Source organism: Cupressus sempervirens, chromosome 3, assembly GCF_028749045.1.
Source record: "Cupressus sempervirens isolate cs-2001-9-10 chromosome 3, ASM2874904v1, whole genome shotgun sequence".
Lineage (NCBI taxonomy): Eukaryota > Viridiplantae > Streptophyta > Pinopsida > Cupressales > Cupressaceae > Cupressus > Cupressus sempervirens.
This window is the reverse complement of record NC_143120.1, coordinates 625599278-625887635: the sequence shown is the minus strand read 5'-3', so window position 1 is coordinate 625887635 and position 288358 is coordinate 625599278. Positions and strand designations below refer to the sequence as shown.

At 35.4% G+C, this 288358-nt stretch overlaps 3 protein-coding genes and 1 non-coding gene across 5 annotated transcripts; 3 read left to right on the top strand and 1 right to left on the bottom strand.

Moving 5' to 3' along the window:
* Positions 1 to 69961: 69961 nt before the first annotated feature.
* Positions 69962 to 277491, bottom strand: LOC149568233 (Thioredoxin family protein). 2 transcript variants are annotated; one of them, XM_089821234.1, is made up of 10 exons: positions 276985 to 277491; positions 258172 to 258210; positions 229988 to 230111; positions 171685 to 171746; positions 112970 to 113037; positions 112674 to 112723; positions 112140 to 112209; positions 92068 to 92191; positions 70523 to 70639; positions 69962 to 70349 (listed from the first exon to the last, which is right to left on the bottom strand). In XM_089821234.1, exons 1-10 carry the CDS (start codon positions 277282 to 277284, stop codon positions 70257 to 70259), a joined length of 1047 nt encoding a protein of 348 aa, XP_089677360.1. In that variant the 5' UTR covers positions 277285 to 277491; the 3' UTR covers positions 69962 to 70256. The 2 variants fall into 2 exon arrangements, with proteins under 2 accessions (XP_089677360.1, XP_089677361.1); XM_089821235.1 differs by lacking the exon at positions 258172 to 258210 and having other exon boundaries at positions 276985 to 277484.
* On the top strand, positions 104206 to 104305 carry LOC149568236 (U6 spliceosomal RNA). Its single transcript, XR_016363230.1, has one exon. It is a non-coding gene; the product is annotated as a U6 spliceosomal RNA (small nuclear RNA).
* On the top strand, positions 268203 to 269266 carry LOC149568235 (uncharacterized). Its single transcript, XM_089823401.1, has 2 exons — positions 268203 to 268436; positions 268629 to 269266. Exon 2 carries the CDS (start codon positions 268658 to 268660, stop codon positions 269264 to 269266), a length of 609 nt encoding a protein of 202 aa, XP_089679527.1. The 5' UTR covers positions 268203 to 268436; positions 268629 to 268657.
* LOC149568234 (uncharacterized) lies at positions 269277 to 270585 on the top strand. The gene is made up of 4 exons (XM_089823400.1): positions 269277 to 269617; positions 269735 to 269887; positions 269973 to 270373; positions 270478 to 270585. The coding sequence occupies exons 1-4, from the start codon at positions 269404 to 269406 to the stop codon at positions 270583 to 270585; spliced, it is 876 nt and encodes a 291-aa protein (XP_089679526.1). The 5' UTR covers positions 269277 to 269403.
* Positions 277492 to 288358: the final 10867 nt, after the last annotated feature.

The following is a 288358-nucleotide window of genomic DNA, read 5'->3' as shown; positions in this document are numbered from 1 at the left end:
CAAACAATTAAACAAGAATATGGACAACATCCAAACATCAAAGAACAATCCTTGTAAATTTGGTTCTTTGTTGATGTACCTTTTCTTTTATGTACAAAAATTCTTTCCATCAAAAGGTTCTTTCATGTGGAGAAAGGATGTTCCCATTTTGTATCAAATAAATGAGTTTATTGCAGAAATGGGTGTAAATTTTGACAGCATTATGGATAGTTATTTTGAAGATTTCAAAGAAAGGATGAACAAAAACTTTAGGATTCCTCCTAAACTTGTTGAGGATTATAAAGATGATGTGTATTTCATGGTAGACTGTGATAGAGTATACATTCAGTCAGTCAGGCCCCAAGTTGCATGGGTGAAACCTCTCCCTTATGAGGTCAATATTGATGAGACTAGGGACATCATTGAAGCATTGGTAAATGAACTTGTAGACCCTAAGAAACCAATATTTAGTGCATATGATGAGACAAAAGCTAGAATTGAACTGGAAATCAAGCTACCTTAAGCAATCAGCAAAGGTAAGAGGAAAATAGCTAAGATGAAAACTACCATTGGTCCCTTAATGCTTATCAGGGAAAAGGAGAGGATGAAGAAGAAGAAGAAGAAGAAGGAGAAGAGAAAGAAGCTAAAAAGGGGGTAGAGCTAGCAAAGAAGGGCAGGATAATTATTACCAAGCCACCAAAGGCCTCCACAGTTGTTTTCACCAGGAGAGGCAAAGGTAAAGGTAAAGGTGAAGTTATGTTTAGCAAGCCTCCACTTACCTTCTAGGAAAGGCTAAAATGGATGGAAGAAGGAGCTGGCATCACAAACTTCAAGGCTCTAAAGTTTGAAACCAGAATTGATGCTGAGAAGATGTAGATTGAGGAGCTGGTACTCATCAAAATGGGAAAATGGAAGTATTCCCTAGACCAGATTGCTCCTCAAATCTCAAAGAAATTATTGGTAATATTGCAGCCAAGATGGGAATTAGCTACATAGACAACCAAGGATATCTATGAACAATCTTTAAGGAAACTATTACCAAATCTTTCTAATGAAGAAGTAAAGGCAGCCATGAAGAAGGATGAAGGTAAATGATGATTAGATTCTACACCTATTTGATTTTAATCAAAGACATTGAACATGTTGTAAGAGATGCAAAAAACATGTGGAAGAATATCTATCATCTACATAAGCCTAGTGATGATCTAGTTGAGATCAAGGATGATGATGGTGATAGTGATGATGAAGAAGATGATAATACTCCATGTGTTACTATTGATGTTGAAGACTATTAGGCACTAAGGGTTGATGATGAAGAGAAAGAGGAAGAAGATAAAGAGGAAGACAAGGAGGGAGAAAATGAAGAAGACGACCCAATGAAAATTGTAGAAAAAGTCATTGCTTCCCTTTCTCACTCTCCACCTAAGCCAACAACATCATTAGGGTTGGAGTTAGCTTTAGCAAGATTGATTGCAACTACATCAAAAATATAATCTACTCCTACCACCTCACAACTCCAGGTATCTTCAATGGAAGTATCAGTTACTTCATCTACCAACCTACAACCCTCTTCATCAACACCCAAGCAATCTACCTCAATAGTGTGCATAGCTGCCAGTTCTACAATTGTATCAACTTCTACTATAGCTTGTTTAGTTAGTTTTCCAGTTTTCTCTACAATTTTGTCTACTACAACTTTAATTGCACCAATTTGTGTTCCAGTTAGTTCTTCAATTGTAAATATTCTAGCTTGTACATTACCTATTGGTACACCATTTTTGGAAGGCACATCAATTTTGGATACAGTTGGTACTTCTCTTAGTTTTCCTCTAGTTGGACCAATCCAAGTTTTTACTGCTAGTCCAACTACATCAACTATTGTTTCCATTTCTAAATCCAAGGAAGTAAGCACAGAAGTAAAACCAAAGACTCCTTTAAAAATTCTTCTTACTAGCAAGGCAATTGATGAATATATAGACTTGGATAAAGAAATTGTTATCCCTAAGATAGATTTGGACACTACCATAGCCAATGAAATGAGATTGGTCAGTCAGCTTTTAGAGCAAAAGGAAAGGTAGAAGTAGCTTAGAGAAGAGAGAGACATAGAATTTACAATAATTGAGAATGCCAAAAACATAATTACTAAGGTTATAGGTGTTGATGTTGATCTATCTCAACACATTTTGTTACAATTAGAAGAGGTTGTAAATAAGTTCAATAAGGAAACTTCTGGTCAAGAGAAGCTCATTGAGAAGGTAGAGAAGAAATTTGACAATAAGGTGCTTGAGCACATTGCTCAGCACATTGCAATAAATTAGGTAGAGTTATCCTCAATTTTGAGCAACCTTGAACAATCCTTCACTAATGTAACATCACTTTTTGGCAAGCTTTGTGATGTTACCGAGTATACCAAGGATATTAAGAAGAAATTGAATAAGATTGATGTGGACATGAAGGTGAGTTCTCAAAGGTTACAACTTGACCCTAGTTCAAGCTCAACACATCACATGAAGGTGAAATTTTTATCAAAAATGCAAGCAGAGTTACTCAGAGAGGAAGCCAAGATCAAATCTACACTGATTGATATCCAGAATATGATTCTTCTAGTTATGGACCCAATGAAAAAACATATTTCATATTCAAAAATATTGGTCCAAGATAAAAAAATTTCAGTAGCAGATCATATGATCAAACTTTCTACAGAAGTTCAAGTGGTCCTCTCCACATGTACAATTTTGCAAGATAATTGGGATAAGAATTTGGCTCTTATTCTTAAGGTACACTCTAAATTTCTCTCACATTTTGATGTCTCTATTTGAATATATTGCATATACCCTTTGGCATTACTGTCAAAAAGGGGGAGGATGAAGATAGTAGATCACATGGGAGTAAAGAGAGACTTGTGGAGAAATAAGGGAGAAAATAGATTGATATGTGTATAGATAAAAGCAATGTATATATTATGCCATATGTATGGGGGAGATATGTAAGATATGTATATACAATAGCTTTACAAAGATCAATTTTAAAAAATCAAAAATTAGAATGTCAGTGTACATAAGTTTTAGCTCATAAGTGTTTTTGTCACTAATGCCAAAGTGGGAGATTGTTGGCATTATGTTGTATTTTTTCATTAGTGATAACACTTATTCAATTCTAAATGCTTGTCAAGCTCATCACTCGGTCCATAGTTTATATCGAGCATTCAGTGGTTACCTTGTAAGTTCAACAGTTAAATAGTTCACACTGAGCATTCTTGAGGCTATCGAGTGAATGTGCAGTTCAATAGTGTTTACCGAATAGATAATGGTCACCAAGCTTCATAGTATCTACTAAGTCATCAGTTTGCATGATATGAAGTCAGTCTCTACTGAATGATTGATGTATAGTGTTTACCGAGTGACATCAAGGTAAATGAAGGTTCCAGTATTCACCGAGTGACACTATATCTACCGAGTCTCCAATGGTTATCAAGTTCCAAGCTATGTCATGTGATTAGTATGAATTGTGCTTCTACTTCTACCAAGTGCATTACAATGCCAAGTAATGTAGTGGATGCCGAGTATTAGAAGGTCACCGAGTTAGCTTGAAGAGCTCGAGTTTTTTACTATTTCGTTGACTCGATAATATTTTGTTTACTTGTGTTTTAGCTGACCTTGCAATTGTAATTATTGGAATGGTATATATGTAATGTATTATATCATTTGGAATATATTATTATTCATGGAATGTTAAGGAATGGACATGTAATGTTTTGAGAAGAGTAAATGCGAATTACCAGTATTTAGCAAGGTCTACAAGGAGCAGCAAAGACATAACAATCACAAGAGGTGATATGTACTTCAAGATCTATTCAAAAATTAATTTGTAAGTCAGATCTACTATTTCATCCTGATAGGTGAATTAGTTTTCTAAATCCTTTAATAGGGTAGACTTAATATTCTTTGTATAAATCTCCTAACAAAGTGCATACTTCATTGTATGTTTGTAAAACCTCTAACAAGGTGGACCTAGTAGTCTAAATTGCTCTTAACAAGGTAGATCATTAGAAGTGGTTAATTTAAGCCCTAATAGGCCAACTTTATACTATAATAGTAAAGTTTTGTGGGTATCATTGCCACCCTAGTTTTACTTTCTATTTGTAAGGTTTCTGGGTCACCAAAATACTGTGTTCATGTGTTATGAATTTTTATATTTTCTCATGCATGCAGTAGATTAGATGAATGAATGATGAATGATTTATATGGTTAAGTGTCAAATTGATTTAAAGTCTTTGAGGTTACTGATTCACCCCTCCCCTCTTAGTAACCTACCTAGTCTTGATTATTTCCAGCATAAATCACCACTAGAATCTTTTATAGCTAGCATGATGAGTAATACACCATTGGTAGATAAAGAGGACCCTGAGATAAAAATTATTGGTCAATTATCAACATTGGATACTAGCAAGATTGTAGAGAAGAGTAATGGAACCAAAGGAACTCAAGAGATTCTTGAGAAAATGAGAATAAAAATGAAATTTTTAGTAAACATTCATAGTAGTGAGAGTAATCCACAGAAGAAGGAAGCCAAAGTGTTAGAATAATTTGATAGTCATTGTCAGACTTTGGTTGAAGTTTCTATAGTCAAGGCACAAGCTGAGCATGATGAAAATATTTTTAGAAAGGTACATAAGAATGTGAAAGATGACTTAGAAAATTTAGACACATTTATTAAAGAGTTGAGAAGATGTTGCGTGAAGGGAAGGAATTATATGCAAAATGTACTTTGTGACATAATTATATTAAAAATTTCATCTCTAAGACCAGAGAGAAGGAAGATGAATTAAATCATGTGGTAAATGAGATCAAGAATGCATATACTCAAGTCATTGACATGGAGCAAAAAATCAACATAATTTGTGATGAGTGTAGATTTTTGGAGCAATCCAAGGAGCAGATATTGCAAATATTCACTTTGCTAAGAGAATACTTGTCATTAAAGATTGACCTAATGCAAAAATGACTTGATGATTTTTTGAAGTCGAAGAAATCTTATGAACATTTTCCATATCTAGACTTCCAAGCTATAGAATTGGCATCTTATGGACTTTGCACACTCATCACTATATTAGATTCAGTCAAAGATGCATGGAACATAGGTTTGATCAATTTTAATGATTGCATCTCATTTCTAAATAATGCATCAACAAGGGGAGAGAGAATCAAAATTTGACTTGTGAATAGCTTTTTTGACTCACCTTTATCATTGATGTCAAAGGAGTGTTTGTATGAAAAATTGTACACATGAGGAGAAATAAGGTAGAGTATAGACTAAGGGGCAGTATGTGTATGTATAATGTAAAGATGGTATATAATAGAAATGATATACATTTTGAAAATTTTGTATAGCCATGTGAAGAACATCCCAATTTTGAATTTTTTCATTTTAGTGTTGGAAATACAATATGGAAAAAGTATCTCTTGGGGGCTGGGGGGGAAGTACTTCAAAAATTTAACCATAAATTCATTCACCATACATCCATCTCCAAATTTTCATGTAAACTGCAATAGCTAGCTAAACATATTCATCCATAGTATGAAAGAAAATAACATTCAACACATGTATGACAAAAGATATTTGGTTATCTAGAAACCCTCCAGTGAGAAGGTAAAATTGGGGTGGGAATGACACCCACAAATCTTCACCACTAGAGTGATAAAGTGTACTCAATGAAGGTTACAATGTTTGATCATGAAACATGACCTACCCTATGAAAGGTATGCCTTGTTAAAGTCTTACAAGATTGTTATATCTTAGCTTGCTAAAGAATTTAAACATCTTCTTAGAAGTGTGCCTAGTAAAAGAACTTTAACTTACAATGAAGTAAGCACCCTATGAAAGGATTTACAACAACCTATTAAGACTACTCTGTTAAGAGATTTAACTAAGTCACCTATTAGAATGTCTCAGCAATGATCCTGTGGTTAGCACACTACTGCTAGATAATGGATCACCTCTTTGCATGTATTCTTAATCCTCCTTTCATCAAATGTATCTCTTCTATCCTCTAACCTCCTTTCTCTATTCTCCTCTATCTGATTCTATAATGCATCTCAATTCACAATACCTTAGTCACCATGAATGCTCTATTTGTGCATGCAAACTTCTCTCTTGTCACCTTCCACATTCATAAAAAGTTTAGAGTTTGTCCTCCTTAAGAAAACCTAGGTGACTTAGGGTTAGTTATGAATAAACAATTGTAATTCATTCATTTAGCTGCTTAATCCTTCCCTTTAACTGATTGGTTGCATGTACTACATATGGATTCTCAATAAAGATTCATTCTTATCATCTAGGATCACAAAAAAATCCTCAAGTCGACTCCAAAATGGTTTTCATAGTAGTTTGTGCCTTTACAAACAACTATGTGAAAATTGTATTACTCGGCACTTGAAGTCCCGAATGCTTCACATCAACTGTAACTTCAATGTTGTAACTTGACATCTAAATGACTCAACATCCATTGGTTACTTGACATCTAAATCACTCGGCATGCACTATTTGACATGTTATGCTTGGCATGCATTACTTTTTCAGCATGAACTGAGTTCTAACTTGTAAATGACTTAAGTGTATAGACACTTATATGTCAAAACCAATTTGAGATTAACATTTGGGACTTAGCCAATTTTCCCATATATTTCCATCAATGCCAAAAGAGGAGATTTTTGGAAATTTGACTAACATGTGAGTATGGAAATATGTTAATGTTGTCATTTATGGCAACATATCATGGAGATAAAGTTTTGGTTCGAAGACTTGGAAATTATGTAAGTATCACAGAGATTAACAGTCAACACACACCTTTTTTATTTGTGAAGATCATTTTTTTGGCATGTGCACAACTAAGGGAAGCAAGAATAGTTTATGATGATCCTACATGCAAGACCACAAGTCATTATGAGAAGTAAAAGAATAGTTATTAATGTTTTATCAATTGCAATACTATATAGACATAACACAATAGAGTTAAGGATAGTGGTAATTTCTATTAAGAAAATATTTTTCTTATAAAAACAATTGCTTGACTATTTAGGGATGACATCCTAGATGTTAACCCTAAGTGGGAAAGAGTCAGTTTTACAGTTTGGGAGACATGTGAAGACATGAAGGCCAATAAGATAGAATTACTTGGTATAAAGGATAGAGTTTTAGATGTGAAGTTTAGTGATGTCTTTGCACATTGTTATGTACACATTTTTGTGATGAAAATTTGATGCTAGATCAGAGAAGAATCAATATATGAAAATTTGTGTACAATGAGCTTCAAAATACAAATAAGATATAGAAGATATCAATATTGTCAAAAGGTTTATGTATCTATACTTTTTGTGTACAAAATATCATCATAATTGCATGTTTGATAAGTAGGATCATCTTGTATACTTTTGTAATTGTAATACCAAATCCTAATAGGGTTGAGGCTTATAGAAAGTCCTAGTCCTCTAACAAGGAATAAGACACTATACAACTATAATAGACTCCTAATAGGGTCAATATCTTTCACAAGATACTTTTAATTGGGAATCATTTTTTGGGTAGCATCCTTACCATGATTTCCCTAGTTAATAAATAATGGTGTTATGAGTTGCATTGTGTTATTGCTATGTTTTATTTTTAGTATATTCATGTGTGCATGTTATAAGGTAGTTAAAGATATCCATAGTTGGGAAAAAAATTGTGGAAAAATGATTCATCATCCCCCCTAGTATTTCCTATTTCTAATCAAAACTTGGTTTGGATTTGTGCATGCTTTGAAATGAAACATCAATTTTGGATAGATGGATTAAGCATAAAATGCCAAAGGCTTCATCCAAGTAGTTGAAGTATTTAGATTTTTGAACCACATAAATGGGTTCAACCTTTGTCCTGATGACTATTTGATACAAGCCTTTACTTATGAGATGAAGTTGAATCTTGGGATTCCATTTGAAATACTTGTACAAAGTAAGAAAAATAGAGGCTTCCAATTCCATTATATCCAACAAATCTAATCTTCAACACCTGCAAAACAAAATGCTCTCTTTCCTAGCAACAAGGCTCTGATATGTGTATAATTTATACCAAAGATGTAGCTAGAAATAGAAACATATTTGCAGATAAAAATAGAGCAATTAAAAGGAAAATATATCTTTTGAGAAAATATCATTGTAATCAGTGTTCTAATTTATGACTATTACAATGTTCTTATATTCAAGGAAGCAACTGAATGCAACCACCATTTTAGGTGTAAATTAAATTAACAACCTAAATTTATGCAAAAGGAAGCAAATCAAAACAAGATATTAATGGTGAAAGACTAAATCCCAAACAACCATGAATTGCATATGTAAACAAAAGACAACTAACACCACTTCTTACACTTATTGTCACCACCACTCAAACTAAACTAAATAGGAAGTTACATAATGCTACGAGTTGGAATTAATCATACATACTAATAGTAATGATCCTTGGTCTTTGGCTTAGAAATCGTAGGATTGGTTTGAAGAATATCAATCCATACAATTTTTATCCATTATAGGTATAGTGTATTGCTGCATAAATTAGAATAGCTTTCATATGACTCCTCTAATTGGGTGGCAATAATTTATGTGATTGTATTAATTTAGTGAACATATAGGTGCTATTTTTCAACTATCATATTAGTCATATGTTTATTGTCTTTCTTATAATTATTTATTAATTATATGAGCATATAAATAATAGAAATTGTAAGAAATATAATATATCTTAGTTGTCTAAATTTTATTATATATAAATATTTGACTATACCTTAGTAGTCCATCTTTAACCCCTTTGTTGGAAGTGAACACTTTTATTTTGCCTGGATTTGACTTGGAATTCTCCACACCTTAAACATGTTTTTAATTTCCTTTTTTCTCTTCTTAAATTGTTTATTTTTATTTTATTTGGAAAAGCTTACTATCAAAAACTTTTCGATTATTTTTTTCAGAAAGATCATTGCAATATTTTTCCTATGTGTTTGTCTTAGTTCTTGGCCCTTCCTATGCCTTAACATTTTCACTATGAGTTTGGTATTAAAAATCAATGCACGACATTGGACTGGTTTAAATGCATGTTACACCATTTTGATGCACTTCCCAGAAAGAGTTTGTTCTTATTTTTTTCATTTTAGTTTGAAGAAATTTTATTATTACCTAGGCATAGATCACTGATTTTGTTTTTTCTCAAACATTGTTCTAGAGTATTTTACTTTTCTGAAACTTTTTGTTGGGTAGTTAATTCTTTGGCGAGCATAGTCATTGCTGCTTGAAATTATAATTATTATGTAAGAGTTGTTTTTTCTTCCCATTTAAGTTATATATTCCTCTTGCTGCAAAATGTTATTAGAGGATTGGGCATTAAAAAAATAGCCAAATTAATTTTTTCTTAGAAATGTGTATGAGTTCCTCTTAGTTATATATATATATAAAGGGTGCTCCCCCTTAATACCATAAACCCATAATAGAAATAAAGAAACAACAACAAATGTGAGAACAAAATATGGACTTCATATTATCACCACAATGCGGAATTACGAAATTCAAAAGTACAATATGCTAACCAACGTAAGCACCTTCATTACAGTAATTTGCAAGACTAAGTTATGAACTGCCACCCAGAGTTGTTATAAACAATGCTTGGGTCTTTCTTAAATAGGACATTTTATGCTACTCGCAAAGGTTCTAGACATTTAAACTTAATACCTAGGGCTGACAGACCCTAACATTACATGTAGAGTTGGCCAAATATATCTTTGACAATTATTTTAGGAATTTTAGGTAGCCCAACTTTGGAAGGCCATAACTCTCGAACCATTGCTCTAATTGGCTATTATGACCACTTTTTGGAAACACCAACTCTTGATCTACAGTCTTGAAACCACACAAGCGCCTTTCTATCAAGTTTTCAGACCTCATTCGGGGCCTCTAAGGCCTTCAAAACTGAGTTCAAAGATTTTTCTCCAAAATTTTCCACTAAAAATCTGCAATAACTTTTTTGATACTTAAGTTGGGGTAATGAGATTTTTATGGTAGGCTTATAATTCTAAAATGAACCTTCTTGTAGAAAATGAGAACATTTTGAGCTCATATGAAAAACTTACTAAAAGTAGCAAGCTCCTATAAATAGTAACCCCTCTGTCTACTAGTCCTTATTAAAATTTCAAAGACTAAAAAACAAATTAAAAAAATTGTGTGATGCAAGATTACTCTTACACCTAGGATGTTCCTACTTCAGATACACAAGGAAATTTGAGAAGTGATTCCATCATGTCTCAGGTGTTCAAAGGAAAATCAAGACAGTTAATCTCCTCCCTTGCTAGCCATGATGAATCCTCTACTAGCCTTCCTGATGTAGGAGCATCTTGGATGTAAGAGAAATCTCACATCACCCAAAAATAATTTATTATTATTTTTATTTATTTTAATAAGGACTAGTAGATAGGGTAGTTACTATTTATTGGAACTTGCTATTTTTAGTATGTTTTTCATACAAGCTCAAAATGTTCTCATTTTCTATATGAAGGTTCATTTTAGAGTTATATGCCTACCATAAAAATCTCATTGCTCTAGCTTAAGTATTAGAGAAGTTATTGCAAAATTTTAATGAAAATTTGTATAGAAAAATCTTCAAGCTCACTGTTGGAGGCCCTAGAGTGCCTGGATTAGGTTTGAAAACTCAACAAAAGGGTGCTTGCATAATTTTAAGCCTATAAATCAAGAGCTAGCATTTCTGAAAAGTGGTTATAATAGCCAATCAGAGAAATTGTTCGAGAGTTGTGGCCTTTTGAAATTGAACTACCCAAAATAATTAAAATAATTGTCAAAGAAGTATTTGGATGACTCTACATGTATTGTTAGGGTCTGTCAATCCTAGGTATTAAGTTTCATTGTCTAGAACCTTCTCGGGCGATTTAAAATTACCTATTTAAGAAAGGCCCAAACATTATCTAGAATAGCTCTAGGTGATAGTTCTTAGCTTGTCTTGCAGATTATTGTAATGAAGGCACTCATGTGGGTTAGCATATTGTACTTGTGAATTTTTTAATTCTACATTTGTGGCAAAAATAAGAAGTCCATATTTTGTTCTCGCATTTGCAGTTGTTTCTTTGTTTTTTGTTATGGTTTATGGTATCAAGGGGAGCACCGTTCATCAAGTGGTACCAAAGCTAGAGTTCTTGAGTGTGTGGATAGATCACTGACTATAAGGTAGTTTGCACTAGGACTGTGGTTTGGGTTGAGCATGTAGATAGATCACCGATTGTGAATTAGTTTGTACTAGGGTTCTAGTAGAAGCACAAAAATGCCTCCATAAAGAGAGCATGGTAGAAGAGTTATAGGTGTTACACCTAAGGATTTCCTTACCCTCCAAAGACAAACACAAGCATTGGAAGAACAAATGTGCAAAAGAATAAATCTTCCCATATGAGATGAAAGCAAAGATGAGGGCAAAGTAGAAGAAAATTTTGAAGCAGATGCAATTCTAAACCTAGAGGAAGAGATGCTTTTTAGGGCCATCTTCAAGATTGGAAAAGGACCTAAGTTTGAGGTTCCCACATTTTTAAGAAATCTTAATCTAGAGGAGCTGATTGATTGGATCAATGAACTATAGGAGTACTTTGAGTATGAAGACATTGATGCTTCTGATAGAGTCAAGTTTGCGAAGGCAAAACTGAAGGGACATGCAAAAATCTAGTGGCAGGAGGTTTAGTTAGAGTGAAATAGAAAGGGAAAAGATGAAATCACCATATGGGAATCAATGGTAATTAAAATGAAGTGAAAAGTCATTCTTATGGATTATGAGCTTGATATGTTGAAGAAAATACAAGCTTTAAAGCAAGTGAGAAAATCTATTCAAGAGTATACCGAAGAGTTCTACCAAGTTCTCATTAGAATTGGCCATGTAGAAGCTAGTAAGGAGAAAGTGGACCATTATCTTTATGGGTCAAAGGAAAGCATTTTAGATGAGTTGATTCTAGTTTGAATGAACATTAGTGAGGAGAAATACTAATTTTCCCTAAATGTTGAGGAGAAACTGAGAAAGAAATTTTACAACAAGAATAGCAAAAGAGCTCACGGAGGAAGATTTGGTGGATGATATTATGGAGGTCATAATGATGATTAGAAGAACAATGATGAGGCTAAAAGTAGTAGTCAGAACTAAAAGGGAAACAATTCCAATCATTTCCATGATCAAAACAATAGAGATCAGAGAGGCAAAGGCAAAGGACAAGGATCTGGAAGAGGAGGCTTCTGTGGGAAATGTTTTCACTATGGAGAAGAAGGGCATAGAGCATTTGAATATTCCCAGTGCCAAGCAAGGATAGATCAAAGAAAAGAAGTCTAAGCTAGATTTGCACATGTTGATGAATATGTTAGATCCTCACATTGTGAAGATGTTGAAAGAGGAGAAGTCCTAGTTAATAGAAGAGTTCTACTAAGTGATGAGAATGAATCTGATCAAAGAAGGAGCTTGTCTTACATAAGGTGTGGATGTGAAGATAAGTGTTGTGATGTGATCATTGATGGTGGAAGTATTGACAATATGGTGTCAGAAATGATGTTCATCAAATTGAAGTTGAAGAGATAAAAACACCTGCGCCCATACCATATTGCTTGGGTGCAAGATGACCACAAGGTCATGGTCAGTGAGTAGTGCTCTATGAAGTTCAAGATTGGAAGCTACTGAGATGAGGTACTATGTGATATCATACCTATGGACATATGTCATATGTTTTTGGGTAGGCCATGGTATTTTGATAGGCACGTTGTACATTACGGTGAGCAAATACCTATACTCTGACCAAGGATGGAGTGAAACATAAGTTGAAGTCATTGAAGGATAAAGAAGAAAAGGTATGTAGTGTTGCCAGAATATGTTTTGTTGATGGAAAAGAGTTTCTCAAAGGTATGAAGCATGAGCATATGTGTTTTGCTATAATTCTAAAAGATAGTAAAGAAGAAGTATATGAGGTACCTGCAAAAGTTGCAGATATGTTGGGAGAGTTTTCTAATATTGTATCAAATAATGTACCTGATGGATTGCCCCTATTGAGGAAGATCAATCACCAGATGGATTGGTTCCAAGAGCTAGTTTTCCAAACAAGACAGTGCATAAAATGACACTAGCAAAAAGTGAAGAGTTGAATAGGCAAGTTCATGAGTTGTTATACAAGGGGTTTATTCGAGAGAGTCTGAGTTCATGTGTTGTACCAATAGTATTAGCACCAAAGAAGAACGGAGAATGGAGAATGTGCATAGATTCTTGCACTATCAACAAGATCACAATCAAGTATATATTTATATTACCAAGGATGGATTATATTATGGATTGTTTGAGTAGAGCTGAGTATTTCACAAAGATAGATCTAAGTAGTGGATACCATTAGATTCATATCAAAGAACGTGATGAGTGAAAGACTACTTTCAAGAAAAAATGACTATACAAGTGATTAGTTATGTCTTTTGGGCTAACCAATGCACCAAGCACTTTCATGAGGCTCATGAATGAGGTAATGAAGGAGTTTTTAGGTAAGTTTTTCATTATTTACCTAGATAATATATTGATCTTTAGTAAGATGTTTGAGGAGAATTTGATCCATATTCGCAAGGTGTTTGATAAGTTGAGGGAAGAAAAGTTGCCAATAAACTTGAAGAAGTGCAATTTTGTAAAGAAGGAATTGGTGTACCTGGGATTTGTAGCTTCAGAAAAAGGTCTAAAAATAGACCTAGAGAAAGTGAAGGCTATCCTTGAATGGCCTACTCTAAGGAGTGCAACAGAGGTAAGATATTTTCATGAACTAGCTAGTTTTTATAGAAAGTTCATAAGAGGTTTTAGTAGTATTTGTGGACCCTTGACTGAAACAATGAGAGAGGATAGAAAAGAATTTAAGTGGACTGTAGGAGTAGATAAGAGTTTTAGTCTGTTGAAGTAGAAGGTTACTGAGCAACCTATTTTAGCACTTCTAGATTTTAACAAAGTTTTTCAAGTAGATTGTGATGCTAGTGGTACTGCAATAGGAGTTGTTATGAGCCAAGAAGGTATATTTGTTGCTTATTTTAGTGAGAAGTTGAATGATGCAAAAAAAAAATTTCTTTTTATGATCAAGAATTTTATGCTATACTTCAAGCATTGAAGAAATGGAGATGATATCTTCTTCCTAAGTAATTTGTTTTGTATATTGATCATCAAGCTTTGCAATATTTGAAGAGTGAAGTAAAATTGAACCAAAGGTATTTGAAGTGGATTGAGTTTTTTTAGAGTTATACATTTTTTTTGAAACATAGGATTGGAAAGTCTAACATAGTTGTAGATGCTCTTAGTAGAAGACAAATTTTATTGATAAAAATGTAGATAGAGGTGGTTGGGTTCAAGGAACTTAGTACTTTGAAGGTAGATGATCTTGATTTTGGTGAAGCATAGAAGGCACGTAGAAAACTTGTTACACTTGACAAGACAAAGTGGTTGGATTTCATGATCCAAGATAGTATGTTGTTTAAAGGAAGCTAGTTATGCATTCCTAGAAGTTCAATGAGAGAGAATATCATCAAGGAGAAGCATAGTCGAGGATTGGTTGGACATTTTGGCAGATATAAAACCATAGCTTTGGTTGCTGAAAATTATTACTGGTCACAATTGTAGGAAGATGTGAAAAAGTTTTTATAGAGTTATAAAGTATGTCAGATGGCAAAAGGAGTGAAGCAGAATATAGGGTTTTATCAGCTATTACCTATACTAGAGAAGCCATGGGAGGATGTCAGCATGGATTTTATTCTTGGATTACCAAGGACTCAACATGGACATGATTCTATTTTTATGGTGGTTGACAGGTTTTCAAAGATGGCACATTTTATTCCTTGCAAGAAGACTAGTGACATTGTTCATGTGGCAGAATTGTTTTTCAGAGTAGTAAGACTATATGGTCTCCAAAAGACTATAGTTTTAGATCAAGATACCAAATTTTTTGGGTATTTTTGACATACATTGTGGAAGAAATTGATGATAGAGTTGAAGTTTAGTTCATTGCATCATCCACAGGCTAATGGAAAAATAGAAGTGGTGAATAGGAGTTTGGGAAATTTGCTAAGATGTTTGGTTGGAGAAAATCCAAAAGGATGGGATATGATTTTTCCATAGGTGGAATTCACATATAATAATTATGTCAATAAGAGTACTTACTGGTAAATCACCATTCCAGATTGTATACAGGAGTAGTCCCAGAAATGCTTTTGAATTGAGGCAGTTGGACAAAGGAAATATAAGTAGTGCTAAAGTAGAGGAATTTTTTGCAAACATTTGAAGAACATCCATGAGGAGATGAGGAAGCACATCATAAAGATGAATACACAGTACAAGACTAAGGTAGATGTAAAATGGAGGTATAAAGAATTTTAGGTTGGAGATGAAGTCATGGTTCATTTGAAAAAAGAGTGTTTTCTAGTGGGTACATATAATAAGGTAAAGATGAAGAAGTTTAGACCATACAAGATAGTGAAAATGCATGATTCTACAAATGCTTATGAAGTGGAGTTTCCTATTGAATTGAATATTTAACTAGTATTTAATATTTTAGATTTGATAGAGTATTATGAAGGAGGTGATGGAGATGACATTGAAAAAGAACAGTGGAGTATTCCAGTAGCTAGTTCGGCTACAAAGGAGATTGAGGAGATACTGGACATCCATGTTGGCAAAAGTACACAGAACAAAACTTATGAGGAATACCTAGTTAAATGGAAAGGGAGACTAGTAGAGGATTCATCATGGCTAGCTAGGGAGGAGGTTCACCATCTTGGTTTTTCTTTGAACACCTAAGATGTGACAAAGTCACTTCTCAAATTATCCTAGGTTATTGATACAGGAGCATCCTAGGTGTAAGAGCAATCTTGAATCACCCAAAAATATTTTCTTTTCAGTCTTTTATGTTTTAATAAGGATGAGTAGAGAGGATGGTTACTATTTATGGGTATATAGGAGCATCCTAGGTGTAAGAGCAATCTTGCATCACCCAAAAATATTTTCTTTTTAGTCTTTTAGTAAGTTTGTCATACGACCTTGGAATGTTCTCATTTTATATGTGAAGGTTCATTTTAGAGTTATAAGCCTACCATAAAAATCTCATTTCTCTAGCTTAAGAATCAAAGAATTTATTACTCTTCATCACTCCCTTTCCATTTGACCAAGTATTCCTCATAAGTTATGTTCCTTGTACTTTTGCAAACATGATTTTCGAGTATCTCCTCAATCTCCTTTGTAGCCAAACTAGCTACTGGAATACTCCACTGTGCTTCTGTAACTTCATTTCCATCACATCCTTCATAATACTCTATCAAATTTGAAATATTAAATTCTAGTTAAATATTCAATTCAGCAAGAAACTCCACTTCATAGGCATTTTTAGAATCATGCCTTTTCACTATCTTGCACAGTCCAAACTTCTTCATTTTTAACTTATTATATGTACCCACCAGAAAATGCTCCTTTCTCAAATGAACCATGACTTCATCTCCAATTTGAGATTCCTTATACCTACTTTTCACATCTTTCATAGCTTTGTACTTTGTATTCATCTTCATGATGTGCTTCCTCACCTTCTCGTGGATGTTCTTCAAATTTTTAGAAAAATCTTCTACTTCAACACTACTTATAGTGATCCTTTATCTAACTACCATAATTCAAAAGTATTTCTAGGACTACTCCCATATACAATCTGGAATGGTGATTTATCAATACTCCTATTGATATAATTATTATATGCAAATTCTACCTGTGGTAAAATAATATCTTATCCTTTTGGCTTGTCTCCAACCAAACATCTCAATAAATTTCCAAAACTCCTATTCACCGCTTCTATTTTTCCATTAGTCTGTGGATGACGTGATGAACTAAACTTCAAATCTATCTTCAACTTCTTCCATAATGTACGCCAAAAATGCCCAACAAATTTGGTATCTCAATCTAAAACTATATTCTTTGCAAGACCATGTAGTCTCACCACTTCTCGGAAAAACAACTTTGCCACATGAATAACATCACTAGTCTTCTTGCAAGGAATAAATTTGAAAATATGTCAACCACCATAAAAATAGAATCACACCCATGCTACATCATCGGTAATCCAAGAACAAAATACATGCTAACATCCTCCCACAACTTCTTTGGTACAATTAATGGCTAATACAACCCTATGTTCTACTTCACTCCTTTTTCCAATTGACATACTCTGCAACTCTTTACAAACTTCTTCACATCTTTCTACAACTATGGCTAGTAATAATTCTTAGCAACCAAAGCAATGGTCTTATCTCTACCAAAATGTCCAGCCAATCCCCCATTATGCTTCTCTTTGGTGAGATTCTCTCTCATTAAACTTCTGGAAATGCACAACTGGCTTCCTTTGAACAACATACTATCTTGGATCATGAAATCCAACCACCTTGTCATGTTAAGTGTAACAAGTTCTATACATCCTTCCACACTTCACCAAAATTGGGATCATCTAGATACAAACTACTAAGTTTCTTGAACCCAACCACCTCTATCTTCTTGTTAGCAAAATTTGTCTTCTACTAAGAGCATCTACAACTTTGTTAGACTTTCCACTCTTGTGTTTCAAAAAAAATGGATAACTTTACAAAGAGTAAACCCAGTTCAAATGCCTTTGGTTTAATTTTCCTTGACTATTCAAATATTGCAAAGCTTTATGATTAGTATACAAAAGAAAACTCATTAGGAAGAAGATATTGTCTCCACTTCTTCAAGGCTTGAACTATAGCATAAAATTCCTAATCATAAATAGAATATTTTTTTTTGCATCATTCAACTTCTCACTAAAATAAGTAACAAGTCTACCTTCTTGGCTCAAAATAGCTCCTATTGTAGTACCACTAGCATCATAGTCTACTTGAAACACCTTGTTAAAATTAGGAAGTGCTAAAATAGGTTGCTTAGTAACTTTCTATTTCAATAGATTAAAACTCTTATCTTCTCCTATAGTCCACTTAAATTCTTTCATATCCTCTCTCATTGTTTTAGTCAAGGGTCCACAAATACTATTAAAACCTCTTATGAAATTTCTATAAAAACTAGCCAGATCATGAAAGGATCTTATCTTTATCACACTCTTTGGAGTAGGCCATTCAAAGATAGTCTTCACTTTCTCTGGGTCTATTTTTAGACCTTCCACTAAGACTACAAATACCAAGTACACCAACTCCTTTACAAAACTACACTTCTTCAGGTTTATCGGTGCATTTTCTTCCCTCAACTTAACAAACACCTTGAAAATATGGATCAAATGCTCCTCCAATGTCTTACTAAATATTAAAAATATCATCTAGGTAAAAAATGAAAAACTTAACTAGAAACTCCTTTGGTACCTCATTCATGAACCTCATGAAATTGCTCAGTGTATTGGTTAGCCCAGAAGGCATGACTAACCACTTGTATAGGCCTTCCTTTGTCTTGAAAGTAGTCTTCCACTCATCACCTTCTCTGACATGAATTTGATGGTCTCCAATCTTCATATTCATATTTTTGAAATACTCGGCCCCACTAAAATAGTCCATAATATCATCCATCCTTGAAAATGCAAATTTGTACTTGATTGTGATTTTGTTGATAGCGCAAAAATCTATGCACATCCTCCATTATCCATTCTTCTTTGGTGCTAATACTATTGGTACATTAGATGGACTTAGACTCTCTCAAATCAACCCCTTCTATAACAACTCAGGAACTTGTTTGTTCAACTCTTCACTTTTTGTTGGTCTCATTATGTGCACTGCATTCTTTGGAAAATTGACCCTTGGAACCAAATCCATCTGGTGACTGATCTTCATCATTGGGGGCAATCCATCTAGTACATTATATGATACAATATCAAAAAACTCTCTCAACATATCTACACTTGCTATAGGTACCTCCTCTACTTCTTCTTTAATGTCTTTTGGAATTATAGAAAACCACATATGCTCATGCGTCATACCTTTGAGAAATTCTTTTCCATCAAAAAAACATATTCTAGTAGTACTACATACCTTTTCTTCTTTATCCTTCAATGGTTTCAACTTATGCTTCACTCCATCCTTGGTCAAAGTGTATGTATTTTCTCTCTCATCATGTACAACATGCCTATCTACTATGACCTACCCAGAAACATATGGAACATGTCCATAGGTATGATATCACAAAGTACCTCATTTTGGTAGCTTCCAATCTTAAACTTTACTAAGCACTACTCATTGACCATGACCTTATGGTCATCTTGTACCCAAGAAATACGGTATGGACGTGGGTGTTTCTATCTCTTCAACTTCAACTTTGTGACCATCATTTCTAACACTAGGTTATTAGTACTTCCACCATCAATGATCACATCACAACACTTATCTTCTCATCTACACCTTGTGCGAAACAAGCTCCTCCGTTGATTAGGTTCATTCTCACCACTTAGTAGGACTCTTCTGTTAACTAGGACTTCTACCCTTTTAGCATCTTCAAAATGTGATGATTTGGCATATCCATCAACATGTAAAACTCTATCCTGGCCTTTTGTTCTTTGATCTATCCTTCCTTGGTGTAGGGAACATTCAAATGCTCTATGCCCTTCTTCTCCATAGTGAAAACATTTCCCACGAAAGCCTCCTCTTCTGGATCCTTCTCCTTTGCCTCTCCCCCTCTGATCTCTATTATTCTAATCATGGAAATTATTTGAATTGTTTCCCCTCTATTTTTTACTACTATTTCCAGCCTCATCCTTATTCTTTTGATCATCATTACGACCTCCATAAGATTGTTTGCCAAATCTTCCACCATGACCTCTTCCACTATTCTTGTTATCAACATCTTGCTCAGTTTCTCCTCAATTCTTAGGGAAAACTAGTATGCCTCCTCAATACTATTCATTTGAACTAGACTCAACTCATTCTAAATACTTGGCCTTAACCCATTAAGATAGCAAGACACTTTCTCCTTATCAGCTTTTACATGGCTAGTTATAATGAGAAGTTGGTAGAATTCTTCAGTATACTCTTGAACAGATTTTCCCACTTGCTTCAACCCTTGCATTTTATTCAATAGATCAAGCTCATAATCCACTAGAATGAATTTTTTCTTCAGTTGAACTATCATCCGATCCCATTTGGTGATTTTTTCCTTTCCCTTTCTATTTCTCTCCAACTGAACCTCTTGCCACCAAATCTTTTTATGTCCTTTCAATTTTTCCTTTGCAAACTTGACCCTATCAAGATCCTCAATTAGTACTCCTCCAATTCATTGATCCAATTGATCAATTCCTCTGGGTTAAGATTTCCCAAAAATGTGGGAACTTCAAACTTAGGTCTTTTTCCAATCTTGGAGATGGCACTAAAAAGCCTCTCTTCCTGTGGGTTTGGAACAACCTTAGCTTCACCATTTTCTTCTTCCTCATCCTCCTACTCACTTTCATCATATATTTGTTCTTCCAATGCTTGCATTTGTCTTTGAAGGGCTCTAAAACCCTCAGGTGTAACACCTACAACTCTTTTTCCATGCTCTCTTTGTGGAGGCATTTTTGTGCTTTCGTTGAAACCCTAGTGCAAACTTCCTCACAATCAACAATTTTTCTACATGCTCAGCCCAAACCATGGTCCTAGTGCAAACTACCTCATAGTCAGCAATTTATCCATACACTCAAGAACTCTAGCTCTGATACAACTTGATGAAGGGTGCTCCCCCTTAATATCATAAATTCATTACATAAACAAAGAAAAAATAACAAATGTGATCTAACAAAATATGGACTTCTTATTATCACCTCAAATATGGAATTATGGAATTCACAAGTACAATATGCTAACCCACCTGGGCACCTTCATTACAATAATCTACAAGACTAACTATGAACTACCACCTAGAGCTTTTTTAGACAATGATTTTTAGGCATTTTTAAAATTAGGCAATTTTATGCCACCCGAGAAGGTTCTAGACATTCAAATTAAATACCTAGGGCCGATAGACCCTAACATTACATATAGAGTCGGCCAAATACATCTTTGACAATTATTTTAGAAATTTCATGTAGTCCAATTTTGGAAGGCCATAACTCTTGAAATATTGCTTCGATTGGCTATTGTAACCACTTTTTGAAAATTCCAACTCCTAATCTACATGGTCAAAACCATCCAATAAACCTTCCATCGAGTTTTCAAACCTCATCTGAGCCTCTAAGGCCTTCAAAACTGAGTTGAAATATTTTTCTCCAAAAATTTTCATCAAAAATATGCAATAACTTCTCTGATACTTAAGCTAGAGAAATGAGATTTGTATTGTGGACTTATAATTCTAAAATAAACCTTCATGCAGAAAATTAGAACATTTTGAGCTCATATGACAAACCTACTAAAAATAGCAAGTTCCCATAAATAGTAACCCCTTGTTTACTAGTCTTTATTAAAATATAAAACACTAAAAATAAAAATATGTTTTGGGTGATGCAAGATTCCACTCACACCTAGGATGCTTATGCATCATATATGTTTCTCCAATATCTCAACCATTAATTTTCTTTAGCATTAATGAGTCATCATTCCATTAGGGAAAACAAGCTAGTTGTCACCCATGTACATAATGCTGCCATGTTAACCATTACCTTTCTCCCTAATTAAAAACAAAAAAAACCTCAGTACTTGCACACAAACATGCCAAAACAAATCACCATCAACACCAATAGTTGTTCCCTTTTTTTTCCATTTTTTCATTTTTTTATTGTTGATTGATCCATTTGTGCAAATAGTACTATAATGACTATTGGGGGGTCTTGGTGGTAGGAACTAGGAAAATATTTTAAATGAAACTTTTAGACCACCTCACACCCTACAAGTTCTACAAAGATCTCCATAAATATGAGAAATCAAAAGGGTTAGCTTTAATCTCTTTACTAAATGGAGGTTCACCAAAAAATTGGCAAATTTCAATACACGGATTAGGAACGGAAGGTGCATGAAGTTTTGTTGAGAGACTACTAGGTCATTTCCCCTACTATTAAATCATTCTTCTGTCTCTACCTGTGATTACAATCTCTAGCAGTTAAAATTGTTAACTTATAAGTGTATGTTTGAAATGTTGTTGATCTAACAAAGTGTAGAATGGTTAAATATGTTATTCAAAAGAATTATAATCTCATCTTATTGTAACAAGAAAATAGAGAGTGACTAGAATCTAATGTCCTATGTTTTACTGGTATGTTGAATTAAAAAGAGTCTCCTTTTGTGAAGTTGCTTAAGAAATTAGTGAGAGACATGTGATAAAGTTTGTACCATTTTTTGTTTATTTAAGGTGCTAGAGAAATTAATTTACCTTGAGTTATGTATATCAAATGACATCATAGGGATGTATAAAATACAACTAGATATTGTCAAAATTGAACTTAGTCTTCCATTTATAGAATCAAGATTGATATGGTATCAAACTTAATGAAACGTTAAGCATTGGGATACTATTTGAAGGACATGGTTTTTGTCTCTCTTAATTGTTCCTCTAAGAAAGAATGTTGTGGAAGGGTGTTGAATGTGAGTGATAAAGGAAAGGGTAGACAATTGAAAGTTATTATTTTATTACTGCCTACTCATTTTATATATATTTATACAATTATTGGATAATTATTATGCAATCATAAAAATTATGCTTTGAATAATCAATAATATTCCTTAAATTATCCATCTCTAATAAGCAAGTTTACCTTTTTTAAAATTTTCTTTTCATTCTTTTTATCAACAAGAAACTATCTTTGAAAAATTATCTACTCATATGAACTCAATAAGATAAATTCTTCTACCAACATAGCCAAACATCCAAGATTAATATGTCATTAATTTTTGCACCCATGATTAATAGTCTGAAAAAAGAAAAGTGCAATTAAAGAAAGTAATTCTAGTAGAACACAATTTAGGTTATTATGTTTCCAATTTCAAGGTAGATTGATTTATTATGTTCACTTCTTAAATTAGTACTTTCACCTAATCCCCTATAACTCTTATCCTAAAAATGGAAGGAAATCAACCAACCAACCCCCGATTGTTGAGTATTATAGAGATTTCAATAGATGACTCTAAGAAAACTACTCCACTATCAATTGCAATCTCAATGTCAGTGAACTCAACAAGCCTTGCTAGAAGTAATATTATGATACTAACAAAAATGATTTGCAATAGTTGTGAAGAAATTAATGTCTGTGTACTTGAAATCAGTCTCACTGCAAATAATGTGCAACATATCCAAATTACAACCATACAAGATACATGTCAAACTTATCATGATGTTTGCAAAAAACTTCAAGCACTTTGTACCCTTTTGCAAGAGTTATGCTACAACAAATTTTACAACAAAAGAAATCATTTTGAGATTAAAGTTTCCTTCAATTTTTTTAAAAAAATATTTATATAGTCCTCTGTGACAACAACATATGTATGCAATTGTCTTATATTTCAGCACACAATTGTCTTATATTTCAGCACCTATCTTAGAAAAAGCTTGGAGATACATATACAATTGAATCTATATATGTGATATCTATAAACCATGTGTGAACAAGAATGTGAAATTCAATAAATATTTTTAAAAAGTACCTTATTATATTCAAATGGATTTTATAAGCATCTCTATCTATTGTACAATTGTTGACATATCTTAATGAAGTCAAATGGTTTTTATAAACATCTCTATTATTGTATCTATGTTGACATATCTCAATTGATTTAAATGGATTTTATAATTAAAAATCTCTATTTATTGTATTGATGTTGACATATCTTAATTGTTCACCCAAATGTTGATTTGGTTTCATGCAAAATTTGTTTCTCTTCCACTCATAATACACTAAACATAGCTACATTGTTGACTTATATTTCAACATTGTGTCTTACATAAAGTATGACGATAAATCTACTATTGAAACTATGTATGTGATATCTCTAAAACATGAATGGACAAGATTTTGAAATTCAATAAATACTCCAAAAAAATAGTACCTTATTATAGTTTGATGGGTTTTATAGACATCTCTATCTAGTGTATCAATGTTTACATATCTCAATTGAGTCAAATAGATTTTATAAACATCTCTATCTATTCTATCAATACTGATATATCTAAATTATTTACCAAAATGTTGATGTGAGTTCATACAAAATTTATTCCTCTTCTCAAAATATGCTAAAAACAAATTCCCTTGTATATATAATTTTCATGTCATCTACTATTATTTATAAAAATAAATTTTACAGAAAGATAACAATGGCGATATAATGCAATTACTCATAGTCAAATCTCTTGTAGTACATACATTATAATGAAAGAGACTTTATTCATGTTTTTTTTAAAAAATAAATTGAGCAATTGATCCACAATTGAAAAAATTATTCTTCTACTTGTTTTACACAAATAAGAACACATTTGAAAAATATCCATGAAAAAAAGTGATGGAATAATCAATAGTCGAGATGAGGCATCAATATTAGACAACATGGTTATAAAATGAGCTTACATGCCATAACCATGATACATAATGGAAAACTCATCAATGAACCAATTCTATAGATATTGTTTCAATCTCCAAAGTTGGTGGCACAGATGAAAGAAACAAATAATATAAATTATATGTATCTGATGGTTTCCATAGCCAAAAAGCATCAATACCAACAAGAAATAATTATGGTGGTTGGGACAATTATTCGATTAACAAAGTACAATAGCCCACATATATGTACAAATATGTCAGTACAACAACACTTTTACTACCCCATTGTCATAGAATTATTTGGAAAAGTTCAAATTATTTGATTTGTCCTCAATTAACAATGATAATTTGAACACATATCTAGGTGGACAACCACTGGAGATCTTCGGATTGTATGTACATAAAAGGATATATTTGGCACATCGATTCCTATTGATCCAGAAAAGAATGACAAAAATATTAAAGAAATGGTGCAACCTTTAACCACATCAAATTAGTTGACCAACATTACATCACCACTACTAGCAACATGTCGAAAGATATTATTTGGTTTATAGTCCCCATTAAACAAGCTCATGTCACTGGATATAATTACATCTATTAGGAACATGAATCCTTCTCAACTTATGTGGACCATAAAAGCTTGTGTCACAATGAAGAGTGAAATACTACAGTACAATAATTTTCAAAGAGGAGGCCAACTTTTCAACTTTGATATAATAGATGTTGAAGGAACTAAAACAAGAGTCACTTGTTTCAATGATGCAAGCATTGTTCACTATAACAAAGTTCACGTAGGTGCAATATATGCACTTTTAGGTGAAACCAAAAAAATACTAATAAGAATTATAATGAGTTGAATAGTGAGTTAGAAATCACTCTTGTTGCTGACTCAAAGATTATCCATTATGAAAATGTATATACACATACATACATACACATACACACATACATATATGCACACATACATACATGCATATATATATATATATATATATATATATATATATATATATATATATATATATATATATATATATATACATACATACATACATACATACATACATACATACATACATACATACATATACATGTGTATGTTTGTGTGTAGGAAGTAATGAAAGAATAACTTCCAATTGTCTACCCTTCCCTTTAAAACTTACAAACCATGTCCTTCAAATATTATTCCAATGCTTAATGTTTCATTAAGTTTGGCACCAAGCTATCAATCTTGATTCCATCAATGAAAAACTAAGTTCAATTCAAACAATATCTAATTGCATTTCATACATCCCTATGATGTCATTAGATGTACATAACTCAAGGTAAATTAATTTCTCTAGTGTCTTAAATAAATAGAAAATGGTACTAACTTTATCACTTGTCTATCACTAATTTCTTAAGAAGCTTCAAAAAAGGGACACTCTTTATAATTTAGTGTACCATTAAAACAAGGGATATTAAATTCTAGTCACTCTCTATTGTTATGACACAATATTATTATAATATAATTCTTTCAAATAACATATTTAACCATTCTATAGTTCATTAGATCAACAACATTTCAAATATGCACTTATAAGTTAACAATTTTAACTACTTGAGATGTTACTTGTATATAGAGACCCAAGAATGACATAATAGTAATGGAATGGTGACTCTAAAATGTTGAAGAAAATTAGTGTTTGAGATATTAAAGAAATGTGTGTGTGTGTGTGTGTGTGTGTGTGTGTGTGTGTGTGTACAAGTCATCTTCATTATGGATGATCTTTGAGCCAACAATTAGAGTGATTTATAACTCACTATTCAACTCGTTATAATTCTTATTAGTATTTTTTGTGGTGTCACTTGAAAAATGTATATATTGCACCTATGTAAACTTTTTTATAGTGAACAATGCTTGCATCATTGAAACAAGTGACTTGTGTTTTAGTTCCTTTGACATCTATCAGGTCAAAACTAAAAAGTTGTCCTCTTTGAGAATTCTTGTAATGTAGTTTTTCACTCTTTGATATGACATGGGATTTTATGGTCCACCTAGGTTGATAAGGATTCAAGTTCCTAATACATGTAATTGTATCTAATGACACAAACTTGTTTAATGAGGACTGTACACCAAATAGTATTTGTTAGCATGTTGTTGGAAATGGTGATGTAGTATTGGTCAACTTATTTAATGTAGTTAAAAGGTCCACCAATTTTTTTTTAAATTCTTATCTAGATCAATAAGAATTGGTGTGTCAAATATATCCTTATCTATACATACAATCTAAAGATCACCAATGGTTATCCACCTAGATATGTGTTACAATTATTATTGTCAATTGAGGACAAGTCAAATAATTTGAACTTTTTAAAATAATGCTATATGATAATGGGGTACAAAAAGTGTCATTGTACTAACATGTCTATTCTTATGTGTGGGATATTGTACTTTATTAATCAAATAATTGTTCCAACCACCATATCTTTATTGAGTACATAATGACTATATCTTGTTGGTATCAATGCTCTTTGGCTATGCAAATCATCAGATACATATAATTTGTGTCATGTGTTGCTTTCATCTATGCCACCAAATCTAGAGATAGCAACAATATCTATACATTTAGTTCATTGATGAGTTGTCCATTGTATATCATGGTTATGGCACATGGGCTCATTTTTATACTGATTTTGTTAAATAAGTTTGCCTCATCTTGATTGTTGATTATTCCATTTGCACTTGGTTCTATGGACATTTTTCTAATGTGTTCGTGTTTGTGTAAAATAAGTAGAAGAATCATTTTTTCAATTGTGGATCAATTGCTCAATTTATTTTGGATACAAGCATTAATAAAATCTCTTTTAGTCAAATGTATGTACTACAGGAGATTTGATTATGAATAATTGCATTATATCCCCATTGTCATTTTTATGTAATAATTTTTATAATTATAAATAATGGTAGATAACATAAAAATCATATATACAATGGAATCTATGTTTACCATATTTTGAGAAGATAATTTTTTTGCATGAACCCAAATAAACATTTTGGTAAACAATTGAGATATGTCAACATTGATACAATAGATAGAGATGTTTATAAAATCCATTTGACTCGATTGAGTAATGTAAACATTGATACAATAGATAGAGATGTCTATAAAACCCATTAGACTATAATAAGGTACTATATTTTTGGAATATTTATTGAATTTCAAAATCTTGTCCATACATGGTTTAGAGATATCAAAAGGGTGCAAAGTGCTTGAAGATTTTTGCAAACATCATGAAATATTTGCAATCCATCTTGTATGGTTGTAATTCAGATATGTTGCACATTATTTGTAGTGAGACTAGTTTCTATTATGTAGTCATCGATTACTTCACAAGAGTTGCAAACCATATTTGTGAGTGTTATAATAATATTTCTTGCTAGGCCTATTGAGTTCACCAATACAGAGACTATAGGTGATAGTGAAGTGATTCACTCAAAGTCATCCATTGAAACCTCTATAATACTTGGCAATCAGGGGTTGGTTGGTTGATTTCTTGCATTATTTTGATTAAATTTATAGGGAATTAGGTGAAAGTAATAGTTTAACAAGTGAACATAATAAATTAAACTACCTTAAGATTATAAACATAATAACCTAAATTATGCTCTTGTAATTTCTTTCTTTAATTCCATTTTTCTTTGTTCAGATTTTTAATTGTAGGTGCAAAACTTAATAACATGTGAATCTTGGATGTTTGGCTATGTTCTGAGATGCATTTAGATTATTGAGCTTATATGGGTAGATAGTTTTCCAAGGATAGTTTCTTGTCAATAAAAGAATGAAAAATGAAATTTGAACAAAGAAGAAGGTAAGATTGCTTATTAGAGATGGGTAATTTAATTACTATTATGGATTATTTCAAGCATAATTGTTATTTTTCCATAACAATTATCTAATAATTGTATATATGGTAGGAAGTAATGAAATAATACATTCCACTTGTCTACCCTTCCCTTTATCTTTCACATTTATCACCCTTCCAAAACATTATTTATCAAAAGAACAATTAAGAGAGACACAAACCATGTCTTTCAAATACTAATTCATTAAGTTTGACACCCTATCAATCCTTATTACATCAATGGAAAACTAAGTTCAATTCAAACAATATCTAATTGCACTTCATACATCTCTATGATGTAATTAGATATACATATCTCAAGGTAAATGAATTTCTCTAGTGCTTTAAAAAAATAGAAAACAGTATTGACTTCATCACATGTCTATCACTAATTTCTTAAGAAACTTCAAAAAAAGAAAACTCCTTATATACCAGTAAAACAATTCAAAATTATTCTTTCATTACTTCCTATAACTTTTTTTTTTTTTTTGTGTGTGTGTGTGTGTGTGTGTGTGTAATTATTGGATAATTTTTATGGAACAATAACAACTATGCTTGAAATAATTCATAACATTCCTTAAATTACCCATCTCTAATAAGCAATCTTACCTTTTATTTAAATTTCATTTTCACTCTTTTATCAACTAGAAACATTTATTTTCATTCTTTTATCAACAAGAATATATCTTTGGAAAACTATCTACTCATATAAAATCAATAAGATAAATGCATCTCACAACATAGCCAAACATCCAAGATTCACATGTTATTAAGTTTTGCACCCATGATTAACAATTTGATCAAAGAAAAAGGGAATTAAAGAAAGAAATTAGTACAACATAATTTAGGTTATTATGTTTTTAATCTCAAGGTATATTAATTTATTATGTTCACAACTTGTTAAACTATTGCTTTCACCTAATCCCCTATAACTTCTATCCAGAGAATGCAGGAAATAAACCAACTAACCCCTTATCACCAAGTATTATAGATATGTCAATGGATGACTTTGAGAAAACTACTCCACTGTCAGTTGCAGTCTATGTGTTGGTGAACTTAGCAGGCATAACCATAAGTATTATTATGACACTCACAAATATGGTTTCCAATAGTTATGAAGAAATCAATGACTGCATAATAGAAATAAGTCTCATTGCGAATAATGTGCAACCTATCCAAATTGTAACCATACAATATGTGTGTCAAATATTTCATGATGTTTGCAGAAAACTTAAAGCACTTTGCACCCTTTTGCAAGAGCTATGGTACAATGAATTTTACAATGAAGGAAATTATTTTGAGATTAAAGTTTCCTTCAATTTTTTTTTGTAAATTTATACAATCCTATGTGACAACATATGTAAATATTTGTCTTATATTTTGGTTATGTGTCTTGTGAAAAATTTGGGAACATATCTACAACTGAAACTATGTATGTGATATTTGTAAACCATGTATGACTAAGAATTTGAAATTAAATACATGTTTTTTTAAAGGTGCCTTATTATAGTCAAATGGATTTTATAAGCATCTTTATCAATTTTATAATTGTTGACATACTTCAATTGAATTAAATGGATTTTATAGACATCGCTATTTATTGTATCGATGTTGACATATCTCAACTGTCTACTCAAATGTTGATTTGGGTTCACAGAAAATTTGTTTCTCTTCTACTCAAAACATGCTAAACATAGTTACACAGTTGACTTATATTTTAGAATTGTGTCTTACAAAAAGTATGACAATAAATCTACTATTGAAACTGTGCATGTTGTATTCTAAACCATGTATGGACAAGATTTTTAAATTCAATAAATATTATAAAAAATAGTACATTATTATAGTCTAATGGGTCTTATAAACATCTTTATCTATTGTATCAATGTTTACATATCTTAATTGAGTGAAATGGATTTTATTAACATCTCCATCTATTGTATCAATATTGACATATCTCAATTGTTCACCAAAATATTGATTTGGGTTTATGCAAAATTTGTTCCTCTTCTCGAAACACACTAAACATCTATTCAATTGTATACATGATTTTTATGTTTTCTACCATTATTTGCAAAAAATAACAATGAAGATATAATGTAGTTACTCATAATTAAATCTCATGTAGTATGTACATTATAATGAAAGAGATTTTATTCATGCTTGAATCCAAAGTAAATTGAGCAATTGAACCACAATTGCAAAAAAATATTCTACTTGTTTTACACAAACAAGAACACATTCAAAAAAAGTCCATAGAACCAAATGAAGATGGAATAATCAATAGTCAAGATGAGGCACCAATATAAGACAACATGGTTGTAAAATTGAGCCCACATGCCATAACCATGATATGCAATGGAAAACTTAGCAATGAACCAATTGTTCAAATTGTTGCTATCTCCAAATTTGGTGACACAGATGAAAGAAAAAGATGATATAAATTATTTGTATTTGATGTTTTTCATAGCCAAAGTTCATCAATACCAAAAATATACAACCATTTTGTTCTCAGTAAAGATATGGTGGTTGGAACAATTATTCGATTAACAAAATATATTAGCCCACTTATAAGAACAAATAGATTAGAACAACAACACTTTTCTTACCCCATTATCATAGTATTATTTGGAAAAGTTCAAATTATTTGATTTTTCCTCAATTAACAGTGATAATTTTAACACACATCTAGGTGGACAATCATTGGCGATCTTTAGATCGTATGTACAAAGAAGGAGATATTTGGTACACCAATTCCTATTGATCCATATAAGAATGATAACAACAAAAAGAAATGGTAGACCCTTTAATTGCATCAAATTAGTTTACATGTACTACATCACCACTTCTAGCAGCATGCCAAAAGATAATATTTGGTGTACATTCCTCATTGAACAAGCCTGTGTCACTAGCTACAATTACACCTATTAGAAACTTGAATCCTTATCTACCTAGGTGGACCATAAAAGCATGTTCCACAACAAAGAGTGAAATACTACAATACAAGAATTCTCAAGGAGGAGGCCAACATTTCAACTTGAAATTAATAGATGTCAAAGGAAATGAAACTAGAGTAACTTGTTTCAATGATGAAAGCATTTTTCACTATATCAAAGTTCATGTAGGTGCGATATATACACTTTTAGGTGGAACAATAAAAAATGCTAATAAGAATTATAACAAGTTGAATAGTGGGTTAGAAATCACTCTCACTACTAACTCAAGGATCATCCATTATGAAGATGACTTGTCAATTACAAAGGTATAATTTGATTTTACACCTATCAGTGAAATAGACCAAAAAAAACAATACATACATTGATGCAATAGGAATTATCACATCAATGAACTCTGCCTCCACAATAAGAAGAGAAGATGACACTGAAACTCTATGACTTAGGATAACATTGTTAGATATGGCTCAGAAATCTATAGATTTAACTCTTTGGAGACCAATAGATGAAAAGGTGGGTGGTCAACTACATGAAAAATCTAAACAAAACCAAATGACTAAAAAATGTCAGATTATTGAATAAAATAGTAAGGTTCTCAATACATCCAACAATACGATATTGGCAATAGACCCTAAATTATAGGATACTTCATATTTAAAAGAATGGTTCAAGAAAATAGGCTCAAACTTGCTACCACCTGTTAGATTGTGGTGATTGATCAGGAAAGTACTGTACATACTTCATAAATAGTGGGGTTCGGGGCATCGCCCCGAAAAAAAATAATTTTGGAAGTAGCCAACATGGTAGCCGACATATTATGGCCGACATATGGCCAACATGTTATAACCCTAAAGCGGTTTAATACTTGTATAAAAGGGCTTAGGGTTGGGTATTTTTTCATATGTGGTGATACGAAATTAGTTCTTGCGGCGGTATTGAGCTGTAAGGGATTACGGATTGTAATCAGGTTGTAATGACTGGATTGTAATAAGATCGGACTTGCTGTTTGGTGGACGTAGCCCAGGGATTGGGTGAACCACGTTAAATCTTGGTGCCTTGTGTTCATTTTTGTGTGTTCTATTATTTTCTGTTATTGGTTATATTTGCATGTAGTTTTTTATTTCTGTCCGTGGTTTATCCTAACACCACCTACAATAAGGCTAGATGCCCCATAAATGACCATTTCGGATATTGAAGAAAATACTAGAATTATAGATGAATCCATTGAATGCAAGTTGAGAGTACTAATATTACACATCAAAAGAGATGAGAATGTAAAAAGGCTATGACTTGAGATAATGAAGGAAATCAGTTTTGTTCAAAGTACAACATGACTCAAAATGATTGTAACTATAGGTATATTTTATAACTAAAGCTACAAGATCATACAAAGATAATGTGGGTTGTTGCATTTGATGAAGGGGCACTACACTAGATAAAAATATATATAAAATATGTGTACACCTTAAACACTCTTTGACTCTTGAAGGAAACGAGAGTGAACATATCATAAGATATGCAAGTAATAGGGAATACATTTTTAGCTTGTCATGAAAGAAAGAGATGTAAGACAATGAATATCGTCTAAAGCTAATCATTATGGAGGTTGAAGAAGTAGACTTTATTGTTGAGACTACTAGCCTTCTTTATAAAATCAAATAGTTGAATCCTAATATAATAACAATGGAATAATGCGAACTTTGATATAGACACAATCACCTCTTGTATATACAACTTTGATTTTCTTCTATGTTTCTCTCTTTAAAAAATAACTATTGTTCAAATTCCATGTAAAGCATTTTGTAATGCTTAATATAGTAAGAAAATTTGCATGTATACCATGTTCAATCCATTGTATAGTTGAAATACTTTGAAATTAAATGTTCTTTCTAAATAACCAATTGCGCATCAGTTTTCTCTCACTTTTATCAATCTATTTATGTTATGCATAATTACAATTCCAAGGTCTAGTTTCTATTTATTTTATTCACAAGAAAAAAAATAACATGCAAAATCTATTTATCTTGAAATATTTTGAATTTAAATATTCTTGCTAAATAACTAGTTGTACATTGTTTTTGTCTCACTTTTATTAATATGTTTATGTTATGCATAATTACAATTCTAAGGTATAGTTTCTGCTTATGTTATGCACAAGAAAAAAAGAAACATGCAAAATCTATTTATGTCATACAAAATTACAATTGCAAGATACAATATTCCCCCCAATTAGAATACATTTATGTTACACAGCAAACCAAAATAATAAAATGTGTAGTAATGTGTAAATCATGCTTATAAATACTAACAAATGACAACTTCCACTGAAATACAACTGCCACTAAATGCACCATCATAAATTTAGAGGAAATAGATTAGAAAAAGAAATTGAGAATATTATGCACACGAAAAAGATATGTAATAACTACTTGATGTCATGCCCAAAATCTAGGGCCAAACACACACAATTTTTTTTTTTTTTTAAATTAAGAACTATGATTAAATAAGATAACATGGTTGTAAAAGATTTAAATGTTTAACTATAATGGAACTAATTGTTCGAGTAGTTTTCAATTCAAATACCCATAGGTACTCAGAAACCAGATGCAAGTTCCCAATGATACAAAAAGGTTACAACTTAGTTTGAACATTTCCTTAAAGGGATTATTAGGGAGAACTAAAATTTTCTTGGTAAATCAATGAATTAAATTAAACGACTAATCCATTTAACTAAATTCCTAATCCATCAATTTGTTTTTTAAAAATTCCTTATATATTACCTCCTAAGGATGACAAAAGATTAACACACAACTAATTCGATACATCGAAATGACCTACTAACTAAAATGACATCTATCTCTTGATTACATAACTTGTTTAGCATCAATTTAATTATGATCGACTACCACTAACCTTAAAATGAACCAATTAACTAGTCCTTCCCATTAAGTTAATAACTTGATCGACATTACAATTTAATCATTTACTTTAGGCTTAATGTAATTAATTAAATCCTTTCAACTTTGTTCTAAGATAATTACATCCCGATCCATAAACTATCCTAAACAAAACTTATCAATTTCTAGAAACTATCATTAAGAGATTTTAGAATTCTAAAAGATCAATCAATTTTAACTATCTAACCCATGCTAACTACATTCTAAACCTTAATCACAAATCTAAGCTATCCTTTAATATACATACAATAAAGATAAATATTATTATCAATTAAACTATCTACGTTTTAATTTCAAATTATCTCCTACGTTCTCATAACAGTGTCCTAACATCCATCCAAGTTTTAAAATTAATGAGTATGAAAAGATCATCAAACTATGGCTTCCGTTCTTTAATTGATTAATTAATTTAAAAATCAAATCTCAAGTTATAAAAGAATTTATCACATTGTTACTTATATGTATTATCAAAACAAAAGTTAATGAGCTATGAATCTATATCATTCAGATAACATTAGATATTAAAGTTTTAATTAAGTAAATTATTAAGTAACAATATAATTGGGTCGTTTGGACAATCATAAGTCTAATTATTTCAAAACATCCAAATAAAAGATCTTCTAGTTAATATAACATTGCGACCATAATTAAACATGGAAAATTTAATTCTAATCCAAATTTATTTAAATCTATGAGTTATTAGAAATGAAAATTTCTAATGTAATAACCATATAATTTAAAACTAAATATAACTAAATAATAAAGAAAAATTAGGATAACATTATCTATCGTCATATACTGCATTAATATTATAATGCCAAATTAATCTACTTCGCCACTAACTAACAAGATAAATAAATTATACTTTAAATTATACTACACTAAAAGAATTAATTACATTTCTAATAAAACATACATAAAAAAAAGCACTAATTAACATTTAAACTAAAACTCAATTAATAAGAACTAACTACAACATGCTAATACTAATGTTAAAGGATAAGACTAAACTAGCTTTCTAACTTTAAACTTTAATCTAATCTAACTAACATAGAATTAACAGCTAAACCCCAATCTAAACTATTTATGACAACTTCTACTAACTTAACAATATCATATACTAACTAAACAATCAATTACATACTAACTTAAAAAACTAACACACTAATTAAACTATATAACAAATTGACTTAACAACCCTACATGCTAACTATTCTCACTAACCTAAGGCCTACCCTCGCTCCCACCTAGGCCAAGTGGCCTGTCCACATGCATGGCCCCACCTTCCAAAGGACAGAGCGCTACCCAAGGTCTGCACGCTGCAGACCTGTCCCCTCCCTTGCCTTGCGTGAGCAGAGCATGCACATGGGAAGAAAAAAACATTTAAGTTGGATTTTGAAAGGACTCTCTCTCTACTCCCTCAAGTGACATGACGTGTCATTAGTGGCATGATGATACAGTACCCTTGCCCATGCCTAGCCCTTAAAGAATAGAAGAAAATGGTAAGAGAATGGGGGGGGGGGGTTATTAATTTAGTGGGTAGCTTAGATTTTTTATTTGAGTAATAATATAAATAGGTATGATGACCTAGGCAAGTACCTTGCCTTAAGCTACATGGACTTTAATGCCAAAAGTTTTATTGTTGAGATGAGAGAATAGATAAAACATTAACATATGAATTTAGGTTTTTTTTTTTGAATTTATTTGCTTTATATTATTTAAAAGGTCTAACAATGACTTTGTTGAAATTCAAAGGGGAATAACTCAGAGAATATTCTCTGTGACCTAGGGGAATTAAATTTTTCCCCATACATTTTCTAGAGAGGTTTTTAGACCTGGAGATGCAAAAAAAAAATTGAAGCCAATTTTTTCTAAGTGTTGAACTTTTCTTCTTGCTATATTTTCTTTGTTATACAAGGAGTGATTTCTCCTTTAGTAACAACATTGTTTCCTTTTTAAAAGCATACTAATAAAAGGATGAGAATAAGATTATTCTTTTTATAACTTATATTTTATAATTCATCATACAACAAGGGTATATGATCCTCTCATTTAGAAATCAAGGAGATGCATAATTCTTAATCAAATTTGATTTTGTCAATTATATAATTTAACAAGGAGAGAGATAACTTTGTTGTCCACAATGTAGGATTTTCATTGCCTCTTAATACATAAAACATCGAATTGGAAACTTCAACATATCAAATTTATTTTCCTTAACATAATTGAAAACTTGAGAATTCATAATTCGAAGACATTATCTATTGCTCTATTTCTCACATACATATGCATAATTTGAAATCACATAAGAGCAATGCATGAAGGTTTTCATAATCTTTTTCATTCTCTATTATTCAACCTGGTTCAAGGCTCCATCGAGAAAGAACCAGTAAGAAAACTCGATGTCTTTGCCAAATACATCAAATTTAAAATACAATTTTACATAATGTCACAATTCAATTGAATTCTCTTCTAGGGCTTTCACAAGAGATCTTTACCAATGTCTTCAATGCATCAAGGGAACCATGGAAAAGACAAGAACCAACATGGAGGTAAAACAACATACAAAGATGAACAATTCAAGCATGCATTCCCAACCCGGTTTTACACAATAGGTCCAAGCATAGAACCTGACTAGGGGGGAGGTGGATTTTCCCAATGGGAGATGTCAATCACCATACCATATCATAGCCCTTTTAAGGCTAAAACTTCAAGAACTTCCGTTCTTCCACAAGGTCCTTTCGAGGCTATTACCACAAGGATTTTCATTCCTTTCCATATCAAGAATTCACAATATCAAACAAGGTATGTGATGACAAGTAGGGGCCCATACACCCTACCCTCTTTCCCTCCTCTTACCATGAGAGGAGACTCTACACCATTTAGGTCCAACTAAGGCCCTTCCCCCGTACATGGTCATTTCTTCCCTATCCAAGGGTGAGTAATGCCAAAACAATCCCCATGAAAAACCCCTCAAAACAAAACATCAAGAAAAGCATATGAACAACATCAAGAACAAATGAAGATCCCTCCAAGTCAAAACCAACACACAAGCAAGAAAAAAAAAGAACAAAACAATGCCTTATGCATGATTCAAGCATGAACAACATGAAAGAAAAAAAATTCAAAGAGTGAAGAACTCCTACCTTCACAAAAAGTTATGGTAAGATGGTAAGTTGAGAAAATCTTTTCCTTCTTTCTTCCTTCAATCTTCCAACTTTCTCCAAAACTAGAGATTGGGTAACAACCCCATAACTACTTCAAATTGCCTCTAAGTATGATCCTTAACTCAACTAGATTTCAAGTAACCTCAAGATGAAGTTTGAGTCACCAACTCAAGTAGGAGACAATCAATTTTCGAAATCAATCAAAAATAGGGTTTTTGAGTGACCCTAAAAGTCAATCAAAGAGGCTAAGGAGGTGGAAAGTACTTCCCACCCATACCCTTACCCCTAGGGCACTTAAATTTAATGCTTTTAGGCCTTAAAGACTTAATAGGAACAATTAAAAGCTAGGAGAATAGTAAGACCAAATAATAACCTTCAAAGAATTACAATACAAAGATAGCACAATTTAACAAGGGGTTTAGTTTTTTCTTTCCATTGGATTTCTCAGCTAAATTTCCTGCACACTCATTGCACACATCAGTAGGTTCAAGAAATCACATGCATATGTAATTTACGTATCAAAGAAAATCCTATAAATTAAAACATTCATTTTTCTAATAATCAATTATTTATCTAATTCTACTCATATTTTCGATTGTTAAAATTGCATAATCAAAGTGTTAGTTTTGCATTCATTTACTTCATCATCATACATGTTCATAAAGCATTAAATGACAAGGTCAAATATCTAAAAGTAAAACATCACACATCATAAAATAGCATAATAATGTTTAGTGCATCAAATAATGTTCTGACATATCGAGTCATGAGTAACAAAATAATAATGTATCATCGATGCTAGGATGGGTCCGGACAAGGCCTCACACTTGAAGACATGCAAAGTTGTTAGAGAGAGATTTATATCCATCCTAAGAAATCATAAATCATTCTACTATAGAAATAGTCATTAAACAACCACTTCAAGAATTAAAGATCCACCCAATAGAGGGTGAAAAACTCAAATACAACAATAGTGTGTCAACCTCCAAAAAGATCTACTTATGGTGCACCAAAGATATGAAAACATAAAAAGAATTTGAGAATACTACGCTTCTAACAAAGATAAGTATCCAAAGTCATGCCAAAAGATTACAACTTACAAATCCCATGAAACAACTACAAGAAGATAATGATGAAAAAATAATGGTATGACAAACGCTTTCAAATTTACAAGAGAAACCTTTTAGATTTTAGCAAACAACATTACAATAAGAAAGGAATGAACATACACGAAGCACAAAACATACTGATTAGACTGTGCCACACACAAAAAAATGTCACTAAATTGATGCATTGAAAAAGTTACAAACATGTGCAAAGAATGCTATCTAGGAATGTACACATTTAGTTATCAAACAAAATTCCCACATGCAATTAATGCTCCATGAAAAAGACATACATCAGTTGTCATCCTTAAGAAATATGGATCCAGGAGAGCAACCTCTTGTACCCAAAAGACTGACACAGGTTGAAGAAATGTTGACTGCTAGAGTTAATCCAGTTTTACAAGCAACTCAAAATTTTGGAGGACAATATAAATATCGTGACCACATGATAATATTTGCACATGATATTAATTTTTTTGCAAAAATCCTTCCATTAAGAATCCAAGATATAGATATACTCATTGTTCAAAGATTAAATACAACATGTTAGACCTATGATTGTTATGTTTATTGGAGACACATTATAGATGCATTACAACACAAGATCACATATGACCCCTACTATAAGGATCTCAAGTCATCCATGCTAAAAATGTAGATGAGATTCTTGAAGTAAGTACATATGTATCAAATATGCTTCAAACAATTGAAATCACTTAAGACATGTCATTAGAAGATAATGAAATGGACATTGATCAAGAAAAATATGAAATTAGCACAAAATAATTTATTGATAAGCCACTAAAAATTTCTCTTGACCGATATATTATAAAGAAAAAATTGTAACTTGAAGAAAAATCAAATGATATAATAGATTAACCAGAGGTAGATTCATGTCTAGTGAATGAATACAATATAGAGTTCTTGTTGGATATGGCATTTCCAACTCTTTTTCCAAATGGATCTACACTGTACATGCAACCTAGGGTAGCAAAGTTCACCTATATGAATTCACACAACACTTAATAAGGTTCCATGACAAAAGATTCAGAAGACATTCCTAATTTTCATATTTCATCTTCAATCTCATGGCTAGACATTGTAACCAAGCAATTGCAACAATATTCTTTAAAATAAATGCAGAGGATAGTATGCCTATTACTATAGAAAACCTCCATGCACACCCAAAAAATTCACTAGATAATCAATTAACACAATAATTGATTCATTATGCTTCTTCCATGCGAGGTACACATCCATATTGGAGCTACCATTAAATAGATTTAATAAACATGATCAATCAAATAGGATCACCAACTATTTTCTTCATACTCAATGCAAAAAAATAAAAAATGGTTCTCGATTTACATCACTTACTCTTAAATGATACTTTCCCAAGGCTACTATAAAAATAACAACGTATGGATGACATCATCAATAACCCTCACATAGTAGCATTACACATGTGTTTTCTATTTACTATATTTCATGAGGAAGTTATTGAAAAAATTCTTCACACAAAAAACTTTTGGTTCATAACTGAATGGAAACACAAAGGAAATGCACATGTATATGGAGTTATTTGGATTAAAAATGCACTTGGTATGGATAGACTTGACTAGAATAATGCAGGTGAAGTTGAGATAGAATGACTATTCTTTGATAGGTATGTTACCACTTGGAACCCTTTCAAATCATCGCATAGAAAATAATATAGTTTACCACAACCCACTAGATGACTCATTTTTTCTCAACACACATGAGATACTATCTACATATAGTGCCCATGACTATGAAGAGTTAACCAATAGGGTTCAATGTCACAAAATGAAAACAAGCACATGCTCACGAAAAAAAGGTGCAAAATTAGAGTGCCACTACAAATCAACATGGAAACAACAAAGTATATCAACTCTAACATGTGACGAGGATGGTAAAAAAAATGAACATATAATAAATGATGAGAGACTTAATATCCATAATCAAGGAATATTATCAATTTGGAGAGCAAACATAGATTGTCAACCAATCATCTCATAAGAACTTGTTCTTAAATACATTGTTAAGTATGCATAAGGAAAAAAAAAAACATCTGAGACATATAATAATATGTTAAAAATAGTTTCTTCAGCCCAAAAACCCGATAGCCTAGCTCTTACAACATACAATAAATTTATGACTAAAGTTGTAGCTAAGCATGATATAGGTGAACAAGAAACATGTCACATGCTTCAAAAATTCATCCTTATTGTATGTAGTTTCCCTTTTATAGCTCTGAATGTTGGAAGAAAGATATTATACCAGACAATAAGTACATCAGGAGAAAACCAAGTGCACTTTACATACTTGCAGGATACATTCTAAGGCTACCAAAGCTTGAGATGGTAAAACTTCTAGAGTCAGCACAATCATACAATTTATTTGTAGAATACATAAATAACAAATGGAAGAAAAGAAACATCAAATTCATCGTGAATGTTTACCCAAGGTTCAAGACAAATCCACATTTTGACTTGGAAATTTTTGAAACATTTTGCTAGTGCAAGCTCCAAATTATACAAGCATTTTTTAGATATCAAAATGGATATTGGCCTACCCAAAGAATCAATGATTACAAATTGGACCAACATAAAATCAAATGGATATTAAGTATGGCATGTCAATCATAGGACACAACAAGAAGATAATTCAAAAGAGGATGTGTATGATAATGATGATGATACAAACATACATAGGAAATAATACAAACTAAATGAGTGGTAAATGTTACCACAAATGGATCCTTCACAAGATATTACAATGAATGAACTTGACATGCTTGGAAGGTCTCTTTGATAACAATATCTGGAAAGAAAATAACATTCCCTAGAATCTACATGCAATTGCAACACAATTTATAAATACTAAAAAAATAAATGTACAAGGTCCAGGAACAATCTATCGCAGGACCATGTACCAAACTGTCCTCTATCAACACAACAAAAAGAAGCACTTGCAATTATAAAAACACCTAACAATTGTGTATCAAAAAAACCAATGTACATGATTATTCAAGGCACAACTGGTACAAGAAAATCATACTTGATCAATTGCACTACAAATGAACTCAATAGTAATGACAACCTAAAGAAGAAAAAGCTACTCACTATGGCTCCTACAAGTGTTGCAACATTCAACATACATGTATCGATGATACATACAATTCTAAAGACACCTATCAAACAAATGTAACCATTACGAGGGCAAGCAATGACCACAATTCAAGAGGACTTAAAGGAAATAGAATATATTTTTATCGATCAATTAAGCTTCATGGCCCAAAATTGCTTCTTAAAATAGTAAATAGATTGCGGAAAACATTTTCTCAAAATTAACAACTTTGATTTGGTGGCCTTTCTGTAATCCTAGTTGGTGACCTCATTCAAGTTCTACCTTCCGTGATGGAAAACCCATTATACACATAACACTCTATTGCCCAAAAATTATGGAAGCAATTCAAAATATGTATCGAATTAGTGGAAATATTTTTCCAACAAGTTGATGATGAACAACAAGCATAGTTTTGACAGCTCCTAAAGAAAATTCAAAATGCAAAAGCAACAAAAGAAGATTGGGATGTCTTCCTTACATGTACAAACCATCACAGTCTATCAAATAAGAATTAGAAATTTGACAAGTCAATAAATTTTTTTGCTAATAATTATCTTGTCAGACTACCTAACAAAAAAATGTTGAAACTCTTGAATGCTCTTATTGCAATGAGTATAGTAACAAGCACTACAAATAGCATAGACTAGATGTGATTGCAGATGAATGACTTGAAAAGGAATTTTCATATGCAAAAGGAAACACATCATGCTAACAAAAAACATATGGATAAAAGTAGGCCTTGTAAATGGAGTATTGGGTCAATTAACAGATATTATTTATGACCCCAATTCAAAACCACCAAAACTCTTAATGCATGTTAGAGCAAGGACTAATAATTACAATGGTCCACCTTGGAACATAGATGATCTAAAATTCATACCAATAATTCCTCTAACATTGGGCACACAAAGTAAAATCCCAATAATAATGGCATGGGCTTTAACCATCCACAAATCCTAGGGGCTCACACTGCAGAAAGTAATAATTGACATTGGTAACACATAATGACACAACTTAACATTCACAAAAATATCTAGAGTCAAATCATCAAAGGACCTTCACATTTAGCTAAATTTCTCATTTGAAAGATACTCCAAAATACAAAACAATCTATACACAACCATAAGGAAAAAAGAAGTTTGCTTACAAGAACTCACCCTATCAACAATTAAAATATTCAACACTAACATATATTTGTTATCTTATACATATATGCATGTCATATTCATTTGTTTCAAAAATAACAAATTCATTTATGAAAACTACAAATAAATAGTAGGCATTAAAAACCTACCTAAGATATTTTTAATGGAAAATACTTTTCTTTAGGATTTCATTGACGCCAACAAATAGCAATAGAACAAGCCTCAAGTACAACCATTTTAATAGAAAACAATATACAAGGACATGTTTAAATGCAAATACATGGTACCAAAGAACCCAAATGTGAATTTTCCCACACTTGCAAAACCAATTTAATTCTTTTCATAATAAGTCTACTTAACCATACTTATTCAACACATTTTTTAATATGGTTTCCAAAAAAATCATGTCTCATCTTTACTAGGATTCTTGACAGATTTACAAATTGTCAATTCTATTATAGACTATATGGGACAACATTCATACAATCATCACAATAATCGAATTCACAAAAATTGATTTCCATGCTTCTATCATTTTTTAGAAACCATGCGTAAGCACATTTATACCAACTCCATCCTTTAAATAAATGCATAGTAAGATATTTAATATATATCTTCCTCATATGTTATTAAACTTAGCTTACATATTAATGCAATCTATTCCTTAATTTAGCGTTAAAAAATAAAAACTCAAAATTGTAAAAAAATACAATGTAGACAATAATGTACAACATGTATGCTACTATCAACGTAAACATTGCACCTTTTAGTGCAAGTGCTAGTTTTATGCTATGAAGTTAAACTTTATGTTGGCTTTTCCTGGAATATAACCATAAGGTAAGGATTTAAGATTGTTTTTTGGATATTAAGATCTAGTAATTGGTTAATCAACCTATCATGCTTCTTTTAAGTTTCTTTGTAAAGATTATCATCCAACTTTCCTATTTGAATTATGACTTCTTGCTTCAGTTGTCACTAGGTATCGTTGTAGAATTAGAAATATAGTCTTGATGATTTTAATGTTAGATTATCGTTAATCATTGTGATGTATTTCTTTTAGAAATTACACATATTTATCATGACCCAAATGAACATACATTATGTTGAAGGGTTCTTTGTGTTTATTGTGATTAAAAGAGGTAAATTTGGTTAATATGAAACAACAATATCCAATTTGACTAGTATCATTCTTTAATATGGTACATACCTCAATTAGTTGATTTTAGTATGGTTACTAATATATGCAAAAGTGTAAAGTTACCATGATTACTTACAGGACTAGACAAGTATTACAAGGATAGAGAAAGGTGGTATTCTTGGATTTGAAAGAGAAGAAGAAACCATGTAACAATAATGTAAACAAGCATCATTGTAGTTCTTCTCCTTTATGAACCTAGGGAAGAAAATTGTAATCTCCTATACGTGTAAAAGTTGCAAGTTGTAAAGTCCTAAGAACTATCCTTTCCAAATGAGGATTGAAAAATTGTAACAAAAAAACATGTACTAAGCATGATTATGAATGTAATATTGAGTACAAATGATTATGACCGCTAGTTTGTATGGTTGATGTAGAGAAAGTAATATGTTAATGATTTGGATTTTTTAAACTTCCAGGCCATATCAAAGGCTTTTTTTATTTCATTTGTCCATCCTAATTCCCACATAGAATAAATTTGTAAGATTAAAAAATAATTAATTAAAATTCTTAACTATTTTACCCATTAAAAAAAATTCACTATTAATTATTTTATATATTTATCAAATTAAATATATTTAATTTAAGAAAAATATTATTTAAAAATATACAATTAAAATTTAATATAAATATATCTAACCAAATATTTAAAATGAGATATATACGTTCTCTTATATTAATTTATGAAGATTGATAAAATATGAAAGTAAATATATATATAATTGCAATTGATTTGAAAAATATGATAAATGTTCAATCAAATATAACTTCGTCACTTATAGAATGCTAAATCTATATAAAGACCTTAATTAATATGCTATGTTACAATGAATAACAATATCTTAAACTATAATGAGCTTAAAATGAAAAAATTTCCATACTCGGTCATAGTAGAGAGATGCATATTCTGGATTTGATTGTGTGTCATATTTTTGCATGGACATTTCAAATCACACTCAGGCCCCGTTTGTTTGCTGGAATTAACTTGGAATAGGGAAACGGGAATAGGAAAATTGGAATAAATCTATTCCAATTTTGGCCCAAAATGAGAATAAATCGAATTCCAAACAAAAATTAGAATTCGATTTATTCTCATTTTGGGCCAAAATTGGAATAGATTTATTCCAATTTTCCTATTCCCGTTTCCCTATTCTAGGTTAATTCCAGCAAACAAATGGGGCTCAGTGATTCATCATCAGAGGATGGATCATTGAGTGTGATTCGAAAGGTCGATGCAAAAATCTTCACATCTTGATGATGGATCACTGAATGTGATTCGAAACGCTGATGCAAAAATATGACACAATCAAATTCAGAATATGCATCTCTCTATAATGAACTTTATCAAAAATGTTCTTGCATGGATCCATTGAACTGTAGACTACAGACAATAAATAATATCCAGCGAATTAAGGGTTTCTCATCAACAAAAATACAAATATGATATCCTATCAGTGAATGACTCGAGCATAGACTTGGCAGGAGAAAATTTAGAAACAGACAAGACTACACAACGAATAAACAACAGCGATTAAGGTAATGAAAGATTTGCATCGAACAACGAATAAGAAATAGACAAATGTGTGGCATCAAAATATTTCAAGATCGAAGAAGGATAAAGATCGAACTCCATTATTACTCGACATAAAGCAGTAATAAGCAATCAAAGTCTGCACCAATCCGTCCTGGTCATCGACACCGGCAAGTACAGGCGTAAGTTTACTTCTGCTTCACAAGTAAAAGCAATTCACCTTTAGAATATTAGGGGTTTTCAAAATTTTGGGCAGCAGTTTACTTCTTCAATCACTGGAAACGATCTAAACCCTAAGACGGTTAGAGATTAGTACCAGATTTGAAGCTTGGATCAGGTATAGAATCTTCCTATGGAGAACGATATTCAAAATTAAGCCCTGAAAGTGAGGAATCGGGCAAGGCGAATTCAGAAATAAGAGTGAGTATGACCAAAAACACAAACTGTAGAAAAAGGATTAAGAAGACAAATACGACGAAAAAAAGAAGCAGACATTGTATCGCAAATTTGAAGACATAGGTTAGAAGATCTACAGAAGGGAACATCTTTGCGCAGCAGAAGTAAAGATATTTGGTCAATTGTCAAACATTGTGGAAGATATTCGGGTGCAGGAAGAAGAGATTTGAGTTATGGCCCCATTCACATTCAAAAAATCCACGCTATCTTTAAAATCCCCAACTAGAAATCATTGTGAGCCCTCTGAGCGAAAATCAGAAGTGAAGTGCAGACAAGCTGCGATTATATTTTTCTATCAGAATATTTTTGAGAAGTTAATGACGCTTAAAGAAGTTCAGAAGGAAGATTAATTCAGAGTAGAGGCAAAAGGCAGAATTTTGAATTTCATTTTGACAATAAAGTTTAAAAGTGATAATTGACAGCGAAGCTCAGGCACTGGTCAAAATCAAACCCTAAGGACTCATTTTAGAACTCCTTGCAAGGCAATGAGGGCTATCTACATTATTCGGTTCTCATATATTAACAACATAGATCCAATTGGGGTAGCGAATTCTGAAAGAATAAGAAAGGAAGAGCAGATCTTAAGAAGGCGGGAATTTCGCTTTACAGCAAAACAAAGCTATTTCCCCTTAACAGCTGCAGCCATCGAAGGCAAAGAAAGATCTTACAAAACTTGAAAGTTGCAAAACCAATTGGGGATCAGAGTTCTAGAGAAAATACATTGGCATGCACTTTAAAGCCGACTCTAGCCGCTTTCAAGCTTCACCAAATGGGTGACATAAATTTCTAACACTTCTTTGATAATTTTTTTTAAAAAAGAAAAGATTTAGTTAATAATTATTTTAAAGTTATTGTTCTAAAATTATAAGTTATGAATTTATAGTTATTGATTAACAAGTTAGGTGCATATATACCTAGGATAAAAATTAGTTAAGATTTAAAAAGATGTGACACCTCTGCTCTTCCAAACTTTGTAAATCCGATACAAATTGTACATCTATGTGACCAACAAAGGTATCATATGCAATGCATTCACTTCTGGAGACCCAAGTATACCTTGCCCTTCTATCAAACTCTGCATTTGCATCCAAAAAGTATTGTGCTTGAAGATGAATGGATTGAGGTCTAATCTCACAGGTCAAGTCCAAGAAGAGAAGATTAAATTTATCTAGCAGGCAAAGGAGTAATCCCCTAGCTAGGTTTCCTACAGGTAATGGAGGCATGCAATCTAACTCCTTTGACCCCCTCCAAAATGTATAAATGGTTGATAATAAATCTTAACCAAACTCGTCTTCTTAGAACCACAAAAGGAAGGAATCCCCAACTCAAGAACCTTTGACAACTGCAAATCGCAACTAGGAAAAAGAGAAATGGGAATGGGAGGAGATCTTTTTATCAGAGCGCTTGGTGAAATATGTTCAAAGCAGATGCTAAGATCTTGGATTATTTGCTCGATGGACAAGTCTAGGTTTAGAGGTGTGTTCTGTAGAAAATTGGCTGAAAAAACTCCTAGGTAAGCATGTTAACTTAACAATAATGAAAATTGAATTCATATATTTGGCTCATGATAGATTAGATTTAAAAAACAAACTCATATATGGGAAACCCTAGTTTTGAACGATTACCCTTTAATTTTGTAAAAATGGATTCCTTTCTTCGATCCAAAGAAATTAACGAACTTTAAAGTAGAGAAAACTATCCTACTTCCCAATCTTCTAATTGGATTTTGGTTAAGTGTACACATAGGATCATAGGTGATAATTAGGATCTTTTGTAGGAATGGTAGAAACTGATATGGCTTGCTCTAGTCCAATTATTATAGTTAAAGTAGTTGTAAATGTTATTGATTTTAAAACTCTAGATATTAATATAAATGGTAAAATTATCTCTGTCGAGCCAAGGCTTGCTAAAAGTCTCTTTAGATTAGAACGAGAAATAGTTGTTTCTTTTCCTTGAGATGTTTGCAATCAAATACACCCTAGAGCAAATCCAAATATTCAAATCTCACTTAATGAAAAGAGTGGTGGTTTCTTAGTTTACCTTGTGGATGCTTTGGAGGAAGGGGAGATTAGTAAATGACCTCTAGTTCAAAAATTGGTAATCATTAAACTAGAACACGATGAGAAAGAATGCTCAGGCTTCTACAAGCATCTTTATAGGAAACCTCCTTTAAGAAACTAGATAAAATTATTCAAGATTCAAATGAAGATGAGGAATTTTCCAACAACTCAATCTCTCAAGAGAAAGTCCCATGTGAAACTACCGAACAAAAAAGAAGCAGAAGTCAATATGCTAACTAAAGCACTTAACACCGTGGTACTCGAGGACCTAATGAATTGGTATCTAGAAGAGATATGTGATGAGGAGGAATTGAAGTTACAAAAATGTATTCAAAGGGAAGAGGAAACACTCTCTTCTATTCATAAGGAAGTCTTAGGATTTGAGAACGAAGAGGAGTTGGTCGAGGGCAATCTAGGTTCTCTAGGTTTAGGAGCTTCCCTTCCAAGTAGAGGGGCTTTTGATTGTGCAAGAGTTGTGAGGAAGCAAGGACATAAATCCTTACAAGAATTATGATCTAAAGATGGGACAGCCAAGGGTCAGGTTAAAATCACCAATATTCTTCATGCAGGGAAGGGGAAGGTCCTTCCCACAACGTCATAAATATCATTACATGGAATGTTAGGGGACTCAATGCCCCTAACAAAAAATGACTTCTAAAGCATTGCATTTCTACTACTAAGGAAAACACTCTACTTCTTCAAAAACCAAAATTAAATAGCAAAGAGATAGGTAAATTTAGGAGATCTCTAGGTTGGAGGGAGGTAAGGGACTCCCCAATAGAAGGTGCCTTAGGTGGGCTTGTCCTATTATGGGACCCAAGAAATATCTCTATTTCTTCCTTAGAATTCCATAGGAATTGGATATGTTGTTTAGTGAAAGGTATGAGATCTAATATCCATTATAGGCTTTTGAATGTCTGTGGCTCAATCAACAATCAAGATAAATCTAGGTTGTGGAAGGAACTAGAGGAGAGGCTAATTTTAGAAAGGGAAGGTTTATCTATTCTAGGAGGGAATTTCAACACTATCCTTTGTCCCTATGAGAAATACGGGGGTAGTAATTCCCTCTCCCTAACATCCAAGGAGTTTTTTTATTGGTTCAACAAGCTAGGTTTCATGGAACTTGAATGTTCAAATAATGTCTTTACCTAGACTAATAGAAGGAAAGGTTTTAGCAATATTGCAGAAGATTTCTTATTTATGGGGATCTGTCATCTTTTCCCATTTCATTCCATTTTGAAGTGAAACCAATATCAAGAACTATCAAGCTCAAAATCTTGGAGGACAAACGCCCCAACAATTGTCCTTTCAAATTTGAGCAAATGTGGCTCAAAGATGAAAATTGTCTTAAATTAATCAAACAATAGTGGGAAGAAACATAAGTCTCAGGTTCCAAATTGTTCCAAGCTGTAACTAAGTTGAAACTTATCAAACATAAGTTGAAGTAGTAGAATTCAGATTTCTTTGGTAATATCTTTGAGGATAAGCTTACTCTGGAGGAAAAATTGGAATCCCTCAATAATGAAGTTTTGGAGCATAGGATGGGAGAATTTCATATCCTAGAAGAGAAAGAAGAACTTTTTTGGAGGTAGAAATAGAGGGAGGTTTGGTGGGAGGTGGGTGATAAAAATACCAAGTTCTTTCATAACAACTCAAAGAAAATAAGGACGATGAATTGATTCACAACTATCAAAGGGGTGGATGAAATTAAAAAGAACTCTCCTAGTGGAATTAGTTTGGAGGCAATCTCTTACTTTGAGGGAATGTACAAAAGTGAAAGTAGTACTAACTTATCTTCCCAACAAGGTGTTCTTGCAAAAATCCCTAAGCTTGTCTCCAAGGAACAAAATAAGTTACTACTGCATAAAATATCTAAAACAGAGGTCGGATCAACTCTTAAACAAATGCATCCAAATAAATCTTTGGGGCTAGATAGATTCCCTTCCTTCTTTTAGAAGTGGTGGGACTTTATTGGAGGCAATATAAAAAAGGCCTTGGAAGGTGCTATGAACTCTAGAAAACTATTGTGTGAAGTTAATAATAATTTTATTGCTCTTATCCCAAAGAAGGAGATTGAGGAGATACTGGATAACCATATTAGCAAAAGTACTAGGAACAAACTTATGAAGAGTACCTGGCCAAATGGAAAGAGAGGCTAGTAGAAGATTCATCATGGTTAGCAAGGGAAGAGGTTAATCGTCTTGGTTTTCCTCTGAACACTTGAGATGTGATGGGGTCACTTCTCAAATTACCCCGATTGTCTGATGCAAGAGCATCCTGGGTGCACAAGCAATCTTGCATCACCCAAAAATATTTCCTTTTTGTTTCTTGAATAATGGTTGTCTCAGTGAACAGTTGTTGTCTATAGAGGCTTGCTACTTAGTAAGTCAGTCATACGAGCTTAAAATGTCCTAATTTTAGAGGTGGATGTTGATCTTGGATAGACCAGACTACTATCTGAGGCTTACTGCTATATCATGAGTATTCATGGATTTATTGTGGATTTTTGGTCTTTTGTTTTGGTATAAAAAATGTAGGCTTGTTGTTGAAGACCTTAGAGGCTCTGGATGGGCTCCAAAATGGGGTCAGCTGGAGCTTGCGCAAGGTGAGCCATGAAGATTAAAAGTTGAGGATTTCAAAAAGTGGTTATCATAGTCAATTAGAGCAACAGTTCGAAAGTTATGGCCATTCAAAGTTGGGCCAACCAAACTTTTCAAAATAAGTGTCAAAGGTGTATTGGGCTGACTCTATATGTAATCTTTGAGTAGTCGGTCTCAAGGGTTAGGGTTTGATGTCTAGAAACTTCTGTGGTGGTGTAAAAATGCCCATTTAAGGAATGCACATACATTGCCTTGGATAGCTCTGGGTGATAGTTCGTAGCTCTGTGTTGCAAATTATTGTAAGGTGCCCATGTGGGTGTGCATATTGTATCTCAAAATTCTATAATTTTGTATTTGTGGTGATAATAAGAAGCTCATACTTTGTTCTCGCCAATTGTTCTTATTTCTTTGCTTCTATTATGTGTTTGTGGTAATAAGAGGAACACCCTTCATCACTAGTTCAATCACTAGTATGTTGTTGTCTTGGCCCCTTTTAAGATCAGATAGTATATTTCATAGCCTTTGGATCTCCTCCCCTTCTATAGTTCTTTGGGAACTATGGAAGGAGAGGAATATAAGATAATTTCAAGATAAAATGATGGATGTAAAACAACTTTTAAATAAGATAGAAATTTCAATCATTGGATTAAAAAATAATAGGTTGCTTAACTCAAACATAAAATTAGCTATAGGATAACTTATTGGGATGAGAAGATGCATGGTCATTGGAATGGTTTAAAGATCCCTCCATTTCTAGGTAAGGGGAAAATTCTAGGAACATCTAAAAGGGATGAATGTGTATGACAAGTTTTGAAGAAAGGATGGTTCAAGTTCAATTTTGATGGCGCTTTGAAGAGGAACCCAAGTAAAGGTGTCATAGGATGTTGCATTCAGAATGATAAGGGGGAAGAAATAGGTAATATAGAAAAATATATATGAGAGGCCATAAACAACTAGGTAGAAATTTCATCTTTAGTAGAAGATCTCTCTTTATGCAAAATGTTGGGACTAAGTAAGTTGGAAATAGGAGGCTTTTCTATTATTATAATTGCTTTAAGAAAGGGCTCTCTTTCTAATTGGAGGTTAGATGCGAAGCTTTTAGATGCATTAGAACTATGTAAAGATTTCAATAGGGTATTATTTAACCATATTTATCGGGAGGGGAATAAGAGGGCAGATGAGTTAGCAAATTTGGGGATTGATAAATCCCATGCAATTGGTTAAAAATGATTAATAATCCAAACTTTAGTCTTTTTTAGCAATTGGTATCATTAGGAGTTAAAAAAGTTAGCATGGGGTGGTCTATATTTCCATATCGTTATTTAAATAAAAGCATTTATCTTTTATCTATGTAAGACCCCCTTCGCACGTACTTAAATTTTCTTGTTGCAAGGAAAGTGTTGCCTGTATGAGCAACTTATGTTTCATCCCTGATCTTACATATATCAATTGGACTTAAGGCATTAACAAGCAAGTTTTATCTATGATATTATCAGTTCTTTTAAGTAAACTTAACAATAAATAGGATTAAAAATAAAAAATTGTTTGATTTCAAGGGAAGCATGATTTAATGAACAACTAAATTATTTCTTTTTTCCTTGCTATTAACATGTTTTTAAAGAAGCATATAAGGGAATTAATTATTTGCCTCATTGTTTCCCCTTGTCATTGCACTTGGGGTCAATATAGTGTTGTCACAAGTATTTTTCAGTTCCCTCTCTCAAGTAGACCAAAAGACACATGGTATTCAGACTATTAGAATGTATTTGAAAGGTCTTCTTATGTATTTAAATGAAGCAATCTAGTAGGACTTTTATGATGAATATCATCATTAAACTAAAAGGCCTTCCCTCGCATATCGCCTTTGGCAAACCCATAACAAGTATTCATCTTAGAGAAGTCCTCTTAAAGACACTTTCATATTTCAAAATTAATCAATAATTCTTAACCTTTTAACTACTTCCTTACTACTTATTCCCACCTTATCCTTTCCAAAGCACTGCCATTTTTATCAAACAAAGAAAACTCTAACCTTCTACAAACAAAAGTGTTAAATATATAAAATCAATTATTTTAAAATTTTATTTATAATAATACATCCTTATCCCTTTCTAGACATTGCCTCCTACATATGTTTTCCAACTACAACTCTTGTTTTTCATAGCCCATTTTAAGGTTAACACATTATTTTCAGCATGCTTTTTTCCAAATTAATTCCAATTTATTTTTGATATATTCATGATTTAATAATATTTTTTTTTAAAAAAATAGATAACTAGCTTTGTCCAAATTTGATGCAAGAGCATCGAGCTTTGATTTGGTGGAGTTATGCTTTTCATGGTTAGGGATGTGTTGGAGACACATTGGTGAACCTTTCCTCATGATTGCATAGAGATTGGATGGATTGATTTGAAGTTTGAATTGTTTTTACCTTGCTATTAGAACTGTGTTTTTTTGGTTTCTGGGTGCTTGTTGCAGGCCATATAACTAATTTTGTGTAATGAATGAGAGGTTTTACATTTCATGGATTGAAGAGGGCCTAGATTACTATCTTTGGTTAAAGGCGCAAGTTCTAATTTCTTATAAATTGGCAGATATGGCAATTCTCCTAGAGTATCAATTTCGAGCAATTTTGTGCGATAGTTTTCTGTGCTTAAATTTTGGGATGGATGTGCACTTATCCTTGTTAAATCATCCTTTGCACCTCTAAGGGGTTGTAGTGGACCTAAATTTATACCTTTGGTTCGAAGCACAAGTTCTAATTCAATCGGAGCTATGAGATATCACGAGATATTGATTTCTGGACATTTAATTATTGTTGCAGGCCAACTTGTGGCTCTTCAAGTATTTAATTTTAGTTTTTAGCATTCTGGGCTGACTTGTGGCTTAGATTAGTATAAGTAGGGGTCTTGTGGAGTCTTTTATTCAGTTGAGTGTGGGGAGCACCAGAAGAGCGATTTTTTCCTAAGTCTGTGGATAGAGCCCTAAATGTGAGGCAGTTTACAACAAGATTGTGATTGAGTGGGGATGGAATGAAGAAGACATGCGAATTTGAAGAGCTAGAGCTGCGGCTTAGGAACTAGAGGATCTCTTGGTGGACTTGAAGATACAAATGTGGATTCTTCTTGGTGTTCTTATCCAGTTGTTTATTTGGACTATCTCAGATTTTTTTGTAAGTTGGATCTTGTTGGATCTTACAGAACTGATTTTGTACTTGTTGTTTGTATTTGGCCCTAACCCAGAAGGCCTTACAACAGGGCATCTTACATGAAATCAGTTATATTTTATGAACAAATTATTATAATTTGGTATCAGATCTTGCATTGTTGCTTCTTTTTATTGTTTTTCTGTTGTGTGGTTATATTGCTAGGAGCTAAGACATCTTCTTTGGGGATAATCCTACCTTGCACTGCGTTAAGAGGTATTAGAGCTCAGTTTTTCCAAAGTGTGTGGATAGATCATTGAAGTTGTGGCAGTTTGCTACTAGGACTTGGGTTGAAAAAGTAGATCTGAGTTGATCTTGATCTAGTGGTGGATTTTCTTTCTAGAGTCCTAGATCTCTTGGTTGTGAGGTGGCAGATGGTGGTTTTGACTTGCAATTGCAGAGGTAATGCAGATTGATTGATGGATGCGAAGATGGAAGACTGATCTTGTTAAGGAATGATCGTAGAGAGTTTTTGGATTGCAAATCCATGGTCTTGGACTTGTAATGGGGTGATCCCACAATAATGGGTTCCACTTTTTGACCAATTTTGACATTGAAATCAATATTTTTGCAACAAACGTCATGTTCAAGTGACTATATCTCGAAAATTATAAATAATTTCAAGATGAAATAAACTAATGATTTTGAGTACTCGGTTCCTACTTTGTAACCATATTTTTTAATCTAAAAAAAAATTATTTATGCCAATTTTTTCGTCTCCTTCGAAAAGTGGTACATAATAAAATTCAATATTTAAAAGAGTGACAGTCTGTTTGACACACATAACTTTTTTTTTTAAAATGATAATGAAGTAATTCTTTCGGTGTTAGATTCATTACATCAATATCCAGAGGATGCATTTGGTTTGATTCATTTTGGTTGAATATTGTATAGTTTATGAAGTTTTGAAATGACATGAATCATAATTCAGACATACGTTCCATTTGACACAGATAATTTGAAGTCAATTTATCAGAAACCTTTTTTTTTTTTTTTTGAATATAAAGGTATCTCAACGAGCTAGTTCCTACATACTCTTAAAAAAAATTTTGAACTAATTTACTAATTTTCCCAAGGTGTCGAAGTCAGTTGATGTTCAATTGGTAATGAACCTATGATGAGTTAAACTCATATTTGAAAGCATTAATGATTAAAATATGTATTACAATTATAGTCGTTAGAAAGCTTGCTCCGAGCAGCACATGTTGACATTTTTTATTTTACAGTAGGAGATCATTTATCTACAATCATTGGTGTCGAAAGAGCAAAAAAAAAAAAATTAAGAAAAAAGGGCCCAAAAAAATGTAATTTTGTATGTTTGCGTGAACATGATGTTCGCGCGAACATACGGCCCAAAAAAATTGGGTGAAAAGACATTTTAAAATATTGGAAGTTGATGTTTCATATGTTCGCGCGAACATATTTATCACGTATGTTTGTGCGAACATACGAAATATGTTCACGCAAACATGATTTTAAAAAAATTTCGCACAAACATGTGGTAAACTCAATTTTCCATTTTGCAATTTTTTTCATTTTTGTTCATGCCACTAAAGTGGAACCCATTATTGTGGGTTCACCCAATGTGGATTCTAATTGTTCATGCAAGGTGGCAGGTTGCGATCTAACTTGCAAACAATTTGAGGTTTTCACAAGGAGCATGGGAAGGATTGTTGCAGAGGGTTTACAAATATCTTGGAAGATGGCTCTAAGAGGATTGGACCCTGAGATGATTGCAAATCTCTGTGATGTATTGGAGAGGAGGTTTTCTGAGACATTTGCTTAGGTTGAAGCTAGTTTGGCTGATTAAGCTAAGGAGGTGGTTGCTTAGTTTGAAACCGGTTCAATTGATCAAGATAAGAACAAGATGAGGAAGGCATGTCATAGATGTTTGTGGTGTTGGACTCTACTGATCTGAAAGAGATTTGTTTGGTTGGTTAGAAGACTTTTTTGAGAGAGAAGATAGCATAGCAAGGTCGAGGTGGAAGACTTTGGTTTTGTTGATCAATTTGTGGAGTTTGACACAGAACCTGTAGAGCAGCTGGAGGTTGTTTTTAAAGATATTCCTAACGTTGTTGATGCTTACATGGACATTGGTTTTCATGATCAGTCGGTTGGATCTGACGTGGAAATTGTAGAGCAAGTGGTCGTGGATGATCGAGTTGCTATTGGTGATGAATTGGATGTTGTAGAGCATCTTGTTGTGAGAAATGAGATTGTTCAGATTGCTGATTATGAGGATTTGCATATGGTTGTTGATATGGATCTAAATTCATATGTTGTTGCTGAGATGATTGAGGGTATAGATGTTTCTATTGATGTGGAGTTTGATGTTGCTGCTATGGATTCACTAATTGCTGATTTGGTTTTGGATCTACATGATACTATGGATCTATATTTTCCTGATTTTCCTATGGTTGACATCGTTGAGGATTTACATGTTCTTCTTATTGGAGATTTGAAACTACATGTTGCTGACTTGGCTTTGGAGTTACATGATGTTTCTAACATGGAGTACATGTTTGAGGACATTGTTTTTTCTTGTTGTGATCAATTACAAAGATTCTTGGTGAAGCATTATGTGTGCTTGGGTGTGAGCATGTTGATTGGGTTGCTGATATGTATTTGATTCTAATATTTCAGTGGATGAAGAATAGATGGTTGATTTTTAAATTTTTTCTATTGACTTTGATGAAGTGGAAGCTTTTGGTGAAGATGAAGATGGTTGTTGCTCTTTCTTTGGGCATCAAAGTGTGGGACACACTTTTCTATTTACCTAGGGAGTTTGATGCAGGAGCATTGAGCTTTGATTTGGCGGAATTATGCTTTTCATGGTTAGGGATGTTTTGGAGACACATTGGGGAACCTTTCCTCATGATTACATAGAGATTAGATGGATTGAGTTGAAGTTTGAACCTTTTTTACCTTGCTGGCGGAACTGTGTTTTTCTGGTTTTGGGGTGCCTGTTGCAGGCTGCATAATTAATTTTGTACAATGAATGAGAGGTTTCACATTTTAGGGATTGAAGAGGGCCTAGAGTACTATCTCTGGTTAAAGAAGCAAGTTCTAATTCCTTATAAGTTTGGAGATATGGCAATTCTCTTGGAGTATCGATTTCTAGCAGTTTTGCACAACAGTTTTCTATGCTTAACTTTCAGGATGGATTCACACTTATCTTTGGTGAATCAACCTTTTCCCCTTTAAGGGGTTGTAGTGGACCTAAAGTTCTACCTTTGGTTTGAAGTACGAGTTCTAATTCAATCAAAACTATGAGATATTGTGATTTCTCTTGGATATTGATTTTTGGATATTTAATTGTTGTTGTAGGGCGACATGTGGCTCTTCAAGTATTTAATTTTATTTTTTAGTATTTTGGGCCAACTTGTGGCTTAGATTAGTATAAGTAGGGGTCTTGTGGAGTCTTTTATTTAGTTTAGTGTGGGGAGTAGTTGAAGAGTGAATTTTTTCCGAGTCTGTGGAAAGAGCATCGAATGTGAGGCAGTTTACAACAGGATTATGATTGAGTGGGGATGGAATGAAGAAGAGATGCAAATTTGAAGAGCTAGAGTTGTGGCTTAGGAACTAGAGGATCTCTTGGTGGACCTAAGGGTACAAGTGTGAATTATTCTTGGTGTTCTTATCTAGTTGTGTATCTAGACTAGTTAAGATTGGTTTGTAAGTTGGATCTTGTTGGATCTTGCAGAATTGATTTTGTACTTGTTGTTTGTATTTGGCCCTAACCCAGAAGGCCTTATAGTCAAGCACATTGCATGTAATCAGTTATATTTTATGAACAAATTATTTTAATTTGGTTTTAGATCTTTTATTGTTTCTTCTTGTTATTGTGTTTCCACTGTGTGGTTATATTGCTGGGGGTTAGGAAATCTACTTTGGGGATACTCCTTTCTTATGTTGGGTCAGGTGGGATTAGAGCTCAATTGTTCCTGAGTGTGTAGACAGATCGTCGAAGTTGTGGCAATTTGCACCAGGACTTGGGTTGGAGAAGTAGATCTAAGTTGATCTTGATCTGGTGGTGGATTTTCTTTCTAGAGTCCTAGATCTCTTGGTTACAAGGTGGCAGATCATGGTTCTAACATGAAATTGCAGAGGACATGTAGATCGATCGATGGATGTGAAGATGGAAGACTAATCTTGTTGAGGCATGATTGTAGAGAGTTTTTGTATTGTAGATTAGTGGTCCTGGACTTGTGATGTGAATTTTGATTGTTCATGCAAGGTGGTAGGTTGCGATCTAACTTGCAAACAATTCAAGTTTGTCACAAGGAGTGTGGGAAGGATTTGTTGCAGAGGGTTTGCAAATATCTTGGAAGATGGCTCCGAGAGGATTGGACCCTAAGATGATTGCAAATATTTGTGATGTGTTGGAGAGGAGGTTTTTTGAGATGTCTTCTTAGGTTGAAGCTGGTTTAGCTGATCCAGCTAAGGAGGTAATTGCTCAGTTTGAAACCAGTTCAATTGACCGAGATAATGACAAGATGAGGAAGGCATTTTGTAGATGTTTGTGGAGTTGGAGTCTACGGATCCAAAAGAGAATTCTTTCATCAGTTAGAAGACTTGTTCAAGAGAGAAGATGGCATAGCAAGGTCGAGGTGGACAAGTTTGATTTTGTTGATCAATTTGTGGAGTCTGATACAAAACTTCTAGAGCAGTTGGAGGTTGTTGTTGAAGATATTCCTAACCTTTTTGATGCTAAGATAGACATTGGTTTTCATGATCAGTCGATTGAATCTAACATCGAATTTGTAGAGCACTTGGTCGTGGATGATCGGGTTGTTGTTGGTGATGAATTGAATGTTGCAGAGCATCTTGTTGTGAGTAATGAGATTGTTGATATTAGTTATTATGAGGATTTTCATATGGTTGTTGATATAGATCTGAATTCATATGTTATTGCTGAGATGATTGAGGGTATAGATGTTTCTATTGATGCAGAGTTTGATGTTGCTAGTGTGGATTCACTAGTTGTTGATTTGGTTTTGGATCTGCATGATACCTGCAGATCTATATGTTCTTGATTTGCCTATGGTTAACATCATTGAGGATTTACATGTTCTTCTTATATGGGATTTGAACCTACATGTTGGTGACTTGGTTTTGGAGTTGCATGAAGCTTCTAACATGGAGTACATGTTTGAGGACATTTTTGTTGTTGGTTGTGATCAATTGCAAAGATTCTTGGTGAAGTATTATGTTCAGTTTGTGCTTGGGTGTGAACATGTTGATTGGGTTGCTGATATGTATTTGATTATGATATTTCAGTGGATGAAGCATATATGATTGATTTCCAAATTTATTCTATTGACTTTGGTGAAGTGGAAGCCTTTGGTGAAGATGAAGATGGTTGTTGCTCTTTCTTTGGACATCAAAATGTGGGACACACTTTTCTATTTACCTGGGGAGTCTAATTTAGGTGCATTGAGCTTTGATTTGGTGGAGTTATGCTTTTCATGGTTAAGGATGTGTTGGAGACACATTGGGGAACCTTTCCTCATGATTGCATAGAGATTGGATGGATTGAGTTGAAGTTTGAATTGTTTTTACCTTGCTGCCAGAACTATGTTTTTCTAGTTTCTAGGTGCTTGTTGCAAGCTATATAACTAATTTTTTGCAATGGATGAGAGGTTGGGCATTTCAGGGATTGAAGAGGGCCTAGAGTGCTATCTCTAGTTAAAGGCACAAGTTCTAATTCCTTATAAGTTGGGAGATATGGAAATTCTTCTGGAGTATCAATTTCAAAAAAATTTGTGTGACAACTTTATGTGCTTAACTTTCAGGATGGATGCACACTTATCCTTGGTGAATCAGCCTTTGCACCTTTAAGGGGTTGTAGTGGACCTAAATTTCTACCTTTGGTTCAAAGAATGAGTTCTAATTCAATCGGAGCTATGAGATATCGTGATTTTTCTCGGATATCGATTTTTGGACATTTAATTATTGTTGTAGGCCAACTTGTGGCTCTTCAAGTATTTAAGTTTAGTTTTTAGCATTATGGGCTGACTTGTGTCTTAGATTAATATAAGTAGGGGTCTTGTGGAGTCTTTTATTCAGCTGAGTGTGGGGAGTAGCTGAAGAGCAATTTTTTTTTGAGTCTATGGACAAAGCACCAAATGTGAGGCAATTTACAGTAGGATTGTGATTCAGTGGGGATGAAATGAAGAAGGGATACGAATTTGAAGAGCTAGAGCTGTGGCTTAGGAACTAGAGGACCTCTTGGTGGACCTGAGGGTACAATTGTGGATTCTTCTTGGTGTTTTTATCCAGTTGTGTATTTGGACTAGCTAAGATTGGTTTGTAAGTTGGATCTTATTGGATCTTGCAAAATTGATTTTGTGCTTATTGTTTGTATTTGGCCCTAACCCAGAAGGCATTACAGCCAGGCATATTGCATGTAATCAATTATATTTTATGAAAAAATTATTGTAATTCGGTATCAAATCTTGCATTGTTGCTTCTTGTTATTGTGTTTCCATTTTTATGTGGTTATATTGCTAGGGGTAGGACATCTCCTTTAGGGATACAACCTGCCTTGTGCTGCATCAAAATTTTTAGGATTTTATCCAATTTTTGCTTCTCTATCATCTCGACATCTGAACAGTAAATATTAAAAAAATTAAAATTATTATTCATTAATTTCCTTGGATTTGGTTATGAAATATCTACTTCCTTGCCATGTAATACAATGTACATTCAAGGATTGGTGGTGGTTGTTCGAGTTCTGTTTTCCTTACTTTCCACATAAGAAAATTGATGTAAATATCTCAGCCATTAAATCCCATATTAAATCGCAAATGGAATTGCAGGTTCCAAGAAAAGGCATGGAAAAAGATGAGAGCTAAAATTTGATGGTGTAAATCTGAAGCTGACATTTTTATTTTGGGAAGAAGCATTTGGGGCTTGGGCTTCAAAATAATATAGTTGTTGATTCTCTGGGACAAGCCATTTTGTGGCAATGGCTAAAACATAAACTATTTTGAGTGAGATGCATACATGCCCATGCCACCTACAATGTATCATGCCCATGTATGCTCAACTTGTCCAACTTCAGCCAACTTCGACGGCGTTGCCTTGTCAGTCCTTTGTCGTGGGATCGAAAACCTGTTGAGCTGGTCAGTGAGATTGGACGTTCCAGTAGCTAAATATTGAATGCCTTGAAATTAGTTTTGAAGAAGATTTTATTGTTTCAAGGTATATTTATGGAACTAATATAATATATTTGTTATTATTATATTTTTTTGGGGGGAAATAAAGAGGCACTAAATATGTATATGATATAAAATATAAAATTGTATATTATAATATTTATGAATACTTAATATAGTAAATTATTAATAATAATTAATATTAAAATTTATTTTATAGAGGTGGATGTTAAAAGAAATTAGTTCATTATTTTATGTATTATATTAGAATTTAGATGTTTTTTTTAAAAAATTAATTATATTCAATTAGAATTAAAAGTAATCTAATATTCATAAGAAATTTTAAATAAAATAAGGTGTGACTAATCTTAATCTCTTAATGGTTTTGATTAAAATAATAAATTTAATTATAAGTTTAAATAGTATTATATTTAAGAATTAGATTAAAGTTCATGTTTTATATTATATATAAAATATATTTAAATGTAAAATACATTATATCTACTCTCTACTATTGCAAACATAACATAAACTTAGAGGTCATAAAATTTTGTTTCTACTATACATACTACCATATAAGAATGTCTATTTGATTTGAAGTTATCACTTCCCTATTTAGACTTTTGTTGCAAAGAAAATAATACTTGCTAAATAGACTTTGATTACAACTATACATAAGAAGACCATTTTTTTAATTACTAACATTTCACACTTCTTTGATGTAGTCTTCAACCCCTATAAGTGAATGTATAGTTGATTTGAAGCTATCATGTCTCTATTAGACTTTTGTTGCAAATAAAACATAAATAGCTAAGTATGTTATGATTCAAACTACACAACTGTATGAAATAGAAAGAGCAAATTTTTGAATTACTAAGATTGAACCTTGAAATACTTTACTAGCCTAAAATAGTCCATCTAGTAAAAAAACTATATTTAATTACTTTTGAAGCATTCTTTCCACCAATTGATTGTTATCCCACTAACTTGTGTTATAAATACCTTGACTTGAGAAATTACAACTACATATTTATAGATAGTTGTAGTAAACTAAAAAAGCATTTACAATACATTTAATTTTTTTAATGAAGATATCAAGTAAATGCATTTGAAAATTAGTAATCAAACCACTTCAACATTACTAAACATTATTCCATGGCACCACAGTTTGTTTTTTCTCTCCATGTAATCTTGGGCTGGTAACAAAAAAGGAAAGTTCATTACTTCTAATAGAGAATTTGTAAGTAAAATAGCCATTCAAAATACAATAAACTATATTCTATTTTCAAGTAAGATAAAGTCAAGAACATCCATATTTGTAATAAAAATCATTGGTACATGTTATTCATAAAGTACCTATATATAAATGATGAATGTATTGTAAATTATCAAGCTACTCCATCCAAAATATCGTTGTCAAAATGAGAGGTAATTAAAATTACACATTGAAAAAGTTTCTTTCCTCCCAACTCATCATTGTAGCATTAGATATATTATACACTATCGAAACATTGGAAATATAGTAAACTATATAGATTATGTGTAATAGCATTGATCACAACTCCCTATGCTAATGCCATTAAAACCTGCATATAACATACTTTGGTTTTTAAAAAAAATCTATGAACTTAAGTTTTAAAATTGTAGGAAAAATAATTTAATAAATATTTTTACCTTCACTAGTTTGCATTGTTTGCATTGTTCCTGGTGATTGGTTAAGATCATACAAAATGGTAGCCTATGTTGCTCACTATTATTTTCATCATCTAAACTTGCAATGACATGCATAATTAATTAGTCAACACAAATTAGTCATTCATTATATAAGCATAATATCTAGTTAATATATTAGTAATAGTGAAATTCTTAATTACCTGAAATCCTTTGTTGAAATGCTTGAGTGGGGATAACACCAAAAGTTGATGATGGTTGAGTTTCACAAATTGTACATGCTAATTGTTTGATTAAGTATAGAAAAGAGGTTAGAAGCAACAAAGAATGGCAATACTATAATTAATGAATTAACATATTTAATCATTAAACATTACCATCTATAATTTGCATTTCATCTATTGTTGATTGGTTCAAATCAATAGAGAAGGGCAATCTATGCCGCAATGTATTCTCTCCATCCTTCAAAGCTACAAACAAATATTTTTACATATAAAATTAGAGGAAGAATTATTGTTATGAAAATTGCTAAAAGAAATTAGAATAAATGTACTAACCATGTTCCATGATAGTAGTTATTTCTTCTTGTATGGCTATGCTCGAGCGATGTAAGACCTTTTTCTTTTTCTTTCTATGAGACATGGAAGAGAACTAAAACTCTTCTTGCTCTATTGCCCTTTCATTTGATTCTTGATGAATGTCACTATGTCTCTGGAGAACAATATGTTTTTTATGTAGTTTGGTTGGACTAAACCATGGTGATATTCATCTCATGGGCATGTTCTCAGTACCAGGGATTGATGTAAACTTTGAAAGGGAAGACATAGATACATGGAAATCTTTTTTAAATCTCTCAAAATATTTAGTAAATATGAGTTTTACATCTTCTCTAGGTGGTAGATTTTGGGATAATAAATTCACATAATCCAAAGCACTTTGATACACATCATTGGAAGGACCTGATGAATTCCAACCATCTATAAAAAAAATTGAAGTTTTACAAAAAAGGAAAAAATAATATTTTAATTGAAAATGTATGGCATTGAGAATTACCAATTCTTTGGTCTTAAGCACTTCCATTTCCAACCACTTCTTGATCTTCTAATGGATTATATGCATCTGCACTTTGAATAATAATTTATTGAGTTTAAGAACCATAAAAATAAATAATTATTTTTACTATGAAAGATAAATAATCATTACCAATGATATTATTCTCGTGACAAGAAATCTCTCCACCATTATTACCATGATCAACCAATGGAGTAGCACCTTCTGTAGTTCAATTCATTTTTTGTTAGTTTAGAGAAATAGTAAACTTTGAAAATAAATCTATAAAATATTCAAATGTTAGTAGAAACTTACCAACAACTTGATTTTTCTCATTTGTTTTGTTTCTCTATCTAAGATCTAAAATCTTCAACACATGCTTGCATGTGTTTCCTCTTTATGCCCATTGACAATCACATATGTGCAAATCTGGTCCAAATTTCCTAACAATGTACCACTTCATAAGATTGGATTGGCTTCTTATTTTGCATGTATTGGGGAGATCATAAGGACAACAATCTGAATCTGGTATTGTTTTTATCTCTCTAGTGTAGTTCTATAATATCTTTCTTTTTTAAAGTTAGCAAGAAACCTAAATAATTACAAATATATTTTATTTTTATAAAATGGCTCTATCCTATAAAGAAACATATGGATAAGCCAACTCCATTCTCCTTGTACATTTTTTGGCACAATACTTAAATAATGACTCTTGATATGGAAATGATAAGACTTTAGATGCATTAGTTTCTTGATTGGCATGCAGAAAATTTCAAAATTTTTTTGCCCACATTGCTACACAAGCAATCATAAAAATATATTATCAAATAAAAATAGTAAATTAAATCGTGTAAATACAAATATACAAAAATAAATTAAAGTGCTAACAAATTTACCAATATGGGTTTCATCATGGCACTAAGTTTTTAGAAAATAATTAATGAATGTTTTCTCTTCTTTGAATTCCTCAATGAATTGTTTGATTGATTGAGTGGTGGTGTTTTCATTATCACCCATTGCATACATTATGTCACACAATCTATCAAACATGTTTGTTCCAACATCCCTATTGCTTGCGAACCTATATTAGAAAAGAGAATATCAAGTTGCATGCTCAAATAAGTGATGATTGACATATTTTGATTAAATATTAACTCACCAGTAGACATTTTTTAGTCATGCCCTACACACATGTCACATACATAAAATAACTCGGCAATTAAAAGATGACATACAAGTTACACATTGTAATACTTGATCAATAACATTCTAAGAAAATAAATGCAAACTTGTAGTTTATAAAATAAATCATGACTGAAATTGAGTTAATTTTAGTTTAAATGTAGAAATTAATGCCAATAAAAACCTGACAACTTCAATTTCTGCACTGGCATCATCTGTCATGAATGCATTGACATACCAATCATCTCTCAATTGTTTCCCCTATCTATAGATCACTGTTAACCATTCATTTATATCCTCAACTCTACTTCTCAAGGATATTGCCCATGCAATGGGTACACCAGCCTCCTGTTTATCAAAAATAAACAATGTATATAACTAATACTGCACATGGATTTAACATTGACAAATTAATTTATTGAAATAAAATAATCGAATGGGTAAAAATAAAATCAATACATATAGTTAACATTTGTATACTTACACCATATTTATTTGTTAGAAATGCTGAGTCCATTGCAATAATAGAGTTATGTGAATGTTTGACCATCACTTCTCTCATCCAAGGTGTTTGGATGCCTACAATGAATAGAATGTCTCCCATGGTGTTTGGTGTTTTGTAAAAGAAATAGTTATCTTTCTCCTCTAAATGCCACAAACTAACACTTTTTGCGTCATCCTCATTTTTTTCTGATCAAAATGAGCGTACTCTTTTTCATGCATTTAATACATCTTTCCTTAGTAAACAAGCATCTCTCTTATTCATTAACTCTATTAGACCATGTTCTAAGTAATGTTGCTCACAAATTGTGTCAATTTTGACACCCATCATTAATAAGGACTCAATGTATGATTTACATTCATTTGATAGTCTTGGCGCAAAGCTAGTCCTTGGATCTCTAGAAGGGTCATTCTTTCTATGACAAAATTCATCATTAACATCTTGATGGGTAAATTCATTATATGTGATAATAACAACATGTGGTCTACCATACATAACTCTAACATGAAAATGGGTTTAGCAACCCCTTTTTGGCATAAACTTTTGTATCCTTTTCACCTTTTTCATGTCTTTAGGTTTTTTTCTATTATCCTCAAACCCAAAAGCATAATGATATCTATTTAAGTACACATGTAGAAAAAGAAATATTAATCAACATTATGAATAAACAATAAAAAATATGACATGCTTAATTATATGAGAATTTTAGGCATACCTTGAATACATTATGGTACTATGGTCAGTAGGGTTTTCCAATTTGGGCTCTCTATGACCTTTACATGGAAATTTTATCTCTATGCCATCCTACAATAGACCTTCTCCTTTGATGAAGTGAGCAAGTCTCCCAAGAGGGATAGTAACACATAAGTCAAGCTCTTGGATATTTTCATTTCTAATAGGTGTCCATTCTAGATCATTCATTGAAAAAGGATTTCCTTTTTTTGGAATGTCTTGGACATCTAATCGAATAAGTGATTCCCATTTCAATCATTTACTCATTTTGTACAATATTTGGTTAATTAGCAACTCTCCATCTTGTTAAAACATGCATGAAAAATACATCTATTCTATTATATCATAATATATATTTTTTCTTATCAAGAGGTGATAAATTTAGGAGATCATTCCATAGAAAAGTAAAACCTATATTGGAGATGAGGAACAACTACAAATTAATGGATAATGGAGGTCTAAGAAAATGTTGTGTGACTATAGATAATATAATGGTGGTGTAAACCTAGAGGAGATTTCTAGAAACAAAATATTAGAAAAGAAACATCAAATAAGTTCAATACTTGATATCTAGTGTCCAATATGAGAAAAAAACTTGCTCCACTTTGTATAACTAGCATAGAATAAGGATTTTATTAAATTGAATGCCTGATTTGTAACTAATGTCTTTGTGTGTAATTTTAAATTATATGCTCTACCATGCCATAAAAATTAACATAATTACACTACATATGTAATAGAAAATAAATAAAGAGATGCTAAGGAAGACTCAAAGATGGACTAACCAACATAATAATAATTTATCAAACTTATACTTGTGAATTGATAATTTATTTAATATTAAATATGTAATTAAATATCATGCTCTCTATATTTAATGTATAAATTGCATTGTTGTAGATTTCATCTTATTGTTTCTTCATTATATTATTCTATAAAATTAGTTAGCTAAAATCAATATAAATACGATAAAAAGAAATGTTCTCATACTTTGATTCATTTGTCATTAGCCTAACACTAAACCAAATTGAATCATAGACCTAAACTAAACCGATTCATAATTCTAATCTATAAGATTAAATATAAAATTAGATTTTGAATTTAAATAGAGTTATAACTCAATTAAGGATAAAGTTCATTAATGGTTAAAATTCTGAACATTAATTTATGGTTTAGAGTAATGATTGAAGTTCAATTAGGGTTATGGATTAACTAGGATTATGGTCATTTTGGTATAGCTTGCCACCACTTATAACAATGTTTAAGTAAAGTTATAAATAGATGTAAATTATGGTTATAGTGGTGACTAAATATCATACTATCATAAAATAAATAATGTTTTTAATAATAAATCGAAATTCCTAAACCCCTTTATAAATAATTATCTTATATAAAGAACTTGTAATAAACTTATTATTTATATGTTAAGCTTTCAATAAATTTAAAGATATATTTAAATTAGTTATTTCATAACAATTTATTATTTTTATTAACACTTATAATTTATATACATTTCAATTTTAAATTTAATTTTTCAGTTAGAAAAAATAAAAAAATATGTTAAATATTTATACATTTAAAAAATAAAAATAAGAATAAGAATTTCAAATTATTAAATTTAATTAGATAGGTGATTACCGTTGTATTGTATTTTGGATTTTTTACTTTGTTGTACTATTGCATTCACTTGTTCACAATAATGCAATTATTATATTTTTTCCACCAATCAAGTGTAACTAATTTTCTATAAATTAAATATTTCTAAAGTTTGGATAGTTAATTATAAAAAAATTATATTATAAAATTTATTTAACTCAAATACTATTGGTTGAATTGGTTTTGTATTATAGGGCCCTTTTCGAAGGCTCCTCCATATTACTTTTTTCCAGCGAAATTTTAGTAATAGTAATATAACGGGATATTAGATACATTTAGAGCCTTGATATAATTATATTCAACAAAATTATGAAATCTATTTAGAATTATAAATGAGAACAAATTTTGTGATCTCTTTCTCAATAAAGATTAACAATGTTCAATCATTTCTAATTTCTTTATAAAAATAAATTTAATTAAAAAAATTCACTTTACACAATTAGTAAATTATGTCAATAGCATATAACTAACTATTAATTTAATATTTCATTAATTTTAGTTACACTTTTACTATAGAAAACATTTCCCATATATATTAAGCTACACACCTATATAATAATAGTTTATAAATAATATCAAATAAATAACTAATTATATGATGATAAATAAAACAATCTTTAGTATAATAAAAACATATTTAAAAAAACTTAACATATTAAAATGTTATTGAGAAAATATTAAACTAAAAATTTATGTTAAAGTTAGAGATGTGCAATGTAGCAAACAATGTCAACATTTTCCATAAAAAGTAAATACAATTATAACAATTGTTATTTTTATTATTTTTCTTATCATATTGATAATAATCTATTAATTTAATTAATGTTATTGCTATTAATGCCATGTGGCCCTTGTTTTATTGTTTGAATAAGTGTGAGCATGCAAATTTTAGAGGGAGTATGGTATTCACAAGTTTAGAATGATAAGCAAATTTGATCAATCCACTAACTAGCATAAGATTGAGAAAAATGGGGAGGACAACAAATGGATAGTGGTTAAATAGAATAGACTTAATAACAATCTACTCCATAATCACAAACAATAGTTTAATCCATGATCAAAGATCTAAATACTGCCCAAATTTTTTTTACATACTTTGATCTGTTACGAAACTAATTGAAAACAACGTGAAATACAAAATGCGAAGGGAACTATTACGAAAGAAAGTATTACAAAAAGAAGTTATTCAATAGCTTTAAACTTAATGAAATACTTCAGCAAAGGCATTGGAAACTATTACAAAAGAAAGTATTACAAAAAGAAGTTATTCAACATACCTTTAAACTCAATGAAAAACTTCAGCAATGGTGTTGATCACTGGATCAAACCATGTACTAGAAAAGCCAATCTCACCAGGTTAGAAGTGCCACACATAATAAACATACATCATTAAATTAAACTGATACAGAAGGCTGTAAAAAAGAAGAAAAAAGTAAGAAATACCTCTGATTAACGATTGTTTGTTCAGGGTGATCTGTGAATAAAAGATGAGCTAAATTTGTTTTATTTATGTCTTTCCCTCCAAAAGTGAAGTCACATTTGGCGCTCTACTCTAATTTCAAGGCATTAAATATTTAGCTGCTGGAACGTCCAATCTCACTGACCAGCTCAACAGGTTTTGGATCCCACGGCAACGGACTGACAGGGCAGCAGTGTCGAAGTTGGCTGAAGTTGGGCAAGTTGAGCGTACATGGGCATGATACATCGCAGATGGCATTGGGCATGTATGCATCTCACTCAAAATAATTTATGTTTTAGCCGTTGCCCTATTTTGTTTAACATTTAATAAATTAAATACATGGCTGTTTTTTTCAAACCATATGGTTAATGAAAATGTAGACATGTGAAGGGTTTAATTTGAAGTCATTTTTTCATGTTTTTTAAACTGCACGAAGTTTGGAAACAAAAAGTGTGGATAAATGCATAAGAAGATATGTTGCAAACAGCTACAACATTTGTTTTAGGACCTAGTTTTGATTTGGCCTTTTGTTGAACATTCTTGTATGAGCAGTGTGTTGGCTGCCCCCTTCACACTTTTAAAAATGTTTTTATTCAATATAAAAGAAGACAGATATATCAATCCATCCATCTATATATAGCTTCAGGAAGGGTACAGCAATTGTAGAGTGACAGTTGACTACAAATAATGCTACTAACCCTGATACTAATCTGTACATTCAAATTTAAATAATAAAACAAAACCACCAACTTGCAGATTTATTGATACAATTTTGTTCCTACAGATAAATCAAACCCTGGAGCATTTGTTTCTGTATACCGTTATGGATATTAATGCCTTACATCAACTCTCAACTTTGAGCCTACAAGCATTAATTCCATTTGGACGAGGAAAAAGTACAAAAATTCCATCATATACGGCTATATGTCTGAAATAAGTATGATATAATTTCTTTGCGATCGCCAAAACTAAGACCTGTGTTAGGATCTATAAGGTATGGTACCTGCAATCCAAGAACCAAGTTAGTTCTGTTGAAAATTATTAAAGACACTCATGCATGTTTGATAAATTTATACAACTGGTAAAAAAAATAAAACATTTATAATGAACATTAAGACATGTGACAAAGATCTAGCCATTTACGGTAAAATTTCTTCCTGGGCAGATGGAGAGTACCTTCTCTGAACCTGCAAGCTGTAACAAAATTTTGGTTCTTGAAGAACCTTTTCCCACATTATGAAGAATGTATGGCAACTCCAATTCACAAAGGGCTTCTCGAACTAACCTTGCATTCTGTATATGTCAAAGAGTAAAATTTATGAACAGGCAAGTTAAATTAATTTGCTAATTTTCATTTGAAACCTAGAACAGATAGTTAATCAAGCATTTGAATATTGACCTATGCACAACCATGCTAAGAGGAAAATACACAAACCATAGTCCTCTACGAGTTTTATCAGAATTGATCTCCGTTGCTTGATAAAGTAGTCTGAATTGTTTATTCAATTTACTTCTTGAAATAATGAGGTAATGTGCATTTGGTGGGGTTTAGTTTGAATAAGATCACACAATCTGGTGTGAGTGAATTTGCCAATAATGGAAGATCTGTGTATATCGATGATTGGAATTAATGACAGGTTGATTAACGCTCCAATTATGTGTTGTTTGTATTTAACTGATCAAGTGTTATAATTTATTAATTATTTAATATGAGTTACTCGTTGAAGTAATAATTAAACTTCATTTATTACATCCGTTTGGTCTTCAACTGATGACTTATTTGGATTTACCCTAAGTTACCGATACGGGTACGGGCACGGATACGGATACGTGGGTACGGCAATTTTTTGGGAAGTGGGTTTGGGTACGTCTGGATACGTCTGTACAAATAACATATAAAAATCATAAATATATATATAATATATATACATATGCATTTGTACAACTTGAAAACAAAACTAAAAGCATATAAAATTAAAAAATCATAAATATATATTTTATATCTGTGCATGTATACAGGCTTACAGCTTGAAAAGTAGAAACAAAACTGCCATAAATATTGCAGTAACACATTTATAATGATTTCCTGTAACTTTAAGTCTAGTTTCATATCAATTTGTCAATTGATATGTCAAAAATTGAATGTTATGATAGATATATCATATATGATTATATCCATATCGAATTCATTGTGCATTGGTTAAACAGTAAACTGTCAAAATATTACATTTAGACTGATTAGTAATCAGCATCATATGGTTCATCAAGAAAATCAAGATCAGTGGAACCACATGCAGCCCCAGTTTCACTTCCATAGCTAGAAGCACGTTGGCTATTTGTCTCCACAGAGGGTAAAGATGGTGCATTAACTGAAAAATCTAAATCTGTTCTCTCAGGATCTACATCCCACAACATTGTGCCCCCTTCCTTGTACTGACTTTTTTTATAAGTAAGAAGGCGCAAGTTGGAATGCACATAAACCAATTCTTCTGCCTTACTTGCTGCCAATCGATTGCGTTTCACTGAGTGAATAAAGGAGTATGTACTCCAATTTCTCTCAGCTGAAGAAGAACTAGCAACCTATTGAAAATTTGTCACAATGTTAGAGAGTTGCAACTATAAAAATAACTTTATTTCTGACATTAACAGACTAATAATGTTAGAGAGTTGGAACAAAAATTAAGAAACATGCCTGTGTTAGAAGTTTGATTGCAAGAGTTTGAAGGTGTGGTGATGTATGGCCATTAAGGTACCACCAAGCATGAGCATCCTTCGTGTACTTGTCACGGATAGCAGCAACACTTTGACCGTCAGAGGATACAAAATTAACAAACTCAATTGTAACTAAATCCTCCATTGCATGATCACGAAAGAGTTTACTAAGTGCTGTCCTACATCCATCACTTACTTCTCTATCTCTGTATGGTGGTACCCTTGTTGGCTGAGAAAGAATTTCATCACTATAAAATTTTGGAGTCAATGCAAATGCAAGAAGATGTAATGGGGTGGTCATTTTGTTCCACCGTTCAACACAAATTGACTTGACTTCTTTGAAGAAAGTTTCTTCAGGATCTTTCTCTTTTTTATTGATGACATCTCTCATTAACTCAATCATTGAGTCAATGCCATCGTATACCATTCCCAAACATGGGTGATCCATGTCAGCAAAACGGATCATGCTCATGATGGGCTCGGTGAAACTAAGAAGATATTCCACTCTTTCCCACCATGCGTCTTCTAGGATCATTTTCTTTACATTTGTTGCCCTTTCTGTATTGGATTGCCTCCATTGAATCCAACCTTGACCAATAACCATGCCAGCAAGTGCCTCTCGCACCAACACAAGTCGCCTCAAGACAATTGTGTTTGATGCAAATCGAGTCTCAGCAACCTATTCAAGAATTAAAAATCATAATTAAATTATGAAGAAATCATTATCAAATTTAAAAAGTAAATTCATATTAGTAGTGAATATAGAATTAAAAATTTGAAGTGTTTCAATTACCTTCAGCAATTCCAACTCTGAAAATGATCTAAAAATGGCTTGTGACATGTTATGGTTTGTGATGAACATCTGAATCTCTTCAGCCTCAGCATAGATTTGTTTGATCCAATCTATTTTCCTACCCAACTTTTGTAGCATTAGGTTGAGAGAGTGGACAGCGCAAGGTGTCCAATAGATGTGATCAAAACGTCTCTCAATCAACAAACCTGCAGCCCGACAATTCTTTGCATTGTTTGTAATAACTTGGACAACATTTTCAGGACCCACATCTTGGATGCATTTTATAAGGATATCAGCAATAAATTGTGCATCCTTCACCTGTCCCTCACAATCCACAGCCTTTAGAAACATTGCCCCTTTTGGGCACACTGCAATCACATTTATCAATGGCCGATTTTTGGTATCCTTCCACCCATCAGAGATAATTGACACACCTGTTTGTTTCCATGAATTTCTAATGGGAGCCAATGCATTGTTTATGTTTTTGACCTCACTTGCTAGTAAGGTGGTGCGTACCTTCTCATAACCTGGCCCTATCCACCCTTGCGGAGCATCATTTGCTTTTCTCAACATATCCTGCCAATATGGTGAGCGCACAACATTGAATGCCAAACCATTTGCATAGATACATCTTCCAACAGCTTCATCTGCAATCTCCCTAGCATCATTCTGGAATGCTCTCTCCAATGGTCCCTTACTTCTCTTCTCAGTAACAAGTTCTTCAATTCTGCCCAAGAACGGGTGGTTCTCTACTATGATATCAGGAAAGTCACTATGAGATGGAGAAGGTGGGGGCCTTGAACTACTTCCTTTTCGTTTCAACAAAGGATGGTTTGTGGCACGTCCGACTCTTGCATCTGCTTCCTCTTGCTCTTGAATGAATCCTACTATTTGTTGAGGTGGCAATCCTTTTGCATCCGGTCCTTCGCATGCTTTGATACCCATTTGGGGAATGGCACATAAATGGGCTTTCACACGGCTATAGGAGCTAGTTTTCTCCACATGGCATAAATTGCATTCCCAAACAAATGTTCCACCTCCTTTTACTTGGCTTTTCATTGTGACATATTTCCATAATGGTGAATTGGGATCGGTCTTGAATTTGGGTCGAGCAATAGAAGAAGCTGACATTGTCCTGTTTACAAGAGCCAACAAGTTAAAAATTAAAAATGTTATTAAATAATTAAATAATAGTAAATACAATATTAGATATAAAAATAAACAAATTCAATTTCTATTTGAACATTAAAAAAAATTTAAAAATATATATATTAAAATTATAAGAAATATTTATAAGTACAATTTATAACAAATATTATAATTTATTATATAAATATTAAATTAATAAACAATAAAATAAAAAATACATTATTAACATTTATTATTTAATACTCTAGACATTATATAATATAATATTTATTCAATATTTAAATAATATTTAAATATTGCCTGACATTAAAAAATTAGAATTTAAAATTTAAATATTATATGATATATACAATTTTAAAAAAACTTGAAAAACCTTATATATTATTGAAGTTATAATTTATAAACTATATATAGTATTTAAAATTTAAAAGTTTATAACTTAAAATAAATTTAAAAAAAATAAAAATAAACATAACCATATGAAAAAACTCAATAATAAATTAATATTATAAACTTACAATATGAATAAAACTATACATAAAACTTTGTAACTTGTTTGAAAGTTTGTAACTTTAAATAAATTTAAAAAAATTAAAATAAACATTCGCAAATTTACCTGGTTAAGCCGAACGCAAACTCCCGCTCCGTCGTCCCTGTTGCAGGTCTCCGTCGTCGTCCAGCTGCAGGTCTCAAGTTGGTGTCAGTTTACAACTTTACTGTTGTCGTTGCTTTCCAGTTGCTGTCAATTTCGAGCGCGGCGGATGTTTTTCCCACAAAGTGCAAACTTTTGCAAACTTTTGTCTCATTCTGCGCAACGGATGTTTGTTCCGTTCACTTTAGGGTTTTTACCCTAGTAAAAACGCGTTAAAGACTAACAAAAATCAAACGCCGACCTTAAATATCTTAGTCAAACTGCCACGTTACCATTCAAATCTCCACGTCATTCAAAAAAATTCGAATTCATTGCAAATACGTATAAATCGAACCCTGTTCGATTCGACGGGGTATTTTGGACGTATCTGATTCCGATACGTACCGTACCCGTATGTGAAGGCAAATGGAGAAGTACCGGTAACATAGGATTTACCTTTTGATTAATTTCTTTAACTAATGCAATCCTTCAATTTTTAACCGATGAATTGGATTGGTCATTTGATAGATGATGGAACTTATCCAGCTAAATTTATATATTATAAACATTGTTTATTGGATAAAGTAATTAAGTAATAAAGTTTTATGAATGATTAAATCGGTCAAATTTGTTTTGACTAAAGCTGGTTTTACCAACTCAGTACATAAGGAAAGAAAATTCAAATCAAGCACAAAAGAGTTTCCAGAAAAAAAAAAAAACAAAACTATAGCTATGCTGGCAATCCTAAGTTACCATGGTTAGTCCCTGGACCCCCCGAACCTGCAGAAATTCAAGCTGGTTCGAAGTTTTGGGTCTAGTTTGCAGTCCGATTCAGGCAAGGTTCCAATTTTCGCCTATTGGTTCAAACCTGGGCCAACCAGGCCAAAAAAATTGAACCAATTTCAAAACCAGAACCATGTGCTTTCTAGGCCCCACAAACGGCAATAAAGTTTTTTTTTTTGCAAAATTTAATTAAGTTTTTGACGTCCACAACCCTAAAAGGTTGTTATGAAATGTTTTTGATGGCCTCTAATTGTCATTGTCATTTTTTGAAGAATTTGATGCCAATACCAGTGTTTCTGCTGCTGATCCCATTGGCCTTAGCTCTATCGTTGAGTCAACTAATGCCATAGAAGAAGAAGATGAAGAAGAAGGTGAAGATTGAAGAACTTAGAATATTAATAGATTTTTATTCCATTAGTTGAACAATGATACTTGAACTTGATGCTATGATTTACTTTTAATATTTTGAATTTTTTATGTTGAACTATATGATGGTATGATCACTATGATAAGTTTATGGTGTTTTTGTTGTTTAAATGTGTTTATGCTACTATGCTACATTTTAATTTTAACTCATGCACTTTTACACAATGCAACCAAGTTGTGAAGGATGAAATTGTTGATATTTTATTACCTTTGAATAATTATGTTTGTAGCATATTTTTTCGGATGTTTTATAAAATTAAATCTTTGGTCATAGATTTGTTTGGAAATCTTAGACGCCTTCAAGAAAAAGGGAAATTTACATGTTCTCTCCCACCAATTTCAATTGCAACAGAGAAAAGGAAAATGATTCCTTCTTGTTGCCTTTTGGAAGTTACCAACTCTATCCACACCTTTAGAGGGAGTTTAGGGTTTGTTGGTTACTGGATGGAGACCCATTTTGGGCAGTGAGCAAATTATGTAATATCAAAATAAGGATATTACATGACACCTTCAGATTTAATTGAGATTCACATTCAATATCAGGCCCAATCTTGACTTGTTTGAGAGAGACTCACATAAACTGACCTGTTGCATAAATCGATTTCCATTACTATACAATTACCATAGGGTCACTATTAGTGCACTTGGATATTACAACTCTTTATTTCTACTTGAGTTAGAAGTTTAATAGAAAGGAATCTCTAGCAAGTAATAATTATAAGAAATGGATCAACATTCTAAGAGATTGCATTTGGGTTCATTACACCACCATGCCACCACCAAAGTTCCTTTGCCAAGGCTATCCGTCACCGCATTGCTCAAATTCAGTAAGGGGGACATGGGGGGTGGGGTTGTAGGTGTTTTGTGGGGGTCGGGGGAGGGGTGGCTAGGGGGATTAACAGGGGGGGTTGGGGAAGGGTTCCTAGCAAGACTCAAAGTTTCCTTGTAGGATCATCATCTGAATCACTTGCAATAGTCTTCTTACTATTTGTATCTGCCAAGGTCTCCTCATTTTTCACCAAATTCTTGATGACTTACTTTCCCTACTCCTCAGACAGTCTACTTGAGTGACAAGTTTGTCACTGCTAGGTGTCTTCTTCACTTTCGTAGTCTAGGTTAAGGATGTTCTTTCTGGCTTTTTAGCTTGGGCAAGTGTCTAGAACTTTAATGGCCTCCCTACGTTTTTTGACGCCTAGGGTTTCTAGGATAAGGGAGTCACTTGAAGACATTAGGCTCACAGAGGGGGTATTAGTAGGGTTTTTGAATTTTGACTCAGAAGTCTCAGGTGTTGAGGGTGAAGGGTCGGTCTCCCCTGATGGGAGATGGTAAGAATAATGGTGGTCGGAGGGGGACACAGGGCACGGTGAAATTTATAGAGTCTGAGCATGAGCCTTTGGTGGAGAATCATAGGTTTCTCCCCCTAAGCCTTAGCCTTGGCATCATCAAGCACATTGCTTTCCAAAGAGTGGAGCAAATAAAAAAGGATAGAAATTAAATCCTTATGCCTAAGACGGTTTAAGAATGAAAGATGGTAGTAGTAGAAGAACCCATATCTTCCCTCCACCATAAAGTATTTGATAATGATTTTGCCCATTTTGGGCCAGAATTCTAGAAGGTCCTCTGCACTATAACCACCCTGCTTCTTGATAGGCTTCTCATTAGTACCTTTGAAAAATTGCTCCAAACCCACCAAGTCAAGAGTTTTGCTAGCCTTCTTCTGCTTGGGGCTATTAATGGTTAGGCCAGTAGCTTTCTCTATGACTTCCTCATTGATTTTGAAGGTTATACCTTTCATAGTAACATGTCTATTATTCTAAGAAACAAATTGCCAATAAATGGTCTCGTCGAAATCAATCTTACTCTCCATAACGGAAAGAATGCCACCTTCCTTGTACAATACATTGCCATAGGATTGGTACTGAACTCATCTTCAATCTTGTTAGGCTCAATTTTATGTCCATCAACCCCCATTTTCAGACCAACAGCGAGAAACCTAGAAACACAGAGGCACATGTGAAAATTCCAACAGCAGGTTAAAAACCAACTGTTAAGAACAAGCAAGGTAGTCTTGACAAGAGTGGTGTAAATAATAACAACAATGTAGAAATAAATGTCAACACGACATTTTTGGATGCCCAAGCCAGAAGGCAGATGTAGTGTATGCAGAGAACTGGCATAAAAATAATGACAATGCGCCCCAAATCCAAGGCACTCACTAGCTTTAAGCCTTTTTCCCAAAAATGCCCTTATGATATGACAAAAGCATAGATTAATAAAACCACACGTATAATGGCAATGCCATGTAATCCCCTTGATATTAATCCTTTCCAAAATGTTTTGAAGGATGTAAGGATTATTATTGCTGTTCCAACTCATACGAATAGTGGGTTTGAGGACCCTACCGTACGTTAGCTGAAAAGTACAAAAGTTTTTGGAATCCAAAGATGAAGGATGATTATGGGCCCATCCATCTCAAACTTATCATGACAATGCAAAATGAGGTCAAGCCACATGCATATAGTGAGACCTCGACAAACATTATAATGGGAAAGAGTGCCAATGATACCATGAGCATAGGCCCAGCTCAACCCTCCCAGGAAATCAAGATACATGTCAGCAGCCAGTTGTATTAGGTCATCTATACCATCATTTTAATTCAAAATCTTGGTGTTGGGGAAGCAAGGTCTTGCCACGCCAAGTTTGAGGTAACTCAAACCTTGATTTTTAGACATCATTGGGACTAGTATTGACAACACCCTCTTCCTGCCTTATGAGGCTTTTGGTAGACGTAGGGAGTAGATTGAAAGTTCTCCAACAATGCAAGATGACAAACAACAAACTAACAATAATCATAGAATCGACCACCAAATTCCCCTCCATGTAAGAATGGTTTATTTTGACTTCGTCAAAGTTGTTAATTTGGCCAAGGATGTCGCTAAGGATATTATCCACTTTCCACCTTGCCCTGGAAGAGCCTTTAATCACATCAATAATGATTTTTTGAGTCCCCCTCAATTTCTAGTTTCCTGCTCCCAAAGTCTAGGGAAAGTCTCAACCCCCACAGAAGGGTCATATCCTCCGCTTGGTTGACAATATGGTGCCTCAGAGGTCCATTGTATGCAGCAATTAGATGACCCCTGACATTGCGAATAATCTGCCCTCGCCTCCATCCCATCACTAGTAGCATCGTCAAAGTTGAATTTGTCCAACAGATGCTTAGTGGGGATCCACAATGGCCATTCTAATAAGGAGCTTTATATTGTCGAATTTGCTAAAGCCTTTATCAATGTTCCAGTTCTTAGCAATGTGAAGATTAGTAGCTTGAGGGGGGTACTTAGGGCTCTTCTAGTGGGACACTGAGAGGTTCTCAACTAGAAGCTTAGTTCCAAGATGAAACACCTCAAAAGAAGATTGTTCACTATCCCTGAAATCCATGTTATTACGCTCCTTCCAGATGCTCCAACAAGAGTGGGGGTGGGGGTATTTGTTGCCAAAGGAGTTGGAGCAAGGGGTGTTGAAAGGGGGGTCGCCAACCAGTAGCAAATTGTTAGGTTTCTCTTTTGACTGCCCAAGGAAGGTTGAGCTTATGGAAGATGAGCTAGCAGATAGCAGTGGAGAATTCACAGTGCAGGAAGAGATGGTTGAAGCTTTCCTCCTTTTTGCAAAGGTTGCATCTATTGGCTAGAGTAAAACCATGCTTGGTGAGGTTGTCCTAAGTAAAAAATTTACCATGCAACGCAACCCACTAAAAGTTCACTTTGGGGATGAGTTGGTTTTTCGACACTTCATTCTAGCAGATAGTATCACTAACAACCTTTAGCAGTGAATTATAGGTTGACTTAACAATGAACTCGTCATTCTGCATGAGGAGCCAAATGATCATGTTAGCTCGATCAAACAAGGATTATCACCTTATGCAATAGATTAGCAAGATTTGTAGCTAACAAGGCCTAGTCTGCAAAATTGCAACAAGGTCCACCCAACGACCATTAGAGATGTAGTTAGCTGCCAAAGTACCAATCCTAAGAGAGAGGATGTTCCAAAGAAGGAAGAATCTACTAGTGTCGAGGGTGAGGTTATCAAGCCAGACATCTTCCCAAAAGTGGGTGTCCCTCCCATTGCTAATTTGCCAGGTTATCCCATTTATCTAGAATGCTTCTGCATTTGAGAACATTGTTTGAAATTTTGGAACCTTGTAGGTGGTCATTATTAGTAAAAAGTTTATAGAAGCGATCTCTATCTAGGTATTTGGCTTCCATTATTTTGCAACAACCAACAAACCCTTTAAGAAGAGTCCAAGCAACCTTTAACAATAGAGCTCTATTAAGATTGTGGATATTCCATTAGCCAAGGGCTCCAAGAAACTTGGGAAGTCAAACGTGATCCCAACTCATGAGGGATAGTCTCTTATTTTCCTTGTAGCCAGACCAAAGAAAAGTGTGCTAGACTTTTTTCAAAATGTCAAACATAGCACTTGTGATTTTGAAAATAGATAGAAAGAAAACTGGGATTCCCTAGAGGGAAGCAGAGAGCAATTGGCACTTCCCTATGTTGACAAGGAGTTTTCCCTTCCAGCCGACAAGCTTTCTTTGGGTGCATTCCAGAAACGAATTCCAGCAATCATCTTTAACCTCCTTCACTATGAGCAAGAGCCCTAGGTAGGCGGTTGAGAGGATTGTTGAGTGGCATCCAAGAATGTCCAAAATTTTCACTTGTAGTTTAATGTCAGTATTGAAGAAAAAGTCCTATTTTTGTGATAGTTGATATATTGACCAAAAGTAGAGGCATAGTCATCAAGGAGAGTCTTCCAAACCCTAGCCTCAATAACCGAGGATGCACCAAAGAAGGTGTCATCACAAAATTGTTCTAGAATTGAGGGGGGTAGTGTAGTGCCTAGTTTGATTCCCTAGATAGTCTCTGTTTCAGCTAAATGCATCATATTTTTGCCAAGGACCTTAACCAACAGAATAAAAAGCTAGGGGGAGAGAGGATCTCCCTATCCCCAGCCCTTTAGCTGGATGGAACATTCTCCCCAGTTTCCTATTCACTAGCACATAGAACTTGACCATCTCCATACAATCCTTGATAAAATTGATAAGGGGTTGGCCAAACCCGGAGGCAGAGAGCTCTTTGTATAAGGTGCAATTAAATTTGTAATAAGCTTTAGAGATCTCAAGCTTGAGAGCTATTCCCACAATTTTATTGCAGTCAATAGAATGAAGAATTTCATGTGTTGTGATGGCCATATCCATAATTTGCCAACTATGAACAAACCCCTTATGGTTGGGATTGATTATCTCATCAAGCATAGGTTTAATTTTATACACTGAAATCTTAGAAAGGATTTTGTAAAAGGTGTTGCATAGACTTAGGAGTCTGAAGTCCTCTATGGTGGTAGGGTCCTTAGTTTTTTCCTTCTTTTCTTGTGTTTATAGGCCGGTCTTTGGAAGAAAGTAGTGTTGCAATCTCCCAAGCCACTAAATCCGAGATCTCTATTTCTAGAAGACTTCTTCATTGGCCATGATATCCTTCCAATTCTCGTTGGTTGCCTCTTCTTCCTTATAGAGTTCAAGGGAGGTGAAGGGTGTCATGTTTACCAAAGAGGTCCTTTTTAGTCTTGAAAATATCCCCTAAATTTGTTTTGCTCCAGCCTTTGACCTCTCCTCTTATGATCTCAAGCCTTTTAGCAAATTTGAACATAGAAGATCCTTTCACTAAAGTGGACCACCAAAAAAATTGACCATCTTCTAGAAGTTGGGGTGGGAGGTCCACATAATCTCATATCTAAAGGGGGTACGACAAGAGGCTTGCTTGTTGACGCACTTAGAGAGAAAGTTATGGTTGGAGGTGGTCATGGGGAGTGTGGTCAAGGAGGACTCATTGCCCAGGTTCTAGGAAGATGAGGTCAAGAACTAGTCAAGTCTAGCTTGGATGAGGTGGGTTCCGTTCTGGTTGTTGGACCAAGTAAAGGGATTACATGCCAATTCCACATCCAAGAGGCCAATATTGGAAATGAAATTTGAGGGGTCCCCATGATGTCAAAATAGTCCATTAACCCCCCAAGCTTCTTCAAGGGCAACAAGAGGGAGTTGAAGTTACCTGCAACCATGATTATATTGCCTTGGAACTAAAGAAAGCTCGAGGAAAGGTCACTCTACAAACCCAATCTACTTGGGTGGGTTTTGGGAGTGTACACATTGAAATTGTGCCAATGGTCAGTATGGGACATGAACGTGACAACTAGGTATTGTTAGGAGAAGATATATGCATCGCCCTTGATATGGGAAGGATTCTAGATAGTGAAAATGCCTCCCAATACCCCAACAACCTCCGAATAGAAGAAAGCTCTCTGCCAGAATTTTCCCATAAGTTCATTGAAATTAGCATAGGTCATCTTAACCTCTTGCAGTATACAAATATCCACCCTATGATTTTTAGTTAGTATCTAATAGGATATTTCTTTTGTGAGGTACTAAGGCCCTTAATGTTCCAAGAGAGAAAAATCACTTCTTACACCTTTGGATCAGGTCTAGGGTTAGTTGCCTCCTGACAACAATTTCCCTTGTGATTTTTTTATGTCTTATAGCCCTTTCAGAAGGTCTACTTGCTCTTGTCTCAATCTTGACATCCACCTTTTCTCTCCTAGTTTTTTCCCTTTGTTTATGCCCATTAGAGTCCTCATTTGGCATTCCTAGTGCCATTGGTGCACTTGACACAACATCTAAGGAGGCTATTCGAGGGGCAGAGGAATCCAGAACTTGCTCCAACTTAGAATCACCATTTGTGGCTTCTATGAGAGTAATCAAAGTGGCCGAGAGGTGGCTTCCTAAGATATCAATAGCAATCAAAGACATAGGCAGCAGTTGTGGCATCTAGCTTAGTATTTCATAATTCATAGGAATGGGGACTTCTTCATCTTCCAACCTAGTCAAGTCAGAGGAAACAATCGACTGGGTTTGGGGGGGGAGGCATTTGATAGAAAATTGGCAGCACTTTTGCACCTGTAGAAGCCAAAATTAGGCATTTGGTTGTCCTTGACACTCAAGCCAAGGGTAGAATTCGAGGTAGGGTTCATGCCCATGGCCCTGCTAAGAAAAAAATAGGCAGATTATTGTAGGGTAGGGGCTTGCCAGTGGCTAAAGATCTTGGAAACTGTACTTGAGCTTCAAATCAATGTCCTCAAAAGTGAGGAGTATGCCCATGCGTCTCGACGAGAACACCGATAGGGGCGGGGGAGTGCCAAGTCCATATAGCCACCCCCAACCTATCTATTGGTTTATTTTTCAATTTCAAGTCCTGCTCCTCGAGGGGCTTGTAGTCTACCACTATGTGATCTTTAGAGTTGCAAGTTTGGCAAAAAAAAGTAACATCCTGATAAACAATGGCCTAAATCTAATGGCCCAACTCAGATTCAAGTGTAACAAAGTTAGGAAGGGCTTTATTGATGGTTACACTGACACAAAACCTTGCAAAAACCAAGCGTGATTTTGTCAAGATAATTGTATCTATAGAAATGTAATGGCCAAAGGAGTTGTCTCTCCACCTAAAGACTTGCTCATCCCAAAACTCGAGGGGGAGGCCAGGTAGGCACATCCAAAGACACGTCATGTGACTTAGCTTTGTATAGGGGTCAAAACTAGGTTTCCACTTTGCCAAAGTGAGAAAGTGTTCGTTGTAAATCCAAGATCCCAAAAGGACAGTAGAGAGATCTTCCAACACAGTAAATTTGAATAGGACCAAACTTGTGGGCATCACTGAGATTGGCAAACTACCTTTAAGCTTCCAGTGAGACCCCACCGGCTTCCTAACAGTGTCAATGGTGGGACAAAAGTTAAAATTAAAAAAACAGCCAACAAGGGCAAGATTCAAATCAGACATCATTTTGTCCACAACAGAGTCTAGGAAGCTAATTTTGGTTCCGTCCTTAGTGACAACAAAGTCAGCCAAGATAGATTTCAGGATTCCATTAGACCCCCCCATAAACACACAATTACAGATAGTTTTGGGGGAAATTCTTAACGGGGAATCCGATGTACTTTCCGCAAGAACATTGACAGGTACAACAACTAGGTTGTTAGCCAACAAAATCTGGAGAAGGATAATCGGAAGGTGGGGGAGGTTCCCCCCAGTCAAAACCAACATTTCAAAATTCAAAAAAGTTGTTGAGCATGAAAATTGTAGAGTGCTATTTGTTAGATGTATTTATGTTTAATCAAATGTTAGAACATGAGAGATGCACTTGAATTTGCGATTTAATATGCAATGGGAAATATTGGGAATTCATTGAAGAAATTGTGAGGAATTTGTTTAGCCTTGACTAGGTTTAAATCCAATCCAAGAAAATCAAATTCCAATAATCAATTTAAATTTTGTTAATGTGAAAAATCCAAGTCAAGATCAGGGTTAAATTGGATGATATTGGGATAATTTGGAAAGATAATTAAATATTAAAATTTTCTAGCATATTGATGACATTCAATATTCAATTAATAAAGCATAGGAAATAATTTAGCTGCCATAATATTTAAATCTCAACCCCTTCAAGTATGGGCCCATGATGAAAGATGTGTTGATGAATACAAATGCCAAAAATAGAAACTTTTGAGGAAATGGAAGAAGTGCAACACATGTCGATGTCGGTGAAGGAAATTATGGTAAGTTGTAAGTGGTAAGAAGGAATTTCATCCAAAATGGCAACTTGGAAGACTGTTGAATGCAACTACCCAAATTTAACTCACTGACAATTTGGTAGGTTAATGGTTGAATCCCTAAATAAGAGATGAATTCTCATTACATTCTCACATCAAAGAATTGGTGAGTCAAGAGTGGCGGGTGAAGATTTTGCAAAGTGTGAGTTTTCAAGAGGTAGAGTGTGAATTTTTGAGAGAGTTTTTGGAGAGAAAAAGTCCCTTCCTAGAGAGATGAATTTGCATCGAGTTTGAAAAATTAGAGGAAGAGACTACAAAATTTGAAAAAAGTAATTCTAGAGTAAGTTGGAGAAACAGGAGAAGATGCATAAATTTCCGAAGAGAATTCATCTCTAGAGAGACTTCTATAGTTAATTTCAAAATTTTCTTCTCTAATGCCATAATTTGTTCTAGAAGTGAAGAAATCTAATCTTCTTTTAATCCTCACATGTTCTTATGTTATTTTGTTTTACAGGAAGAGGAACGACAGAGCCCAAAAGATCCAATTTGTCTAGACCATCATTTATCATGAATGAATAGTAAGGGGTTTATCCAAAGCCAAAGATCATGTCAAAGTGGAAAGATGGTGATACAAATTTGGATGGCCTTGCATGAGTGAGTTTAATAGAAGAATATTTGGCTACAAGGATCATGCACCCATATACATAGCGAACCAAATAGTGAGAAGCAAGATTGTAACAATTGTTAGCCTTGTCTTAGCCATCCAAAATTCTAAACTAATAGTGTAATGTGCAAGGCACGATAATTCAAAAGATAGAATAATTTGAGACCCATATAACAAGGTACTAGCAAAAATATCCATTGGCGATTTTAGAAGCTTTTGGAATTCTAACATACAAACCAATGGTGTGAAAGACAAAAAGACAAGCAATTAGGGTCTACACTTGTGGGATTGACCACAACGAGAGTGCGATCAATCGAAAATGGCTAAGGAAGATCGAGGCTCACCATTCAAAATTACCCAAATTGATTTGGTTGGACCTTTAGCGAAAGTGAAATGACTTGGTGATGATCTTAAGCAAGATATTTGGAAGTCAAGGAAGTTTCATGAGCTCTTATGTTAGATACATGATAGCTAGGAAGAAAATATACGAAGGATTGAGCTACAAGGGGCCAATAGGATGTGGTCCAGGCTATTTGGTAGTACATGAGTGTTACCCCCAATTTTAGCTCTATGCTACGGATAACTTCATGAAAGCCAATGATGCAATTGCTATGCACGTTGTCAAAACGTTGCTAGGTAGCTTCCACACAAGCCTATCAACTAAGGAATAAAGTTGGTAGAGAAATACGGAGCGTGGTTCATCCAATTCTTACATTTCTCCTATATTAGGCTACAAGGGATTTATTTTGAGCCTTACAAACTTCTAAGGTATCTAACATATAAGATGGATTTGTCGAAACTCACCAAGCAATTGACTAGATTTGACAAGATCTAGAAAAGGAAAAAGAAATTGGGACTTGAATTCCCAATTACCATAGGGGAGTTGGATGAAATGTGTCCGTATATGCAAGTGGTTTAAAGGTCAAGAGATGAATTACACTTTTATCTTCTAGCACTGTACCTGTTAGGAACAGATTATGATCCTAAAATTAGTATAAAAAGGTAGCTGGTGTGAAATATAATTATTGGTTGCACCTTGAAGATTTCTAGCTAAATGCCACAATCATATATGAGATCAAAAGGAGGACATCTTCCAAGTTGTTGCTTCACATGCTCAAGGCATGCCAAATCACCTAGGTGTCAGACCAAGTCGAAGAAGATATGACCATGAAAGAGAAAGAAAGAGAGGTCATCCAATCATATAATTGGTATAGGAGAGAAATATTAGATCTTGATTCAATATCTAGACTAGTTTTGAAATTTATAAAATGGTGGGTTGACCATCAAGTCAACAGACTAAGGGTGAATAAAGATCTCCGAACTTATATTTAGATAGAACATCAGGGTCACGGTAGGAAACCATCAAGAGTAAGAATTGAAGGAGAAATACCATTAGAAAATGTTGAGCAAAAAAGGGGAAAGAGTATTGTCTGAGAAATATAGTTGAGGAAAAAGCCTAGTATCCATAGTAAACAACCTCCCCATAATAGGCAAAAGCCAATGATAACACCAACATGACCCAACAATTTCTTGAACTTGTAGAAAATGAATCCTTTTGAAAGAGAAGGAACAAGTGGAAGAAGGATGCTACAAGGAGATCAAATAACTCGGCCAGTACAAGATAGAGAAAGCACCAATGCTTGTCAGGGATCCTCCAAACAAAGAAATCAAGAGGATGAGAATACCACCGAGGAATGCCTCGAGACTTTATTAGATGTAGTAACAGTAGAGGAAAATGTCCTTGTTACAAAGGAGTCCCCGTTGAAGAAATAGATGCTCCTATCATAGAAGCAAAAAGTCCCATCGTAGAGGAAGAAATCAATGATGAGATAGTAGAGGGACATGAGTGGTTTTCAACCTATGACCAACATGCAAACGCTCTAGATTGGTTGAGGCAAAGGTTGTAAAATTGTAAAATGAAAGTTGACCCTACACTAGAACTAGAAAAGTTATTTAACCTAGTTAGCAAGCTAAAAGAGGACAAAGAAAAGAAGTTTTCAAAGTTCATCAAAAATGAATCTAGATCATGGACTCTATAGATTGGAGTGCAGACAATTGATAAAGCTTAAGATGAGAGCACTCTAGATGACTACAATGTGGCACCATTTGATCTAGGACATGCTAGCAAGGAGAAGGTAATTGAGGAGTTTGATGATTCTGCCTAGGTGATGAAGGAAATAATGAGGGATTCAAAAGAAAAATACCAAAAAGTGAAAAATTATAACAAGGCCTTGTAAGGATATCTGCAAAGCTTATCTCATCCAATCATGGAAGAGAATCAAGCATTCATTCCTCCTACAGATCTTCTAGCAAAGTCAATAGAAGGCATTAAGGAGGTGAGAAAAGTTGCCCAAGTTGCAAAGGTTTGTGTGGAAGGCATTCAAAAGGAGTTAGAAAAATTTGTAGAAAACTTGGCACAAACATATGAAAGGGCATTAGCTATCCTCTCTAGGATGCAATGCATAGATGAGTTGCGGGACAATGAACATCTTTACCAAAATGAGATAATCTCACAATTGCAAGCCTTGATGGAGCCTCCTAGGCAAATGTTGGTTGATGATGGTGTGGTGAGGGAGGGAGAGGAATGTGATTTCACGGTGGTATAGTGCAATAGTCATGGCAAAAAAGCTGGTTGAAACCTCCAACAAGGAATCTGCTCAATTAGAGAACGTGGTTGCAAACATTCAAAAGGGAATCTTTAACATAGTGGTAACTTCATTTACGCAGAGAATGATTGAGGATGATATAACTAAAGATGGGTGGAGGGGAAATTTCAAGGAGTTCTTTCAATCAAACTCCTTCTCAAGAGATGACTTTGAGAACTTTTCCATTTACTCAAATGCCATGCACACTACTCAAGACTCAATTATAGATTGAGATAATAGTTTCAGAAGATTTGAAGTCACAACCATTTTGAAATTCAAACAAGTAGCGCTAATTGTTATTGTAGATGAATTGGGGACAATGTTGTCTAGATTTCAAGCATTCAAGGAACATAATTAGGTGTAGTCTATTTTGAGCAAAAGGGCATTAATGACTTAGTGGGAACTTTCTTCATGCATGGATCATCTTGACCACTTCCCCACTAAGTGTGTGGCCTTTTGATTGATCCATGTGGGACCCCCCATTAATTGTTGATTCCTTTTCCTTGCCCTAATCCTTGTTAAAGTTGAGGAGGCAAAATTTGGGTCATTGGTTTCATTTCAATCTGGGCCACCCATTGTAATCTAAGACCTATATAAAGGCCTTCTCATTTATCAAGGATGAAATTTGGAGATTGTTTCTTAAGAGCTATTGAGATAGTAAAGTTGTCACTGAAATTTGGTGATTTCTTGAAGCATTTTTCTGCTCGCTTGTTTTCTTTGCTCCCTCACTTAGACTGGATTTTCTTTCAAGTGCTTAAATGAATGTGATTGATGATAGTACTGTGTTGGAAACATCTTACTCATATCTTTTTAGGTGATTCCTAGCGCAGAAAAGGGTTGGTATTGATCCCTTATGTGGATGCTTTACTTCAATCATTGATGCACATTGTTCATTATGATGGCATTCATTGTGATATAAAATTATTTACACAACCTTAAAGATTTCACTAGCTTTGCATAGTTGTTGAATTTGATGAAACAAAGTTTTGTAGATTTCATTATAAGATTATTCATCTTTCAAGTTCTTAGGATTAGAATAGATTTCTTAACCCTACTCTCATTTACGTTTCCATGTATAAATGAGAAACCCCCAAAAAGTATTGTCATCGCCATAACATTGTAAAAGCTCTCATATCTAGAATTGATTGAATCATCTTGAGAACGAGAACTTAAGTCCCCTCTTGATACCAACATATCACATCAACCATTGAGCTTATCCACAATCAAGAACTAACATAAAAGAACCTTGGAGTCTATTGTATGATCTTTTGCAATGTTAGCATACACATGATTTTTCTCAAGAGAGGATAAGATACTTGGTATTTTATTCTACTATTGGTATGATCGTAAAACACACATCAACGAGATGGAATGCAGAAAGAGCATGTCTCCAAACGGCTTGTCTTTCAATATAATTTAGTCTTTTGTAACCATTAGGAGATGCGAATATCAGTTTGAGTAAGGGTGGGTGGATAGTTGACTACACATATGTCACACTTAGCAAGAATAGTTAACCTTTGGTCAAGGTGGCATTACGTTTTTCTCAGATACATGACCTAATCAGAGATCCATACAAAGTAGAGTACATAGTTGTATGACCAACTAGAGATTTTTAGATATTTAAACACTAGGCTTAGATGGCAACTAGACCTAATCTTGTATCTATGCCCTCGTGAAGGGTAGGATCACTTCCATAAATAACATCTATGAAGGATCGGCAAGTCTACTGTTGGAGGAAAAGCACTCTAATGAAGCTTTCTCTCAAGCTGAACAAGTCGATATTTAATTGGAATTTAGAATGACTATGCAGAGCTTTGTAGACTCTAAACCATACTTCATGCTATTAACTATGGTTAGCACGTATTCATGAGATGGTAACAATGATTATGATAGAATCTCTACTTTAAGTTTTATTTTCATCTTGTACTTAATGTTTGCTTGTTAGTTCAAGAAAAATTAAATTATAAATGCAAAAAAAATGATCATGCAAATATTATGCTAGTGTCTCTTTATTGTAAGTGCAAAAAAAATTGTTAACTCATTGTAAGAATGAAATTTGTTGTTACAACATGGTAGACATTAACACATTTTCCAAGGTATGGGCTTTCTTATTTTCTTGGATCTTCAAGAAAGTTGTTTTAAAGTTCAAATGGAAAATGTTATGTATGAGACAACTAATGAGGAGCTTGATGAAGATATGTTTTTCCAGTACCATAGAGAATTTTTGCTCAAAACATGGTGACAGATTTAGCACCTCTTAAATCAGAAAGTTGTGAACAACATAATGAAATGGAAAAAGCAGCCATGATTAGATTTTAATGAACAAGCTAACCCTTTCTAAGAAGTGAAGTGAGGTTGAAGCACCAGTATATAAGAAAGAGACCAACAAGAGTAGCTCTTAAATTTGTTCTTTCAAGGAAAAGTCCTATCAGGCATCTATCTAAGTTGGAGGCCAGCAAAGAACCACTTGTCATGCTTGCAACCAAGTGTGACATTCCAATAGAAGATGAAGTTGAATGTGAAGTTTGCAGCTAAAGAAGAATGGATGCAAAAGGATCTCAAATTCCATAGAGACACCAACAAACAGAGGGCATAAACAGAAACATGGAACTTAATTAAAATCAGCTAATGAAATGGTTTGCAGCCACACATGAGAGCTGACAAGTTCTAAGAACACAAAGATTTCCCACTCAAGGGATTCTCTTGAGATAAAATGTGGGGAAAAATTACAAAATAAATTAGTACCTAGACAGATTTCACAGAAAGAAAAGGATCCTAACAGACTTGTTAATTAATACAATGCCATTTTAATAAAATTGCAATCTTATAACATGAGAACCATTTCAAGATCTAAGACGCTAACTTGTAGCATTACAACTTTGCTAACTGACACATTAGAACCCACATACCTCAATGACCTTGCAACATTAATGGAGATTTACATAGTAATGTGGTGGATTGCATTTCCCCCTTTTTCAGAAAGGGGGTTCCAACCAGCACAATTCAATGACATAACATTTCAAAATTTTAGAGACAAAGTTCCTAAGTTGAAGATCTTTAAACTTTTTTTAAGTATGAATAAAAGGCATTGGATATAAATAAAAAGCATTCACCTTTGACTAGGACCAAAATCACCCCTTTAAATTTGTTGTTAGAAAGGTGAGATTTATTGTTAGAAAGTTGAAGATGGAGGGTTATAAGAAATCAATCATCAAAAGCTTTTCAAATTTAGCCCAAAGAAAAAATAAGTTATTCCAGTGTATGAGTTACAAAAAATACATTTTTAATGGAGAACATAAGACCACAAATGACTCTAAATAATGAAGTTTGAAACTCTCTCTCTCTCACTCTCACAATATGCAATGTTTCTCCGACATCCTAATTGTGGCTATCCATAATCTCTTTGTCATTCATACAATTGGTTATTTGGTTAATAATACATATCTTTAATCTGAATGTTCCAAACAAATTTTAGCAAAGAAAGTCTTTAGAAACTCCAACCTATTTACCATGCTCAACATTAACCTTACAATGACCTAAGCATATATAGAAAGATGACTGAGACTGACATTTATTATATATGCAAACGTTCTAAATTATATACACATTGTCACTGCAAAATATTTAAATTACTAAACATTAATATAAACCATTTGTCACTCCACAAGAAATGTGAAGAAATGAGAACAATTTAGAATCCTATTAATATGTGTACGAAAATTTAGCATTTGGGTAAAATAACTGAAAGTTGGAACCAGTCAAGTTAGATGTTTATTTACTTGAATTATATCCGAGTATACATATGCTCTTATTCTTTAATACTTGAGGAATGGATTAAACTTTTCTTGGGTTTCGAGCTTTAGATCTCCATACTATTATTATACTCTATAAATTAGCTGCACTCTCTTAAGATACAGAACATACCTCTTATCATTGTAGCACAAGCTACAGAAAAAGCATTATAAATTCATGGAATGTGCTATCGGGAAACAGAGATCTGGTTGGAGTTTCAAGGTTTGAAATTCAATTGCACTAAAATATCACAAATTATGCTCCGAATTGATTCTTAATGTAAGACACATGAGGTGAATAATATGAAGATGGTTAGAGTAAACAACCAAGAAATTTACCTATTTCATAGTTTTCTTGGGAAAATAATTACCTAGGAAACTCATAATTATACTCTAAATTGGTAATTATATTGTAAGACACGAGATAAATGTGAAAAAGATGGTTAGAGTAAATATTTGAGAAATTTACCCATCCTAACCTGGTTGTTTTCATAAGAAAAGAGTTCCAATCTCTTTGAAGCCATTTCTGGTTTGGCCCTTTCCCACAATGTCATCCCTCGACCAGCTCGAATGATGGTGGGAATCCATCCCGTAAACAAAGTGCTGCATCAACATATACAACAATCACCCCACCAAAATTTCTCTCAAGACAGTACAAAGATATAAAGAATTGTTAGAAAAAGAAAGTCTCTCAAACATTGTGTGACAAAGTAAGATCAAAGATAACTAGCAAAACAGAAATGACAAGATTTTTACTTTCGTCTTTGTAGAAACTTCAATAGGATTTTCAAAAAAAGATGACTCTACCCCAAATTCATTGTTTCCATCTAAAGGTCAAGTCCTTGTTCCCTAGTATTAGATACAGTATAAGGGTGGAAAATACTTTGTAATATATATAAATAGGCATGTATGACTTATGTTAATAGTATATCTTACATCTGTTGGTATATGGTGACTCAACCTTATCATGCTTTATTGGTTTTTTATTTATGCATTTTTAGAAGATGCTAAATGAGACCATATCTTCAACAAGGATAGACTTTGGAGCAAAAAATAGAAAGTCTATTTTTTGGCCTTTATTCTCTTTGCTGCAAGAGTTGTGCATAAAGGAAGTTTCTAAATAAGTTGTAAATACATTGAATGTAGAGGCTTTAGAAACGTTTTCCTTTTGTATGAAAACTCTAAAAATACAATGAGTTATTGAAGGGATGTAAGAGAGAGATGAGAAGTTATTTGCACAGGGTTATGCTGTCGGATTTTTTCTAGAATGGAGCAAGATGTAAATCTCCATGTGAAGGCTGAAAATTTATTGTAACTTGTTGTTGAATAATACATTAGCTTAATGGTTTGGAGGGTGGGGTTTTACTTAGAAAGGTTTTCCCCACGTATATGTGTTCTCTATTCAGTCTCATTCTTCTAGTTTCATGATTGTAGACTAATAATCTGTATGTCACAATGCTATTGAAATTTATTTAGATTGGTAAATTGCAATCACTTCCTTTAAGGTTTTAAATTTTTAATTGTGTGAAATCAACTATGTTTGTTTCCGCTTTTATGGCATAGTATATGCACTTGTATTTGCTGTAAAGTTTCTACAAATTCTGTATGATCAAACTTTAGATTATACCTTCTATTGTGCTTGTTGAAGATGATCTTCCTTAAGTCTGACTTGTATATTAGTTATTCTGATGAAAGTATTTGAATAGGGCAGACTTGCTTAAAGGAGCAGACTTTATGTTCTTTGTGTACCCTTTAACTACAACTACACCCTTCATAAATACCTTACCCAAAGGGCATGTCCCTTGAAGGGACATCACCCTATCTAGGTCGACCCATAAACTCCTCATAATTGGTGCCTAAAGGATGTAATGGCATGTAAACAATATTAACTAGGATTAGTTAAGGTTTAACACTAAAACAAATAACACTCAAGGGAGATGCCGATCATGCCTATCAAAGTAGCAATATAAATCTAGGCATTCATAAGGCATCAAGAGAATGCTAAGGTCTATGTGATCTACACAGTCACATCAGTATGTTGATCAGAGTTACGGATTTAACACTTCCTCTTAACTTGATAAACATACTGAGAGATAACATATCTAGCAACATCAATTAAAATGAATAAGCATAGATTGATACCCTATATCTATCTAAATCTTTCTTAGCATGTGGTATCATTGAACACATGATACTATGTCATATAACTAAACCTATGATATGACATATCACTAATACTAGTGATAACAGTATTGCAAAGAATACAATATACAGAATAAATCTAGAGAATAATTAAATTCTTCATTTATCCAAGTTGTGACTCATAGGTACTAGTATTCCTATATCACAACATGATCCTAAGTTAATATCTACCAGAACACAAAAAAAACTCCGGAGAATAATAAAATTCTCCTTTATCCAAATTGTGACTTTTAGGCATAACAATGTCTACATCATAATGTGATCTTGAACTCATCTAGATCTTACAGTAATCTCTATTGTTTAGCACACTATCTAAGAGATCGTCATCTCTCATAATGTCTTTTATACAAGTGTTCATTATCTCAGAGATCATCACCTCTTAGATAATGAGTACAAATGATGAAGCCCATAACAATCAATAGCCTGACAATACAATTATTTTATTAATAATTTAAAGAATACAAATGTATTACAATTCAACTATACCAAGTCTTTTCCTAAAGTGATCTATCTTCACGAGAGAGAGAGAGGCTTGGTAAGAATATCTACTATCTGATCTGTAGTGCAAATGTATTCTAATTTTACAATATTTCTATCTACCATATCTCTTACATAATGGTAAGGAATTTCGATATGCTTGGACCTGTCATGAAAAACTATATTCACAAAAAGTTTGATTGAACTCTGTTTATCAAAATGAATAATTGTAGGATTCCTAGCTTGACCAAATAATCCCACAAGTAACTTTCTATGCCAAATTGATTCCCGAGAGGCCATCGTTGCTGCAATGTATTTGGCTTTTGTGGAACTTTGTGCTACTGAAGACTGTTTTCTACATATCCAAGATATCATTGCTAAGCATAAACTAAAACAACATCCTAAAGTGTTTTTCCTATCAGTAACACTTCCAGCCCAATATAAGTCTGTGTATCCATGTAGGTTCAATTCAACTTTCTCATACTTGAGCCCAAGGTTAAGAGTGCCTTGTAAGTATCTCACAATGTGTTTGACTACAACTAGGTGAATCTCCTTTGGCTCACACAAAAACTGACTTAATGCATTAACGACATAGCAAATATCAGGTCTTGTATTTATCAAGTACATAAGGGACCCAATCATCTGTCTGTAAAGAGTAGAATCTATGGAAGGTGATTCTATTGCTGCTTCCTTAAGTTTATGTAAATTAATCTCCATGGGAGAAGACATAGGCCTGAAGTTCCACTTTCCAAATCTCTTGAAAATGTCTACTGTATACTTTCCTTGATTAAGTATGATGCTGTTAGAATTTTCCATACTTCCAGTCCTAGGAAGTAATGAAGGACTCCTAAATCTTTCATCTCAAATTCTCTAATTAGATCTTTCTTGCATTGATCAATGAGATGATCATCACCTGTTATTAGTAAATCATGAACATACAATATCAAAATTACCATATCATCTGTATCCCTTTTATAATATAGATTTGGATCAGCTTCATTCTTGGAGAATCCTAAGCTGGTGAGATACTTATCAATTCTTTCATATCATGCCCTTGGAACCTGTTTAAGCCCATTGAGAGCTTTCTTGAGCTTGCAAACAAATTTTTTAGGGTTATGAGTTTAAAATCCTTCAAGTTGCTCTAAATATACCTCTTCTGTAATCTTTCCATTTAGAAATGTTGTTTTTACATCAATCTGATGTACTTTCCATCCCTTCGATGCTACAATAGTTGGGACTATTCTTATAGAGGTGTATCTGGCAATAAGAGAAAAGGTTTCTTCATAATCAATTCCCTTTTTCTGAGATAATCCCTTGGCTACAAATCTAGCTTTATATTTTTTAATGCTACCATCAGCAGCATGCTTGATTTTAAATATCCACTTGGAAGAAACAACAAACTTTTCTTTGGGTCTGGGAACAATTTTCCAAACATCATTCTTGATAACGGATTGGTATTCTTCTGTCATGACATCCTTCCAAGCAGTACGTTTAATAGCATCTGAAACATTAGTTGGTTCTGATTTAGACAAATCATTCATGTTTGCTGCATAACTAGAAAATCTTTTGGGTCTTTTTCTTTCTCTGAAGGTTCTAGATGGTGCAGCAAAGTCTTATGCTTCCTCTATTGTATTAATGGCCCAAAGTGGTCTTTTTTGGAATTTTGAGTTTTTTCAAGATTAACATTTTGAATTTCATCTTCAATTTCTTCAATGTTCTCCCTCTGAGACTCAGATTCGGTATTTTCTTCAAAACTAGGTAAGGGAGAGGGATCTCTAGAACTAATGGCTCTTTGAAATGCTAAATCTTTTTCAAAAATTACATCCCCACTAAATTCAATATTTTTTTGACCAAGTATGAAAATCCTATATGCTTTAGATGTTTCACTATACTCTACAAAAATACCTTTCCTCCCAGAGGGTTCTAACTTAGTTCTCTTTTCATTTGGAACATGCATATATACTGGGCACCCAAAAATCCTAAGATGACTTATATTAGATTTAACCTTAGTAAAGACTTCTTTAGGAGTTTTATCTCCATGGTAGGAGTGAAGACTTTTGTTTTGAATATAGATAGCAGTACAAGAGGCTTCTGCTCAAAGATAATATTTTAGGTTTTGATCAAATATCATAGCTCTTGCAGCTTCTATAATTGTCCTATTCTTCCTTTCTGCTACCCCGTTTTATTGTAGGTTATAAAGAATAGTATACTCCCTCTTAATTCCTTTTTTTATACAAAACTCCTTAAACAAATCTGAGGTATATTCCCCTCCATTATCAGTCCTAAGAGTTTCAATTTTATGTCCTGATAAGTTTTCAGTTAAGGTTTTAAATTCTTTAAAAATCTTAAGGATTTCTTCTGATTCTTTACATTTTAAAAAGTAAATCCAAGTTTTTCTAGAGAAGTCATCTATAAAAAGTATATAGTACTAGAATCCTCCAAGAGAAGGAATAGACATAGGTCCACATAAATCTAAGTGGATTAATTCCAAAACATCGTTAGTTTTTCTAGTGTTATCATGAAACGGACTTTTGGTGTTCTTACCCAAAGCACATCCTTTGCATATGCTTGGGTGATCTTTATTCAGTTTAGGTAAACCAGTGACCATCTTCTCCATAGTTGATAAGGTTTTGAAATTTAGATGTCCTAACCTTTTGTGCCATATTTCATTTATATCAATAGCTTCATGAATTAAGGCTTGAATAGGTCAACTAGGTTCTGAATTTAATCCATACAATTACCCCTTTCTTTGACGAATCAATTTTACTTTCTTAAATGAGGAATTCTTAGCCTAGGTCATTACTGTACTGTCCATAAATGCAACATTATGTCCATCTTCAAGTGTTGTAACCGAGATTAGATTCCTTTTTATTTCAGGTACATAGAGTACTCATTTGAGAAGAAGAGAACTACCTGACTTTAGTTTCAAAGTGCAATTTCCAATTCTTTTGATGGAATGTGTTGAATTATCATCAATGGTGACTTCGCCATTAACTTTTTCTGATATAGAGTCTAGTGCTTCTCTATAGCTTGTAATATGTCGAGATGATCCACTATCAATCACCCATGCCTTACTTGAGACTTCATTTGATAGTGTCGAATACAATACACAATTCTCAGGATCATACTTATCTTCTTTCCTAGTAATGTTTGTACAATTTACTTTCTATTTAGAATTCTCATGGCAATTAGATCTGCAGTGTCTAAAATTTTCGCATTTGAAGCATATTATTTTGGATAGATCTTAGATTTATCATTCTTTTGATAAGCATTCTTCTTCTTAAAGTGCTTCTTCTTACCATTATAGGAATTTGTGTTGAGAACATGAAGTTCTCTGTCTTCAGTTTTCAACTTTCTCCCTTTTTTAAGTTTTCTGAATTCTTCCTGAAGACAATCTTCCTTAAGTCTATTTAAGTCAAGAGGATTGTCTCTAGCACTTACTCCTTGTGCGAATGTTTCCCATGAATTTGGTAATCCATCTATAGCAATCAATGTTAATTCTTTGTCATCAACTATGGTTCCTATACTTGCAAGTTCATCTCTTAGACTAGCAACCCTTAGGAAGTAAGAATTCATCGATTCTCACTTGTTTATTTGTATATGATTTAGTTTCCTTTTTAGTGTGAGGACTCCAGTTGCATTGTTAACCTCATATGCATTCATCATATTGAATGATGTTTGATGTTTCATTAGCATGGGTACTATTTCATTTTTTACTCCATCTAATATGATTTGCATGTCTTTCCTGTTTCCTTTACTCTAGATAGTTTTATGAGGTTCAGTATTAGGTAGCTTGGATGCTTTATCAACAAACTATTTCACATCATTTTCTTTAAGAATCATCATGATTCTGAATTTCCAAGCATCAAAGTGTTTTTTTCTCATCAAAGTTGTCCTCGCGTTTGATTGTGTATGCCATTGAAGATAGGAGAATGTTGTTATATATACTAAGTTTGATTGTTTAATTTGTAGAGCCTAGGTTCGACTACCAGAGCTTTGATACCATGTAAAGTTTCTGCAAATTCTGTGTGATCAAACTTTAGATTATACCTTCTATTGTGCTTGCTAAAGATGATCTTGCTTAAGTCTGACTTGTATAAAGAGATGTCAATAATATATTATTTATTCTGCAATGTTCTATTTCTCAAAGCATTCGAATAGGGCAGACTTGCTTAAAGGAGCAGACTTTATGTTCTTTGTGCATCCTTTAACTACAACCATGTTCTTTGTGTATCCTTTAACTACAACCACACCCTTCATAAATACCTTACCCAAAGGGCATGTCCCTTGAGGGGACATGACCCTATCTAGGTCGGCCCATATAAACTCCTCCTTATAATCAGTGCCTAAAGGATGTAATGGCATGTAAACAATATTAACTAGGATTAGTTAAGGTTTAACACTAAAACACATAACACCCAAGGGAGACGCCGATCATGCCTATCAAAGGCGCAATATAAATCTAGGCTTTCATAAGGCATTGAGAGAATGCTAAGGTCTGTGCGATGTGTACAATCAGATCAGTATGTTGATTAGAGTTACGGATTTAACATTTTCTTATTAGAAGTTGTTCAAAGAACTATTGGATATAGGATGTGCATACTGATCTCAAATGACTTTCTAGGGTGCTTTTATTTCCCTTCAACATCCATATCACTAGATGTTTGTTTTATTATTTTTATTTTTTGGGCTTTACCACAACCAATGTTCATTCATTAGCAGTTGGCATATGTGTTTCAATCTATAAAAGGTAATTTTGACATTGGCCTTGTTTGTATGAACTTTGATTGGGCTGGTTCAGTGGACATTTAGAGATTCAACGCCAGCTACACTTTCCTTTTGGGATCGAGAGTTGTTTCATGGTAAAGTAAGATTTAACACATTTTGTTTTTATGTTCCACAAGAGACAAACACAAAGAAGCTGCAAGTGCTGCCTATGAAAGCCATATAATTACATGTTGAATTTGTTTTGATCTTCAACTTCCTCAGATTATAGTGACTCTACTTTTTTATGACAATGAGGGCTTCTAAAGTTTCCGAAGAATCCAATTTTCAATGTTCACACCAAGCTCATTTAAGTTCATCTGTATGAACTCTGATTGGGCTGGTTTAGTGGACACTTAGAGATTCAACGCCAGCTACACTTTCCTTTTGGGATCGAGAGTTGTTCATGGTAAAGTAAGATTTAACACATTCTGTTTTATTGTTCCACTAAATACAAACACAAAGAAGCTGCAAGTGCTGCCTATGAAAGCCATACAATTACATGTTGAATTTTTTTGATCTTCAACTTCCTCAGATTATAGTGACTCCACTTTTTTATGACAATGAGGGCTTCTAAAATTTCTGAAGAATCCTATTTTCAATGTTCACACCAAGCACATTTAAGTTCATCTATATGAACTCTGATTGGGCTGGTTTAGTGGACACTTAGAGATTCAACGCCAGCTACACTTTCCTTTTAGGATTGAGAGTTGTTCATGGTAAAGTAAGATTTAACACATTCTGTTTTATTGTTCCACTAAAGACAAACACAAAGAAGCTGCAAGTGCTGCCTATGAAAGCCATATAATTACATGTTGAATTTTTTTTTATCTTCAACTTCCTCAGATTATAGTGACTCCACTTTTCTTATGACAATGAGGGCTTCTAAAGTTTCCAAAGAATCCTATTTCCAATGTTCACACAAAGCACATTTAAGTTCATCATTACTACTTTAACAAGTGGTTGATTCTTGAGATATTTCTCTCTTCTATTGAACATCTCAATCAATTTGTTGATCTAATGACTCACCTCTTAGTTCTATTCATTTTGTTAACTTTTGCAACAAAATTGGCATCATGTCCAATTTAAATAACAAGAGTTGTTATACATTACACTATACTTTATTCATATGAGCATTTACTATTTGTATTGATGATGTAATAATATCACATTCCTTATGTCTAGAAAAGTCACTTGCGCAATGTGAGGACCAATGCAACTTTATTATACAATAATAAATACAAACATACATGCATTGAAGCATCTGCCACACAAATTTTTCAATATTAATATAATCATTATTTCAAGTTTCTTACACTTGAAGCATTAGTGCACACCATAGTTCAAATTCTCGCCGAGAAGTGGTAGACATCTCTACATCTTTCAAGAAGTTTCTCAAAACGAGAAACAACATAGCTTTCTTGTCAAGAATTCTTTAACTTCTTGGATAGAAGTTGGCCACTTCTTGCCAACTTCTCGTGATAACTAGCAGACTTCTCGCATGGATGGCAGTAGTAAAACAATGATGCCCAACAAGTTGCTTATTTTTTTTTTATGCATTTTGGATCATTTGGAGGAGAGAAGTGTTTTGAGAGAGAGAAATAATGTTTGGCAACCTTGTAGATTGATTGCAAGTGGATTTGAAGTAGATTCAAAGCTCTTTTTAAGCAAATCCTGATTCACAAGTATGTTTTTAAAATTCTTTTTTCTTCTTAGTTAAAAATTGTTGTGTCTTGCCTTAGTTGCATCTGAATTTATCAAAACTCTAGAGTACCATTTGCAATGTTTTTCAACACGTTTTAGAGAGTTATAACTAAGATCTAACACCATGTCTTTGCAATTTTTCTCAAAAAAACATATAGTTTTCTCAATAATTTCATAACCTAACACATTTTTGGTTTTCTCTTTCATATTTTCGCTTGTGTTTAAACTTATTTAAAGTTTTAATCTAATTTAGTTTGTTCCTAAATATGTTTATTAAGTTTCTAAGTTTGTGGCTTAAATTTCTGTTTTGTATGTGTAGAGATTTTGCATTAAATGGAAAATATAGATTCCTTTACAGTTGGGTCAACTGCACCATTTGCCAGTGGCCCTATAAATGAATGTCCATCTAGATTTGTAGGCATGCACCCTTAAGGAGCTAGAGATGAAGCATGGAAATATGCCTTTGAGTGGAACCAAGAATAATAGTGTGATATGCATAAATGCAAAAAATAAAAATTCATGGATGCATATCTCATTTGAAGTACAACCTTGCGGTATAAAAAAGCGTAACACAAGGATTTGTGGTCCGACCATGAAGGAAATAAAAAGATAGATGATTGGCTTTCTCAGTGCCCAAGAAGAGAAAAAATTGAAAAGGGAAAGGGCGAAATTGGCCATGAGGGAAGCCATTTCTGAATTGCAAGGTATGTCTCCTTTTTAAAAATCATTTATTATTTTCTAATCACCATTATTAGTTTGAATTGCTAAAACAATGATCATAATGAAATGATGTGGGTTGTGACCAAGTATTCCACTCATCCTTGATGAAGAAGAAGCAACAGTTGAGGGCATAGTGGGCTCTCTTTGTGCTTCATGGATCCGCACACCTACCATCCACTAAACTTTCTCTTCCGCTGGTTCTAGTAGGCCACATAAATCTTCTCTTGATGGTTTGTTGTGCATAGAAACATGCCTGGAGCACAACTATCATTAGAGGATCCTAGTTGGAACAATGATGTGCATCGACAAGTTAACATTCAATGTGTTTCTTTTTGGTTTTTTAACATCAACTTCAATGTTGCAACAAGTTCCTTTTTTGCTGAATTTTGTGATTGGTTGTACAATGATGAGAAAGGGCTAGAAGGCACCTACTCTTGCAGACTTGAGTGGGAGGTTAGTTGACTTCAAATTTTAATACTTTTTACAATTTTACAATTTACTTATTTGAGTTGAATGTAAAACTTTTTTTAATCAAAGTTGTGTACTTGATGTTATTTTATTTTGTGCTTGTAGATTGCTGAAAGATGTTGTTTCTAGTGCTAAAGATGTGGTTGAAGAACATAAATTGCAATGGGATGGATGGATGGATGGAAGAAACCATACTGTCAGCACTTTTTTTGGTTTCTTACAAGGATCAAGTAGTCTTTCTTAAATCTTTGGATGCCTCAGACAAGATAAAGATGACTGAAACTTTAGCTCTAATGCTAGAAAATGTTGTGATGGAGGTTGGGGCTGATAATGTGATGCAAATAATAACCGACAAAGCAATGGCATATGTAGCAGGGGTAGGATCTTACAAGATAAGCACAGTACACTCTTTTGGTCTCTTTGTGCAGCGCATGTTATTGACATTCTTTTGGAGGATATAAGTAAATTGAATTGGGTGAAACCGATCGTAGAGGATGCAAGGAAGGTAATAAAATACATCTACAATCACTCTTGGGTCCTTCGCTTGATGAGAGGATTTACCCATGGGAAGGAGTTGATTAGTCCCGCAGTTACAAGGTTCACAATGATTCTCTTAACTTTCCAAAGTCTTATTGGTCCTTTGAATCCTTTGAGGCGATTGCTTGTGAGTCAACCATTGCTAGACTCAAGTTATTCAAAGAAGCCCAATAAACAGAGTACTGCACGCATTGTCTTTGACAGCCACTTTTTTTATCTAGCTACAAAAATTGTGGAGGTAACTTGGAAACTTTAAAACTTGAATATTTAATTTTTTTTTATTCAATAATCAAGTCTTTCATTATTAATTTATAACCCTACTCTCAGATTAATGATAATCATTTTCTATGTTTCAATTGTAAGTGGTGAAGCCCTTGGTTAGAGTTCTCCACTTGGTAGATGGGGAACTAACCCCAATGGGGTATCTTTATGAGGCCATGGATAGGGTCAAAGAGGCTATAAGTAATCAATACATGGGGAACAACCTAAAATTTGAGCCCATATGAGCAATTATTGATAAGAGGTGGAGAAATCAGCTCCACCAACCTAGTCATTCAGTAAGGTAGTTCCTCAACCCTCATTTCTGCTTCTCTCCATCGTACACAGATTCCAACGAATAGGTCATGGAGGGCTTTAGTGAATGCATGCAGAGAATGACATGCGACGTTGAGGTGAGAGATCTCATTGTGGCCGAGATGGAAGTGTATCAAAATGCAACAAGCAAGTTATTCTCCTTAGACTTGGCAAGGAGAGTAGAAACACCCAAACCCCAAGTACAATAGTTGGAATTTGGAGTCTTTCACATGCATGATAAGTAGGTAAAAACTAAGTTACAAAAACATGTTCTCACCTTGCTTTCTAACTCTTTTAAATTTATCCTGCGGATGCTTGGTGGTGAGATTGGGGTGGAAATGTCCCAAATCAACAACTTGCCCTTCACATCTTATGTCAGCAATGTTGTTCATCCAGTTGTGAGCACAATTGGGGCTTATTCAAAGCCATTTACACAAAGAAGAGGAACAAGTTGGCACAAAATGGCCTAAATGACCTTGTCTTTGTGGAATATAACCTTATGTTGTGCATAAGAAATTTAGACTCAACACCAATTGAACCAGTTGATTTAGATGAAATAGATCTTTATGGTGATTCGATAGCATCGAAGCAACCTCCATTGATTACAGTGGATGACATATATGATGTGGAGAGGTAGGCTATGGAGGAGGGTGGTTTTGCACCAAGATAGGATGACATTCAAGAGGATAGTGACAGTGAGGGCACTAATAGTTAACAGTGAGGATTCAAATGATGAGGAGTCATTATCAGCGTCAACACCAGCTACATCACAAAGGACTGCTAGGGCTAGACCCCCTCCTACTCCAAGGTTTTACTAGAGCTATTGGGAAGGGGAAGATGAAGCTATCGACAAGTTTCATATTGCACTTGACATTCATAATTGCATATCTTTTTACAAAGACAATTTGCTATTTTTAGTTTGCTTCAGAGTTGAGTCTCTGACAATGGCTGCTAGCCATCGACAATCCACATCTGGATGTGATTTTGTTACATATTGCATATATATATATATATATATATATATATATATATATATATATATATAGATCAGCTTGTTTGGTTTGCTTACTCATTTACTGACTTATTAGATGCATCTCCTTATTGAATTTTGTAAAACAAAATGCATTTTTGATTAAATTTAAGTCATTTTAAAAATTGTTGGTATCTTCCCAAGAAGTTACCAATTTATGTCCAATAAAACTAAAACGATACAAAGAAGATTAGCATGGCCCCTACACAAGGATGACACGTCTATAGACATTTGATATTGTAGAGTTAAAGCAGTATTCACCCAAGTAAAGCCGTTTGAGTTGCGCTCGTTGCTAACTAGAGACATAATTGTAGAGGTACCCTTCTATGCATTTATTTAATATCTCTATTTGTCCATTCATCTAAGGATGATAAGTAGTGCTAGGTGTTAGTTGTGTCCCTACGAGCTTAAACAACCCCTGCCAAAATGTGATGAGAAACTGGTTGTCCTTATCGCTGATAATGGTCTTAAGTAGACCATGTGATTTGAAGACCTCTTTAAAGAACAATGCAGCCACCTGCGAGGCTGTTGAATCTACAACTATGGCAAAAAAATGAGCATATTTTATCAATCTATCCACCACCACAAATATAGTATTTTTTACCTTGTACCATTGGGAGCCCTGTCATACAATCCACAACAATACTTTCTCATTTATGCTTGGGAACAGGTAGTGGTTGTAACAAACCAACAAGATATATATGCTTTATCTTATTTTGTCAAGAAGTCATACAAGATCTAACATGTCAGAGGACATCATCCTTGAGGCCCCTCTACGCAAACCTCTCACTAATCTACCTATAAGTCTTGAAGTATCTAGGGTGACCAGCTACCAGATTATCATGAATGGCTTGCATAATTCACTCCTTAAGTTTGGATTCTAGAACAAAGTAGATCTTGTTTTTGTTATAGAAAATATCATCTATGACTCTGTATTTATCATCTTGAATTTTCCCATCCATAAACTCACAAGCAAAAGTGTTCTTGGAGTACTCAGCTATTAGTTGAGACTTCCAATCAACTGAGATCTCAAACATAGCACAACAAGTAGCACTGGCCGGTCTCCTAGAAAGTGCATCTACTACCACGTTGTTCCTTCCCTTGATGTACTCGATATCAAAATCTTACGCCTGAATCTTGTTGATCCACTTTTTTTTGCCTTTCATTCAGCTCCTTTTGTGCTAGGAAGAAGCGCAAGCTATTATGATCAGTGTTCACCACAAAGTGTCCACCCACAAAGTTTTGTTTGGATTTAGCTAGAACATGCATGATGGCTAGCATCTCTTTGTCATAGGTGTAATACAACTTTTCATGATCTTTTAGTTTCCTTCTTTCATACACAATAGGATGTCTATCTTGCATTAGCACCGCCCTTATTCCATCACCTAATGCATCACACCCAAAAAGTGACTTAGTGAAGTTTCGTAATGCTAGGTCTAGGTATGTGCTCATCACCTATTAGACCCTATCAAATATCATCTCCAAATATGTAGACCACCTAAAAGCACTTGCTTTTGTGGGGTGTTGCAAGTTGAGAAAACCCCTTGACAAATCTCCTATAATAAGAACACAATCCAAGGAATCCTCTAAAGTCTAACACATTCTTCAACGGTGGCCAATCTAGTATAGCCTATATCTTTTCTTGATGAACCTTAACCCCATTAGCGACAATCAAATGCCCCAAGTACATGATCTCTATCAACCCAAACTCGAATTTGGATTTTTTAGCGAATAGTGAGTGCTGCTCCATGATACCTAGAACCTCATTGAAATGTTGTATATGCTCCTTTAATGTCCAACTAAAAATCATAACATCATCAAAGAACACTAGTACAAACTTACACAAATGCTTATTAAATATATGGTTCATGCATGACTGGAATATAGCAAGTGTGTTGTTGAGTCCAAACGGCATCACCAAGAACTCACGGTGGCCATTGTGGCATCTGAATTCAGTCTTATGTACATCCTCCTCACGAACATTAATCTGATGATAGCCCGAATGGAGATCAATCTTCGAAAAGTAGACAGCCCCATGTACCTCATCCAATAGCTCATCAATATGGGCTATAGAATACCTATTCTTAATGGTCCTCTTATTCAGTGCTCTGTAGTTAATACACATCCATAGAGTTCCATCCTTTTCCTTAACCAAAATCACTAATAAAGCAAACAGACTAGAACTCGACCTTATGTGCCCCATGTCAAGTAACTCTCAAATAGTCCTCTCTATCTCCTCCTTATAGTGCCTAGGGTGATGATATGGTGTTGTAATGACCGGCTTCACACCCTCTTCCAACTCTATCACATGCTCAAATCCACGGTCGGGAAGTATACCAGGAGGAATATCACCAAAGACTACTTTGTGCTTGTCTAACACTTATTGAATATCAATATGAGGTTGTCCTAAATCTGAAATAGACTTAGTGGAGATAAAAGAATGCACTGCCTGCTCAGTATCCTCATGTTTCAAAATGGATTCCATCCTGTGAGCAGAAACAATCCTGGGACCTGTTATCAATCTTAGCTCTGAGAATGATCTGCTAATCTCGTCTCATTAACTCAATGTGTTTCTAATCATGATCAATAGTGCATTTACCAAGAGTTTGGAGCCACTACAAACCCAATATAGCATCCTTCCCACCTAATCCAATCACATAAAAATCTATCATGAAAGTATAACTACCTAACCGGACTTCAAGTTGAGAAACCATCCTTGAACAATTAAGATGATTTCCGCTTGTAACCTTAACATAAAAATGCGGAATGGAATTGACTGTACTTTTGTTTTACTGCTACAATGGTGCTAATGAAGTTTTGTGTTTCCCGTGTACTCACTAAGGATACCATTTGCTTCCCTTTGACTACTCCCTTAAGTCAAATAAGACTACTTGTAGAAACTCCTCAAAGGGTAGCAACTATAGGTGGTTGATCTGAAATCTTTTTCTCCTCCTCCAATGGGGGCTACTCATGAACACCATCTTCATCACTACCATCAGACTTGTTTCCATCATTTTCATCATCTGAAACTACCTCAATATAATGAAACATGCCTTTCCCAAGGCATCTATGATCCAATGACCAAGGTTCTTTGCATGTAAAGCATAAATCCTTCCTTCGTATCTCATTTCTAGACTCAAAATAGTCTTAGGTGGATTATTGTTATTTTGATTTGAAGATTTTAGATTGGTCTTGGGTCGCTTGAAAGGCTTTTTGGGAGGCTGAACCATTGAAGATGAGCTATCCAAGCCAAGTGCCATCTTGACTGCATCTTGTAGAGTACTTGGTTTCAACACCTTGACAAATCCCTTGAACCTCTCACTCAAGCCTTCTAGAAACAACATTACCTTCCTGTTTCCTGTCATATCTAAGACCATGATAGATATCTTTTAAAATTCATCAATATAAGTATCCAAAGCTCCAATGCGTTTGAGTTGAGCTAACTCCCTGTATTAAACTTCTATGTCTTTCGAGTCAAACCTGCTTATTAGTTTATTACTAAACTCCTCATACAAATTAATTGTGCCATGATCTTGAGTGACTAAACCATGGTGCCACCAATCATAAGTTGGTCCATCCAAATGCACAGTATCAAACTTCATCACATCAGTTTTAGACATGGATTTTAGTGTGAGAAAGGTATCTAGTTTTTGTATCCATGCGTTGGCCATAGTTTTTCTGCTGCCATCAAACACTAGTAAGGAAAGCTTGTCCATAGCATATTTTAAATCCATGTTTAGGGCCCTTGGCCTCCTATCATGTCTAGCTTTCACTGATTTCCTTTCACTGGTTCATATATTGAACAAAGCCTAAGACTACCTTAACATTGTCTAGAAACAAATCCCATTCACCATATGTAGCCATCACATCATTAGGAATGTCTCCTGTATCTCCAACATTAACCACCCCATCCTCCCCATGATGTTCACAAAAAAATGTTATTAAAGGCCCATTTGTGGTTCGAGTGGGGGCTCACATGCCTCATGGTGCTCCAACAACACTACCACCCTCACTGTAATGGCTTTGGGATCTTCTAGGTCCAATATTCATTTGTTGTATAGTTTGCGTAAGTTGTTGCAGTACATTAACAACCATCTCTAAGAGTCCTCAAGGTTTCTCTTGCTTCCCTGTCAACTTCCTCAATGACATTTGGTACCCTTTCAACCATTGAATGCACTCCAATAACCTCTGAAGCTGTTTTGCCTTCTAGAATTTGTGGTGGTTTCCAAATTTTATGAGGTTCTCTATTGTCTCGACGCATTCAATATGAAATCCCACTAGGAAGCAAGTTTGCTACTTTGATACCACTATGGTATCCTTGGCTGCGCACTCTTATAAATATGCAATTCCCTCTTATAGTTTATGGTTTAGATAGGAACATAGTTGGGTGTACATATATATTGCAACTACTAGATATGGAACTTCACCTCTAATATGCATATTAGTAATGACAAGGAACTCATGCCAATGCAAGAATTAATTCAGAAATAGAAATCAATGTCAAATACATGCAAGTCGGAATAGCATAGTCTGATAGGAGATGAACATATGCATTTCAAAGAAGTTGTTGGAAAACATTATTTAATAGTTCAAAAACATACAAACATTCCAATCTTATTCCAGCTTGTGTCAATGCTTCAGAATTCAAACAGTGGGATAGAAATCAAGTGAGAATATTTTTGATGAAACATAATCACATAGAAACCTACAGTGAGCACTTGGAATTTGAGAGTCGTGCGGAGTAGGAGTGTAGAATCACATGCACCAATTGGGCAACTCAGGATGTCATGTGCACACTTCTGAGAATACAACACGCTACTTTACACTTTCTCTGTAATCCTTTCTACCGGCAAAGGACGTCGCAACACAATCTGTCCCCAGTCTCACAACCCGACTGACTTCATGCGTGTCTTGCAACTTCACAAATCCTTCAATGATGTTGTGGGATGCTCAACCAAATTCTATGTTGTTCACTGGTAACCAATAAATTGAGCAGAGATTGTTGGCAACCAAGCGAATAGTTAGCTATGATGGCCCATTAGAGCCTTGATGTTGAGTTTCACAGAAAATAGTTTGAGGTTATGTCCAAACTATATACAGGGCTGTTGTCATGCCTATCATTCCTTCATTCTGCAAATTTTGTCATTCAATTTGTCCTTTTGCTTCCCCTTCGTAACTCCCTTCCCCCACCTATATCCATCTTCTATTACTGGCTCATGTTACATGGCAGAGAGGAGCGCTAGATTAATAATGGCCCATACAGAGAAGCTTTAGACATGCAAGCGTTACAGACTCCAAATGCTGGACGTGGTATGCCAATCAAACTTAGACGTGACCACCATCTGACATGGCGCCAAGTAGGATAGAAATTTAGGCTAGGAACGTCTCCACAAAGAACACATAGGTTGTTGAGGGGAAAGTTTGACCATGTGCACAAAGAAACTTTAATTCCCAACTCAACACAACACCCCTTAATAAAAAAGACCCCTTAGCCTATTGGGATGCATGAAAGAATAGACTAAGTATGGGTAACATATGTTATGCAACCAGAAGGGACATGACATTTGTCGAGAAAACCTTTATTTTGGTTCACTGACAAGTAGCAGAAAATGAGATTTCAAACTATGGTGCACACAATATCTTTTATAACTTTTATATGAAGATGTTTCCTTTCTATTCCTATTCAATTACTTTTCATAACCTAGAGCATTTTCACTCCCTCCCCCCACCTATATCCATCTTCTATTACCGGCTCATGTTACATGGCAAAGAGGAGTGCTAGATTAATAATGGCCCATACAGAGAAGCTTCAGACATGCAAGTGTTATGGACTCCAAATGCTAGACGTGGTATGCCAATCAAACTAAGATGTGACCACCATCTGACATGGCGCCAAGTAGGATAGAAATTTAGGCTAGGAACGTCTCCACAAAGAACACATAGGTTGTTGAGGGGAAAGTTTGACCATGTACACAAAGCAACTTTAATTCCCAACTCAACACAACACCCCTTAATAAAAAAGACCCCTTAGCCTATTGGGATGCATGAAAGAATAGACTAAGTATGGGTAACATATGTTATGCAACCAGAAGGGAAATGCCATTTGTCGAGAAAACCTTTATTTTGGTTCACTGACAAGTGGCAGAAAATGAGATTTCAAACTATGGTGCACACAATATCTTTTATAACTTTTATATGAAGATGTTTCCTTTCTATTCCTGTTCAATTACTTTTCATAACCTAGGGCATTTTCACCCTAATTCTCTCTTATAGCTGATCGCATATTTCGAGTCCCACTAATAGAAGATGCATTCACTTAAGTAAATTTAATAGAAAAACTTATTATCAAGTGGAAAGATCACGGAAAAAGGAGCCATAGCTTAACAAAATTTAGATTATTTAGAATAAGCCAACAAACACTCATTAGAAGAACAGTGTAAGGAATTAGAAAACTAAACACTCTATTTGGAGTGTAAATTTGCAAGATAATTGTGGAATACAATATACTCCTAAATTTATTAGACTTATTGTTAGAATACTAAATAGTTAACATAGTGGTCACAAATTTAAAGCATGTGTACTTATAAAAGAATATTGACGGAATATGAATAAACACCGTTCTTAATAAAAATCAACTATAACCAAAGATTCAGAAATTAACTCTGTAATTAATGATTATTTGAGAACAGCTTAGCCATCCCCTCATTTATTTTGATTAATGAATGAGATAGATCGTCTATCCAGCTGAACAAAAACCAAAAAAACAATCAAGCCCAACTAGCAAAGAGTTCACTCACTAGCAATACACTAACTACTTACCTAGCAAACCCCTTCAAAAAGATGAAAAAGAATTCATAACACACCAAACTCAATCTTAAAGCTCCCAGGATTGATATTCTTGCATTACACTAGTCAATAACTGGTTCTTAAAAGCCTTCAATATTTTATCATCCAACTCAGGTTGTGTTAAATCCTATGATGCCAAATACACCTGAAACCCTGATTAAACCCAAACCAGCCTGAATGCCAAATTTGAATCAAATGTGAAGGTTTCTAACCCTTGTGTATAGCACTCAAAAAAGGGTAATTAAAATGAAAGTTAATGTGCAATGCCACACCGACCTCTCCCTATCTTCCAACTGTCGTCGGTAGATATTGTGTAGCCAACGGGTTGATGTCGTTGGTAAATATTGTGTTGCCAACAGGTAGATTAGCATGTAGATGGTAATTATTTATTATGTAGCTGACGGACCCCTTCGGGAAGGTTCTTCGGAACAGTATATGTCGTTGGTAAATATTGTGTAGCCAACGGGTATATTAGCATGTAGATGGTAATTATTTATTATGTAGCCGACAGAACCCTTCGGGAAGATTCTTAGGAACAGTATATGTACACCGTGAGAAAACATTCATCAGAAGCATTCTATAATAACTTTGGCATATGCGAATAGTAAAAGGAGTACTGCTATTCTTATCTATTGTCTGTGTGCATTGATTCATTATGCACATAGACAATAGATAAGAACAGCAGTACTCCTTTTACTATTCGCATATGCCAAAGTTATTACAGAATGCTTCTGATGATTACAATGTTTTCTCACGATGTACATATACTGTTCCGAAGAACCTTCCTGAAGGGGTCCGTCGGCTACATAATAAATAATTACCATCTACATGCTAATCTACCTATCGGCTACACAATATTTACCGACGACATCAACCCATCGGCTACACAATATCTACCGACGACACCAACTACAAAAGCATTGCATCCACATTTTTGCTCTGAAGAAAAAGCCTCTTACCCATTGTTATTATTTGTTTACTTTAGTTATGGAAGTATATGGTTTGGAATTTAAAAACATGCACATGAAGTATTCCATATAATTGGCTATTGCATTCCTGCTAAGTATTGAATAGGATGGAATTTCTATATAATTGCTAACACCCAATGGCAGTGTCAAGATTGGTTATATGCAATGAGTCTATTTTTAAGTCAACGTTCTAACTCAAAATTTTATTGCCTGATTAATCAGTTAAAAAAGATATGAACAATTAAAAAAATGCTATAAATACCTTTCTAATAGGCCTAGAGAGGGGCCTCTACCTTCACCATATTGTTGGAATAAGTATTTCACTATGTCACCTGTAAAAAATCAGACCAAAGACTGCATAAGATCTATTATAATACTGTTACAGTAAAATAATGCCCTATTTTGCACAATTTTTATACTTTACTTCTGTCAGAATAACTTAATTTCAACATACAGAAAAAACCTTGCACTTTCTTAATCATTACCCAATAGAAAAAATAATTCTTTCAAATGTGCCAGCACTCAAAAAACTATCGTTGTTGGGCAAATGAAAACATAAACAGGAAGATAATCTTACATAACTTATTTCAAACCCAAGAATGGATATATATACACACACAATTAATTGATTGTATACGGAATCATGGATACAAGTGTATATTATATATGTATATATAAAAAAAATCCAATCACCAGTTCTAGAGGACAGAATTATAATGCGCCAAAACTAAGACAACAGAAAATACTAAATCATAGAAATCAGACCAGAATCTAGCCAAAGACTTAAGGAGTATACCACTTTCATAAAGAGAAACACCCGTATTCGGATCCACAAGATATGGAAACCTGCAAATATTCATTTGTATTAAACTCTTTGTGGCATCATAAACTCCATAACAGATAAATATGATATTTCAAGTTTGCAAAGAGGACAAACAGAGAGAGACAAGGTTCTTTTGCTAGCATTGAAATCTTAACATTTAATATCTAATTCCTTGAGAGCTAAAGGATTCTGCTCCTTAACTTTATCCATTTTAAATCTTTCTTTAGAAACTATATGCTTCATTTCAACAGGGAATAAGTATAACGTACTGTTCCTTGCCACCAGAACTTTTCACTAGGTCCCGATGTATCAAAGAGCCTTTGGGACAAGGGTAAACCTATATATATGCAAATTGTAAAACAAAAAAGGAAATTGGAAGTGAGAATTTGAAATAAATATAGATGGTTATCAAAATAGAAGTAGAACATGAACAATATAAGATCAGTCACTCATTAAAATCGTTTAACTAGATGAAAGTGACTTAAAAAGGCCAAAAAGAAGAACCCAGACAGGATTTAAGAACAATGTGAGATGGTCAGACTAAATGACAAGCTAGGAGCCTAATAGGAATGTCTGCTTAGGTAAAATAATGCACACTTTGACCAGGAAAAAAAAAATATAAATTGTCAAGAATAATCCCCTCCTAATGAAAGGCTGCATTACTGCAAAAACAATGAACTCGGCTGAAAGACTACTGAAATGTCCCCAATTATTTATAAAATGAGAGAATTAAATTAATTAATTAAGTTGTTCAAACACAATTTTACTTTCATAACCTTGAATTTAATTATAAATAGAGTGAAAAATAATAAAATAATTAAAAAGTTGCTTTATTATTTAAGTCTGCCTAATTTAATCTCTATGTTTCATGGAGCTCTTCATAAGGAAGCTTCCAAGGGGTAGTAAATTAAGTAGCCGAATCATGTACAGACACATGGGTACAAATTGACAGTGCCAAAAAAAAAATTGTGATTTTGGGTACATCTATATATATCAGATTAAGTTTAAAATGTCACAACCAATACATGTGCTGTTACATCCCAATTTTCGACCTAGTTTTAAATATAGATGTTGAAGTTCACATAAAGTCAGTTGGTAGTTTAATTTGATCTGGCGAAATGGTAAGATAGTCGTTATGATTTCAAGTGAAGATGACATGCTAGTTATTCGTTAATCGTGAGTTCATGGAATTAAGACGAAAGGTTAACTAATATGATTATTTATAATTTATAATTTAATTACAGAGAAATTCCTTGCAGGGAGCTTGTCGAAGGGGGTGGAAGCATTGTCAGAAAAGAATTAGGCAGGGCATCACCATCATTGGATAGACAGGTAGAGGACCAAGCGATTTGTAACATGATTCATCTCTGGAACTGCATGAGTTGTTCATAATTAATTAAGTTTAAATATAAACGTATTCTTAAAAGATTTTTAATTATCTTTTGTCGTATTATTATTTTTTTAATAATAGTTTATACATGCGCATTTGAATATATATATAAATATTTGGCATCTTTTAATAAATTAATAGATTGATGTTTTAAAAAAAAAAATACTTATAAGTTTTTAATAAATTTTCGAATTATTATAATATAACATTTAATGATACTAATAAAACTTTTTCACCTTTGTTCCAACATTTCATATTTCCAATCAATGGAAATTCAAATCACATTAGAGTCTTGTAACGGCAGAAGATGAAAAGCCGATCAATATCTTTTATTTTGCCTTTGCCATTTTCGAATGGGGGCAACAACAAATCCGTCTGTTCTTGCTCCCGCCATGGTCTTAGGTAATGTTTTCCTGTAACCCAAGCTAGTGTTTTAATGAAAGTCTCTCTGCCATGAGTGAGCAGTTCTAAGACTTCCTTCTAATATCCATCGACCTCTCTGCCCAAACTCTCATCATTTGCCATAATATCTGGTTCCACCATGAAATCATTCACCTGATATTACGTGAAGCCATCCTTGCATACTTTTTGAGCTACATAATTCGGCGTAGGTTGAAGACTTCTCTAGGCAGGGCGCACAGTATACTGCAGACAAGTAAGGGTGAACTAAAAACATTTATATCTCCTTTGCATACGTTTTTCCATCTCTTTTTCTGTCTTCTTTTTTGAGTCAGGTTGAATCAATGTGAAGAGGATGAGTGTACAGATTGAGTCATAATACCACTCTTGTGCTTATCACATTAGTAGAATACCAACCGAGTTTGTAAACATTGTTTAGCAATAGAAGTAAGTAATGTCTATGACAGTGTTGATAAAGAAATTAATAAGACCACTGATCTCTTTTTATTTGCCTGATTTTACCTCAATATATTTTTTGATTGTAAAACTATACCAATATCAACCCATGTCATAAATCTGTGGAGTTGTGTTATGAACTGTTCTGTCTCAATCCATCAAAACTAATAATAAAGATCAAGTCTGATTATCAAGGAAGATCTGAGAATGCAAAATCATAATCTCATGATTAAGTATAAGATGTAATGGATTCAGGCACCGAGGAGACACCAATCTAAAGATCTATTGATGGTTAGTGAGTGCAATGAGTTGTTCTTTTCTAGTTTGCAAGTTGAATATAATATGAGTTCATCTGCTGTATCTGTGTGTATTGAGAGTATTAAACATGTATAAAAGATAAGGATATGCAATGAAAAAATGTGATTAACTAATTCACTTCAGAATGTATTACAAACAGTCATACCCTGCAAGAGTGAATTTATTAATATTAAACAAGCACCTGGAAATCACGGGCTTGGAGGCCTAATGAGGTTAAGGGGGCGTGAGGAAAGATTCATCAACAATAAGAATCGGTAATATCAGTTATGACTTTTTTTTAATATATATCATTAATAATAGCTCACGCATTTTCCTGTTATGATGATCTCCTGCTGCCAAGTCGTATGGCGTGTTATATATCATGATGCCCAGTGAATGGTAAGATGTTCCCTGTCAATTCTGGGTAGGGAGGGCCTTTCTCGTTAAGAGATCGTGTGGAGATATATATATTGTGGTCCGAGGTTGGGTGGTAAAGCCCGTGGCAATGTTTCACCTCTCTCAAGATATCAGATATGCGTCAAACAGAGATAAGCCATGAAATCAATTGTCTATCGAAAACAGGTATTATCATTTTTGTTTATGAGAAAGTAAGATTAAATTGAGGTATTTCATTGTTATCATCATTTTACTGAATATTGAATATAAGTAATTATCTAATTTTGAGAAATTGTCACAGATAAGCAATCATAAGGAAAAGAAATCCGAAGCCCTAATTGATTGTGTGACAGCTGGAACCTTAATTGATATGGTGGTATTGGAAGCCCTAACTGAATCCGTTGTCGCAAAAACCCTAGATAAATCCATTGTCGCGGAAGCCCTAAATTGAATCTGTGGTCGCGAAAGCCCTAAGTGGTAAAGCAGTACCAAAAGCCCTAAATAAATCGATGGTAATTGATGCCCTAATTTAAGTTATAATGGTATTTAGTGGTATTTATCAAATGATTTTTGAGATAGCAGTCGATTTGAGAAATTGTTATAGTATATTTGTGGACTAACCCAGGTGGTTGCAAAAGCATACTTAGATGAATTTCAGTCTCAGTTTTTCCGAGGTATGTGATTTCAATTTTTGAAGTAATTTCATTAAAAAGTATTTCAAGTATTTAGCTAAGCAATTTTGTTTAACTGACTTTAACGATAATGCTCTTCACATGAACATGAATGATGTAACTGCCTTCTTATGAAGTCGAAGTTGAAACTGTATTCTATGCTTATGATAGATGTTAAAATTAGACCCGAGAAAACCAGTTGTTACATGTGCTAAAAAAGATTTAAATGTTTAAAACCATTACAAATTTGAAAATATCAAATAACAAAATATCTCCTTAATTTCACAGAGGAACAAAATAGTTTAGTGTTAGGTTTACCATTTAAATTTTAAATTGTTTTTATTTATCAATTTAAAATAATATAGTATTAATAATTGAAGTTTAAAAAATAATAAATTTAGTATTATTACTAGAAATACAATTATAGTTATATAGAAACATTCGAAATAAAATTATATAAACAAAATAAATGATATAATTACTAAGTTGTCAATTCAGATGCAGGTTCAAGATTCGGGTTTGACAATTGCTCAAAATAAATTTGGTCTGGGTTTGAGTTCATTTTTTATTCATCTATACTAGAAGCTTTTGTTTTTTAAATATATATGTAAAAATATGCAGCAGCAAATAAGATTATGCATCACTGTGCTAATATTAAAGCAACTTAGCAAAAATACACCACCACATATATTAAAGATTTCATTCGAATCACATAGTAAAGTGTCAAAATACACCACCATATCAATGTTTCAGTTTAAAAACTCATGCTATAAATAGGGATGTTCTCCTTAGCATTAACACCAAGTATATAGATCCATGAGTTTAATGGTCTAGTAGAGGCATAATGCTTGTGAGGCAAATGTTCAAAAGAGTGCATTTGAACATTGGTGGTAACAACAACACTATATTTTAACCATCACACCATGCCTTTAATGGCATTTTTCTAAACTATTATTTATATTATATATATAATTTTTAGGTTGATTTTATATTACATTTGTTTAACTTGTAATAAATCTAAATATGTTACGACTCAGTGGCAATTTTTCATTTTGTGCACTGTTTAAATATTATTCGCTGCTCTGACAAGGATAATTCATAGATTGTATTTTGCGGGAGCAAGCTGAAGACAGATAAAACAAGAAGAGACCAAAGTTTATATCTGAAAAAAAAATTAGGATACCAGCAGTGTTTGACCATTTTGGGCCTTGATTATCAAGCAGCTTCATTCACAATATCTCTGCCATTTAAATGCTTTGTACCGGAGCATCACGGGAAGTCCAACAACATTGTTTGGGTCTTCTTCTATGTATAGTGTGAAGCCATGAGGGGAAGAACGAATTGCTACACAGGTTTTTCCAATAAATTTGAAAAAGATTTATTTGTAGAGTGCGACATTGCAGAAATTAACGAAGCGCGAAAATCAGTCTTAAGGGGGTTAAAAAGCCAGAAAGCTCTACTATTAGCAACAAGTTCCACCCAGAATTAGCAATGCATTTTCTTCAAACTGCCATCGAAATTCATCAATATTTGCCAGCGAATTAAAGTAAGAAGGCAATGAAATATCTCCCAATAGACAGAAACTCAGCCTATATTTTCCAGCAGCCAACATCTGTTTTTGACAGTGGGGTATTAAATCACAAGAAAATTGTCAAATTTGGGCATCAGTGCATCTAGTGAAATCAAAGTCTCACATCTTGAAGTATTGAAAGGCATCGAGTTTGGAGACAGCAATCTGTAAAGAAACGGAATATCAAACAATGAACTATGAGACAAGAATATTGAAAAAATTCAAATTAATACCGACTTCAATAAAATAAAATAGTGAACTTCTCCACGCATGGAAAACAGCGAACAATATCCTCTGACATCAAAATTCCTCAAGGGCCTTCAAATCATTCAAAGATCATTGGATTTTCTGTGGACAAGTGCTGATAACTTTGTGAGGGGTTTGTGGACAAGTGCTGATAACTTTGCGAGGGATGTAGAAATTCTACATTAAATTTGAAGATCAGATATTAGGGCTTCTTCATTTGGCTAGTTGGGCTATTATTTGGCTGGGATCTCAGCCTAGATTTGGAGTGCCATATTTTAGAAGGGCAACAACTGGACGAGTCAGGTAAATTTGTGAAGCCTAGAGATTGATCTCATTTTCGGATTTGGGATAGACTTGTTCACCATCCCTAGCACAGCAATTTTGATACCGGTTACCATCATTTAATTAGGGCTTTGCCCAAAATTGGAGCATGATTATCTAAAACATTTTGCATAGTGCCATCTTAGAAGACACCGAAACCTATTGTCTTGCATTTTGTCACCACAAAATGTTGGTAACAGCACGAAACTTTTTTAAGCTAGTTTCGAGTTTCTTTAAGCTTGAATTTGATATTCAATTGCTTAATGTTGATCGATTGATCCATTTCAATTCGAATATCAAATTGTTTTACTGAAGGCCTTCAAGTATTTTTCGTTTTGCTTTTTGTTGAGCCTTTGCTTGATTTTTGAAGCCTTCACAGTCCGTTCTTTGCTTTTGATTTTGGTTTTTCTTGTTTAGTCCTTTGGTTTTGCTCATGTCATGCCTTTTGATTTCTTCTTCGATTCGGTCTCACCTAGAGGTCAATCAAAGTTGTCAGTCAAGAGTTATGGTCATTTTAGTGCCCAAAAAGTGGACATTTTAAGTGCAACACCACGAATTAAAAAAATGATGTTATATTTCAATTTGACATTCACTTTTTCAAAAATATAACATTTTACTCACTTTTTGTTATGGTTTTAAGTTACTTTTACTTTAAATTTATAACTTAAAGTGACTATAGTGCACTTCATGTTATAATTTTAAGTTGAGTTATTTTTTAATTTTTCACTTAAAGTGACTATAGAACTACATAGTTACATTTTAAATTTTTTATTGTAAAATCAAATACTTATCTAAATGTCACTTTAACATAATGTTTATGTGTTATATTGAATAATATGATGTATAAATATTATTTTTGACCCATATTGATGACATTTTTATAAATTTAAGTGAAATACATGACTTAAAGGCCTCAAAGTAGACTTTTTATGTGCAAATGCATGTAAAAAAACTATGAAAAGTGGAAACTTTTCATATTATTACATATAAAAACTCACTTTTGAGGATAGTTTTCATGCCATTACATCAAAAGCTTATGAAAGTGGACCTTTCTGATGCAATGACATGAAAAGTAGAGTTTTTGTGCTTAAGCATAAAAAAGGTGACACATGTTTTAAAACATGTATGTGGCCTCAAAAGGTCCGATTTTGCCTATCAACACATTTTAAAACATGCAATGCACTCCAAAAAGTGCAATTTTGCATAAAGACATATTTTAAAACATGTAATAGACCTCAAAAGGTCCAATTTTACATGAAGACATGTTTTAAAATATGCAATGGCCATAAAAATGTTTGATTTTGAGAAGGAAATGTGTTCTTGCTCCCCAAGAATCCTATTTTGGCCATAACTCAAGATTTTCTCCATGGATTTGAACGAAATCTCTTGCATTCAAAACGTTTTTGCTTGATGATCATTTTGCCTCCATAAAAAATGAGTTTAATGAGCTGAAAAACGTTTTTGGATTTCCAAATCTAGGGCACGTTTTTGAAGAAAAGCTCAAAATTCCTTCATTTTTGCTCATAACTTGAGTTTTACTCAATGGATTTACATGGGATTTGTTTCATTTGAAATGTTTTTGCATGACAATGAGTTTCCTTGCTTCTAAAATGGATTGATTTGCCTCAAAAACGTTTTTGGAACTTTCATAATGAATCACGTTTTTGCTTAAAATGCCCAAAAAATTGGGGTTTAAATCCACTTTTATGCATTTTGAAGCCATTTTTTTGCATTTTGATCCATGTATATGCATTTGGGGAAGTCATTTTTGCATTCACAAGTCAAAAATGAATTAAAAACATGCATTTTTTGCCCACGTTTTTGCAAAAACGGCCTAGATTTTTGCATAAAAAAGTCATGTTTTTGTTCAAAAAACTCAAAAAAATGCATTTCCAGCACATACCTTTGATCAAGAGGGATTGTTTTTGAGTTTTAAAAGCATGATATTGTCTTTGGAGATCATTTATTTGGCACTTTCATGTCAAATTCGATCATTGAATGCTTATTACATGCAAGTGCGGAAAAAGTCAAAAGGTTGTTTGAAAATCTGGATTTAAGGGAGAATTGGTCTTAAGTCTATAAAACTTGTTATTTTGGCTCTTTCTCCTTCATTTTTGGCACTTAATCTTCATGTAAGTGGAATCTTTCTAGCTTGCTCATCAATTCATGCTTATCTTGCTATTTCCATGCATATTATTGCTTGATGATTGTCATTTGTTCATATATATGCCATGAAAAGTGCATTTTGCCTTTAAAATGATGAAAACTCTCATTTTCACACTTTTGGAATTTCCCCAAATTCCAAATTTGAAATTACATGTGGAAGTGCATTGCATCTTGACATGTTTGAGTCTTTTGCCAAAGGCATGTGCTTGTTTTTGTGTCTTGCTTGTTTGCATTTCGATTTTTTTTTCCATTTTGGAAGAAATTTGCAAGTTCTTTTCCAAGAACTTGAGTACGTTTCACTTCACTCCACTTTCCATTTCCATGTCACAACACTTCATCTCTAACTCAATGAAATGGGATTACATGTTTTTAATCTCATTCGCCATCCGCATATGCATGTAATCCCATTTTCCACTTCTGTTTTCACCCATCTCACTTTCCGCTTCCATTCGCACGACACGATTACATGAAATGTCTTAAGTGTAATTGCATCTAAAAGGTCTGATTTTGATTGAAAGTCACTTTTTGAAAAGTCAAAAAGATGTCATGTGCATGTTTTCCCATGTAATTTGACCTTACTTTTCCTCAAAGGCGTCTATAAAGTTCATTTTCGCCTCTCCATATGCATTCGCGCCTCCATGAGCAAATGCATGCTTTCCCATGTTTCCGCATCTTTCCATGCTTTCCATCTCATCTTTTATCCCTTGTTACATGTTGCATTTACATGTAATCCATTTTCCCTGCAATGACATCTTGAAAGCCCAAGTCACATTTTAGAAATCAGCAATCTCCATTTGCATGCATTCCCATGTATCAAGCACTTTATAGCAAAAAAAAAAAGTTAAAGATGCTGATTGAAAGTTATTCTGAGTTTACATCTAGACATCGTCAAGAAGGTTTTCAAAGTGTTAGAGAATCCAGAATGTGCCAATCTCCAAAGGAGAATTGATGACAACTTAAACGAGAAAAGTTGAATCACATCAAATTTCTACATGACAACGGACAATTCATCAAAGTCAGAGGTTATAGAAAGACACAACACCATGGTTATCAAGGTGAATGCAGCGGTACAAAATATAGGAACTCCCAATCCTGTGATCATTCGGGATTGCGTCGTCAAGTACAAGGCCCTTCAGAATTGTTTCAACTCTCTTCCGTCTTCTTTCTTCTTCTTTCATGTTTGTAATTGAAGAGAATGTAATACGACTTACATATGTAATTACATGTGTATGTAAAAGATGTAATGTGAGTTGCAAGTGCAGTTGCATGTAACCCTATATTTTCTCTTCTAGTTAGATGTCATGTCCCCTTCTCAATTTTAGTTCCAGGCGACAAAATTAATCTATCTCCACATCCGGATAGATTAATATCGTCTTCAGGTAGGATGCTCTTATTAAAATAACCTTCATGTTTCCTTTTAATGCTCACTATTGTATCTTATTATATCTCTGTAAATATTAGAATGTTTCTAATATTTAGTATAGTCTAGAATAGAATGTTTCTATTCTATTCGACTCTCGTCTTTGTATATATAGATCAGTTTGATCTTTGATTAATTCATTCAAATTTTCAGCCATTTACATTTGTAACATGGTATCAGAGCTATTGCTTCAAATGGTTTTGAATAGTTTATAATTTCTTTCGAAATTATCTGCTCTAAATTTCGAAATTATTTCTGCCATTTTCTCTACAACCCGTCTAGGGTTTCTGTTCTGAGAAATCTGAAATTCATTCTGCAAATCCCGAGTTCACGTTTTTTAAATCGCAGGTTTCTTTGGCTTACGTTTGATCTTCTACAAATCGCGGGTTTCTACCGTCGTTTTTCTGCAACTCGCCGTTTTTTTGCAACTCGGCATTTTGTGTGAGTGAAAATGTGTTCAATTCGCCCTTATCTGCCTGGATCTGTCTATCTCAAATCCGCTTGTTCCAAAATCTGCCTATATCTGCCATTTTTCCTGCAAATCTAACCTTTGAAGCTGCCGACTAGGTTTTTGCTCGAAACCCTAGTTTTTTGACCTCCAAAAATTTTCTGATCACATATTCTTGGTGGGTTTTTTAAAATCTCAAATGGGTCTTCATCAGATTTTTGTGGGTGCCTCGTTTTTTGTGCCTCAATTTTCGAGCCCGTGGATCCAAATTCCGACAACACTTTATTTCTGGGTTTTTCGAGCTCTTTTCTGGGTACTCCAATTTTTTTGGGTCTTTCATTTTCTCACCTCGAAGTTTGTGCCATTTGAAATATTCACATATTATAAGCATCTGTATCAGCAGCATCAGAAGTCAGACTCAATTAAACAGTACGCCAATGCTACCCAACACTCAGAGCAGAAAGAATCTATCTACCATGCCTTTATGGCCAGCATACCTGCAAATCATGTGAAATCTTCTGCCTGGTACATCGATTCTGGTGCCTCCCGACATTTCACTCATAGGCGTGATTGGTTTGTTGAATTCACTCCTTATTCTGACTCTGTAATCTTTGGAGGCGGTGAAGAATACAATATTGTCGGCAAGGGCAATGTTCAGATTCAGACTGGAGGAAGAAAACTCATGTTTCTCAATGTATGTTATGTTCCTGGCATGAAACATAATCTTCTGTCTGTTAGTCAGATTATAAAGCACTCCCCTCAGTTGGATGTCGTTTTCAATGGAAATAAGTGTTCGATTATTGATCGTGCTTCTCGCACTACCCTTGTTTCCGGTCTTGAGGATCATGGTATTTATAGGCTTGTAGATTCAGGCGATTCCCTTAAGCATGCCTTCATCGCCGAATCATCCGCTCTCAGCAGTCTCTGGCATCAGCGATACGATCATCTGAACATTCAATATCTAGCACAACTTGCTCGAGATAATTTAGTCCATGGCCTACCTAATATTCAGACCCAGAACCATCGCGTTTGCGGAGCTTGCCAAGCAGGGAAGCAACATAGGACACCATTTAAGAATGGTGAAACATGGCGGGCATACAGAGTACTCCAGCTAGTCCATGCTGATGTATGTGGTCCTATGAATACTCCTTCTATTACTGGGAACAGGTATTTTACTCTTTGTGGATGATTTCAGTCGCAAAATGTGGGTATATTTTCTTAAGCAAAAATTAGATGCCTTTCTTGTATTTCAGCAGTTTAAAGCTCTAGTAGAAAGAGAGTCTGGTTCCTCCATCCGTACTCTTAGGACTGATAATGGGGGGGAATTCTGTTCTTCTGCTTTCTCTGCCTTCTGTACTACTCATGGCATTAGACGTCAGTTCACCACACCTCACACCCCTCAGCAAAATGGTGTTGTAGAGCGTCGAAACCGTACCATCACAGAAATGGCTAGGGCTATGCTAGAACATAGAAATGTTTCCAGAAAATATTGGGCAGAAGCAGTATCCACAGCTGTCTACCTTCTTAACCGGTCACCCACCCTTGCAGTTAATCATAAGACTCCTGAGGAAGCCTGGTCTGGTCGCAAACCTAGGATCAACCATTTGAAAGTTTTTGGCTCTCTGGCATATGTATGGATTCCTGATGCCAAACGCACTAAGTTGGATTCCAAAAGCCAGAAACTTATGTTTACAGGATACAGTCACACACATAAGGCCTACAGACTGATTGATGTAAATACTGATCGTTTAATCTTCAGTCGTGATGTTGTGTTTGATGAGGAATTTGGACCATTTTCGCTCTCTGACTCCCCACCACATTCCGAGATTCAGTCTTCAGCAATCTCTGACTTAGGTTCTTCTATTTTATATGAGTCATCTGATGCTACTGATACACCACCTCAGTCACTTCCAGATAATACAACTCCTGCTCCTGCTTCTCCTCCAGCTATTCCGACAGCATCTGATATTAGCTCCTCGACTCTTCGGCCAAAATGGTGGGCTCAAACGCTTAGTGATCTTCATCCTGATGAACTCATTGAGGGTAGAACCTCCAAAAATAAGAGCCTTCAGCACAACACAGTTAATATAGCTCTTATGGCCAACATCCACAGTATCCCTGAGCCCCAGATATATGCAGAGGCCAAAGGAATTCCAGAATGGGAACAAGCAATGGATTCTAAGCTTCAAAGTCTTCAAAAGAACCACACTTGGGTTCTTTCAGATCTTCCTCCTGGGAAGAAACCCATTAGCTGTAAATGGGTCTATAAGGTCAAGTACCATGCAGATGGTACCTTGGACAAATACAAAGCTAGACTTGTTACTCGAGGATTCACCCAGCGCGAAGGCATTGATTATGAGGAGACATTTGCACCGACAGCCAAAATGAGCACTATTCGCATTCTTCTTGCAATTGCAGCTCAGTATGGTTCGAAAGTTCATTAGATGGATGTGAAGAGCGCCTTTCTCAATGGTGAATTACAGGAAGAAGTCTACATGACGCAGCCCCCAGGTTTTAAGGTTGCTGGTTCAAAACACAAAGTATGTAGACTCCAGAAGGCCCTCTATGGTCTTAAACAGGCCCCTAGGGCTTGGTACATAAAGATTGATCATTACTTGGTTACTCAAGGATTTCAGCGTAGTCCGTCAGACAGTAATCTGTATATTAAAACACTCTGGTAATGATATTCTTTTTCTTGTTGTCTATGTGGATGATTTGATCATTACTGGAAATTCAGAACATATGACTTCAGAAATCAAACAGGATCTATGCAGAACTTTTGATATGACAGATCTCGGATTGCTTCATTATTGTTTAGGTATTGAGGTTTGGCAGACTGACAACAGCATTTTTTTGTCTCAGTCCAAGTATGCCAGAAGTTTGCTTGATAGGTTTCGAATGCAGGATTGCAAATCTGCCTCCACTCCTATGGAGACTGATCTGAAATTGTCCGCACAATCTGTTTCTCCTCCTGTAGATGAAACACTCTTCAGGCAGCTAGTAGGTAGTCTCATTTACCTTACTACTACTAAACCTGATCTCAGTTTTGCAGTCAGCTACATCTCACGGTTCATGACAAACCCCAAGACTGATCATTGGATTGTAGCGAAACGTGTGTTACACTATGTACATGGTACTTCAGATTATGGTCTTCTTTACACAAGGAGTACTACTCCTCAGCTCAGTGGATTCACTGATTCCGATTGGGCCGGCTCAGTTGATGATAGGAAATCTACTTCTGGCTATGTGTTTAGTATCGGATCTGCAGCAGTTACTTGGACCAGTAAGAAGCAACAGGCACATGCACTCTCCTCTACAGAAGTAGAATATAGAGGAGCTGTCAAGGCAGCTTGTGAAGCAGTTTGGCTCCGGCAGATGCTTGCAGATATGCATATTCCTCAAGTAGGTCCGACTTCTTTGTTTTCAGACAATCAGGGCGTACTCAAACTTGCCAAGAACCCAGTGTTTCATGAACGAACCAAGCACATCGAGCTTCATTGCCATTACATCCAACAATTAGTAGAAGATGGATCTATTCAGTTACGCTATGTTCCTACCTCTGAGCAATCAGCAGATATTTTCACTAAACCCCTTGGTCTTGACAAGTTTGTTAAATTTAGGAGATCTATTGCTGTAGTAAATAGATTGAGCATTAAGGGGGGGTATTAAAATAACCTTCATGTTTCCTTTTAATGCTCACTATTGTATCTTATTATATCTCTGTAAATATTAGAATGTTTCTAATATTTAGTAAAGTCTAGAATAGAATGTTTCTATTCTATTCGACTCTCCTCTTTGTATATATAGATCAATTTGATCTCTGATTAATTCATTCAAATTTTTCGCCATTTACATTTGTAACAGCTCTCCAGTCACAATGGGATATTTAATTTAATTTATTCCAAAACTTTATTAAAGGTACAGAGTTAAGTCACTTTAATGTTTTAAAGTTATTTACTTTATAAACAGCTTTAAGTGACTACAGAACAAAAATGACTTTTAATCCCACATTCCTTGTACGTGGTACTATCCCTCATTCCGAGGCTATATATGCACATGTTTGCATTGGGATTAACACACAAGAGAATTTATGAACCAAATTATTCTGAGTTTGGTTGCTCTAATGTGACTGGACTGAGACTTTGAGGACGAAACCCCTCAAGTCTGTAACGCTAAGGAGCTAGACGTTACCCCATGCTTCCTTCATATTTAGTTGAATGGTTGTGGGCAGAATTTGGCAAATAATGGATTTCCAATTCAGGTATTAAGTTCTATGATCATTTTGTATTGGGAAGTTTGCATACGTATGTGTCTTCTTGAAGCAGGTGATATTTTGTAGCTTATTCATAGTTAATGGACTGGGAATTAAGTATGGCAACAAGATTCACAGAGATTTATTGTGTATTACATCATTTTCTAGTTTCTATGTCTGGGAAGAAGAATATATACAGGTGGGTTATTCCACAAATGATCTAGGTTGGTAGATTAGTAGAAGGCAATATACATACAGCTAGAGATATAACCGTCTGGCAACATTTATCTATCATTTTACTGGTTGAGTCTTTACTGAGACGGGATCCACACTCCACGTAAGGGCAAGCTTGAGTTTAGTAAAATAACTGTGATCCAAACCTGATTACAGCACAGTATTAAGAGCAATACGAGCGTAGGGACAATTCTTTTAATAATGTCGGGTCTGTCTAGACATTTTTGGAAAGGAAAGTCGACGTTTCAGTGTAATCTTCAACAGTGGACAAGGGTCGTGTGATGTTTTTATAGACTCTCTGCTGCATACCAAAGGAAAGTTGACATTTCAGTGTAATCTTCGACAATGGACAAGGGTCGTGTGACGTTTTTATACTCTCTGCTGAATACCAAATAATGTGCGTCTCAGATAATGCCATTCAACCTATAGCGGCTGGTTGGAAAATAGTGAAAATAATCTGGATGCCTTATGCAATTAAGTTTGCACGTTTATGCATTCACAACCCAACTCATTAGCTAACATTAGAGGAGTTGTGTTTACTGTAGTCCGCCAATAGTCCAATAATCAGATGCTCCACATTATCTCTGTGGTAGTTTGGGTGGTCAGGAATGCAATGTGAGTGAGTGCAAATACTTAGCAAACTTATAGACATTCCATCCTTTCGCGTCTAAGGCAGTTCCCATGTTGGTTCAAGAGTTCGGAAAGCTCTGAGTCAGGACGGGCAGTGAAGTGACTAGCGGCTTCTGCATCCAATTACAGGTTCGGCAAACTATGTTGTTAGTTTTATCTAGAATCTTAGTTCTGAATTTTGGAAATAAACTAAACAGTTAATACTTTTTTTTAGTGGTTGCACATGTTTGCTGAAAGTAGCAATTTTAAAGATATTATTGGGGTGTGTTTCATGTGTTTGTCAAATTGCCACACTTTTCCTATTGTCAAATCTAGTGATTCATTATAAGGAATACTTGTACTATTACATAACCATTGTTCCTGAAATTATTTGATTAAATTCCCATGTCCTAAATTAGTAGATGCATTAAGAAGCTTAGAAGTTTTAAACACAGGATTAGAACCATCTTCCGACTTCATAACAACTATTTGCATTAATGTCAGTTATCAAACATTCAGGAAACAGAAAGTAAATTTGCGTATAGATTTTTACAGTGGTATCAGAGCCACAGATCCTATCAGCTTGTGGGAAAAACTATTTTTGCAGGTTCATTAAACAAAATGACAGCCAGGAATGAGTAAAAGGTAGTATACATTTCGTCATCTTCAACTAGAAAAGACAGAATCTTCAAAACATCTTGTAGTGGAAGATAGTTATTTAGTAGATGAAGATATAAGTTTTGGGCCAGAAGTACAAGTTGAACAAACTACTAGAACTGAACAGGTTCAATAACAAGCACCAGTTTCTCTAATGGCACAAAATGACAAAGCAGTGGATAGGGAAGTAATGGAAACCTTGCGGGCCATTAGAGAGGGGTAAAATAACCTTGCTACAGCGTTACAGCAGCTCACAGGTGCCATGCAACAGTTAGCTCCTGTAAATAGAGGAGCACCCAGCCACCACAATGGGGGTGGTAGCATAGCAGGATCAGCTCGTGCAGCAAGAACTCCTACTCGGAATACAGATAGACCCAATGCCCATTTTTGTGGGAAATAATGCTGAAGGAGAAGTGGCTCAACTCGCAGCTTCAGCTTTGTTACCTGATAATGTTATAGCAATATATGATGAGTGGGATTTACTTCCGGATCCAATCAAACAAAATTTGACTTTTAATCAATATATGAACCAAAAGAGGGAAGCTGAGAGACCTCAACATGATAGGAGGCCCAGGATGCAAAACAGGGATCTTAAACATGCCATGAACAAATTAACACTTCCCACTTTTGATGGTAGCAATAAAACTACAGCCAGGGCATGGATTCATAAGTTGGATACTTACCTAACACTCAAGCCCGTGACGGAAATAGAAGCTATTAGATTTGCCATGATGCATCTTGAGGGAGCAGCCTATGATTGGTGGCACCATGGACTAGTTACCCAGGATCACAGACTCATCACTTCATACGAGGTTTTCAGGTCAAAGTTGATTACACGTTTTGACAGGAAAGATATCGAGGTTACTACAGGGATTTGGCCCAGTTACAGAAGAGCAGGACTTTGGATCACTATATAGATGAGTTTCAACGGATATCAGTGATGGTACCAGATATGTCTCAACAATGCAAGGTAATGTTATTCACAGAAGGATTACAAGACAGATTTAGAGGTTTGGTTAAAGTCCTAAAACCAAACACCTTGGATGATGCCATTAAGATTGCTCACAATTTGGACTCACCTACCTCATTGTTACAACCTCGTAAGAAATCCTATAAAGGATCCACTTCTTTCAAGGGAAATAAAAAACAGCAAAAAACAAACACCCCCAGATTGAATTTTGAGACACGCAATGAACTGAGGAGAAAGAAGTTATGTTTTACTTGCAGGGAGCCTTGGACTCCTGACCACAGATGCCTGGGTAAAGGCAAAATCCACTACGTTGAGGTCCATTATGAGGAGAAGGGATAGAAGAGCCACAGGAAGAGGATAATAGTGCAGACAACGAGGAGGAGGAAGTTGAGGGGTAGCCTAGTAAAGATAAGAAGAAGCAAACCCCTACTGAGCAACCTCCTTTTTTAGCCACCCTTTCGAGTGATCTTGGCATGTCATCCTTTCAGGGTGAAAGGGGTTGTTAGAGGCCAGCGTATTATTTGCCTTTTAGATATAGGAGCCTCACATAATTTTATCAGTACACAAATGGTATCTAGGAGGGGTTTACAGACATTGGCCATACCCGAGTTTGATGTTAAAGTAGCTGGTGGAGAAGTTTTGAGGTGCACAGAGAAGGTAGCCGGACTCCAAATTCAATTTAATGGATATCTTCTAGAGTCTGATTGTTATGTGATTGATCTGGATGGACTGGACGCTATTTTGGGAAGACAATAGTTGAGTACTCTCCATAGGTATACATTTGATCATGAGACTATATAGCTGGAGTTTTTACAGGATGATAGATCGGTGATCCTTAGAGCTATTCCTAATAGTGGTCCCAGAGTGATTTCAACTCATAGGATGGAGGCTATTTTGAGACACGATGATATAAAGTGGGCTACTCAGTGTTTCATCTCATCCAAGGAGACATAGGGTACAAAACAGCGATATCATTGTGACATACAAACAGTTATAGATAAGCACAAAAGAGTATTCAAGGATATTCCTCCTGGGATTCCTCCAGATAAAGGATGTGAGCATATTATTGAGCTTGAGGAGGGAGCCAAACCTATTATTACTATGCCTTATCATCATCCTAGGCATTACAAGGAGAAAATAGAGAAGACGATAAAGGAGCTTTTGGACATGGGGCAATATCAAACCTAGCTCTAGTCCCTTTGCATCTTCAGTAGTGTTGGTTAAGAAGGATGATGGCACCCTTCGGCATAGACTACTGCGCACTGAACAAGAGGACTATCAAGAATAGGTACCCGATTCCTCATATTGATGAGTTGTTGGATGAGCTTCATGGGGCAGTTTACTTCTCTAAGATAGATCTTCGCTTAGGGTACCATCAGATACGGGTCTGGAAAGAAGATGTGCATAAGACAGCCTTCAGATGCCATTTCGGACATTACGAGTTCTTGGTGATGCCATTTGGGCTCACGAATGCACCAGCCACCTTCCAGTCATGCATGAACCATATTTTTAAAGAGCAGTTAAGGAAGTGTGTTTTGGTATTCTTCGATGACATATTAATTTACAGTAGAACTTGGGAGGAACATTTACAGCATCTGGATGAGGTTCTTAGTCTCTTAAAGAAAAACTTTCTATTCGCAAAGGAATCCAAGTGCGAATTTGGGTTGACTGAGATTCTGTACTTGGGTCATGTGATTGGAGCTGAGGGAATTAAGGTGCACCATGAGAAGATCCGGGCAATTTTGGATTGGCCACCGCCAAAGGATGTATCAGAGTTACGAGGTTTTCTTGGTCTATGTTCCTATTATCAGCGGTTTGCCAAGCGTTTTTCACAGGTAGCTGCACCCCTCACCAATTTGACACGAAAAGGGGCTTTTTCTTGGATAGAGGACGCCATAGTAGCATTTGATAAGATGAAACAGGGGATGAGCTCATGCCCAGTGCTAGCGCTTCTTGAATTCTCTAAGCCCTTTGTTTTAGAGTGTGCTGCATTGGGAAGTGGAATAGGGGCTGTTTTGATGCAAGACATTCACCCCATTGCTTTTGAGAGCAAAAAACTTCGGGGCAGCGAGGTATTATATTCCACATATGATAAGGAGATGCTGGCCATAATGCATGCGTTAGCAAAATTTAGACAGTATTTGGTGGGAAGTAAATTTACATTTAAAACCGATCATAACAGCTTACGTTACTTCCTAAAACAAAAGGAATTGAATAAAAGACAGCAGAAATGGGTCAGTAAGATACAAGCATATGATTTTGACATTGAATATGTCAAGGGGAAAAATAATATTGTTGCTGATGCTCTTTCTCGTAGACCCCTAGTGCTGGATTGTTACGTCACTTCTAAGATTTCAGCGGATTGGAGATCACAGCTACTAGTGGAGTATTCCAAAAATGCACACGCATGTCAGATTTTGGATGGCATACTTCAGAATGAGCGGTACAAGGTACTGAATGATATTATATATTATAAGGATAGAATTTACCTAGTACCCAATTCTAAACTAAAGGAGGACATTATACGCACCATACATGATCCACCGACAGCACGACACCCTGGGTTTTTCAAAACCTACAGGCAGATTAAAGAGAGATTCTCCTGGAAGGGGCTTAAGGATGATGTTCTTCAGCATGTTGGAGAGTGCCAGACTTGTCAGCAGAACAAGTCAGAACAGGGTTTTCCTATAGGATTACTTCAGCCCCTCCCCATTCCAGCTCAGAGATGGGAGAGCATTTCTATGGATTTCATCACCGAGTTGCTGAGGGTCCAAGGCAGGGATTGCATCTTTGTAGTGGTGGACAGGTTGACCAAGTACACACATTTTTTTGCAATATCTACAAATTGGTTAGCTTCCCAGGTAGCTGAATTGTTTTTCCAAGAGATTTTTAGACTCCATGGATTACCTAAAACCATTGTGAGTGACAGAGACAGTAGGTTTCTTAGTACCTTTTGGCAGTAGATTTTCAGATTGATTGGTACAGAATTGACTCCTAACACAAGTTATCATCCACAGACTGATGGCCAGACCGAGATAGCGAACAAGTGGGTGGAAGGTTACTTGACGAACTACATTGCAGGACAGCAGAGAGTGTGGATCAAGTGGTTGTATTTGGGGGAGTACTGTTATAAGTCCACCTATCATATGCCTATTCGGATGACTCCTTTCCGTGCTCTCTATGGCTATGAGCCTCTCTCCCTTATTGATTTGGGTTTATCAGACAACAAAGCACCATTAGCCAGAGATTGGATTGAGGAACAGTAGGACATCCTCTGAGCTCTTAGAGATAATATTCAGCAGGCGTAGAATCAGCAGAAGTTATACGCTGACTGACATCGCAATAAGCGGAGTTTTGAGGTAGGGGATAGAGTCTTTCTTCGGCTATAGTCTTACAAACAGAGCTCATTGAAGAAAAGCGGGGCCGAGAAACTTAAGCCTAGGTTTTATGGACCTTATTGTATTATCAGGAGGATAGGGGAGCTCACGCATGAGCTGGAATTACCTAGTGATAGCCGGATCCACAACGTCTTTCATATGTCGTGCCTCAAGAAGGTAGTGGACCAACAGATTGTGCCTTCAGAGAAGTTACCTCCACTTGATGATGTGGGTAAACTTCTTTTTGTACTAGAGGAGGTGATTGAGACCAGGGAGAGGAAGCTACGCAACAAAACTGTCAAGGAATATCTGATCAGGCGGAAAGACTTGCCTTACGAGGATGCCACTTGGGAAGACAAGTCCATATTGCAGCACCCAGCGTTGAAATTGCTTGAGGGCAAGCAATCCCGGGAAGGGAGGACTGTCATGTCCCCTTCTCAATTTTAGTTCCAGGCGACAGAATTAATCTATCTCCACATCCGAATAGATTAATATCAACTTCAAGCAAGATGCTCTCCAGTCACAATGGGATATTTTATTTAATTTATTCCAAAACTTTATTAAAAGGTACACAGCTAAGTCACTTTAATGTTTTAAAGTTATTTACTTTATAAATAGCTTTAAGTGACTACGGGATGAAAATAATTTTTAATCCCACATTCCTTGTACGTTGTACTTTCCCTCATTCCGAGGCTATATATGCACGTATTTGCATTGGGATTAACACACAAGAGAATTTATGAACTAAATTATTCTGAGTTCAGCTTGCTTTAATGTGACTAGACTAAGACTTTGAGGACGAAACCCCTCAAGTCTGTAACTCTAAGGAGCTGGACATTACCCCATGCTTCCTTCATTTTCAATTGAATGGTTGTGGACAGAATTCGGCAAATAATGGATTTCCAATTCAGGTATTAAGTAAGTTCTATGATCATTTTGTATTCGGAAGTTTGCATACGTATGTTTCTTCTTCAAGCAAGTGATATTTCGTAGCTTATTCATAGTTAATGGACTGGGAATTAAGTACGGCAGCAAGATTCAAGGAGATTTATTGTGTATTACATCATTTTCTAGTTTCTACATCTGGGAAGAAGAATATATACAGGTGGGTTATTCCACAGATGATCTAGGTCAGCAGATTAGTAGAAGGCAATATACATACAGCTAGAGATATAACCATTTGGCAACATTTATCTATCATTTTACTGGTTGAGTCTTTACTGAGACGAGATCCACACTCCACGTAAGGGCAAGCTCGAGTTTAGTAAAATAACTGTGATCCAAACCTAGTTACGACACAGTATTAAGAGCAATCTAAGCACAAGGACAATTCTTTTAATAATGTCAGGTCTGTCTAGACATTTTCGGAAAGGAAAGTCGATATTTCAGTGTAATCTTCGACAATGGACAAGGGTCGTGTGATATTTTTATAGACTCTGCTGCATACCAAATAAAGTGTGTGTCTCAGATAATGCCATTCAGCCTGTAGTGGCCGATTGGAAAATAGTGAAAAGAATCTGGATGCCCTATGCGATTAAGTTTGCACGTCTATGCATTCACAACCCGACTCATTAGCTAACGTTAGAGGAGTCATCGTGTTTACTGCAGTCCGCGAACAGTCCAATAATCAGATGCTCCACATTCTATTTGTGACAGTCTAGGTGGTTGGGAATGCAATGTGAGCGGGTGCAAATACTCAGCAAACTTACAGACATTCCATCCTTTCGTGTCTAAGGCAGTTCCCATGTTGGTTCAGGAGTTCGGGAAGCTCTGAGTCAGGATGGGCAATGAAGTGACTAGCGGCTTCTGCATCCAGTTACAGGTTCGACAAACTGTGTTGTTAGTTTTATCTAGAATCTCAGTAATGAATTTTGGAAATAAACTAAACAGTTAATACTCTTTTTCAGTACTTGCACATGTTTGCTGAAAGTAGCAATTTTTAAGATATTATTGGGGTGTGCTTCATATGTTTGTCAAATTGCCACACTTTTCCTATTGTCAAATCCAATGAATCATTATAAGGAATACTTGTACTATTACATAACCATTGTGCCTGAAATTGTTTGATTAAATTCCCATGTCCTAAATTAGTAGACACATTAAGAAGCTCAGAAGTTTTAAACACAGGATTAGAACCATCTTCCAACTTCATAACAACTGTTTGCATTAATGTTAGTTATCAAACATTCAGGAAACAAAAAGTAAATTTGCATATAGATTATTACATTAGACTAGGTCAAAGTTGGTTGAGTTGCTCCCACTTTTTCTTCCACCTTTTTCTCAATTCCTGTGCCTATATAAAGGAGTGGCCACTCATGGTAAAAATCATCTTTTGTTGTATGGAAGAAAGCTCTGCCACATTTGTGCAAGCATAAATTTGATTGTGTAGTAGGAATTTGGGAGAAAAGTGAATAAAAGAAGCAATTGGATTTGAAGCTTTGACTGAAAGCAATTGTGATACAGCAAATTAGAAGTTTTGACTATAATTTGTGCCTATTTTCTTGATTCATATTATTATTTTGTGTTTAATAAAAGAGCATAGAAAAGAGTTAAGAAACAATTGAAGCCCGAGCTTTGACCAGGAACAATTGTGAAAATCCATAGCTAAAAGCTTTGTCTGTAGCTTGTATTTTCGTCTTAATTAGAAAAATAGTTAAGTATTCTTACTTATAGGAGTCTTTGTGCCCTAATTGTAAAGTGTTTTCCATATAGAAGTACGATCGAACTTAGAGCCAAACTGGTACATTTTAGCTAACCTTTGAATTAGTTAAAGTTTATCGGTATCACTGTTTCTAGCTCTTGATAGAAGTGTAGTTAGAGATTCACCTTGCCCATTATTCGCTCTACGAGTAAGTGGATCTTTTCTTGAAAGTTAAGAAGAAACGATATTAGTAACACCCTGTTTATAAAATCTCTCAACTTCTTGCTTAATTTGAGTTGATCCAAGGAACGGTGAGAAGGGGGGGCCTCCCCTTTAAGGTAGGAGAGACTCTGTCTCGCACGCTGTGGCTGGTCATCCTATTTGCGACTGGATTTTTACCCAAAACTGTCGGTTGCAAAATATCCACCCAACAAAACCAACAATATTAGTGAACAGAGAGCTTACTTTAACAGTGATTTCCTTCTCCACTTAGCAGTGATTCGTCTCTTGCATCAGGCATCAATTAATTTCTTGGAATGCTGGCAGATCAAGTGATATAAAACTCAACTCTTCTCAATGCAAATACTTTCTTGAAAACATATATGTGAATTTAAAAAGATTATGTGCTCTGCTACTGCCCCTACGAACTAGGGCATTTCTTGCCAAAAAGATCAATTTTTTTTCAAACAATGTGTTCATTTTTGGAGGAGTAAGTATGTTATTCCATTTTATTCTTCTCTACTTCAACTGCATGGAGAGGAAGGACTAGAAGAGGGTTGGATCCAGGTTAGAAGTAGCAGATCCGAAAGGAAAATGGGCAGATCAATTGAAGGGTGATGACCGTTTCTCCCACTAGAGACGAAGACTCTATAATAGGATGTGATTAGCGAATCCCTTTCGCTCTCTTCAGGATAAGGAGAATGGAAGTTTTGGTCCCAAAGTGTTCAAGCAATCGGCAAGGAGGACGAATGCCCTAGCTCAGAGACCATTAGTAGTTGAGCAGCGAGGAAAGGAAGATCTGAAACTGGATTAGGTAGAAATCAATCTCTCAAGCCAAGGGATCAAATATGCCCAAAGAAGATGCTCGGAATGTGGTCTATTTGCTCGATGGACAAGCCCTAGGGTGGAAGTCAGTCATTTGCCGAACTGGCTAAACAACCTTTTGGATAAGCGTCTAATTATTATAGTAGTGGAAAACGAATTCCTTTATCTAGCATGTGATAGTGTAGATTTAAAAGATGAACTTTTGTATGGCAACATTTTAATGTATAATGGTTACTCTTAAATTTCTTGATTGGATGCCCCTCTTTGATCCTAAGAAATCTTGCTAAATTTGAAGTAGAGAAAGTGGTTTTGTTGCCAAATCTTCCTATCAAATTCTTGGTTTCAGATATGCTTAAACATATAGGATCCAAACTAGGTACATTCATAGGAGTGGTAGATTTAGATATGGTTGTTTCAAGCTCAATTATCATAGTAAAAGTGGATATTAATGTGTGAGAATTCAAAACCCTAGATTTAAAAGTAGATGGTAAAAAATTCTCAACTAAACCTACCCACGTAGAGGTCCCCTTCAGATTCAATCAGGATTGAAATACGGCTAAAATTAATATAGAAGATAAACAAGAGATCTTAGAAAATATTCATAGTACCTTAAATGAGGAGAAAGGGTCTTGTTCTCCTATCTCAAATCAGTTATTGTGAGCTCAAACTAGGAGAAAGAAAATGGCTCCTCAAAAGTTTCAATCCCAAAACTAGCAGGTTTAAGTAAATCAACTATGAAGGAAAGTGAGGATGTGTCAAGCAAGCAGGAAAGAATACAGGAAACCCCAGAAAGGAAGGAAGCAAAAATCAACACCTTAATAGAAGCCTTGAATAATATGGTGGTAAAGGATCTCATGAACCGGTTTATAGATGAGATTTGTGTCAAGGATGAGCTCAAACTAAAAAATTCTATTTTGATTTTTAAAATTAAGGTAGTAGAAAACTTAGAAAGGGAGACAGATCCGAGCAATTGCAGAGCCGATCAAGAGAAGTTAGTAGAGTCAAAAAATAATTTGGAAGAATCCTTGGGCTTAGGGGTTACTCGTCCCAGCAAGGAGGGCCCTGATTGTGCAAAAGTTCCGAAAAATCGAGGCTGGAAATCTCTTCAAGAGTTATGCCAAAAGGATGGGATTGCAAATGTTCAGGTTAAAATAACCGATTTTCTTAATGTTGGGAAGGGGAAGGTCCTTCCCTCGGCGTCATGAATATCTTAACTTGGAATGTTAGGGACCTAAATGCCCCTAACAAGCAGCGGCTTCTAAAGCACTGCATGTCGAATACTAAAGTAGACATTATACTTCTACAGGAAATGAGACTAAGTAGTGAGGAAATGGGTAAGTTCAACAGATCTCTAGGATGGAGGGAGACTAAAAACTCCTCGGCGGATGGGGCATTTGAGGAATTAGCTATAATCTGGGACCCAAGAAATGTATCTATATCATCCTTTGAATTTCATAATGGGGATAAATCTAGGCTGTGGAAGGAATTGGAAGATAGGCTTATATTAGAAAGGGACAATCTATCCATTTTAGGGAGAGATTCCAATGCTATTCTACAATCTTTGGAAAAGAAATGTGGCAACAACACTCTCTCATCAACATCTAGAGAGTTCTTTGACTAGGTTAATAGGCTAGGTCTACAAGAATTGGCTAGTTCAGACAATAAGTTCACTTGGAATAATAGGAGGAAGAGGTTTAGCAATATTGCTGAGAGATTAGATAGGTTTCTTTGTTATGGAGATCTATCATCAATATTAGTGTCATTCCAAACAGAAGTCAACCCAATATCAAGGTCGAATCATTATCCTGTCGAGCTAAGCATTTTGGATGATAAACGACCTAGTCATTGCCCAAATTTGAACAAATGTGGCTCAAATATGAAAATTGCATTAATCTTATTAGGCAATGGAGGATGGAAACTGAAATTTTGGGTTCTAAGATGTATCAGGTAGTTAGTAAATTAAAAGTAATCAAAAGAAAGTTGAAGGAATGGAATTCAAATTTTTATGGTAATAACTTTGAAGATAAACTGGCTTCTTTAAATAAGGAAGTTATGGAGAACAGAATGGGAGAGATTCAATTTCTCGAAGAAAAGAGACTAATGCAACAATATGAAGAGGTTCTTGAAAAAGAAGAGTTGTTTTGGAGACAAACATTGAGGGAGACATGGTTAGAAGTAGGGGATAATAACAAATTTTTTCACAACAATTCTAAACAAAGAAGAGCCATTAACCAAATTACCTCCATATGAGGTATGGATGGGAATCCGAAAACCTTTCCAAAGGAAATAAACCAGGAAGCCATTTCTTATTTCAAAGAAATCTATAACAATGGAGTTAGTTCTAATCTGATAGCTCAGCATAGTATTCTTTCTAACATACATAGAATGGTATCACGAGAATGTAATAAGATCTTATTGCAGAAGATCACTAAAACACAGGTAAAAGCAACTCTCAAACTAATGAACCCAGACAAACCTCTTGGACCTGATGGTTTACCTGCCTTTTTCTTCCACGAGTGTTGGAATTTTATTGGAGAAGACATAACGAATGCCTTGGAGAGACTCAAAAATTCGGGTAAACTGCTGAGAGAAATCAACAACTTATAGCTCTAATTCCAAAAAAGGACAATGCAGATTTCTTTAGTGACTTTAGACCTATAGCTCTATGTCATACTCTCTACAAGTTATTCACAAAGATTCTATCTTGTAGACTCCAAGGGATCTTGCCTGATCTCATTAGTGAGTAACAAAGAGGGTTTGTCCTAGGTAGATCGATTTATGATGGCTTTATAATAGCCCAAGAAGTTGTACATTTGGTTCAGAATAACAAATCACCTAGTATGCTCATCAAGTTGGATATTAAGAAAGATTATGACAGGTAAGATTGACATTTCTTATACAAATGTTTGGAAGCCTATGGTTTTTCTAAGCAATGGATTAACCTTATTTTTTAGCGTATCACTACCCCGAAGATGTCAGTCTTAATTTACAGTGCCTCTGTAGGCTTTTTTGGCATTTCTTGTGGTTTGAGGCAAGGGGATCCAGTTTCCCCCTTTCTCTTTATTTTGATGGCAGATGCATTTAGTAGATCAATTACAAGAGCTAGGGAGGAAGGGGTCATCAAAGGCACCCCCATAACTAGTAGTGAGGATCCGTCAACACATCAAAACTTTGTAGATGACACAATGTTATTTGGGGAAAGTTCAGAGAGAGAAGCTGTAGCTTTGAAAGTTGTTCTGACCAATTACTCCAAAGCATCGGGTCAAGAGATAGAGAAAAATCAGATATCTTCTTCTTTAACTCTTCACCCAGTTTGGGAACCCAAATTCGATCCCTTTTAGATACCATTTTGCCTCTTCATTTAGGTCATAACATTTCTAAACTTTGGGATCCCTTGATAGAGAAACTTAAAAAAGGAAATGTGTGGATGGAAGGGAAAATGGCTTTCTTCAGTAGGTCGGAAAACCATGGTTTCCGTAGTTTTGGTTGCCCTTCCCATCTACCAACTCTCTTGCAAGGATCTCCCGAATAGTAAGCTTACTAAGATTTATGGCCACCTTAGAACCTTATTTTGGCAAGATAAAGTATACAAATCAAAGAGTTTGGGTGATGCTTGCATTAAGAACATCAAACGCCAAGGGTTGGCATTGGGGGCTAGGTTATTATGGAGAATGGTTCTCTTTCCTAATCTTATTCGCTCATAAGTACCTATCTTCCCCCAATCCTATCAATCTCTTTAGGGAAGCCAACCCGCCTAGAGGATCAAGATTCTGGAACTTTCTTCTGAAATGTAGGAGTATTATTCAGAACAAGCTATCTTGGAATCTATGGGATGGAGGGATAGCTCTATTCTAGAGTGATTCTTGGGGGGATTATAGTCCTCTAGATCATAATCCCTCCCTTTAGAACATTAAGCCCCTCTTGGAATCAAAGTGGAATACTAAGTTCAAAGGCTATTTTATTTTTGGAAATGATGGATTGAGTTCACAGTGGAGGGACTTGGGGGTAGAAGATGTCTCAGTAGAAGAAAGATCTACTCTTCAAGCTATTCTAAGTTCAAGAGATATCTCTTTCAAAGGAGAAAAAGATGTTCTTATTTGGGATGGGAGCAAGGATGGGGAGTATAGCTCAAAGAAGGGGTATCAATACCTTGAATCCCTGCAGGGTTTTCCTAAATCTACTTTTCTTTTGCCACGTCCCCTCTTTAGTTTGACTAGCAGAGTTATGTGAGTTAGCCTATCATGGGGTCTCGTAGGCTAGCAGTTGTGGATAGAGACTCATACAGGGTATTCAGTGACCAGGCTTGACTTTACAGGCAGTAGGGAGCTAGTTAGGTGCAATTCCTTCATTTTAGGGGGTATCCCTACATTTTAGCAAGATGTGGCAGTTTCCAAATGTGAGGTTCCATGGGACCATTCCATGATTTCAGTTTCAGGATGACAAGTTGTGTTCCCTAGTTTCTAGGAGTCACAGACAAGTGACATGGTCAGTTTCACATTTATTTGGTTGGTTTGAGCTTTTAGAGGCAAAATGGGGAATATTTTAATATATTAAAATATTTCCTAAGTTGGCATTTAAATAATTTATAATAAGGCTATTTATATAGCCATTTTGGAGTAATAAGGGGAATATGGCTTCATTTTGTTAGATATGCCATTATGTTATAGCTCATTGGAAAGGTTTTAAATTATTATAAACTATTTTCACTATCCGAAGACATTTTTTCACTTTGAGTTATGGCATTTTAATAAAGTGATGTTTTTCCTATAGCTTGGATGCCTTTATTTGGGAAAATGTTATTTTATTATAAAGTGCAATTCTCATTTAGGGTTCGATTTGCACTTGGAAGGAGTTATAAAGAGATGAAGACCTAATTGTTCATTATCTTTTGGCATTTTGAAACTTATGAATTCTGAAATTGCTCTGGAACAACGATTTTGTGGCTTAGGACGAAACCCTCAAGTTTGGACTGTTGGGGCGCAAACCTCGGTAGATCTTGGTGATTGGAGTTGTATTTCATTGCATTCAGATTGACAAAGGAGGTGGTCGATTTACCTTGCCCATTATCATTTGAGTGGAGTAGGGCACTTGCAGCTGGGCAACCAGCTTTTGGCAACAAGCATTTCATTACAGCAGCTCACATGGGGGTTGGAGAAGGACTTTTCTTCATCATTGGACATCATAGCTTCCCTTTGGCATTGGACGATTCATTGCAGCAATTTCTTTAGGGTTGAATCATTCTCAAAGCATCTCCCTGTAGCTGGTGTTTATCCTTGTTTAAGACAGTATTGTATATTGGCAATGATCTCTTTGAAGTTAATATATCAGGTTGCTGGTCGGTTCGGATATGTACTATTTCAGAATTCAGTAATGATAAAATTTCCAGCATATGTTTACATTTCTTAAGTGCTATTTATTTCCTATTTGTTATGCAATTATTTTATTTCTGAAAGAACCAAAAAAACTGAAAAAACAAGAAAAAGAAAAAAGAAATCAGAATTCAGATAAGATCATTCAATGGTAACAAACGCTAGTCATAGATTCAGATTTTGAAACAAACAGTAATTTCTATGCTCACCGAAATTGGGAATCTTTCATCCTTTACGTCTATGTTGGGATAAATTTTGCCTCCCCAAAGTGGGCTTTTTTTCCTGGATTGTCCTTCATAAGAGGGCTTTAACTATAGAAAGATTGAAAAGGTTTGGTATTCTAGGTCCTAGCAGATGCCCTCTATGTGAATCAGAGGAGGAATCTGTTGATCACATCTTCCTTCACTGTCCTTACTCTTCCTCTTGTTGGCAGTGATTATGTTCACAATTGGGCATTCAGTTGGCTTTTACTAAATCTATTAAGGGAATGTTAACCTCTTGGCCACTACTAAGATTGGACAATATCTTTCATTGTCTTTGGATCTCTTCTCCTTCCATAGTTAAGGAGAGAAACAAAAGAATTTTCCAAGATAAATTTATGACAATACAGCAACTTAAACAGAAGATAGAAGCAACTATAATAGAATTGATTAATAATAGACTGTTCAACTCGAATATCAAAAATGCCAAATATCTTGCTGGGATGAAAGGATGAGAGGCAAATGGATTGGTCTGAAAATCCCTCCCTTTTTGGGAGTAGGGGATAATCAAAGTAAACTAAGAAGATTGGAATGTGTGTGGCTGGCCCCAAAGGATGGATGGTTCAAGCTCAATTTTGATGGAGCTTCAAGAGGTAACCCAGGCCCGGCAGGGATCAGTTGTAGCATTCACAATGATCAGGAGAGAGAAGTTGCGAAATAATCCAAGTATATAGGTAAAGCTACAAACAATTGGGCAGAGATCTCAGCCCTAGTAGAAGGCCTTCGATTATGTAAATCTTTGAAGATTAGAAATTTGGAGGTTGAAGGAGACTCAGCTATTATTATTAATGCCATGAGAAAGGGCTCCCTCCCTAACTAGAGAATAGATGTGAAAGTTTCATTAGCCTTAGAAGAGTACCATTTTTAACCACATATATAGAGAAGGTAACAAGCACATAGAGGAGTCAGCCAAGTTAGGGATTAACTCTTCCCTAGTGACTAACATAATATTATTAAGTTATACCTTTGTTAATGTTAGGATTGCGAGAAGGAAGGAGCTTAGCATTACTTTCATTAAATAATGAAATGACGTGATGAGCAACCCTTTCTCCTCATGATAGCTAGTGTACGTCCTAAATCATTGAGTAATTAGAAATCGGAGGCAGAAAATGAGGAATTTTGTAATATTGACAAAGATATTAAATGAAGCAGCGCTTGAGGATATTTTTTAAGATTTTACGGTGGCATGTTATGACTAAAGCTTTTAATTTATTTTGGTTTTATCAATCTCTGCACGAAGGCATCCATAGAATTTGTTTTGTTTTTATTTTTTAAATATATATATTCTGGTATCTTCTCTTGAATCTTTTCCTAACATCTATAAAGTATGTGGTAGTGGTTTTTGTTTTGTTTTGGTTTTCCTTTGTTTTGTTTCAGATCAATTCAGTTTACAAGGAGACTCTAGGGAGGAAGGGAGGCCTTCAAATTTTTGTATGAGGATTTTAGAAATTTTCTGGATTATTAAAGGCAAGACTAAGGACTATTTCCCAACTCCGTCCTTTCAGTACCTCGTGAGTTGGGTTGTATACATTATATTCTTAATATATGGCTTCAGTCTCTTGTTTATCAAAACAAAATTATTCTAAATATGTTTAAGTTTTAATATTTCTAATAAAAATACATTATATATGTAGACAAAAAATATATTAGTCAAATTTAATCAGAATTTTCTTCGTAACATTTATTAATAGACAAACTTCTTCCAAAAAAAAAATCACTGAATTTGAAGATAAACATAAGCCTCCTAATATAGTAAATGTTGGAAAATCTATTGTGCTCATTGATGTTGTTTGTTACAAGTAGTTTTAACAATTCACTAAACTTGCTTGAGTTGAGCGATATGGGAGATTATTAAGAAAGGCTCCTTTATATTTGTATAGTTTGAAATAGTTTTATATTGAATAGCAAGCAGTTATCTCATTGTGGTGTATGGTATTGGAGCTGCCAAGCATATAAAATTAAAGACAATTCTTTTTCTTCCAAATTTCTTCAGGTTTCATTAAACTTCATTAATTTATCCCAAGCTTTGCAGGAATTTATTGTGACAGTCAAAGTGGGCTTCAATGCTTGGATTGTGTGGTATGAGCTTGTGTATTAGCCATGGGAGCCAACAATTTTCTACGTATGCAAGAATGAGCTCATGTTTTTCTGTAGATGTCTCATTTTTTCTTACATGCCTGCATTTTTCCTTGGAATGTTGTGTATTGCAAATGTGGTATCATGACTTTAGGTTTAGGGAAGACCAAAAGAACAATATTAAAAAACTTCAATAAAATTAAAAAAACCGATGTTTGTCGAAAGTCAAACAAATTTGTTTCCAACTCGCCTGGGCAGTTTAAAAGTCAATCAAATTCACCTCTCATTCGACTAGAGTCCTGCATGGTGATTTTGTGATGAATTTTCCAGTCAAAAACTGAATTTGAACCGTATTTGAACGTTGAGCAAATTGACTTTCGAATTCCATGCTCGGCCAGCGAATATGGTAACTTAGTTTAATTAATGTTAGGTTTTGTTTTAATTTTTTAAAATTTTCACTTTTAATTTTAAATTGAACGTCAATACAATGTGTCTCCAATGTTGCAGGCTTGCATCTTGCATCAACAGTCACGCACATGGTCATAACACAACTATTCACACCTTTTCAGTGCAGAAGATTCTGCACACACCTTCGTCATTGTCAATCGTTGCTAATATAAGCCACACAAACTATACAACTCCTCTAAAATTAAAGCCCATGTTATTTTTGTTTGGTTTTAGAAGTTGAACCCATTGGAATGAGTTAGGAATCGATTTAAATTTGTCAGACCACAGCCAGAATCGATTTTAATTTTTCTCAAACAATTTGATGGCAAAAAACGATCCCAGTGCGTATCCACTGAGATTCAAGCTAAATTCTGATTCAAGTGCAATTCGTACTCAGAGTCGATCAGAAAACTAGACCGATTTGGCTACTTAGGTAGTGAATCATCATGGAATGTTTTTTATTTATTCTTCTATAGCCAAAAGCTTGGGAAGTTAAAGGTGCTTCATAGTTTCAGTGACAATTTAGTCTCGCCCTAGCCTGCACTTGGAAACATCAATATGATATTTCACTTTAAGCTCCAAATTTGTGAAGTTTCCATTAGAAACAAATTTGTAAATATTTGTCAAAAATCTGAGACATCTACTTATTCAAAAATAAAGTTTGGTGGTGAATTACAGAAGAAATTATGAGTGGCTCTGTCTAGCGTTATGAAATAAATATTCTGAAGATAATTGCAGACATTAAAGTGGAGCAGTATATTCAATAATATAAGTTGAAAACAAGAATCAAATCTTTAGTCCCATGGATAAACATCAATTGTCTTTAATTATTCATAAATATCAAATTGCATTGAAAAGTGTAGCAAGCTAATATTCACTTAAGACTATCGAGAATAATGATAACAGACATAGAGCATTTCGAAGGCATAAATATATTATCATAACTGTTTGGAATTATATGAAGTCGGGCGCATGCACGTATTGTCAATTTGAATCCTTGTAGACACATGAGAATCCTATTGGCAACTGATTGAATGGGAGAAAATTGAATCACAATGTTTTGTAACTCGCCATTGTGTACCATATGAGTCAATTGAGTGTTTCATAACAACTATTTTTTGAATATTGGAGCTTGCAAATCTTGGTATTGAGGTAGGACATTGAGCTGAACCTAGAGTAGAGAATGAAACAGGAATAATAGATGGCGTGTGATGAAGCTTGCAATTCAAATCTTTGGTGAATCATCTTCCAATACAACTCCCATGCTGAATGACCCTTCCTCCAAACATGTTGCCATACTCAATGTTGAGAATGTGAAATCCAGCAGTTATGTGACCATTCAGTTTCTTAATCAGTTCATTTCTTTGTTGTCTCTTCATATTTGAAGAGCTAAACATTTCTATAAATGTGAATGCATACAAGATATAACATATAGAACAAGTGAAAAAAGGTATTTCCCTACTTCAATGGTGGACATGCCATTTATGGTGATAAGTAAGAGATATTTTCTGTAGCAAGTCAAATAGTGATATTGCTATCAGGATTTTACTATGTAGTTTTTAAGTCAAACTCATTGTGTCATGTTCCCTCCTCCGTGCTAGTTCTTTGGTGCCTGGTTAATCTATCTCCACATCCGGATAGATTAACGACATTATCAGTAAGGATGCCTGCCAATCACAAGGGAAGACTTATCTTAAGTTCGTCACTTAATATATTAAAGTACTTTATAAAGTGACTTAACTGACTAGTAGATGAAATTGGTGTTTTATCCCACATCTCTTATTCCAACACTTTTCCCTCACTTCGAGGCTATAAATATGAGACTCCTTCTTGGGAAAGAAACACAAGAAATTTATGAGCTCAAATATCAGTTCTCATTGGTTGCTTAAATGTGACTGGCAATCCCAAGGACGAAAACCCTTAGAATGGTGTAAGGAGCCTGGATGTAGCCCCAGCTTCATAGTATTGAATCAATTCTAGTAATGCAAATATCCACTTTACTTATTTGGGGTCGAACCTAGAGAGAAAACTTGGTAATAGCACATGGTCCTTGCAAAATCTATAGTTCGGCAAGCAGTAGAACTTGGAATTCACGCAAGTCATCAGAACTGGAACTAAATGCGTAGTGAGTGAAATACATTGCAAGTAGTATATGCATTGAAGTTGCAAGCTTGATGGGAATGTTTTCACCATGAGCAAGCTCAGATACCTCACATAGTAGAGCCGTTAGCAATACGGGGTGAAGGATAACTCACGAGCAAACTCCACAGGGTGCACTGCGAGCCAGTACAAGGTCACGAGGTGACAGACTTCATCGACGATGAAGGCCAAGTTACATGGGTTTATTCAGAGTTCCCAACAGCTAGGGGCTGAAAGCGTTCAATTGTGCGCACTCATACAAAGAAGCTAGGTAACCTTCTCTACTTGCCGTAAATGGACTGCATATGCATGTAGGTACCGAATGCCAATATCATTCTGTAGCCAAAAAATTGTAATGTTTGTTGTGTTCCAGTAAGTTGATTTCATTATAATTTGTAAACATGTACACTGTGGAAATAAGTTTTTAGAGTTACTAAAGCACCGCACATTTATGTTTGTGTGCCAACTGTTTGTGTTAATAATACATATCTAAGTCTTCATTTTTGAAGTGAATGTACTAAGTTGCGATCTCTTCTTTACGTGCAAACTGTTTGTTTAAATACCAAAGGACAGCAGCCTTATATTTCTGGAGGTAACATCTTGTAAACTTTTTTAAAAATAACTGCTAGCAAATAGTTTGATGTAATACTTAAACAAAAATAAATGTTTTTTATCTTATATTGAAAGAGGATAAGACTGGGAAAGAATATTACAGTGGTATCAGAGCCACAAGTCTTGCCATCTTGTGGGTTAAACAAGAAGTAAAATGACAACCGGGTATGAAGAAAAAACTTTATAATTTCAGTCATTTCCAATCGGAACAAGCAGGGTCTTCTAAACAAATTGATATTGAAGATAGCTATACAGTGGATGAGGAATTGATTTTTGGAACAGGTGAACAAATTGAACAAACTAAACAAGTTGATCATTTTGAACAGGCAGAACAGGTAAACAACATTCAAATGGCACAAAATGAAACTAAACAGGACAGGGAAGTAAGGGAAACATTGTGGACTATTAGAGATGGGTAGAATAACATAGCTAATGCACTTCAACAACTTGCAATTAATATACAACAATTAGCCCCTGTTAATAGGAGAGCCCCGAGCCATCACAGTAGAGGTAATAGTGTAGTTGGATCACCCTGAGTTGTTAGGGCTACCACATATAACACTGACAAGCCTTTAATGCCAGTGTTTAATGCAGAAGAAGAGGTAGCACCACCAGCAACACCAAATTTACTACCAAACAATGTTATAGCAATGTATGATGAATGGGATTTGTTTCCTAATCCTATTAAGTAGAATATGTCCTTTGTCCAATATCTAAATCAAAAAAGGGAGTTAGATAAACAATAGCAGGATAGGACCAAACAGAGACCTAAAGCATGCTATGAACAAATTATCTCTCCCTACTTTTGATGGCAGCAGTAAGACATTTGTGAGGGCTTGGATTCACAAGCTAGACACATACCTAACTCTTAAACCTATTTCAGAGATAGAAGCCACCAAATTTGCTACAATGCACATAGAGGGAGCGGCATACGATTTGTGGCACCACGGGTTGGTTACACATGATCATGGTCTCATTACATCATATGAGATTTTCAGCTCCAAGCTGATTACTCACTTTGATAGGAAGGATATAAATGTCTATTACAAGGATTTGGCATAGCTACGATAGGGGAGATCTCTAGATGATTTCATTGACAAGTTTCATCGGATCTCAATGATGGTTGTTGACATGACAGAACAACGTAAGGTCATGTTGTTCAGTGAGAGTTTGCAGGATAGATATAGAAGTTTGGTTAAGGTACTTAAACCAAACACTCTGGATGATGTTATTAAGATCGCACATGATCTAGAGTCACCACGATCTAGAGTCACCCTCTTTGATATTACAGCCTCCTAAGAAGACATATAAAGGGACCTCTTCATTCCAAAAGAACAAAAACTAGCATAAGGCTACACCTCCCAAGATGGACTTTGAGACACGAGATGAACTCAAGAGGAAGAAACTATGCTTCACTTATATGGAACCTTGGACTCCTAACCACAGATGCCTTGGTAAGGGCAAGATTCATTATATTGAGGTTCTTTCAGAGGATGAAGGAGAGCAACAGGAGGGTAGTGATGTCAAGAACAGAAAGGAGGAAGATGTTAAGGAGCAGCCTCTTAAAGATAAAAAAAAAAAAAACCGCTACTGAACAGCCTCCTATTATAGCCACCCTTTCTAGTGATCCAGCATGTCATCCTTTTTGGGTGAAGGGTGTTGTTAGAGAAAAAAGCATTGTTTTCCTTTTGGATATAGGAGCATCCCATAATTTCATCAACACACAGATGGTATCTAAGAGGGGATTGCAGATATTCAGTATACCCGAGTTTGAAGTGAAGGTAGCAGGTGGTGAAGTCTTGAGTTGCACAGAGAAAATATCTAATCTTCAGATACATTTTGATGATTATCTTTCAGAGACTGATTTTTATGAAGTTGATTTGGATGGGTTGGATGCCATTCTGGGTAGACAGTGGTTAAGGACTCTCTGCAGATACACATTTGATCACGAGACAATGCAATTAGAATTACTACAAAGTGATCGATTGATAGTACGAAAGGCCATACAAGATAGTGGACCCAGAATGATTTCAGATCACAGGATGGAAGCCATTTTAAGGCACGATGATGTCGAATGGGCTACACAGTGTTTCATCTCTTCCAAGGAAACACAAAGTACAGGACAGCAGTATCATTGTGACATCCAGACGTACTTGATAAACATAAGAAAGTATTTGAGGACCTCCCTCAAGGTATTTCACCAGATAGAGGATTTGAGTATATCATTGAGCTAGAGGAGGGTGCAAAACTCGTCATTACCACTCCATATCGTCACCCCAAACATTACAATGAAGAGATAGAGAAGACCATTAAGGAATTATTAGATATCGGACATGTCAAGCCCAATTCTAGTCCTTTTGCATCGTCAGTGGTGCTAGTTAAGAAGGACGGTATTCTTCAGATGTGCATCGATTACCGCACCCTTAATAAGAGAAACATTAAAAACAAGTATCCAATCCCCTGCATAGGTGAGTTACTGCATGAGCTATATGGAGCTGTTTATTTTTTGAAGATAGATCTTCGATTGGGATACTATCAGATCGAGTCCGAGAGGAGGATGTGCATAAGACAGCTTTCAAATGCCACTACGGACACTATGAGTTTTTGTTGATGCCATTTGGGCTCACAAACGCACCAGCTACTTTTCAATCATGCATAAACCACATATTTAAAAAACAACTACAAAAGAGTGTGTAGGTCTTCTTTGATGACATTTTGATTTTTAGCAGAACTTGGGAGGAGCATTTACGGCACCTAGATGAGATCCTTAGCCTCATGGAAGAACACTCGTTATTTGCAAAGGAGTCTAAGTGTGAATTTGGCCTAACTGAGATTATTTATCTAGGTCATTTGATTGGTGAAGAGGGAGTTAAGGTACATTAGGAAAAGATATAGGCAATCCTTGATTGGCCACCTCTGAGAGATGTATCTGAGTTGCGAGGCTTCCTTTTCCTTTGCTCTTATTATAGAAGGTTCGCTAAAGGGTTTTCCCAGGTAGTAGCTCCTCTTACCGATTTCACTCAAAAAGGGGCATTTAGTTGGACAAAGGATTCTGAGGCAGTCTTTGACAAACTGAAACAAATGATGAGCATGTGTTCGGTTTTGGCACTTCCTAATTTTTCTAGACCCTTTGTTTTAGAGTGTGATGCTTCAGGGAGTAGAATTGGGGTGGTTTTGATGCAAGACTGACATCCCATAGCTTATGAGAGCAAGAAACTCCGGGGCAGCAAACTATTATACTCTACTTATGATAAACAGATGCTGGTCATAATGCACATTTTAGCCAAGTTTGGACAGTACTTGGTAGGAAGTAAGTTTACAGTGAAGACTGATCATAAAAATTTATGTTACTTCCTAGAACAAAAGGAACTAAATGAAAGATAGCAGAAATGGGTCAGCAAGGTTCAAGCATATGATTTTGACATTGAATATTTCAAGGGGAAAAATAATATAGTTGCTGATGCACTTTCCAAGAGACCCCCAATGATGGAGTGTTGTACCATTTCCAAGATTCTAGCAGATTGGAGGTCCCAACTCTTAGTTGAGTATTCTAAAAATACTCACACCTGTTAGATTATGGATGGTATACTTCAGGATGATCGGTACAAGGTGATGAATGATATCATATATTATAAGGATAGAATCTACCTAGTGCTAGAATCTAAACTCAAAATGAAAATTTATGCACACCATACATGATGCACCTTCAACGGATCATCCCATTTTTTTCAAAGCCTACAAGCAGATTATAGAAAGGTTCTCATGGAAGGGGCTTAAAGACAATGTATTGCAGCATGTTAGAGAGTGCCAGACTTGTTAGCAGAACAAGTTAGAACAGGGCTTCCCAGTAGGTTTACTTCAGCCTCTCCCTATTCCAGCTCAGGAGTGGGAGAGTATATCCGTGGATTTTATTATAGGGTTGCCGAGGGTCCAGGTTAGGGGCTGCATTCTTGTGCTGGTAGACAAATTGACTAAGTTCGCACACTTCTTTGCTATTGCAATGGACTGGTCAGCCTCTCAAGTGGCGGAGTTGTTCTTTCAAGAGGTTTTTTGTCTTCACGGATTACCCAAGACTATCGTGAGTGATAGAGATAGCAAGTTTCTCGGCACCTTTTGGCAAGAGGTTTTTAGATTGGCAAGTATCGAGTTGACACCCAGTACTAATTATCATCCATAGACAGATGGTCAGACCGAAATAGTGAATAAATGGATAGAAGGGTATTTGAGAAACTATATTGTAGGTCAGCAAAGAGCTTGGGTTAAATGGTTGTATTTGGGGGAGTATTGCTATAACTCCACATATCATATGTCCATTCGAATGACTCCTTCCCACACTCTTTATGGCTATGAACCCCTCTCTTTCATTGATTTGGCCTTATAGAACAACAAGGCTCCCTTAGCCAAAGATTGGACTCTGGATCAACAGGATATTCTCAAAGCTCTTAGGGATAATATTCAACAGGTGCAAAACCAATAGAAGTTATATGCTAATTGGCATCGTATTAAGTGGAGCTTCGAGATAGGTGACATGGTTTATCTTTGTCTCTAGCCATATAGACAAAGCTCCCTAAAGAAAAGTGGGTCAGAAAAGCTTAAGCCTAGATTTTACGGACCTTATTGCATCACCAAGAGGGTTAGTGAGGTTGCTTGCGAGTTGGATTTACCTGGTTATACTTGAATCCACAACATGTTTCATGTCTCATGCCTCAAGAAGGCAATTGGTTAGCAGGTTGTTCCTTCAGAGGGCTTGCCTCCACTTGATGAGGAGGATAGACTTGTCTTAGAGCCGACAGAGATGATTGAGACTAGGGAAAGGAAGCTGTGAAATAGATCTATCAGAAAATATCTAGTCCGCTGGAAAGATTTACCGTACCACTTGGGAAGGTGAGTCTATTTTGCAACATCCAGCATTGAGATTGCTTGAGGGCAAGCAATCCCGAGAAGGGAGGACTTTCATGTCCCTCCTCCGCACTAGTTCTTTGGTGCCTGGTTAATCTATCTCCACATCCGGATAGATTAACGCCATTACCAATAAGGATGCTTGCCAGTCACAAGGGAAGATTTATCTTAAGTTCGTCACTTAATGTATTAAAGTACTTTATAAAGTGACTAGAGGATGAAACTGGTGTTTTCTCCCACATCTCTTATTCCAACACTTTTCCCTCACTTCGAGGTTATAAATATGAGACTCCTTGGGAAAGAAACACAAGAAATTTATGAGCTCAAATATCAGTTCTCACTGGTTGCTTAAATGTGACTGGCAATCCCAAGGACGAAAACCCTTCGAATGGTGTAAGGAGCTTGGACGTAGCCCCAGCTCCATAATATTGAACCAATTCCAGTAATGTAGATATCCACTTCAGTTATTTGGGGTTGAACCTAGAGAGCAGACCTGGTAATAGCACACGGTCTTTGCAGAATCTATAGTTCGGGAAGCAGTAGAACTTGGAACTCATGCAGGTCATCAGAACTAGAACTAAGTGCATTATGAGTGAAATACATTGCAGGTAGTATATGCATTGAAGTTGCAAGGTTGATGGGAATGTGTTCATTGTGAGCAAGCTCACATACCTCACACAGTAGAGCCATTAACAATACAAGGTGAAGTATAACTCATGAGCAAACTCCACAGGGCGCATTGCGAACCAGTACAAGGTCACGAGGGTGACAAACTTCACCGACAGTGAAGGCCAGGTTATGTAGGTTTATTCAGAGTTCCCAACAACCAGCGTTCAGCTGTGCGCACTCATACAAGGAAGCCAGGTAACCTTCTCTACATGGCGTAAATGGACTGCATAGGCACATAGGTACCAAATGCCAATATCATTCTGTAGCTTGAAAATCATAAAGTTTGTTGTGTTCCAGTAAGTTGATTCCATTATAAACTATAAACATGTACACTATGGAAATAAGTTTTCAGAGTTACTGAAGCACCGCACATTTATGTTTGTGTGCCAACTATTTGTGTTAATGATACATACCTAAGTCTTCGTTCTTGAAGTGAATGTACTAAGCTATGATCTCTGCTTTGCGTGCAAACTGTTTGTTTAAATATCAGAGGACTGCAGCCTTATATTTTTGGAGGTAACATCTTGTAAACTTTTTTAAAATAGCTGCTAGCAAATTGTTTGATGTAATGCTTAAACACAAATAAATGTTTTTAATCGTATACTAAAAGAGGATAAGACTAGGAAAGAATATTACACGTTGACACTTAGCATTCTTTACTTCTAGGTGATGCTTGCAAAGGTGAAGCATATCCTGATGGCAATATCACATTTATGAAGAAACACTATAAAACTATTGTTTAATGCTCTGTGTTTGAATCTTTGCTTCTGTTTTATATTCTGTTATTGTGATATCCCCGATAAAACAAGACCCATATAATTAAAATGCAATTTAATAAAAAATAAATAAAATAATAATATAATATTAATCATATTATAATATTGCATAATATATAAATATTAAAATAAGAGAATTAAATATTATTATATAAAATGATAAAAGATTGATAAAACATTAATAATCATAATATAAAGTGAATTCTATTAATATTAATATTAATAGTATTATTGCCTGTTAATGGGCTTTCGAAGGATAATCTTCTTCCTACTAGTAAGGAGAAGATTAAATGGAGCCCGTTAGACCTAGGATGGATTAAGATCAACTTTGATGGTGCATCAAAAGGGAATCCTGATCCTCATGGAGTCAAAGTCGTTGCAAGGAGTGAGAATAGTAGTATCTTGGCTTTGGTGGTAAAGAGAGTACCGAATGGTACCAACTACCAACAATCAGGCCAAATGTCTTGCTGTAGCTAAAGCAACATTGCTAGGTTTGGAATTGGGGGCTTGCAAGATCCACCTCGAGGGGGACTCACAATTAGTGGTTAACAGTGTTGCTAAAGGGAAGATGGACACTTGGTACTTGAATAAGCATACCAAACAAATTCGATACTTGTTGGAGAACGTGGAAGAATTTAGGATTTCTCATGTGCCTAGGGAGGCAAATGCTCTAGCGGACAAATTGTCGAATGTGGGAGTAAAAGATTCCTTGAATCACAAATTTAAACTTTTTGAAGACTTCAGGCATATTATTGTATCGGATCTTGATTTACAAATGCATTAAAGTTCATGGATGCAACCCCCATAATCAAATGGAAGCAGAGTTGACAAAGATTTTGTGCTGAAATGTGAAGTTAGCATGTGTATTGTTTGTAGGTGGGTTCGCGTAATGGAGTGTTTATTTGAAAGAGGTCCTTTTCGAGGCTTCGATGGAATCATTTTAATTGGCATCGACCTCCTATTTTGCATTCACAGAGCAAGAATTAGATTCGGAGTTTTGCTGAGATTAGGGTCTAGCAGCATGGATGCTAATTTCTCACTGCACACAATGTGACAAATCCCTTCTTTTAAAGAGTTGATTACTGTGAAGCACCTGCGAAATGTGTTCAAGTATGATGATGATGTCTTCTCGGATGCAATGAAGCCAATTTTCAGAAAGGATTATTTGGTGCATGACTGGAGGGCCTAGTCGAATCTAAACATATTGTCATGGTTCTTGGCATAAGATTTAATGGTGGCAGACTCAAAGGTTCAAGCCTTGGGTTTGGTAAGAGATTTCTTGGAGTTAAAATGGGGTTTTGGTGTGGAGGATGTTGTAAACAGCGCTGAAATTGGGGCCGGGTTGCACATGGGGCAACACTTGTGGTATCTCATTGGTGGTGGGTTGGGCAAACTTCAGCCTTTGCTAGTTTGATCTCCGACTGCTCCAATGGAGGTAAATTTACCAACGGCTCGAATGTGGTGGTGCAAGTTGTTGACCTATCTACGGTCTCGTGTGCAAGCTCATGCTTCTCCAAAATATAATGCCCAACCATACAGTTTTGGAAAGATCCAAGTTGTTTTGCATAGCAATAAGCACAATCGTGGTTTTCAACTCTCATTGTATATTGCATATGATGGAGAAGTAATGAAATATGCAATGTGCTCCAAGAAGTGTAATTTGGAACTTGAAAGAAAGCAATTTGAGACAAATTGTGGTTTTCAACTCCATTTGCATATTCATATGATGCAAATCGCACTTTTCATGTTTATTTGCATAGTGACTTGCAAGCATATGTTATTAACTTGTTTTAACTTGCACTTTTCACTTGATTTGCAATTTGCACATGTCTAATTTTTTCACTTAAGCCAAATCACACTTTTTGGAGCCTATTACGCATTTCACGTAAAAGTTCATGTGTAATGTGTAAGTGGGTTCAAAAAGTACACTTTTATGACTCAAGTGATTTGAAAGATCAAAAAGTGCAACATTTATAGAGTATTTACACATTTACAAGTGACTTTAAGTTAGAAACATTAAAAAGAGTAACGTAACAACAAAATAAAAGATTTAAAGTTTAAAACATGCAATCGGGATTCTAAAGTCCAACTACACATTCACTTAAACCTTAATACTATGTTACCAGTACTTCTCCATTTGATTTCACATACGGGTACAGTACGTATCGGAATCAGATACATCCAAAATACCCCGTCGAATCGAACAGGGTTCGATTTATACGTATTTGCAATGAATCCGAATTTTTTTGAATGACGTGGAGATTTGAATGGTAACGTGGCAGTTTGACTAAGATATTTAGGGTCGGTGTTTGATTTTTGTTAGTCTTTAACGCGTTTTTACTAGGGTAAAAACCCTAAAGTGAACGGAACAAACATCCGCTGCGCAGAACGAGACAAAAGTTTGCAAAAGTTTGCACTTTGTGGGAAAAACATCCGTCGCGCTCGAAATTGACAGCAACTGGAAAGCAACGACAACAGTAAAGTTGTAAACTGACACCAACTTGAGACCTGCAGCTGGACGACGACGGAGACCTGCAACAGGGACGACGGAGCGGGAGTCTGCGTTCGGCTTAACCAGGTAAATTCGCGAACGTTTATTTTAATTTTTTTAAATTTATTTAAAGTTACAAACTTTCAAACAAGTTACAAAGTTTTATGTATAGTTTTATTCATATTGTAAGTTTATAATATTAATTTATTATTGAGTTTTTTCATATGTTTATGTTTATTTTTATTTTTTTAAAATTTATTTTAAGTTATAAACTTTTAAATTTTAAATACTATATATAGTTTATAAATTATAACTTCAATAATATATAAGGTTTTTCAAGTTTTTTAAAAATTGTATATATCATATAATATTTAAATTTTAAATTGTAATTTTTTAATGTCAGGCAATATTTAAATATTATTTAAATATTGAATAAATATTATATTATATAATGTCTAGAGTATTAAATAATAAATGTTAATAATGTATTTTTTATTTTATTGTTTATTAATTTAATATTTATATAATAAATTATAATATTTGTTATAAATTGTAATTATAAATATTTCTTATAATTTTAATATATATATTTTTAAATTTTTTTTAATGTTCAAATAGAAATTGAATTTGTTTATTTTTATATCTAATATTGTATTTACTATTATTTAATTATTTAATAACATTTTTAATTTTTAACTTGTTGGCTCTTGTAAACAGGACAATGTCAGCTTCTTCTATTGCTCGACCCAAATTCAAGACCGATCCCAATTCACCATTATGGAAATATGTCACAATGAAAAGCCAAGTAAAAGGAGGTGGAACATTTGTTTGGGAATGCAATTTATGCCATGTGGAGAAAACTAGCTCCTATAGCCGTGTGAAAGCCCATTTATGTGCCATTCCCCAAATGGGTATCAAAGCATGCGAAGGACCGGATGCAAAAGGATTGCCACCTCAACAAATAGTAGGATTCATTCAAGAGCAAGAGGAAGCAGATGCAAGAGTCGGACGTGCCACAAACCATCCTTTGTTGAAACGAAAAGGAAGTAGTTCAAGGCCCCCACCTTCTCCATCTCATAGTGACTTTCCTGATATCATAGTAGAGAACCACCCGTTCTTGGGCAGAATTGAAGAAGAACTTGTTACTGAGAAGAGAAGTAAGGGACCATTGGAGAGAGCATTCCAGAATGATGCTAGGGAGATTGCAGATGAAGCTGTTGGAAGATGTATCTATGCAAATGGTTTGGCATTCAATGTTGTGCGCTCACCATATTGGCAGGATATGTTGAGAAAAGCAAATGATGCTCCGCAAGGGTGGATAGGGCCAGGTTATGAGAAGGTACGCACCACCTTACTAGCAAGTGAGGTCAAAAACATAAACAATGCATTGGCTCCCATTAGAAATTCATGGAAACAAACAGGTGTGTCAATTATCTCTGATGGGTGGAAGGATACCAAAAATCGGCCATTGATAAATGTGATTGCAGTGTGCCCAAAAGGGGCAATGTTTCTAAAGGCTGTGGATTGTGAGGGACAGGTGAAGGATGCACAATTTATTGCTGATATCCTTATAAAATGCATCCAAGATGTGGGTCCTGAAAATGTTGTCCAAGTTATTACAGACAATGCAAAGAATTGTCGGGCTGCAGGTTTGTTGATTGAGAGACGTTTTGATCACATCTATTGGACACCTTGCGCTGTCCACTCTCTCAACCTAATGCTACAAAAGTTGGGTAGGAAAATAGATTGGATCAAACAAATCTATGCTGAGGCTGAAGAGATTCAGATGTTCATCACAAACCATAACATGTCACAAGCCATTTTTAGATCATTTTCAAAGTTGGAATTGCTGAAGGTAATTGAAACACTTCAAATTTTTAATTCTATATTCACTACTAATATGAATTTACTTTTTAAATTTGATAATGATTTCTTCATAATTTAATTATGATTTTTAATTCTTGAATAGGTTGCTGAGACTCGATTTGCATCAAACACAATTGTCTTGAGGCGACTTGTGTTGGTGCGAGAGGCACTTGCTGGCATGGTTATTGGTCAAGGTTGGATTCAATGGAGGCAATCCAATACAGAAAGGGCAACAAATGTAAAGAAAATGATCCTAGAAGACACATGGTGGGAAAGAGTGGAATATCTTCTTAGTTTCACCGAGCCCATCATGAGCATGATCCGTTTTGCTGACATGGATCACCCATGTTTGGGAATGGTATACGATGGCATTGACTCAATGATTGAGTTAATGAGAGACGTCATCAATAAAAAAGAGAAAGATCCTAAAGAAACTTTCTTCAAAGAAGTCAAGTCAATTTGTGTTGAACGGTGGAACAAAATGACCACCCCATTACATCTTCTTGCATTTGCATTGACTCCAAAATTTTATAGTGATGAAATTCTTTCTCAGCCAACAAGGGTACCACCATACAGAGATGGAGAAGTAAGTGATGGATGTAGGACAGCACTTAGTAAACTCTTTCGTGATCATGCAATGGAGGATTTAGTTACAATTGAGTTTGTTAATTTTGTATCCTCTGACGGTCAAAGTGTTGCTGCTATCCGTGACAAGTACACGAAGGATGCTCATGCTTGGTGGTACCTTAATGGCCATACATCACCACACCTTCAAACTCTTGCAATCAAACTTCTATCACAGGCATGTTTCTTAATTTTTGTTCCAACTCTCTAACATTATTAGTCTGTTAATGTCAGAAATAAAGTTATTTTTATAGTTGCAACTCTCTAACATTGTGACAAATTTTCAATAGGTTGCTAGTTCTTCTTCAGCTGAGAGAAATTGGAGTACATACTCCTTTATTCACTCAGTGAAACGCAATCGATTGGCAGCAAGTAAGGCAGAAGAATTGGTTTATGTGCATTCCAACTTGCGCCTTCTTACTTATAAAAAAAGTCAGTACAAGGAAGGGGGCACAATGTTGTGGGATGTAGATCCTGAGAGAACAGATTTAGATTTTTCAGTTAATGCACCATCTTTACCCTCTGTGGAGACAAATAGCCAACGTGCTTCTAGCTGTGGAAGTGAAACTGGGGCTGCATGTGGTTCCACTGATCTTGATTTTCTTGATGACCCATATGATGCTGATTACTAATCAGTCTAAATGTAATATTTTGATAGTTTACTGTTTAACCAATGCACAATGAATTCGATATGGATATAATCATATATGATATATCTATCATAACATTCAATTTTTGACATATCAATTGACAAATTGATATGAAACTAGACTTAAAGTTACAGGAAATCATTATAAATGTGTTACTGCAATATTTATGGCAGTTTTGTTTCTACTTTTCAAGCTGTAAGCCTGTATACATGCACAGATATAAAATATATATTTATGATTTTTTAATTTTATATGCTTTTAGTTTTGTTTTCAAGTTGTACAAATGCATATGTATATATATTATATATATATTTATGATTTTTATATGTTATTTGTACAGACGTATCCAGACGTACCCAAACCCACTTCCCAAAAAATTGCCGTACCCACGTACCGTACCCACGTATCCGTATCCGTATCCGTGCCCGTACCCGTATCGGTAACTTAGCCTTAATATATTTTGCTCCGCAACCTTGTTAAGGCCTATGATAGCTCAAAACGAGTGTGTGACCAAAAGCAAGAGATTGAAGGAAACGCAAGGACCAAAACAACTAAGACAAACACATTAAAATGTTAAAAAAGACTTTGAAGGCCTCAAAAATTAAGCATATACCATTAGATTCGCTAAATCTAATTAAGCTTACAAAAACAAAGGAAACTTGAGAAGAATCTTCAAAAGAAGGATTCATAATATGACTTAGGAAGGATTAATTGACTCACTTTCACAAACCATATAATAAATCAACTTAGAGAAATTGGAAACTTTTAATATCAAACTTTTGTAGTGTTGCCTTCATTTTGTGATTACAAAGTGGACAACAATGTGATGCTAAGGGCACAACTATTGTGTGATGTTGTTTTCCTCTATGCTTATTGAAGAAAAAAGGCAAATGAGTTGCGTATCAAGAATGCTCTTGAAGGCTGGGAATATGTACTGAATTGTGGTAGCTGTGAGTGAACCAAATAGTTCATTGCAGTTGGCGAATGAGGTGAAGTTGTGGGTGATGATGGTGTTTCTAGAATGATATCATCAAGTATAATGGACAAGATTGGTGGTGTGATATGTAATATCCCCAAATTTTAATAAAATATTTTAATTAGGTTAACTAATTAAATCATCCCAAAAATTAAATAATATCACGGGGACTTATTTAATTAATTGATTTAACTAATAAAGGGGACCAATTTTTATTAATTATCGATTGGTATTTGTTGTGTCAGCATTCTTTGTAAACCCTTGGGAGTTGTCTCCGAAGGGGTATTTATGTGCAACATGTAGGAAGTTGTTTGTATGTGATTGGGATTATTTTTTTGAACTGCAAATTCATGTTGGAATTTTGCATTGTTTGTCATTTTGAAAGTGTAAGATCTTCCCTACTTGGCCACTCCAGTTTCGGTGGGATTCAACACTCACCCTATTTTGTCTTGTATTACTTTGCTTCAGATCTGGCACATTTGGAGTGCCACCTTTGTTTTGCAAATACAATATTTTGAGGTTTGAGAAATAAATTGTTATATCTTTGCATTGATGTGCGCTTTTGTGTTTGACTATTATTTGGTGTATTCAATGGATTATTATTTCCCTTGGACATTTCTAGCTCACACACACTTCCGCACATTCTTCAAACATTACATTCTGCACATTCTTCAAACATTACAATGACATTCTTCAAGCATTGCGGTGGCATCAAAGCTTTTCCTTGGGTACTTTCCTTGGGTGTTCTACATCAGGTACTTTTCTTGAGTGTTCTCCATGGGGTACTTTCCTCGGATGTTCTCCATTGGGTACTTTCCTTTGGTATCTCCATCACATACTTTTCTCAGGTGTTCATTGAGTACTTTCCTTGGGTGTTCTCCATCGGGTACATTCCCTCAGGTAATTTCCTCAGGTGTTCTCCTTTAGGTACTTTCCTCAAGTGTTCTCCATCGGGTACTTTCCCTCGAGATTTTCTCCTCCAGTGTTTCTGTCGCTTACTTTTTGTTGGGTCTTCCCTTGGGCAAAACTCGGGTGTGTCATTGGGAACATTACAAAGGTATCAAAGTTGGCCCTATTTTGTCTTGTATTACTTTGCTTCAGATCTAGCACTTTTGGAGCGCCACCTTTGTTTTGCAAATATAATATTTTGAGGTTTGAGCAATAAATTGTTATATCCTTGCGTTGACGTGCGTTGTGTTTGACTATTATTTGGTGTATTCAATGGATTATATCTTCCCTTCAACATTTCTAGCTCACACACCCTTCCACACATTCTCCAAACATTACAATGACATTCTTCAAGCATTACAATGGCATCAAAGCTTTCCCTCGGGTACTTTCCTCAGGTTTTTTCCATCAATTACTTTTCTTGGGTGTTCTCCATTGAGTACTTTCCTCGGGTGTTCTCCATTGGGTACTTTCCTTGGGTGTCTCCATTAGGTACTTTTCTCAAGTGTTCATCGAGTACTTGCATTGGGTGTTCTCCATCGAGTACTTTCCCTCGGGTGCTTTCCTCAGGTGTTCTCCATCGAGTACTTTCCCTTGAGTGTTTCCCTCGGGTACTTTCCTCAGGTGTTCTCCATCTAGTACTTTCCTCCGATGTTCTCCATAGGTTACTTTCCCTCAAGTACTTTCATCGGGTGTTCTCCATCGGGGACTTTCCTTCGGGATTTTCTCCTCTGGTGTTCCCCTCACATACTTATCGTCGGGTCTTTCCCTTGGGCAAAACTCCAGTGTGTTGTTGGGAACATTACAGAGGTATCAAAGCTGGCCCTCACCCTATTTTGTCTTGTATTACTTTGCTTCAAATCTGGGACATTTGGAACGCTACCTTTGTTTTGCAAATATAATATTTTGAGGTTTGAGCAATAAATTGTTATATCTTTGCGTTGACGTGTGCTTCTGTGTTTGACTATTATTTGATGTATTCAATGGATTATATCTTACCTTCGACATTTTTAGCTCACACACCCTTCCACACATTCTTCAGACATTACAATGACATTCTTCAAGCATTACAGTGGTATCAAAGCTTTCCCTCAGGTACTTTCCTCGGGTCCTCTCCATCAGGTACTTTTCTTGGGTGTTCTCCATTTGGTACTTTCCTCGGGTGTTCTCCATTGGGTACTTTCCTTAGGTGTTTTCATCAAGTACTTTGCTCGGGTGTTCATCGAGTACTTTCCTTGGGTGTTCTCCATCGGGTATTTTCCCTTGCGTGCTTTTCCTCAGGTGTTCTCCATTAGTTACTTTCCTAAGGTGTTCTCCATCAGGTACTTTCCCTCGAAGGTTTCCCTCGGGTACTTTCCTCAAGTGTTCTGCATCAAGTACTTTCCTTTGGTCTTCTCCATCGGGTACTTTCCCTCAAGTACATTCCTCGAGTGTTCTCCATCAGGTACTTTCCCTTGAGATTTTCTCCTCGAGTGTTTCCATTGCGTACTTTTCATCAGGTCTTTCCACTGGGAAAAACTCGAGTGTGTCATTGGAAACATTACAAAGGTATCAGAGCTGGCCCTCACCCTATTCTGTCTTGTGTATTACTTTGCTTTAGATTTGTCACATTTGGAGCACCACCTTTGTTTTGCAAATATAATATTTTGAGGTTTGAGCAATAAATTGTCATATCTTTGCATTGACATGCACTTCTGTGTTAGACTATTATTTGGTTTATTCAATGGATTATATCCTCCCTTTGACATTTCTAGCTCACACCCATCCGCACATTCTTCAAACACTACATTCCGCACACTCTTCAAACATTACAATGACATTCTTCAAGCATTAAAGTGGCATCAAAGCTTTCTCTCGAGTACTTTTCCTCAAGTACTTTCCTCGCAGGTACTTTTCTTTGGTGTTCTCCACCAGGTACTTTCCTCAGGTGTTCTTCATTGGGTACTTTCCTTTGGTGTCTTTGTCAGTTACTTTGCTCGAGTGTTCAACCAATACTTTCCTTATGTTCTCCATCGGGTACTTTCCCTCGGGTGCTTTCCTCAGGTGTTCTCCATTAGGTACTTTCCTCAGGTGTTCTCCATCGAGTACTTTCCCTCGAGTGTTTCCCTCAAGTACTTTCCTCACGTGTTCTCAATCAGGTACTTTCCTCCGATGTTCTCCATCAGGTACTTTCCCTCAAGTACTTTCCTTGAGTGTTCTCCATCGGGTACTTTCCCTCGGGATTTTCTCTCAGGAGTTTCCCTTGCATACCTTTTGTCGAGTCTTTCCCTTAGGCAAAACTCGAGTGTGTCGTTGGGAACATTACAAAGGTATCAAAGCTGGTCCTCACCCTATTCTATCTTGTATCACTTTGCTTCAGATCTAGCACATTTGGAGCGCCACCTTTTTTTTGCAAATATAATATTTTGAGGTTTGAGCAATAAATTGTTATATCTTTGCATTGATGTGCACTTCTGTGTTTGACTAATATTTGGTGTATTCAATGGATTATATCTGTCCTTCGACATTTCTAGCTCACACACCCTTCCGCACATTCTTCAAACATTACAATGGCATTCTTCAAGCATTGCGGTGGCATCAAAGATTTCCCTTGGGTACTTTTCCTCGGGTACTTTCCTCGAGTGTTCTCCATCAAGTGCTTTTCTTGGGTGTTCTCCATCGGGTACTTTGCTCGGGTGTTCTCCATTGGGTACTTTCCTTGGGTGTCTCCATCAGGTACTTTTCTCGGGTGTTCATCGAGTACTTTCCTTGAGTGTTCTCCATCGGGTAATTTCCCTTGGGTGCTTTCCTCAGGTGTTCTCCATTAGGTACTTTCCTAAGGTGTTCTCCATTGGGTACTTTCCCTCGAGTGTTTCCCTCAAGTACTTTCCTCATGTGTTCTCCATCAGGTACTTTCCTCCAGTGTTCTCGATCGGGTACTTTCCCTGAAGTACTTTCCTCAGGTGTTCTCATCAGGTACTTTCCCTCGGGATTTTCTCCTCGAGTGTTTCCCTCACGTACTTTTCATCAGGTCTTTCCCTTGGGCAAAGCTCAAGTGTGTCATTGGGAACATTATAGAGGTATCAAAGCTAGGCCTCACCCTATTTTGTCTTGTATTACTTTGCTTCAGATTTGGCACATTTGGAGCGCCACATTTGTTTTCCAAATATAATATTTTGAGGTTTGAACAATAAATTGTTGTATCTTTGCGTTGACGTGCACTTCTGTGTTTAACTATTATTTGGTGTATTCAATGGATTATATCTTCCCTTCGACATTTCTAGCTCACACACCCTTCCGCACATTCTTCAACCATTACATTCCACACATTCTTCAAACATTACAATGACATTCTTCAAGCATTATGGTGGCATCAAAGATTTCCCTTTGGTACTTTTCCTTAGGTACTTTCCTCGAGTGTTCTCCATCGAGTACTTTTCTTAGGTGTTCTCCATCGGGTACTTTCCTCTAGTGTTCTCATTGGGTACTTTCCTTGGGTGTCTCGATCAAGTACTTTGCTCAGGTGTTTATTGAGTACTTTCCTTGGGTGTTCTCCATCGGGTACTTTCCCTCGGGTACTTTCCTCAAGTTTTCTCCATTAGGTACTTCCCTCAGGTGTTCTCCATCGGGTACTTTCCTCCGGTTTTCTCCATTGGGTACTTTCCCTCGAGATTTTCTCCTCAGGTGTTTCCCTCGCATAGTTTTTGTCGGGTCTTTCCCTTGGGCAAAACTCAAATGTGTCATTGGGAACATTATAAAGGTATCAGAGCTGGTGATTCTGCTAACCTATTGAGAGAATTGAGAGTTTAGTCTTAGATTACACTATGGCACCCAGCAAGGCCATGGTCTCTAGCCGATTGGAAGGCACATTTGTTAGTCACATACTCCAAAAACACTTTCGCATACAAATTGGTGGATGGCGACATTCAAGACGACAGATACAAGGTAGTGGATGACATCATCTACTACAAAGACAATCTATTTGGTACCCAAGTCCAAGATAAAGGAAAGGATTCTGGAAGAAGACACTTGCACAAATATCGTTGAACCAACATTCGAAGATCAACATGATTGGAATATGAGTTCTTCTAGTGACCCTTCAAATAAGAAGACTTTACTAGTAGTTGTTCAACTTCCTGGTGATGCAAACTTGATCAAGGATTATTTGCAAGAGCAAAGTAATGTTCTTGACCTCTGGATGCTAGTTGGATACAATTCGAACAATAATGTATAGTATGCAATGTGTACGAAAATGGATGGGTTGGGTTCTATATGGTAGAAGAGTGATACAGGCACCGTATGGTGACGACAAGCAGATGATATCAAGGCCGTACGGTATACTTGGTGGGCGTATGGTGACAATGAAGGAGGATATCGCATACGCTAGCAGAGCCATACAGTATACTTGATATTCGTACGGTAGGATGAAGGAAGAGGTCATACGGTGGATTGGGGCAGAGTAGCTGTACGGTGAGGGGGCTTTGGTGGTCGTATGGCGATCCAACCATTAGGTTGTACGGTGTTCTAACTATCAAGCCATACGGAACACAAGAATGTTGTCCAATGATGTCTTGTTTTGTTTGATTATTCTCCTAAAGTGCGGAAAAATGATGTGCGGATGGAAAAAAACTCAATAATGCAATCTAAACTTATAGATCCAAATTTATCAAATAGAACCAAATAATAATGGAAATTAGAACACAAATATCCTTCGATTAATATTTGCTGAAAGATGATGCTCCGATTTGCCAAATTCGAGCGAAGTATGACATGCAACAACGGAATAGGGTAAGGGTCGAATCCGACCGAAACTAGACAAGCCAAGTAGGGAAGATCTTTCACTTCCGAAATGGCAAACAACAGAGAATCCCAACTAGAATTCATAGTACAAAGAAATAATCCAAAATGCATACCTAAAGACTACCTATAAGCCCTTCTTAAATACCCGTCGGGGAAAACTTTTCGAGGGTGTACAAAGATAGTTGACGGTGACACAAACTACGGAAACAAAACAAAAATGGGTCTGAGATAGATTAAATTAATCGGTCCATTAACAATAGTTTGATTAATGATTTATTTTATAATGGGAACATTATAGTCCTCCTGTCCCAAATTTTGTTTGTCCTCAAGCAAATGCAATGTCGAGTGCTGAAGAATGTGCTCCACTCCCAAGTCACGTCGTCCAACGGCAAGTGTTTCCAATGCACCAAATATTCCTTCAATGTGCAGTCTCGCAAAGCCTTCTCACATACTTCGATGATCTCGGTTGGTTCCAGGATGAGTTTTCCTTCTTCATTGAGTGTTGGAAGGTCTGTGGCTACCGTGATGTTCTACCTTACAACCTTCTTCAGGCATGAAAAATGAAAGACGTTATGAATACGGCTTCCCTTCGGTAGTTCCATCTTGTAGGCAACTTTACGAATGTTGCGAACTATACAATAGGGGCCATAAAATCGTGGCTTCAATTTTTCTTTACCTTATTCCTTTAATGAGGATTGCCGATATGGTTGGAGCTGGAGATAAACCAAGTCTCCTACTTCGAAACTCCTCTCCATTCTATGTCTATCGGCATACATCTTCTGTTCATTTTGTGCCTATTGTAAGTTTTCCTTCAGGCATCTAAGGATGTCCTATCCCTCCTAAGCCAGTCCTTCGCCCTCGGTGTGGGATTGTCAATCAGAACTGTGTCAATGAAGCAAAGGGGTTTGTACCCGTATAGAGCTTTGAATGGTGCCACTCCGATGGAAATGTGGTACGTGGTATTGTAACAATATTCCCCTGGGTGTATCCATTTGACCCACACCCGTTGTTGTGCCAAAACGTAGTTTCGAAGGTAACCTTCGAGCCACTTGTTCACAATCTCTGTTTGTCTGTTTGTCTAAGGGTGGTGGCTAGTACTTGGTAACAATTTTGCCCCTACCAACCGAAACAATTCTATCCAAAAAACAATGATGGATCGCCTATCCCGATCACTAACAATGTTTCGGGGTAACGCATGCAGTTGGAAGACTTCTCTCTAAAACACAGATTGGCAACTTGTGCAGCCTAAAAATCTAAGGGGATGGAAAAGAAATGTGCGTACTTTGTCAATCTATCAACCACCACAAAGATACAATCTTTTCCGTTCACCTTGGGAAGTCCCGTTATGAAATCCATCGAGATACTTTCCCACTTATGCTATAGAATTAGCAGAGGTTGCAGTAACCCAACAGGTAGAGTATCTTCAAATTTGTTCTACTAGGAGACCGCGCACTCTCTTATATACTGCAATATGTCTCCTTTAAGGCCTTTCCATGAAAACCTCTCCCTGAGACTTCTGTAAGTCTTGAGGAAGCCCAAGTGTCCGTCCAATGGTGAGTCGTGTACCTCCTTCAAGATTTTCTTCTTCAATTTGGATTGTGGCAGTAACAATATCCGACTCTTATAGTAAATAATATCATCCACCACTTTGTATAGATCATCCTATGTCTTGCCATCCATTAGCTCACAGGCAAATGTGTTTTTGGAATATTCTACCAACAAATGTTCCTTCCAATCAACTGAAATCTGGTTTAGTGAGCAGATGGTGGGTTTTCTGGACAAGGCATCTGCAATAACCCGACAGTTAGAGTATGTTCAAATTTTTTCTGTTGGCAGACTGCACACTCTTACATACTGCAATACATCTCCTTTAAGTCCTTTCCATGAAAACCTCTCCATGAGACTTCTATAAGTTTTGAGGAAGCTCGAGTGTCCTGCCAATGGTGAGTCGTGTACCTCCTTCAAGATTTTCTACTTCAATTTGGATTCTGGCACTAAAAATATGACTCTTACAGTAAATAATGTCATCCACCACTTTGTATCGATCATCCGGTGTGTTGACATCCATTAGCTCATAGGAAAATGTGTTTTTGGAATATTCTACCAATAAATGTTCCTTCCAGTCAACTAAAATCTGGTTTAGTGAGCAAATGGCAGGTTTCCTGGACAAGGCATTTGTAACCACATTATTTTTTCCTTTCACATATTCAATGTCAAAATCAAAAGCTTGAACCTTGCTTACCCATTTGTGTTGCCTCTCGTTCAAGTCTTGTTGCTCTAGAAAATATCTCAAACTATTGTAATCCGTGCGAACAACAAACTTAGCACCCACCAAATATTGCCGAAACTTGGTTAGTGCATGTACAATGGCCAACATCTCTTTGTCATAGATGGAGTATAAGCGTTCTAAGCTTCCTTCTTTCATAAGCTATGGGGTGTCTATCTTGCATCAGTACTGCGCCAATGCCTTCTCCGGATGTATCACACTCCGAAATGAATGGTCAAGTGAAATCAGGTAATGCAAGTACGGGACAAGTGCTCGTTGCTTCTTTTAGCTTATCAAAAGTGATTTGTGCCCTTTCATTCCACTGGAAAGACCCCTTCCTTGTCAGATCTGTTAAGGGTGCGCTGAGCTGAGAGAATCCTTTAACAAACCTTTGGTAATAACTACACAGTCCAAAAAAACTCTCGCGAATCTGTGAGTGATTTTAGGGGAGGCCAGTCAAGGATAGCCTGAATCTTTTCCTAATGAACTTTAATTCCATATTTACTAACAACATGCCCCAAGTACAATATTTCTGTCATATCGAATTCACACTTGGATTGCTTGGCAAACAAAGACTGGTCCTTCATGATCCTTAGGACTTCATGCAGATGCTTTAGGTGCTCCTCCCATGTTCTACTATAAATAAGATCATCGAAAAATACCAATAAGTATTTACGCAATTGTTTGTTGAAAATGTGATTCATGCATGATTGGAATGTAGCAAGTGCATTTGTTAATCCGAACGACATAACCAGGAACTCATAATGCCCTTAGTGACAACAAAAGACCATCTTTTCCACGTCTTCCTCCCTCATGAGGATCTGATGGTATCCACAATGGAGATCTATTTTCAAAAAGTAGACTGCGCCATGCAATTCATCCAACTCATCTATTATTGGAATGGGATATCTATTCTTTATTATTTTTTTGTTCAACGTACGGAGTCCACACACATGCCCATCATCCCGTCCGTTTTGACCAATACCACTGATGAAGTGAAAGGGCTAGAACTGGGACGGATCCATCCTTTCTCTTGCAATTCCTGAATTGTCTTTTCGATCTCATCTTTGAATTTCTTGGGATGGTAGTATGGTGTGGTTATGATTCAACCCTCACCCTATTGAACGTTCATAATGGTAGTATGGTGTGGTTATGATTCAACCCTCACCCTATTGAATCCCAGTTTCGGTGGGATTCAACCCTCACCCTATTCCATCTTGTATTACTTCGCTTCAGATCTGGCATAGTTGGAGTGCCATCTCTTTTTGTAAATATAATATTTTGAGGTTTCAGCAATAAATCGTTTATACTTTGGGTGACGTGCAATTCTATGTCTAACTATTATTTGGCGTATTTAATGGATTATGTCTTCCCATCGACATTTCCAGATCACACCCATCAGCACATTCTTCAAACATTACTATGACATTCTTCAAGCATTACGGTGGATTCTTTTGTCTTCATGTATTGACCATGCTACTTACTCATTTACTTTTGTATGACAGCAGTGTGTTGAATTGCTATCCTCATCTCATCAACGACATTCAACTGATGTAGTTTATCTCTTTGTGCTTGGCTGAGATCTATCTCCACTTCTGCTGTTGTATGGAATGGCTTATATTCAAGTTCTGTTGAGCTAGTACTACCAAGTTAGCTCAGCAGTGGGTATGTATAACTGGCAAGTTAGCTTAGTAGTGGCTACGAGTAGAACAAAGAAATGACTGGGTTACAATCAACTTCTAATCTAACTAGTAATTTCATTAATAGAATATATCAGCTTAAGAAGTATATGCATAACAATTAATTCATTGAAATCACTAAACAATCAACTAATCCTTAAATAGATGAAACTAACTACAAGAGGATGTCAGTACCTCAAGAGGCCCTTGCTAGAGGAGATGTAACGTCAGACTCACAAGTAACCTTTAACTCAACACATCATCAAATCATTCACTATATTCCTCTGAAAAACTACATAATAGACAGTAGTAGTAACTTCCTTAGCTAATCAGAAATCCAATAGAATCTAAATATATCACATGTATGGCCAATTCCTCAACTCTGATAAAAGTGGACTTTATACACAATCTGAGAGAGTGGGCTTGCTACATCTTAATTTTTCTAGAAACACATCACACCTCTCTAACACTGAGGGTGACTTATTCCACTATGCAAGATAAAATCAACTAACAGGAGTCTTGGCCCTGCTTGGACTCTTGTTGAATTGCCAGGCAAGAAAAGGAACATGCAAAAATCACTAACACATGCCTCCCTAACGCTGAGGGTGACAAATTCCACTTTAAAACTTTAAAAAAAATCAACAGGAGTTCTGGTCCTTTTTGGACTCTTATTCAGTCAGTAGGCAAAAATATAGGAATGTGAAAAAATTGCTACAAAAAAGTCAATGGAACAAAACATTATTTTTCTGCAAGTTCTGCCTATCCTCTGTGCATTAATTCCTCTAAGACAAGGTCAGCAAAGCTTTCCAGCAGTTATATCCGGTCAGTGTCCTACAACTTCTTCCACATGGGTTGCAAAGGCAGCTTCCACTTTGGCTGCGGCCTAATCTTATCAAACAAGTATTCACTGACATTACACCATTAATAACATTAACATATTATAATGACCATGAAAATTCACATAATTTAATCATTCACCATACATCATATATTAGTCCAGAATATAGTCTTAAAGCAGATAAAAATTTAATGAAAGTAATGGCAAAGCAGGTAAAATAGTGCCAACCATAAAACTCATCACCTGATATGCCTTGACCCCCAAGGTAAGAATAATAAACCAGGAAGGAAAGGCAACATTATGGATTATTAATTGGACTGTTCTACGGCAATGCAGGGCATCCATTCTTTTTGAACAGAAGTACAAATTCAGCAACTCAAGGTAAGTGGCCTTTTTTATTTCCTGAGCGTGGTTGGTAAGGTTTTTCTTGGAAGCCTATGGCTAGATGTGCTCCTGTTTAAGGTCAGATTAAGTTGAGAACTCAATTTTATACAGCTTATGCAGGAAAATGAATTCAAAGAGGAAACTGCACAAACTTGAATTATATAAATATAAATTACTTTTGCTGATTAAAGAAAAAAATAAGGATTTTTTACTTGGTGTAAACAACAGAGTCTACAAGCATCTGGCATTTTAGTTGGAACTCCTAATTTTTGCTTCATTCTGCCTGTTGAAAATGGCACAATGCTTTCTGTTTGAGAATATGGTTATTGCATCACCAGGCTGTGTGAAGCAAACATTTTGTCCCAGCTACTTACAAGCAAGCTGTCATTTTCCCTACATTTTAAAAGCACTGAAAATTTTCCTTGCAGCCTCTACCCCTCCTTGCATGGAGGATACAAATAGATGATCTTCTTGGATTTCTCAGCTTTTTCATTAACTCTAAAAACTAAGTAGAAATATCTTGAGCAAATGCAGATCTCTTGACAGAAATAAAATAATTCAGATCCTTTAAGAGTAATATTTATATTGACTACAAACACATTTTTGAAATGAAGGATTAAAAGAAAATATCCTTCAATAACGAAAAAAACCAAGATTCCAGCATCTACTTACTTCTGCAGGAAGATCTAATTCAGTCAAAGCCTCTCTTACTCGCCTGCAAAAGGGGCATGCCTCTGTTCACAGAACAAATTAAACTTTCTCCTCAGCTCAGAACAAGTATCCCAATTCTAATATACAAGTTAATATGACATCAGTTTTCTGTTGTCAGAAACTACAGATAAGCTTTAGAATATCAAACTAATATAGCAATATTCAATAAACTTGGTAATCACCAAAATCAACTTGATAATCGTCACTCAAAAAGTAATTTGGCCATGAATTAGATGTTACAATAATCATTTTATTCAGATCATGTGAAAAGCATGTTTACTTTCTCCTCAGACATACTGATATATAGTATATACATCATTGGCATTCAATCCAAAAGCATTTGCAGGAAAAGTTGAGAGGCAAGAGATGTCAGGTTGATCATTTCCCCACAAACTTCTTTCTTCTAAAGGCCATTGGTTTGCCATAGAGAATTTTTTCTTTTCTAGCAGCAAATTTACAACTAGAAATTAGAATTTTTCTATAAAGAGATCCAATTCTTGAAATAATTATGAGTACACACAATCAGCAGGTTTTTGATGTGTTCTTCACCTCTTTCGCATGGAATAGCTGTTATTTTTAAGATTTGTGCAGGGCTTTAGTTACCTAATATTTTCTCTTTCAGATTGTTTCAATGATTTTGTATCTATGACTTGTCAGAGAGAAATCCTTAATAGATATAACATTATGTCCTAAATTTGAAGGGTATTGTTAGGAGTTATCTACAAACATCCTTTCGCAAGCTTGAGGCAGTTGTATTTTAAGCCTGATCTGGGCCATATGATTTATGAAAATAAGAGAATAAAGTCAATCCATCTATCAATGTAGAGCTACTCTAGTAGTAGCATGTTACAGAATTAGTTTTCACAACATTAAACCAATATAACACAGGCATGTTACAAAAAGGGGTTGGTGCGCAAACAAAATCTTTATATGTAGACAAAAGCAAAGTATTGTCATTTAATCAGTATGCCTGCTAAAATATCTCATCAGGGAAAAGATTACAGACATTACATACATTTCTCATTGCAAATTATGTTTCTAGTCATCACTTAGCCAACAAATAGCTCACAGATGGCTCAATCTCTACAATACAGTCCTGCAAGAGCTGACGATTGCCCCTAGCACATTAAGTCATGCCATTAGGACAGCGCGAGAGATTCATTTGAGAGAAAATGAATGAACAATAGCATAACAGAGTGACTGACTTGTGAAGAAACCATCTGGATAGATGGTAGGTCATTTTGATTGGTCTTAGTCAGGTTGATCCTGTAACTGGATATATGTAATGAGCCCTGCAGGCTCACTCTGAAACTATGCTGAGAAGTCTCTGTTTCTTGTTTTGAAGTTTTATAGAAATATTGTTTTGAGAATATATGCCTTTTTGGGTTTTTTCAAATATATAAAAATTAGAACTTGAAAAGCAAAACAAAATTGATAATAACTGACTCCAATTTTCATTTTTTTTCCTTCTATTACCAAATATTTATGAAAACAATGAACTTCCAACAAGTTTGCAAAATTTTAAAAAACTGGCAGAGATAATATGCAATGTGGGACAATTCAATCACTGCTCCAAGAACAAGATCGCAGCCCTCTAATTACCCAGCATCACCTCAAGAAACTTAACATGGGAGCAGTATATAGCAACACAGCCTTGGTATGATGTTGCCACCTAAATGTATGATGCAATCATACCATAAAAAATGGTCTGTAACAGCAGATTAGTGCCCAACTCAGTGCTCCAGAATTGCAAACTCCAGCAGTATATGTTCACAATCTATCAAACAAATTCCTTGCAAAGTTCCAGAATTACTCGCAGCACATATCAAATCAGAAAACACAATTCATTGGCAATGAAAAGCAACTCAAAGCACATAACCAGCTGGATGAATTTCTTAATTCCTGAAACCCCAATTCCAAACCCTTGAACTCTCTCAATTTGCATAAACATACACACAATAGAGTAAATCCACTTCTTGCAAGGAATGCACTTTTATAACATTTTATAGCTAAAGCTTATTCTTCACACCAAATATCATATAGCTTATTGGTTACAACTTACACATTTTGATGTAGGAGCATCCTGGGTTGCCTTGTTATCCTGCTCATTTTGTTGACTCTTCATTAACCTAGTTACCCAGTGTTCGCCAAGTGACTCTTCATTAACCGAGTTACCCAGTGTTCGCCAAGTGACTCTTCATTAACCGAGTTACCCAGTGTTCGCCAAGTGACTCTTCATTAACCTAGTTACCCAATGTTCGCCAACTGACTCTTCATTAACCTAGTTACCCAGTGTTCGCCAAGTGACTCTTCATTAACCGAGTTACCCAGTGTTCGCCAAGTGACTCTTCATTAACCGAGTTACCCAGTGTACGCCAAGTGACTCTTCATTAACCGACTTACCCAGTGTATGCCAAGTGACTCTTCATTAACCTAGTTACCCAATGTTCGCCAAGTGACTCTTTGTTAACCGAGTTACCCAGTGTACGCCAAGTGATTCTTCATTTGCCAAGTTACCCAGTGTATGCCAAGTGACTCTTCATTAACCAAGTTACCCGGTGTACGTCGAGTGACCCTTCATTCGTCAAGTTACCCAGTGTACGCCGAGCGTCAGCATTTGAACGTGATTTCTATGAGCCAACTTGTGGGATTTATTTTGTTCGCGACATTTATGTTAAGATATTTTCTTGGGATGCGTCCAGACCGTTGTTGGGTCGGCCTTCCTCTTATGTAATGTTCTAGAATAATCTGTAAGCCATTTTGGCAAGTATATATAGAGTGTTTAGGCTTAGAGTTAGGTAAGCTTTTGGGAAGAAGATTAGAGAGCAAAATTGAAAGTGTGAATTTGCAGTTGGATCTTTGAATGTGAAGGTATTTGTAATTGGCCGTAACCCAGAAGGCCTTACAGCTAGGCATGTATGAAGATATTTTGATGAATCAATAAAAGTAATTCACTCTTCTTCCTCCTTTGGTTGTTGTTCTTTGTGTTCGTTTCTGTTGTGTTAACTCTTACAAGGTGGTTTGGATAGCTGGGTGAGCCTTTGGCCCTAGTTATTCACCTTTTGCCTGCATCAGTTGGTATCAAAGCTTGAGGTTCGTCCTTGTGGAGATTGGATCGTGTAGAACCCTAATTTGGATTTGGTTGTAGGATAGCAAATCTGCAGATTTGACCTATAACTTGCAGAGGGTTACGATCTTGCAAGAACCTGATTTGTAAAGATGGTTCGTGGTAGAGGAAATAATGTTGATAATGCTATATTGGATCAGTTGAGACAAATTGCAACCAGATTAGATGTTGTGGAGACAGCCCAGAGGAGAGGAGCACATCTTGATGATGTAAGTGATGATGAAGCAGCAGCACCAAACCATAAACCAGAACTTGAAGAAGACCAAGATGAGGAAAGATTGTTGCAAATATTGTCTAGGGCAAATTCGAAGCCTATTGTAGAAGTTGTTCCTTATGATGGAAAATTGGATACCAATGCTGCGTTGGATTGGATCTCTAATATGGAGAAGTTCTTTGAGTATGAAAACACTCCTGATAATAGAAAGGTGAAGATTGCAGTCATTAGGTTGAAAGGTCATGCATCACTATGGTGGGAGCACTTGCAAACTGATAGACAAAGGAGAGGAAAGGAGAAGATCGGAACTTGGCCAAAGATTGTGAACAAGGTAAAGAACAAATTCCTTCCTGCTGATTACCAAGTTAGCTTGTTGAGAAAGATGAAAAATTCCAAGCAAAAAGACATGACTGTGAAAGAGTATACTGAGGAATTCTATAGACTGGACATCAGATCTGGACATGTGGATGATGATGTTGAGAAAACTGCAAGGTACATTAATGGATTGAGATCTGGAATACAAGATGAGATAAGTTTTGTGAAGTTGGAAAGTGTGGAAGAAGCATACCAGTATGCCTTGAAGGCTGAGGAGATTTTGACAAAGAAGCATGAACAAAGACAAAGAGGTAGAAGTGGCAGATTCCAAAGAGGTAGAGGTAGAGCTTATGGTGAAGGTGGCCGATCTGAAAGTTCTGTGTAGGATAAAGGCAAATCTGAATGGAAGAATGATGACAAAGGCAAGACCGAACAGAAAAGTGGTAATTCTTACCGAGGAGGCACTAGTTCTTATCAAGGAAGAAGTAATTCCTATTCTAGAGGTGGATTTCATGGTAATTGTTTTAGATAGATCCTCTAAAAGTAGGCAAGGTAATAGAAATGTTGTGATTCAAAAAGATGATGAGGGTTCACCAAGTGGACCTGAGGCTGGAGAAAATTTGATGGTGAGAAAAATCTTATGTAATAAGGGAGGTGATGAGGAACCTGTTTTAAGGAGAAGTCTTTTCAAGACAAGATGTAAGATGGTTGGAAAATGCTGTAAAGTGATCATTGACAGTGGAAGTTCTACAAATCTGGCATCAAAAGAGCTGGTGTCATGTCCCCACTCTAGCTCAGTCTAACAGAGACATGTGAGTCAGCTTATTATGGGGTCTTGTAGGCTGACAGGGTTGGATAGAGACCCAGTATGCTTATTCAGTGTTGGGGACTTGGTTTTCTGGTGGGTATTGATCAGTTGGGTGACGTTCTTTGTTTTTAAGAGGTAGTTCCTACATTTATGGGGTTCATTCCTACTTTTTAGGAGGTATGATCATGCCCAGGGCTGGGTTTCCATGAGATGACCCTTTGGGTTCAATTTCAGAGGGATAGGGCTTGTTTCCTAAATTTTAGGAGCATCCCTAGATTTTAGGGATGAGATTGCCAGTGGATCCTTGATTTCCGACTTCAGTCACAGACAAGTGACAGGATGATTTTATGGTTTGTGATGTCAGTTGGGCAGTTTGTGGCTATTTGTGTTATATTTTTAATATTTCCTAATTTAGCGTTTAATATTTAAATAAGGCTAAGTTAATAGCCATTTTGGAGTAATAAGGGAATTTTGGCCTCATCTGGATGTGTATCCCATGTTATGATAGCTCGTTGGAAAGGTCTTGAAATTCTCTAAATCTTCCTCTTTGGTTTCAGGGCAATTCGGTGAGCGGATTTATTACTATGGTGGAAAAGGTCATTTTCTAGTGACATGGTCACTTTAAAATAAGATTTAATTCATTTTTATAGCCAACGCCAATTGGGGGTCACTTTAGGGTTCGAATTGCTTTGCAAGGGGTTATAAGGAGATGGGCGCCATTTCTCATCATTATGCATATTTTTCAAACACTTCTTTTCAAATTTGCTCTGCTTGAGCGATTTGCATTCTGGGACGCAAACCCCAGGGTAATTGTTGGCTGGGACGTAACCCTCAGCAGCATTGGGTATTTACTGGCTGGGACATAACCCTCAGCAGTAATTGGTCTTGGAATTTTCAATGGTATCAACTGTTATCAGGGAAGGAGGACGCCATTTCAGCTTGGGTCTGCAGTATTGTTTAGCTGGGCACGATTATTGGTACATGGGAAAGTGAGCCTTGCAGCAGTAGCCGCCATTTGCAGCACTTTGAAATATAGAGAGTCGGATAATCAGCAGCAGACGTTTGCATGTTCACAGTCCTTTCCATCAGCCAGTTTGGCGTCATTGTTAGGGAAAATGTACTAGATCCTTTATTTGGCTCTATAATTCAGAGATTTGCCTGGTACGATTTGTATCAATTCTGATTTTGCTGCATATTGTTATTTATTTTCAAACTCTTTTCATATCATTTGCTCCTTCTCATTTCTATGTTGAATAATCATAAAAAACGCAAAAACAAACTCTTCTACATTTTCGTCTAGTTCTGCAAGAAAACTTTAATAAACAGGAAAAAGAAAATTAAAAAGAAAAAATATAATAAAGCTACAGCAGATTAGTGGCAGAGATCCATCAGGGATCTTTCAGCTGGTTACGAAGTTGCAGTTGCAGAGGCTGAAACATCCCAAACCTTATCATGTTTCATGGATCAAAGATGAGCATAAGATATTGGTAAGTGAGCAATGCCTTGTGAAGTTCAAAATTGGACATTACTTTGATGAAGTTTTGTGTGATATTATGCCCATGGATTGTTGTCATATTTTGTTGAGTAGACCTTGGCAATATGATATATATGTTGTGCATGATGGAAGATTGAATCAATATACTCTTTGGGTAAATGGGAAGAAACAAACATTGTTGCCTTTGATCGAAAGTCCAGATGAGGTTAATTCTACTGCTGTAAAAATTTGCATGGTTATGGGAAACAATTTGAAAAGGAAATGAAAAAGAATCAAGTCTGTTTTGCTATAATTCCAAGAAAATTGAGTTTTGTCAATGGAGACGGAGTGCAAGAAAATAGTGTTAACCGAGTGCTAGTCAGTGGTGACCGAATGATAGATGGTAGTATTGATCGAGTGCCAGAAGAAATTGCAGAGTTGTTGAATGAGTATAAAGAAATTATTGCTGATGATATTCCTGATGGTTTACCTCCAATAATAAGTATTAGTCATTGTATGGATCTGATCCCTGGAGCTTGTTTGCCAAACAAAGCACCATATAGATTGACACCTGCAGAGAATGAAGAACTTAATAGACAAGTGCATGAGTTGTTGCAGAAAGGTTTGATTAGAGAAAGCTTGAGTCCATATGTTGTACCTGTTGTATTAGCACCTAAAAAGAATGGAGAATGGAGAATGTGTACTGATTCCAGAGCCATTAACAAGATAACAGTGAAATATAAATTTCCTGTGCCAAGGATGGATGACATAATGGATTGTTTGAGTGAAGCAAAGTATTTTACCAAGATTGATTTGAAGAGTGGGTATCATCAGATCAGAATCAGAGAAGGTGATGAATGGAAGACTGCTTTCAAGACAAGAGATGGTTTGCATGAATGGTTGGTTATGCCTTTTGGTTTGACTAATGCACCTAGTACTTTCATGAGGTTGATGAATGAAGTTCTGAAAAGATTCTAGGGTAAGTTTGTGATTGTTTATTTGGATGATATTCTAATATTCAGCAAGACTAAGGAAGAACATCTTGAGCATATTAAACAAGTATTGCAGAGGTTGAAAGAGGAAAAGTTGCTAATTAATCTGAAAAAGTGTTCTTTTATGCAAGAGGAGATTGTGTATTTGGGATTTGCGATTTCAGCTGATGGATTGAGGATGGATCCTAAGAAGGTTAAAGCAATTTTGGAATGGCCTACACCTGAGAATGTGGGCGAGGTAAGATCATTTCATGGTTTGGCTAGTTTTTACAGAAATTTTATAAAGAATTTTAATGTTGTTTGTAATGCTATGACTGAAACAATGAGGGGAGATAAAAAGGAATTCAAGTGGACACATGGAGCTGATAAGAGTTTTGAGACTTTGAAACAAAAGGTTGCTAAATTACTTGTATTGGCTTTACCTGATTTCAACAAAGTATTTCAAGTTGAATGTGATGCAAGTGGTAATACCATAGGAGCTGTATTAAGTCAAGAAGATAAGCCTGTTGCTTTCTTTAGTGAAAAGTTGAATAATGCTAAAAGGAAGTATTCTATGTATGATCAAGAATTTTATGCCATTGTTCAAGCATTGAAGAAGTGGAGACATTATTTGATTCCTAAGGAGTTTGTGTTGTATACTGATCATAAAGCTTTACAATACTTGAGAAGTCAACATAAATTGAATCAAAGACATATGAAGTGGGTTGAGTACTTGCAAAGTTTTACATTCGTGATCAAACATAAGAGTGGAGTTACTAACAGAGTTGCTGATGCATTGAGTAGAAGACGTTCTTTGTTGACTAAAATGAAGGTTAAGGTTCTTGGTTTTGATGAAATGAAAGAATTGTATGATGCTGATCCTGATTTTTTTGAGGCGTGGAGAGAGTGCAGAGCACCAAATCTGACAGACCACATAAGTAAGTACGATGAATATTTCATTCAAGAAGGTATGTTGTTCAAAGGTATTTAACTGTGTATTCCTAGAAGTCCTATGAGGTTGAATTTGATTAACGAAAAGCATAATGGTGGATTAGCTGGACATTTTGGAATTGATAAGACATTGAGTTTGCTGAAAGAGAAGTATTATTGGCCACAAATGTATAAGGATGTTCAGAAATTTGTAAAGAGTTGTGGAGTTTGTCAAGTTGCAAAGGGAGTGAGTCAAAATTCTGGTTTGTATACACCTATTACTGTTCCTGAGAAACCTTGGACTGACATTAGTATGGATTTTGTTCTTGGATTGCCTAAAACAGTGAAGAGGTATGATTATATATTTGTTGTAGTGGACAGATTTTCTAAGATGGCTCATTTCATACCATGTAAGAAGACATTAGATGCTGAGCATGTTGCTGAACTTTTCTTTAAAGAGATTGTGAGATTGCATGGATTACCAATAAGTATTATTTCAGACAGAAATAGCAAGTTTGTTGGTTATTTTTGGAAGACTTTGTGGAAGAAGATGGGTACTGAGCTGAAGTTCAGTTCTACATTCCATCCACAAACAGATGGACAAACAGAGGTTGTGAATAGAAGCTTGGAAAATTTGCTAAGATGTTTAGTTGGGAATAAGCCAAGTAATTGGGAGATGGTATTGGCACAAGCTGAATTTGATATAATAATTCTGTGAATAGGAGTACAGGGAAGACACCTTTTGAGATTGTTACCGGAATGCATCCTAGAGGTATATCAGATTTGAGAGATGTTGCTGGTGAAGAAAAGAAAAGTGCTGCAAGAGAAGAATTTGCTGATTTTATAGAGTCCTTGCATAAGGAAGTGAAGTTGAGGTTGGAACAAAGCAATCAGAAGTATAAGGAGAATGCTGATCAGTCTAGAAGACACCATGATTTTCAAGTAGGTGATGAGGTGATGGTTCATCTAAAGAAAGGAAGATTCCCAATTGGAACATACAATAAGCTGAAGATGAAGAAATTTGGACATTGTAAGATCTTGAAGAAGTTTGACAGTGGTAATGCTTATGAAGTTGAGTTACCTAATGACATGGATATATCTCCTATATTCAATATTGCTGATTTGTATAAGTATCATAAGTCAGATGATGAAGTTGTTGTATTAGAAGATTATCCTAAGAAGCAGATTGAAGAAGTTGAACAGATATTGGATCAAAGAGTTGGTAGGAGCACAAGAGGAAAAGATTACTATGAATATTTGGTAAAGTGGAAGAACAGGCCTATTGAAGATGCTTCATGGATTTCGCAATCTGAGTTGGATTCCACTCAGATTGTCACATCTTAATGATTCATGAGAATCATTCCTTTCAACCCCGCTTGTCTGATGCAGGAGCATCCTGGGTTGCCTTGTTATCCTGCTCATTTTGTTGACTCTTCATTAACCTAGTTACCCAGTGTTTGCCAAGTGACTCTTCATTAACCTAGTTATCCAGTGTTCGCCATGTGACTCTTCATTAACCGAGTTACCCAGTGTTCGCCAAGTGACACTTCATTAACCTAGTTACCCAGTGTTCGCCAAGTGACTCTTCATTAATCAAGTTACCCAGTGTTTGCCAAGTGACTCTTCATTAACCTAGTTACCCAGTGTTCGCCAAGTGACTCTTCATTAACCTAGTTACCCAGTGTTCGCCAAGTGACTCTTCATTAACCTAGTTACCCAGTGTTTGCCAAGTGACTCTTCATTAACCGAGTTACCCAGTGTACGCCAAGTGACTCTTCATTAACCGAGTTACCCAGTGTATGCCAAGTGACTCTTCATTAACCGAGTTACCCAGTGTATGCCAAGTGACTCTTCATTAACCTAGTTACCTAGTGTTCACCAAGTGACTCTTTGTTAACCGAGTTATCCAATGTACGCCAAGTGATTCTTCATTCACCGAGTTACCCAATGTATGCCAAGTGACTCTTCATTAACCGAGTTACCCAGTGTACGTCGAACGTCAGCATTTGAACGTGATTTTTGCGAGCTGACTTGGGAGATTTATTTTATTCACGACATTTATATTAAGGTATTTTCTTGGGATGCGTCCAGACCGTTGTTGGGTCGCCCTTCCTCTTATGTAATGTTCTAGAATAATCTGTAAGCCATTTTGGCAAGTATATATAGAGTGTTTAGGCTTAGAGTTAGGCAAGCTTTTGGGAAGAAGATTAGAGAGCAGAATTGAAAGTGTGAATTTGCAGTTGGATCTTTGAATGTGAAGGTATTTGTAATTGGCCGTAACCCAGAAGGCCTTACAGCTAAGCATGTATGAAGATATTTTGATGAATCAATAAAAGTAATTCACTCTTCTTCCTCCTTTGGTTGTTCTTTGTGTTCGTTTCCGTTGTGTTAACTCTTGCAGGGTGGTTTGAATAGTTGGGTGAGCCTTTGGCCCTAGTTATTCACCTTTTGCCTGCGTCACCGTTCACTTAAAAGGCTTCATTTCTCATAAAGCAATTTTATGTTATAATTTAAAGTTGACAAATAACAAAGTTACTTTATTAATTAAACTTCCCTATTGCTCCAAAATCATCCTTTTCACTAAAAAAGTGGCATCTTGACACACAAGGTTCCTATTTCATGTGCCCATGATTTAAAACTTTTCATCCCGATCCCAACGAGCTATAGCACTAAGGTGCCTATTGTACAATTTCAATTAAAATAGCAACCTTAGTAAAAATAATTAAATTATAACCAATAATGCACCCAACTTGCAAAAAATGGTCTAACATCACTGGAATCAACAATCTGATAGCACAAAAGTGATCATGATGATAAAAGATGATGAATGGTCTTAAATGAGTAACTTACTAAAAATAGACGCTCCCTCCAAGAATTTTGGAGCCCAAACCAAAAGTCAAAAGTATCATCTAGAAGCATCATATAACTCGTCTAGGTCATGTGAGCTCATTGGTATCATCTATTGACTTACTATCCCTCAAGACAGAGATAAACTCACAATTGGCCATTGGAGAGCCAAATAACTCCACAACGAGGTCCTCTAAACACCAGTATCAACCTGCAAAGACCCAATGATAAACTAATCCATCAACTCTAATGGAACTCAAAAATGGAGACATTACAGTCCACCCTCCTTAAGATTGCTGGTCCCCAAGCAATCCCGGAGCAAAAACAAACATCACAATCCATCCAAATCCTAAGGGTAAAATTGTGTAATATCCTTGTTGTGCACAACTAATTCTTGTACCATCAACACCGAAATAATTAACATCAATAGCATAATCATCTAGAAACTAAATGTTGATGTTGATGGAGTAGACAACTAATCGGAACTGAATCCAACTAAAGCGCCAACTCTATCAACAACTTAGTCCCAATATAAATGACACTTGCATCCGGCTACGTTGCGGAGATAGTAACAACCATAGTTTGCAAACTTTGCGAGTACTCTCAAAGTTGCCAAGTACTCTCATTTTATTTCTGGACGAGTAGTCTCAAGTGTTAGCCGACTGGATGGGTCCGGCGGTGTTTCTGTAGCTGACGGATTGACTGTCGACAGTGTTTGTATTTTGTAGCCGACAGGTAAATAGTTTATAGCGGACATAATGTTTGTGGCCGACAGACTCCTCCGGGAAGGTTCGGCGAATAGTATTTATATCCCGTCTGGGATCATTGTAAAGGAAGGATCTACTATTGCGAATCTTATCAAGCATAATGTATGTTCTGGCATATGCGAATATAATTCTGCTATTTTGTTCCATTGTCTGTATGCGTTGATTTCTTTACCACTACGGTAAACATTTGGCGCCGTTGCTTTATGAATCTGGAAGGTGGGAGGAATGAAGATTAATGCCAAATCAGCTTAACAAATATCGGAATAAGGTCAAGGAAAAAGATGGAACCCGTACTGCGCAAGAGAATTTAATTCTGGCACAGCAAGCCGAACGCTGACGGAGATTTCAGAAGATTGCCGATGGAAACCGGAGCGTAGAAGAATTGTTGGAGACTCGACAATGGGTGGAATTGGTGGAAGAAGCACGGGATGAGTTCTTGAAATTGTGTTCGCCGAGGGAAGAAAATTCAGACGGAAGAGCATCAACTTGCACGGCTCGCAGTGCCGAGGGAGCACAAGCATGGAGTGACCTCTTCGTCCGAGATAGACTTCCGCGGGAAACAACTTCAAAAGATCCTTCTTCTTCACCAAGGTTCATAGCTGTTGACACCTCCGGTGTGAGAGAGCAATCCGCCAGTGTGGGAGTGCAGACCGTCGGTGTGGGAGAGCAGTTCGCCGGTGTGGGAGAGCAATCCGCCGGTGTGGGAGTGCAGACCACTAGTGTGGGAGTGCAGACCGCCGGTGTGGGATACTAATCTGCCGGTGTCGGAGTACAGATTGTCGGTGTGGGAGTGCAGACCGCTGGTGTGGGAGTGAAGAGCGCCAGTGTTGCAGGACCAAGCAACGCCTGTTTACAGAAACCAATTGTGATGGCGAGACCAAAAGAGAAACTGCCGAAGTTCAATGGCAATGGTACGGCCGATCCCATTCGACATTGCAAAACATGTGAAACGATCTAGAAGGAAAATGGGATAACTGATGAAGACGACTGGATGAGACAATTTTCAGCAACCCTACGAGGTGTGGCGATTGATTGGTTTTCGGATACAGATCCACAAAAGCTAAATAGTTGGGATAACATTAAAAAGGAGTTCCTGGCGGAATTTAAACTCTTGCGGGATGATAATGAAATCGTAGCAGAGATTTTCAATACCAAACAGGGGAAGCACGAAACTGTCCGCGTCTATGCTAGGAGATTAAAAGACTTAATAAACAAAATGGAAAGCAAGCCGGCGGACGGATTGCAGAAAAGATGGTTCGTGGACGGCCTATGATAGGAATTGCGGAGGAAAATGAAAATTGTGCCACCATCGTCATATGTGGACGCGTATAACAGAGCACTGGATCTTGAAAGTGAACAGAAGACAAAGAAGAAGAAAACTAGCTCATCTGATTCTGATGACGATGAACCTACCGGAGATGATAGCAGTGACGACGAAGGCAGCAGCAAGAAAGTTCGGGCCCTACAGAAGGATATGGTTCGCATGATGGAGTTTAAAACTATGCAGAAGGAGCCAAAAGGAAGTGAACTGTGGTGTACGGAGTGTAAGACCGACGGCCATACTAAAGGATCATGTCCAAAAAACCAATTTTGTGACATTTGTCAGATCATGGGCCATTCGACGAAGGAGTGCCCCTTTAACATGAAGACAAGAGGATCTCCGCAGGTGTTTCTCACACAGGAAGCTTCCCCGTCGGGTAGTAGCAGAAACACGAATACAGCCGATGCTACACCCGGAGGATACAGGAATAATAGCAGAGGGCAAATTAACAACAATACAAATAATAACAATAATAATGGGAGCCGAAGTCAAACTCAGTATGATGCAAATGGACGGCCGATCGTTCAATGCCGAGCATGTAATTTGTGGGGTCATTTTGCGCGGGATTGTACAGCGGAAAACACACCGAAATTATTATGCAGATGGTGCAGACCCGACGATCACGAAGATTCCAAGTGTCCAAAGGCTGGAGTAAACTTGATCACTGTTGGCACGAATGTAGAGGAGGTTCTGGCAATTACACGGAGGCAAGCGGAGGAAGAGAGAAAAGTGGGGGAAGCGCAAGCGAAAATTGCAAAGGCATCGTCAGCGGGGACATCTCAGTTGAAGGACATCACCGGCACCTTGGCAAGGAACTTCGCAGAACAAAACATTGTACGACAGATCTTACAAACGGAGATACCGATCAAGATAAGTGACCTCCTTCTCACAATGCCCCAGTTACGGACGGCCATTCTGAATCATACACCGTTTTCGAAAGCACCGGAGGACATAGGAAGGGATAGTAGGGAAGTGATGACAACAGACCCAATGCTGTTGGCACTCACATCCGAACGGCACCCGACGGTCGTCGAGATGGGGATTTTGGGAAATGTTTTGACAAACACAATTGTCGACAGAGGGTCCGGCGTTAATGTGTTGCCGGAGGATACTTGGAAGAAGTTGGGAAAGCCGACATTGTGGCCACCTGCATTTCAGTTGCTCACGGCAGACCAACATGGAATCAAACCGTTGGGAATCTTAAAAGCGCAACCGGTAACAATTGGTACGCAACCATTTTTATTGGATTTTGTGGTCATTCCATTAAAAAGAAAAAGATATGATGCTATTCTGGGACGGGATTGGTTGGTCCAAGCAAAAGTAAAACATGATTGGAAACGAAATACCCTATCAATGGAGCGCGGAGGCAAAAGATTCACAATTGACCTGCATACACAAATGGTCGGTGAGGAGGCAGCATCGTCAGATTCAGAAAGTGACGGCGAAAGTAACGACGAAGGAAAGAGGAGAATGGAACCAGACGAAGGAGTATTGAGACTTGACGAAGGATTGAATGACGATGACCTGGACTCGGTGAATGGCCTGTTCCACTGGCAGATAGAAGACTACGAACTGTTTCCAAGTTGCAATATGTTAACAGTCGACGAACGTGAAAAAACACAGGAAAATGAATGTCCAGAGGAATGCAAGGAAGTGGAAGAAGGAAAAGCTGCCATGGTTGAAGCTGAGGGGAACAACATACAGTCTAAACATAGAAAAACAAAAGATCCCACTGCCCGGTACATGGTGAATGGACCACGCGGAAAGAAAAGGTTACACCGCAGCATAAAATTAGTGGAAGGGCACCAACAGCAAGGAAATAATCCAGTTGCGCGATGACCACAGGCACAGTGGGCGAGGGAGGTGGCACAGAACAAACGTAAGGTGTACAATAGTCGGAATGAAATCAAAGTGGAAAAGTTTAAGGCCAGATGGGTTGGACCATATCAGATTCGGAAGGTCGGTGACAATGGAGCGATCAGTTTATCAACTTTGGACGAGCAGAAGGTACCTCCGGCAATCAACGGATCTAAATTCAAAATATATGGTGCCAGGAAGACTTTGCCGTTGTCGCAGAAGGAGACTCCCTCGTCGTTGCCGACTGGCGACGGTTAGAGGCAAATTTGAGGTGCTTTGTTTACAAAAAAAAAAGAAAAAAAAAGAAAAAGAAAAATAGGGCCAGGAAAGTTTTTTCCGTGGGGTCTTATTCTCCCGCGGGAGTTTGCCTTTCCCGCGGAGTTTCGCAAACTCTTGTTTTTCCGCGGGGTCTTATTCTCCTGCGGGAGTCTGCCTTTCCCGCGGAGTTCCGCGGACTCTTGTTTTTCCGCGGGGACTTATTCTCCCGCGGGAGTCTGTCTTTCCCGTGGGGTTCTGCGGAATCTTCCTTTCTCGCGGGGATGTCCGGGTTTTTCTTGTTTCTGCGGAAGGCTTTTGCCTGCGGCTCTTATTCTTTCGCGAAGTTTTTCTTTCGCACGGAGCTGTCCGGGGTTTCTCTTGCCTTATTCTCCCGCGCAGCTATATTCCTCTCTTCTGCGGAGTCCTTCCAATTCTCAATGGGCGCTTAACTTCCCACGGCGTTTTTCCTTTCTGCGGACCTTCTTTCTTCTTCGGACTTTGTTCGCACAGGCTCTCAGCGTTCTGGCTTATTAATCTGTGAGCAGTCAACTTCCGCAGTATTACCATTCCTCTGCGCCTATTCACATTTTGCAATTGCTACGGGCTAGACATGAGAGCCGGCTAAGAACGACAGTGGTAGGTCAAATGTGACAAACTTGAATATGTATCCCTGCGGATATTGTTAACCACGCAATCCATGGTCTCGAATGGGAGGAAGGTCGATAAATGGTGCAGGTCTGGGCGCAATTTTATTGAAGCAAATTTCCAAGGCTCAGCATTGAAGGGGATGGGTTTGAAAGAGACGTTCTTCTGGCAGATTTTCCTTTCTGCGGTTGTTCCTGAATAAAATCAGAACGGTTAAGATTTCTTCCGCCCTTTGAGAAGACTATTAAAAAAAAAAAAACAATGACAGATTCAAGTTGTTCGGAATGAGTAACAGACGATGCCAAACGGAAGAGGAAGCAGTAGTGGTTACCGAAAAGAGTCTGAAATTGGCAGAAAATGGCAAAAACAGTGTGTTCCGTGCAGTTTTCTGTGGGTTTCGAAGTGCTAATTTGGTCTTGGCGGCGAAGGGCGCTGCCCCTCGACCCCGCCGTGGGCGTTGTCCCCTAGACCCTCAGTCGTGGGAGTCTGACCAGTTGAGAAGAGTTGAAGTTGTTGTAGGCATGGACTTTCTATGTACTAGAGGCAGTGGGAGCAGGTGTTGGCTGTGAGGTTGCCTTGGTGGATGCTTAGAGAGCTTGAGAGGAGCTGATCATCCAGTTGGAGGTAGTGCAGCGACACTTGGCTCAGGGTACCGAGGAATAGAAAATAGAGAAAGCAGCACAAGTGGCTATCAAGGTCAGCTTGAGGAGACAGTATTGTGTTAGCAGAGGCTACAGATGTAACGGGATGAATGTGGAAGTGATGTGACAGAAGCAGATTGTTCTTTTTGTAGTCACTCTGATAATGTATTTTGTTTGTTAATTTGTCTCAGATATTTTGTAATTGTTGTCCGGAGATGACTTTTCTTTTTGGGGGGGGATGGTGTTAGCCGACTGGATGGGTCCGGCAGTGTTTCTGTAGCTGACGGATTGACTGTCGGCAGTGTTTGTATTTTGTAGCCGACAAGTAAATAGTTTGTAGCAGACATAATGTTTGTGGCCGACGGACTCCTCCGGGAAGGTTCGGTGGATAGTATTTATATCCCGTCTGGGATCATTGTAAAGGAAGGATCTACTATTGCGAATCTTATCAAGCATAATGTATGTTCTGGCATATGCGAATATAATTTTGCTATTCTATTCCATTGTTTGTATGCGTTGATTTCTTTACCACTACAGTAAACATCAAGTTTAACTCTCACGTATTTATAGATGTAAAAAAAACGTCGGTAAAAATGTCAATGCAAGGAAAACACTACGTAAGATGCATTTTTCACATGATATTACTGCTATAAAACTATGTGTTTTCTCTATTGAGATGTCAATTTCTAATTTAATACAAAATTGTAATTGAATTCTACAAAAAATATATATTTCTTTAAGAAATTTAAAATTTTAGTACTTACTGAGTTGTCGAGTTTTTCTCAAGTATATGAAGAGTTTTTGCCAAGTTGAAAATTTTGGGCTTCTCGAGTACTCTTCGAGTCCGATGTTTCCAAACTATGGTAACAACCATAGGTGCCTATGACACAACCACCATCTTCATCCTCTGTTGAGTTGTCCTGGATGTTTCAATACTGCAAGTGATCTAACTTGCAACTACCAAACCCATTTGCAAAAGATGGTGCTAACCCATCCCACAATGGATGGTATGCTCTCAGAGTCAATCCATACCAATGAATCAACAAGTCCTTTGGGTATGAATCAAAGGAGAAATGATGAGCACCTGCAACTATAAACTCGCAATAAAACACTCTAATCTCTATTCATGGCTCATCACTGACAACTTGAGAATCAAAAGATGGCTCCAATCTCTGACTACAAACAGTTGATTGGGTAGATGTCCTACCAAGCCTCCTTGCATACCCAATCACATAGTCTCTATTATGAAACAAGTAGAGGTATTCTGACTTAAGTGCCTCCAAAGCCCTCCAGATGAACCTCGAGTCCCAAATATGAGTACTAACCTCAACTCTATACCCTCTCTCCTCCTCATCTCTCCAAAGTAGGTGCTCAACATATTTATGTGTGTAGTCAAAACGAGACACGATTAAATCAACCTTCTCTCCTAAAACTCTCAACTAGTCACTCCATCTCAAAGGCTCAACAAATTGTCGAACAAAATCAACTGCATGAGATCAAGTAACATGATTGTTTCCAGAGGGAAACACCCCAACATGAGAATCAACCTCCCAACCACGTGATATTGAACATGTGTCTAGTGAAGAAGAGGGAGTGGTGTTGTGAATTGTCACAGAACTCATAGGCGAATCCACCTCTACATCACACTAGCTATAAAAAATATGTCATGCATCACCTGTCAATGGACTAACCTTTGGAGGACTAGATACAATTGGCTCTCTGATGCACTCATACACTATACCAATTCCAATTGTCTCTAGTGCATCTGTATCTGAGATGGATGTAGCCACATCTTCAACGCATCCATCACTATAATCTATGGATGTATGGTCATCACCAATTGTCACTGTAGAAGTTTGTATTGAATCTGCAACTGATGGACATTGTACCTTGCTCAACTCCACAATAACCTCATCCAAATGTGACTGTGACTCTTGGAGGGCCAATTGAGTACACTACAAAGAGTCCACAATCACCTCAAGCTCATGGGCGAGCTTGTCAATCTCCTCCTTTTCCCCCAAGGCATCATAACATATACGATCTCTATTAGGCAAGAAATCTCGGTCTACTAACAACTATAATAATTATGTCTCATAATCCTAATAGCCTCTTGAAGAGCATGAAACTCCGTAGGGGGAAGACCACCATCATAGTGCTCATTTGTCACAGGATTGCTTCAACCATAGGTAGCCAATATCTAACAAGCAACATCAAAATGTTCTAAAGTTGTAGCAATCATGCTATCTCCAACCTTCAACTACACACTCAAATGATTAGGAACCTATAACCACTGACTCCTACACATGTCCTCTAACACAAACTCAGCACTATGGTAGGAAACTGTATATGCATCACTCACCTCATGACTCTTAACATCATGTGTGCTATCACCCTTGCAGAGATCAACAAACAAGGTACTATAGCTAGTTACCTCACAGGATGGCTCATCTGAACAAGTAGAAGTTTCTGCCATATCAATCTCTTCACATGCTTCCACTCCCCATGTAACTGCAAGTTTGTGTGACTCACGATCCTGTGACCTATAATCAACCAATGAGTGCTCTAAAGTATTTGCTAAAGTCTGATATGACAAATCACACTCACTGCAGCATGAGTCATCCTCATAAATAACATCAGTAGTACCCAAATTAGGAGTGCCAACATCATCCACCTTTAAAACCTCTACTGTCTCATGCTGCTGCAAGCATGGCTCTCTGTTGTCTTAAAAATCAGAATCATTATGGCACAAATCTGCAGCATATAACTCATTTCTAACATCTAAGTCATGAGTGTCAACACAAGGGAACTCTATAAAATGATCATCTATATATGGAAAAGTCGCTATCTCTTGGATAGGCTCACCATTATGACTGCTGTTGTAAAAATCAGAGCTATTGGAGCTCATATTTTCCATGCAATCCTCAAAACTAACACTCTCATCAAGTGAGTCAAAACTCATAGTAATATCAACAAAAATTTCCACACTTGTATTATAAACACCATCAAGAGCCTCAAAAATAGGGCTATTGTCACAAAAATCAGACCCTGAATGACCAACATTTTGATTACTACCAACTGATGTAAGGCTGTCATCAATGGTGTCTATCATGTCATTAGCATTTTCAGGGTAACTAGCTCCTGTCTCATGTAAATATTGGGACTAGATGCAACTGTCCTCAAGCAAGTTTGTCATAACCACATGCTCTCGAGAAGAGTCTCCGACATCATGCATATGAGAAGGACTAGTAGCTACCCCACTGAGCAAAGGCTCCACCACCTGATGGTTATTGGTTGTTGAAGCTATATCTCTACAATCCTCCTAATTCTCTTCCTAATTTCTCTGTGAGGAAGACTTTTTAAAAACGGAAACCACATGCCTTGCACAATTGTCTATAGCTTTTGGGTTTGAAAGCAATCCATCCATCCTTTTCTAATTTTGTCTAAGTTTTTCCGTAGCATTTGTTTGCTTCCTAAGATTAGCCCTGCTATTCAATTAGTTTCCCTATCTACTAGTTTTCTTGTATTTATCCAAAACTGCGAGTGTTGATCACTCACAAATCAAGCATGGGAACTCAAACTTCCAGTCTCGTAGGATGGCATGAAACCACTCTGATACTCCTGTAAAGAGCCTTGCTGGCTCACTCTAAAACTATGTTGAAAAGTCTTCTTTTTTTTCCTTTGAAGTGTCATACAATAATTGCTTTGAGAATATATGCCTTTTTTGGGTTTTTCAAATATATAGAAATAACAGTTAGCAAAGCAAAACAGAATTGATAATAACTAACTCCAATTTTCATTTGTTTACATCTACTAGCAAATATTTACAATGACAATGAACTTCCAACAAGTTTGCAATATTAAAAAAAACTGAAGAGATAATATGCAACATGGGTCTTTGTTGGTGGTAGATATGATTAATGGTTGATGTAGACAATTCAATCACTGCTTCAAGAACTAGATCACAGCCCTCTAATTACCTAACGTCACCTCAAGAAACTTAATGCAGGAGCAGTATATAGTAATTCAGCCTTGGTATAATGTTGCCACCTCAATGTATGATGCAGTAATACAATAAAAAAATGGACTGTAACAACACATTAGTTCCCAGCTCAGGTAACTGCTCCAGAATTGCAAATGGTAGCAGTATATGTTCACAATCTTTCAAATAAATTTCTTGCAAAGTTCCAGAATTACTTGCAGCAGATATCAAATCAGAAAAAAAGAATTCATTCTTAAAGAAATGCAACTCAAAGTGCATAACCAGCTGGAGGAAGGTATGTTGTTTCCACAGTTTGCAAACTCACCAAGTACTTACGAAATTTTCCATCTTATCAATGCGCAAAGTAAACTTGCAAAAAAAAATCTTGTTTTTTCCATGATTTCTTGTTGAAATCAATGATTCCGTGTGAGAAACTCAACATTGGTTCATGCAATTTTGTCACAAATCAAACATGATTTTGACTCAAATATGACATTAGGTCATGAGTGCTCAGAGTCAACTCACTAGTTTTATTTCTCAATTTTTTACAAAATATCATCAATTTTGCCCACAAGTACTTGTCAAAGCTTGGCAATTCTATGAAAAACTTAGCACTGCGTTGTGCTTTTCACACAGGTCAAACACAATTTTGACTCGAACTAATATCATATTTATTTTCTTTTTTAAATTTATTTTGCTCTATAAAACCTCTATTTTCCCCTCCCCAACACACACAACAACAAGAAAGCATTGTACAATGAATTTGAAAGATGTTTTAGAAGAACCTCAAGTTAGTTGAATTTCCTAATCATATTTTTCTAGAATTGCAAAAACATGCATTTCCTAAGCCTTGATACCCATCATACAAACCTAATTTTAGTAGTAGGCCTACAAAAAGAAAAACTTAGAAACCCCTTGCTTTAGGCCTTCAACCATGCCCAACGCATGCAATGTGCATATCCAACTAGTAGTTAACTGTTTAATCAATGCTAGAAGAAATAAACCTATCTTCACATACCAATATTAAGTTGATTCAATTTGCTAAATTTGTGAATGGATTAAAATAATGATGCAATCTTGAATCCAACTGTACTCAAGAATCAGATCTAAAATGAAACACTTCCTCATGGTTCTTTGGACTCACTTGATACAATTTGCCAAAAAATAAGTGTTTTTTAAAAGACAAATATTTTTTATAAATTGTTGGGTTTTTGCCAACTTGGAGATTTTGGGCTCACTAAGTCATAGTTTGCACTCTGCAATCCCGAAAATTGGGAGATATCAAGAACGATGAAAAGAAATAATAGTATGATTTGTCCACAAGCATCGAAATAGAGTTAGTAGATACTACTAAGGAAGACCATTAGCAGTGCACATTGATGGCTTTTTTAGACTATTAAAAAGGTGATTGATGGTTCTTCGTTCAACTACACAGAAACTTTCTATAATGTTCTGTTTCAATTCCCAACTGGAAGTTGTTTGGATCCCATCAAGAAGTTGCTTCTAGTTCCCCGCAGGAAGTTGCTTGGTTCTCATCAAGAAGTTGCTTCTAGTTCCTGTCGAGAAGGAAGTTGCCTAGTTCCCATTAGGAAGTTGCTTAGTTCCCATCAAAAAGTTAATTATAGTTCCTGTCAAAAGTTGTCTGGTTCCCATCAGGAAGCTGCTTCTAGTACACATTTGGAAATTGCCTGGTTCTTGTTAGGAAGTTGCTTTTAGTTTCCAGCAAAAAGTTGGTTGGTTCCCATCAGGAAGTTGCTTCTAGTTCTCGTCAAGAAGCTGCTTGGTTCCCATCAAGAAGTTGCCTAGATCCCGACAGGAAGTTGCCTAGAGTTCCTAGGAGGAAGTCGAATGACATACCATATCTGAAATGGATTTGGTTCTGTGGGGTGTTTGCATCATATGGAGAAGATCAATATGGAGTTTTAATATCCTTCATTAATGAATTGGAGAAGACATCTAATTGCCAACACATGGAAGTACACTATATAACATATTCACGAGCAAGTCACAAATTATCATAGAGAGAATTCAGTTGCAAACAATGATGGTACTCGAATTTGCCAAGTCCAAGTAAAGTAATACAAAGAACAGAACTGGGTGAGGGAATCCCACCAAAACCATGATAGCCAACTAAGGAAGGTCTTGCCCTTCCGAAATGGCAAAAAATATTGAACTCCAATAGGAATTCATAGCACAATAAAATAATCCTAAATTGCATGCTAACAACTTCCTATTTGCCGCACATAAATACCCCTTTGAAGAAAACTCCAAAGAGTTTACAAAAGAATGTCGACATGGAAAACATCTACAAATAATTAATAAAAATTAGGCCCCTTTATTAATTAAATAAGTCCTTGTGCTATTATTTAATTGTTAGGACCATTTAATTAATTAACCTAATTAAAATATTTTATTAATAATTGGAGAGAATACAAATCCTCGCTGCCCAAAGATTGCTTGCCCTCAAGCAAGCCATCATCAAACAGTTTGCGCACTGTAGCTTCAAGATCCCAAACCAAGCATGGATAGTTGTATCTACTAAAGTCTTCATGCCGCATCATCATCACCCATATGAACTTGGATGTAGGCCAAAAAAATATATGCATCAATCTTTCACTGCACCACTCTGATATAAAGTTTGAACATGCCCATGCCCAAAGTCATTAGGATCCCATTGAGATGCCACAATGATAAGATCCAAAGCCTTCATACCATCATGCTCATAAGCTTCTTCAAGAATCTCATAGCTCAGGTACAACTTGTAGTTTCCATGAGGATGCCCCTCAAACGAAGAGGTGGCAGTCATGTATGCCTTGGGACCAACCACAGGGTAAACTCCATATTCAACCAATTGTAAAGATTGCTCTTGCAAACAATCTTCGATCAAGTTCACATCACCAAAAAGCTGAAAAGCTACAGGTAGAGTCTACTTATTCAAAGGGTCACTAGTAGAACTCATATTTCCATCAGGGTGATCATCGGGTGTTGGTTCAACAATATTTGTGCAAGTGTCTTCTTCCAAAATCATTTCCTTCATCTTGGACTTGGGTACCAAATAGATTCCGTCTTTTTCGTAAATGATGTCTATCATGTCCCCTTTCTAGAGTGGAAATCAAAGACAATAGAGTTAGCCTATCAAGGAGTCTCGTAGGCTGGCAGTGGTGTTTAGAGACTCAATCAGGGTATACAATGTTCGGATTTGGAGTTTCAGACAGTAGGAGGGCAGTTGAGAGTAGTTCCTTAATTGTAGGAGGAGCTTCCTACATTTTAGGAGGTGGAGATGGGTTATAGTCTTGAGTCTCTACGAGATCATTCTATGGTTTCAGTTTTGAGAGATTTGGAGACTTCCCTATTTTTTAGGAGTATCCCTAATTTTGAGGGATGAGACTGTCAATTGTTTCAAATTATCCAACATCAGTCACAGGAGGTAACGAGTTCAATTTCACCTTGTAGAGGTGTTTTGGCTATTAGTTCGCTATTTGAGAAATATTTAATATATTTAAATATTCTCCTAAGTTAGCATTTTAATAATTTAAATAAGGCTAAGTTATAGCCATTTTGGGGTAATAAGGGGTTTTTTGGCCTCATCTGGGTGAATATCCCTTGGTGTAATAGCTCGTTGGAAAGGTCTTGAACTTTTCTAATATTTCTCTTTTGACTCAGAGCATTTCGGTGAACGGATTTCTTTCTATTGGGAAAAAGGTCATTTTCTGGATACTTGACCACTTTAAAAATGAGAAATATATTATTTTATAACCCAATGCCACATGGGGACACTTTTAGGGTTCGAGCTAAGTTTGGTGGGTTATAAGGAGGTAAAGACAAAGTTCGAAGGTATTATTGACATATTACATCTTGGATTTGTGTTTTGGGCTTTGATTGAGCTTTTAGCATTTGGGATGCCAAACCCACTTGCTTTGCCTGTTTGGGACGTAGCGCCCAAAACAGTGGTCTAGATTCTTGCAGTCAGAAGCAGCTTGGAGATTGTGCATTGTTTCTTCTGGGGAATGTAGAGTCAGAGTTTTAGCTGGGGTTTGGGTATTTTACCCACGTGTGGGCACTTTGCAACTATATGGCCACGCTTGGCAGCCATCTACTTTTCCACATACAGCATTTGAGAGCTAGATTCTGGCCGTAGCTTCCTTCTAAGCTCATATTTCACCTTCACGCCTTCAGGTTGGCTTTATTCTTGGTTGTAATTATCTGGATATTATTGTAAATCTTCATCTGGTTACATATTAGGCGTATATTCAAAAAAATCTCCTTGAAGCGACTTTGCTTTAAATGTATTTGGAATACATTCTCAGAACTGGTTCATGTTATTGTACTTCTATTATTACTTATTGAAAAATCATCAAAAATATAAAACAATCAAACCCTTCTACAACTTTTCTCTAGCTCTACAAGAAAATTTTAATAAACAGGGAAAACAAATTTAAAAATATAAAATTACAGTAGATCAGCAGAAGAGATCCATCAGGGATCTTTCAATGTCATTGACTACCTTGTATCGATCATCCAAAATGTCGTCATCCATTAGTTTGCATGCAAAAATGTTCTTGGAGTATTCGACCAAGAAATGTGCCTTCCAATTGGTTGGAAATTGAGATAAAGACCATATGCCATCATTGGGTGCCATAGTGTGATCCAAGTCCATACTCTCAATTCTCCCAATAGGCTAGTAGAACCACCAACTCAAATACCACTGTAATGTTCCATTCCAATTCCCAATTGGAAGCTGCTTGTTTCCCATCAGGAAGTTGCTTCTAGTTCATGGCAAGAAGTTGTTTGGTTCCCATCAAGAAGTTGCTTCTAGTTCATGGCAAGAAGTTGTTTGGTTCCCGTCAGGAAGTTGTCTGGTTCTCATTAGGAAGTTTCCTATAGTTCTTGTCAGGAAGTTACCTGGTTCCCATCAAGAAGTTGCTTCTAGTTCCTGTCAGAAAGTTGCCTAGTTCTCATCAAGAAGTTGCTCCTAGTTCTTGGTAAGAAATTGTCCGGTTCCCATCAGGAAGTTGCCTCTAGTTCTCATTAGGAAGCTACCTGGTTCCCATTAGGAAGCTACTTATAGTTCCCAATAGGAAGTTGCTTCTAGCTCTCATTTGGAAGCTACCTGGTTCCTATTAGGAAGCTGCTTATAGTTCCCAAAAGGAAGTTTCCTAGCGTATAGTAGTTGAATTGGAGGTGGTTTTGGTGGGGTGTTCGTGTTGTATGGAGCAAATCAATATGGAGTTTTAATATCCTTCATTAATGAATTGGAGAAGAAATCTAATTGGAAGCACACAGAAGTACACGATATAACAAATTCACGAGCATGTCACAATTTATCACAGAGAGAATATAGTTGCAAACAATGATGGTACTCGGATTCACCAGATCCAAGTAAAGTAATACAAAGAACGAAATAGGGTGAGGGACTCCCACTGAAACCATGATAGCCAAATAGGGAAGGTCTTGCACTTCCGAAATGGCGAACAATATTGAACTCCAACAAGAATTCGCAATACAATAAAATAATCCCAAATCACATACTAACAACTTCCTACTTGCCGCACATATATACCCCTTCAAAGAAAACTCCCAAGGGTTTACAAAAGAAAGCTGACATGGAAAACACCTACAAATAATTAATAAAAATTGAGCCCCTTTATTAATTAAATAAGTCCTTTTGATATAATTTAATTTTTCAGACCATTTAATTAATTAACCTAATTAAACTATTTTAATAATAATTGAGGACATTACACTTTCTTTGTCAACATTAATATTATGTTACAAATGATGATAGTCATGGGGATTCTAATTTCTTGGTGATGACAAGTCCGATATAGTTGACAAGAGAGGTGATGTGAGAATCCCTCTCAATGATGGCATCAAACTCTCAGTACGATATGTTAGATATGATCTTTGAACAAAAAATATTCTCCATCAACCAAGTTGCAAAAAATCCTAACATTCAAGTTCAATTTAGTAGGAAAAAGTGCCTTTGTGATGTACACCACGATAAAATAAATACTACTGCATTAGACAAGGTGGTGTACGAAGGCTTGTAAAAACTTCATTTTATTTTGCATACTTGTTGGTAAACAGATTTGTCATAGTAGTATTTTCCCAATGGAGTGTGTGGCAAACCGTTCACAACAGTTGGATAGGCCCTTGGTATGCGGCCTTCCTCTGCATTTAGAGGGGCAGCTCCCTCGTACGATATGATTTTTACAGGGTTTTTAAAAAAAAACTTCAAAGATCAATAGAAAGCCGTTCAAGACGAATGCACCACACGCCCTCACAACCTTCTTGGGTAAACAATAACAATAACAAAGGTGATCAAGAACTATGCTTGAAAGCAACCAGTATTACCAAGCACATTCATTGTTCATAAACACCCACAAAGTATCATGAGAATGTCTACAAAAACATATAACAATTTTGATTTTAGAATAAGAAATCCAAAGCACATCTCATTTCATTTCCTTGCACCAAGAAGACAATAGAGATTTTTCGATTTCAGAGATAAAAAGTGTACATACTTTCCAAAATTTCAGCATAGTGTTCCTTTATTTTTAAAACCAAAAAGTCCCCCCCCTTTTACAAAGCCAACAGGAGTCCTTATATAGACGTAGAGGTTAATAACTACCTCTTCGTAGTTAATAACTACTTCCCAAATATGTGATTTGGGCGAGGTTAATTAACCTCTACAAAATTAACCTATGTGACTTGAAACTTGGAACTTAGATATTTTGAGAAGAAGAATGAATAGTCAATTCTTATCAACCCCCTTGCGATCTTTTAAATTATTTATCCAACGAAGACAAATTTTACTTCATTGTCATCTCTCTCAAAATACAGTACCAAGCTTTTAGATGCAATCTCATACACATTCTCTGACAAACCATTACATGCTACAATATGCTCCAGTGGTCCATTAGGTGGATCCCACATCACGATTGCATGAAGTGCCATCATGTTGTACAAATTGATTTAAAAAAATGCAAGCTTTTACTCTCTTGATAAATCATGTAAGTCGATTCGATGGAGGTCTTCAATCACTTTTAGGTATCTCAAAAATTCTGCACTAGAACCAATACTTCTGTAATCTATATGCTTGCCATTATCATAAATATGCGCTGTGTAAATTGCTAGAGTCAAGCTTCATAGTTTAGCTGCAATTTCTGTTGCCGGCTTTGGCTTCGTGTCATTGGTACATACAGTAAAATTGTAGCACTTGGAAACTATTGGATCATGTTCCAAAAAGTGGTAGAGATGATTCCCATCATCAAAAGCATCCTCTTCTAAAACATGGCGGAAGAAGTGCTTGGCAGCAAGCTTTCTCCCAAAATCAACTACCTCTTCCCTCTCCAGCAATTGGTCCTCAGCCAAGAAATCAACTACTTCCGATCCAACAAAGCACCTACTGATCATTCCCATTTTATAAAACATGTCCTGGATGACCACATGTTCTCTGAGTCTTTTTACAACATTTTCATACTCATCGATCATGTCGGTGTTCTCAAAATCATCTTCCTCGGCTGATAGTGGCAATGGAGCCTCTGAAAGAGCCTCTGTTTCAATCAAATCCTTGATCCTTTCATCGAGCTCCCCAGATTTATCTATCATTGTCATTTCCCTTGCTCTAGAGTACCCAAAGTACCACAAGCAGATAAAACGCAAACCATTGTAACAAAGTCAGGCATTGCATTTGATGGAAAAGTGCGAGGGCCTCTACAAAACAATCATGTTGTGCCTATGCTAAGATCATTGCATTCCACGACATGAGGTGTCAATTTAGCATTTCCCAAAATAGCTTTAGGGCTTCTTGAAATCGCCCATTCTGTGTGCATCCTGCAATTTCAGCTGTCCATGAGACCCCGTTTCATTCTGGCATTCTGTCAAACACTTTTCGAGCATCCATGAAGCTTCTCAATTTGCCATACATTATAACTAGGAGGTTATCCAGATACAAGCTCAAGTCAAACCCCATTTGAATGGCATGGGCGTGCATCAATTTGCCTAGTGATAGGGTTTTCTTATTTAGGCATCCCTCCAGTAGACAAACATAAGTAGAGGAGTCTAGTGGGGTACCCATCGCTTGCAAAATGTGGATAGCTTCATTAAGTTGGCCACTGTTATAGAGCCCCCGAACATTTACTCCTGTAACTCTATTGGGTTCAGTATGAAGATGAGTACACTTAGCTTTTGTTTGAGCACTAGCGTCAATGTGATGTAGGCTCTGAGTGAACAAATTGATCGGTTTCTTTTGGGTTTTCGCCAACAAAATTGACATTGAGGAAACAAGCCAACTGAACATACCAATCTGCATTGGGTATCAATGTAAACATATTACCAGCTTCAAACTTGTTCTCTTCGTTCATGAAAACAATAACTGCAAGGCTCAGTATAGGAGTGACTACCCATGCAAGAGTGATCGTCATTATGGCCTTTCTCAAGCACACATCTCCAAAAATATTGACAACATTTATATCCATAGAGAAACAAACCTTGTTTTCTTTTTCCCAAGAATTACATCTGCCTCCAACACTAACCTTTCCCTCATTGTTATCGTAGAAATCCATTGTGTTTGAACTTATCCACTGTTGAACTCTGTCACGCCTTCTCTCTGCCACCACACTAAGGAACCTCTCCAACATGGAATGCCAGGAATCAATAGTGCTTCCTTTTCTAGGTACAATGGCCTCTAGTTTTAGCCTGAGTTGAGCTACCAAATCTCTAATAGTAATAGAATTGGATGTTGATGATTCCTTGTGAGGTGCTAAACTCAACCCTGAATCTCAAATATTGATGAGCACCGACTCACCAACAACAAGAGGCGTGTCAAGAACTTCTTCCTGTGTATCAAAGTTCACAAGCTCCTGCACATCTTCGTCTAAATTACAGGGAGAAAGAGAAAAAAAACCCATATTGATGGCACACATGAGATAGCCACACATTTACTGTCAACAGAAGACCAATCCTTGACTGCAATCTGAGCAATTATAACCTTAAGGTCTTTCAAGAAAATGAACCATTTTCATAGCGAGAATCTGTTTCGTACACCGTCTGTACCAATTCCATCAAGTTCCCATGATAATATTCAGCCCGGTTATAAGGAGCGATAGCAGCAATTTCGAACTTCCCATTCATACATTTTTAACATGAAGTTTTCTTGAGACCTGTTGCTAATGTGTAGGGAGGGGCGACTCATCTCCAACAATTGAATAAACATTTTGTTCCATCTCTTGTTCCTCATTGTTATTGCCAATTGCCCCCCATTTACATGTTTGACTTCTTATGGAAGAGTTTTAAACAAGTTAATAACTGCCTCATAAAGGTTAAGAAAAACGTGTTTTTGGAGAGGTTAATTAACCTACTCCAAAACACGTGTTTTGAAAATTATCATTAACCTATTTGAGAGGTTAAGAAATACACATTTTTAGAGAGGTTAATTAACCTACTCCAAAATGCGCGATTTGAAAGTTATCATTAACCTATTTGAGAGGTTAATGGTTAATGATAAACTTGAAAACGCGTAATTTGGGTCTCTTCATTAACCTGTGATAACTTGGGGCTCAGAAGTCAGATTTTGAAAATTTCAAGTGCTGGGCGAAGCTAGGAATGAGCCGGAGACATGAAGATTCAGAAACTCACAAAAACTCAAAAATAAAATAATCATTTCAATGATCAAAATAGGACGTATTTCACACATAACCAGGGGATTAACAAGTTCAAAAAATTGAAACACTTTATGACCGGGTAACAATACTACATTGTGGTCTGGTCATAAATCCGAGGAGGTCAAGATAGAAGCTAGTATTATGCCATCACTAACAAATATATCTTCTAGTCAATGGGGTGTTCCTATGTGTTGGCAATTTGGAGGTTATTCTCCACTTGCGCACCACCAATGTATTACTCAAGATGTCTCCATTCCAACTGATTTTCAAAATATACAAAGTTTTATCTCTAGTTGAGACTTGTCTCTACAAAATTCTTATATTATGCGTGAAAGACCCATTGGTACTATTAAGGTGATGTTAAATAATGAACCAGAAATAACAAATGCCACAAAATAAATTACAAGATCAACACAAACATAGCACACAAAGCAATTATCTTGGGAAAAACTTACCTTGCCAAGGGAAACAACCCAACCCACCAAAAGATATTTCCTTTATTAGATATGCAAAACCATTTACAAAATTCTACTTCCTTTAGTGTATTCTAAACATAATGATCGCTCAATGATCAAAATAATATAAAACTCAAACTGACTACTATAGGATCATGATACAAATATATCTAATTACAAAACAAACTCTTCTTCTTATACTTGTGAGATGAAAATAGTATTGTAGTTTTATCTACAAAGAACAAAATGATCATATGTTGTAGAATGGTAAAAATACAAGCTTAAAAATGATACTCAAAATAAAGAGGAGCTCTATATACATGGAGCTACAATAGAAATATATGCTTTCATACATGAACATTGAACAGCAAAAAACACTCACTAAAGATTGCATCACTTACACCAAAAGTTTTTTACATTGCAATAGACTCCCTTCAATAATGTAAGAAAAGAATATCGAGCATCAACAAACAAAACCTCCCGATAATGGTAAGAGGTGAATGGAAGAAGCAATCAACAGTCATTACAAATATTAACAACACTTAAGATAATACAAATCGTCATTGAGAAGGAAGAGCGTGACACCAAGTATGAGAAGACAATAGTGACAAGATAAGTATTGTGCCAAGTAGTTAAAATGCCAACAAAGACTCAAAACATGTAATCAATAACCACGATGCCAAGAGATCACAATGACCCATATATATGTAGCCAAAAAATTAAAACACAAACAAATGAAGGGAGCCCATAAGAGACTAAAAAATCCTTCACTTGACATAAGGAGAGAATAGAAAATAAATAATGCACAACAATACCATAAAGAATCAAATGAGGACAAACAAAAGACGTCGACCAACATGAACCAGAAGGGAGAGATCGTTGTTGAATCTGTAAGGCGATCACTAGAGTTAAATGATCTTTATCATTGCCACCAAAATCCAACACTCCCTCTTAGCAAGAGAGATCTTTAATTTGTCATCTCATGACACGTATACGTAGCTATAACCAAAAGAATGTCAACAAAAAATCTCATCATAGATTTTCTAAATAAAATTGTTATCTCAGCATAACAATATTCACTATAGCTACTCCAAAGGGTGAATAAGAAATCAGAAATCTAAATTCATGGAGTCACACATGACTTCCACCATGGCTACTCTTGGAGGATGCAACAATTGACTCACCTAAAAATTCTCTCACACATAATAACTCGTTAACAAGGGATTTCACCTTGAATTTCTCTTGCACAGATAAGATAAATTTATAATGTCAACAAAAAATCTCATCATAGAGTTTCCCAATAAAATTGTTATCTCAGCATAACAATATTCACTATAGCTACTTGGAAGGGCGAATAAGAAATCAGAAATATAAAGTCATGGAATCACACATGACTTCCACCATGGCTACTCCTGGAAGGTCTAACAAGTGATTCACCTAAAACTTCTCTTGCACATAATAACTCGTTAACAAGGGATTTCACCTTGAATTTCTCTTGCACAGATAAGATAAGATAAATTTATTAATGCCCAACAAGAGACCACAAGGGTCTAAGTGACTGGAAGTACAATAGGCTAACAGCCAATAAAGAAGCAAGAAAGCAAATAAATGAATAAGGAAAGACTAAGAACTTACAGACAAGATATAGTCCAGAGTTAAAGGATAACGGTTTGGAGTAAGGGTCTGCCCCAAATTGTCTCAAAGAGCCATTGGAAATAGAGTGATGCTACCTAGTGTGTCCTCTGCAAGGTCTCACAAATCTAGCATGACCCTAAGGAGCGTCAAATGGTCGCTTCGTGCCCCAGATGGGAGTCACAAAAGTGGGGAAGGAGGTGATGAGTTGATCATTGAAGCTAAGACTCATTAATCATAAACAAAGAGAATCAATCTCCATGATACCAAGCTTAACCCAAAGTAAGAGAACTTCACTCTTGGAAGTGGCTTGGTGAGAATGTCTACAATTTGCTCCTCTGTAGAAATGTACTTGAGCTCACTTGCTTTCCTTTGAGCCATATATCTCAAGTAATGGTATTCAATTTCCACGTGCTTGGTTTTATATATCATGAAAAAATGGATTAACCGAAAGCTTTACACAGCTTTGGTTATCACACATAATCACAATAAGTTCCAAAGGCTGCCCAAACAAACCTACAAGTAATTTTCAAAGCCACACAAGCTGCAACATATTATGCTTCAGCTATACTCCAAGTAACACAAGATTGTTTCCAGCTGCACCAAGAAATCATGGTTGAACCTAGGCTGAAACAACATCCTAAAGTACTCATCCTGTTAGGCACACACCCTACCCAATCTGAATCAAAGAACCCCTACAAGTTCAGCTCTACCCATGGAGAATATTTCAAGCTATATCCTATTGTACCATAGACATATCTCAATATGTGTTTGGCTACCACAAGGTGATTTTACCTTGTTTAACACATGAACTGACTCAAGACATTAACCGCATAACATATATCAAGCCTTGTGTTATCCAAATCAGTGTTACGAGACTCGGACTCGCCTCTGACTCGGAAAGTCAAAATCCGACTCGGACTCGGACTCGGACTCGGATTCGGCAAGAACTTGAAAAATTGAAAAACTCATGAAATTCAAAGATTTTTAAGGATTTTAAGATTGTTTCATGCATCTTTTAGTCAATTAACATCAAATACACAATAATTGAGATAAATAGAAGCTACTTAATACACATACACAATTTTGCATAGATCACATAAGTATAAAAGTGAATTTTTGAAAGAAAAAAAAACTAAATAAAATAATATAAAATTATAAACTATAAAGTAATAAACATAGTGTCACTCCAGTATCAAAGACTCAAATGTCTACAACATTCATAGATTACAAAATCCATGGTATCAAATTCAAATGTTCAAAACATATATCAAAATAACAACTAGAGCCATCCTCTATGTCCTCCTACGAGTGTGCCTAAGATGAGTAATGGAAGACTCTAGAGCCATCCTCTCTGCCTGTGTCTGAGGCTGACCCTGAACCTCCTCCTCATCCTCATCATCATCATCCTCCTCATGCACATAATCCTCGTCATCAGCCTGGGATCCATCACTCCTAGCCTCAGGGTCCTCCACTCTGTCTCCTCGTGCTCTAGCCTCCTCAACTACCATCGCTACTGCCTCAGCCTCTCGATCCACCTGATCTACCCACTCCACATCTTCATCACTGAAGACAGGATCATCCACCTCTGTGTTCCACTTTGCATAAGGATCAACATTCTCTAATACAATCGGTGTTGTATCGGTGCCAAGGATCTGTCTATGGCGAAGGCGAAGGTTGTAGTGAACAAAGACAAGATCATTTAATTTTTGCACTGCCAACCTATTGCGCTTCTTTGATTGTATGTGCTCAAAAAGACTCCAATTACGTTCACATCCTAATGCACTACGTTCACATCCTAATGCACTAGATGGTTGGCTCAAGATTCGAATCGCAATCCTCTGTAAATTTGGCACCTTTGTGCCAAACATCTCCCACCATGCATCTGAAACAAGAAATTTTTGAATCATATCAATCACTTTGAATTTATTAAATTAAGATGGTAATAGAATTACTATTAGAAATTAGGATATAGAATCAAAGATTTTTAGTGTTTACCAAGCATTGATGTTGTCCTATTTTTCTTGCACAACTCTTGTGCAAATAAGTCCCCTTGAGCTTTCTTAAATAGCTCAATCTCACCGACTATATCTGTGTTAACTGTTGAATCAGGTGACATTCTCTCTACAACATCGTAGAGGCCACTCCACACCTCATCATCAGCCTTGAAATGTGGGCTGAATTGGTATGCTGGATTAAGGAAGTAGGCCGCTGCATGTATAGGCCTGTGAAGTAGATTGTGCCATCGTCTATCAATGACATCCCATATAGGCCCATACCTATCTCGATTCCCTGCAAAAAAAGAGCGAATGGCCTCCTTCACCCTATCCATGCCCTCATAAATGTAGCCCATTGAGGGCTTCTCTCCATCAGCAGTTCGTAGGAGAACAATAAGTGGCTTTACAAACTGCAATCATTATGAAAGTTGAAAAAGAAATAATCAACTTTAAGTTTTTTCTTTAAAAAATGAACAATAATTTATAACATAATTTCATAAACAAAATAAAGTTGAAATGAGGACAAAAAAGAAAATTACCGTCACAATATCAGCAATCGATGTCCAAAAAGAAGGCTCGTCAAAAATATGATCAGTTGTAGCAATCCTTGCAGTGGTCTTTGCATATGATGATGCAAGCCACTCCTCACTGACAAACATGCGTCTCAAACCTCCCTTTGAATCAAGCAAGGATTTCAATGTGAGGAAGTTGGTTGCAAATCTAGTGACCCCTGAACGAGACAACTCCTTTTGCTCATTGTGTTTCCTCATGAGGTTGAGGACCCATGTATGATTATATATGAATTTGCATACACTCCTTCCTCGCTCTATAACTGTTTTGATCCAAGGGAGTTTACCAAGATCCTCTAACATGAGATCAATGCAGTGAGCAGCACAAGGGGTCCAAAATAGGTGAGGGTGTCTCTCCATAAGAAGCTTTCTTGCAGCAACATAATTTGATGCATTATTAGTAACTATTTGCACCACATTCTCCTCACCCACATCCTTTATCACTTCATCCATTATCCCACAGAGATATTTAGCATTCTTTGTTTTTCCTGAGGCATCAATGGATTTCAAAAAAATCGTGGAACCTGAAGAAAAAGAAACAAATTAGTATAATGATTAATGATGAATCATAATTTATAAATTCAAAATTTATAAACTTAATCACTTAAGTACAAGTTCTACTTCTAAATTTTTAATGTCTAAGACTCTAAGTACAATTACAGTTTACCTGATGAAGAAACAAGAAAGTTGAGGAGTATTCTACTCCTTCTATCAGTCCAACCATCAGTCATGATGGTGCAACCTTTTTTCTTCCACACCTCATGCTACGTCGTGATTTCAACTTGTACATCAACCACCCTTTGGTTCAAAATAGGGCCTCCTAGCTCTTCAGCACTAGGGGCTTTGAACCCCGGACCACAAATAGCTACAACATCGTTTCCAATTTGCCAATAAAGGGACCTAAAACAAATAAAATAAAATTTAAAGTTAAACAAATTAGTATATTATAAATAAATTTGAAAACAAAATACAAATTAAAATAAACAAAATAAACATATTATTGAAAGCTGAAACTTGTAACTTTGAAAGCAAGAGAAGACTTAAATTTAAATTTACATAAATAATTACCTTGCTGCATTGAATGAAATGTCGTTGTAGATGAAGAAGTCCCTAAGTGCCAATTTTGCATCATCATGTTTATCCTTGTTCCAACCCATGCCCTCAAGTGATGGATGTGAACCTGGAGTCGTGCGTGGAGCAACCATAGAATCAAGTGTCGATTTTTGCTTACGAATGCGAGGCCCAATGCTCACACTCGTAGAAGCAATGGTATCCGTAGGTGGAGTAGGTGATAATGGAGAGTGAAAACTAGAAGACCCCTGTTGGGCTCCGGCTAGTTGTGCCATTTCTTCATGTTGCTTCTTTTTCAATTCTTTTTGCTCCATTTTTTCCTTAGAAGAGTTTGCATGTCTCGCATAACATCTTGAGGTACATCTTTGCATTTTTTAGCATCACGTCTAGGTATATGTGCTAGGTGATACTTCAATCTATTTATTCCTCCCCCATTATACACCACACCACAATGCCAACATGTAACAACTCCCTTTTTGTGCCCCGAGATGGCATGTTTCCAAGCCCATACCTTGCTATTGCACTTGGGTCTACATTAGGGTTAAATGGAGGCCTATTTCCACTTCCCTCACCTTGTTGTTGAGACATTATATCAAATTTCAATAAGTTACTGTTCACTGTCAGCCTGCTGCAATATGAATGTAAACAAAATGAGAAGTAAAAAAATAGTAGACTACTAGTAGAGAGTAGAGACCAAACAAATTTAAACAAAATGAGAAGTAAAAATACGAATGTAAAAGTTTAAAACATAGTATAAAACAACACAAAGAAATGCAACAACTTGTAGCTTACCTCTTCAAATTTGCACAAGCAATGAAAATGCAAGTTTGTAGAAACCTCCTCCAAATGCTCCCTTAAGCTCCTCTCAATGCTTTAATGCAAGCTAGAAAGATGCACAAACCATTAGCAATCAATATGGGAGAGCAAACCAGTTTGTTGATTTCTCTCTCAAAACCCCAATATTCTTCTCTAACTCTTTCTTGTCTCTTGTGAGCACAAGCAAATGGCGGAATGACCTTTTTAGGTCAATAACATGTTATACAAACCAAAAAAGTCCTATTAAACAAAGCATTTTTATGTTTTTTTGGTCTTTTCCATCTCACCCGCCGGCGAGAGTCTTGGCATCGGGACTCGCCGAGCTTGGCGAGTCCATGGACTCACCGAGTCCGATTGGACTCTGCCAGGACTCGGCAGAGTCCGAATCTAGAGGTAGTTTGCCTCGGAAAGGTGGACTCTACCTCGGACTCTGACTCAGCGAGTCCTGTTACTCTGATCCAAATACATTGAAGAGCCAATTAACTGCCTACAAGTTGTAGGATCCACTAAATTTGAAGTGGCTGCAACCTCATGTAAGTTTTTCAGATTTGGTTCCATATGAGTCACCATAGACTTACACTAGCATATTTTCCCTGACTCAATATAATTTCATTTGATATTTGCCACACCTCTAGTCCAAGGAAATAATGCAATAAACAAAGGTCTTTCATTTCAAATTGAAAAGCTATCTCCTTACATTTGACAATGAGATCATCATCACCAGTGAGAAACAAATCATCAACATAAAGCACAAGAATCAACACTTTGTCATCATTTATCTTGAAGTATAAGTTTGGATCAGCATCATTCTTTTGAAATTCAAACTCAAAATATGGTTATCAATTCTCTTGTACCAAGCAAGGGGAGCTTGTTTAAGACCATACAAGGCCTTTTTCAACCTACAAACTTGTGACTCCCTATCATGAATCACAAAGTCCTCTGGCTGCTCAATGTATACTTCCTCTTCAATTATCCCATTTAAGAAGGTTGTTTTTACATCCATTTGATGAAGTTTCCAACCCTTTACTGTTGCAATAGCTCTAATGGTTCTAATGGAAGTGTAACGAGCTACTGGTGCAAAAATCTCTTCATAGTCTATGTCATAGTTCATAATATCATCATTGAAAACTTGTTGCCGAGGGCAAGAAAAAAAATATGACAATGTATTGGGAAATATCAGGACTAAGTCGGAAACTTCTCAGGAAAATATTAGAAATTTAAAAATTGTTTTTCTAATCTAAATTTTGTTTTCCCAATCCTAATGGAACCTTCTTTCTCCTATTTTCCCTTTCTCTCCTCTCCATCTCTATTTTTCCAATAAAAAATGTATTTTTCCCTTTTCTGGGACATCCCTGCCTATAACAAGCCTACAAGTGATAAGTTTTGCAACTTATCGCAACAAAAAAAAAGAAATATCATCTATATTTTACAAAGTTCTCTAAGATATTCTGAAACTTCTCTGTGACAACTTGTTTGCAATAACTTGATGTTACTTCTTGAGAGTCAAAAAAATATTGCAATAAGTAGACTTAGTGCAGATATATCTGCAATATTGTGAACTATGGTTTATGCCTTACTTTTATGGAAAACTCGCTACAAATATAGCTTTGTGTTTTTCTATGCTTCCATCAACAACATGCTTAATCTTAAACAACCATTTAGATACAACAACTAAATTACCTTTGGGTCTAGGTACAATCACCCACACATTATTGTTTATGATAGATTCATACTATTCCATCATGTCATCCTTCCATAGTTGCTGATTTGAGGCTTCTTCAAAATTAGAAGGCTCAAATACAATGATTTGACTCATCAAAGATACATAACATGAAAATTTACGAGGCCTTTTGAAGGTGCCACAAGGGGCTGCATATTGTTTAGCTTTCTTCCAAAGTGTTCCTGACCCACAATGGTCTTTTCTTGTTTGCTAAAGTATTTATGGGACTTGCAGAAGTATCTATTGGATTTACTTGGTCAACAATATCAGCAGAATCTTTTATATCTGTAAACTCCCTCTCAATTGCTAAAGGTGGATCCGAAATGCCCATATCTAAATCTTGAGAATGCTCAAAATCTTCTCTATCAGATCCCATGTAAGATTCTTTGGATTTCTTTCAAGCTACATCTTCATCAAACAAACATCCCTATAGATTTCACATTTTTTCCCCTGGAATATTAGATTATATATGCTTTTGAAGACTCACCATATCCAACAAAGATGCCTCTCTATCATAGAATAACATGCATCATCACCAATGATAACTTGGAGATGAGAATTTTTTTCTTTCAGGTTGAAGAGGTGCTTATGGTAACTCGTAGTATGACAAGATGTTGTCCTGCAAATCGGTCATGTATGGTTATTTGTAGGAACATTGCTAGAGAGTGCAAAAATTAATAAAAATCCTTCAGAGTTTTCAATTGACTCTCTTTGAGGAGATTAATTTTGTACATTTGCAGAAGTTGCTTGAGGCTTTGGTCTTGAGGTACAATTTCTAGCAAAGTGCCCAATTTTGTCACATCTGAAGCATTGAATCTTCAAAAAGTCCTTCTCTTGGAATCAAGGGCTGACTGAAAATACTTCTCTCTAAACCTTTTGAAGTTACTTTTCTTTCCTTTACCTGTTGAGGTGTGGGTCAAAAGTAAATAATCATCTTAATGATAATTTTTACATACATTGCCTCTAGAATCTAATCTGCAATCTTCTTTACTGAAATCAGCTCTCAACTCCTCAAATTTAGGAAGCTCATCACTCCCACTAACACCTTGGATGAAGGATTCAATAGTGGGGAAGTGCATTCATGACAAACATAACTAAATCCTTATCTGAAAACAATTCTCCAACTGCACAAAGTTGGTCCTTTAACTATGTAATCTTCATAAAATATGAAACAACTGATTCACCTCTAGCCCTCTTCACATGCAAAAGTTGATCTCTAAGGGCTAGAGCTCTACTAGTGTTGTTGAATTCATACAAGTCCTTGAGAGTCTGAAACATCTCTTTGACTGAATCCAGATTTGAGATAATCAGAATTAGATGATCCTTAAGCAAATCAATCATAATCTTCTTTGTCATGATCTTGTTCATTTTCCATTGAGCTCTTTAATCTTCTTCAAATGGCTCTATAACATCAATATTTACAAAGTCCAGGAGGTCATTCTCTTCAAGTGCAATCCAAATTCTTGGCTTTCATGAAAAGAAGTTTGAAGAGCCATCTAATCTATCTTCGACTTTCAAACCATTCACCATTTTCACAAGCTGAAAAAGAACAGCTGAAAGCAGAGAAAATAACACAAGTATAACTTGATAATTCTGGTTCAGGGTCTTTTCCTCTGGACCCCCTCTAATACAATGTTATATAATGAGACAGAAATAACAAATGCAACAATTTCAATTAAAAGATCAACACAAACATAGCGCACAAAGCTTTTATCCTGGGAAAAACTCTCCTCATGGAGGGAAACAACCCAGCCCGCCAAAAGATATTTTCTTTATCAGATATGCAAAGCCATTTACGAATCTCTGCTTCCTTCAGTGTCTTCTAAACATAATGATTGCTCAATTATCACAATAATATAAATCTGAGAATGACTACTATAGGTTCATGATACAAATATATCTAATCACAGAAAACACTCTTCTACTCATACTCATGAAACGAACATAGTACTGCAGAGACCAGAATGATCATATGCTACAGAATGGAACAAATACAAGCTTTAAAATGATACTCAGAATAAGGAGGATCTCTGTATACATGAAGCTACAATAGCAATCTATGCTTTCATACTAAAACTGAACACCAAAAACACCTGATAAAGATTGCATCACTAAAACCAAAAGTCTTTTCACATAGCAATAGACCCCACCTGTTAACACAAGAAAAGAATACCAAGCACCAACGAACAGGACCTCACGATAATGGTGAGAGGTGAATGGAAGAAGCGACCAACAGCCATTACAAATAATAATGGCAATTTAGACAATACAAACCACCATCGAGAAGGAAAAGCACGAAACCAAGGATGAGAGGATGCTGCCAGCTAAACAGTGGTGACAAGATTAATACTGTGCCAAGTATCAAAATGCCAACAAAGACCCAAAACATGTAATCAATAACCATGATGCCAAGAGATCATGATGGCCCATATGCACATAGCCAAAAATGTAAAACACGAACAGAAGAACTGGGCCCGTAGGAGACTGAAAATTCCTTAGCTTGAAATAAGGAGAGAACAGAGAATAAATAATGTACAGCAGCACCATAAAGAATGAGATGAGGACAAACACAAGATGTCAACCAACATGAATCAGAAGGGAGAGATATTGCTGTTGAATACATAAGGCAATCACAGTAAATGATTTCTATTGCTGCTACCGAAATCCAACAAAGCCCAATGATGAGTTCATCATATCAAATACATCACCCCAAAAGACAGGCAAACTAATTGATAACTGTGCAACAAAGCATGTCCATTATGTTCCTTGTGCATATCTTGATCATATGAAAATTGTCATGAAGATCACTCATGCCAACATTTCTTCCAATTGTTTCACATATCATGGGTGTATTGTAATAAAATAATTAAACCTCTAGATCCTTCCAGTAGTCATTAAGAAAAATATTAAAATATTAGATCATTATTACAATAAAATGTGTGCACTGGTCTGTATCCCAATTTTTAGTATGTAATCACTTTTCATTTTTTTCTTATGATCATTGATATGATGTGATGCTCTCAACATAAGTAAACATGTCATTTTTTCTCAATCTCATTCTTCAGTTTTTACCAGAAACAAATTCAAGGAGAAATTGCAAGAAATAGGCATGAAATATGCCAAAACTACAAGTTCGAAAATATCTTCTAAATCTGAATGTGAAATACAACTGAGAAAAGTATTAATAAATAGCTAAGTTAGACTAACCTCCTACCAGCTAGGTTTAAATCTTTTCACTTTTCACATGAATGAAAAGAGGAAACAGTGCATAAAGTCAGCCTGATTTCTCTAGTTTCTATAACGTACCCAATGAATCCTCATCATTATCCCAAAGAAAATTCAATTTGAATATATGGACCAATATAGACTAACTTCTTATGCAACATGGTCTACAAAAGACTTAACTCATAGCCAACTGGTTGAAATGCCTGCTCTGGAAGCTCATTTGTGACAGTCAGTATGTCAATCCCAGGAGGTCAAGTCACAGATAACATCATCTTTGTATAAGAGATATTCCACTCCATCAAATAACACTAGCAGCCTTAGAATTGCTATATCTAGTTAGGAACTCATCACAACGAAAATGGAAGCTATCGGTTTGTGCTGTCTAGGACAGTGCAACATTTGGGTACTAGAAAGTTGTATCATTTCCTTGATAAATAAAATTTCTTTGCACTTGTACAGTTTCAGCCTCTGTACTCCAGGGAAGGGTAACCAGCTTCATCAAGTAGACATGGATTGATTTTAGTAGATGTTATTATCTAAACTCATCCGGCCATTGAAAGCCATATGTTGTGAAATATACCGAAAGGATATTGACCCGATTCCTTCCTCAAAAATATATTCAGAACTTAAACATAGGCAGATGTGTTACAAAACAACAATAGAAACCAGTAGATTCTCCAATAGATATTAACCAGTTCTTTCTCAAAATAATGTTCAAGATTCAAGCATATGAAAATGTGTTACAAACCAATAGTATAAACCAGTAAACTCTCATAAAATTCCTCAAAACATGTTATTGCATTATACAACAACAATACAATAACCAGCATTCAAAATCTAATCTTAAACACAGTTTTACAGTCAAATTGGAACACTAAGAGAAGAATCTGTAAGCACATATGAGACACTTGAAATGACATTTCCACGGACAATGGATTTGTGTCCATTGTATGCCGGCACAAGGGGCTAAGTCCTCACACTGGCTGAAAGCTGAAGCTTTCTAAATAACTCTCGCAAGAGAGAAACTGAAATCTGAATCATAAATCAAACCTACAAAATGAATGAGTCTCTTCTCCTTTAATCCTCACAGTTGTGACTCTTTGACTCCCTTCTTGGCTTTTCATCTTATCTCTCATTTTCATATTTAGCCCACTTTGTAATATTAAATTGACCTTTTATAATTTGAGACCACCCTTTCATAGTCAATTTTAATATTATATGAATATGTCTTTTAAATTTTCTAATGTCCCAATCTCCCCTCCTCGAAATTGCTTGTCCTCAAGAAATCAATACCAGAATCCCCTATGAACCTGCAAGTAGCCCTGTAGCCCAATCTGAACACAAATCCAACCACACTGTGAAGCAAGGTGTCACTCTGCAACCCATCCATCAACCAGATACCTAGATCCCATATAAATCTATGAAATATCACTAATCTTGTAGACTCTACAACTCTGATTATCATTGCACCTAGTCCCAAACTGAGTAGAACTACAACAAAATCCTCAACAAGCCATAGATACATACGGTCAACACCTAGATCCCAAACCTTGTTGTCATGACCAACTAATATGATGAGGTAGAAATGTATACAGGAGCTATGAATAAACTAGTAGATGGTGACGACCCAACCTAAATAGATGATGTCAAAAACGAGCTGTTCAAAAGCTGAAAACAACGCCATGGGCACATAAAATACCATACTATCGTCATCAATCTAGAGAACCTCCGAGTACATAAGTATTATGAATAAGAATGAAGCTGAAAACCTATTCCTTCCGACTGAAACATTATTCTCATCAACTCTCCACAAAGATCTATTCAATGGCTAATGTAAGAAATCCATCCAACTCCTGTATGGGTTGAAATGTAATGACCCTCCTCAAATCTGCTCTCAAAAATGCTAATGAAAGCTCAAGGAATTTCATCAAACAATTCACATGCAAGGGACGTATGACTGATATAGTATTTTAGCTGGCTTTAAATGACTCTTTCTTCAATTTGCATCAATGAGAATCTTGTGCTAGAAGACTCCAAATGGACTACACAATGACCTAACATGAGTGTGCTACTAATTTTGACAATATTCAGTGCATATATATGATCTAAGCATGAGAAATGAATACCTACAGCCAACTGGCATTTTTACAAACAGTTGGTATGCAAACTAACTAGCTGATAAATAATGATATTGAATTGCTTAAATGACACCAGCAACTATTATCTTCTTAATTGCAATGAAATTTCTAATACAATGCTCATGAAATCTGGCCAAGACTTTTGGTATTTACATGGATTATAAAATGATAATGCTGGTATAATGCACACTTACAACTGAAACTTATAATGCCCTAAAAACAATACTAACAAGGGAACCTGGTTGTAGATGGCTGTAATAATTTCCTTCAATGCTGCCCCTTCTGCTTTGCTTTTCCGATTTACTTTTTCAGATCTGCTTTTTGAACTGCTTTCATGGACTGCTTTTTCAACCTACTTTTTCGGTTCCGCTTTTTCGAACTGCTTTTACGGATTGCTTTTTCAGCCTACTTTTTCAGTTCTGCTTTTTCAAATTGTTTTTTCGTATCTGCTTTTTCGGACTGCTACCATGTTAAATCTCAAGACCATATCTTTCAATGGCGTCAAGATTTCCAGCTTGAAGGGATTTCATCCTTCAAACTATTGAGACATAATCTCCAGAAAATTTTCCAATTTCTTTGATATTTCCAAGCATACTAAAAAGAAGTTCTTCCCTTTCTTTTATAGTGTTCTCACAAGAGCTCAATCTTTCGTTTTCTCCATGTGGGATAAAACATCACTCCCTTTATGTAACTTACATCTCCAATGTGTTATAAAATAAAGGGGACTCTTTTAATTTAAATATTTCTCACAAACTATAGTCTATGCATTAATAAAGTTAAATATTTAAATTTAACTTTATAAAATAGCTTTATCAATGCATAACAAATCTTATCAATGATAAACAAGTCTTTTTGTCAATTTTAAACAATTACCATCGACATACCGCTGCCACTGGATGTTCGACCATATTCAAGATGACTTACTATAAATAGTATGCCCAAAGTTGCCTCAAAACTCCATAGAAAGACCTGCAGCTGAAACTGTCTAGGCCAAATGGCCTCTAAGTCCCTTTAATGTCCTAGTTAGCCTACGGGACCGTGGGGAAATAGGCTAACAACAACATCATGCTATAAATGCTAAAAAGGGGACATTACATGAAATCAAGACCCATATTTGGATTGATCAAATGATAAGTGACAAAAGTGAATTCACCACTCCCATCCTATGACCAAGATTCACCGCTAGGAACTGTAACTGGATTCAAAATTCTCAAGTCTGGATCATCCTCTTCATCACAATAAAAAGGAGTGCTCTAGTTTATCTCAAAAAGAGGATTATCGGAAGTCCAATCAACATCCACTTCAAACATGAGGTTGTCTATAAGCTGAATGTGATCTGAAAATTTGGTACTTGGTCTTTTGGGACAATTGTCCAAGTCATAAGTCTGTTGAATGCTATCAAGTTTCTCAATTACTTCTTGGAAATACTCCTACCTCAATTTACCCTCATGTTCCCGAAAATGGTTCGTGATCCTGATCTGATTTTCTGCTTCATGAAGAAAAAACTGAGTATCATCCAATCCCTCACGAGCATACTTACGCTCCCTGTTGAGCTTCTTAATCTCATTCCTTCCTTTATTCAACTGATTGACTAATATTTTAACAACCTTAAGAGTATAATCCCTGTCAGAAAGAAAACATAAATAATCTGATTTCATAGTTTCAAGGGTTGTTTTGACTACCTGCAAATTAGCAACAAGTCAATTTCCTTCCACTTCCCTTTGAGCCTCCCTATTAAAATCCTCAACCATCTTGTGAGTGTTGTCATAACGCACCAAAGATGCCACAACCATATCTTCACTAACCTTCAGCTAGTTCTTTAACACAGGCATCCAATATTATCATGTTGATACAACTCATCGTCTTGTGGTGTCATCTTGGATTCTCTATTGAAGTTAATATCATGTGTATATGTAATGTATGGTTCATCATACAAAGACTCCAACTTCTTGTTACTTCGTGTACAACCAGCCTCATTTGCATGTTTGTCAACACTAACCTCCAAATCACCAACGTAGAATCTTGTATGTTCCTCATCCACAACTGAAATCATCTTATCTACATTTTTCCATGTGCTGATCTTAATTTCTTTTGCCCCTTCTTTGATATTACGATTCCCACAAACATGATCGGGTGTAACAGTGTCCTCACATGTCGAGCAAATATGTTCCTAGCTCATAGGGATTTCTTTAACTTGCAAATCCTTCAAGTTATTTGCTATCAGTTGCAAAACTTTCTTCATCACCACATCATTTTAGGTTATTGTTACATCCCAATTTTTAACCTAATTTAAAATGTTCATATAGCCATTGAGGTTCACATGAAGTCAATTGACAATTAAATTTGTTATAATCCTATGAAATGGTAAGATGGTTAGTCGTTATAATTTCATATGAAGATAACATACTAGTTGATTAGTTATCATGAATTCATGGAATTGAAAAGGCGGTTAGCTGTTATGATTTTATGATTAAATAACTTGTTATGGTAATATAATTTAACTGCGGAGAATTTCCTTGTAGGAGGCAAGTTGAAGGGGTGGAAGCATTGTCAAAAAAGAATTGGGCACAAGAGCATCACCATCACTGGGCAAATGGGTATGAATCATCAATCACCATGGTCGAGGACCTAGCGACTTGAACATCAGGATACAATCAATGGAACTGCATGAGCTATTAAATAAATAATTTAAAACATAAAATAATTTAATTAAAATATAATACGTACCTCAAAAAATTTTGAATGGTCTTTCACCATATTATTTTAATATACATTCACTGACAACAATATATACATATGTAAGTACACATAGATATAAATATAAAGTGACACCATAATATTATTTTCTTTATAATATAATGATGCCACCTCACAAATATATCTACGTGTACGTAGATAAATATAAACCATAATATTTATTTTCAATTTATCACCTTCAAATCTTCTTCCATCCATTTTATTCTTTTTCTTGTTTGAAACTAATTGAACACTTGGCGCATTTATTTGGCGTCCAAGAGCCAATACATTTCCTTTATGTTACGGCTTCTTGGAAGCCAATGAGTCACATTACTCATATATTATGAAGTTGAGGGAGACGGAAGATTTTCTTATTTCAAGCACCTGACTTCCATGTTATTACCCATTTTCTTTCATAAATCCAATCACGTTTATCTTAGCACCAATATCATTGTAGATATTATTAGTAACCATTGCAGTGTTCCTTCTCACGATTTCTTAGCTATACTAATGTTCTGTATTTAAACGTGACCAATCTTTATACTGCTATTTGCGTTCAAGTCTCTCCTACAAGGAGTGAGGCAGATTGAGTATGCATCCAGCAAGACATCATCTTTCCTCCATATTATATCAGGTCATATGGTTAACCGGAACCCAAGTATTCTAATATGTTTCCCTTTATTAGTCGTTACTGCATTCTAATTATACAGCAGAAAGCTATAGTTTACAACATGATGCAAATCATTTTACTTAACATCATATGATTGACCTTCTCTAAATTAGAGTTGTTCATGGCAAGTAAAAGCGAAGAAACCATGTACAAAATCATGATTTATTTATGCCACTAGAGTCAAAATTAAATGATATTTTTCTCCATGTCTTAAGAACACATTCTTCAAATCACAGATTGCGATAAGTTGGAAACATATAATATTCATGAAACAGTTGAGAATCAACAAAAAGAGCTGGTTGCTCTAAGATTCAAACACCTGAGACTCACCCGATTGTATAGCCATTAAAAAAGGATGAAGGGGTGAGAGAAAGGAATTTGCAATAATATGAAACAAAATTAGATGTGACATAACAATGTTTATATATATATATATATATATATATATATATATTTTAAAAGAATCATTTAATGGCTCATGCATGATCATGTTTATTGTACTCTACTACTACTAAGTCGAGTGGTGTGATTAGATACCAAGATGCTCAGTGGCTGACAAGGTGTTCTGTGTTCTATTCTGGGTAGGGAGGGTCTTTCTCGTTAGAGAATGTGTGGGGATAGGTTATGGTCCAAGGTTGGGTGGTAAAGCCCCTCACTATGTTTCCCCTCTCCACAAAATGTCGGACATGCACCAAATAAAGATAAGTTATTCATTCAAACGTTTCTCGAAAATAGGTATTTTTACTTTTATGATATATATTCAAGTAGAAAGTAAGATTGATTGAGTTGTATCATCGTTACAGTTATTTCTTTAAATGAAAGCAACTCTTATCGTCAATATAACTGGCAACCAATTAGATCAGTTGATCTTCTAACTTGAACATGGAATATATTTATTTGCAAAAGATAGATTTATCTGATGGATTGTTATCTCAATCTTTTATTTATAAGAATAATAATTAAGAGCATATCTTCTAATCTTATGTTATTGCTAGAGTTAAGTAATCGGAAGAAAAGAAATGATATAGTGGAATCTGATGCCCTAAATGGTACAATGGTAATTGATGCCCTAAATGATACAATGGTATCTAAAGCCCTAAATGATACAGTGGTATATGAAGCCCTAATTAATACAGTGGTGTCTGATGCCCTAAATGATCCAAGTAATTGATGCCCTAATTGATACAATGGTATGTGATGCCTTAAATGATACAGTGGTAATTGATGGTAATCGTCATTTGATTTTGATATAGTGGTATTTGATGGTAATCGTCAATTGATCCTAAGTGATATTTGTGGACCAATCTGGGTGATTGTAGAAGCGTCCCTACATTGATTTTTTTGGATCAAATTCCATGGTATCTAGATTTTAATTTCCATAGTAAATTCATTGATGGTATTTTCAGATGTTAGTTGAGTTTTCTATTTAAGTAATTGTAACTGTTAATCTCATTCACATGAACATAATTGATATAACTGTCTTCCTATGAAAATGAAGTAATAACTGTATTTCTTTGATATGATAGTTGTTAATTAAGACCTAGGAAAACTAGTTGTTACACATGGTATCAGAGCCCTTGGTTCAACGCTAAAACCTTGGGCCCAACATTGTTTTTAAAAAAACTGATAAATGCAATGTGGAAAAAGATTAATTTTACGTAATTTTTAAAAAAACTGATAAATGCAATGTGGAAAAAGATTAATTTTACGTAACTGGATATTTTACAATCAAGCTGGAAAAAAATCACAGCAAGAAATCATCCAAAACAGTTGGAAAGGGCTGAGATGATGGTGTAGTGCATATGAAATGGACAGATGGATAAACTACAATATCATAAAGGTGAAACAAAACTAAAAAAATGACATGATTAGCAAGTCGAGCAGTGGTGATCGGGCTATTCTTTTGCCCATTAAAATCCTTGGCCAAGGTAGTTTAAAGGCATGCTTGCCTAATTTGATCACAAGATGTCAGTGGTGCCAGTTAATCAAGCAAGACCCGCTTATTACAGAGCAGACATTCTAAACACCAATCTGCTCAGGTGACAGGACCAAAATGGTACATGTGCCTTATCCCAGGAGGGAGGGCCATTCTCAGTAGAGAATGAGAAGATTAAACTGGGTCCAAATGCCGAGGCTTGCACAATATAAACTAGCTGCTATAACCTTGATGAGATGTTATCTAAACCCTGATGGTGACTAAATATTTCTTTTCATTTGAATGTTCCCAGCATTTACTTTATGCAATTATATTCCTGTTCATATGAAATGGTAGTAATATTTTGTTATCTATTTTGAACTTGAACTGAAGGAAAAACAAAATTGTGAACCATAATTTTGAGAACTCTCTTAATTTTAACAATGATAGTCCTTTCTGAAGTTGATTAAATGACAAGGTTATTTTGTGCTCCAGTATGGAGTAAACACACTTGCATAATTAAAACTATCAATGCTTATTTATAAATGTAACTTTTGTTTGGCTTAAGTTTTTTTCCTTGAAACAATTACACCGACAAGATGGGCATGAAAGCCTAGGTCACACAAATGGAATAGATAAACTTCCAAAAATTTACAGGTGAATGATAAGCATGCTCAGATGAGCTACTCAATAAGAATCCTATGTAAATTTGTTTCTGTTGCTTATGATCAATTCGTGACCCAACGATGGGTTGAGCTAAGAAAAATTCAGCATGAAAGGTAGAGATCCTTGGAAATGTAAGAGTCTTGTATCAGAATATGGTAGACAAAACTGCACCCCATCTCAAGAATTGTAAGTGGGCATGTAGTCCAAGTGTTAAGAGATTGGGATACATATAGTGTGGTACCGTGTTAAACATAGCCTCTATGATCTTGATTAGATGTATGATGATCTTTCATAGTATATCATGTTTCTACCTTTTGACACACTACTATACATGTATAATACAAATGCGATGTTGACTTTACATACTGAGTTGTTTATATTGCTTAGAGATGAAGTATATTTCTATCATGAGATGATTATACTAATGAAATGTTACTGTGATAAGATGAGCATTAAGGCCAAGGTTACATAAATGGAAAAACATGGATTCCCTAACCTTTTTCAGAAGGATGATTTACTCATTAAAGAGTCTCATATGCCAAACAGGAGTATGACAGGAATATGAAATAGAATTTTCTACAAATCAACTCAAGTGATGCTGAGGTGATCACAAGTATGGTAAAGTAAACTCAAGTGAGTGTGTGTTTAATTTTATGATATCATGCAAGCATTTTCCTAGAAGCATTGAGATAAAGGAATGATAGACAATGAGTTTTGATTGTGATTAGATTTTGATCCAATTTTGAAAAGAAATGATATCATGATACTATATATACATCTTGTATTTGGAATATTCTTTTAGTGTCTAAAAATTGCAGAGATCATCGAGGACGATGAAACACAAAGGGGAATGGTACGTTACATTCTAATTTTAAATGCTCATTTATAATGTTCGTTACAATTTTAAGTTCATCGAGGACGATGAAACACAAGGGGAATGGTATGTTACATCCCAATTTTTGACCTAATTTAAAATGTTCATATAGCCGTTGAGGTTCACATAAAGTCAATTGATAGTTAAATTTGTTATAATCCTATGAAATGGTAAGATGGTTAGTCGTTATAATTTCATATGAAGATAACACGTTAGTTGATTAGTTATCATGAATTCATAGAATTGAAAAGGCGGTTAGCCGTTATGATTATTTATGATTAAATAACTTGTTATGGTAATATGATTTAACTGTGGACAATTTCTTTGCAGGAGGCACATCGAAGGGGTGGAAGTATTGTCAAAAAAGAATTGGGCGTAGGAGCATCACCATCACTAAGCAAATGGGTATGAATCGTGAATCATAATGGTTGAGGACCTAGTGACTTGAACATCGAGATACAATCGATGGAACCGCATGAGCTATTAAATAAATAATTTAAAACATAAAATAATTTAACTAAAATATAATATGTACCTCAAAGGATTTTGAATGATCTCTCACCATATTATTTTAATATATGTTCACCGACAACGATATATACCTATGTACGTACATAAATATAAATATAAAGTGACACCATAATATTATTTTCTTTATAGTATAATGATGCCACCTCACAAATATATATCTACGTGTACGTAGATAAATATAAACCATAATATTTATTTTCGATTTATCACCTTCAAATCTTCTTCCATTCTTTTTATTCTTTTTCTTGTTTAAAACCGATTGAACACTTGGCACATTTATTTGGCGTCCAAGAACCAATACATTTCCTTTATGTTACGGCTTCTTGGAAGCCAAGAGTCACATTACTCATTATATATTATGAAGTCAAGGGAGGCGGAAGATTTTCATATTTCAAGTACCCGACTTCCATGTTATTACCCGTCTTCTTCCATAAATCCAATCATGTTTATCTTAGCACAAATATAACTATAGATATTATTAGTAACCATTGCAGTGTTCCTTCTCACGATTTCTTAGTTATACTGATGTTTTGTATTTAAACGTGAGCAATCTTTATACTGGTATTTGTGTTCAAGATCTCTCCTGCAAGGAGTGAGGCAGATTGAGTCTGCATCTAGCAAGACACCATCTTTCCTCCATATTATATCAAGTTATGTGGTTAACCGGAACCCAAGTATTCTAATATGTTTCTCTTTATCAGTCATTACTGCATTCTAATTATACAGCAGTAAGCTATAGTTTACAACATGATGCAAATTACTTAACATCATATGACTGACCTTCTCTAAATTAGAGTTGTTTATGGCAAGTAAAAGCCAAGAAACCATGTATGAAATCATGATTTATTTATGCCACTAGAGTCAGAATTAAATGATATTTTTCTGCAAGTCTTAAGAACACATTCTTCAAATCACATATTGCGATAAGTTAGAAACGTATAATATTCATGAAATAGTTGAGAATCAATAGAAAGAGCTGGTTGCTCTGAGATTCAAACATCTGGGACTCACCTGGCTGTATAGCCATGGAAAAGGGTGAAGAGGTGAGAGAAAGGAATCTGCAATAGCATGAAACAGAATCAAATGTGACATAACAATGTTTATATATATATATATATATATATATATATATATATATATATATATATATATATATATATATATATATATATATATATATATATATATATATTTAGAAGGAATCATTTAATGGCTCATGCATGACCATGTTTATTGTACTCTCCTGTTGCCAAGTCAAGTGGTGTGATTAGATACCAAGATACTCGATGGCTGACAAGGTGTTCCATGTTCTATTCCGGGTAAGGAGGATCTTTCTCGTTAGAGAATGTGTAGAGATAGGTTATGGTCCAAGGTTGGGTGGTAAAGCCCTTGACAATGTTTCCCCTCTCCACAAAATGTCAGACGTGTACCAGATAGAGATAAGTTATGCATTCAAACGTTTGTTGGAAACAGGTATTTTTACTTTTATGATATATATTCAAGTAGAAGGTAAGATTAATTGAGTTGTTCTTTAAATGAAAGCAACTCTTATCATCAATATAACTGGCAACCAGTTAGATCAGTTTATCTTCTAATTGAACGTGGAATATATTCATTTGCGAGAGATAGATTTATTTGATGGATTGTTATCTCAATTTTATTTATAAGAATAATGATTAAGAGCATATCTCCTAATCTTATGTTATTGCCACAGTCAAGCAATGAGAAGAAAAGAAATGATACGGTGGTATTTGATGCCCTAAATGATTCAATGGTAATTGATGCCCTAAATGATCCAATGGTAATTGATGCCCTAAATGATACAGTGGTATCTAAAGCCCTAAATGATACAGTGGTATATGAAGTCCTAATTGATACAGTGGTATCTGATGCCCTAAATGATCCAATGGTAATTGATGCCCTAATTAATACAATAGTATGTGATGCCCTAAATGATATATTGGTATTTGATGGTAATAGTCATTTGATTCTGATATAGTGGTATTTGATGGTAATCGTCAATTGATCCTAAATGATATTTGTGGACCAATCTCGGTAATGGCAAAAGCATCCCTACATTGATTTTTGCAGATCAAATTCCATGGTATGTAAATTTTAATTTCCATAGTAAATTCATTGATGGTATTTTCAGATGTTAGTTATGAGCTTTCTGTTTAAGTAATTGTAACTATTAATCTCATTCACATGAACATAACTGATATAATTGTCTTCCTATGAAAGTGAAGTAATAACTATTTTTTTTGATATGATAGTTGTTAATTAAGACCTGAGAAAACTGGTTGTTACAGTTATCGTAGGAGATGTTATTCGCAAGATCTCATTGAGACAAGAAGCAACCACAAGGTTAGCCTGTTTATCTGGATGCTCCATAAACCTGGGTTGGACGAAGGTCACCATTGAAGGTTGCAACGCCCAATTTAAGAGTCTATTATCTGCCTGTTCTGTATTGGTCAAATAAGTTTCTATCTCTTCAATTTGGAGAGAACTTCATTTGAAGATTCTATTTGTTCTAATTGCAACCCAAGTACGTATAGCCAACCAAAATCTTTCTCTTTCTACAAGTCTCTTAGCTGAAGGCCATTAAATATTTTGTTAAATTCCTTTGAAAAGACGACATTTTTCAAATCTTCCATTGCTCTATTTTCAAAGGACCAAAACTACCCCAAATCTGATACACACTTCCTTTGTAGATTGCTACTATAATAACCTGTCTAAAATAAGTTTGCTTGCTGCTTGATATACTATCAATGTTGATCAATGCAAAAATTTGAATCGAACTATCCTGAATTAATTTTCACAAATAGTTAGAGCAGTTATATCAGACAATATAGTCTGAATGTGAAACATAAATATATTGATTCTTCTTGGATCAAAAGCCCAACTAGTATTATACTTAAGAGGCCAATAGAGAGTTCCTGTAGTTAGTAGTTCAATCTTTCACAAAATCCTGTGACAACTATGAAGTCCTGCAGTCAGTGATTCCTTGTGTAGTTTTCACCCCAATGGACCAATCATGTAAAGAAGTGTTGATGAAGACCAAAACAAAGATAGCCTTACTGCCTTAATTCGCTCTGCCTGTTCATAGCTCTTTTCATCAAAATTGCTTGTCGTCCTAGCTTCATTACCAAGTTTTCCCCAGTTTGTGCAACATATCCTTCAGTGTTGGCATGGAAGATTTTCACTGGACTATGGCAATGAATTCCAGCATGAGGGCAAGCATCAATTAGCTCTATAATCAGATCATGCAGATAAAATTTGTAGAATTGATTGTAGAAAATAGCCAAAGTTCCTGATGTGTGAGAATATATGTATATCCCTGCATAAGCTTATCACGAGGGAATGGCCAATGTTCCTATGTTGAACCTGTGTCAAGGTTCTCTAAAAATGAAACGGCCCATGAAGGCCACCATCCCGTTACACCAAGTGGCTTCCTTAAGGGTCAATCAACCTCCAGTACTAGTTATGCACTGCAAAGTGTGAAATTTCCCCTAAACCTAGTATTTCCGCAGATGAGAGTGTTGGATATGTAACCACAGTATAAGCCGCTATGTACTCCTGCACCTTGGAGTCTATGTGGAGGCTGACGGCCTATGCACCCGCAACTAGCATACTCCTCATGAAGTGTCATCCACGTTATCATCGTGACGTGACTAGAAGAGGTAGCTCACATCCATCTTTTGATATTAATGTTGCCGCACTCTGCAACCCCCTATTCTCCTCACACATTGCTGACTGTAATGACCCAAGCCCTCAACTTTGATCTTGTGCATTATGCTGTTGTGGTTTCCAAACCCGATGCGTTTATAATCTTAATTGACATCACCACACCTAAAACGTATGAAGTCAGACCAATAAACACTAATTGTCTGGTGTATGCATATCTGTTATACTTCTGATTGGTCATGTTGTCGTTTTTGATGTTCCCCTCATGCATACGTTATAAGGCTGGTAATTTAATTTATTTTTTAAATCCACTGACAAAGATGTAATGCCTTGGTGTCACTGCATTTCCCACTCTATCGACCAGAAGGTATCCACCCACTATACTCCAAATGTTAGTAATGTGTCAGCTATCATAATTCTCAACATATAACTACCAATGGAGTCATTTGTGGAAACCGCTGTTGGAGTCATGCCCAGAAACAAATATGAAAAACCTTGTGTACTATGCAAATATGCACCATCTATATCCTCTCTCGTTACTAACCATATTCAAGAGACGTTTCCCTTCCACTGTTTCAATTCCAACTTCCAACTGACACAAACGTCTGGCTGCTCTCGACTCTAAGGAATACACTGTTCAACTAATAGATGAGATTGACTCTCGTCCTCATTATTTATCTATGTGAGGGGCTCGAAAGTTCAACACAATTCAATTATTCAGCTCTATCCCTCCTCCTATTGCTTCATTTCCTTTTCAGGTTCGATGCATGGCTACGTTTTCCCATATAGTGAGTCACTAAGATTCGATCAAGTATAACATCGGGATTATTGATTGAGATAGTTCAACTTTCCGCCAATAATATCAACAAGTCCAACACACAATACCAATATCCACTATGTCTAGGATGATTTAGTTTGTCGCTATTTCAATTTCCCACTAAATATCACTGCTTCCCACTCAGTGTTGCCAATCTTTGAAGAAGATGGATCCATACCTGACTATATTATTGTCTCTCTACGATTGGTTACTGGTGTCGTAATCCTCTCAATAACACATATGTAGATAGTGACCATATGATATGCCAGCCAAGATAAAGGATTCCCAAGTGATTCTACTACCATTCAATTTGTTTCTAAAGAAAACTCACTGAATAATATAACTGCAGAATGGTAACTAAATCTTATGCCATTGACGTGCAAAAAGGAAAGGTTGTGTTAAATACTGATAGAAATCCTTAAACTTTCTACTGATGCGAGATAACTGAGACTCAAATAATATTCAGAAACAGAATTCCTCTTCCACCATCAAAACGATGACACTTTATTATTTCAAAAATGATCTTGAAACATTACAAAACACTAGTCTGCTCAACAGATCAACACTTCTTTCACTCACCAAAACACCCAGGTTGGTAGGATAAGATGTCTTAAAACCTTTCTTAAAATTGTTTCTGATGAAATAACTGATATTCCCCCCTTAATACCTTAATTTCTGCAAAATTTGAGTCTGTGTCTAAATTAAACTTCACAGGCTGGCAGGAAAACCAGCTCTGATACCACTAAGATATCTCGAACGGATATTGACCCGATTCCTTCCTCAAAAATATATTCAAAACTTAAACATAGGCAAATGTATTATGAAACAACAATAGAAACCAGCAGACTCTCCAATAGATATTAACTTGTTCTTTCTCAAAATAATGTTTAGGATTCAAGCATATGAAAATGCATTACAAACCAACAGTATAAACTAGTAAAATCTCATAAAATTCCTCAAAACATGTTATTGCATTATACAACAACAATACAATAACTGGCATTCAAAATTCAATCTTTAACACAATTTTACAGTCAGATTGGAACACTAAGAGAAGAACCTGTAAGCGCATATGAGGCACCTGAAGTGATGTCTCCACGGACAATGGGTTTATGTCCACTGTTTGCCAGCACAAGGGGCTATGTCCTCACACTGGCTGAAAACTGAAGCTTTCCGAATAACTCTCGCAAGAGAGAAACTGAAATCTAAATCATAAATCAAGCCTGCGAAATGAGTGAGTCTCTTCTCCTTTAATCCTCACAGTTGTGACTCTTCGACTCCCTTCCTAGCTTTTTGTCTTATCTCTTGTTGTCATATTTAGCCCGCTTTGTAATATTAAATTGACCTTTTATAATTTGAGCCCACACTTTCATAGTCAATTTTTATATTATATGAATATGTCCTTTAAATTTTCTAATGTCCCAAACGGGGGCATTACATGGTCCACTCATGATGCTTATTCATCATCTTTCTTTTCAAATTCTTCCACATGGATATTGGTTGTTTGATATGGAGTAATAAAACCAAGAGAGGTGATAAGCTAACAGTCTTCCCTATGTTCCAAGATGTCTCGAATCTAACTTTTCCTGATTGCATCAAGAGCATTTTAGATCAGAGTCGATTTGGATTGGTTCATGAGTTATCCAAAGGCATATTAATACAAATCTAGCATAGCTTTGAATAGCCTAGTGTCATTGGTGAAATGAAACCCAATTAAAATTGTCCTCACTCTGAGGTAGGTAATCCAAAAAAAAGACCATATTGTTGTTAGTGGTGAAGTAGAAGGAGATGTTTATGCATTGAGATAAAAGAATTGGTACTAAGGGTATCACCCTGATTCAGGCATCCAAACAAGTGGAACCACCTTTCCAGTATCCGTTAATCGCTGACCTGAAGATTAGAGTTTTGATAAACCTTTGAATCTATTGGACAACACACTGAGAGAACCTATAGGCAATCAGAGTGCAGAGGACAAGTAAACAGTTTACTCAGGTTAAGAGCTTTTGAATTGTCTGGTTTGAGAACCACAAGTCCTTTATTCAAACCTCTCCAAATGGAATGAATGATCTCTTCGACAGCAGTAATATTATCCATTATTTTGCTTTGTGGGAAAAAATGCATTGATTGGGTGATGTCATTTTCATAAGTGCTTTGAGGCTTATCACTATGCTATTTCACATATGCATGCTAAACACAACTTAGAAAGCATTTTGTTGAGTCAATGTTGTGTCTTACATATTTGGTGTCAAGAGTCTCAGGCCATAAGATTGGCTCTCAAGAAAAACATAATAACTACCTAGTGGACTGGAGAAAAAATTTGGAATAATATGTATTTGGATGTTTGTCTTGTAAATAAACTAGCAACTTAGGCAAGATTGTGAATGCCTGTTATCTACCATACCAGAAAAGAAAAAAGGTGAATCAAGTTTTCCTTCTTATAGTACCAGTGTACATTATATTTGTTGGTGTTAATTGAAACAGATGGGTTGGAAAATTGATAATCAACATATCACTATATCAGGGTAACATGCAATTCAGTGGACACAAGAGATATAGCTAATGCCGATCTATAGATTATTACAGATTGTTCTGATGGAACTGAGATTTAAATTGGCAACCACATTGAATGCCAGAATTCATGGAGAACAGCTGCTATAATATATTGCATTAACAGAATTAAGAAGAAATGGGGGGATATGGATCCATATTAATATATTGCTATAATTCATGTTAAAAGTAATGCCAAAAGATTTGGTTTTCCCATAAAACAAAAAGGAATTATATTAACAAAATTACTGTGATGAGAAAAGAATCCATCAAATTGAGAATGACACAATTCAATATAAAGCCACTTTAAGACTTTCACTAAACAATGAACATGTGTCTGTCCAAATAAGTCAAGTACAAATTTACTGGGTAAAAATCTTACCAAATTCATACAACTGCAATAACCTCATTGGTTGCCCTCTTCCCTCCCTAACAGTTACAACATCAGGTAAAGCTTGTGAGCCCCATGGCAGTCTTGAAATACTTGCCAAACCAGAGGTTACCACCTACAATGATCAAAATCAAATCTCCACTGAAACAGAAATCTGATACACAAGGACATAGAAATGAAAAATATGACGTGAACTCAATGTAAATATCACATCATAAAAAAATGCTCGGAAATTGCACTGCACAAAAAACATAAATCTGTTCAAAGCAAATCTGCAAAAGAAATTTTACATCTCCAACCATAAGATGAGATAAATTTATTAATGTCCAACAAGAGGCCAACAAGAGAGCCTAAGGGACTGCCAGAAACAGAGCAACAACCCAACAAACAGTGGGAGCACCAAATGGTGTCCAAAAAATGACAGAACAAACAAGCCGAGAACCGAAGAACCAAAGCAAGAGGAAGCCAGCGAAACAAACCCAACATCCCAACAAGAATTAAAATCATATAGCATATTAAAAGAAGTCATCATACTCTAATGCACTTAACTCTCCCTCATTATGACATGAAGCATTGTTGCAACACATAGTAGAGAAATTATACAAAATTCAAAATAGCGAATCCATGGACACGCCTCTCATTTGCAAACATAACAATGCATATACAGTAGCCCTAGCATCAAAGACCATTTCAGCTGTCCTCGTACACAATGACAAGGCCAACATTTAGAGTCTAACCCCATTTAGCAAGGGTCGCCAATAAAAACACAATAGATCTCGTTTAAGTGGAGAACACCACCAAACCACAAATTATAAACGAACATCCAATAATGTACATTGCATAGGGCATCGTAAATTTGGGACACTGTCCAAATACCTCTCCATCAAGAAGCCAAACCAAGATCCCAAACTCTAGCGAGTAATTATCAATGACTATCTAATATCTAACAAACATGAATCTCTCAGCTATCATGAACAACAGTCATCAAATTAACATAGAAAATTTGCTTAACAAACATACTAGAAGTTATTATCCTTTCAAAAAAGGATACTTCTAAATGTTTAATCAAATTAAACCTCAAAATCACAATGCTTAGAAATCTACATCTAAAAGTAAGAATTGAGCCATGTTTGGTTAATAGAGTTCTAATACCTCCCAAAGAAATCAAAAGAAAAGTCGTGTTCCCTAGATAAAGCTGAAAATTAGTACTTCTCTTCAGTCGAACTGTAATATCCCCTTTCTAGGTGACAGGAGATGAATAAAGGGTTGACCTATCACTTGAGTTCTCATATGTCAACAGTTCAGATAGGGGACTCATTCTACGGGTCATAAAGCTTTGCAAGGGCTCTGTGATCCATGTTGGACTTTTAGACGGCAGTTCCGATATTTTGGGGAGGTCTCCTATTTTTTAGGGAGAACTAGCAGTTTACTAGATGACCACCCAAGGGACTTTGGAGCAGAGAAGGATCCTCAGAGCAGTTTCAAATGTTTGGAGAGAGGTTCATATTTTATAGGGTGAGAGGTGGAACTGCCAGTTGGCCTGCAAGACTCAGACAGCATCATGATTGCAGTGATTCAATCAGTATTTAGTCCTGAGTGCAGCTTTGCATTTTATGAAAAAATCAGATATTTCCTAAGCTGGTTTGAATAAATTAATATTAATGAGATCTCATATAATCACATTAAAATATAATAAGTTAGAATAAAAGGTGGACCCCTTTCCTAGGCATATGAACATAAAATGTTTTAATAGAAGGTGGAAACCATTATAATAATAAAATATAATGCCTAAGGGATCAATTTTTAGAGGAAGGCATATAATTTATAAAAAATAATTAAGAGAAATCATGGAAATCATAAAAGCAATCCCTAGGGTTTGGAGCCTTTTAAGAAGGCATTGGGAGGTCATTTTACGTCATTAGGAATTCATTTTTAAACAAATTTTCAGGAAATCAGAGCTCACGTACAATTTGCAGGAATTCAGACCTTGGGAATGAAATCTCTCTTGGGAATCCAAGATTGGACGAAAACACGGTCTTGTTACAGCACATTTTTGTCATAGCATTCAATGGAGAGTTAAATGCAACTTGTTGGGAGGCTATTTTCATTGATCAGAGACAGTTAAAGGTCATATGTTGAGGTGTGCATCAGACCTGGGTGCATTATGGAGCATTGTCATTCACATATCAGAATTTTTTGGGGAAAACCACACACAGATTGGACCAAATTCAGAATTTGTGTTGAGGTGGGGAAGGGTTTTAATGTGACATCAGAGATCTAGAGTTAAATTGCAAATCAGAAGAATTCCAAGTTAGTTGCAGCAATTCCATTTCATTCCATGCTAGTCGTACATCACCAGGAAGGATTGGTGTCTGATTTTGAGGAAGAAAATCATTGCTATCAGATTGAGATTTTAGTAATTGACTGTCTACTAAAGGTCGGTAGCTAAGAAGTTGAACATTGATGATTGTTATGTGTTTTATCATATAGCCACGCCCTACAGGCAGGCAATTAGATTAGTAGCTGGCCATACAGCATTGGGCAGAGCTAATGTCAGCAGTTTATGGAGGAGTTTGCAGTGAATCAGACTTATTTGGTTTCTAATCCTTAAGCATTGGCCTGCTGATTGCACTTGTGAGTTTATCAAACTTGTCTCCATCCATACAAGTCTGGTACGGCTGTCATGTTGTGTTTTTGTCTAAAGAGAGTTAAAAATCTGAAATGTTTTACCAGTGTAATTAGATGCCTAGTTGTTCATTACATTTTAGAATTAGAAGATCATTGTATTTTGCATTGTAATTTATCATGAAAATCCTGCAAAAATAAAAAATTATCAAAACACAAAAAGGAAATCTGAAAAGCATGAAAGCCGAAAAAATTAGCATATGCTGGTCCAAGAAAATTGCCATTCAAACTTCAGCATTTCAATCAGAGATTCCTACTGGGCATCTTTCAGTGGTATCAGAGCAGTGATTCTGCTCGCCTAAGGATTTCGGGTTCAGTTCTATGCATCCAAGCAGATTTGAGTTATGTTTGCACAAGACCACAGGCACAGGCTGAGTTTGATACAAAGTGATCAGCAAATATGGGTGACTTACATGGTGGGAGTAGGAGTCCCTAGCAGAGGGGTAGGCAGAACCAGCAAGATGATCATGACCGAGAGCTTTTTAGGGCTCTCGCAAACACACAACCACGAATAGCTCAAGCATTGGACAGGCTATTAGATACTCTTGATAAGATGGAGTTGGTGTCATGCCCTGCCAGGGAACCCGGAAGGACTAGGTTAAAAGTTACTAAATTTAGAGAATTAAAAAAAATTGAAACATTCCATTTACACATTGTATGTGTTTTGTCCTAACTGGTTCCCTAAAATTAAAGTTCCTAAACACATCACTTTATTCAATTCTCTTAAGCAATTCAACTATCTTTTAAGTGTCATTTGCATTAGATAAACTATAACAGATTTGCAAGAATGTAAAGTAAGAAATGAAACTAACTAACATGCTTTTCTCATTTGTACTTAAATTAAGTTCTATGCCATATAATCTACACTTACAACAGTAAATGCTTTCTTTAAATTTCAAAAAGAGTAAGCGAGAGAGAATAGCATAATCTTTCAAATTTACATAATTGTATTCCCTTTAAATCCTCTTTTCCTAATTTCTCCTCCCTTTTGCATTGCTTTTTTTTAATACAATGAGAAACCCCTTTTAGCCTATGTTCCCCCGAGTTTCCGGGACGGGGACGGCAGGGGACAGCGGGACGGGTTTCCGGGACGGCATTTTTTTTGCCGATTTTGGGGACGGCGGGGGACGGCAAATGGGGACAGCAAAAGTGACATTTTTTTTAGTTTTTTTAATTTTTTGTGTTAAAAAATTGGAGACGGATGCAAGTCCCCAATGAAGTTTCCGGGACGGGGACGTGCCCGTCCCCGAAACATTGGTTTTTTTGGGGGGGACGCGTCCCCCGGGAACATAGCTTTTAGCATTAACATTTCCACATCAATATAGTACATCAAAGTAATTCTCTTTTACATCAAGTAATATATCAAATGTAACATCTTCAAATACATCAAGAAGTCTTCAACTCTATTCCAAGCCATAACCAAACCACTAACAAAGCCTCAAAAAGTTTTACCACCCAACCTCGTGAAACCATAAATGGACCACTCCCCCGAACTAGGAGACAAGACCATGATTTACATAGAAAGGCTTAAACCCCAAAATCACAACTAAAACAAAACATAAAGCAAATGGACAACTAGAGGCAAGAGAAAGAGTGATGGATAAGACCACATCTAGGTGAGTATCATAGTATATTCCTATATTGTTCAAATCCACCTACTAGGAAGTCAGACCATCCTATCATACTAAAGCCTTCTACAGAATGTCCTTACACGAGTACTCCAACAGGACATGTACAACCTTATTATCCATTTAACTTGATTAATGTGAAAACCCAAACCCCCATAACCTATTTATTTGTTAATGTTATCACTTGATTACTTAACTGACATGTAGAGCCAACCTACATAGGGCTCTAGTCCCTAACACATAGGATCCTCTAGCAACCACTTCTAGGTCCTAGCACCTACGGTGAGCCACTCACCTAGCACCTCTACTCTACTCACAAATCATAAATCATAAATGAGTTTAGGGTACAATTTCCTAGGGTCCCATAACCCTAGTTCAAACCCTAACCCATATAACAGTTCAAATGTTGAATACTTCATAAACAAGGCATAAAAGATGCATAACTAAGAAGTGTAACAGAAAAACATGCCATCACAAAAAATAATAAGCCTCTGGTAACCAAAAAGAAGTTTTGAAAACTAATAAAGTCAATTAGGAGATGCAAACTAGTCCAAAACCCTAAACCTATGCATTTGTTCATTAACACTACGTATCCATGAATTTATGTTGCGCTTATGATGTCTCTGTGCATATGAAGGCAAAACCTACGCATCTATTTAGCATAATTGGGCTTTTGTAAAAAAGGGCAACAATTCACCAAAACTGCACATACATAATGCAGATTTGCACTTTCATGCAAAACAGGTTTGACTCAAGCTTAATTGCACTTATGTAACTTAAAGTTATACTTCTATGCAAGAAAATAGACATGACAGGCAAATTGATAGAAGAGACCAATCTGGGATTTGCAAATCCTTTTTGTACATGTGCAGTATAGTTGCGCATTTGTTCTAGATAGAATAAGAAAATATAATTGAATATTATGAAGTGAAGTTCCAAATCGGATTTGGACATAATAGGGATCTTGCTTCCACCCCTGAAATGATTTCCAAATAGGATAACCCTACCCTAGTTCGTTTCCACTTGGAATTCCACTTCAAGGCATTCTAAACATCTCACAAGGTGTATTGTTACAAGATAATCATAACATGGACTCAAATAAGAACAACAATCACAAATATACATGTAAATTTAACAAAACTTATGGATTTCACAGACATCAAATAGATATTTCATTAATTAAATAATGTTCCTCTATGCTACTATGTTCTTTCATTCACTGATTCTCCTTCAAACATAATTCATGAAGGAGACTACAGGAAGACCTACTTGGAAAGTTTTTAAGGATGAGTGATGAAGAAGAAAAGCCTACCGATCCTAGATTGGTGTCTCCCTCTCTTGTCTATCTTATCCTTTCCTGAGAAGCCAATTTTCAATAGTTTTCTATATGGTTCAATAGAAAATCTAGAAAATTTTCCACCAATTGCATAAATCACTTCTAGCCTCTTCCAATTCCCAAGAAGGCATTATTTATAAGCAACTAGATGGTTGTATTGGTTGCAGGGGTTGTAACCATGCAACTGCGAAGGTTTGATTTAATAAATCAAACTAATGTTTATTATTATTATTTTGTCTTAATATTGCCTAGTTTCATCTTTATTAACATGTTTTGAAGGCTTCCAACCCAAGAAATACATATGACCCAATGGTCAAGACTCTCGTTTCCCCACTAGTAGGTCAAGGGCTCAAATCTCTAGATCTATTTTTAATTTCCTCTTTTAAATCAATTAACCCTTTCTCTCCTACTTAAAACTAACCTCTCTTACTAAGGTCTTGAAAACAGCATAGGTGGTGGAATGGTGGGTAGTGGGTTTTGTATGCAGGAGGTCAAGGGTTTGAGTCTTTAAGTGCCCATTCTCAGTCTTTTATTTATTTGTTTTATTTAAGTCACTTTTATTGAACTATTTTATTTAATTTCATATATTAATTAATATCTAAATTTATATTTAATCACATGTATACCTAGCTATTACAAACAAGATAATAGCATACTTATTTGGGCACATATGTGTACACCCATGGGCCATATATACTCAAATAAATATAACTCAACAAGGTAAGAAATCACACATCCAAGACACCAAAATCATGCATCAAAATCAAAATAAAAGATTAACTATCACAACATTAAATAGGAAGATAAAACCCAAAAGTCCCAATTTGGGTGACTGACTCCCTATCTGGATTCTAGGCTTGGGGTGCCTACATGGATCATGGCATTATCTTTGAATCAACATTTTGTTTGAGGCTTTGTAATTCCTATTAACTACACACACCTACATCACGAATAGACAACGTACAATATGCATATACATATGCTAGTAGTAACATATAAGGAAGACACATTAGATAGTGATCTAAAGTTATAAACACATAGTGAATTAGTAGAGTCAATCCAAAACCATAATCTTAATCCAAAGAATCATCATAGTAAAGTAACCATTATCCCCAAGTGAGAACATACTAATATAAAATGTATCTCAAAGAGATGCCACTATCATAAGTCCAATAAAATACAAAGTATGACAAGCTATCTAACTCATATCTACTCCATAAGTAAAGCTTATAATTGTGATACTAGGTTAAGGATCTTAAGAGAAATCTATATCAAGTCATGTCTCTAGGTGGGCATTACAGTTGGGTATACATGGAGATAGGTATGGTATGCGAGACTAAGGCAATAGGTCATTATTAGTAGCTAGTAGTCATAAGAATAGTAGGTATCTTCACTCAAACGATAGCGCATCGCATTGTCCTAGATGGGATAAGACATGCACATGTACAACTGATAGGCCTTTACAGCCACACTTCCTCCCAGAGAGGAACAAGCATTGGCAGACCCATTGGAGGGTGTTGGATTTCAGGGTGTGGTGATGGAAACTATAGATGAGTGGTGAACCCTTCCACAACAAGCATTTGTAGACCCAATGGAGGGTGTTAGATTTCAAGATGTAGTAATGGAAACTACAGATGACTGGTGAGCCCTTCCACAACATGTCAAAGATGCATTTCCATTGCCATAGTATTGTGCACAACTACAATTTGAGGCCTAGGGTGTTAGGATTAATAAGACAGAAATAACAATTACATGCAAATATAACCAATATCATAAAATAATTAATTGCATAGAAGAGAACACAAGACACGAAGATTTAGCATGGTTCACCCAATCCCTGGATTATGTCCACCAACAGCGAGTCCAATATTTTTATTATCCAGTGACTACAACCTAATTACAATCTGTAATCCCTTACAACTCAATACTGCCACAAGAAGCTACAATCTCATCATACATTATAAAATCCATAACCCTAAGCCTTTTTATACATGATTTTTGTTGCTTATAAAATTAGTGATAGAATAAGCTAACCAATAGAAAAATATAACTCCCAGTGCCTTTTACAATATTAAATTCATTTTCGGTTGCGAGGGTGCTGCTCCTCGACCCTACCCCGTATTGCGACAAGGAGCGCACTTGGGGCTGCTGACCCCAAGGCCCTACAAGGGGTGCTACCCCTTGACCTCGCCTAGGGCACTACCCTAGGAACCCACAAGGGGCGTTGCCCCTTGATCCCTAGAGCTTGGGGGCACTACCCCTAAACCCCCATAGTAAAATTTGGGGGTAAACCGCATAGAATGAAGTGGGGAAAAATTAACCTTTGAGTCTAAGTAGGCTCCACATCACAACATAGGGGACATAGATGACCCAAATAGTAGTGACTTTGCTAGATTTGATTAGGAGGACAAGGACTTATACTACAAAAATCTACCTTTGATGAGACAGAGAGGTCAGGTTGAGATTTAAATTTAATAAGCTTCAACATATTTCAATCATAGTTCTAGAGATGTCCTGTAGGTATGTTGTGGTGCTCTTCATATAGGTTCTATAGGAGAGAATATAGGGTTTGGTGAGGGCATCTAAGCCCAAGACCTTGGAGAAAGCCATTTGGACCACACTGAAGTTGGACACTACACCACCAATCTCTTTTTCTCAGCAGGATAAGAAGCCCTTCAAAAGTTCAAAGTCATCTCAGAGGCCCTGTACATAGGCCAAGAGTGCACCACAACCTCCACACTAGTCGTCTCTCGACGACTAGACAACAAAAATTGTCTCCTTAGCTGACCTTGATAGCCACCCGTGCTGCTTAGTCTGCTTTCAACTCTTGGTCCACTGAGCCAAGTGTCACTAAAGTGCCTTCAAATGGATGATCGACTCCTCCCGAGCTCTCTATGCATCCGCCAAGACAACCTCTCGGCCAACACCTACTCCTAGTGCCTCTGGTACACAGACAATCCATGCCTACAGCAGCTTCAAGTCTTCTCAACTGGTCACACTTCACGATTGATATCCGCAACGACTGGGGGTCCAAGAGGGAACGCCCTCGGTGGGGTCAAGGGGCAACGCCCCTCGCCGCCAAGACCAAATTAGCACTCTGAAACCCACACAAAACTGCACGAAACACACCATTTTTGTCATTTTCTGATTCTACACTCTTTCTGGCAACCACTGATGCTTCCCCTTCCCTTTGGCATCATCTGCTACTCATTCCGAACAACTTGAATCTGTCGTCGTTTTTATTTTTATTTTTTTTGAAAACCTCCTGTCATCATTCTTCTGCACTGCCAATAGATAGCTACTGTGCTTCGGTCCTTTTGCATTGCCGTATGGCTGATGTGCCTCGATTCTTTCTTCAATTTTCCAACATGTGCTACTGTATGGTGATACAACTTGAATACGTCGTACGGGATTACCACATAGGTTAATTAAGAATTGCACACAGATATTGAACATGAACTCGAATAGCAGAACTCTTCTTATTATTTGCATATGCCAAGATATTACATTATGTTCTCATGATGATCATTACAATGATCCTGAAGGGAGATATAAATACTGTCCGAGGAACCTTCTCGAAGGTATCCATCGGCCACATACAACATGTCAACTACAATAATAGAACCTTCTGGATACATCTCGATACATGTCGACCTGACGGCACACATCCCAATACACCGTCGAGAACCTCCCCATACACCGTCGGGAACATCCTGATACACCATCAGGAACATCCCGATACACTGACACATACATCCCGTTACCCCGACAAGTACATCCCGTTACATTATTTCTTGACGACAACACTGAAGTTGGACACTACACCACCACCCTCTTTTTCTTAGCAGGATAACAAGCCCTTCAAAAGTTCAAAGTCATCTCAAAGGCCCTGTACATAGGCCAAGAGTGCACCACAACCCCCAAAGTTGATCAGGAGTTGCGTAATGAGTTGAGGAGGATGAGGTTGTGCTTCTCATGTAAGGAGCCTTGGGAATCGAGTCACAGATGCCTTGGGAAAGAAAACACATCTCATTGAGGTTCATTTATATGTGAAGGATGAGCATATTCTGAGGGAGCTAACAATGAGGTTGTTGAGGCACATGACGTTGCAAGTGGTACTAGTGCTACTATTTTTGGTGTTCCTAGTTATCATCCTTTTTTGTTGGAGGGGTTTCTCAAGGAGCAACGAATGGTCAACATGGTAGATAGCGGTGCTACTCATAGTTTCATCAATGAAAACCATTTTGTCGTTAAGGGGCTGGAAGTACAGAAATTTGATGCATTGCTGGTAATGTTAACAAATGGTTCCAAAATGGGGTGCCCAAGAAGTATATATACCACAATTATCCAATACATTGGCTAATTACTCTTTCACAAATGATTAATTTTTTGCTGGTACCGGGGGAAGTATAGCTGTGGTACTTGGTGTGCAATGATTGAAATCTCTTAGAAGGTATGTCCAAGATTTCAACAAGATGGATTTTGATTTTACTCACATGGGTAAACATATCATGCTTAAGGCACTAATGAATGCCACTAAGAGTGGAGCAGCTAAGTGTATGTCTGCTTCTTGTGACTTTGAGGCTTTGAAAAAATGGGTCAAGGTTAAGAAACCAATTTTAATTTTCTGAATTCTAAGAGCAGCAATAAATCCTTAATTTTTAATGACATTGCAACCTTAAATACATGGAAGTGAGTAATATAGATTTTGTTGATATTGGCACACAAGATGCAAGCATTGGGCATGGTAAATTTTTGGATGTATCTCCTTATAGGACCGATTTTAAATACTTTGGAACAGCTGACATGGCACAGTCACAAAAACTTAATGAGAATTGGTTAGAAAGGGCAAGGCATGCCAAGTTATCGGTCCATCGAGCCAAGCTTCATCTTCAACATATTCAGGGAAGCCACCACTCATTGCAAGATGTTGAAAATAGAATGGCCGATTCAATTAATTAGTTGTTGATCAGTTTCTTGATAATGATGATGATGTTATTGACAACAATTCTAGTGGCCCAGCCACCCATGAGTTGTCTATGACAAGTGTTGAGGATATCTATAGCTCACCTTTGGTTGTACCACTCATTACCCTAGATAACATAGTGACACCTTTGTTGATTGGTGACTTGATGTTCCTTGACTCCAATTGGGTTAGTGGCTGCCCTAATCAAAATCATTTAGCATTCCCTGAGTTCGCATTGACTACTTCAATGATTCAATAGTATGGCAGTACAGAGAGATTTAACTTTTGGATAGAGACAAAATATAAAGTGATTTCCTTGGATTGGCACTAGTTGGATGATGCATTTGATGTCATGTTGGTTGTTGGTCTGAGTCATGATAGCGAGATAGGCTGGCCATTTGTGAGGACTTTGTGGCACCAGGGGTTCATCCTCATATTATTGAGCTGACCTACATTAAGGGATGGTTACTCTTTTGATGATGTGGTCTACTTCTCCTACATCCTTTACAACAAGGACTTTACTTTGATGTGGGATCCACAAAGTACCTTCAATGTGCATTGGCACTTCAAAGCCATAGTGATTTGTTTCAATTTTTTAGGCTACATGGTAGTCATATCAGAGTGGATCAGTGAGAGCAACCAATGCTCTGTATATGGTTTGTTTGGGATTGTGGCGGTACAATGATGTATTTCTTATGGGCGAGTAGTCTCCGAGAAGAGAGGACCGTAATGTTCCCTTTTTAGTTGACAAGAGATGAGAAAAAGCTTGACCTGCCACTCGAGTTCTTGCAAATCAACAATCCGGATAGGGGACAGAGGATCATAGAGCTTTGCAAGGGCTTTGTGAGCCATGTTGGGCTTTCGGACGACAATTCCTACATTTTTAGGGAGGTCACCTATTTATTATGGAGAACTAGCAGTTGACTAGATGACAATCCAAGGGCCTTTAAAGCAAAGCACGATCCTTCTAAGCAGGTTTGGGTGTTTGGAGATGTTATTATTATTCAGGGTAAGCCCCTATCTTTTAGGAGGAGCTACCAATTGGCCTGCAAGAGTCAAGCAACATCAATGATCACAATGCTTCAATCAGAATTCAATTCTCAGTCGAAATTTGCATTTTATGAATAAACTAAGAAATATCTTGATATTTCCTAGTTTAGGCTGAATAAATTAATATTCAATTGGTCTCATAAAATCACTTTAAAATGTAAAAAGTGGACCCCTTTCCTAGGCGTATGAGCATAAAATATTTTAGTAAAAGGGAGAAACCATTATAATAAATTAATAATTAAATACTAAGTTACTAAATACTCTCGCTAAAAGTTTGGATGGGGAAGAAAATACATTCGGAGGTAGAGGTGGATGCTTAGGGAAGCTTGCAATGAGCTTCCTTCAACATCCAGACGCATCCAGATCCTGAGGCAAAAAAAGGCCCAAAACTATTGAAAAATTCAAACATTTGACTTAAGCCATGTGCTATATTGACTTTTTTATTATTTGTTTTTCCACTAAGACCTAAAACGAACCTAAAAGAGGCCATTTGTTGTTTTAGCATATCATTTTGTTTGTTATTTTTCTCTCTCCTTGTTTGGTCTTTGTTTTGGCATTTTGAAGAGTCGTTGATTATTTTCGAAGAGGATTGTTTGTGGGGTGCTAGATAGCTTCCAAAAAGGAGATCTAAGTATCTAAGGTAAGCATTTGACCCTATTATTGAGTCTTTTAATGAACTTTTGAAGATTTTGATAAAAAATCAAGTTCTGGATGAAGTTTTCCAAAACAAAATCACATTTTTTAACAAATAAAGAAACAAGTTTAGCTCTCTGTTTTAAGATTTTTGTATCTTTTTTGCACTTGTATGCTTGAATTTCTTTCTGCCTTACGAAATCAGTTTTTCTTCTGCCCACTGTTGTTTAAGCTTCTCCATCTCCCCCTCACATTGTTTGGGCACTTTGTTACCTAACTCATAAGAAGATTTAGAAACATCATGTTCTTTCCTTGAGAGTGCTAACATCATGTGCATAAGTTGAAAATGACCATCACTCTTGTTTATTACCATTACCATAATAGTTTCCATATCTGCAATAACATCTGCATTGTGTTCTTTCCCAATTGTACCTAGGAAATGTTGAAAAATGGTATGTACTAAACCATGCAATCCCAAGTCAAGCAAAAGATTGCATAATTTGATTCTTGCAAATGATTTTTGTATGGCACCCCTTATAGAGAAATGACAAGTACTAATGTCCCCAAGATTTTGAAAACTATCAATAATTGACTAAAGTACCTCCATTGTGTCGTCTTCATAGGGTTCTTCAGGTGCTAAGATTCTTGTGAACTCCATCAAACAAGAAGTAACCAACACCTTTATCTCACCATCTAAATGCTTCAGCCACTTGTGTTGATTCAATGCAGTCACTATAGGAATAAGAGCAATCAGGGGGTGACTTCTCTATAATGGTGAAATGTCCTTCCAGGCAGATCAAAGTGATGAAATCTTTTTACCTTGTTTTTTATTCCAACCCTAGCTTGCTACCTGTTTCATAGTGTGCTTTGGTCAAACTGTCATTTGATGCCATTTCAGAATTTGTTAATCACCTTTTGAGTTTTCCAAACAGCCTAACACTAAAATGGACAACCCTGTACTGACTCCCTTATTTGTCATAGAAGCAATCATGTAGCAGCAATCACTTGAAGAGGACAGTCAACAACTAACTGGTAATCATTCCTTCTCATAATCACCCCTGCTAACTGTGCTCTAATACCTTCCCAAGCAGTGTGTCTAGCTCAGTATGAATTTGGATCTGTTTAAGAAGTATCACAAACACAAGTCTTCAGTAGATTTAGGGCATTCAAATGGCCAAAATGCTCAGCTAGAAAGGAGGTCACCCAATTCACTGATTTTCACTTTCCCCACGTCTCCACACTCCAGCAGAAATTAGGACAAACATATAAAATATCTTTGTCTTCAATTATGCACTGCCAGCTACACTGTCGTTTCTACAATAAATTCTGAATTATGAACCAAGTGACAAGGCTTGTACTTTTCCCACCAACATGAAATCTTGCTTTTGTCTATGTGAACAGCTCTGCTCAAAGGTAAAAAAGGAGTGTTGGTAGTGATACGCCTCAAGTTTCTTCCACGATTATCCACCGCAAGAAATCATGAGAACATAGCGATGTACGAGAATATAAATGGAATGATTCACTTTGTTAGAAGTGTGATCCTATTTCAAATTCATAGAAAATACAAAAAGATGCTTAGCGAAAATGAGATTAATATATGATTCATGGAGACCAGGAAACTCTTTTCCAATGTTTTTGGGAGCTAAAAATCAATACAATGAGACCCTTTATTAGCAAACATAAACCAACAGTTATATATGGCTTCCCAGACTCAAGAATTTCTAAATTCCCAACAACTTTGATTGTTCATTTTAGAATGAAGGAATTTTTAGCGACCCATATTCTGTGATAACGAATATGTAATACACGTACCAAGTAGATGTATAAAGAATTCTCAACCAACACTACCAATGATTTTGGTAATTCCTTTATACTCACACAAAATGTGGGCAGTACAGTTCTTCCTTGTCAATTTATCCATATCTCTATTTCACGTTACTATATTGGTCAGTACTCATAGAGAAACAATCTCAGTCTCACGCTGATACCTCAATATAACAAATTCGCAATCAATACTCCAAGGCTCCAAGCTTATGTTGAAGATGTATTGTTTGAAGATTGTAAAAGGCGTTCACGTTCACTAATCATACCCCCACAATTTCAATATTCAAATTGACCCGACTCTAGGCAATGACAGGTCCATTTCACACAATGGTCGATCTTCATCAACAAAAATTGGGTGACTACACTCAACCAATTCCACTCAATATTTAGTGCATCCCATGGGCCCCGACACTTTCTTAGTCCTACTATAGTCCTACCCTACCCTACTCAAGAAACGGTCCTATAGTTAAGAATCAGCAAGCATATTACTTTGCTTGACACTCTGTTAAACCTTTCAAAATCCCTATAATCTCTCACTATTCCAAATAAATTCTTCATTTTCCTGATTACAAATGTAATGTCACAAAAGATGCATTCCCGTTAGTGCATGTCCCAAGCTGCTAAAATATCCTCACTTACAGCAACAAGAAAATGCCTCTAGTTATATAGACAACATACATATCTATTTAGCGGAATGATGTTCAACCAATAGGAAGGCTCAAATTACAAATATTTTCCCATAATATAAGGCTTTGCCAATGTTTTGTTAATGATAAGTGTTTCCCCAATCTCTATTCACCACAATCAAAAAAAATCGCACCAACTATAAATAAAAAACATTGGACCAAACAATAATATTTGTTAAAGGTGGCTGATAACAATGAAGACTTTAAATATCTTAAACTATAACTGTCCTGTAAACATATATGTGCATAGCCATAGTCTTTCATGGCAATTAGTGTTGTATATTTCTGAATACCTGTGAATAACCCATGCGAAGGAAGAAAGTAACCACACTATCATGTCCCCATTTTGGCTGACATTGTTTAGCGTGTCGGATCAGTCTATCACAAGCTCTCTTAGACTGGTGGTGATGTGGAGAGAGTCGGCCAGCGACTATTTGGCAGTATTTTGTCCTTACAGTTGATTAGTGATTTGGGCCTACGTTTGTTATAAAGTAAAGTTACTTTATTTGGGCCCAGTTTTATAATTTGATGTTGAGATGCACTTTTTATTATAAAGTAATACTTCATAAAAGTGCACTTTATTTCATAAGAATATTTGGATGCTTCTAGAATGTTTAAGTGACTACTAGAGGAAGCTACTGAAAAAGTGAATAAATAGACCCTATGGGTCTTGTATTTGATCATCCAGTTTGTATTTTCTCCCTTGACATCAGATTGTGATTCAGTCACATAGTCTACTATGGAGCCAAGTGGTTTCAGATAGTCACCAGGTCTTTGGGAACGGAGTCTCCCTTGGATTCGCATAACTGAGGGGGTGAGATATCCTCTGAAGGGTTGCACATTTGGAGGTGATACTACAGTCACTTCAGCTAGGGTATCATTGGGCCTAAGGCCATTTTCAGCATTTCAGCATTTCAAGAGGCATTTTTAGCAAGGCCGAAATTATAGGAGGTCATTTTTAGCAGGTCTGAAATTATAGGAAGCCATTTTCAGCAGATCCGAAATTTTAGGAGGCTTTTTTCAGCAGACCTGAAATTATAGAAGGAGGGCATTTTCAAAGGACTATTCATTTTTAGTCATGGATTGATTGCACGTCATCTTTAGAAGGCTTAATTGTGGTGGAGGAAAGATTTATAGCTGCTGGTTTGTTTTTGCTACAGGTCTGATCCAATTTTCAGAATTTCAGGATAGGGCTTTGGAACCACATTTTTGTTCATATCTTCCTCATTACTCAGCATATCATTCTAAGTATTTTTGCATCGGATTTCTATCGTTGAGGAGATAAAGATAAGTGCATTTTGGAGTTCCAAAATGCCATGATTTATTTTTAAGGAATTTTTCAAAACTCCTAGACATTTTCGAAAATTTGCAAGGAAGTACATTTTCAGATTTGGGGTGACTTTGGCTTGGGTGTTGGCATCTTCAGCATTGGTAAAAATTATTACAGCCATCTACAATCAGGTTCTTCACTTCTCATTTGGCATTTGGTATGTTTTCTAAGAAATGTTTGTTTTCAACCGAGTACAAAATATAGCTTCAGCACTTTACTATTTTACATTGTACTTGTCTTTGTTTGCCATTTGGCATTATTGGTATCAAAGGAAGGCTAGGATTTTGCAAGTGAAAGAGTATCGTAATTTTTAGACTATCTATATTGCCAACCTAGGGTTTGATGATCATATTATTCGCTGAAATATGTATGGCATTGTTGCAAATTGTTAATATATGAATGGCATATGGTTTTGAGCAATTTCCTATGTTCAGCATTTACTTTCAGTAGTAGTCTTCAGTTGCATGCCAAGTGTTTGACAAAATTTCTCAGTTCATCATTAGAGGTTTTTAGTGGCCTATTGGTACGGGTCATTACACGTACAGAGGGGACTTTCACAGCGAGTTAGAAAATCGTCACCAAATTTTGAAGCAGCACAACAGATATAATGATGGCCTTGGCTCACAACAAATATATCATTGGGAGGCAAAAAAAATGTGTGCCTTTAAAAGTCTTCAAGTTTCTTAAGGCAATGTTTTCAATAGGGCAAAATATTAATCCGACATATGGTTGGGCTTAACCAGCACACTCCTTTGACCACTTCAAGTGGCTGGTGTGAAGCTTTGACTGCTTCGAGTGGTTGGTGTGGGCCCTCTCATCCAGTTGTGTTCCCACTACCCTATCCCTTACCTCGTCACTCACGTCGGCAACTACTGCCACTCAAAATTCACATTTTAAAAATATAATTTCTCCCGCTTGGTCTGATCTGCATTTGCATTTGCCCAATCAAGTAACAGGTACAGTCCACGGACATACATGGACGTATAATGGAAGATATAAATTCTATGTTTCACAAGATTAGTGATTCAATTATACATTGGTTTCAAATTTAAATGTCATGAAAAGAGTGGTTGAGAGATTCTTGGGGAGAGTTGAAATGGATGAATTTGATGAAGATAAAAATGCTTCTGTGAAGAAAAAGTAATTCAAGTAGAAATGCAAATCAATTTTTGCGTAAGATATAACATCCAATCATAGAACATTTCATTTGAGACTTACAGAGATATTATTTCTGAATTTGTACACTCACATTTGAGATGTTGTTTATTTTCAATTTGTTATAAAACTTCCAAAACGATGGGATGAAATATGTCTTGTAGATTAAGGAGTTATGGTAAATAAACTTATAAATTTCTTTTCAGAAGAAAACTTTAAGTTCTTTACTTTTTAAAAATAAATACAAATTGAAAGCTTCAAATTTGAATATTTAATTATATCTCTTATTTTAGATGCTAGTTTATTTTTCTTAAAAACTTTCTTACAATTTAATTATAAGAAATAATTTCCTTTAAAAACCTCCATACAAATTTATGTAGTATGAATATTAAATACATATCCAAATTTTAATAATTCAAATTAAATTTGGATATTAAATACATATGCAGTATGGTTCATAAGGCACAAAACATATTCAAATTTTAATTTTGAATATTATAAACTTTAGATTGTGTGGTATATCATATTTTTAAATCATACAAATATGAAAAGAAAATTAAGTGTCAACATAATTTATCCATGGTAAAATCTAGGTACCAAAAATGAATTTGTTTTCTTTCTGGAAAAGAAGCTCTTGAAAGCTAAGAAAATAAGTCACAGTATCAAGAAGATAGCCCTTAAAAGCTGAAGATTTCAACACGTATATGAAATTAATTCAAGCCCCATGTTAAATCCACAGGAATAGAATGCCCTAATGAGTATAGGCCGCTCTAAATAAAAACAGTGACAAATGGTTTATAATCTAGAGAGAGCAAGGTTCGAAAGCTCTTTCAGAAAACCCATTTTTTTAATGTTTTTTCAGTCAAAGTGTTTGATTAGAAAAGTGGGCTTGAAGGCATTCTATCAAAAAATTCAGGTGTCTTGTCTATACTTCCACATCCTACAGAAAGGTTATGCTTTTCTATTTTGTAAAAGTCTGCCAAGGCGTTTGTATCTGTAACATCTACAAAATTTTCTCCCCGTTCATTATATGATCAATGTCCATGCCCAGTTCCACACCTCCTTTTTTCACAAAGGCTGTAGTGATTTTGACAGAGGTTGCACCCTCTGGCTTCACACCTGCAAATCTGATTTAGTTAAAAGTTTGTTAATATTTTCCAACAAATGTATTTTATGCATACCCTACAGTCACAACATTCGATGATTCCACATTTTTGCAACCTATCTATAAACAGTTCAGGTTCATTGTTCGTGCTTCCGTATTTTTGTGTTGTCTGTTGTTCGATTATTCCACATTTATGTAACAAGAACATTCGCAGCTTCGATATGATATCAACAGATCTTCCATTATATGTCCATGTATGTCCATGCCTGTTACTTGATTGCCCCAATGCAAATGCAGATCAGACCAGGCAGGAGAAATTTTATTTTTAAAATTTTAATTTTCAGCTATAGTAACTGCCGACGTGAGTGATGTGAGTAAGGGAAAGGGTAACAAGAATACAACCGGATGAGAGGGCCCACACCATCTACTCGAAGCAGTCAAAGCTTTGGGTGTGCTTGTTAAGCCAATCCCTCATATTACAGCTAAATATTTCAAACACTAGAAAATGAATACGCGTGATATTTCAATATACTCACTTCGTTCCAATGATTCCAGTGTAAATGTTTTAATACTGCGATGAAGCCCTGGTTTGAGTCGACCCCACATTCATAGATTATTTCAATATAAACCTTTGACTTTAATTCATCTTACCAAGAAACCTAGAAAAACCAAATAAAAACTGGGACCCGTTGTGAATTTTCTCTCTTATAATACTGTGTGATTTGATTTGATGATATTAGGAACCTTCATTATTGCTTTCACAAATTTATTGTTTTCAGCAACACGTATTTACGGCAAATGGTTTAACTACAATATATTGGCCAATACAAAAAAAAATTCTTGTTAAGCCCAGCCCTCATATTACAGCTCTATATTTCAAACACTAGAAAATGAATACGCTTGATATTTCAATATACTCACTTCATTCCAATGATTCCAGTGTAAATGTTTTAATACTACGATGAAGCCCCGGTTTGAGTCGACCCCACATTCACAGATTATTTCAATATAAACCTACGACTTTAATTCATCTTACCAAGAAACCTAGAAAAACCAAATAAAAACTGGTACCCATTGTGAATTTTCTCTCTTATAATACTATGTGATTTGATTTGATGATATTAGGAACCTTCATTATTGCTTTCACAGATTTATTGTTTTCAGCAACACGTATTTACGGCAAATGGTTTAACTACAATATATCGGCCAATACAAAAAAATATTCTTGTTAAGCCGAGCCCTCATATTATAGCTCTATATTTCAAACACTAGAAAATGAATACGCTTGATATTTCAAAATACTCACTTTGTTCCAATGATTCCAGTGTAAATGTTTTAATACTACGATGAAGCCCCGGTTTGAGTCGACCCCACATTCACAGATTATTTCAATATAAACCTTCGACTTTAATTCATCTTACCAAGAAACCTAGAAAAACCAAATAAAAATTGGGACCCTTTTTGTGAATTTTCTCTCTTAATAATATTAGGAACCTTCATTATTGCTTTCATAGATTTATTGTTTTCACCAACACGTATTTACGACAAATGGTTTAACTACAATATATCGGCCAATACAAAAAAATGACTTTGATATAGTGGCAATCTTTCTAAGTCTTTCACTCATCATTGGAAGCCACAAGCTATATATGGAATAGACTTTATAGTATAACACCCAACAATTTTCAAGATATCCCAATCGATAAAATTCTCTCTAAGAAAATATGCTTATTTGAGTTGGCCTTCTATGGAGTAATGATTAAAGCCTTGATTTCAAATTTCAAACTTAGAATATAAATTTCCAAGCAATATGTTGCACTTCTTTGTCACTAACAAAAACCTTACAAGCTAGCAATATCCAACTGTAATATACCCATAGGATATAATGCCTAAATTTTAACACAGAAATTCAAACAAATATTTTGCATGCAATTGATTTCAATTTATCCAGCAAAAATACAAAATACCCAACTGAAATAGTCTCAGAAATGAATATTGAAATTAAATCTTTAGTGAGAAATAACAAAGATCCAATCGTAGTTAACGAACTTACAGCAAGATTGGATACCAGAAATGTGAATCTGAAACACCAAGTGAGACACCTACATGATATCTCGGTCTCCAATCGACAATGGGCTTCCGTCCACTGCCTCCAAGCTCAAGGGTTTCTTTCCTCAAACTTGTTGAAAGTTGAAGCTTCCAAATTCTCCAAAAGAACAATAATCAAATCGTAAACTGAGCAGGCTGAAATAAATTTAGCATTCTCTTTTTAAAGCCCAACGTAGAGACTTCAATTTCACTCTATCTATCTCTATGTCTTCTTTCTTTTGTCCCTTTCTAAAACCCCTTTTTAAAATTAAAATGAGTTCTATTAATTTTCATTAAGCTCTAAATAAATCATTTTAATACTTTATGAAGTTGTCAATTAAATGCCTAGTGTCCCCAAAAAAGGAACATTACATACAAAGAGAATTCAAGTCCCAATAGCTACGTCACTAGCATAGTTTATGACTTGACAACCACCCACCCCAATAGTTGCATATGTAGAAGTTAGAGTTCAAAGCCCCTTGAGCCCATACCAAGGTACTCCAACAAACAAAAAGGGCATTTTAATCCACAATCTTTCTTGATTCGTTAAATTCTTCCCACTCAACTTTCAACAAAAACTCGTGTGAAATTCAAAATTCAAAGTCATGTACTTTGGGAGCAAATACCACTATGGGATGGGGTATTTTTCTGAAATATAGAAGCCTTCATGATACACAATAGTCTAGGTTATGCCTTGTATAAATGATCTTTTTAACCTTATGTATGAAGCATTTTTCCAATTCTTTCATAGTCGAATGCCAATATATGTCCAAAGGTGTTAATCTTTCATTGTATGTGAGTGAATGATAATATATGAACAAATGATATAAGAAGTTGCTCATGTAGTTTTAATTCTCATTTTCTGTGAATAAATTGTTCAAATGTATGCTTATGTTGTATTTTCACCATTTATATTGACTCTTAGGTCATTTTGTCAAATGCATGCTTGTGTTGTATTTTCCCTATTACTACTGACTTTTATATCGGGAAATACTAAGCTCTATTAGAGATTATAAAAGGATATATGTTCAATGTAAGCCTTTGACTTTCAGTTATCCTTTTGCATTTCTCTCTCATCTCCTTTAACAATTAGGATTAAGTAAGAATAGATAAGAAGTTATCCTCTCAAACTCATAGACTAAAAGTAAATGGTAGGTTTGTCCCAAATCTACAAGTCTTTCCATACTTTGTTGAGCCTACCTAGTGCATTTGTCCTAAAAAGACAATTAATCCAGCAATAGCTATGAAACAAGAGTGGAATCGGTAAGCTAAGACAAAGTAGGGGATGAGGGCGAAGGAAGTGGTTACGATCAACACTTTTTAAGGAGATGCCAAATACATCGCCGCCATTATATCCCCAACTTGTATGGTGACTAATATGGGGGCTCCAACACTCATGAGGAGTTTTATGGAAGGATTGATAGCATGCTTGGGTGAATGAATGCCCTTGTACAACAAAGAGACCCCACTTATAGCTGTCCAATGATTGCGTTTAGCAAAGATGAGAGATACTCCTTTGCATTTGGCTGCCTTTGCATTGAACCTAAAGTGGTAAGTACATAGACCTAGTCAAGTTCTCCCTATCAGTGTCAATGGCATGGAGGAGAAAAGAGGTTTCTTGAATGTTTGTCAAGAAGATGTACAATGTAAAGAAGGCCTAAGTGAAAAATTTACAAAATTAAAGGCTACATGAGTTTGGCAAAGTTAAATAGGAAGCATTTGAGGTAAGACAACCCAATACCATGGTGGCAATCAAATGGGCTCTATCACCAATAAGCATGCAAATCATCCACCCGTTATCATAGGTTTATAGCTCCTATATTGGTAAGAGGAACTAGTCCACATATAGCTTCACCTACTCTATCAAGAGGCACATGCTTACCTTGTAAAGAGAAAAGAGGTTTGTAGTTGTAAATGATTCCTTTAGTTTCATGGATCACAAAAAAAATTCTTGAGGATAATGCCACATATACAAGTTTGTTGTTATCTAATTGTAGGAGCTAGATTAGTCTAATAGCTAGAGAAATAAGAAATTTCTATAGCATTGGCTTGTATTTGTAAATGGTACCTTAAGTTTCATACATCACAACATGATCAAGTACAGGCAGAGTTAAACAACACAACACAAATTGTTGAGGATCAAGCCACACATACAAGTTTTTTGGTATCTAATTGTAGGAGCTAGATTAGTCTAATAGCTAGAGAAATAAGAAATTTCTATAGCATTGGCTTGTATTTGTAAATGGTGCCTTAAGTTTCATACATCACAACATGAGCAAGTACAGGCAAAGTTAAACAACACGACACAAATTGTGTAAAGAACCTTAGCCAGTTATAGTCCAACAATTAAACCTTAACACATCAAGTTTCCGTACCAAACAGGAAGTCTAACATTTTGTCAAACACTTGCAGGTGAACTCAATAGCATACCCTAAATATTTGAATTTAGTTGGAAACTCCTTAGACCAAGTAATCCGACTAATGATAAGGTATTCAGATTTCTTACGGAAACAAAGAATTCACAACTTACTGAAAATGAAACTTTGGATGATCAATATCATATCAGTTTTCATTATTGCTGAAATGTTGAATTGACAAGTTTCATCAATAATTAGTACAATTGCAATAACTTTATTTATTTCAAACCAAGGCCAATCTTTATTTTAACAAAAAGTAATAATAAATGTGGGGACAATGGGGACTTAGCTTCCTTTAGAACAAATCACAGCATCCCATAATATTAATGCCAAACCTTCCTTTCAGCAACGCGACCCCAAAATGTTAGACGCAGACCTTTATTTGGTGATTGCAGCCCCTTATTTGGTGATTCCAAGCTTTAATATGATGATTGCAGGCCTCTACAAAAATGGCATAGGCGCAACAATTGATTACAGACCTTGGGAGATGATATACCAATCGCCACAGGAGATTACTAAGGCATCTGAACTGGTATCGATGCCCAAATTTCCAGTATGCCAACATCCCAAACAATCCTTCAATATGCAATTTGAAACCTCCAACTAGTCGCCTCAACAGAGACTTCAAACTAGTAACTTAGAGAATCCACTACACTTCAGCAGTGGAAAGAAACACTTCTCAGTTATAGTGACAAACAGAAGAGAAGTAAACAACTTAGCTATACCTCAACAGCTAAATTGCAAAAGAAATTCCAAACCCTTATACAACAGCAAGGGCATTCAGTTGAGAACCCAGGAAAAAGCCACAAAGGCAGCAAAAGCAAATATATCTTCAAGCGTGCTTTTCCCAATGAAATGAGCTCCCATTTATAACCTTTTGTTGGCCAAAGTTTCCTAAAAAACTCCACTTCAGAAATTGTGGAAGTTTCCCAAAAAAACTCAACAGCAGAAACTTTCTGTTGTGAGGTTTTCACACCATCGCCCCAAAATTTTTGGGGACCCCCTTTTTTCTAATCGCCTTGGCAAATTTTTGGATTGTTCAACAATTTTGAGTTTTGAAAATTTTGAGCCTTGGACACCTTCAGGGCAGTGGGGAGAAGGTTAGATTTATTTTCACCCGATTTCAACTTGATTTTCCAGAGCTATCAATTTTGTCCTTAGGCCGAATAATTTTCTAATTTAATTTCAACTTGGCAGGATAAAGTTGTGAATTTTGTACTTAGATGTTTTCTTTTGAAAATTTGGTTTTAACTCTGTAAATTTGGATGATTCTCAAAAGAGAAATTTTTTAGACTTAAGTTTTTGGAAAATCTCAAATTTTTCTTTGGTGAAATATTTTAAATTTTGTTGAAATGAGGAAAAGTGCAAAAAATCGATTTTTGGTTCTAAATGCAATTTTAATTTTTCAATTTTTAGCTTGGCAAAATCGATTTGGTAGAAAATTGCAAAAAATTGACTTTAATTGGATTAATTTGCTTTGAAAACTTTTAATTTTTTAATGAATTTAGTAATTTAATATTGAAAAAATGGCTTTTGGTTAGCCAAAATCCAAATTTAATGACGTATTAATTACTAAACCCTCATTAAATGGAAATATTTAACACCCTCAAGGCCATTTAATTTTATTTTGCAATTGGAGCTAATTGGTAAATTTAAAAGTGCAATTTTCTTTTGGCAAAATTTATTTTTTTGAGCTAAGTATTTAATTGTGGGCCTTAACTTGAATTTAATTTTTGTTTTTTGTTTTCTCCTAGACCATGTAGGCTAGCTTTATGGAGAAAGAAAATTGGCTATAAAAGGAGTCTCCTCCCCATCTCATTTTCACAAATCATTTCTTCCTCTCCATGTGGGCGAATTTTGTGGAGGAGCAGATTTTTTCCAGACTTAGGCGAATTTTGTGGAAAGCAGTTTTTTGCATGCTTGGGCAATTTTTGCTTGCATTTCTCCATTTTCAGACCTTGGCGATTTTTTTGCGGGCAGAATTCTTGCAGATTTTGGTGATTTTCTCCTCCATTTTTGGGCTGCGATTTGTGCCCTAGGTAGCATTTTGGGCAGATTTCAGACTTCATGCATGGGCGAATTTGAGACAAAGGCAAAATTTTCCATTCTTGGCATTTTATTGAGGCAGATCTGATTTTGATTTTTGAGCAATTCATGGTGAAGGTTTGATTTTTTCCTACTTAGGACTGCATTTTTATACCAGATTTTGGCAATTTTGTTGGGAGAAGAGATACATATGAAAGTTTGATTTTTGCATAAAAGGCAAGTGTTGGATAGTTTTAGGAGTGTAAATTTCTATTTGCAAAGGGATTTGAACTACTTGAAAGTCATATCCTAGGTTCCGAAAAGTTGCTGTAAGTTTATCAGTTAAGGTGAATTTTCATCATCTAGAGTTGCAAGGAGTGCTTAAGCTGACATCCATCTTTCGTTCTAGTCTAAGGATTGCTCCGCTTGGTTCTTCTTGCCTTTTGGTCCACCACTCTACCATCCCGTAATAGGGCGACAAGCATGGAGGATGATAGTGCAAGTAAGAATCCCAAGCAGGCGAACACTAAGAAAGACAAAGAGGATATGATGCCCAATACTTCCTTCTTCTTGAAAATGAAGAGAATAATTGACACCAATATTTATACAGTGAACATGATACAAATGAAGGACAGACTAAAAGAAGGACAATCCCCCTTGGCAAAAAGGATTTACAAGAGTGGAATTGTACACGCAGCGGCCTTTCCTCCCACATTGCCTTGTCCAGAATTGATTATGGAATGTGCATCTAGATTTGATCTAAACAGTAATTCCATCATTTTTGATGAAGGGAAGAGAGTGTTGGCCAGCATTGGCGAACAAGCAATTGAAGAAACATTCAACATTCCTTAGTACAAGGGCATGACAATTGTAATGATGGATCAAGCAACTAAGTCATTTCAAGATAACCAAAGAGCCTATTACACGCATCTAAAGCAGAATTGGATACGCAAGAGAAGAAAAGGAGTTAACAGATCATCAAGGCTTACAGTGGCACTTGATTTTGAGGATATTAGAGAAGAGGATGTCAATGAAACAGATTTTGGATCGAGATTGGATGAGTTGGGAAAGGTTGCCATCAGGAAAAAGCATTTGGGCACGCTTTCCTCTCTCAGCGCTTTTATTGGATTTGCAAAGGAATATGAGAAGGATCACGAAAGGATACTACAAGCAGCAAACAGCGTGGCGAAGTCAACGGAACTCAAGGCGAAGCACACAGCTTGTCCTCCTATGGAAGAAGTTAACGAAAGGCTAGCTAAGTTCATTTCCTTAGCTAAGAAGATGAAAGAAAAAGGAAGAGTTATATTAGAAGATCATTTGATGTAAGCCCAAGAGGCAAATTTTCTTTTCTTCTAGAATAGGACATGTGTCTATTTCTGATTGGCCCCCATTTTGGTGCTTTCTCATTGGTTGCCACTTTTTGCACTTTTTTCATTGGTCCATTGATGAGGTGGCAGCTCCTCATTGGCTGATGGGGTGGCAACCCTAATTAGGGTTTTGAGGATCCAATCTGGATCGTTGATCTTGTTTTGATCTCCACCGTCCGTTGTATTTTTGGCCCCTATAAAAGGCCATTTGCTCTCATTTGTAAAGGGTTGGAGAAATTGTTGCGAAGATAATACCAAAATGCTCTCTTTTTCATTGTTGCGATTAGCATGTTGATCAAGAACATTGGGTGTTATTGCATGTTTTCTACTTCCACTTAGTTAGATTTCATTTCAAGTTGTTTAAGTTGTTCAAGTGAAAGTAAAGTAGGTGGATAGTTGTGTGGTAGCATTGGTAAATGTTTGATAGGGATCAATACTAGACCACTAGCATCCTAGTGGCTGGTTGGGAAGCCTGGTGTGGTAAGCTAGTCTATTATTCCTTTGAATCATTGCACCTATGGAAGTGAGGCCGCTGGTCAGCTCTCATTAGGTTCGATCCCCGTCCATTTGCTAACCTTCCATTCATAGGTAAGAGTAGAATAGTGAGTAGTTGGGTAGTCGAAGCTTAGAGAAGTAAGTTAAGTGATAGAACTCATCCATTCACCTTCCATAACCATCGCTTTCCCATCAACATCATCATTGGCAGACTCATCCTCCATCACCACCATCATCAACATTATCTGCCTCTGCACATTTCACAAACCGAGTCACCATCACCTTCATTCCACCAAAGTCCAAGTCATCCTTGAATGAATAGCGTAAGGCCGCCTACGTGATTACCAGCGAATCACATCGATAAAACTGAGCTAGTATCCAATGGTATAAGGAACATTGGAGCTATTGCTTATGTCTTCATGAGTAATAACCTTTCAAGAGAGGAGTTGCATGTTTGATATCCCATATTGAATATTCAAATCCTAATATGTTATGTAAGTGATACAAAACTCGCATCAACACTTTCCAACATGCTTTTTAGAAATATCTTTTTTAGTCATTATTATAATAATGCAACTCAAAAAATAACCATATAAGAGCTCATGTAATTATTAACCTGATTAATTGCAGGTGACAACCAACTGCCAGAGCCACCCACTGCACTGCCAAAAATAAACTTACTAAAAATAGTAAGTTCATGACTGGGACCCCCAAAAGACCCTGTTAGCTCACGAGGGTCGCCATGATTACATAGACTTGCCAAAAACGGGATATTACAAATTGTTGAGGATCAAGCCACACATACAAGTTTCTTGGTATCTAATTGTAGGAGCTAGATTAGTCTAACAGCTAGAGAAATGAGAATTTTGTATAGCATTTGCATCAAACAATGAGTTTAACAAGATAATGGCCTGTTATATTCCTAATTTGTGTTACAAACTTTATCAAATCATGAAACTGAGTATTCTAATCCACATTCAGAACCTTGGACCAAAAATTTGTCAAATTGTATATATATATGATAAATAGCAATTTCTTTTTGTCAAATTGTTTAAATAGATGATAAATTACAATTCCTCTCACTATTTTGTGTTTTTAAGTGTTCCAATTATTAATTGTTATATTTTTTTATTGTTATCCCCAAATTTTGGGGAATATTTTGTTGTCCCTAACACTTCTCCCCCTATCCCAAAGACTCTATGGAACAATGCTAAAACAATATCTTAAAATATATTGGTCTTAAATTGAAATATAAAGCAAACTAAGACATGCCAAGAAAGAATGAAAAAAAATGTGTGCTGATTATGCCAAAAATCACACAATTTTCGAAATTTGTTGGAAACAAGAAGGAATATAAAAATAATATGTTTACAAACAATTAATACCTCAAAAGTATCACTACGAGGTAAAGATGGATCTTTAGCCTGCAATTGTATAGACATAAATTAAAATTTAGGAATAGTCAATATTCAATAACCACAAAAATTATTGCATAAGAATGTTTATAACTAAGGAGTATGACTAGGTTGATCTTTAAAAAAAAGAAAATTTATTTTTATCTAAATGGCAAAAAGATTACAAATATCTAGAATGATGTCACTCTTTAAACTTTCTGAAGGAGACTAAAACCTATCTAGAACATATAATAAATATTTAAGCCAAGCAACATTTCAAATCATAGTTCATTAGAGTCTAGCTATTCTAGATGAGGAAATACAACCTTTCACCTATACATGGAAAATTTTAATTCATTAAGTAAACATAATAAAATCTTGAGATTCTGAAGGAAAGCATTGGGTGGTCCTTCTAATTACAATTCTAGATGATTCATGGAGCAACCTTATGTAAGCTATTGTCTCATTCCAAATGGTTGAATTTTTAATAATACAATTCATTTTGCAAATTAAATTATAGAATGTGTAATACATGGTTTGAACACCCACGTGGAATAGCAACTCGAAGCAAACTGCATGTCTATGAGAAAATGCAGCATGTTGCCAAAATTTGTGTGTTGGATTGCTGTCACCGATGTCAAAACTGAGAAGCAACTTATGCAAGAAGAGTTTTAGTATCCTTCACTCATGACTTAGAGGAAGATGGAAATTAAAATGACAAAAGTTATGGATAGAAAGCAACCTGACACTGAGTCTTTATAATGGTCAACTTGCTGTTGTGTGAATGAAGAATACTAATTCTTTATGCTCACCAACCTGCTGCTCTTTGATGTTTTTAAATGGAAATAAAATAAAAGAAACAATTTGCTAAAAGGGCTAACATCAATTGAATGCCTATTTTTCTAAGAAATAAAAACAATAAATTACCAGCTGACTTATAGAAAGTGGCACCCATCCAATAATTTATGTTTGCTGGCCAACCTACTGTTTTCGAGTGCCCAATATTGGAGGGAGGTTTATTATAAGTAAAAATGTTTTCATCTCTTCCTTGGCCAACCTACTGTTGTTGAGTGCCTCATATTGGAGGGAGATTTTATTTTTTATTTTATTTTTAAATTATCTCTTCCTTGGCCAACCAAGGTGTGGAAATGTAACCTTTGGTGAACAGGCATCTTGCAGGTATTGATAAGTAAAATTGTTGTATATTGATTCACCTCCCCCTCTTAGTTTGTGTGTTTTCTTCATTTTTAACATCTAATCGGTAGTTTCACCAAAAAAGCTCAGAAGTTTCTCCAAAAATGTAGCCGCCTCTTTCATAAACTTACAATTTTTTGCATCAAACTTTCCTACAACATAAATATAAAATAAATACGCACAAGTTTATTTTCGCCCAAGTTCCACCAAGAATTCCTGACATAGGGATGAGGTAAAATGTCTCAGGGATAGGGTTGTTTATGGGAAAAAAGGAGGCACTTTAATAGGACTATAGGTCTCCCTACTTCTGGATCACTAAGCCATTCAAATATGTATGAAAGGGAAAGGGGAATTCCCAAATATGATTCCACTTATGATCCAAATTAGATTAGCTAGAACCCAAAGGAAGAAGGATGCTAATGCTAAATTCGAATTGTAAAGGGGAATACGATACAAGAAAATGTACTCTTTGGTTCTTGATAAGGATGTGTATATGTGAAATTGAACTAATTGCTTAAATAATGTAAATTTAGATGCTCTGCGAACAATTAGCCAAATTAAGATCTAGATCTAGGGTAAACATATGAAAGGAACTAAAATATGAAAGACTCACCTTGAAATGTGTAGAGGAGGATGTATTTTAGCTCCAAAACTCGTAGATCTAGACTATTTATGAATATTCGTCCACAGATCTCAACATAAATGACGAAAGGGACAAAACCCATAAATCTCTCCGAAAATGGGCAGTGAAGGACTAGGTCGACTTGGAAGGACATCGTTCTACCAGGTTGACATAGTTTGGCGACCTACAACTAACTTCTCCAGAAAGCTCCCGAAAAGTAGGTTCCAGATCTATAAGCTCCGGCTGGTATCCTGCAAATAAACACATAAAAGAAGGGTTTTGTGGTTGGGGTTTGATGAGGGCTTGCCTTGGTCAAGTCCTAGATTAAGGAATTAATTGTAATTGAGAAATGTAAATATAAATAACTAAAAGACAAGATAAATGTTAGGATCCACCTTGCTTGAAACCCTTGTCAATAATAATTTTGTATGTAATGTATTGAATTAGGAATGTAGGGTATCTTCACATTTTGCAACGGATTTACTACAATCCCTTCATGGTGCCATGAAATGTGCATCAATGAAGAACATGATGAATGCTTCGATGTAGATCTGCTCCCTTGATGGTCAACAATAAGCTAGATTTTGAAGAGGAAATGCTCACAAAGGAACCTTCAATGGTAGATAAAAATCTCCTTGTTTGAATGCTTGATAATCTTGAATACTTGAACTCCTTGAATGCAAAAGGCAGAAATCTTCACTTAAGAGCAAGAGCTTGGATGAATGAGATCTTGGATTGAATGATATGTGAAAATGAAGCCTCCAAGTCTTCTTATATAAGAGTTTTCTGGCAAGAAAACAATACAAGCCAATGGGGCAGCAAAAGAAAATTAATTAAAACCTCGAAGTCTTTCGGGCCTCAAGCACCGAAATAACTAGTGACTAGGTCAACCTAGGAGAACTAGGTTGACCTAGTCCAGTCCAGGTTGACCTAGGTCGACCTGGTTCCAGAGGCCAGGTCAAGGGATCCACAGGAAGCTCAGGAGATACCAGGAGAAACATGATGGAAAGAGTAAGAAAAGAGGAGAAAAGGAGATCAGGCACGGATAAATCTATAGTCTGAAGAAGGCATAATGGAGAGGGAGCTAAAAGGTCTTAAAAAGGCAAGTGTGTCCATTTTAAGACTGTACATTTAGCCCCCACTTTAGCGGGAGTATGAGTTTCCTCAAACTCACGATAAAGTAGATCAAGAGCACAAGATCAAAGCTTATCATGATTTAGGGGGAAAAGAAATCATCAAGCCCCCAAGAGACTTGAGTCTTTATCACATCCAAAATCATAATAAGAGAGATAAGCGCTACGAAAAAGGGGTGTAGTTACTTGACCAATAAGGTTTGTGTGCCTTATTGTGAACCACACAAGAAAAAGGAAAAAGGGGTAAAAGTCTTCGCAAAAGGGGATGGCATTGAATAGTCTAGCAAGTGTGTGTGGCATGCTAGTCAGTCCATCGAGGGATTCAACTTCAAGCGAACTCCATGTCCCAAAAAGAAGAATCAAAAGCGACCTAGGCATAAGGATGTATTTTCTTAAGGGATCAAAACAAGACTGGGCTTCCCAGACTATTAGTAGTCAAAAGAAGGGTCCAAAAACAAGGATTGGGCCTCCCAAACTATCAATAATTTAGAGAGAGATCCAAAAAGAGACCAAGCCCCCAAGAACTATCAATAGTTCCCAGAAACTAGAATGAAAGAGCGAGAGAGGGTAAACATGTAATAACAATGCATAGATTTGGGTATACCTTAGAAATCATACCAAGCATTGAAGGCTGAAGTACTACAAGTTCTACACAGAATCCATATTTGTATTCCATGGTCGAAGGATGAGCGGAGTGTGTGCCCCTATGTTAAAGCGATTGCGAACACCTTACCGGGAGCAATGCCTTTAACGAAAGCGTACATGCATCCACTAAATAACGTTTCCACAATGACATGCCCCCAATAAGAGAAACGTATCAAAGGAAATGAGCACATAACAAAAAGAGAAAGCACAAAGGGATCTACTAACTTTGGGGTCAGCAAGATCATATGATAATATGTAATATTATATCGAGTATGAAAATATAATCATTCCCAAAAGGAGGTAGAACTACAACACAATGGAGGAAAAGAAACATAAAAGTTACAAAGAAGAGTCTTTCTGGGTCAATAACATGAAGACCAAAAAGAATTGGTGCTACCATATCATAAGCAACCAAGAAGACTATACAAGATCATGGGTACAAATAATAGCACAAGCACAACATAACATATAACAACATATAGAAGAAAAAGATACAAAATAGAAGAATGTATGACAGGGCAACTACTTTATCCTCTTGAGCTCAACGAAACAACAAGGATCATCTAAAGCAATCAAATCAAGACATATGACAAAAACACAAGGGAGAAAACACAACACAAGAACACAAAGACTACCATGATAAATGAAGTCCACATCAAACATTCTGTGTGCCCCCCCCCAATCTTGGTTTGAAGTGCTAGGGGAAGGATAGCGACTCGAAAGAGGAACAACATCCATCATAGTAGGAATCATAGCTAGCTCTAAGCAAGGACTTTGGGAATCAAGAAGTCTAGAAGCACAAGATTGCACATATCAGTGTTCCCAGCTACCTGATCATTGTCATCTTCTCAGCTGAACACATGGAGTGGAAGAAGTAGTAGGACGCACCATCAGCACAAGGCCAGTCCACATATTTTGCAAACACCATCCAGTCCTAAGCGTGCCTCTAGAATTATAGCATGTTGATCGGCTCTCTATGGCTGTTTTTAGTTTCTTGGTCCAGTAGTTTATTTTCACTCCCGAGTGGAGTTATTTTTAAAAACTTTGGTTTTGTTAAAACTGTTAATTCTATAACTTTAAATCATACTGGTCTAATTACAGATCACACTAATCTATTCTTGCATAAGATCCCTTCTTAAGTCATTATATATTTGTCTTCTCTACTTGATAGGTATCGGCATCTCTCTTGGACAACATGGCTTATGACTAACTAATCTCCTTGGTTAGTTTAGGTATTAAACTAAAATTCTCCTTGGAAAGTTGCCGATTTTGAGAGAGCATTCAAGGCCGACTTTGGAAGGGAGATGTACTTTGTAAGGACATGCCTCTTGATTACTATATTTAATAAGGTGTGGTTGTAGTTAAAGGACACACAAAGAACGTACAGTTTGCTCCTTTAAGCAAGTCTGCCCTATATGAATACTTGCAGAAATAAAACATTCCAGAATAATAAATAAATTATTGACATCTCTTTATACAAGTCAAAACTAAGGAAGATCAGCTTCAGCAAGCACATATAAGGTATTATCTAAGTTTGATCACACAGAATTTGCAAAAACTTTACATGGTATCAGAGCTCTGGTAGTCGAACCTAGGCTCTGCAAACTAAGCAATTAGATTTTATATATCTAGCATTATTCTTCTATCTTCAATGGCATACGCAATCAGACCCGAGGACAAGTTTGATGGGAAAGAACACTTTGATGCTTGGAAATTCAGAATCATGATGATTCTTCAAGAAAATAATGTAAAACAGTTTGTTGATTCTACATCCAAACAACCTACTGTTGAACCTAATAAAACTATCTAGAGTAAAGGAAATAGGAAAGCCATGCAGATCATATTAGATGCAGTGAAAAATGAAATAGTACCCATGCTAATGAAACATCAAACAACATTTAATATGATGAATGCATTATTAAATGCATATGAGGTCAATAATTCAACTAGACTCCTCGCACTAAAAAAGGCAACTAAATCATATACAGATAAAGAAGGGAGATTCGATGAATTCTTACTTTCTAAGGGTTGTCAGTCTAAGAGATGAACTTGCAAGTATAGAAACCATAATTGATGACAAGGAACTGACATTGATGGCTATAGATGGGTTATCAGATTCATGGGAAACATTCGCACAAGGAGTAAGTGCTAGAGACAATCTTCCTGACTTTAATAGACTTAAGGGAAATTGTCTTCAAGAAGAATCTAGAAAACTTAAGAAAGGGGGAAAGTTGAAAACTAAAGATGAAGAACTTCATGTTCTCAACACAAATTCCTATAAAGGTAAGAAGCACTTCAAGAAGAAAAAGGGTGATCAAAAGAATGCGAAAAATTTGGACACTACAGATCTAATTGCCCTGAGAATTATAAGCAGCAAGTGAACTGTACAAACATTAATAGGAAAGAAGATAACTATGATCCTGAGAATCATGTATTATATTCGGCACTCTCGAATGAAGTCTCAAGTAAGCCATGGGTGATTGATAGTGAATCATCTCGACGTATTACAGGATACAAAGAAGCACTAGACTCTATATCAGAAGAAGTTGATGGCAAAGTCACCATCGGTGATAATTCAACACATTCCGTCAAAAGAATTGGAAATTGCACCCTGAAACTGAAGTCGGGTAGTGTTCTATATCTCAAAGGAGTACTCTATGTAGTAGGAATAAAAAGGAACCTAGTCTCTATTACAGCACTTGAAGATGATGGACATAATGTTGCATTCATGGACGGTAAAGTATTGACCTAGTCTAAAAACTCCTCATTTAAGAAATCAAAGTTGATTGGGCAAAGGAAGGGATACTTGTATGAATTAAATACAGAACCTAGTCGACCTATTCAAGTCTTAATTCATGAAGTTGTTGATATAATCGAAATATGGCATAAAAGGTTAGGTCATCTAAATTTCAAAACCTTATCAACTATAGAAAAGATGGTAACTAGTTTACCTAAATTGAATAAAGATCACTCCAGCATATGCAAAGGATGCGCTCTGGATAAGAACACCAAAAGTCCATTTCATGATAGCACTAGAAAAACTAACAATGTTTTGGAATTAATCCACTCAGATTTATGTGGACCTATGTTTGTTCCTTCTCTTGGAGGATTCTGGTACTATATACTTTTTATAGATGACTTTTCTAGGAAAACATGGATTTACTTCTTAAAGTGTAAAGAATCAGAAGAAATCCTTAAGAGATTTAAAGAATTCAATACCTTAACTGAAAACTTATTAGGACACAAAATTAAAACTCTTAGGACTGATAATAGAGGGAAATATACCTCAGATTTGTTTAAAGAGTTTTGTAAAGAAACAGGAATCAAAAGAGAGTATACCGTTCCTTATAATCCACAACAAAACAAAGTAGCAGAAAGGAAGAATTGAACAACTATAGAACCTGCAAGAGCTATGATATTTGATCAAAATCTAGAATATTATCTTTGGACAGAAGCCTCTTGTACTATTGTCTATATTCAAAATAGAAGTCCTTACTCCTACCTTAGAGATAAAACTTCTGAAGAAGTCTTTACTAAGGTTAAACCTAATATAAGTCATCTTAGGATTTTTGGGTGCCTAGTATATATACATCTTCCAAAAGAAAAAAGAACTAAGTTAGAACCTCCAAGAGGAAAGGTATTTTTGTTGGGTATAGTGAAACATCTAAAGCATATAAGATTTTCATACCTCGTCAAAAAAATATTGAACTTAATAGGGATGTAATATTTGAAGAAGATTTAGCATTCAAAAGAGCCCTAAGTTCTGGAGATCCCTCTCCCTTACCTAGTTCTGAAGAAAATACTGAATCTCAGTTTTAGAGGGAGAACATTGAAGAAATTGAAGCTGAAATTCAAAATCTCAATCTTGAGGAAACTCAAAATTCAAAGAAAATACCACTTTGGGCTATTAAGACAGTAGAGGAAGCAGAAAACTTCGCTGCACCATCTGGAACCTTCAGAGAAAGCAAAAGACCCAAAAGATTTTCTAGTTATGCAGCAAACATGAGTGATTTGTCTAAATCAGAACCAACCAATGTTTTAGATGCTATTAAACATACAGCTTGGAAGGATGCCATGACGGAAGAATACCAATTTATTACGAAGAATGATGTTTGGGAAATTGTTCCAAGACCTGAAGGAAAATTCGTTGTTTCTTCTAAGGGGATATTTAAAATCAAGCATGCTGCTGACAGTAGCATTGAAAAATATAAAGTCAGAATCATAGCCAGGGGATTTTTTCAGAAAGAGGGGATTGATTATGAAAAAACATTTGCTCATGTTGCCAAATACACCTCTATAAGAGCAATCCTAGCTATAACAGCATCAAAGGGATGGAAAGTACATCAAATGGATGTGAAAATAACATTTTTGAATGGAAAGATTACAGAAGAGGTATATTTGGAGCAATCTGAAGGATTTGAAATGCATAACCCTAAAGTTTTTGTTTGCAGGCTCAAGAAAGCTCTCTGTGGGCTTAAACAGGCTCCAAGGACTTGGTATGAAAGAATTGATAAGTATCTTACCGGCTTAGGGTTCTCCAAGAATGAAGCTGATCCAAATCTATATTATAAAAAGGATAAAGAAGATATGGTAATTTTGATACTATATGTTGATGATTTACTAATAACAAGTGATGATCATCTCATATATCAATGCAAGAAAGATCTAATTAGAGAATTTGAGATGAAAGATTTAGAACTCCATCATTACTTCCTAGGACTGGAAGTACGACAGAATTCTGACAGCATCATACTTAATCAAGGAAAGTATACATTAGACATCTTGAATAGATTTGGAATGTGGAACTACAGGTCTATGTCTTCTCCAATGGAGACTAATCTACATAAACTTAAGGAAGCAGCAACAGAATCACCTTTCATGGATTCTACTCTTTACAAATAGATGATTGGGTCCCTTATGTACTTGGTAAATACAAGACCTGATATTTGCTATGTTGTTAATGCCTTAAGTCAGTTTATGTGTGAGCAAAAGGAAATTCACCTAGTTGCAGTCAAACACGTCATGAGATACTTACAAGGCACTCTTAACCTTGGGCTCAAGTATGAGAAAGTTGAATTGGACCTTCATGGGTACACAAACTCAGATTGGGTTGGAAGCGTTGCTGATAGGAAAAGCACTTCAGGATGATATTACAATTTAGGCTCAACAATGATATCATGGATATGCAGAAAGCGATCATCACTAGTACAAAGTTCCACAGAAGCCGAATACATTGCAGTAGCAATGGCCTCTCGAGAAGTAGTTTGGCTTAGAAAGTTACTTGTGGGACTATTTGGTCAAGCCATGAATCCTACGATTATTCATTGTGATAATCAGAGTTCCATCAAGCTTTCTGTGAATCCAGTTTTTCATGACAAGTCCAGGTCCAAGCATATTGAAATTCCTTACCATAATCTAAGAGATATGGTAGATAGGAATACTATAAAATTAGAATACATTTGCACTACAGATCAGACAGCAGATATTCTTACCAAACCTCTCTCTCAAGTGAAGATAGATCACTTCAGGAAAAGACTTGGTATGGTTGAATTGAAATACATTTGTATTCTTTAAATTATTATTAAAATAATTTTATTGTCAGGCTATTGACTATTATGGGCTCCACCATTTGTATTCATTATTTAAGAGGTGACGATCTCTGAAATAATGAACACTGTTATAAAAGACATTATGAGAATTGATGATTTCTTAGATAATGTGTTGAACAATAGAGAACTACTGTCAGATCTAGATGAGTTTAAGATCACATTGTGATATAGACATTACTAAGCCTATAAGTCACAATTTGGATAATGGAAGAATTTAATCTTTTTCCAGAGTCTATCCTATCAACTAGTAGATCTTAACTCAGGATTATGTTGTGATGTAGGCCTTCTAGTACCTATGAGTCACAACTTGGATAAAAGAAGAATTTAATCATTCTTTGGATTTTATCCTGTATGTTGCATTCCATGCAATACTATTATCCCTAGTATAAGTGATAAGTCATATCACAAGTATAGTAATATGACATTGCATATGTGTTCAATGATACCACATGCTAATAAGATTTAGATAGATATAGAGTATCAATCTTTGCTTGTTTATCTTAATTGATGTTGCTAGATATGATGTCTCTCAGTATGATTATCAAGTTAAGAGGGAGTGTTAATTCTGTAACTTTAAATCAGAGTAACGAGAATCGCCATAAAATCGCCTGAATCGGCGATTCGGCGATTAGATTCAGCAATGGCGATTTTTTTGGAGTCGGAAATCGCCATTGCCGATTTCTTCAAGTGAATCGCCTGAATCGCCGATTCAGGCGATTCAGGCAAAAAATCGCATGAATCGCCTGGAAAAATCGGCAGGAATCGCCCGCGGCCAATAAAGTATAGAGTTGTAAAATTTTAAAAAATTGCTTAGTTTTTTTACTTTGTTTTTGACCATTTCTCTTTGTTATAACCCTAAAGGGCCTTCTATTTATTTAACATGAGTAGAAGAGAGGAAAAGTGAGAGAGAAGAAGAGAAAAGAAAAGCCATAGGTTTCTAACCGGCAAGAAGAAAGAGCACAAAAGAGATCAGCAATCCATTTGGGGAGGCCATCAATTGCATTGGGAGCATTAGGGAGCCAATCTCAACACTCCTCAACTCATTTGCAAGAGGTAAGTGCTCTTTTTTTTTTTGCATGTTAGTGTATTATGCATTTTTTGTTAAATTTTTATAGTTTTCAAGATTTTTAGTTTAGATCTTGAATGTTCTTTATTTTTACTCAGTTGCAAACTAGGGTTTGTTGTTTTGTAGCTTTTATTAGCTTCAAACTTTGATATTTTACATATAAATTTTTATTGCAGCAGCCTTTGCTTTCATTTTTTGCAAATTCGCAATGGGTAGAAAAGATGAATGTTGGAAATATAACGAAGAGTTTCCTGGAAGAACCAAATATCAAACAAAATGTATTTTTTGTAAAGAAAAAATAACTTCTGGGGGTATTTATAGATTGAAATACCACATTGCTGCTATACCTGGACACGATGTTACAATTTGCACTCACCAAACTCCTGAGGCAAAACGCACTTGCTTAATGGCATTAGAAAAAATTGAAAAAGACAAAGCCAATAGGAAAATGCAACTTGAAGGGTTAAGGGGTATTGGCTCCCATGTTCCCGCATCCGCATCTGCAGCCGCATCCACATCAGCTTCTGCATCTGTAGGTTGTGTTGGAAAGGGTTCTTCTAGGCCTCCTTTTTATCCTAGTTCTTCTGCTCGTGCTAGTGCTAGTCGGTCACATACTGAGACAGAGTCCCACACCAACCTATTGCAGCCTAGAGTGCGAAAAAATAGAATGGATAGTTACTTTGTGCCCCGCACTACTCCTGGTTCCCAACCCACGCTTGAGGGCATGGGTTTGAACAAGGAAATTCATGATGCTGCCAGAAAGGAGATATGCAAATTTTGGTACTTTTGCAACATTCCATTTATTGCAGCCGAGTAATTGATTCTTTTTTCGTTGTTTTCTTTAAAGTTAAAATTAAAAGTAAAAGTAAAACTTTAATTATATTTACTTGTTTTATAATTTGAGTCTTTGACATCTAAATTTTTATTTGTGACAGGGCTCCTTATTGGTAGAACATGATAGACGCGGTTGCTATTTGTGGTCCGGGGTTTAAAGCCCCAACTGAGGCTGAGTTGAGCGGATACCTCTTGGATGAGATGGTAGAGGACATGAGGGCTGAGCTCGAGGAGAACCGAAAGGAGTGGATTGCAAAGGGTTGCACCATCATGACTGATGGTTGGACAGATAGGAGGAATAGAACACTCCTCAATTTTCTTGTATCCTGTGGAGGTAATTGATCATTCTACTTTCCTACATACATAATTGTAAATTTTGATTTGTTGAATGCTAATTTGTTGATGATCCATTTAATTTTAATATTCTAATTCGTTGTTTTGTTACTTGTAGGATATACCATGTTCATCAAATCCATTGATGCTTCCGCACATGTAAAAAATGCCACATACTTATGTGAGGCTATTGAGGAAGTCATAGCAGAGGTGGGAGAACAAAATGTGATCCAGGTGGTGACGGATAATGCAGCAAGTTATGTTGCTGCAGGTAAACTTTTAACTTTTCAAGTTTTGAAAATAAATTTATTTGAATTTTGAAATTTGAATTTCTAATTGACTTAAAATTGTTGTAGGTAAACTTTTGATGGAGAGGCACCCCACCATATTTTGGTCCCCTTGTGCGGCACATTGCATTGACCTCATGTTGGAGGAAATTGGCAAACTTGAGTTTGTCAAGTCATGTGTGGAAAGGGCAAAAAACATATGCAAATTCATTTATAATCATTCATTTGTCCTTAGCACAATGAGGAAGTACACAGAAGGCAAAGAGTTAGCTCGCCCAGGTATCACGAGGTTTGCCTCGAATTTCATCACCTTGCAGTCCTTATTGACATCAAGGGATGAATTGAGGAGCATGTTTGTTGGGCGGGAGTGGATTTCCTCTTCCTATGCTATGACCACTGTAGGGATAGATGTGGCGGATTGCATATTTGATGAGGATGGTTTTTGGAAACCCGCTAGAGAAATCCTGCAGGTAAATTTATTGCAATTTAACATTTAGTATTTTACTTTTACTTTAAGTTATATTATTTTATATTTAATTTTTGACTCAAGTTTTTTGTTTTACTTTATATGTAGGTCACTGAGCCCCTTGTAGCTTTGCTACGAACTGCTGATGGGGAGAAGCCCTCTATGGGCTACATTTATGAGGGCATGGATAGGGCCAGGGAGGCCATCAGAGCCTAATATGCAGGAGTGCAGGAGAGGTATGGCCCTATTTGGGACATCATCGATAGGAGATGGCAGAATCAGCTCCATCGACCCATCCATGCAGCAGCTTACTTTCTGAATCTGGCATATCGTTTCCGTCCTGAGTTCAAGGCAAATGCGGAGGTTCTCACTGGCTTATACACAGTGATTCAGAGGTTGAGTAGCGATGAAGATAGCGCTGCTGCGATTGTTGAGCTAGACCAGTTCAACAATAAAGAGGGGCCACTTTTCTCTAGCAGGATGGTCATAAATGCTCAGACAACACTACAGCCAAGTAAAAATTAAATAATATATTCAATGTTCATGAATCTAGATTCTAATCTTAAAGTTGATTATGTAATTTTAGAGTTAACTTGTAATTTGTAAATGAGACTAATTGTTTCTATTTTCAATTTTTCCCTTATTGCAGATAGATGGTGGCAAATGTTTGGGGCCACAACCCCAAAACTTCAAAAAATTGCCATTCGTATTCTGAGTCAGCCAAGCAGTGCTTCTGGATGTGAGCGCAGTTGGTCCATGTTCGAGCACATCCATTCGAAGAGGAGAAATAGGTTGATAGTGCAGAAGTTGAATGATATTGTCTTTGTTCATTACAACCTCCGTCTTAGGATCAGACAGATTTTGGGCACTGACTCCTCTCCGATCATTCTAGAGGAGATTGATCTAGAATCAGAGTAGCTCACAGAGGTTGTGGATCCAGTCTTCACTGAGGAAGACCGTGTGTGGGTTGACCAGGTGGATATAGAGGCTGAGGCAGCTAGAGCACGTTCTTCAGGCATTGGTAGACGCACACGTGCACGCACAGGCACAGGCCCTAGTGACGTTCATGAGCCCATCTTACATGCGGGAGATATGGCTCGGCAGTCCTCTAGGACCTACATTAGACGCCTTGCTACTAGGCAGACTGGATACTCAGAGGCTGAGGCTGAGGCTGCAGCCGAGCTTCAGGATGATGTTGAGGATGATGATGATGACTATGAGTCTAAGGCTTGAGCTGGAGCCTTGTTTTTATATTTTGTTTACAGATATTGATACTGAATCATTGATAGACATATGTTTCAAACTTTCATGGATCTTCATCTTAGATTCTTACATACATTTATGATTTGATGTCTTATGGATCATCTTACATACATTCTATGATTTAAATCATTGTGATCATTTGATTTCTATTTACTTCAGCTAGCCTACAATTTACATTTTAGATAACATAGTTACATATGTGATGGATTTTATGTTCCATGTTTATGTATGTTAAGTTTTAACTTCTATTTGATGATGTTATAGTGTGTTTAAGTTATATTCAATAAAGGGTGCATGAAATAAGTTTTAAATTGTTAAAATCTTTAAATTTAAAGGGTTTTTTCAAATTTGCCGATTCATCGCTGATTCATTGCCGATTCACGATTCGATTTGGCCTTGCCGATTCCGATCCGATTCCGATTCTTGTTACTTTGCTTTAAATCATACTAGTCTGATTATAGATCGTATTGATCTGTTCTTGCATAAGATCCCTTCTTAAGTCATTATATATTTGTCTTCTCTACTTGATAGGTATCGGCATCTCTCTTGGACAACATGGTTTATGACTAACTAATCTCCTTGGTTAGTTTAGGTATTAAACTAAAATTCTCCTTGGAAAGTCGCCGATTTTGAGAGAGCATTCAATGCCAACTTTGGAAGGGAGATGTCCTTTCTAAGGACATGCCCCTTGATTACTATATTTAATAGGGTCTGGTTGTAGTTAAAGGACACACAAAGAACATACAATCTGCTCCTTTAAGCAAGTCTGCCCTATATGAATACTTGCAGAAGTAAAACATTTCAGAATAATAAATATATTATTGACATCTCTTTAAACAAGTCAAAACTAAGGAAGATCATCTTCAGCAAGCACAATAGAAGGTATTATCTAAGTTTGATCACACAGAATTTGCAGAAACTTTACAAAAACAGTTATGGCCACTGGTTTATATATAGGTCGAATTAAGACTTTGTTAGGGTCAGTCGATTTTTGATTAAGCATTAGACATGAAATATTTTGATCTTTCAAGCATATAGTTTATTTGTGAATTGTGAAGACTTCAATACATTGATTAAATGAAATATATCCTTTCAACAAGTTTGTTTGAAGTTAATGTGAGAATATTTTGTTGGAGTTTAACATTTGTTTTGACATATTATTGCTTCACAATTTCTGTGGAAATTCATATGGATGGAGGATCTGCTTAAAGTTAGATTGGTAATATTTTTCTTCATACAATAGATGGGCAGAGGCAAGTCTGTTGGCTTGAATGATTCATTGTTTAATATTGTGGATTATATCTACTGTTTATATCATGTTAATGTGTGAATACTCTTGCCTTTAAATGCTTTCTGGTTAAAAGTATTGTTCCTGTTTATATTTTGGCTTTGTTGAATTGAGCGCCAATATTTGTAGAGGGAGTTGTACCTTTATGCAGAGAGAGTAATCATGAGAAATTACCCCAACTGTTATTAGCAGATTTATTCCAATTATAGAATGGGCATACAGTTATAATCTTTTACTTTGCAAATATTGTCTTGGAAAAATCTGTTAACTAACATATACAAACTTAAGTTAGCATGGGAAAAGATACATACAAACTCTACTTCATATTAGCTGGTTTGAAGGTGTTGCAAAGTACAAGTCCTATATAAACTTGTTTATGTTGGGGTGCATCCTTGACCACTAGACATAACTCTCTGGTGGAAGAGTGTATTCCTGACTTCAGGTTCTCCTGCTTCTCTGACATTATAGGCGTCTACCATAATGATAATTTGCTCTCTCCATTAGGGATACAAATTATATCATAGTTTTACAAAAGCCCATATTTCAAGGTAAAACCAATTTTCAGCTCATTCGTATCACGAAAATCCCTGAATTTGTCAGATGAAAGGTTTTCAACTGCATCAGAGCAATATAGGCTACTATCCATCTAAGGAAACCCTAAATAACATGTCTGGTATCTTGTTAGTTACCATCCCTTCTTGCACCTTGTTATCCCTATTTTTTGCTTCACAGGGATCAAGGAACAACACCACTAAATGTTGGAATGTGAAGTCATCATGGACAACCACTAGCTTTGGTTCACTCATCATAAAGAACGACCTTATTTGGTTAACCCATCATGGAGAACCACCTTCTTTGGTTAAGTCCAAAGTTGACCACGATAAGGGATAATGAATTAACTTACTATATCTAGTAAGTCATTTAGATGACTTAACAAAAATAGAAATTTCAACAAGTGGTATACATGTAGTTGTAAGAGTTAGTTGTACGAGTTTTACTTGCTGAATTTAGTAAGTAGTTTTTAATTAGGTCTCTACAACTCAATTGTTATATGCAACTTGAAGTCATGAGTGTTCATACGATCTTTTGAACATTGTTGTAATTGTGAAAATTCCTGAGAAATAATATTGAGAGATATTTGATCATGGTTTTTTACTGGCATAATTTTACAATGTTTTTCCGAGTAAAATTTTGTGTTATGCACTTTTTTCTCTTCTCTGCAATTTCCCTAAACTTCTTCATTTCATTCATTTTGTCATTCAAAGGTCTTAATCATGCATTTCAAGTGCTCTTATTCACGCTCTGGGCTTCCCACTTATACTTTGCAGAGAGAATTTCCCATGAAGAACCAATACTACCCCATACAAGAAAACAAGGTGGGATTTTGTTGGAAAAGAATATAAGAACTATCAATGATGCAAGTTGGTGTTCCTAAACAAAGTGCCTTTACCGGTTCTGAATAATTCATACACAGGCCAGTTTTCAGCATCATGAAGACCTCAGAGACAAATGATGATATCCCTAAGAGTCGTCTTGCTAGACACTTTGTTTAGTTTCATTTATGTATATGTAGTAGTTTTGACAAAGTACATGTAAAGTCGGAAATTGTAGTTGCATGTGATCTCATTACATGCAAACTGTAGCTTGTAATCACATGTAAGTTTACAAAGGTAGGACTTGCAATGTTGAATAAGTCAACAGCATTAGTTATTTTTAACACCTTTTTCTCTTAGCCTCTCATCTATAAATAGGAGAGGGCTTATTGTAAATAAACATCTTTTGGCAATGCAACAAAATATGTCAATTTGTGTGTGCACTCTAGAACTTTGTTTTTTGACGTATGTCAATTGCAATCAATAAAAGAGGCCAGTTACTTTCAGACTTTGTGTCGAAACAAGTTGTCATTTGACGGCATTATCTAGAGTTGATTGAAAGTGTTATTCTATTATCTAGGAGGGATTTAAACACAATCTTGCAGACTTTGAGCTGCTTATTGTGTTTAGAATTATTATTAGGTTTTCAAACTTGATGTTGTATATTTTGAGCTGCTTATCACATTTCAAACTAGTGCAGAATGCTCAAGCAAGGAAATAGTTTGCAAACTTTGTGCTGTCTTTATTTTCTGCATTTGTGCATTATAAAAGTGGAGTGTGTGTCCGAGACTTTAAGCTGCATGTATGTTTCATTTTTCCCCTAGAATTCACTTAAGGAGTCATGGGAAGACTTGGAGCATTCTTGAGCTTCCTGTTATTAACTTTACTAAATTGTACTTGAAATTTTATTGTAAGAGAAGCTTTATCCTGAAAGAAGAGGATATGATGAAGGAAGAACACCTATTCTAAAGAAAAATGATATGGTTAATGTCATGCTCATTGATTAGTTTAGTGTTCATAATCTTAGATATCAGTTAGGTATTAAGTGTTTTCAGTAGCAATAGACAGGGGAGCTTTCCCTTATAACTAGGAGAGACTGTGTCTCACACACTATGGTTGGAACCATTGTTTTGCCATTGATCCAAAAACTGTCAGTTGCAAAATATCCACCCAACACACTTGATGAATAATTAACTTCAATTGATGCATCTGCTACAACTTAGTTTATGTTTTCAGGAACTACAATGAGTTATGATTTGTGTAGATCGTTATCTTTAGCTAGAATGTTGGGCTCCACTACTTACAATAGTTGATCCAAGGCACCGATATATAACATAATGTGTAATGAGTCTTGAGAAAGAAATTGATACTGTATAAATCTTTTTTCTTGCATGACGACTGCCTCCACATTGCCAAGGCATCAATCTCAGTCTCAAATTCCGAAGATTTGACATATCTTCTTCTTTATTGCTATAAAAGAAGCTAGATGGATTTTCAGGCAGCTTGAGGTTCCAAAGCTTTGGTTACACTATTTCCATCTATGCTTCAACATATTTCCAGTGGAACAGAGCAGGTGGCGAGAGGTGGTAGTGACAGGGTTTGGGCACTTCTGTGTATATATTGCAGATCTGGAGTATCATTAAAAGCCAATTTGGATATTCGCTTATCTGTACTAATCATACGGTTACTTAGATTGGACTGACAGGAGTTATGGCTGTTTGAAGACATTTCTGGGTGCAGCATACAATCAGTACAGAGATCAAACGTAGTACAGCAAAGTAGATTGTACCAAATCCATTCATACCCTATATCAAACTTAGGTGAACAGCCAGCTAATAACTTAATATCGGATGAACAATGAAATCAGGTTAGTGAAATCATCTTGTACTTGCATATTTGATTGCATTTGACCAGGGCAATATATTTCTGTTCTCTTCATTATCTTGCTGCACTAATCATTGATGTGATATGTTTAAATATGAATGAATGGTTGTAAGGGAACAATTATTATAACGAGTTAGGTCAGTTGTGTTAATTGATTCTTGGACTTTGTCACACATTGGTTCAAACATTGTTAATATACACAGTAAATAGAAATGACCTACCAATTGTTTGACGAAATGTCTATGAGATCACATCAAGAAATTTCATACTTTATTAAGGGATATTACTGTAATGTTGATCCACTCTCTGTAAGAAATAAGATTTTCACACATTTTGCCCATGAAAATAAAGGACAAAATATGTTTGTTTGTTTTCTTAAGTCATTTATTTTGAGCTTTTCCACTAATAAGATTTCAAGATAGGCATATTAAATCCTAGAGAGAGCAAAGTTACAAAAATTTCTGGAGCTGATTTTATAACAAATAATTTCTGAGGCTGATTAATTATTTTATAAATAGTTTTTGAGAGCCACATCCAATTCTTAAAAACCTCAACCTAAATTTGACAGCTCTTAGAGTCCTACTATAACAAACTGCCAGAACTATAATTGCCAGCTCTTTAACAGACTGCTTATGCATTTATTCATTAATTCTCACGAGTTAGGAAAAAAACTTTAACATAAATAATGGCAATTCAAGTTCAGTGGACATGGTCCAGAAGCCTGATTAATTCAGATTGAAGGTGAAGATAAATTTGAAAGTATCTAATCTTAAAGACTGCACTAATGATTTGAAAACTTAAACTTACCGCAACAAGTTTAAGCAACGGGCAGAGGAAAGATAAGACACTTCTACTGCTGTTATCAGCCTGGTTGGCGGTTGTAACAGGGTCCTCTGCCTTAGTGTAAGAGTTGTCTTGAGGTCCCTCCTGTGACCCGCCTGCTTTGGTCCTCGCACAATATCTGCTGCGGTGCTGAATTCCTACAGAGGAAAATGATTGGAAACCCTTGACTGAAAGGCGTGATGGAGTGTACGTGGTGGACTTAATTCTACAACCTTGTAATTGTTTGGTTGGAAGAAGGGGGTACGAAGTTGCTGCAATAGACATGAGTGCTATATTCTGTCCACTGAGCAAGAAACTGCAGTTAGGAGTACGTGATATGTTGATTGAATCTTGCAGCTCTTGTTTGTGGGTGTTAATTGTCCATATTGAATGCCCTTCTCAAACTGGGATCCGCTCCAATGTTCTACGCAGTAGGCGCATCATCTACCAATTACAAAACTTCTTTTTGAAATATTCAGATATGCAAAGAATGAATGAGATAGATTGAAAGTAATCAAAATTAATTGGAAAAATATATTAGTGTGATACAGAAAATAAATAAAAAGTTGATAGTAATTTTTTTTTATTGGAAGATATATTTTCATTTTAAATATTAAAATTAATTGGAAAAATACATTAATGTGATATAGAAAATAAATAAAAGTTAATAATCATTTATTTCTATCATTTTGTTTGATAAACAATATTAATTGTTTCTTAATAGATTGTGAATTAGTTAATATAATAGATTGTGGATTAAGAAATATAAATTATATTAAGTTGTGAGTCTCTTATCTTATGTAGGAGGTCTTCACTCTACTCAAGCTTAGGAAATAATAATAACTAGCACTTGTGCCATAGTAGGTGTATAAAAGTTTTAATCTCTTTGAAAAACTTTTTATAATTGAACTAATTAACATTTTTTTTAATAAGATATTTGTCATATGTGATCAATATGTAAACATTGATTCATTGGTCAAAGTCTATGTTGGAGTATTTTTTAAATCTTTGAATAGAATTGATGTTATTTAATATTGTACAACTTTGAAGGAAACATTATTTTATGTTGTACAACTTTGAAGGAAGGTCATGTTGTCCATTTAAAAAAACTAGGATCATCTTGGGGAACAAATGAACGACTTGGTTTCTCAAAACAAATTGGTTTAGGCCAAAATGGAGGACATTGCCAATTTAAAGGCTTGGCTGGAGGAAAGATCTACGAAGAGCAAGAGCAAGGGGGAGACTCCAATAAAGGAACAAGGTAATCTTGAGGCCTCGTAGGGGTTGAGTGAGAAAAGACATTTTCGTCCCCCTAAGTTCTCCTAACTGGGTCAGCTAAAGGAGTTGCAAAGGTAATGGGTTGGTCTGTGTTCAATTGACTCCATGTGTTGTTTGTTGGGTCCTTGTTTTTTGTGTGTTGGTTCTAAATGGTGCGGGATTTTGTTTGTTGGATGGTGCTTCTTGGTTCGATTTGATACCTGGTGGTGGTAGTGTTTGGTTTTCGGGCTCATCGATGTGGCATTATGTTGTTGGTTTGTGGTTTTTTTCTTTTTGGTGGTGGTGGCTTGGTCCATTTGTAGGCCTGTTTTGGTGGTGGATGGGATTTTGTTTGGCTCGCAACCTGGTTAGCAGTTTATAATTTTTTTGTTTTGGCTTGCTAGTTGTTGTTTGTTCTCATTCTGGTGATGTCTAGTAGGTGTCAATTCTCATGACCTTATTTTGTTATCTTTGGACTTGATGTTGCTTTAATTGTAATGGTTCAAGCCCTTCTTGCTTTACTTAATTAGAACTTTGAAGGAAACGTTACTATATAATTAGAATGAGATTTTTTTGCAATTATAATGTTTAGAATTTTTTTTGAAAAGTAAGTATCATTTGGGTCTATAATATTTGTTTTATTTACATGTCCAATTAGTAAATATTAACACATTAGTCATAGTAATTGGATTTCAATTTTAAAATTATAATATTTGGACATGACATTGTATGTTAGCATCAAATATAAATCTAAATATATTTATTGTTAGCTACTAGATCATGCAATATCCCTAAATCTTAAAGTAATAGTTTATATATTTTTTAATTGATTACACATAATATTTTTCATTATGCAATAAGCAGTTTGTGAACAATTATATTACAATGAGTTGTTGCACCCAATATTTGTAGAATGTTTCAATGAAGACTATATTTTTTAGATTCACACAATCTCCTTTTACTTACATATTTGTGCAACTCTAAGACTTGGATGCAAAAATATGAGATGTGAAAGGGCGGTGCAAGGATTGGAAGAAAGAAGTACCTCAATTAATGGAAAATCAAGAAAGTTCAAGAATTGTGGTGTATAATGAAAAGCCAAATGGTTGTACAAATGAGGGGAAGAGTGTGGTGGTAACTACAATGTATAATATTTGACCAGCCTTGTGGGTAAGATTAGTAATATCATTGTCAAGCTACAAATTCATAGATCAAGAGGTAGATTGCATATGTTGTTCCATTAGAAGATTTGAATGGAGCACTCATTCTAGTGTGTGCATGTGAATTAGGAACTCCTATTTGGAGAGAGCATGGTTTGAAATCCATTGTCATAGTAAGCTACATAGTTCGGTCATTCCTAATATCAAATCAGATAGTGTCCTAATGCTAGAAAGGCATCTATAGGCCAAAGGATGATATTGTCTTAGTTTCCACATGACATTGGTATATTGTTAGTTAGGCATCCATAGCCTTGGTGGAGTTATTTGCATTACCTAATTTTCTCAACCTTTCCTTTTTTTGGTTAGTTGTCTTGTAGAAATGCAAACATTGAAGTCATTTTCAAGTTGGAAACTATTGTTTTGTCAAGGAATGGCCTTTTGATTTTTCACTTAGTATGATTTTGTAGATTAGTGACACCCTAACTCATATAAGAATTTATTGTGTATTTCTTTGAAGATGTAATTAATGATGCCCATTCAATTTCATATAACATAGAATAAGTCTACTCAAATGGTTTAAGAGTTTATAGGCTATGGTGAACCCACAAAAGTGGGTTACACTTTTTTTGAGGAAGAAATTCCTCCAAAAATTGAAATGCCAAAATTTTTGGTCTAGGAGTCTCAATAGAAACCCCTAAGAACTTTTGATAGAAATTCATTTACTTTCTATTGATAAGGTACTTTCAATCGAAAGCAAATGACATCGACCAAAAGTATTTTCTTGAAATCATATGAAATTTATGAAATAGTTTTGATAGAAACAACCTAAAATACTTTCAATAGAAATTACCTGAGTAAACCTATTTTGCAAAGGCTAAATAATTTCTAAATAAATCTTGGCTTGGAGACTCAATAAGAGGGCACAAAAGAAAAAAATAATACACACCCATTTGCATGAAACAAGTACTCAGAACAAGCTTTCTAATTATTATAGACTTGATATATTTTGACTTCATTATGTACATGTTTATTGACGTGAATCAAATATAGGTTATTGTCCAAAATAAACCTTTGTATTGGACGCTCATAGAAAAATAGTAAATAAGAGGATACAAATTCTAAAAAATAATCGAAAGCTTTGCATTCAAGTCCCCTTTTTTATCAAAAAAATAAAATGTTAAATCAAACAAATACAAAATAAGTTGTATAAAAAGTTCAACATAGGTCGAAATTAGAGTTAGGTCAACTTCAAACATCAATAAAATATGTGATTCTAAGGATAAAATACATAAAACCACCTATGTGGGCTTGGTATGGATGTTAACAAACTGAATTCAAAAAAATCCGATTGATGTCTATAATAAATAAAGTCATGTATGTCAAAAATAATGTTACTCTTTAAAATCAGGTTTTTGACAACATACCATTTTTTCACGACAGAAAGAATAAATGAATCAAATCAACTCAAAAAATAAAATAAATTTTACATTTAGAATCTACACAAAGAAAATCCTAAAAGACTCTAATCTAAGTTTCATTTTCAAATTTATAATTGCTAAATGACAATTTGCATCTTAAAGTGAAATTTTTTTAAAAAGTCATAGTTCAGCATCTATTTAGGAAAAAAAGTGTATCCCACTATTCTAATAGTAAACACTAACAATGTTAAACAAAATCCAATGTCATAAACAATCTAAGAAATGGTACTTCTTAGTGTGCATACCTTGGAGGAAGGATTAATTATGCATATTGTAAGAATAATCCAATGCCCAATTTGGGTAGGAAGGAAGATATTTGTGTCCTTTGGTACATTCCCCTAGTGCATGAGGATTACTCCATCAATTGATTTGAAATAACATAATTATTTGTACATGTCAGATGACTTGGTGAACTATAACTGTATGAAATATTGTAGTAGTCAATTTTTAGTTTTGCAGTCTTATTTGTGAATATCATTGATGGTTACTTGTGATAGAGTCAACTTTTCCAACTCGTCCATTTTTTACACCACTAAGAAGCAAGATTTTTTCTCATGTTTGGGAATGCCTTCCTTTTATTAGTCTTGTTCAAATTATCATGTTTTTGAAAATAAATGTAAAATATAAGAAATTATGCATATGTAAATATTAAATAAACATTAATGTAGTTGTGAAATATAACAATTTTGTTCAAGAAGCAAACTATACCTTGTAATATTTTCATTTTGGAAGATTTTGAGGTTTTATGACCATGCCAATTGACAGTGAATTGTGGGAGAGATGACTTCTTTCAATTCGTGTTGTTTCCTTTTTTTGTAAGGTGTGTCAAACTATACCTACATTGAAAATAAATAAATCTCATTATGATTTTTCAGTATTTTAAATTTATAGTAGATGTTTAAGTGTAAATGATATATACCTCTCTTTTTGAAGGTATAAAGTAGATCTCTACTATTTCTCTTTTATTTTTATTTGATCTGTGGGAGATTCAAAACAATAGTTGATTACTAGTAGTAATTATTAGGTAATAAAGAAGCCAAAAATATACAATCTTGTTAGTTTGAGTACTATGACAATATTTTCCATACATGGGCAACCTTTTTTAAGCTATATTTGTCTCCCTTGATATGTTATTTTTGGAACGAGTAGACTGTTGTAAAGATGGGATCATTTCATTTGGTATCCCATCACTCTCAACACACCTTTTTGTATTGTTGGTTATTGCCTTACTTTTGTTAGTTTCCTCAAAAATGTTTGTTCTAAAAATCATTCTAACAATTTTGAAATAATATATTTGTAAATTTTGAGGAGGCATTAACATGGTGTAGTAAGATACCTTTGTTCTTTTTTTGAAACACCTAGTAAACCTTGTATTCCTCCCTTTTTTGTTTTGTATAATACTAAAATGAGTAATTTTGTTAAATGAGAGTGCATAGTGACTTGATCTAGAAGAGCTTGTACTTAGTATTTTACTTGCAATAGTCGCTATTAGGTAATAAAGAATAATATGTAATAGTCTTGTCAGTGTGAATATTGTTGAACTAATTTTGCATAAATGACTTACCTTTTTTGGTAGGGTAATTATATGTGAGATTTAAACTTTTTCTTCCTAGTTTTTTAGTCATTTACTAGTTTGAATTCATATTGAGAATAGTGTGATGGTTATATCTAAATTTGTTATACAATTCTTCCTAGATAGATGACACAATGGTTCCTTGTTGAATTTGACTTTAACCATATTGGTTATGAGCCAATCACCTTTAGAATCTAGCAGAGATGTTATAGTGGTCATTCTTGAAGACACACAATGGTGAGCAATTAAGGCTCTTTAACTTTGTCATATTCCCTTTGTAATGTAAGTTACTTCCATTTTTTCCTATAGTGAAAATCAATGTAACAAGTCAGTAAGTATTTATTTCTAAATACTTAGTAAATTTTGTGAAGTATTTCCTACATTGAATTTGAAATTGAAACATGAGCAATTCATTTTTTGAAAGCATTAAATAGAGAATAAAATGTAGATCTATAGGCACTAAAATGTAGTATTTGTCAAATGGTAGCGATTAATAGGTATTAGTTAAGTATTGATTATGATTTTATTAGTGTGAACAATGCAAACATTATTGGTCATATCTTTCCTTTCTATTTCAAGAGAGAAATTATAGATGAACCTCTTCTTTTTTCCTTATAATATTGTATGGGTTCTTTTTCATTTTGAAATAATAATCAAAAGAGAATAGTGGTTGTATCCAAGGACCTTATATTTTTTTTATGTATTCCGAGTGTCAAGCCTTGTGATTTATGTATAGTGATATTGCCTATGGCTCCCTCGTGTTATTGGTTGTATTGGTAATTTTTTTATAAAAAAATTATCCCATGGTGGACTATTATAACTTTATTCCAACCTTTTTTTATTGTGTATTATTACAAGTTCATTTATTGGGAATAAGTGTATAAAATGGGTCAAAATATTCGTGTTCAGTTTTTGTTAGGTTCTTATTTGTGTGTGTCATTAACAATTCCCAATTTGGTTTTTTTTTGTTCTGTATTGCACATATTTTGTAAGGGTTAAAAATTGTACTTGCATTTTCTCATCACCATCTTGTCTATAATTTTTTTGCAATGTTACAACTATAAAAATTTGTGCAATAGATTTTTTGTAGTTTTATGAGATATGTAAATAGGTTTGTCCATCATAGCCAATATTTGTGCAAAGTTGTCTATGAGTATATGATACTAATGCCCCTAAAGCAATGATTTTGGGGTATTGTCTACTGTCAATTTTTAGAAGCATCTTTGTCCCAATGAAGCTCATCTCATCGATGAGAATGTATCTTATATTTTTCATCTCTTCTTGAAGAGATGTTAACGGTTGTGCTTGGAGAGGTTGCATGTCTCTAGTTGGAATTTTAGGGTTGCATGTATTATTGAGGCTTGTGTATTAAATGCAATTATTCATGTTGAAGAAAGAACAAGGAGTGTGTTTACTTCTTATTGTCCTTGTCTTTGTAATGTGTTTCTTATGCAGTTGATGAGATAGGATTTCCCAATTCTTTTTGTTCCTTGTATGACCATATATAATGGTTGGTTGGAAGAGATAACTAGCAAATGGTTTCTATTGATAGTAAGTTCATGTCCTTGTTCTAAAGATAAAGTGTTATTCTAAATGTGCACATCTATAGTTGTTTGTGTATGTTATTTGTGAGTCTTTTTTGTGCCTACAAAGTCGGGTGCAATTTCATGTAAACGTAGTGGGACATTGTAGTTTTCCCAACTATTGTCAAGTTTTCAAAATCACATTGACGTAGCATTGCAAGATTATTTTAGTCAACAATAGTGGAAAGTCCAATTTGAGATAGTAGTTTGCATTCATTCACTTGTATGGCACATAATCTAGCTTATTCATTTTTTCATTAGTTGAGATATTATCATCTATATCAGCTCCACTTTCATCTATTCTATGAACATGTCATACGATGTATTTTTGCACTTTCATTTGCTTCCAATTTTTGATGATTTCTTCATCATTTTTTCATAAATGTTTATACAATCATAACTTGCTCCAATAGAATGTCTCAAAATATTCTAAGTCTTCTTTTGGGGTGGCATAAATTTTTGAAAACACTTGTACTACCACATGTTCTTTTCTTTTCTTCCATTGACATTCTTTATGAGAAGGAAGATATGTGTAAGATCTTATTGATTCAATTAGTGTTACCCTTTCTAATTGATCAGGTCATTGCATGTATGATTGGATATAGTTAAGTTGTATCTCACTTCCATCATTTGTTTTCTTTAGGTATTGGAGATATAAATTGTATATTGCAAGCAATAATTTCTTAAGCATATGCCATATTTCTTGTGCTCATATATCTCTCTATGCAACAATCTCTGACATAAACTTTTGGAATTCTTTGAGGGATGGGTGTTGTAATCTTTCATGTGAGAAAATCCTTGCTAACATATTAACACAAGTCTTTGATTATCTTTCTACCTTTGATGCATACTTGGTAATGGATTTGAGAATATATGGTGCGAGATTACGGGTTTACAATCTATGTTATCTCTCCATATTGAAAGTGTGTCATCATTATGGGTGTTGATTCTATCATCATTTCTTGAAGGTTCATATAATTTTTGACCTAATTCCTCACATGTTAAGGTGGATTCCATGGAGCTTTGTATCTACATTCTAATTGGTTCCCCTTTTTTTTTACAGAGGCAAGTTCATTCTATGCATATTGTGTGTCTTTGAACACAATTTACCAACTCCTCATAATCATTGTTAGGGTTCATCTAGAAGATTTCATATCCTCATAATCTTGACATTTTTGAATTGGGGTTCTAGGAGGTAACATACTTGTGAAAGAAATCTTTTTCTTTGATAATTTTGGCTCTATTTCCCCAATCAAGTGTATCCATGTCAAATGCATTTGGTGGCCAAATCAATTCATGTATATGTGCAGATTCTTGATGTCGTCATTCATAGTGGTACCAATAGTTTTTTGCATGTAAGTGTTTCTCAATTACCTCTTCACAGAATATTGTAAAACATTGATATAGGTATGAGTTTTTAATTATGTTGTCAGTGTTAGTTGTTACTAGACATTGTTGGTGTATTATTTGTTTGAAAAAAGCATGTGCAATAAGCAATAAATGCAAACCCTTTCTATAAAAAAAGCCAAGAAAGATAGTAAGCAGTATACTAGATGAAAAATTGACACTTGACACTATACAAAATAGTCAACTACCAAAACACTAACAATTGAAAATCCAATTTGAACCTCATTCATATAAATATGAAGAATACCTTTTAGTGTGTGAGTCTTCTCAAATTTGTTGTTCTTTGAAATACCTTGACCCTATATTTATAGATAGAAGTTCAACACATGAGAAGATTTATATATAAGTTTTAGACAAATTTAAAATACTAAAAAAAAGATATTTTATTTATTTATTTTTCATTTTAAAAATGTAGGAATCTTATTATTATCTATTCTAATTTTAATGTTTTTACTTAATAAAATAGATAATTTATATTGGTAATTTTAAATTATTAACAATTACATTAAATTTGTTTGATTTAATTAACACAATTAAAATTAAATATATTTTTTCAATTAATACAAATATATTTTATTTAGTAAAAATCTATGTTATTTATTATTTTATAGATTTAGATATCTTATTATTATTTATTTAAATTTTGGTATTTTTATTTAATTAAAACAATAATTTATATTGATTATTATAATTATTAGCAAAAAAAAATTTAAAATAACATTTTATTTTACTATCAAAATTAAAATTAAAAATATTTTTTAATTAATACAAGTCAATTTTATTTAATATAAATATAGTTTATTTATCATTGTAGAAATTACTAATTTTATTATAATTTATTTCAATTTTAATATTTTGTATTTAATAAAAAAAAATTTATTGATTATTTAAGTTAATAAAAAATGGATAACAAGATTTTTAGATTTTTTTTAATTATATATTTTTCAATTAATATATTTTATTTTATTTATTATTTTAGAGATTTATGAATATTATTTTTGTTAATAATTATGTAAAATTTTAAATTAATTAAATATATATATTTTAATGAAAATAAAAATATTGAGAAAATATTTTTTAATTTTTAATCTAAAAAGTAATCTTTTTTTTTTTAATCGGTAAATTTGTTGATTAATCTAACCAAGTTGAACACATACAAGGATGGTTGATGACATTTTGACAAAGTTGGAGCCTTATCTAAGGATTTAAGAAGTAGCTCATGCATACTCCAATCATATAGAGGAATTTTTTAAGCCAAGTCAGTTATCTTCATCAAGTGGAACACTACAACATGGACAAAACAATGAATTCAACCCATCAACCTTTCTTCCTAGAAGACCAAGAAACTAGACAATAACTATTGGTATTTATTTCTCCTCATGGATGCTATCATATATTCTTTATTGTGTAAATGAGATATTATGAAGCTTTAGGGTTAGTTTAGTCTAGTTCTTATTTCCTTTTTATAAGAATATTATAGCAAAATATTTTGAAGACTAATTTGTACTCTGAGAAAAAACATTTTCATACTTGTACAATTATATTATTTATATGTTTTAATAAAGTTTTTTTTTTCTCCCTTATTTCATGGTTAATCTTGTGTTTAATGAAATTTTTCTTGTGTTCTTGGCTTAAAACCTTAAAGCACAATTGAAACAAACGTATATTGTAAGAAAACTACACAAAATTGTAAGCTGTAAATTTTTTAAAATCACATGTAGGACTATTTAATGAAAATAAATTGTATATTTTCATTCAATAAATAACACACAAGCATCCTCTTTACAAAGTATTGATGTTTGTGACATAAAATCAAGAGTTGTAGAAAATAGGATCTTTTCTTGGAAATTGTGAATCTAGAAAAATAAAGTATTAGTCTGAAAGATCAAATCGGATGCATCACCTATGCAGATAAAAGTTAGTCTTTCAAAGTTAGATCTTTCCAATTTTCTTAATAAGAAGGAAGGGTATTTTTGGGTGATTATTGGGGAACCACATGTCTCTAGAGGTTCATTCTTAGAATAAGTTATCATAACCAGATAATACCATGCTTTAATAAGTTTCTAATACAACAACTTAGTAAGTGTGCACACTTAGTTGATGACATGAAAATGTTAAGAGGGAGATATTGAGAGATGGAAAGATACATATATAGATATGGAAAGATATTGGAGTTAGACAAATATGGAGAAATCTAGAAATAAATTTAAAAGAGGCTAAGATAATGTAGAGAGAGAGAGAGAGAGAGAGAGAGAGAGAGAGAGAGAGAGAGAGAGAGAGAGAGATGTTCTTATCTTCCTAATTCAAAGATTTAATTTCAAATATTTTTGGATCTTAACTCTTGATGAGGAGATATGGGGGTATTTCCCCTTAACTATATTATTGGAGATTGAGGGGTGGTGATAGATTTTGAGGACACTTTTGGCACATGTTTAATAGTATTACTCCAAGTTTTTTTTGTCAATTACCTTGTACAACATGTTTGGGTACTTTATATGGTGATATTGCTAAGACCTATAATGCATCTCATATTGCATATTGAATATCCATTTGCTGATTGCATTTCTTGCTTAATTTTTCATGGTGTTTGTTTACATGTTTATTATATGCACATCTACTTAATTTTATTTAGGTTAAATTATTTAGCTACATAAATTTATTAAATTATCTAATAATGTTTAACGCATTTTATTTTTTGTAGATGAGATAGTTCAATGTTTTTAATCTTGTACCTGTCATGTCTAGATATATATTCTAGAGTTTGTATATTGTGTAATATCTCATTTATATCAATGCAATAGATTTAAATAAAGTAGTGACCTAACATCTTTATGATACTTCTCTTTCTTTTCTAAGGCTTCTCTTGATTTGTAGGTTATTTTCCTAGGTACTTCAACAAAA

Excerpts from the sequence above, each read along its gene's own strand:
- LOC149568234 (XM_089823400.1), top strand. The coding sequence starts at position 269,404 with ATGATAGACGCGGTTGCTATTTGTGGTCCGGGGTTTAAAGCCCCAACT. Across the intron at positions 269,618-269,734 it reads TTTTCTTGTATCCTGTGGAG|GATATACCATGTTCATCAAA; the intron begins GTAATTGATCAT and ends TGTTACTTGTAG. Across the intron at positions 270,374-270,477 it reads CCGCTAGAGAAATCCTGCAG|GTCACTGAGCCCCTTGTAGC; the intron begins GTAAATTTATTG and ends CTTTATATGTAG.
- LOC149568235 (XM_089823401.1), top strand. The coding sequence starts at position 268,658 with ATGGGTAGAAAAGATGAATGTTGGAAATATAACGAAGAGTTTCCTGGA.
- LOC149568233 (XM_089821234.1), bottom strand. The coding sequence starts at position 277,284 with ATGTCTATTGCAGCAACTTCGTACCCCCTTCTTCCAACCAAACAATTA. Across the intron at positions 112,724-112,969 it reads AGTTCTGGTGGCAAGGAACA|GTTTCCATATCTTGTGGATC; the intron begins GTACGTTATACT and ends GAATATTTGCAG. Across the intron at positions 92,192-112,139 it reads TCTCTAGGCCTATTAGAAAG|CACTTTGTTTACGGGATGGA; the intron begins GTATTTATAGCA and ends ATGTTGATGCAG.